Below are 235,948 nucleotides of genomic sequence, written 5' to 3'. Positions count from 1 at the left end.
CCTTCCTAAAGGGCCACCAGCTGCGTTCTTACCCACCCTCCTCCTGCCCTAGTGGAGGGACCATTAGGGAAGGACCTTCAGGGATTTTTCCCATTTCACTTTGGGATTTGCCATTACAACGATTGAATGTACTTCCCAGTGGGTGTCCCCTGCGCTAGGAAGGTTCCTCTAAATGCCCCAGGGGGGGAATTGTAGGGTCAGGCACATCACGGACTTGAGAGGAGTTGCAAATGGCTCTCCAAACACCTTGAGTAAATTCCTTCTGATTCTCCACTTCCTGGCCATCACTTGGTATCAGTTTTCCACTTACTTTACTTGCCAATCTAAATGGGTATGAAATAGTATCTCAGGGCTGTTTGGTGTCAAAAAAAATATTACCCATTGTGAATGTGTAGGCAGAGGGACTGCAGACTGTCCCCACAAGATTCGGGTTCAAATCCTGCCTCCAGAGCCTGCCAGCTGTGTGACTTTGGGCAGCCTCGTAACATCTCTGAACTCAGTTTTCTCACCTGTACAATGGGGGTAATAATAGTTGCCACAAGGGTGCCATGAGAATTTAAGAATCTGGGCGCTTACATGGTAAGCATTCAAGAAGCAGGAAGTGGCACAGTTGTCAGGAGGCCAGTTCCCCATCGAAGTCATGGATTCTGACACAGGACGCCAGCCTTCAGCCTGCTCCCCCGTGAAATGCTGCTGACATAAAATTGCCTTTTCTCTTGCAACAGCAATCTTCATTTCCAACCCATTCTTTGCTTATTCAGCAGCCCTTCCTCACACCAGCAGTGGATTGCAACTGAGATCTTGTTGGAAAGTGGTGATTGGTTCCGGTTACCGGTCAGCACCTTCTACCTCTGGCTCATGCATACCCTTCCCCCTGGCAATTCCAGTACACCCCCCACCCCACCCCGCACCTGACCCTCCCTCCTCTTCCATGCCCACTCAGATTAGCTCCAGCAGCGACACTCTATTCTCTGAAATGCAGATAATAGGGGCATGTGTTTTGTGCAATTTGGAAACCATTCTCCCATAAAGTAGGGCTGCAGTATTGATTTCATTTTGGAGAAAACTCTCCAAGGCTATGAACATAGTACCAACCCAGCAATTCCAAAACAGAAACCAGGGAGAAACAATGAAAAGCTGTCCCACATGCAGAATTTCTCGGCTCTGTGTGCCGGGCTCTGGGATGCACACCTCACATTAGCAGCCTCCTCCCATGCCTGGGCTTACAGACTCACCTTCATACAATCATACAAACGGCGGAGCCGCCTTGATGAAGTGCCTAGTGCCTGGCCAAAGAGGAAGTAATGCCTGAGCAGGAGTCTAGCCCAAGCTGTCCAGTCTCCCAGCCTGTAACCCCCCCGGTCTCCAGGCACGTACAGCCTCTCCCTTGCCCGCAACCTCTTCCCAGGACCAGGAAGTTTTCTGGTTGCAGCTCCAGGAAGGCGTCCTGGTTTCCCCCTGCGTAAAGAAGGCCCCTCTCCACGTCCCTGGGAGCCAGCCTCCTTCAGGGAGCTCAGCTGCAGTGTAGTTACCTGTCTGTTGTGTGTGCGTGTTCACCCCAACACCGTGCAATGTCCGCAATGAGATCTCCTATGTGCTCCGAGGCATGAGGCTGACGGTCCTACGGAGAGGTGGGCGGGCTGGTGAGCAGAGCAAAAGTGACACAATGTGACTTTCAAGGGTGGGGCGTACGCAGTGACGTAGCTCCTGCCTCACGCTCCCCCAGATGCTGGAGCTGGGACTGAGCCACCATGCTGTGAGGAAGCCCAAGCAGTACCTGGAGCAGCACCCAGGGAGAGACCCGGGACCTGCAGCGCACAGCCCCGCTGCACCCCGGCCAGCACCGGCACCACCGGCCAGCCTGGACTGTGCCACCTTGACAGGTGCTCCGGCCAGCTCCCCGGCCACTGCCTGGAGCAGGACCGCACCCCCGGAGCTCCCCCACCATGCGTGGCCATGATTTCAATTTCCTCTTTTTATTTTTTTATTGAGTTAATTGACAAAGAGCATCACATTAGTTTCAGGTATACAACATAATGATTGGACAGTGATGGCCACATCGCCAAATGATGGCCACAGCGAGTCTCATGAGCACCTGTCACCTTGCATAGTTATAGGATTTTTTTTCTTGTGATGAGAACTTTTGAAATTTAATCTCAACAACTTTCAAAAATGAAATACAGTACCATGACCCGTAGCCACCATGCTGTACATCAGGTACCCAGAACTCCCTTTATAGCTGGCAGTTTGTACCTCTTGATCCCTTCACCCATTCCACCCACACCGCACACCCTGCCTCTGGTGACCACCACTCTGTTCTCTGTCTGTGACTTTGGATTTTTGTTGTTGTTTGTTTGAGTCCACATATATGTGAGGTCATACAGTATTTTTCTTGCTGTGTCTGTCTCCCTCAGCAGAACGTCCTCAAGGTCCATCTTTGAGGACAGCATTCATTCTCTCTCTCTTTTTTTTTTTTTGGCTGAGTAATAGTGCGTTGTGTATATGTACCACATTTCCTTTATCCATTCATCTGTCGATGGACACTTAGGTTGTTTCCAACACATTTCAGTTTCTGAACAAAATGAATGATTGCTATGTTCGGCCAGGCAAGGGTCAGGTGTGCTGCAGCTCAGAGCCTCACTCTGGCCCACGCCTGCTGTAAGGAACAAAGTTGGGCTGGAACACAAGCCCACCCATCCCTCTACATGTGGTTATAGCTGCTGGCACACTGCATGTGTGATGGCGGAGCTGAACAAGTTTCCACAGAAACCACATGGCCCATAAAGCCCCAAGTATTTACCATCTTGTCCTTTACCAAAAAAGTTTGCCAAGCCCTGTATATTCATCTGCTCAGGCTAAGATAACCAAATACCATGGACCGAGTGGCTTAAACAATAGACATTTATTTCTCACCGTTCTGGAGGCTGGACGTCTGAGGTCAGGGAGCCAGTGTGGCCGGGTTCCGGTGAGGGCCCTCTTCCTGGCTCGCAGACGGCGCCTTCATAGCGTTGGGGCAAAGAGTCCATGACTCCACACAGGTGAGGAAGGTGTCCAGGGGCCCCTCGCTAAGGCAGAGCTGTGACTGTCTTGCCCCTCCGCGTCCAGGCGGGTGCTCCCAGGAGCGACACGATCCTTGTGACAGGAGCTGCCTCGGCTTGGGGCTGCTGGAGGAGCCCCGTGTCCTTCCTCCCTCCACACCCTCCCCTCCAAATCGGTGGGCTCGCCAGCAGTAACTCCCCAGCTGCCCATCCTCGGGCCTCAGGGAAGACACGGTTGTGCAGAGGTGCCCGTGAGGGACTAAACCTCGAGACTGTTCTGGAGCTCTTGAATCCCCCCAAACCAGAGCAGAGAAAGATGTCAGCCCTGGCGAGGGATAAGATAACAAGTCATCAGGATTATTGGCTAGTGTTGCCTGATTTCTCCATGCTGGGACCTAGAGTGCCTTATTTGAGTCTGGGCATGACCCATTGGGGTCCAGACTGTGACTGTCCCTTCTTTCTTAAAGATGGGGAAACTGAGGCATGGGCAGGCATGGCCACACACAGCTAGCAGGTGCCAGCCCCAGGACCTGACCCGGAACCATGAGGAGAGCTTTGAGGGGATCATGTCCCTGGCTGCTCCCCGAAGCCAGTGCCCATCCTCAGGGCGGCATCCCACCCCTTGGGGTTGATCCGGCGGAGATGGGAACAGAGGGCTCCTTGGTTCCTGTTTGATTGCTGGACACCCAGGGTCAAAAGTTCGCAAAGGAGAAAAGTTGAGAAACTTTCATCTGAGCTTTGAAACCCGCCTCTGTGATACCCCGCTGGTGCCTTCTCCTGTGCCCTGAGGCTGCCTAGGCCCCCACCCCAGGGCAGGAAATGCCAGTGAAGACCGTGGCCCTTGCCCAGCATTGTCCAGTGGTTACTTCACTTATTCCTCGCAACAACCCCCAACTCCAAGATGTGGGTCCTAGAGGATGTCATCCCCGTGATACAGATGAAGAAACTGAGGCAGAGGGCAGATAAATGACTTACCTAAGATTGGTAAGCAAATAGGAAGAAATGGTTCTCCAGGCTGGGCACTCCAAGTTCAAGTGTTTCCAGACTCATCCAAAACTGTCTCCCAGGAGGTTCAGGAACCTCGTCCCTGACAGCCAGTGGGTGCTTGCTGCCAGCTGGGCTACCAGCTCCCCCAAGCTACGTCAGCCCCAGGGGTGCCACTTTACAGATGAGGCTGAGGCAGTGGGGCTAACCTGCTGGGAAGTGGCACAGTTTGGATTCGGAGCAGGCAGGTGGCCTTCCCTTCCTGTCCTGCTGTCCTGCAACTTCCCTCAGTCCTGGTCCCTCAACTGGCTTCTGCCCCTCAGCCGCTGGAGCCATGACATCAGGATCTGGCAGCCGTTGCAGCAGAGAGAGGGCTGTGCTCCGTCTGTGTGCAGGTGCCCCGCAGGTGCCAATCCCTGCACCATCCTGTCAAGAGGGTTGCCCTTGCGCACCTCCCACCAAGATTCCCTTCCACCTGCCCCAGCAAACAGCCATGCTGACCTGTATCACCTGCCTTATCCTTAAGCCTCATAGAAATGGAATCATACATTTATGTCTGGCTTCTTTTGTTCAGTATTGTGTGACAGAGCCATCTGATTTGATGTGTGTACCTGCACTTTTCTTGTCTGTGCTGTATAGTATTCTATTATGTGAATATACTACAGTTCATTTTCTAGTCTCCTGTTAATAAACATGTGTGTTGTCTCCAGTTTGGGGTTATTTTGAATAAAGAAAGTATGAGCGCCCTTCTGTCTTCTGCTGGACACTCATTTCTTTTGAGTTTATGCCAAGGAGGGAACTAACCGGGGCCTGGGGCAGATGCATATTTAATTCTAGTACTTCGTTTTCCAAAGTGGTTGTCAATTTGCAATCCCCCAGCAGGGGCTGAGAGCTCCAGCTGTTCACACCCTGGCCAGCACTTGGTAATGTCAGTCTTTTTAACTGTTAGTCAATCTAGTGGCTGTATGATGGTATCTCATTGTGATTTTAATTTGCATTTCTCACATAAACACTTCGTAAATTAATTATTCTTTATTTTACTTATGTTTTCTTACTTAATTTTAATTTTTGATATTTATATATATTCTTATTTTTTATTTGTTGTATTTATTTGTATAGTTTCCTTCTAAGGATATCACATGCTACTGATTTCCTATTTAGATGACTAATGTAAACTTTTCATTGAAACTAAATCTACCAAGTTAAAAAATAAAAGGCAGGGAGAGATCCACTTAAAAATATTATGCAGTTAATGGGCCAGCAGGGATGAGAATGTGGCAGTTTACTGGAAGACAGAAGGATCTCTCTGACCTCAAGGATACAGGTAAAAGTGGGCTCTGGGTGGAAACAGAGCTGGGAAGGCACACCCCAGGCCTCCCCTTTTCCTGCCCTAAGTCTCTCTTGGCCTGTTTTACGGTTCTGTGCACCACAGACCAGCTTTCTCTGCTGCAGTCTGCTCTTTCCATTACCTCTCAGACCGAATCCCTGACACTCAATGAACCGGACTCTGTGGACCCTGATTCCTGGGAGAGAGGTTCAGCTTCGGTCAGCTTGAATCGGCTGCACATTCCCAACCCCAGCGGCTGTGGTCAGGGAGTGGGGTCCTGCCTGTGACAGAGGGAAGACATGGTTGGCATTTCCAGGGCAAGCAGAGGAAGTGCATGCTGAGCCAAACATGAGAGGTGTGTGCTCTCCACGGAACAGATGGCCTGAGGCTGAGAATGGAAGACCTTTGAAAAAGTGGTAGGCATATTTTACTTCCTTATTTACCTAGATCTAGAACTATCTCTGACTCCAGGGAGTACTACCACTGGTCATTCAATTTCTAGATGAAGATGATTATGAAGAAGAGAGAGGTGGGGGAAGGAAGGGCAAAGAGAGGACACAGCAGCAGCAATTTCAATGGATTAGCAAGAAGGAAAAAGAGAGGCTATGGTGATGATTGCGGTGATGGTGGTGGAGGTGATGGTGGTGGTGGTCATCATGGTGATGTGGTGGTGGTGACGGTGGCGGCGGCGGCGATGGTGTTGGTTGTCGTGGTGATGGTGGTAGTGGTCGTGGCAGTGTCAGAGGTGATGGTGGTAGTGGTGGTCGTCATCGTGGTGATGATGATGTGGTGGTGGTGGCGGTGGTGATTGTGGTGATTAATTATTACATTTACGTTTCTAGCTCTATACTGAGCACTTTACATTCACTATCACATTTAACACTAGAACAGCTTTATGAGGCTGGTACTATTATTATTCCCATGTTCCCTGAGACAACCTGAGGCTTGGACAGGTCACGTCACTTGCCCAGGGCGGAAGGGAAGCCAAACCGCCGACAGCAGAGCGCAGGCTCGCAGCCGCCGTGACTTCTGCCCCAGGTATGTGAGCCTCCCCCTCCCCCGGGGACGAGTTGTCATCTGTGGTCAAGGCACATATTCATCCAATTTAATGAAAGGCTATGGAGCAAATGCCTATGACAGAACAAATGAATAAACGAACGCCAGTGAGACCTCCCTCAGCTCTTGGAGCGAAGCTTGTCACGTGAGTGACCAGTGGCGCCTGCAGGTGCTGACACTCACTCGGCTGTAGCTATTTCCAATCTGCATTTTGACCCTGCTTGACATGGGCTGGTATCACCGATACGGCACCTGGGGACACAGTCTAGGGCAGAGAAGTGGGGAGGATAAGAGAGGCCTCACCCTCATTTCCTGCTCAGCAGGTGGTGTCGGACGCATAAGACATCCAGAGAAATGCTTCCTGCTGGATTGCTTTTCTCTATTGCCTCCTCCTCCTCTGCCTCCCAGGGCTAATAAGTGTGATTAGGCTTCATTAGAATGAGGCAGCTAGTGGTTTCCTCATGCCTCTTCCTTATCTGCTGTGTATCCGATTCGTCTATCCCCACGGAAGGTCAGTGAGCCAGGCGGTGCAGGAAGAGGCGCGTGGGTCTGCTGGTTCGTTGAAGAGGAAGATGAACGTCATGAGGTCTGGGCAAGGGCTGTGGGCTGTGGGCTGAGCTACCATAGGCCGGTGGGCATATCTGGGGGTCAAAGCCAGTGTGGGAAGGCTCAGAGGTGGAAGACGTGAACCCAGAGGCCACAGTGGTGGACTGGAGCTCTGGCCAGTGCAGCCCAGCTTTGTTCAGTGTGCAGCCCAGGCCAGGTGTGCTGACACACTGTCCTACCCGTGCGTTTCATCAGAGCCCACCAGCCCCAGGATCCCACCCTGCTTCCTTGACGTACTTTACAAGGCCTCCTGAGCAGCGCCTGCCTGTCCCTTCCGCATCCGCCCCCCGCTACTCCATGCCTTCTGCCCTCACATATTCTGTTCCCCTGCCTGCTGCACTCTTTCGTGTCTCAGCCAGGAAGCCTGCCTGACCTCCACGCCAGCCAAGGCCAGGATGGGTGCTGCTGCCCTGCACTCCCACGGCCCCGTGGACCTTCTGAATCACAGCACTGGACCCACCGTGTGGCCCAGGTTTGTCTTGCCACCAGCACTCTCTGCTGGACGCGTAAGGGCAGGCTCTCTGGCTTCTGTGCTCCCATTCCAGCAGGTGCCCCCAAAATACTTGGGTGACTATGCAAATAAGGTGGCCGAGTATCTGCACAGGATCATGGAGGGACTTAGCTACCTGGGACTTGGGGCGGCCTCTTACCTCACCCAGCTCCACCCCCTGGCCTCACTGTCTGTATAGACACGCCAAGAGGCCCCCCTCTCCACCGCCTGCATGGCCACCTCCTGAGCCAGCTGGGCCTGCAGCACCAGAGGGGCGGATGCTCAGCATCTGAAGGCTTTGCTGAGGTGGAAGCATTCAGGCTGCACCCCGTTCTCACGTGGTGGTAGTCGTGACCCACATGCTGATGACCCGTTTCAGCTCCTGAGCCAAGCAGTACCTGAAGCCAGATCTATGTCTGAACTTAACCACTTACTGAAGTACAGAAGCTCACAAATTCTCCTTTTGCTCACATCGCTTTGAGCTGGATTTTCTGGTATTTGCAAAAGATTGGTTTTTTTTTTAACAGCTTTATTGAGATAACATTCACATACCATATAATACACACATTTAAAGTGCATAATTCAATGCCTTTAGTATGATCATAAAGTTGTGAACTCTCATCACAACGTCATTTGACCTTTCATCACCCCAACAGGAAACCCAATAGGTATGAACGGTCACTCCCCACTTTCTCTTCTCCCCAGCCCCTGGCAGCGCCAGTCTGCTGTCTGTCTCTACGGATTTGCCAGTTCTGGGCGTTTCGTGTGAGCGGAATCTTGGAACTGGCTTCTTCTGGTCAGCATAATGTCCCCGAGGGCCATCCATGCCGTGGTGTCAGGACTTGGTTCCTTGTCATGCCTGAGCGACATTCCACTGCATGGTTAGACCCCATTTTGTTCATCCATGATGGACGTTCAGGTTGTTCCCACTTTGGGCTCCTGTGAACGATGCCACCCTGCTTCACGTGGACACATGCTTGCAGTCGTCTTGGGCATGAGCCCAGGGGTGGAGTGGCCGGGCCTCGTGCTGCCCCTGCTTCACCTTTGGAGGAGCTGCCAGGCTCTCTTCCAGACCAGCTGCTGCTCCCTAGCGATCAGGGATGCTGAGCATGCCTTCATGTGCTTTTTGGCCATTTGTATGTCTTCTTTTGGAGAAATATGTCTTCAAGTCCTTGGTCCTTTTCTAAATTTTTACTTTATTATCGAGTTGTAGGTGTTATTTATGTATTCTGGATAGAAATCCCTTGTCAGATAGATAGGTGACTTACAAATATTGTCTTCCTTTCCTTGAGTTGTCTTTTAACTTTCTTTATGGTATCGATCATCAGCAGCGTAAGGTTTGTGGTCTGGTAAAGTCCAACGTATCTATTTTTTATTTTGTCACTTGTGCTTGCAGTGGTGCTGCTCCGAGGCCGTAACTAGCACGCCCGCCTCCTTTGCGAGGATTGCTCGCCCCTCATCAGTCGGCCCCCCTCTGTGTCCTCCCAGCGTGGTGGCCTTGCCTTGCGCCCTGAAGATGTGGGGCGGGGGGTGGTGTTTCAGCCAGTGATGTCAGTGTCATCCGCCCCCTGACACTGTGCTCTTAGGGGGCATGGCAGGAGCCTGAACAGACCAGGTTCCGAGTTGCACACTCACGTCCTCACTGTGAACTGCGCTAGCTGGACACTTGAGGGCTTCCTGGAGGAAGGGCCAGTGGAAAGCAGAGGACACAGGGAAGGGGCCCATCACAGCATGAGCCGAAGTCTGACTCTTCCTCATCGGGGGTAAAGACCCCGGAGCCTGCTTGGCCCTGGCAGCTCTCCGGGCCCGTCAGAGCTCCTGGGCGCTCCACCTTCCGGAGCCTTGAGCGGGCAGGTCACGGGTACACAGCACACGTAAGCAGCTGCTGGCGCTGACCTGAAGGTGGTATCGGTCCCTCTGTTCATGAAGAGCTGTGTCCAGGACCTGGCCTGGTCGTTACCGCGGAATCTGTAAGATCACCCCATGTGGGAGGCACCCTGGAGAGGATGGGCAGAGCCACTGCCCGGAGTCTGATTTCAGGGCAGAACTGGGGAAAGGGGCCAGGGCTCCTGTGACCTCCCCACACTTTCTTCTGCAGTGGGGCCACGGCACTGGGGAGATGGAGTGCGGTACCCCTTGTGGAAAGCTCTGGCCTCAGGAACACCTTTCTTCTTTGCAGAGAGGCTTTGTGAAACGTGTGGGTTCGTGTTACAACCGTTACACTTACTATACACGTTTTGGGAAATACAGAAAAGCACACACAAGAAATGACAATCATCATCCCCGACGCCCGGCGGCCACACAGTCACCAACTGATTTCCTCCCAGTCGTTCCCTCTGTGCACACTTGACAAAGGATCAGGATCATACTGGAAAGGCCGGTTTTACTTCCTTTATTCTTCACTTAGCAATAGGTCACGAACACTTTCCCATTTCATTGCATTGTCTTGTACAGCCCGGATTGATGGTTGTCAGCGTCTGTAGCTGTTAATAATAGCAGATGGTTTACAGATGTGCACACACGTTTATGTAAGTATATATATGCTGTGTGTGCATATATTCTCAATGCTTTTCATACAGCAACTCATTTAATCCTCACAACGACCGTGTGAATGAAGGATACTATTATGACCCCATTTTACAGAGGAGGAAGCTTAGGCACAGAGAGGTGAAGCCACTTGTTGGAGGTCACACAGCTGCCCAGTGGTGGGGCTGGGACCGAACCTGGCAGACTGGCTCCAGAGTGGGCAGAAATGGGACGAGGATGGCCCTGGGGGGCGGGCAGGCTTCCTCCTCTCTGGGGCTCTGGAACACAGCCTGAGGGGGGCCAGCTCTGGGCCAGCGTGTGATTTACGCTGGGCTGTCTGGGAACCACCGCCCCTCCCCGGGTGCTTGTGGCGGGAAGGTGGCTGCACCTGTCTGTGCAGAACACTTTATTGTGGGGCCCCCATGCCTGCAGCGGCGAAGAGCATGCAGCCGTGCTGGCCCGATTCCCCAAGGCAGGGCTTCCCCGGCCAGCACAAACCAGGACATCAGCCGGAGATGTGGTGGCAGGAGCTGGGTCGCAGGCCTCAGCTGGCACAACAGGCCACCCTCCGCGGGAAGCCGGCCGGGGCTCTGGGCCTTTTCACAGGGGCAGGACGAACGGAGGAAGGTGTGGGCTTCGGGCTGGACACAGGGATGCTGTTCAAGCGTGCGAGGGTCCCGCCAGGTGCTGGTGACCCTGCCTGCGAACTAGAGAGCAGGACAGCATCACATCAGTGGACCACGTCCCACCCGCCAGCACCCAGGATGCGAGATGCAGCATTCTGCTCCCGCACCTACAAATAACACTGTGATGGGCACACTCGCTCGGGCAGGCAGCGGGACTTCTGGCGGGCACGCGGTCCACAGCCAACTGTCCCAGCGGAGCCCTAACTGCCACATCCTGCCGGGTGGCCCTCGGCTCCTTCACTCCCAGGGTGGTTGCAAGGTGAGAGTGTGTGTCTCCTTGTTGGCTGCCAGAGGCCCACGCAAGCACTGGGTGACAAGTTCTGATGGCCCGCGTGCCTCTCCGACTGCTTCCGCTGGGAAGTTCCCAAGGGCAGGAGGGCCAAGGCGTGTGAGTTTCCCTCCTTGTCAAGACACTGCTTTGCCTTCCATGACCCCCACAGTCCCCTGGGCTCATGGAAAGGCAGATACTGGGCTGCATGGCAGGGTGGGGCCTGAGGCCCTGAATTTCTGAGGCCTTGCTGATGCCGCTGGTCTAGGACACCCGTCCAAGCACGCACAGGCTCCGCCACTGCCTCTCCTGTGGGAAGTCTGGTGCCCAGGGAGGCTGGGCAGGGTGCTGACAGTCAGCCTGTGTGGCGCGGGGGCCAGAGGTCTGCTCCTGGCTGGCTGCCCGTCGCCAGCACAGCTGCTGCTCCCGCCCGGGGAGCCTGAATCTCTGCCGTCAGCCGCCAGCCCAGCCTGGCTGTGCAGCCAATTCCTGCAAATCTAATCCACCAGCCCTCTGCACCGAGGCCAGGCAGCCGGGGTCCAGCCCTGTGCACGCAGGGCCTTCCCTGCAGCCTCCCGGGCCTGCGGGCTTCTGTCCCTGCCGCACAGGAGCGGGTCCGGAGAGGACAGCAGGCCGAGGGAGACCCCCTCTGGACAGGAGCGTCCATGCAGGGCTGCTTCCTCAGGCTCCCCGCTGCAAACCCTGGGGCTGGGAAACCAGAAACACCGCGTGTACGCCGGCCTTCCCCTCCACCCAGAGGCAGCAAATGCCTGCGCATTCCTTGGGCGGGGGGCTGGTGGGGGTGACAAACAAGGAAATACTTTAATCTGGGTAGACGCTGCAGGGGAGGGCAGCAACTCCTTCGAGTGCTTGGCTTTCCAGATGAACAGAATGAAATTGCTGCGTCTGAGCCATTCTTAGCCATTCTTGCCTTCCAGAACGGCGATCTGATATGGTTTGGTGTCAATCCTCACAGCAGACCTTTGGGCTGTCTTTGTCACTACCCCCTTCTCAGTACACGCAGCGCTGGTGTGTCTGCCCACACTCACGTGGTTCACCAACATGGCCCACGTTTCATGGAGTCCAAGGTGCCTCCAAGCGTAAGGTGCTCTGGGCCCCCACCCATAGGTGGGTCCAGATGTCAAGAGTGCTGAGCCACGCATACCCTGGAGGATGGGGACAGGTTCTTACTGCCATGCGGAGGCTTTGTGGGCGGAGCAGGGCAGCTGCCCCGTGGGTCCAGGATGGCTGGGGGGTTCAGGGAAAGGAGGCTGGCCTGGGGTCCTGCTGCGGTTGGGGTGGGGCCAGGCCAGGGCGCCCACATCGGGAAAGGAGCTGCCTGGTCTGAACTGCCCACAGAACTGAAGGAAGGGCAACCTCGGCTTTTCGTCAGCGTGCCCACAGGTGGACCAGAGGGGAAGGTGGGGGTGAGGCTTACCAGCTGCCACAGTCCAGCGTCTAAGGTGCAGTCAGATGGCACTACATGCTGACATGCCTGCTTCCTGGCCCCATGACATGCAAGACATGAGTTTGTGCTCACATGAGCATGCGACACGTGGGAGCGTCATGTGCGCATCCGTGAGGGTGTGTTCAGCCCCCTCCTCCCAGTGGTTCCATTGTCAAAACACACTCAAGATTTTAAATTATGAATAGTTCACCCTGTACCAGACACCCATGTACTGCCACCCAGATTGAACACATGTTCATCTTTCTCATATTTGCTTTGGAGTGTTTTTGAGGAGATTGGAGTCAGAGAGAGTAGAAGCTCCCCTGCTCCCCTCTGGCGCTCCCCGGGGGTGGGGGACGCCCTACAAACTTCCTGTGTGTCACTCTCATGCCTGTTTCTCCTATATGCACACAACCAGAAACTCGGTCATAAATCCTGTATCAGAGGGGTCACTAAGAGATCGTCACATCCTTCAAATCTGTTAGCCACTTCTTTTCTCACTCAGTATAAGATTTTAGGTTCATCTATGTAGATCCACCTTAAATGTAGTTTAGTATGTAATTCCACTGGATATGTAACCCCTGGCCTCTTTATTCTGCATCCTGAAAAGCATATAGCCATTGTTTTCAGATGAAGAGAGCAAGACCACTCAACCAAGAAGGCCGGGACACGAGCACGGGTCTCGGGACTCCAAGCCTGCTGCTGTTCCTTCGGCTCCCCAAGCAGAACGCCACACGCGAGCTCACCAGCACTTCAGTTAAACCACACACACCCCTGGGTGAGGTCACCTGTCACAGTGGTTTTTAAAGATCTGTCCCCGAATACCTGGGTACCCCACCCCTTCAAGAGGTGGAGCTTGGCTCCGCTGCCTTTGAGTGTGGGCTGACTCAGGCACCCCCCCCCCAACAAATAGAATATGGCACGAATGGCAAAACGTCATGTCTGAGATTAGGTTATAGGAAGGCCACGGCTTTGGTCTTGGCCTCCCTCCATCTCTGGGATCACTTACTCCGTGGTTAACCCGTTGCCATGTCGGGAGCTGCCCTATGGTGAGTCATGGCGAGGGGAAGAGCCCTCCTACCAACAGCCGGAGGGGACCGGCAGCCGGCTGACACGAGGAGTTAGCTTGGAAGTGGACCCCTCGGCCCCCGGTTGAAGTGCCATGGGACAGCCTTGACTGCAACCACATGAGATACCATGAGCCCAGAACACCAGACTTCTGACCCACAAAAGCCACGAGATCGTACATGTGTGCTGTTCTAAGCCTCTGAGTTTGGAGTGTTTGTTATGCAGCAATAGATAACGGGTATACCCGCTTGGCATCGCTCTGAGGTCGGGCGGTAGCACGCAGGCGGACCTGGGCTTCCAGCTGGCCTCACCTCCGACAGCCTTGAGGCCTGCTCTTCTCACGGTGTCCGGAACTCAGGTGAGTGTGATGGCCCGCGGGCCCCCGTAATGGTGTGCTGGGCTGTGCCCCACACAGGGCTAGACCCCCCGGCAGCGTGTCTGGGTGAGCGCCGGTGATAAACGCCTCCTCCCGGCGCCCCAGCCCTTCCCATCCTACTCTGCCATCCCTTGACCAGCTGCTCCTCTAAGGACTGTAATGTGATAAACTCTGACCCAGGTCTGATCTGCAGGGAGGGGCTCCTGGCTGGGCTTTCTCCTTCAGGGCGCACTCCTGAAGTGAAGTGCTGGGGAATTTTCCACCATGTCAAAGGGTTTGGAGTCAGACAGACATGGGTGTCAGCCCCCCTCCCACCTCTGCTCCCCGAGCCTCACTCCCCTCATCTGTAAAGTGGGTAACAGTTGTACCAATCTCCAGGACGGTGGGGAGAATTCGGGCAGATGGAGAAAGCTCGTGTTCAGGGAAGCCCTCAGCTAACGGGCCTGCAGGGGTGTCGCCCACTTTCTGGACAGGGAGACAGGAGGTGCCTGGCCAATGGGAGGCCTGCAGCCTGGGGCTGAGCGTGGCTTCCGTGGGAGACCTTGGGCACCGAGTGGCAGGGGAGGTGCTCGAGAGCAGGAAAGGGTCCCTTTGTGCCCCACCCTGGCTCTGTGCTTGCCCCCTCCTGACTCCGTATTGCGGAGCCAACAATAGTCATTGAGCACGTACCGCGGTCCTAGGGGCTTTGTGTTTATTAACCCATTTAATCCTCACAACAACCCTGTGAGGCAGGTGCTCCCGTTATCCCCCTTTTGCAGATGAGGTAACTGAGGATCAGAGAAGCAGTGGTTCTCCTAAAGCCACACAGCTGGCAGATGTGGGACCAGGATGCAAAGCCAGACAGCGAGCGCAGAGCCCACACTCTTGGCCTCTAGGCATGTATTTGAAGCTGTAAACAAGCCTATTGGATGAGCCACACAGCAGAATGACAGCCTGCGCTTCCAGCCCCGCCTGGAGCCTGGGGGACCCGGCAGGGAGGCGGAGCCCTCACATCCGTGAGTCTGTGACAGCCGGTCTGCATGAGCTGTGTCCTTTCCCTGGCGGCCACCAGGAGCCCCTCCGCCTCTCCTCAGCGAGGCCTCTGCCCCACGCTGCCAGGCCACGTCCAGTCCCCGAGGCGCCTCCGCCCGACCACTCATTCCTCTGGAGAGTGGTTCTCTTTTCCTCCTTACTGCCAAGTGTTAGCGGGAAAGAGCAAGGCCGGGGGAGACCGCAAGTCTGGGAGTGGGGCCCCCGGCGGGCGCGTATATGTAGCCGGAGCAGAGGGGCGAGCCTGCCTCCCTCCTGGCCCCAGGCTCGGCGCTCCTGCCGGGGGCGGGTCATGGGACCGTGGGACCGGAGGAGGTCGTCACCTGCGGTGGCAGCTGCCCGCACTCCCTCCATTTGGCCGACAGACAGGCTGGCCGTGGCCAGAAATTATATATGTTGAAGCTGTTCCTGAACCAAAAGCCTCAAGGCAGCACCATTTTTGTTGTCTGAATTCTTGAAATCATCTTGCTTTATTCCCCCACTTTTGATTTTTTTTTAATGTGTTTCAATATGTAATATATATTCATTGTAGAAAATGAGAGAAGGTAAATAAACATAAGAAAAGTTTCAAACCTCCCAATTGCACTACACAGTGAGGGACGCGCCAGAGCCGTCTGTGCAGAGCAAGGATGCCCCACGGCCAGACGCCAGGCTCACTGGGCGCCGGGAAGCCCACCTGCGGCCTCAGTGGCCAGGATGGCGGCCGGCCAGGAGGGGCAGGGCCCAGCAGGGGCCGGCCTCCAGGGCTCAGACTTCCGTGGCTGTTTTGCTTGTGAAAATGCACAAGCTGTGCATTTACGGTTTGTGAGCTTTTCCATGTGCATTCAGTAGAATCTTTACTAAATAAAAACTTGTCCCCTTCTATACCCAAAGGATCGCTGCTATAATATCTCAGGGTGTTTCCTTACAGACATTTTTCCATGCATATATGCATATGGCTTTTTTTTCACAAAAAGATAAAATCCTACCTCCCATGTTTTTACTTCAAGGCAATAAATGCAGGAGCTAGACTATGCAGGTTGCGGGGGTGCCCACACCCTGAACCTTCCAGCCAAGTCTCCTGTCCTGGGTTATTAGGCAGAGGGCGGCGGGGAGCACCCACCACTCTGACCTCTTACTCTTCAACCTGCTCTTTCCACGTCATCTAATGCAAACAGCTTTCTCAAACAGGAAATCACACCTGTGCCTAAATGTAAGGGAGCCTCAAATACAGGGAGACACTCAATTAAATCTTCCAAGATGGTTTTGGTTCAACTTGAATATATTAACATTTTGGATGTCAATAAAATAGTTACAGGACCGCCTATAATATTTAATTCACTAATTACATTAGAAATGCATTTTTAGAATCACAACTAAGATCGAATAGACCACATGGGGAAGACTGGCCGGTTGCCCATCACACTGTTTCCCTCTCACTCCTGGGGCTACGGGCTCACCCCGGGTCCCAGCCGCCCTGGAGGTGGTCCAGCGAACCGACAAGATGTGTTGGGGGGAACGCAGGCAGTGATGCGGTGCATCGCGTCGGGGCCTGGCCTCAGAAACCCCCCATGCCCATCCAGCCTTCCCAAGACGTCAGCCCTGGATGCTGACGCCCAGGGGGTGGGGGATCCACCGCACAGAAGAGCCTGGGACCCCTGGAGACCACCCACCAAAGACTCAGTCTCTGTGAGAAGGATTCAGCTGCGTCACCCACCAGTGAAGAAAGGCCCCGTGGCCGAGAGCTGGAGCACCAGGCGCTGCCTGAGTCGGAGCCCTGCCTCGCGGTGGCACTCGGGGCACCTCCTCCGAGCCTGGCTGCTGAAGGGGACATCGTGACAGCCCCTGCCTCTAGGGGGCGTCTCAGGGACGCCCTAGCTGCGGCGAGAGGAGCTCAGCCCGGGTGCCCTGTGAGCACACAGGGCCCTCACCCCTGGAGCGGGGGCCAGGCGGCTGCGGGTCTGCAGGGCAGAGGCGAGGGCTTCCCCTGCAGGCTGGAGTCAGCAGCACCTGTCGGCGCGGGGGAGGGAGGCAGAGGTGATCACAACCCGGGCCCGCGGGCGAGGAGGGCAGAGAATTGAGAGCAGGCAGGAGGGAGACGGGAAAGGAGCGCTTCCCGGCCCTTCTCGGGGCGGGCGGCTCTTCTCCAGGGCTTGTCTCCCCCTCGTGAGCACCGGGGTGCTGACAGGGACGTGGGTGATGTTACCATAGCTGTGTCCCCGGGTGCTTAGCACAGTGCCTGGCACACAGTAGTTGCCCTGTTGGTGGACAGGTGGGAGATGCCAAGAAAAAGGATAGGCTTCCTCCCAGGGTGCAGAGAAAGGGGCCTCACCTCGCCTGCGAGTGGCGGGCCGGGAACGGGGAGGGGGCAGAACGTGACACGATGCGCTGCGCGAACCGTGTGGGGGTTAAGAAATCATGTAAAGATGTCATTGGATAATTGGAGAAATTTGGACATGACTTGGGTATTGATGATATTAAGGAAATACTGGTAATCGTATTAGGTATTATAATGGCAGGATAGGCGCTTTTTAAAAAAGTCTTTTATCAGTGAGAGAACACACTAAACTCCTTACTGTGGGATGACACAATGTCTGGGATTTGCTTCAAAAATTGTTGGCAAAAAAAGAAAAGGAGTGACAGTTAGTGGAAACAAGATTGGCAAAATGTTGGTGTTGACACAGGTTGTGGCTATGAGATTTTACTGTGCTGTTCTCTCTACTTTTGTGTATGTTTGAAATAGTCTGTCATAAAAAGTGCAACAGGGAACCCTCCTACACTGCTGGTGGGAATGTAAGTTAGTTCAACCATTGTAGAAAGCAGTATGGAGGTTCCTCAAAATGCTCAAAACAGACTTACCATTTGACCCAGGAATTGCACTCCTAGGAATTTACCCTAAGAATGCAGCAATCAAGTATGAGAAAGGTCAGTGCACCCCTATGTTTATTGCAGCTCTATTTACAATAGCCAAGAATTGGAAGCAACCTAAATGTCCATCAATAGATGAATGGATAAAGAAGATGTGGTACATATACACAATGGAATACTACTCAGCCATAAGAAAAGGGAAAATCCAACCATTTGCAGCAACATGGATGGAGCTGGAGGGTATTATGCTCAGTGAAACAAGCCAAGCGGAGAAAGAGAAATACCAAATGATCTCACTCATCTGTGGAATATAAGAACAAAGGAAAAACTGAAGGAACAAAACAGCACCAGAATCACAGAACTCAAGAATGGACTAACAGGTACCAAAGGGAAAGGGACTGGGGAGGATGGGTGGGTAGGGAGGGATAAGGGGGGGAGAAGTAGGGGGGTATTAAGATTAACATGCATGGGGGGGTAGGAGAAAAGGGAGGGCTGTACAACACAGAGAAGGCAAGTAGTGATTCTACAGCATCTTACTACGCTGATGGACAGTGACTGTAAAGGGGTTTATAGGGGGGACCTGGTATAGGGGAGAGCCTAGTAAACATAATATTTGTCATGTAAGTGTAGGTTAGTGATACCAAAAAAAAAAAAAAAAGAGCAGTTCCTGTGTGGTGACCTCCAATGAGTTCTACACAAGAGTATAAAGGGCATGTAAAAGTGTAGGCAAAGGGTCTGTTTGTGTTTATACAGAGGATCAAAGCCTAATTGGGCTACCCCGAAAATGAACTAAGATACGATATGAAAAAGAACTTCCAACATCTGCACTCTCTGGAAGACTCATGCCAGAAGATGATCATCAAAAAACCCAACAAAGATCCACACACTGCTACAGCTGTAGATGCACTCATCCCACCAGTTCCTGGACTTGCCATGGGAATGAGGAAGGAGATATCTAAGCTGGCCTGTGCATACAGTAAAACAACAAATTTGACTGGATCTATACTGTTGGAACTCAACCAAGAATTAGGAGAAGTGCAAATTGTAGCGCTCCAAAATCTTACAACTACAGACTATCTACTGTTAAAAGAACATATGAGATGTGAACAGTCCCCAGGAATGGGTTGTTCTAATTTGTCTGATTTCTCTCAGACTGTTCAAGTTCAGTTGGACAATATCCATCATATCATAGATAAGTTTTCACAAATGCTTAGGGTGCCTAACTGGTTTTCTTGGTTTCACTGGAGATGGCTGGTAATTACAGATATGCTTTGGTTATGTAACTATACTCCTATTATGTTAATGTGTGTGCGCAATTTAAGTAGTAGCTTAAAACCTATACGTGCTGAAGTTACTCTACAAGAAGATTTGTCAAAGAAATAATCAATCTTCCCATGTTTTCTTCCGCCTGCTACTTCTATAGCTTTTCTTCTTCCTTCCTAATTACAACCCTTAAATAGAATTCGTGCCTCATATCAAATTTACCGAGTATCATAACTCCTCCAAGTGGTAAAGATACCTCAAGACAAATGCTGGGCATAGAAGCCACAGGGCATAAATATGCAAAGAAGTAAAAAGCTAACCTTTTCAAACAATAAGGCTTCTCTCTCACTTACCAACTTTACATTTCCCTGTATGGCCCCGGAAGATGACTGGTTAGCCAGAGACGGGTAAGATTCCTCAAGGGAGGAACAACCTAAGACAGGCACAGTCGCAGGGGGGCCATCAGGTGAGAAATTGGGGATCAACAGAGGTGAGGCTTAGAACCTCCCCCCTCCTGTTCTGAGAGAAATCTCCTGCATCCGTGGATGTTTTATTGCCCTTGTCTAGCTTGGATTAACACATAGTCTACAGGCACACACCTGATCATCTACATGTGCTCTCTTACAACACTAAACTATGTTTTCCACCTTTATCTTGTATCTACTTACCACTTCAGCATTTTATTAAAAATAATAATAATAAAGAGAGAAATGTGGTATCCACATATAAATCAAGTATAAAAATCAAATGAGTATTCATATTTGAACTGACTGTTTATAGTTCATAATGCATGAGCAAAACCGAAGGTTTCTGTGATGACTGCCCTTGTAATGTTCACTATGTAACTTATTCACTATGTAAGAATTTGTTCTCCATGTAAGAACTTGTTTGTTATGACTCAGAAGATTGGAGACTGACGAAAATTAGGCTTGGGTGGATTAATGATTGTGCATTGAGTATTGACCCCCCTATACAGAATTTTATTGTCGTTAACAACCATTTGATCAATAAATATGAGAGATGCCCTCACAAACAACAACAACAATAAAAAGTACACACTTCCAATGGTAAAATAATAAGTAACTGGGATGTAATGAATATAGTCAAGATATTGTAACAGCTTGGTATGGTGATAGCTGGTACCTAGAATTGTCATGTATATAAATGTTGAATCACTATGTTGTACACCTGAAACTGATGTAATGTAATACTGGGTGTCAACTACCCTTCAATAAAAAAATAATTATCTATCTAAAAAAAAAAAAGGTCAACACAATTTTTCTTAGAATAGCCCTGAAAGTGAGTTTTGGAGATCTGCCACACAGCAACATGCCTATAGTTACTAGTTTTTTATTTATTTATTTATTTTTATTTTTTATTTTTTATTTTTTATTTATTTATTTATTTTTAAATAATTATTTTTTATTGAAGGGTAGTTGACGCACAGTATTACATTACATTAGTTTCAAGTGTACAACACAGTGGTAGAACATTTATATACATAATTCGAGGTTCCAGCTATCACCCTACCAGGCTGTTACAATATCTTGACTATATTCCTTATGCTATACATTACATCCCGGTTACTAATTTATTTTACCATTGGAAGTCTGTCTTTTTTTTTTTTTTTTTTTGTGAGGGCATCTCTCATATTTATTGATCAAATGGTTGTTAACGACAATAAAATTCTGTATAGGGGAGTCAATGCTCAATGCACAATCATTAATCCACCCCAAGCCTAATTTTCGTCAGTCTCCAATCTTCTGAGGCATAACAAACAAGTTCTTACATGTAGAACAAATTCTTACATAGTGAATAAGTTACATGGTGAACAGTACAAGGGCAGTCATCACAGAAACTTTCAGTTTTGCTCATGCATTATGAACTCTAAACAGTCAGTTCAAATATGAATACTCATTTGGTTTTTATACTTGATTTATATGTGGATACCACATTTCTCTCTTTATTATTATTATTTTTAATAAAATGCTGAAGTGGTAGGTAGATACAAGATAAAGGTAGAAAACATAGTTTAGTGTTGTAAGAGAGCACATGTAGATGATCAGGTGTGTGCCTGTAGACTATGTGTTAATCCAAGCTAGACAAGGGCAATAAAACATCCACGTATGCAGAAGATTTCTCTCAGAACAGGGGGGGTGAGGTTCTAAGCCTCACCTCTGTTGATCCCCAATTTCTCACCTGATGGCCCCCCTGCGACTGTGCCTGTCTTAGGTTGTTCCTCCCTTGAGGAATCTTACCCGTCTCTGGCTAACCAGTCATCTTCCGGTGCCATACAGGGAAATGTGAAGTTGGTAAGTGAGAGGAAAGCCTTATTGTTTGAAAAGGTTAGCTTTTTACTTCTTTGCATATTTATGCCCTGTGGCTTCTATGCCCAGCATTTGTCTTGAGGTATCTTTACCACTTGGAGGAGTTATGATACTCGGTAAATTTGATATGAGGCACGAATTCTATTTAAGGGTTGTAATTAGGAAGGAAGAAGAAAAGCTATAGAAGTAGCAGGCGGAAGAAAACATGGGAAGATTGATTATTTCTTTGACAAATCTTCTTGTAGAGTAACTTCAGCATGTATAGGTTTTAAGCTACTACTTAAATTGCGCACACACATTAACATAATAGGAGTATAGTTACATAACCAAAGCATATCTGTAATTACCAGCCATCTCCAGTGAAACCAAGAAAACCATTAAGGCACCTTAGGCATTTGTGAAAACTTATCTATGATATGGTGGATATTGTCCAACTGAACTTGAACAGTCTGAGAGAAATCAGACAAATTAAAATAACCCATTCCTGGGGACTGTTCACATGCCATATGTTCTTTTAACAGTAAATAGTCTGTAGGTGTAAGATTTTGGAGCGCTACAATTTGCACTTCTCCTAATTCTTGGTTGAGTTCCAACAGTATAGATCCAGTCAAATTTGTTGTTTTACTGTATGCACAGGCCAGCTTAGATATCTCCTTCCTCATTCCCATGGCAAGTCCAGGAGCTGGTGGGATGAGTGCATCTACAGCTGTAGCAGTGCGTGGATCTTTGTTGGGGTTTTTTGATGATCATCTTCTGGCATGAGTCTTCCAGAGAGTGCTGATGTTGGAAGTTCTCTTTCATATCGTATCTTAGTTCATTTTCGGGGTAGCCCAATTAGGCTTTGATCCTCTGTTAGTCCATTGTTGAGTTCTGTGATTCTGGTGCTGTTTTGTTCCTTCAGTTTTTCCTTTGTTCTTATATTCCACAGATAAGTGAAATCACTTGGTATTTCTCTTTCTCTGCTTGGCTTGTTTCACTGAGCATAATACCCTCCAGCTCCATCCATGTTGCTGCAAATGATTGGATTTGCCCTTTTCTTATGGCTGAGTAGTATTCCATTGTGTATATGTACCACATCTTCTTTATCCATTCATCTATTGATGGACATTTAGGTTGCTTCCAATTCTTGGCTATTGTAAATAGTGCTGCAATAAACATAGGTATAGTTACTAGTTTTATGCAGAGCACCTGAAAAATGTGTTAGGAGGGTAGATCCCAGGTTAAGTCCTCTCACCGCCAGAAAAACAAAAAACCATAATAAAGGGCATGAAGAAGTGTTTGGAGGTGATGAATATGTTCCTCACTTGATCTGTGGTGATGATGCCACGGGTGTACACCTATGTCCAAATTCATCAAAATGTATGCATTGAATATGTGCAGGTTTTGTATATCAATTGTACCTCCATAAAGTTGTTTCTTCTTTTTTTAAAGCAAGTGGCAAAGCTAGAAAAAAAGTATTAAAACAGCCACCAAGCTGAGCCCACCCAGCCAGGGACCCCTAATCCAACAGATCAGCGCCCTTCCTTGCATCAAATCACCTTACGTCCCCACTGCCCTCCTGCAATGAAATGCACAGACCCTATACGACTTCCTCAACTCCAATAATGTCCCGACAGTAACACACAGCAGACCTGAAAGGAATAAGCATAAGCATAAACATGTTTCTCAGTGTGCTGATGCTCAGCAGTGCCTCCCTGGAAAGAGGGCAGACCGGTAGGGGGCTGGCAGAGGCTCGGAGGCTCGTGTGAGCCTGGCAGTGACAGATGGCGCCCGACCCAGGTGTGCAGAGCTGGACCCGCTGGCCACGTGGCTTCCCAGAGTGGCGAAAACCTCTTGGCAAAGTTCTGAACACAGCACAACACAGAGTCCCCTCCATTTGCGAAGCGGTTGTCTGTCTGGCAGTGGTGCAGAACCACACTTCTGTCTGCATGTTCAGTGGAGTTTGGTCCTGGACACACACACGTACAGGCAGGTTTTCCACCTGCGTGAATGTCCCACAGGATGTGGGATGTAGGACACTGCTTCGGTGGCATATCCAGATCCCTGCCTGCCTCTGTGACAACCTCCTTCCAGAAACTTTCAACCTGGTCTCTTGGGGAGGCAGAGCTCGCTGTGCTGGGCAAGCCACCAGGGCTTAGGGGGTGTTGGGCTACATCCAACTGAATGGCCCACTTTTGTGCCTTTCCCCAGTGATGGCGGCAGCCTTGAGGCCAGAGTGGGTAGGGACCACAGCGGTGACCCAGGCAGGAGTCTTCCAGGTGGCAGGTGCTCCCAGGGGCTGCAGAGAACCGGGGGGACTTGGCTTCTCCAGGGCCTCTGCAAGGGGAGGCAGGAAAGAACCAGATGGGCCAGGCCACAGATGGGGAGGTGGGGCCATGCCCAGGGCTGACCCCGTAACCAGGAGGGAAGCAGGGCTCTGCGATCAGTCCCCAGTGGGGCCTGGGGCTCAGTGTGGCTGTGACGATTACTGACGGGAGGCAGAGGAGGTCAGAGGTCAGAGGCCACTTGTGGACCCACAGGTAACATGGGTTGGGCGGGTGAGGTTTCAGAGTGTGAATCACGTAAATCTTGAACCGAGCAGGGGATGTGGCGTTGGGAAGGCACGAGTCGTTCCTGGCTCAGCCCGCACTGGGGGTCTCCGGCCCAGGAATGACCTGGATCTGGGCTTCCCAGCCGTCCCCACCCCGCCTCACCCCTCCTGCTTCTTCGGGGGCTGCCCTGCCCACCGCCCCTGCTGCTTCTCAGTACTCCTGCCCCCAGGTTGAACAGGCCTCCCTCCCCCCGCTGGGGGCTGGCTGCCATGTAGTCCACAGAGCAGCCTGTCCTCGGGGGAATGACCCCTCCAGCAGAGGGCCTAGGGGGCCCAGCCCTGGCCGCAGGGCATGAGCAGTGTTTCCCCGGGGCCTCTGTCATCACTCGGCCTCAGTCCCACGAAGCAGGTGCTCACCGCGAACACAGATGCCCCCGCTGTGCCACCTGCTCCACGTGTGGCCGCAGTGCCACAGCTGCTGTTGCTTTCTCACGACCGCCGCGAGCACCTGGGGCCCAGCAGCACCGGTGGCGGGTTTTCTCCCGGCGTGAACTGGCCCTGATCAGGCCCAGGCTGCCGCCCAGCAGTGAACTGCTGTCCCATCGTCAGGAAAGGGGCTTCCCGGGAGGGTGGAAGGCCAGACGGGGCGGGGGGGCTGCGGGTCCTTTCAGCACACACTGTGTTCCCTGACCGCACCCTGCACCCCGCAGCGCACGGGAGGCAGATGCGGTCCAGGCCCAGGAGCATCCCTGCAGCAGCCACGGGGGTTCCCCCAGTCCAGGGGGCCCACCTGGGACAGACGAGATGGAGGGGAGCTGCATGAGCTGGGGGCTGACAGGCCCTGGCCACTGGGATCTCAGACACAGTCCCGACGTCCCGGGGCCTCCCTGGGGTTGCTGCCAGCTCCCTGAGAGCCATGGGGACAGGGCCCCTGCTGTGGAGCTCCTGCACGGCAGGAAGAGGGGCCGCGTTACAGGATCCTCTGGCCGCCAGAGTCTCTGTGAGCGGAAAGGACCAGCGGGGGTGCATTTTCCCAGGTTCATCACGTCGCTGTGGTGGGTGGGACCGTGGCCCCGCAAGTTGTCCACACTCTGAGCCCTGGACTCCATGGACAGGTGGCCTTCCGTGGCAAAGGGACTCTGCAGATGGAGTGAAGGGCGGGGAGATGATCGCGGACTGTGCAGGTGGGCCTCGCCCAAGGGAGGCAGAGGGACCCTGACTGGGAGGGGCAGCGGTGGTGCAACTCGGGAAGCGCGGAGAGAAGGCGAGTGATGGGGCCCCCGAGCCAGGGATGCGGCGCATCTAGAAGCTGGAAAAGCTCCTGCACAGCTTCCAGAGGGACCAGCCGTGCCGACCCTTGAGTTTGGCCCATGCCTGACCTCTGACCTGCAGACTGTCGGAGGGTAACTGTGGTTCTAAGCCACCCAGCTCGTGGTCACTTGCTTCTGCAGCCACAGGTCACACATGCAGCCACCGCCGCCTCCCAAGGCAGAAAGGCTGCAGTAGGGTTGGGTCTCAGGCGAAGGTTCTTCTCAAGCGCCTACCTAAGGGCTATGTGGGGAGGTGCCCTGGTGTGGGCAGGATGCCTGGGCTCCAGTGTTGGGGGGTGCCATCAGCATCTCCACCCTCAAAGTGTCACAGTGTCACCAGCACTCAAAATGGTGAGGTCGTCTCTCTGTCGTTCGCTCTGCTTTTAGCTCAGGGACCTACACTCAGTGGGTATTTATTAACATGTGTTGAATGAATAAATTCACTCATTCACTTGATGAAAATGGTGAAGTCCGATGCCCAGAAACTGTGGCTACAAAGAAGCCCGAGGCCAGCTGACGGCATGCCCACTGTGGTGGCCCAGTTCGGCCGGGCCCACGGGCTGCGTGGCGCCCTCGAGGACTGGGTGTCTCCGCCTCCCCTCAAGGAGAGGAAGTGTCAGGGGCAGGGGACTGACTGCCCCCACCTGGTGCTGTGGCACACCCGGGGACAGGTGCATTCTGCCCAAAGGAGTGTGGGAAAGCCACCACAGGCAGGCCACCTCTGGGCCAGGTTCCGCAGGAGGCCACGCGAGCCCCGAGCCGGAGAGCAAGCCGCGGTGAGCCTGTCTGCACAGTGGCCATGACAGTCCCTGCCTCCCAGCACCATGAGGGGTGCTGGCCCTGAGCAAGAGCTCAGTTGTAAAGGGCATCGCACTCTGCCCGCTGTGAGCCCTCTGACTTCGTGGGTGGAATGGGGCCGAAGTGGGTCCCTGAGCTGGTCCAAACGGAGAATCTGCAGCTTCTCAGCAGCTGTCCCTTCTCCCTCCTGCCACTGGGAGGCCCAGGGGCTCTGAGGACGCCGTGTGGGCCTGGTGGACAAACACATGGCCAGGCGGCCAGCCTCCCGGGACCAGGCACTCCTCAGCTCTGGAATATAAACACATTCCACACGCCTCAGGCAGGCCACGAGACTCCGTGAGCTGACGCAGGATTGCTGTCCAAGGACTGGTGCGGCCGGCCCGGCTCCCGGCTCCCGGAGAGCCCGGCGCCATCGGGCAGGCCCCGTGCTGCTGTGGACGGGCAAACTGAGATGGGCAGGGACTTGCCCAAGGCTGGAGAGCCGGGGGCAGAATCAAGCCCCTGACCTCAGCAGCGTGAGGTTTCTACTGAACTATGGGCCTTGTTAGAATAAGAAGCAAAGCTCGGGGCGGAGGACCTCCTTGCTGGGCGCAGGCTGGTGCCCATTGACTGCCCCCAGTGTTGCCTTCCCGCCAAAGCCAGGGTGTCCCCTCTGGCCAGAGCCTGCTTGGTCCCTTCGCACTTTCGTCAAGTGGCATCTGTCCCCCGGGGATCTCTGTTCTTTCCCATCAGGAGCCAGAGCCTGACTCTATTCTGGGGAGTTTCTCCACTTCAAAAGGAATTTTCTGGAACCTTCTGTGAGTGACCCAGAACCAAGGAGCTGATTGAGTCCAACCTTCCCCATCAGGCAGAAGCCAGGCTTTGCAAAACATGAGCAGGGAACTGCCCGTTGATGATATTTCTGGCCAGGCCTCTGTGAAATCCCCTAGCAGCGAGGGGACTTGACCAAGCCTGGCCCCGAGGTGGGGAGTTTGCAGCAACGGTCCTCCCGGGGAGCCCCTGGCCCCAGAGAAGCACCACGTGTCTGGGTGGAGAGCCGCGGCCGTGGCAGCAAAGGCCACTGATGACTCGGGGCCAGACTCCATCTTGGGACACCGTGGCCACTGCGTCCATGGCCGACCACCAAGGGCCCCTGGATACTGCGCAGACGCTGGCCTTCCCGGGGCCGGGCTTGTTGCAGCAGACACTTCCCAGCAGCGTCTGTCCCCTGTGAGAAGATGCTGGTCCCCGGAGGCCTGCCTGCGGTCGTGGAGCGCTTGATGGAGCGGCGTGTTCTCCTGGGCGCACAGACGGCCGCTGGTGGGGGTGAAAACCAGTGCAGCGGCCATGGGAAACAGGCTGGCGGTCCCCCAGTCCCCTCAGAGTCACCACGCAACCGGCAATTCCTCTCCTGGCTTATACCCAAGAGAAATGAAAACACACACCCATGTCAAAGTTGTACAACAACAAGCTTGTTGACAATGGCCAAAGGCGGAAACAACCAAATAGCCATCAGCCGACGAGTGGATGAAGCAGGTGGGGTCGGTCCACGCGACAGAGGGCTGGTCAACTGTAAACAGGAAGGAAGGCTGACACCCCAGGGAGACAGGGCAGCTGAACACACCGTGTCGAGTGGACGGGGCCAGGCACAAAGGGCCACGTGCTGTACACTTCCACTTCCATGATACGTCCAAGTCCACAGACACAGGAGGTGAATGGGGGGCTGCCTGGGACAGGACGGAGCGGGGGCTGGGGGTGACACCTAGGGGTGCAGGGGCTTTCAGAGTGATTGAGGTGTTCTAACATGGACTGGTGATGGTCCCACAGCTCTGTGAATTACTAGCCACCAGTGGTTTTATTGTATAAGTGGGTAGATGGATTGTATGATCTGTGAATTGTATGTCAATAAAGCTGTAAAAAATGAAAAAGTTAATGGAATGCAAGGATGTGGTGCACTGGGATTTCCAGGCACTTCTGGAGCCTTTAATACTAGAGCTCTGCAGACCTGGCGGCGCCCCTAAGGCTGAATGCTCACTGATGACTTCTGTCCCGCTCCTGGGCCCCCACTCGAGAGACGTGGGTGCTGCTGTCAACCAAAAGACACGTGCCAGGATGTTCAAGCAGCCCAAATCCCAGGCCTTTCTCCACGCCAGACCTACTCAGACACTTCACGCACCGTCCCGTGTGACCCTCCCAGCAACGCCAGAAGGAGGTCCTACGGTCTCTGCATTTACAGTCGAGGAAACTGAGGCTGAATTAGTCATACAGCTGCAGGTGGCAGAGCAGAGATTAGAACCCACGAAGTCAGACTCCAGAGCCCCCCTGCTCGATACCAGCCACCGACATGTAGCCTGGGCCTTGAGTTCCCCAGCACCAACAAGGGCAGAGTTGATTCGTCAGTGAACCTCTGGAATCCTAACCTGGGTGGGAGTCCTAATCCATGCAAGGAGAGGGGCGCTGGGTGGCAAGCCTCAGGGCCACCGGCCCCCGCGCAGAGCCCTTGCCCGGGTCTCCTGCCTATGCCAGCCCACCCTGTGGGCTTTGGATGCCGGCTTCCCTCACTTCACTCCATCCGTCCACCAGATAGACGGACACACACACACACACACACACACACACACACCCTATTGCTTGTCTCTCCGACAAACACAGGCGCCCCCTATCTGGTGGGGCTGGAACTCGGGGTGGGGCACGGCCCTCGGCCTCCGTGGGCCCCTCCTCTCTGAGGGGAGTGGCAGCACTAGACCTTCAAAGGCACCATGGCTGCCCAGGGCCGTGAGGCCCAGACAGCTGTGTGACTTGACCGAGGACCTCACGTCCTAGCTTCCATTCCTTGTCTGTGAAGTGGACTCATGACACTTCTACCTCATGGGTGGTGAGGCCCCGTGAGGAATAAGTGGAACCTGATTCACATAAAGGGAACCGTGCCCGGCCCTCGGTAGACGATCAACAAACCGCCTCGGAGATGGCTCTCCAGGGCCTCGACTGCACCAGCATCGCCTTGGACCCACTGGCGCGTCCTCCGGGTGAAGGGGCCCAGGACCCGCATTTGAAGCGCGTCCGAATCCAGGCAGCAGATCTGGGATCCCAGCTCGCCGCAGAGGCGTGTCAGGGCCTCCTGGGTGCAGACAGGGCTGTGCCTCTGTGCAGGTGGGAGCAGGACCAGACCTCCCCTCCCGGGAGGGGCGGGGCTAGGACTGGGCTCCCAGCCACCAACAAAAATTGCCTGATAATAAGCTCTCTCCTTCCTGCGCAGACAGCTACCCCTCAGCCCCCATCTGCCATGGCACCTGTCCCCTGGCCTGTCCGCATCCTGCCGCAGGCAGGAGGGGTGAGCGCAGGTGGCCTTGAGCCTCCTCCCTCCAGACGGTGCTGCGTCCCGCTCCCATGGGAGCTCGCAGAGGTCCAGTCTGGGCGACAGACACGAGCCAGGACCCACGGGGCAGGACAAGCCCTGGGGCCACCCCCAGCACCTCCTCCGGTCTGTTTCAGACAGGTACCACAATGCCCCACACGAAGTTTCCAGCACACAGGCCTCACACCCTGTCCCCAGACCTCCCTTCCTCTTTCCCACCAGAGCTCCAGCTTTGCCCAGGGCATCAAGGGCCCTGCTGAAAACCTCCATGTGCCAGTCTTCCCTGCAGCTGGGTGGGGGCCCAGCACCCCCAACGGCACATTCACAGCAGGGAGAGGTTCTGGAAAAGCTCTTCCTACTCAGCTGGCTCCTGGGGGTCGCACTGGCCTCCTTCCCCTGTGGAGGCCACGGACATTGGCAGGGCGGCCACTGACTTGGCAGCCACGGGACGCGAGCTGGGCGAGGTCACTGCTGCCAAAGTGGGGTTGCTGCCCAGCCGGGATGCCTACAGCAGGACGCCCCCGGGTCCCATGACAAAACACGCTCCTTATGCCACCGTGCCTGAGCCTGGTGCTGCCCCCTGTGCCACACGCTCTCGCCAGCTGGCTCAGGGGTAGGCGAGAAGCTCCTCGGCCTGTCCCAGCGCCCGCCCTCCCCGCAGCCGAGCAGCCCTGGGGGCTTTCTTGTGCGTCTATGCCGGATGCAGGTAAGCACGTCTGACTGTAGGCTGCTTTTCCACACAGAGCGCACAGTGCTGAGCGGACCCTCCTCTACCGCAGGGCTGAGACCTCCTGCCAGACGGGGGAGAGTCATCACAGGGCGGTGCCTCCTCGCTGGGTGACCTGAGGGGACACAGCCAGAACCCGCAGATGCACACGTGCTGTTTCCAGTCATCCCAGGCATGTGCTTCGGCGATGATTTCTAAAGGTACCGTTTGGCCCTACGGCAAAGACTGACCGGAAACAGACGCAGCCTTGTGAAAACCAGGCCGTGAGTCAGCCAGAAGGCCAGCAAAGAAGGTGCCTTTTCCCTTTTCCTTGTCCAACCAGTCAATGACCCGGCCCCGCCCTACTGGCTGCACCCCCAGGGGCCTGACTCCCCCGACAGGACCCCTGGCTCCGCCCCCAGGATCCCGGGCTCCGTCCCCAGGGGGGCCTGGCCTCGCCCGGTGACTCTTTCCCGCCTTGTTTGTGTTCCTCCTGCCCAGCACCGCCTCAGGCTGTCACCAGGGGCTCCAGCCCCCACCTTCTCCTTCCTGGACTGCTGCACCGCGTGCTGCTGGCCTCCCCGTCCCATCCTGCCCCATTCTCACTCCCCATATATGTCACTCACCCTGTTTGAAACCTTAAAGACAAGCACCACCCAGACTAGGTCTCTCCTGCAGCTCCCGGTGCCCTGTGTCCAGCCTGCCCGCTGTGCTCTCGCACCCCGCCTGCCCCGCCCCTGCACCTGCCCGCTGAACGCCCTCCCTTCCGCTTCAGGTCCGTGTCCGGGCGCCCAGAGCCTGCCTGGCCCACCCAGCTGGACCTGGCCCCTGCGTGATGCTGCCCCGCCTCCGCAGGTTGTCAGCCCCGTCCTGCCCGCGTGCCTGGCTCTGCCGGTGCTTCTCCTGGTGGCTCACACTTAGCCCGCAGTCTTGCGGATCAAGCTGCCACTCCCACCTGACAGAAGAGGAAACGGCTGTCTGTGGCAGCGCCCCTGGGCCTGGCACAAGGGGTTTGCTGGTTGAAAGCAGGCATAAATGAGGTGAGCAAGGAAATCCCGTTTCCATGGCAACAGGAAGGCTGCAGCTCTATGATCAGAGGGGTGTCCTGGGAGCAGGACAAATTGTGGAATTTCAAGACAGCGTCCTTCAATCTCCTCTAGCTCAGGAGTTCTCGACAGAGGGCGAGTCCCCCCCAGGGGACATGTGAGAATGACAGGAGGCCTTATTGTTGTCATTTTGGTTGGGTTGGGCGGTGCCACCAGCATCTCGTAGAGCCCAGGGATACAGCAAGAGCCCTGCAGTGCGCAGGGCAGCCTCTGCAGCAGACCGACCCCGGGCGGGCATGTCAACAGCACCAAGCCTGAGAAACCCCGCAGTACATCGTTCAGGCTCTGCTCCAGGCGCGAATCCATCCTGTGTGTGGCACTCTCCCACCCCTGCAGAGCTTGCTAGCTTCATTCTTTGCTTAAGTGCCTCCAGTGACGAGGTCTCACTGCCCCTGGGAGCAGCTGGTCCGGGGGGATGAGCTCGGTATCAGTGCCCCCTGGGGGGACATCCAGGGAGCGAAGTGGCGCGTGTGTCCGCACAGCGGGAGTGCAGCACGGCTCACACCGAAGGCTTTGAGAGAAGCCCCAGTGAGCGGAGACTCAGGCGGCTGTCCGTCCTCAGATCCTCCGGGCAGCAGGGTCCTCGAGGAAGCAGGGGCCTGCTGCTTTCGGTCTGGGATCTCAGCCCGCGGCTGCAGGATAAAAGTGAGGAGAGGCAAGATGACAGGACAACCGCAGGAGCAGAAGTACAATTAAGTTTCTGAATTGAAGTCTTGTTAATGATGTGCATGCTGAAGTTCTGAGGGAAAATGTACATGCTCTGAAATACATAGAAAAACAGGGTGGGTGGGTGGTGGGTGGACGGATGGACGGATGGGTGGTGCATAGGTGGATTGTATGGGTGGGTGGGTGGATGGATGGTTGAGTGGATGGATAGATTCAAAGATACATGATGAAGCAAGTATTGGACATTTTTGTTGAAGTTCTGTGATTGAACCCATGTTACAGAGGAGGAAGCCAATGGCTCAGACGGCCAGGGAAATTGCAAAGGCCGGTAAACCAGGGGGGCCAGGGTTTGATCCAGGTCAGTGTGACTGAGCTGCACCCCACTGTAGGACTCACCCCCTCCAGGCCACTAAGGGCTACAGCTCTCCAGATTTTCTGTAGGTGCCGGGCCACATCTCACCCCAAGGAGGGGAGCGCTCTCTCCCTCCTCCTTGTCACTGCTGCTTCCTGGAATGCTTTAAAGCAGGGCTCTCGGCCCTTTCTGTGCCATGGACCCTTTCAGCCTTCTGGTGAAGCATGTAGATCCCTTCTCAGAATAATGTTGTAAATGCACAAATAAAATGTGTAGGTCATAAACAAACCAGTTCTACAAATATAAAAACCCCATTTTAGCTGGAGACTCAGGGATGCATGTTCCTCCACCAGCACCAACAAGCTCTGGCACTGCCGCCTTGCCCCTGGGGCTGGCCTGCGGGAGGCCAGGCAGCTGTGGAACATGCACTTTGGGGCGCTGGCTCTGCCTGAGCACAGGGTCTGCCGGGGCTGGGCCCCTATCCTGACCTGTGCCTCATGAGCTGGGGGCCCCGTGGGATGATGTCACCCTGCCGACCCTTGGCTTTCTCAGCTGTAAGGGGGAGATCATCGCAGCACCAGCCCGGGAGGGTGGAGGTGAGGATGGCATTACTCTGAGATGCCTGCCCCTACGCACTGATATGACCCCATCTGAGGTCCTAATGGGCAGCAAAGTTGCCTGCCAGCTAGTCCCACAGAACTGGGGCCTGCATGCTTCACTTAAAGGATGGTAGAAAATAAGAATGTGATTTTTTCTTCCCATATAAGTTCATTGGCCCCTGACATCCCTCTGTGAGCCCCTTGGAAGTCCCTGTTCTAATGGGAATCAGACCTCGGCTGCTGGGCTGTCAGGACTCTCAGGCTCCTCATCCTCCCTGAGCAGTGGTGGCAGCAATGTCTAGGCTGCTGAAGGCAATGGCCTCCGCACCCTACCCCACCCCTGGACCCCACCTGGAAACCCTGAGCCCACAGGTTGAGGTCTTGTTTTCTGTCCTGCCTGGAAAGGAAATAGGACCAGCCCTGAGCTGGGAACAACCTGCCAGAGGTGCTCAGAACTTGAGCCAGCAGCAGGCTGCCTTCTGGCCGCTGGAGAGAAGCTAGGCCGTTCCTTTGCCTACCACGCTCCAGGGAGACTGCTGAGGGCTGGGCCTCCGGCCACCAGCCATGCTGCCCTGCAAGCCCTGGCAGGATGGGAAAGTGCTGGCAGGCTGGAGTGGAGACGCCGCCCAGCTGCAAGCGGCAGGGAAGCTGGGCTTACGCGGCAGGGCTCCACGCTGGTCGCTGGTTGGCAAGTCACTGAGGGCGGGAGGCGACGCTGCCCACCCAGCGGCCCAGCCCCTCCCTGCCCCAGGCAGAGTAGGAAAGTGAGGCTGCTTCAGGCTAGGGGAAGAGTCTGGGCCAAGGCAGGGCTGTGGTGCTCAGCAGTAAGGCCTGCACCCTGGGCCTGGGACGAGGACTGGAGGAGAAGCCCCTCTGGAAGGCAGCGGCAGAGCCAGGCATGCAGCCCCGGGAGTCGGGCTCTGGCTCAAAGCCTGCTTCTGGCTCTGAGGCCTTGGGCGAGGTGCATAACCTTGGTCTTTCTGAGAAGATGAGGTTGAAAGAGCATTTAGTCTTAAGAGCACTTGCTGAGTGTGTAGGGAGAGAGGACGGAGGGTCTGCCCCTCCGGGTCTCAGCCTCCCCAGCCAGGAACTGGGAGGCGGGCTCTGTCCCTTAAGGGGCCGTCTGGATCCAGCCTGGCGCTTTCCTCTTCCCCTTGCCTGGAAACGGAGTCCAGCTCCCTACCTTTGGGAAAGCCTGACAGGCTAACTTTCGTGCATGGATCTTGAAGGAAACCGGGCAGGAGTGGCCGCCCCCACCCAGCCCCGGCCATCAGCGGGCCTCCCGTGCCTCCCTCCCAGGCAGGGGCTCCTGTGGGCACGTGTCCTGTGCACATCGAGCCCACACGGGAGGGGCTGCACTTCTGGTCCCACTCCACATGGAGTCAGTAAGCATCCATCCACATTATTTCGTAATCCTGGTAAACACCACTGCTCCTTGCGACACTTATTTACGTATTTATTGCCAAATAGCTATTTTTCCTGTTGTAAAAGAGGGACATACTGTTGCAAAATATTCAGAAAATGAAAAATTGAATGAGGGAGACAGGAAGAAAGATCACCCTTAACCCCAATCCCCAGGGGCTGTCACTGTTAACCGCTTGGTCCTCATCTGGCCAGATTATGACTTTAAAAAAACCTCTGTGTAAATTTGCTTACTTACTTGCAAACTGAAAACCACTACTGTGTGTGTTTGCTGTTAGATATCTTTTCATATATATATATATGCATGTGTGTATTCACACACATCATCACACACATACAGACAGCCATACAAGGCTTTCACTTCATTTTAGAGTCTTGTGTCCCCACTGGGTCAGGAGAGGACACTAAGGTGCGTTGTATTTAGGACTGTCAGGTGTGCACTGCACACTTCTAAGTGCTGCGGTCCTCCTTCCCATGCGACCCGCTGCTCTGCCAGCCCTCCAGGTCATTGGTGCTCATTCTGTACCTGCCCCCTGGGGCTGGGCAGGGGCTGCGTTCCCCCCAAAGGCCCAGGGGTGCTGGTGGCTTCCCCCCATGCAGACCCCTCCCATATCCATTGTTAATGCCCTTTAGCCCTTCCCTCATGTTAGAAAGTGTCCCTCCACTGAATTCCTTGAACTTGCCCATCTGTTTCTGATGAGACTGATTTCATTCCATCCTTCAAGTTCAGCGGCTTATTCAACCACGTCTCTGCTGGGGGCAGCGAGGTGATTTCTGATTTTTCACAATGATTGTGAAACTCCAGTACACGCTCCCCTGCGGCCGTCCTGGGGATGAACGCTGGGAAGCGAAATTGCCGGGTCCCTGCACAGGCACATGTGGCCATGCAAACCGTCTCTTCTGATGATCCTGTAATGCTCCATGTGGACAAAGCAGCATCATTTATTTCGTTGCCTCCTATTCTTGGACAGCTCAGATGTTTCCAGTATTTTCTATGGTAAAGAAGAGTGGGAGAGGTGTCCCTGTGCACTAAGTCCCTTCTGTATCTGGGATCGTTTCCTGGCCCGCCCAGCTTTACTGAATCAGCTACAGAGATGCACAGGGACCTCTGGGCCCATATTCGGCACTTCGTGTTAAACCACATGTCCAGCAAAGTTCCTTCTGAGTGAGTGACCAGTCTAACAATGATTGCTTTATTTCTGGGGGTCTGGGTGCCCACTGACATCAAGACTGTAGCACCCCATGAGGAGCACCCAGCATGTGGAGTCCCACAGAAATATCTAGCTGCCCTCCTCTCGGCTGCCTATTTCTCCTATGAGAGGAAGTGCAGACTCCCAGCCACAGGGAATGGTGCAGGGGGCTGGACCCCCAGGCCCACCACTGTGGGGCAGGCCTGAGCCTGTTGGTGTCCTCCCCCGGTCCTCAGAACACCGGCCAGGGACGGAGAAAGACACGCAGGGACAAGTGTGCAAAGAAGTGTGTCCGAGAGGTCTGCACACAGCAGTTGAGCAGAGTGCTCAGCCCAGGGAGGAGCCACTTGCTCCCCCAGCTGCAGAGCGCCCACCTGGCCATGCACAGCCCCTGCCATGCCAGGTCTCAGGGACAAAGGGAGGCAGGAGCCAGCCTGCCCCGGGGGTGCTGGGCTGCCTTGGCAAAGGGCCGCGAGCCTGCCCCGGGGGCTGTGGGGGTCCCCTCCTTGCCTCTTCGGCTCCTGAGGGCTGCTGGCCATCCTTGGGGCACCCTAGCTGTACAGACACTCGGCCCCATCTCCACCGCTGCCATCCCGTGGCCGTCTCTTCTGCGTGTGTCTGTCTTTGCCTCTTATAAGGGCATTTGATGTTCGACCTGGGGCCGTCCTGCTCCAGTGTGACCTCATCTTAGCCTGATCACATCTACAAAGACCTTATTTTCCAAAAAGGCCACATCCACAGGTAACAGGAGTTACGACTTGAGCACATATTTTGGGGGAACACAATTCAACATGCTATGCCTTCTAATAAACCAGGTAAGGGCTTGCTGAGGTGCCTTCATGGAGAGGCCCCCTACTCCTTTTGCCGGACATTTCATACCCATTCATGTCCCCAAGCTTGTTTGCTAGGGTGGCCTACCTGTCCCGGAAACATCCAGGCATGGAAGAGACTGGCCCCTGATGGGATTTTTGGCCGAGGGGAGAGTCGAAGGCGGGCAGCAATAATGGTGCAAATCCCGGAGGAGGCTTGGGGTCTGCAGGCATTGGGGGTCTCTGTGCAGACTGTGCTGGTGTGAGATGAGGGCCCGTTTCAGGGACATGTGCTTGCACTGGGCAGACACCTGTCCCCTCCCAAGGACACACGTTGCAGAGGGAGCAGGACACGCTCACCATCGCTCATGCTGCACACAGAGCTGGGCCCTATGCGGCAGCCGCAGGCGCTCCCTGGGGTGGACCAAGGAACCTTGGCGGCAGGCAAAGGGAACTTGGGCCTCAGTTTCCTGCCCTGCACACAGGGGGTTCAAACCAGGACCCTTGACATCCTGCTGCAAACTGCGCGGGTGGTGCCTCCTGCTGGACAGGAGGGGTGGCACACACCTGGTGGGGCCAGTCCCCAAAAGCCACTGGGTGCAAGGTCCTCAATCCTGGGCCCCTAACACCGTGTTTTTCCCTCAAAGGCAACTCCTGAGGAGCTGCTCACACCGCAGCCATTGTTACACTGCTCACACACACCTACTGTCACATCGCCCACACATTCACGTGCATCACACCCTGCTCACACACACCTTCACCTACATGCACACAAACCCACATCGTCACACACTCACACACAACCACGTACACACATAAACACATCCCCCTCCCTCTGTAGATGCACACACTTGCACACTCACATCACCACCCCTGGCACATGCTAGGACCCACACCAGCACACACACCCACTGGGGCGCTTACTGAGGGGTGGGTGGGGAGCTGCATCCGAGGGCCACAAACACCTCCTGGGAGACCCCGAGGCCACCCGTCCTGGGCATCCTGTCCAGCGCCGTGGAAGCAGTGCTGTGCCACTCAGCTGTTTTTGACCCAATGCTATGCCTCTGAGACTTATCACCTCGAGTTCATCTATTGCAATGGCTCCAGCTCCACGGGACTGCCCTAAATCAGCCATCCTGCTGGCTGACGGACGCTTCCAGGTGGCTTATTCTAAGCACTGCTGTGAATGTTCATGGACGCGTCTTTGCACGTTTGTGAGTGTTCTTCTGTAGCCCATACTCAAAGTACCGCCGGGGCCCCGCACATGCGTGGCTTCTGCTCCCCTGCATGCTGGACACTGCGTGCAGGGCCTCTCTCTGCAGCAAACTTCCAGACACTGCTTCTCCTCTCCTGGCCTGGTGCGGCCATATGGATATGCTGGGCCTGAGAAGGTATCGTGTTGTGGTTTGGTTTGCGAATTCCTCCTGACAGCCAAGTCCCGCACGCTGCACGCATTTCTCTCCTTTGCCCTCTGCCTGTCTTCCTATCTGGTCACCTGTCTTTTACGTTCAGATTTTCAGAAGCTCTTTGGACAGTCCAGATGCTAATCCCTCATTAGTCACATACTGTAAATTACTTTTAATCTGCTCCTTGTGTTTTTGTCTTATTTACAGGAGTGTTTTCTGAGCAGAAGTTTTTACATTTTTAATACAAAGCATCAACGGTCTGTGCTTTGGGGGTCTTATTAAGGAGATCACCCCCTACCCGAGAGTGGCAAAGACATGGCTTTTCTTTATACATTTCATAGGTTTTGCTCTTTGCAGTCACACAGCTGTTTGCTGCCTCCCCTGGACTGGCCCTCACTCCCAGCCTCCTGCCTTCCACACAGGCTGCTTCCTTCGCCCTCCACCCCATCCCTCTTCATCCCTCCCTGGACCCAGTCCCCAACCCCAGAACCTCCTCCACCCTCACGCACAGCTCCGCTCTCCCCAGGCCTCCCTCCCGCACACCAGCTCCAGGCCAGGTGGGAGAGCCCTGACTCACACACCCGCTTTGTTACTTGCTCACTTTTGTGATTTTGGCCACATTTCTTAGCCTGCCAGACACGTGCCCCAAAACTTGACACAAGTGCCCACTCTAGACACCCTGCCCAAACGTCCTGCCAGCAGCCCCTGCTCAGAGGGCTGTCACCGCACAGTGCGACCACCGCGTCATGCCCCACCCTTAGCTGCCCTGCTCTCCGCCCCGGTTGCTGACCTGTACTTTCTGCAGAAATGGGCACCCCTGCTCCCAGGCTTCCAGTTGCCCACAGGGCACCCTGGTACGGAGTCAGCATGAAGGCAGAGGGAGGCTGTGTGTTCTCCTCTGGATCCTTCCCGCAGTTGCCCTGGCTGGGGTCGTGCCCTTGAACGTCGTACCCTCTCCAGGCTATGGGCTCCGCGTATTCCCCGCTCCAGGTCCCCCAGGGGCAGCACCTCTGTCTCTGTCCCCTGGGGTCACTGCATCATTCTGCTGCCCGTGCCCGCTCACACCACTGTAACTCACACCCTGTACTGCCCCCCTGCCGTCATCCTAGGTGAGTACGCCGTGCACTTCCAGGCTGGCAGGCCGAGGGCCACCCTCCCTCCTCCGGAGCCCTGAAGTCCTGCCCAGGGAGACGCAAGCCCCAGCAGAAGTCAGAAAGGCCTGGCAGGTTTCACGGGCGACCGCGCCCCGGTCGGGTCATTGCTGTCCCTGAGATGGGGTTCACAGTGACGGCCAGCACACTACACACCAGAGGGCCCGCCTTGCCACCAGGGAGTCAGACGTCCCTTCCCTTCGCTCCCTTGGCTCTGCTCCCATCTGAGCCCTGAAGGCTGCAGGGCAGAGGGACTGGACAGGCCGGTCTTCCCAGGCCCTTTAAGGAGGTGAAAGGAGGCAGCCTCCTCCCACCCCCACCCCACCTGCTGGGAAGTCAAATTCCATTAGAGAGGAGTGACAGCTGCCAACGAGAGACAGAGGGTGACATCGAAGGACGCGGGCTTTGACGTCCGGCCCGCCCAGGCCGAGGGCCCAGCCGTGCCGTGTTCTGGTCGGGCCGCTTCGGCCGGTCCCTCGGCCTCTCTGCGTCAGGTTTCCTGGCCCACAGAGCAGAGTCCCACCCTTGCCAAGTCGTTGGGAGGATCACAGACGTGCGGCGGCTGACCCACGGCACGTTCTCAGTCGTCCTTAGCTGTCACAGCGCCCTTGGGAGCACTCTTACATTCACACAGAAAGCGGAATTGCTGAACCTGCTTTTTGACCATAAGAGGAAAAGTGCCTCTGTTTGAATGCCGAAGCGCATGATCCCTGCGCTCTGCTGCCCTGCCGTGCGGACTGGGCCCTTGGGGCCCGGAGAAGGCGATGGCCTGTCCCAGGTCGGGGCAGCGACGGGGGGTGGGCGGGGAGCGGGTCTGGAACGCAGGCCTTAGATGTTGGCATCGGTTCTCCCGACTCAGGCCGCGGCCGACACCCCCACCCCAAAGAGTGGGCGGGACTTCCAGCCCACAGGATACGGTGTCCTTCCCACAATGGCACCTCCGCATGAGACGGTCTCCACGGGCGGAGTGAGAGAGGGTCTTCTGGCCTTGACGAAGTAGACGGCCGTGCCGTCCGAGGCCCACGGAGAGGGCCGCCAGGCAGGGAACTGTGGGCACCTCCACGACCCGACTGTAGCTTCCAGCTGAGACCCGGTGATAAAGGGAGGCCCTTGGTCTTCAACCACGAGGCAGTCAAGACTTCCAGCTTGGGTGGGCTTGGAAGCAGGTCCTTCCCAGTCACGCCTCGGAGGAGACACCCTGGCTACATCCTGAGCAGAGGAGGGGCTCGGCCGCACCTGAACCCTGACCCTGGGACACCGTGAGACAGTACCTCGCTGCTGTGTGAAGCGGCTAGGTTTGTGGTCATTTGTGACAGTCACAGAGACTTGGGACGCATGTAATCCTTCGGAGTCCTCCTTGAGAGGACCCCCGACCTTCCCGCCTACAGTGGACAGAGAGGCCTCACCCCGTGCTCGCCATCGATTTACACACCACCTGGGCGCTGGGCAGCCGGGCCGGGGCCCACTGTCAGGATCTCCCTGCTGCTTCTAACAGGTCACGGTGCCCACAGTAAGCACTGCCCTCCCGGCCTCCTTGCGGGAGATGTGGCCATGTGACTGAGCTCTGGCCAGGCCATGTGAGCAGACGTGATGTGCGCGACTCCTGAACGAGTCCTTAAAGGCCAGGATGTGCCCTCCCACTCCCTCCCCTTCCTGCTGGCTGGGGTGCGGCCTGCGGCAGCCTGCCCACTTAGGCCCTGTGTGAGTGGTGAGCACCGCGCTTCAGCACCCGGGCTACCCTTCAGGACCCAAGGACTCACTCCCCTGCTGCTGGGATACAGCCCTCTCGTAAATACCTGCCTTGCCCAGAGCCACCTCCCCTGGGCCACGTGGGGATACAAAGTCCAGCCCTCGCCCTTGCGTGGGACACCCAGAAGGGCCGTCCCAGCCTCGGTGCTGCCCAGGGCGCCGGCCAAGGCCTCGGAGGCAGCATTCCAGGGCAGGGTCTCCGGCTGCCCTGCCGTGCCCAGGACCGGCCTGTATGTAGAGCTCCGCTGGAGGCCCGGCCTGTAGCGTGAGAAGAAAAGCAGCAGGTAGGGACTGGACGGTGACCACCGAGGGGTGCAGGGGTTCCACCTGACCCTGATATGAGAGAGACGGAGAAGTTTCCACCTCTGCTACTTTGGTTTTCTTTGTTAGAGACCCCAAATCGGTATCCTAGTTAATACACCAGGCTGTGCGGGTGCACGGCAGCCCAGACGGATTGTGTCCCTTCACCATGGGGACTTTAGCGACCGTCCTCCCCTCCACCAAAGAGGGCTGTGCCCTTCCAGCCAGTCCAGATAAGGAGTCCCTTTTTCTAATTTGCAGAGAGAGACCCCATAGCAGGGCTCAGGCCCCACCTCCCTCATGGGCTCGAAGGCAACGCAGGAGAAGACGAGGGCCCCTTCCTGCCAAGGGCAAGATTGGTTCAGGATTGGGAATGCAGATGAGGTTGGCCATAGACAAGGAAGAGTCGGGAATCCTGACAAGGAACCTCTTACAGAAATGCATCTCTACTGGGAAACACGCAGCTCGCACAGGATCCCACAGCCCTGCCAGTGCTCAAGCCTCCACTTGCAGGATGATTTGTAGACCACACACGGCAGGCCAATGTGGTCAGCAGCAGAACGCGACGGCAGAGGCTGCGAGAGGCCTCGGGTGACGCCATCTATGCAGCACTTTCAAAGATGCTGCTTATCCCAAAGACCTTAAAGCTTCGTATCAAATGTGGGGAATCAGTTACAAAGTTAATACTGATAAACATGTTTTATGCTGAATACACAAACAGGTAAATACAACGTGCTGAAGACTAGAGGGATCTCTACAGCAGTGCTTGGCACTCACTGGGGCTTGGGGTGCAGAGGGGAGGCCTTATCTGGGGGTGCACGTAGCAGGGCAGTGAGGATGCAGGGCCAGGCGTTTGGCTGCCCCTGCTGGGCGCCTGGTCTGGAGGAAGTAAGCACTGCTTCACACCTGGGACCCTCTTACTTTTCGTGGATAGACAATGGCAGGTCCACAGGGGGCCCCTGAGCTAGAGGAGGGCCTTCGCCCCCAGCTCCCAGCTGCTGAGGAGCCACCTGTCTGCACCAGACGTAACAGAATCCGTTTCATCGGCTTAGTGGACAGAGTCCGGGCTCCTCCCAGATCTCTGGGATCCTTCTGGACCATGGTTGTGCATCTGAAGCTTTGGTGTGTTGACACCTCCCGCGGCTGGTGCCTGTAGCTCCTGCTCCGAGCACCGCCCTTGGCTCTCGCAGGCCACTGGGTCCCAAGGGGGGGATTGCCTGGAAATATGTGTCACTCCAGGGGGCCCTTCACCAAGAGAGTGGGCTTGGGTGGAGGGCAAAAACCTGCTCCCCAGGCGTCCGTGTGGCCTCCTTCCCTCTTGTCCTGCTACCCTCCCTCCCGTACCTGTTTCCTAAGGGAATGCCTCCCCGAGATTCACTTGATAACAATTCTCCACGTTAGGATCTGCTTCTGGGCAACTTGTCCTAAAAAGACCCGGGGAAGCGCACAGATTCCCTGGAACATTCGCACAAAGGAAGCAGCACGACGCAGCTACGGCAGAAAGGGAGAGAGCCACAGACGCAGCAGCGGCTGACTGGGGACACCTTTAAATACACTGTTAAGTGGGAAAAGCAAGGTGCGTCAGAGTGGAGATGGGACCCTTACTGTTTGAAAGGGGAGAGGAGATGTGTATGTGTTCACATCTCCGTGCAGAAAACTGGAAGGAAATCAAGAAGCTAATGAAAGGGGGCGAGAGTGGACATTTGCAAAATCCTTGCAGGTTTAGATCACTGAGTCCCATGAATTCCCACCCATCCTGAAAGTAAAATCCAGATTCCTGGGTCTCACCCACGAAGAGGCCCGGTGCAGCTGGTCTGCGGGGAGAAGCCGGACTCTCGAGAGGCTCCCTGGCTGGCCGGCGCTCTGCCAGGCTTGGGGACATCGTTCTGGGTGATTTCGTCAAGAGGTCTAAACAAAACCCACCAGCCAGCCAGCAGCTGCACCCCCAGGTGGTGTGCTTTCCGGGACAGGAGCCAGTCCCCCCACTGGAAGTATGGCTAAAAGCCTCCTTTCATTCGGGTGACCCTGACGGTGTGTGAGAGCCACGGACTCTGGGGTGGAAACCGACCGCCTTCGCTGGCCTCCAAGGCCCTTCAAGCCTGAGCCCGCTCCACATCCCCGTTGCCACAGCAACAGCAGACACAATGGTTTCTGTGGAGTTTGGGTCTATAAATAATTTCTAGATCAGTCCTTGCGGTGTGGATGGGGTGGGAAGGAGGTAGGCTCGGCGGGGCGGTTCAGAGTGGCCGGTGGGCAGGGCTACCACACGTGGGAGATAGACACCTGCAGGCCGAGTTTGACTCCACCCAGTGGGGCCAGGATGGCCTTGCCCCACTCAGCAGCTGTTTCTGCTTCAGAGAACGGGGCTTGTTCCATCTCATCTGCAGTAGCAGAGATGGGAAGACCCAAGCTGGCTGCACAGGGCTGGGGCAGCAGGTGGAGAGGGTCAAGTCACTTCTGGTGACCTGGGGCCTGGAAGCTCAGAGGGGCAGCCATGGAGCTCTGCTGTCCGTGCTGGCAAGCATGGTGCCCACTGACAGTCCTGGCTTTGCTGGGTGAGCACTGGCGGAATTGAGGGCCAGCATCTGGGGCTCTGGTCCCCAGCCTCCTTCCAGCAGGCAGTGGTCCTGCCCACGCTCTAAGGATGCCCTTTCTACTGGTGCTTTTTTTTTTTTTTTTTTTAATAACAGTGTTTCCAGGGAAGGGCTCACATTCCCAAACTAAGGCTGAGGTGGCGGATTTTGTGGGTAGGCCATTTGAAAAACAGCCTATTGAATGCTCTTGTTTTCTGGTGAGAGGGAGCTCCCTGGTGGGGTGCCTGGAGGGCTCCAGGCACCAGGTGCCCTGGCAGTGTCAGGAGCAGGGTACTGATCTGACACATTTTCCTGGGCAGGAGCGTGAGTGGGGCAGCCCCTTGGAAGGCAGTGACATGACCTCTCGGCGCTGACGACGGAGCTCCTCGATGCACCAGCAGGGCTGTGCGGAGGCATGTCCCATGGGTGTGCAGGAGAGGTGTTGCACGCAGCTCTGTTTACTATAGCGAGGGCTGAGATAGCCCCATGTCTGTCGGGAGGAAGGAGAGGGTAAATTCACACGAGGCCCATGTACCAACTAGCACATGGTCACACAGCATAAGGGGAGAGTCTGCCCCAGCTGGTGCAGGACAGTTGAGGCTAGATAAATTGAGGCAGAAGAACATTTCTGTAAGAAGAAACGTATAATGAATTGCAAACATATGTGTATATACGGGCACACATGTATGTGGGATATATGTGCATACTCTCCTATCCATGCATGTGCACACAAAATGTGGACAGAGACTCTGAAAATACATGCAAGAAACAATGCCTCTGCTTAGCTCTGGAAAGGTGGATCTGCACCCCGCAGATCTGGAGTGGGGGGGTCTTCCTTCTTGGCGTACCCTTCTGTGTGTTTGGGTTTTGTTGATCATTTGCATACATTGATTTTCCAGTTACAAGTAGATGAATGGAAGCATGGCAAAAGAGGAAGAAAGAGGAACGGAGGCAAGAGGGAGGGAAAGAGTTGGGAAGGGAGACAGAAATCTTCATTTCCTCCAATCCTGATGCTGCAGGAAGAGCTGGCTTTCAGGGAGTCTGGCTGGAGGGTTAGAGGTCACCAGCTCTGCACAGTTTCAACAAGGACCTAGCGAAGAAATGAAAATGGAGATCAGATCTGGGAGTGGTTTCCCCCAGCCTGTCTGGCTGCTGGGCTGCTAGGAAATGCTTCCCGGGAGGCAAAGGGCAGCTGTGAATTTGCTTTCCAGGGCTGGGCTTTCCAGTTTCCCCAAAAGCAGCTCTCAGGGGACAGCCACATTTACCCTCCGCCTGGCTGCATTCCGTCTGGCTGGCAAATTGAGAAAAGGGAGGGAAAAACGAACGGAAGGTATCAGAAAGTGTGCTGTTCACATTGCTGGGGTGAATACCCTCTCCTAGGATGGGCGTCAGCATTGCTGAGTCTGCTGGGCAGCTGTGCTGGGCGGGAGAACGGGCACCGGGGTTAAAGGGCAGGCTGGACACGGAAACACAGGCGCATCCCTCCTTAGCCGGAAGTGCTGGCCTCCGTGTGACACTGAATCTCAAAATGGTTTGTGTCTCAAGGGAAGAAGGGGCAGGGGTGCCTGGCTGGTTGAGGTATTGGCTCAGTGAACGGAAGAGCCGCAGTGTCACTCAGACGTGTGGGTATGACCGTGACTGGGGGATACGTGGGTCTCAGGTATTTAACCACCACTGACTAGAGGGCAGTGTCTCAGACACCACGGACATGTGGATACCGGCTCCACCACCAGACAGGCCGATTCAGGAACTCTGAACAGGGGCTCAGGAAGCTGGGCTGTGAGTGTGCCTGAAGCACTGAGCCCCCAGCCCAGGATAGTGGGACTTGTGCCCCCCTCCCTGCATGCAGGATGGCCCGCTGGAGGGGTGGGAAGATACATCACAGCTTCAGTTTCGATTCATCTCATTCTTTCCAAGTTTCTCCTTTACGTTTGATAATGTGCATAAAATAGCAGCAGAGTAGTTACACGCTTGGTAAATGATAATAATAACAGCTCCACACATTACATTAGCACATTTGCGTAACATTTACATAAAATTAATGCTTGCAAATTAATTACACTGCCTACGCTCCCTCCACAGCTCTGCACCAGATACTCCTTCATTTACTTCTCACAACTGTAAGAGACGTTATTACTCCTGCTCAAGGCTGAGCTGTGTTCCCCCAACCAGATTCCCGCGGTGAAGGCCTAACCCCCGTCATGGCTGAACGCATTGTAATGAAACAGTGAAGAGGAGGTGGGGTCCTGATGGATGAGTGTCCTTATAAGAGGGGGCATCAGGAGCCCACTCTGTCCACATGGGGATGCAGAGAGAGGGCATCGGTCTGCGAGCCGGGGAGTCCCCCCAGAAACCAATCCGCCCGGCCTGCGGCATTTTGCCGTGACACCTGCCACCCCGGGGGGTGAGGAAGCCGTGCAGAGAGGCCGAAGCGTCCGGCCGGGGCGGAGGAGACACGCGGTGGGGGCTCGGCTGCACTTTAATCACATATATTGGGGCATATGCTCTTTTTTTTCCCCACTCATTTTGGAATATTTTCAAAAAAGTCTAAACTACCAGATTAGGAAGGAAGTGTTTGAGAGGCTGTGAGGACAGAATGATAGCTGCACAGATGCCCACGTCCTGCGAATGACCCTGATATGGAAACTTTGCAGGAGGGCCTCGGCTACGGGGGCTGAACGAGATCACCCGGGGTCACGCACGTGGTCCCTGAGCGCGATCTCCAGGGCCCTCGAACGAGGGAAGCGGGAGGTGAGAGGGGACCAGGGGCTGCCCGCCTGCTCTGAAGGTGGAGGGGGGGCCACGAGCCGGCAGTGGGGTGCCTCTCGAAGCTGGAAGCAAGACGATTTGCTTTGTGAGCCCCCAGAAGGGTGGGCGTCCTGAGGACCCCTTGAGATCTCTCAGCCCCAGAGCGTTAAGCTAATAAATCTGTGCTGTTTTAGTCACTTAGTTGCGGTAACTTGTGAAAACAGCGGTAGGAAACCCTGCCGAGCCCCAAACCGCAGATCCGGAGGGCGCGGATTATCACAGGGACGATGCGGACCGGGGGGGAAGGGTCCTCGGCCCGGCGCTCAAGGGAGCCGCGGAGGTGCCCGCTCCCCCGGGCCGGGGCCAGGGCCGCGGGGCCGGGGCGACGGCGGCCTCCCACCTCAGCCCTTCAAGGGACCTTGCAGTTGCCGGCGTCACCCCTGGGAACCCTGCGGGGATGCCACTAGGTGCGGGGTGGTTCCTTGGGCAGTAACAGGTAACTAGGACGTGGGGGGTCGGGCACAGGTGAGGAGGGCAGGCGCCGCTCGGTCAGATCCGCTCCTCTGGGGCTCAGGTATAGAGACATGGGGTGCAGCACAGAAAGGGAAAGGGGCGGGGGCCCCCGCGGAGCCCGCGCCGCAGCGAAGTCACCTGACCTGGGTGCGTCTGTTTCTTGCAAACATGGAAGAATCCACGCAGCCATGTGGCTGCGCGCCCGCTGGGCGGGAGACGCGCGGAAGGGGGGGTGGGCGACTCCGGAGGCTGATGGCAGCGCGGCCTGGCCCCCCGCCCTCCCGCGCCTCCTCTCCGCGGGGCGGAACCGCGCCCTCCGTCCGGGCTCAGACACGCCCACGTTCTCGCCCCGGCCCGGCCTCGGGCAGAGCCTGCGGGGGCCACGCGGCTGTGACGGGCGCTGATCTCGCGGGCAGCACCCGCGTCTCGAGCCTGAGTCTGGCATTGTGCTGCTTTGATCGTTCCCTTGGCTCTTGGAGTCTTTAATTACTGGACATTACCTTGCTAAGCTCTTTTATCATTTCTAACCATTTTTTTCTGTGGACTCGAGTTTCTGATGTGATGACATTTTGTGTTCTCCTGTCCAACTGGTATCTTTCACTGCTTTCCCCATTTTCCTGTGCCAGGAGCTCCTCCAGGACAATGTTGAACAGAAGCAAAGAAAGAATCATCCTTGCCTTCTTCCTGATTTTTAAGGCTGCTGCTTTGCATGTGCACCGTTAAGGATGATTTACTGCGGCATTTTGATGGATGTGTTTTATCATATTAAGAAAGCCCAAGTTTGTTGTTGACTTGCCAAGAGTTTTTATGATAAAAGGATGTTGAGTTTTAGCCACGGCCCTTTCTGCATCTGTGTGGATGATCCCAGTTTGTCTCCTGTAATCTGCTAATGTGATGGGTGACATTCATAGATTCCCCAATGTTAAGTCACTCCTGTAGTCCTGGTATAAATTTACATTTGTCATGAAACATTACTTAATCATATATCAAAGCTTAGGTTTGCTGATGAGGGTTCTGTGTCTGTTTTCATGGGTAGTTTGGAACTATAATTTTTCCATTCTTACGCACACAATTCTTGTCAGGTTTTGCTATCAAGATCTTCCTGGCATCCTAGAATAAGTCTGGAAATATTCCTTCACTTTGTATTCCTTGTAAGACCAGAATGGCAGACTTCAACGTTCGGTGGAACTCATCTGTTAATCTCATTAGGCCTGGTGTTCTCTTTGTGGGAAGATTTTAAACTATTGTTCAATTTCATTATTGGTTACAGAACTATTTAACTATTTCTATTCCTTTTTGAGTCAGTTTTGGATGATTACACTTTTTCTAAGAATCTTTCCATTTCCCTACCACTCCCTGAACTGGAAGAATCCTTGCCTGGCCACCCCTAGGGTATATTCCTGCCCCCTAAATCTTAAACTGATCTCTTTTCCTAGGTTGACTTCTCATCTGCACAAGGATGATTTGGGCTGCAAGTAATAGGACATCTGACTAAAACGGCTTAAATAACAAAGCAGTGTCACTATTTGAAGAGGCATCCAGAGGCAGATGGCTCCAGGGCTGGCTTGGGGCCACAAACCCTTTCTCCCCGCCTCCCCATCCTCAGTTTACTGGTCTGCTCCTTTGGTCTATCTCCACATGCTCACAAGAGAGCTGTCGTTCCAGACATCACATGTGTGGACGTGAAAACACCCAATAAAAGGGGCCTCTCATGCTTTCTATCACTTTTTAAAGGGGAGGAAAAGGTTCTGCAGCAGACACCCCCCAAGGGCCTTTTGGCGGCCAGGCTCCGAGGGACTCCACGTGGGGGCAGGCCCTGCAGCCAGCAGGGAGAGGGGCCGGCAGACAGAGACCATGACCGTTCCAGCACCAGCAGCCTTAACCTTTGCATCTCCCCGTCTGACCCTCTCCTGACCTTTCTGCCTTATTGCCACCCTGCCAGAACGACAGAAAGCACTAGAACCCGTGAGTTAACAAGCAGGTTGATGCTTGACAACTGGCTGTCAGGGTGGGGAAACCATCACTGAAGGTCGGCTGATTTCCAGGGTGACCACCACTTTGGCTGATTTTGAGGTGCCACTGTGATGTGACTTGATGCAGAGTTAGAAAGAGATGCTGTAAGTCCAGGGAGAAGAAGTCCTGGGGCAAAATACCTCTAAAAACCGAAATCAGTCAAAGGGAGAAATAGTTTAAAACCCATGTATTGCTTACAAACTGCAGTCCAGCACCTTCTCTCCCCCCTGCTCCAGAAGGGAGCAAGCAAGCCAGCCCCTCCCCTAACCTCTCAGGTTCAGACACACCCTCAGTTGCCCAGGTAATTACCCATTGACATGGAGATGAAGTTCTCTCCACCCCTGAGGAGATGCAAATACAGCAAAGCCAGGCGAGATATTCTGGAAATGTTACAATTTTAGCCACAGATACCCACAACTGGCTCTCATGAGCCCTCGAAAGCCAGCTCAGAGCACCCTCACCAGAACCCAGCTAGAGTCTGTGAATTCCAGCAGGGTGGAAGGATGCATGCTCTGGCCAGGGAGTAATAATTAAAGCATCAAAGGGGTTGCCCTCTATAAATAGGAGACTGTTTGTTGAATACCCACTATGGGCTAATCATGTACAAACACTGCCTTTATTTTATGGATGCGTAACTGTCCACTTGCTCGATGAGGAAACTGAGGTTCAGAGCATTAAGGCACACAGGGACTTACATGGAGTGAGACTCAAGCCCAGGTCTGCCGCACACGTCCTTCCACCCACCCAGACAAAGGCCCAGATTCAGAGTAGGTTCAGCCAGCTCTCATTCAGCACCTATGACAGGCCAGGGGCTAGGGCCCTAAAAATGGAGCCTTGTTCATCATAACCAGAAAGTTGGGGGAATAAAACAAGTGCCCATTAACTGGTAAATAGACTGTGCTTGTGGGCTGTCCACACACAGGAATATTATTCAGCCATAAAAAGGAATGTAGCACTGACATGCTGCAATGCGGAGGAAGCTTGAAATCATGGTGCTGAGTGAAAAAAGCCGGGAATGAAGGCCAGGAGTTGTGTGATGCCGAAAGGTATCACATTTCATGGGATTTATGTGAAACGCCAGAACAGGCAAATCTAGAGAGAGAGAAAGTGGGTCAGTGGCGCCAGGGCCGAGGAGGGAGGGAACGGGAGCCTGCCAGTGGGGACAGGGCTTCTTTCTGGGATGACGGAAACATTCTGTAATTAGTGATGACAGTTGCCCAACTGTACAAATATCCTAAAAACTGATGAATCGCTAATCAAGTGAATAAAGTAGGGGCTGTGGCTGCCTATAAACATCTCGTGATCATGGAGCACAACTGCCTGCGTCATCCAGGTATTGTGCTAAGTACGCCCAACCACCCTATGCTTCAGAAATATTATTATTATTATTATTATTTTTTTTATGGTAGCAAGAAGCATATTTTATTGTTTCTCAATAAGTCAATTGGGAACACTGTTGCTCAAATGCAAATTATAATTCCAATGATACCATGAACAGTTAGGATACATATTGAGTATTTTCAGAGATCAGCTTCCACATCTTGATCACTAAATGCAAAGGTTCTTCAGAAGAACAATCCCTTACCTGGCTAAGCAAGCTCTCGCCTCCAACACCACCACCCGCCAGAAACTGTCAGCCCCCCTTAAAGCTTGGACGCCGCTTGCCACCTTGGGAAATATTATTAATCCCATTTTACAGATGAGAAACTGAGGCTTACAGAGCAAATATGCAGCTGGCCTGAGGGCACATAGCCGCTGACAGCAGAGCAGGGATGTGGAGTCAGATGCATCTGCTTCCAAAGTATGTGTTCTGAGCCCTCTGCTGTCTTAACGTGAGTCCAAGTTTCTGGAGTGTTCCTCTGTCCTCCTTCCTGGTGCTGGCTCCGTGACTCAGCGGCTTGAGAGGAGACCGCTCCTGGAAGATTGTTTTCCAACCACTGCCATCCCTCAGCAAGAAAGACCGAGTGCCAGGAGGCCCTCTGTGGCTGGAGGGAAGCCTTCTCTACACTCAGGTGGCAGGGTCCCTGGGCGCTTGCATCCCCCAGAACTGCCCCGACTCATTCCTGCTGCTACACGGCTGCATGATGTATGGTGAACCCCTTCCCACCTCCTAGCCTCATTCCACTTACCTTAAAAGCTGGGGACCCCAAGATCAGTGGTCTTCAACAGGGGCACAGCTGCCCTTAGGGGGTGTTCTAGAAATCTGCAGGGGTTCAATGAGTGGGCCAGCCACCCAAAATGAAGTATTTCCTGATCATCCTACTTTGCAGAGTCCTGCCAGACCTTCGGGTAAATGAAAAATCCTCCTGTAATGCAAGGGTCTAGAACCTGGCTCCCTTTTCTGTGGCCTGTTTTTGCAGAGCCGTAATATACACTGGACATTCCAAGACTCCCACGTGGTTAAGGGGAGAGCCTCACGTCTCCTGCTCGGAACTTTACTGAGAGAGGCTCACCATTTTGGAAGCCACATCACCAGCAGCAACGCCTCTGTGGTATTTGAGCCTCCGTATGACACACCTGTGTCACCATGACTCTCCCTCTGGGGGCAAGCATCTGACGACTTTACTGGGTCTTGTATGGCCAGACGGACATGTACCTTACGAATGCTTTGTTTTATTTGGAATGGCCTTTCTTTTATGTTATGGGCATTATATTCATTGTTCTTTGCAATTGGTGTGTTAGGTAGGTTATCTTTTCTGTAAACTTCAGAATAAAAAGAGGAGCAGCACAAAATATTCACTATTTTTAAAAAGTGTGCTAGGGCTGAGATATGATATAGGCCTGGGAATCACTGAGCTACATGATTTCTTCAGATCCCTTCCAGCTTTTAAATAATCAAACCTGACCTCAGGAAACCTGTCCCATAATTCTAATGAAACTAAGTGCATGGTGCCTTTTAAACAATCCCCAAAGCAACCTTGCAACACCAAGGCCCTCATGAATCCAGAGGCTGAGCCAAGGAACTGACCCTGTGGGCTCCTAGGAGGCTCCCTCTGTGCCCTGGTGGACCCCTGAGCAGGACCCTCACGCACAACACACCTGCCTTATTTCCTTTTCACCTCAAGAAAGCAAAGCTCAAATCCCAAACTCAAAACCTTCCTTATGCATGTCTTTGCTCTTTGACAAGTTCAGTCCTTAACTAGAATGTTCTACTGAAAGAAGAAAAGAAAAAGAATACATAGCGTTCCAAATTTTGATGTGCTTGAGTTGGTTCGCACCACTCATTGGGACATTCCTTTCTATTAATTATTTCTCCCAGGCTTATTGTCCCTCGCTTTTCTGCTAACTTACCACACTTCAATGGAGGTGAGCTGAGGGGCTTGGGCACTGCCTTCCCCCTGCGTAGAGCAGTGTATGAAATGGCTGGGGTCAGGGAAGCTGTGCAGAACTGGCAGGTGTGCCAGGGAGCGAAAAGAATAAAGCAAACTGAGGATGTGAAGAGCACAAATCAACCAAAGCCGGACAGGGAACAGACGGCAGGGAGGACAGCCTGCACTGAACAGAGCCCCCCAGACTTTCATAGCCACGCGAAACCTCAGCGCAGGTGTGTAGTCAGGCTCTGAAGTGGCCATACTGGATTAGCATGGGCCCTCTCCTTGCAAAAGGACAGACACAGAGTGACAAAGAGGGGAAGGCCAGGTGACAATGGAGGCAGAGGCTGAAGGGTGGACTGACAAGCCAGGTACTGCCAGGAGCCCCCAGGAGCTGGAAGAGGCAGGAAAGACCCTCCCCCGAGCCTGCAGAGGGAGCACGGTCCTGCTGACACCCAATTTCGGTCCGGAACTGGGAGGGAATAGATATCTCTTATTTTCAGCCCTCCAGTTGGTGGCCATTTGTTATGGCAGCCCCAAGGAACTTACCCAGGGCTCAGGATGGGAAACCTGAAACCTTGCCCCTTGTCAGTATTAGGTTTAGCAACTGGTGTTAGGAGGCAGAACCTTTGGGAAGTGATTAGGGTCAGATGAGGCCTAGGGCTGGAGCCCCCAGGAAAGGGATCAGGGCCCTTCTAAGAGTGAGAAGGGAGCCTGTTGCTCTTGCTCTGCTCTCTGCCGTGTGAGGATACAGTCAGAAATGGTCAGTCCGCAACCTGGAAGAGGGCCCTCACCAGAACCCAAATGTGCTGCACCCCAATCTACTTCCAGCCTCCAGGACTGTGAGAATGAATTCCTGCTGTTTATTAGCCCCCTGGTTATGGTGCAGCAGCCTGAGCTAAGGGAGTAAGTGAACGGGCCCCCATCCCTTCTATCCAGCCATCAACTGCAAAGTTGATTTAAAAAACCTGAGTGAGACAACAACAAATGCTGGCGAGGCTGTGGAGAAAGGGGAACCCTCCTACACTGCTGGTGGGAACGTAAACTAGTTCAACCACTGTGGAAAGCAGTATGGAGGTTCCTCAAAAAACTAAAAATAGAGAAGGGGGGAGCCTAGTAAACATAATATTCTTCATGTAATTGTAGATTAATGATAAAAAAAAACCAAAAAACTAAAAATAGAAATACCGCTTGACCCAGGATTTTCACTCCTAGGAATTTACCCTAAGAATGCAGGAGCCTAGTTTGAAAAAGACATATGCACCCCTATGTTTATCGCAGCACTATTTACAATAGCCAAGAAATGAAAGCAACCTAAGTATCCATCAGTAGATGATTGGATAAAGATGTGGTACATATACATAATGGAATATTACTCAGTCATAAGAAGAAAATAAATCCTATTGGTTGCAACAACATGGATGGAGCTAGAGGGTATTATGCTCAGTGAAATAAGCCAGGCAGAGAAGGACAAGTACCAAATGATTTCACTCATATGTGGAGTATAAGAACACAGAAAAAACTGAAGGAACAAAACAGAAGCAGACTCACAGAACCCAGTAATGGACTAACAGTTACCAAAGGGAAAGGGACTGGGCAGGAGGGGTGGGAAGGGAGGGATAAGGGGGAAAAAGGGTCAGTACAATTAGCACACATAACGTAGCAGTGGGAGACACAGGAAAGGCAGTATACACAGAGAAGACAAGTAGTGATTCTACAGCGTCTTACTACCCTGATGGACAGTGACTGTAATGGGGTATTTGGGGGGGACTTGATAATGGGGGGAGTCTAGTAACTATAATGTTGTTCAAGTAATTGTACATTAATGATATCAAATAAAAAAACCTGAGTGAGTTCTTGCTATAGTCCTGAACTACTCAAATGAAAATGTGGATATAAACATTCTATATCCTATATAGTCTATTAGTAATTCTTTTAATAGAATATGGATATTTCACATTTTATCCTCAAAACAACTGCATTTTGTTGAATATTAGACACTAGTATTTCTAAGATACACCGTTATTTTATATACTATTAAGAATGTTAAAAACGTCTATTAGATGTATCTTTACTTGTAAACACATTCCAATTTTAGGGACATTAACATGCAAATCTTAGAAGAAACAAAACATATCATCACCCCTATTTTAGAGATAAGAAAATTAGTTACACAGTTTTCAAAGAGTAGGGCCAAGATTAAGCACCTTGGAAGTTTGATTCTGGGGCTTGGGCTCTGAATCTGTGTACACACCGCCTCATTCTTTAGGGAACACTGCCAGCTCTACATCTTTGGGTGTCAGGGGAGCCTGCTGAATATCACCCCAAATCTACTCCCTTCTTCTTTCTTTAGCATTACAACCCTTGAGTTTCCATTGGCACATGGTAGCTAAAAACTACATTTCCCAGCCTCCCTTGCAGCTAGATGTAGTCATGTGACTATGTTTCATCCAGTGGGGTGTAAGCAGAAGAGACAAGTAAGACTTCTGGCCCTTGTCCTTACAGGGAAGAGGGAGAGCCCTTCATTTCCTCTTCCCTCTTTGCTGGAATGTAACGTGCAGGCAGGAGCCCGAGCGGCCGGCCAGCTTAGAATTTATGATGGAAACCACACACTGGGGTTGGAGAGCAACAAGATAAAATATGAAAGAGTACCTAGAGTTGCCATGTTGGCCTGAAATGCTTAATCTTGGGCAAGTGCGAAAGAAACTTCTATCTTGTCAAACCACTGTTATTTTGGCTTTTGTTAAAGCAGCCAAGATGTCATCCCAATTAATGCACACCATTATATACTGATACTGCCCTGGAGACTCAGTCCCTGTCCTCCGAGAGCAGGTCCACCCAGTGAGAGGGCAGCTGACACACATGAGATGACGCTAAGCAAGGAGCAGACCCTAGGTGAATGCCAGCTCCTCACACAGACTTGGGTAACTCAGGTGTTAGTTGCTTGCATATCTTGATGTTTGCTTTCTCCACATCCCACCCATGTATGGTAGGAGAATCAGCGTAACTTACTTTTCTGTGTTCCCTTACCCAACTCCTATCACCTACACCTTAACAGGTAAAAAGTTTTCTTGACAGGCAGGCATTTCAGATGGAAGCTATGGGTCTGCCTTCACGTCCTAGAATGGTTCCCCCTTCATGGTACATCCCACTTGTTCTTGCTGACTCCCCCCACCCCCCAACGGCCACTCCCTGTGGTCCTGACCAGGCTGATTTTGCACCCACTCTTTACCAGTCTAGAGCATGGCTCATGGCCCAGCCTAACCAGCCAGGGTTCTTCATCCCTGCGGCCACAGTGACTGATTTAGAGGCAAGACTCTTGCCCAAGCTGAATCAGTTAGCACTTTTACTAAGAACTGATATGTTGATGTTGGGAGAGTGAAGACCTATCTCCTCAACTCAGATTTTGCGCTGTAGGGATTACAAAATCTATTACAATGAATATGTAACAAATTTTCCCAAGCCTAGTAACAGCAATTAGCTATTTACTATACTTACAGATTCTGTGGGTTAAGACAAAGCTCAATGTGGATGACCTTTCTGCTCTATAGTGTCTGGGGCCTCAACCGACATCTCCAAAGCTAGAGACTGGAATTACCTGATAGCTCAGCCTTCCGGGTTGCTGGCTGATGTTGGCTGTCAGCTGGGGCCTGTTTCTCTCCACGTGGGCCTCTCTGTGAAGGCTAACTTGGGCTTCCTTGCACCGTGGTTGCTGGTTTCCAAGAGCTCGTGTCCTAAAAGAGGAAGTGAGGCAGAAGCTGTGTACCTTTTAAGGCCGTGGACGTTTCAGAATGTCACTCCACCATTTTCTATTGGTTGAAGTGGTTACAAAGGGCATTCAAGATCAAGAAGAGGGAACATAAACCCTACCTCTTGAAAGAAGTATGTCAACATTATGTTTTAGAAGAACATGTAGGATGGGACATATGTTGATGTGGCCAAATTTGGAATATATAACCTGCCACAAAAGTCTGGAGTCACTACCATTCTTAGTCAAATGGATGAGGATCTATTCTACACAATGAAACCAACACAGATGAAAATGGATCAAAGAGAAGGAGAGATGTCCTTTGGGCCCCTGGAACCAGCAGTACTTGAAGCTCAGCTCACCTGTGGATTTTCTTTTCCATATAGTCAGTCAATAAGTATTATTTTGGTTTAGATGTTTGGGTTCCATTTGTATAATCTGCAGCCTAGAGCAACACACAGACCACATGGTCACTAAGATGTTCAGCTAAGCCAGGACTTACAGCAGTTAGCAGCACGAAGCCCTAGCTGGTGCATCAGAATGACATGTTTTCCTCTGTTCTTGCCAACCAGAATCCCCAGGCCAGCACCCCCAGTATGAATTGCCCTCCCTTTACAGGGCAAGAATTGATGACAGATTTTTGTTTGGCTTGATTATAGGCAGCCTAAGTGTTCCCTTCTGCTATGAGTATAATACAGGGGAGCATCTGGAAAGTGCTATAAAAATGATGCAGATCAAGGTGGTAGGCAGCACAAGCGGAGCAGCCGTAGGCCTGGAACAGCCTCCAGGCTGGGCCCCGGGGGACATGCCAGACCTGGGACAGAGAGGACCAGCCGCTCTGGCATCGCACACCTCACCCCTATTTTTCACAGGAACCCTGCAAGGGAGGTCTTACCTTCATGTTACAGAGGAGAAAACTGGGGCTGAGAGAATCCATGCAACTTGCCCAAGAACCACAGCAGGAAGTTGTGAAGCCAGCCATGTGGTTTGCTGACTGCAGAGCCTGGATTCTTTCCGCGGAGCCCGTGGGGCCTGAGGAGCAGCGGCAGGCCTTTCCGGGAGGCTTGGTGAATCTGTCCCCTGGAGGAGCAGGGAGGGGAGGGACTGTCATGGGAGGTGTTGATGGTGGCCAGAGGGACAAGGCCTGGGGTCCTGCCAAGACCGTTGTTCAGTGGCCTCTCTGGAGGCAGCGGCTGGCCACCCTGAGCAGGGTTTCAGCTGCGGCTTTGTGGCTGCTGACTGGCCCCTGCTCGCCAGCCTCTTGTTTGGCACTTGGCTGGGTAGACAGAAATGAGTCACACCCCGGCCCTTCCTAAGCCCCCCTTCCTCTGCCTGGAGCACAGGCTGCCTGCCAATCCTGAGCAGAGCATGGCCTGAGGGGCCGGGTGCTGGGAGGGGAGGGAGCCCTGGGGGGGGTGGTGCTCCTGCCGTGAGGACTTCATCCCTCTGCAGGGACCATCCTGGCTGGGGACCTGGAATTTGGGGCCTGGGCTGGTCCCGTGACACCACTTCAGAAGTCTGAGTCCCAGGGTCGCTGTGATTCCCTGGGCATATCCCCTCCACTCTGCCTCCCAACTGCTTGTATATGAAAGGGAGCAAGGTGATCCCAGGAGCAGCCAGGCGGCTGGAGAAGCCCACCTCCCAGACCCCGCAAGCACTGTGCCGCCCTTGGCCCTGCTGCAGTCTGCTATCCGTCTCTCCTTTCTATTCTGTCACTGCCTCCCCAGCCCCAACATGGTTAGCAAGAGTCAGTTTCTGTTGCTTGCAACCCCAAAGCCCTAGCTGAAAGAGTGACCCAGCTGGGCACTGCGCCATGGCCATGTGGTCAGCTGCCAACATCCCAAAGCGGACTGGTGTCCTTGCCTCAAAGGGCCTGTGGTGCAGTGTTTTATCTGCTTCCGTGGTGACCCAGAGCCCCCTCGGTCCCCAGAGCCCTGCAGGAGGGATCCTGGTGAGGGGACAGAGCCGACATGGGAAGTGTAGCGGAGAAGCACCCTTAGTCTGAGCAGGGTGCCTTCCAGAACTGGGGTGTGGCCTCATGTGTCAGAGCTGCTGGGGAAGGCAAGGCAGGATGTGATTAACGCTGGCAAGGGAGTGTGAGAGCCCGCCAGGCCACGGCCTCATTGTTAGAGCTCAAATCCAGCCCCCTGGCCCCCCTCACTTGCTGCCCACCCCGCCCTGCTCCGTGTCAAGTCCCCTCTTCTCCCTTCCAATGTACAAATTCATGGTGCCAGGCACTTAAAAATAGCATCCTACCCAAAATGTAGTCATGAGACGGAACTCCAGAAAAGGAGAAAGCTTCTCCTGGCTCGCCTTGGAGCACACGGACTCTGCAGTGGCCTGTGCCTGGCGCTGACAAAGGGCTTCTCCCTGAAGCCTTCTGTTCCACATGGGGAAGGGAAAGCCGTGTGGTGAGCTCCCTACCCTAAAGCCAGCGTTGTGATTCAACAGAGCTGATTACTGGGCATCACTTGTACCATCCAGTGCCATTCTGCACCCTGGCCTGGGAGAGGGGGCTGACCTGAAAAACATATCCCCCACCTTCCTCGACACCGGGGGTCCCTGGCATGACATGGGAGGAAGGAATAAGACGCGGCCAGGGACTTATTTCCTAGCTTCCAAGCTACAAGGTCACCATGGGCTGGCTGTGACCTTGATCTCTCCACCTAGTCTCTGTGCTGTCAAGTCAGTGACCTGCCTGACTGCATTTCCTGACATGTTTTCTTTTACTGCATTGTTGATAATAGTGGAAATCCAGAAAGAGCTGAAATGTCCCAAAACAGAGTTCAGTTAGTTACGACGAAGGCACCGAAGATTCTATGTGGCCTTTTAGAAGCATCTTCTGGGCTGTCATGTCTCTCTCAGTGTGAGACATCATCATTTGTTACCTGCACCGCCCATTTCATAACCCCCTTTGGGGAAAAGGAAAGAGAAAAAAATAGTCACACGTTGCTTTTGACAATGATTCTAAAACACACCGGTTAAAGTGTGGAAAAATATGCACTGTGGCAAAATGTAGTGATTTGGCAAAAGTATTCTTAGTACATTTTTAAGTTTAAAGAAGGTAGGTTATGCAACATCATGCCTGATAATAAGAAAAACTAGCATGTGTACACTCATTTAATAGTGAACTGAGTCTATGATATATACACACTAGAAAAAAGACTGGTAGGAACCAGAACAAAGAGCTAGCAGTATGTCCCTCCAGAGCACGAGGCTATGAGTGCTTTTGGTTTTCTTCTGGAATTTCTCCGTGTTTTCTGACCAGAGGAATGAGATCTGCCCCTCATGGCCCCCTTTCCGGGCACCAGCACTTACCTGGGCTGGATGCGTTAGTGCAGTGACCCCATCTGGTCTCGGCCACCTGTAGCAGGGGGACGCTTCTAATTGCCATTTTGCAGATTAGAAGACCGCAGATTAAGCAATTTTCCCAAGGCCACACAGTTATTAAGTGGGAGAGTCAGGATTCAAACTCTGGTCCATGTGATTCCAGAATGGAGGCCCTAAACACCGTTACAGACACGGCCTCTCCACGAGCCTGCTCTTTTCGTGAGAGGGCCTCTAACGGCAGCCCCTGTCTGTCCTGGCCAGGAAGAGGAGCCCCTCGCCTTGCTACCCCGGGCTGAGGGCTGGAGTTGGGGCTCCAGAACCACCCTCGTGTTAGGTGATGTAAAAAGACCACGACTGGGTTGAGTAGCTGATCCCACCAGTGTGGCCAACCCAGACCCTCTCAGAGGTGCGGTGCGCCGAGGCCGGATGAGGGCATGGGTGGCCCCGCATGCCGTGCTGGGTCCCTGCGCCCTTTGTGGTGTCTTCCCATCCTGCTGAAAGGAGCTCTTCGGGTTCCTCAAGAGAGAAACTGTCTTAATGTCTTTTCTTCTCAACTAGGCGGCCAAAGGGGCAGCCGGGAGCCCTCCAAGCAGTGGGGCAGGGGAGTGTATCCATTTTCTGGAACTTAGCTGAGAATCTTTTCTCCACGTGGCCCTGAGAAACCGTCCCAAAGAAACAAAACAGCTGCTGGGCAACCTGGTAGCATCACGGCCAGCAGACGAACTTCTCCAGGCTCTAGACTCGGTGCAGCCATGGCAACAGTCTGAGGGGGCAGGACGGTCCCATTGCCCAGATGAGCAAGGCTGAGGATCAGCAAGGTGAAGTGAAAGTCCCAGAGCCAGAACCCAGCCTGAGCTCAGAACGATGCCTGCCGCCCCGTTTCAGCCTCCCTTGCGTGCTGGACTCCTTGAGGAAGATGGTTGAAGTTACGGACATCCACTTCAGGAAAGGGGCACAGGCGTTTGCATGCACAGCACGCAGAGGTCAGGGAGGCCCAGCTCCCCTCAGAGGCCGTCACTAATAACCCCACCAGCTTTCCATCTCCAGGGCCAGCGAGGGGAAGGGGAGGGGGAGGGGAGGGAGGGTGCTCGTCCCCCCCACCTGCCCCAGCCTTGAAGGGGAGAAGTACCGGAACTGGGGTTTCCCTGTGGATGTCCTGTGTACATAGGACCTGAATTCTATGCGTGGCTGTCCCCCAACTTTCTGGCTATTGGGAGGCTCTAGCCTCTTCTGCACCTCAATATTTAAACTTGCAGGACTCATTTCAGACTTCTGACCTCCAGAACTTGTGAGATCATAAATTCGTGTTGTCTAAGTTATGGAGTTCGTGGTAATTTGTTTCAGCAGCCACAGGAAGCTAACACGTCTGCCCAGGAGGAAACATAAAGCCATCCAATGCTTATTTCCTAGTTTCCCCAGAGAAAGAAAGGAAGCTCACAAGACTCTGAAGCCTGCCCTCCTAGGAAGATTTAAACTCCCGTCTCAGAATATGCCAAGATGTCAGGTGACTACTACGACATCAGTTCCCTTCACCGTGACCCACCTCGGCCATGCTCCAGGTACCCCAGGTAAGAAACTGGCACTGGAATATAAAAAACTGGAGAGTTTCACTGAGCAGCCTTGACTTCATTCTGGTTTTATTAGTCATTGATAAGACACTCCTGGCCACTGCTCTTGGGTGCCAGCCACATGTCTCTCTCTACATGGTACCCGGCCACATGGCAGCCCCGTAAGGTGGCACGCGTCACACAGAGAAAACCGAGGAGCAGAGAGGGCGCCGCACGCTCAGGCCCCCCAGCAGGAGACCCAGACCACAGGTCCCCAACACCCTGGCCTCTCCCAGCTCTCTCTCCTTTCCGATGCCGCTAGCGACTAACTGACCCAGCCAGGATGGAGAGGGTCCCAGCACAGTCCCTCAGGATGAGGTGCAGCACGGGCCCACAGCCGTCAGGTGATGGGCAGTGCTGTGCGGGCGTCCAGCGAAGGAGGAGGAGCTGGTGGTCGCCCAGGCACCCAATGCTCAGTTACCCATGGCAGTGGGCCCAGCGGTGGGTCAGAGGGCGAGGGGGGACGTTCCAGCCTCCTTCCAGACAGCCCCGCAAACCTCCCTCAGCAAACTCCCCAGAGAGCTAATGAGTGACTCAGGCCCAGTGACGTCCTTCCCGCATCCTAGCATGGCTGCGCACTCTCAGAGGACCAGCCAGTGGTGATGGGAAGGAAGAGAGTGGCTTGACAGGGTGCTAACCGGAGGTGATTAACCTGGTGGACTGGCCCTTAGACAATGTCGGAGTGAGCCCATGGGGGTATCAGGGGCAGTGAAATCAGTGATTATGGGGGTCCTACATGGTCAAAAGCTGGCTCTAACGGAGTATGATGGCCACCACAATGACAACACTTCACGGCAGTAACAACCCTGTAATGATATACCTTCCTTGTCCAATCTTGCCCCCTCAGAGAGGTTTGTTAGAGGCATCTGAGGGTCAGAGAGACCTGGGTCAGAGACCCGGCTACAGGGTACAGACGGGCCCTTCTGTGAGTCACATGACCCCTCTGAGCCTTGGTGTCTTCCTCAGCAGACAGAATCCTGATTTTGCTCTGGCTTCCACATTCTCTGCACATCCATGGGCTTCAGGAGAGGCTGGTTCCAGCCCCAGAAGGCATATTCTGAAAGGTCAAGGGCCATCTTGAAGACTATTCCTCTTCTCTGTGGTTTGTTTAAGCCTGGATATATGACACCACATGGCCAGCGAGCTGAGGGGCTTCAGTGAAAGATTGTTTTGTTCTTTATTTGTGCCTGTACAATTGATACACAAAGAAAAATGTTCGTTCTTCTGCTGCTGGCTACTGGACGTGATGTCAGGAACAGCTGCAGCCACTTGTGAGCATGCAGAGAGCTAGACTAAGGTCAAGGCTCACACACTGAGCAGGGCAGAATGTATAGGCAGAAAGAGCTTGGGTCCTCAAAGGTGTCCTCAAGCTGATGAATTAACCCAGTCTTTCTTACCTCATGACTTTTGGACAACTTTATGAGCTGCTAGTCAGTAGGTTACATGGATAAAATCATACCTAATGTCGGAAGTGTGGATGGATAGTGAGTAGAATGTGTTATTGCAAAATGTTATCACACATGTAACACAGAAGAATTTGGTCAAACACGGTTGATCAAAAATCTGAAGATGTATAAATTAAATCAATTATTTTCCACATTAACAATCAGTTCCCAAATGTGGGTTGATAGGTGAGTTGGCCAGGTGATCTCTGACAGCTCCTTTACCGCTTTTCTTCATCTGCTAGTTAAGAAGTTAACCCACATGACCACCAAATTCTCCTCCCGCTCAAATCTTTCCTATCCTGGAATTAATGCTCTATGTTATAAGGAAATATTAGCAATATTTTAGGGAAAAAAACCCACTTTAAAATCACTTGGGTAGAACTATAATTACACATGACAAATCATAATTGATAGAAAAGATCCCCCACTAACTGGAAAAATCAGCACAGTGGCATCTTTACAGAAGAAAATGCTTCTGTTTGAGAGAAGAATTGCAAAAGCTTATTTAGGAAACCAGAGTGACCACTGGCAAACATTTAATAAGTGCCTTTTGTGTACAAGATAGCCATCTAGAGCTGGAAGCCCAACTTGACAAAAAAGATTTCAGCTTCTGCTCTTAGGGAGCTTAGAGTTTGATTAAGCTTTCAGCGTATGTGTGTTGACAGGACTGACCTTCCACTGGGACATGTCAGCACAGCCTTACAGTACCCGACAGCCAGGGATGGCTCTGATGGGTCCGTGGATGTTCTCGTGGATTGCTATCCCTGCATAAAAGAAAACAAGTCTCAGCACCAAGAATCACGTTTGACATATGAACCAGTGGTTGAAAATACGTCAGCCACAGGAACAATTCTTTAAGCACAATCTTAAGCTCATGCCTGCTATGCATTACATACAGAAGCACACAAAGATGCATATATATTAGAGCCCTGTGGTTAAAAGGCAAAGGCCTCTACTTGGTTAGGAACCCCCAAACGTGATTAGGACCTCACAGTGGAGAGGACTCAGTGTCTGTCCTTGCTGTCTACATGAGGCAACTGGGCCTCAGTCTGTTCATCTGAGAAAGGGGCCTCCAGTCGGTCTCAATGGCCGTTGTTAGCCCCTAGACACCTGAGCCATGTTGAAGAGACTCACTGTACACTGACCCTCCTCTCCCACAAGTTGTCATCTCCACCCAGGGCAGCAGGATTTGGGATGGGGAAACCTTTGTTCTAGTCTTGCTGTCCTTCCCCAAGGCCTGATCTCCTTGGCCTGGGGAAGATTAGGATCTATTGATTTCAAAGCATGTCACAAAGGCTCAACGAGGCATGAAAGTGCTTTGTCCCCTGGCATCCCTGCCCTTCCTGCTTCTGGTGCCAAAACCCTCATCTCCACAGGGCTGGCAGGAGGCATGGTGACCTGCCAGCCTCAAGGCCTACTTCTGTCATCTGCTCTCTGTCCTTCAGCAAATGACTTACCGCTCTGTGCCCCCTGCATGGAACCCCCTGGGTAAATGGCAGTGACTGTGATGACATATTCCATTCTTGTTCTCTAACTCGGAAATGGCTTAAACCAAATTTGGGGGTGGGAGGCGTCTGATCACAGGACCTAAACACACACACACACACTAAGGTAAAGGGTACTCCTTTGGCATGGAGAGCTGCTCAAAGTCCAGGTGACATGGGGCAGGTCTTGCCTTGGCCCTGACTGGTCACATTTATAGTGCTGAGACTCTTTGGGATGCCCCCGCCCCAACCTACATCAGAACACAGGAATGAAGATCCCCTAGGAATCTTGACAGACACATTTCCTGAGCGTCTGCTAAGCACCTGCTAAGCATCTAATTCTCCAGCCATCCTTGGAAGTAGATACCTTCATCTCCATTTTGCAGAGGAAGGAGGGACACTGGGAGAGGAGGTGAACTGCAGGGGATGCTGAGAGCCGGGTTAGAATCTCACTTTGAATTCTGGAGCTCCTGCCCTTAACCTCTCTGGTCCATCAGAGAGAAGATGGGTTTGGGGAGGCTCCTGTGGGCAGACCACACTATGGGCCAGGAATGTGTTCAGCAGCAGGTAGCAGAGAGTCCAAATAACTCAGATAGTTATGGGTTTATTTTTCCCATGTGAGAAGCTTTGTTGAGCAGCTGGGTGGTGGCAGGCACAGGTTCTGGGTGAGTCTCCCTCATGCAGCCATAGACCCCCAACACGTTGGCCACACTGTGTTCAAGGAAGCTATGATGGGGAGGGCAAAGAGGTGTGCCTCCTAGCAGAGCAGCAGATTTCCAGGAACCCCTCGGCTGGTTTTTACTTGCATCTTATTGGCCAGAAGTGGATCACATGGTTGCTCTTGGATACCAGGAAGCTGAGCATGTAAAAGTTTTGTTTTACAACCATTATAGTCAGAGATGGTGAGATAACAGGTTGGGAATGGCTTTTCCGTAGTTCAATGGGAGTATTGCACATTCACTGAGTGGCTGCCCCCAGTCTTGCCTTGGAGACCAGATCAATGTCCTGGGGCTGCTGGAACACAATACCACAAATGGGCAGGTGCTTCTTTTTATTTTTTTAATTTTTTTATTTTGATATCATTAATGTACAATTACTTGAACAACAAACATTATGGTTACTAGACTCCCCCCATTAATAAGTCCCCCCCACATACCCCATTACAGTCACTGTCCATCGGCATAGTAAGATGCTATAGAGTCATTACTTGTCTTCTCTGTATATACTGCCTTTTCCATGTCCCCCACCCACATTATGTGTGCTAATTGTAATGCCCCATTTTCCCCCTTATCCTTCCCTTCCCACCCACCCTGCCCAGTCCCTTTCCCCTTGGTAACCGTTAGTCCATTCTTGGGTTCTGTGAGTCTGCTGCCATTTTGTTCCTTCAGTTTTTGCTTTGTTCTTATACTACACAGATGAGTGAAATCATTTGATACTTGTCTTTCTCCACCTGGCGTATTTCACTGAGCATAATACCCTCTAGCTCCATCCATGTTGTTGCAAATGGTAGGATTTGTTTTCTTCTTATGGCTGAATAATATTCCACTGTGTATATGTACCACATCTTCTTTATCCATTCACCTACTGATGGACACTTAGGTTGCTTCCATTTCTTGGCTATTGTGAATAGAGCTGTGATAAACATAGGGGTGCATATGTCTTTTTCAAACTAGGCTGCTGCATTCTTGGGGTAAATTCTTAGGAGTGGAATTCCTGGGTCAAATGGTATTTCTATTTTGAGCTTTTTGAGGAAACTCCATACTGCTTTCCACAATGGTTGAACTAACTTACATTCGCACCAGCAGTGTAGGAGGGTTCCCCTTTCTCCACAGCCTCGCCAACATTTGTTGTTGTTTGTCTTTTGGATGGCAGCCATCCTTACTGGTGTGAGGTGATATCTCATTGTGGTTTTAATTTGCATTTCTCTGATGATTAGCAATGTGGAGCATCTTTTCATGTGCCTGTTGGCCATCTGTATTTCTTCTTTGGAGAAGTGTCTGTTCAGCTCTCTGTCCATTTTTTAATTGGATCATTTGCTTTTTGTTTGTTGAGGTATGTGAGCTCTTTATCTAATTTGGATGTCAACCCCTTATTGGATATGTCATTTACGAATATATTCTCCCATACTGTAGGATGTCTTTTTGTTCTACTGATGGTATCCTTTGCTGTACAGAAGCTTTTTAGTTTGATATAGTCCCACTTGTTCATTTTTGCTTTTGTTTCCCTTGCCTGGGGAGATAATGTTCATGAAGAAGTTGCTCATGTTTATGTCCAAGAGATTTTTGCCTATATTTTTTTCTAAGAGTTTTATGGTTTCATGACTTACATTCAGGTATTTTATCCATTTTGAGTTTACTGTCATGTACAGGGTTAGACAATGATCCAGTTTCATTCTCTTGCATGTAGCTGTCTAGTTTTGCCAACACCACCTGTTGAAGAGGCTGTCATTTCCCCATTGTATATCCATGGCTCCTTTATCATATAATAATTGACCATATATGCTTAAGTTTATATCTGGACTCTCTATTCTGTTCCACTGGTCTATGGATCTGTTCTTGTGCCAGTACCAAGTTGTCTTGATTACTGTGGCTTTGTAGTAGAGCTTGAAATCAGGGAATCTAATTCCGCCTGCTTTATTCTTCCTTCTCAGGATTGCTTTGGCAATGGCAGGTGCTTCTTAAAACAGAAATGGGTTCCCTCACAGCTCTGGAGGCCAGAAATCCAAAATTCCAGGTGTGGGCAGGGCCATGCTCCTTCTGAAGGCTCCAGGGGAGGGTCCTGCCCGCCTGGTGGCTCCAGGCATCCTTGGCTCCTGGCTACATCCCTCCAACCTCTACCTCTGCCCTCACAGGGCCTCTTCCTGTGGGGCTCCTTATGACAAGAGCCCTGCTGGATTAGGACCCACACTAAAGAGCTCACTTCAACCTCATAATATCTGCACTAGCCCTATTTCCAAATAAGGTCATGTTCATAGGTACTGGAGGTCAGGACTACAACACATCTTTTTGGAGTCCTTTGTTTCTTCTTTTTATTGTATCTTTTAAAAAAAGTTGAGGTACATACAATAAAATGCATAAACTTTAGTGTACGTTCTTGAACACCTTTTTTGGGGACACAATTCAATCCCTAACGAGGATCATGTCAGCCTGCTGTCTTCATCGGGGGAGGAGGTGAAGGACCAGGCCTGTTCCCTTTAGAGGATGAAGACATCTTCCTCCAAGATCAGACCCCCAGCCCTCACCCCTGCCCCCAGGGCCTTGGTCAGTCTTGCCTTGGTGGGGGCTTCCCCACCCCCCTTCTCTTTCCTCATACTCCCTCCTTGGAAGCCCTCCAAAGTCCTCTGCTGCAGGGCCTGTTTGCTGCTCCTCCTATACGAGGGTTTTCTCAGACCCACGGGTCCCAGAGCCTGCCAGAGACGGAACGGCTTAAACCCCTAAACTGCCCTGCTTGGCACCAGCCTTTCCTGCCTCCTAATACCTGGTACCTGCCATCCACCTGCCTCCTCAATGTTCAGGGCTCACCTGTCCAGGGGTCAGGGGTCAACTGTTCAGGCAGGGGCTCGGCTCCCCTCCTGGCCTAGAACTGGCAGCAGTTAACTGTCCCAGGGGACACTCGGGTTTAGCCAAAGCTTCGAAAGTCACTTCTCCAGTCCTCAGCTCCGTGATGGGATGAGGAAACTGTGCTGGGGAGATCTGCCTGGGCCACGCAGCCTAACTGCAGAGATGGGTGGAGTGCATAGGTCTTATACCTGAGGGTCACAAAGCCCAACATCTATTAGCACTGCTACACACAAAGTGGTTCACACTGACCATCTCGACTCCGACGACGAGGTAGAAGGTAACACACCCAACACTAGGAGTATCTAGAGCTGTGATGTACAAGAAGCCTGCAACTCACTTCTTTTTCGGTATATGGGTTGGGGAGGCACAATTTTCTGGGATGTTACTCCAACAGGAAAATTGTGTTAAGGAACTTTACCAAGATTCCTCCTCTAGGAATGCATAAAACACCAGGAGAAAATGTGGTTGGACCCACCTGGTTCCCTGGTCTTGAGGAACTGCTCAACCCTAAGAGGGAACATGTGTCTGATTTTCATTAACCTCTGAAGCCACAGTTCATTTTGATATCTGTGTATCTTGAGCAGCACCAGAAGTTCTCAGGGATGGACCAGCTGAATACACAAAGGTTAGGTGGGAGAAAGGACAGGAACTGCCTACCCCAAAATTCACTGTTACCCTGGTGGTATTTAGTGCCCCCACTCCAAGACTGTCACTAAGAGCAGAGGTGTGTTCATTTTCGCGGCATAGCAAGTCAGCACAAACAGTGGCTTAAAACAACATCCATTTGTTATCTGACAGTTCCACAGGCCAGAAACCTGAACAGGCTTGACTGGGTTCTCCACTCAGGAACTCACAGGCAGACATTAAGGTGTTGGTGTCTGGGTTCTTATCTGCAGGAGAATCTACTTCCCAGTGCAATCAGGCTGTGGTAGAATCCACCTGCTTGAGGCTGTAGGTCCTTGCTGGCTGTACACTGCCACTTTATGCCTGGAAGCTACCCACATTCCTTCCCTCAGGGCCCTGTCTTCAAAGCAACAACATCATGAAACATCCTCTGACCCTTCTGCTATCACTGATGCTGCCTTCTGCCACCAGCCACAGGAAACTCTCTGCTTTAAAATTGTTTACCTGATTGGGTCAGATTCACCCAGGTCATCTCTGTGTCTTAAGGCCACCTGAGCTGGAACTTTACAACTGCAAACTCTCTTCACACAGCACCTAGATCAGTGGTTGGCTCACGCGGGGCTGGGGAGCCTGTGGGGCCATCCTGAGAATTCTGCTTACCCTGGAAGGTCTTACAGGTAGATTAGCTGCTAAGGCCTCTCCTCTGGCTCTCTGGGCAGGAATGACACCACAAAATGGGCCGGCCCTCTTTTGGCACAGAGGAATTTGTTGGAATTCAATGGCATCTTGTCCTCCAAGGAGACCCAGATATTCATACTGAGCAGACCTGTTTTCTGTAGGGCTGTGGGATGGGCCGTCTTTCAGCTCAGACTGAGGAGAGTTGGCTACTGGGTTTCTTCTTCCTTCTGTCAGGACATTTTGAAGTGACAAGCTGTCAATGCTTTTCAAAACCGATTCTCAGAGTCAAGTGTAATGAGTTTCCCAACACAGCAGATTCTTCATCACCAGGCAAGTGGTCCCAACCACAACATATCTTGCGGGGAGGGGTCCCTGAGCTCCCACCATGCAGACTCCAGTGCTCCAGACAAGCCTTCTGTTCCCTCACTGCATTGGGTTGAATAGGGTCCCTTCAAAATTCACATCTACCTGGAACCTATGAATGGGACCTTATTTGTAAATAGGGTCTTGGCAGATTTAATCATTTTAAATGAGGCCACACAGGATAGGGTGGGCCCTAAATCCAATGACAGGTACCTGTATGGAAGAGGGCAGTTGGCACACAGATACAGAAAGGAGCAGGCCACATGAAGATCGAGGCAGAGGTTGGAGTGATGAGGCTATGAGCCAACAGACACTGAAGCCCACCAGTAGCCTCCAGAAGCTGGGAGAGACGCACGGTACAGTCTTCACCAGACCCCTCAGAAAGAACTGACCCTGCTCACACCTTGATTTCAAACTTCTGGCTTCCAGAGCTGTGAGAGTAAACTTCTGTTTTAAGCCACCAGGTTTGTAACAATTTATGACAGCCCTAGGAAACTAATACACCCACTATGTGGATGTTTTTAAATTTAATCTCTGGTTGGCCAAAGACCTCACCACTCCCTATTTTACACCACCATGTACCATGTCTCATTTATGTTCTGTCTGGCTCTTTAAAGCATTTTAATTTGCAAACCCTAGATTAATTAATACATTTAATAAAACTGGGTTTCAAAAGCAAATACCTCATACTATACATAAGAATAAACTCCAGACAGAGCAGGAATCTAAAAAATATGAAACTATCTATGTAATAGAAGAAAACATGGGTTAATTTCTTTAAAGCCTGGGTGTAGGGGAAAGTTTTCTAACCACAACTCAAAATCCAGATGCAATCATAGACGAGATCAATAAATTTAACTACATAAAAATTAAAGAAAAAAAAAACTTTCTCAAGGCAAAAACACCATAAGTGAAGTCAAAGACAAGTGACAAACTGGGAGACATTTCTAACATAAATCGCAGACAAAGGACTACTATCTCTACTATATTAAAAATAAACTTGAAAATTGGCAGAAACAAAGACCCAAAATCTGATAGAAAAATGGGTAAAAAACATGAATAGGCAGTTCATTTTTAAACAGATACAAAAGTGGAATCCATACTGGTTCTCTGACCCTGCCAGACTCTGAGCTCCCTGTTATAATTTAATAAATCTGTTTCTGTTCAAACCAGACATTGTAGATTCTGCTGTTTGCAGTTTATTTAGTGAGCACAGGCTATTTCCAGATATCAGTCCACCTTGAGCCGTGAAGACTCTCCAACCTACAGTATATCCAAAAATTGTTTACACTGGACTCTGGAGACAGTTTTAAAAGAGTTCATGGATGTGTTTTCAAGCAGTCACTGTTTTATTGCACAGAAAGAGTATCACCTTCTAGGGTGACCACTCTCAAGAGGAAGAGATACTGGCTTGGGTGAGCTGTGGTATGTTTGTTTAGAAAGAAACCTTCCATATTTTAGAGTTATACCTTGTCACCTAAACAATATGCTATCTGCCTTTGGGATGTATTTTTCACCCACACTGAAGTCTGGGTGTGCCTTATGCTAGAGACTTCGAACCAAGCACTGAAGACTTGATTGGGACGGCACTGGGAAGCAATCCAGTTTCTCCATCTTTATCCTCGCCTGGTACTTCTTGGAAACCCTCTGGGATCTAGAGAGGCAGATCAGGTTTCAGCCTGGAGCAAAGTCCAGGGTAAGCAGAACTGCCCTTTGAAAACCAGCAGAGCATATATTCAACAATGGGGGATTAGTTGAATAGACTGTGGTACTTCCAAACAAGACTCTGGGTGCTCTTGAGAAAACCATGATTTAGAAGAGGGCTCATAATATGGATAGACACCTGGGGTATGTTAAGAGCAAAAAACAGGTCACATAATGTGGAGTACAGTGTTATTTTTGTGGGAAATAGCATTTTTGTAAAAATAGGTGTGCATAAATACATATGAATATAAAAGTGTCTAGGAGGATGCATTTTAAAATATTAATGGTTATGGTTGAAGAGTGAGAATATTTGTGAATTTTACATGATTCACATTTACATAATTTACATTTTATCAGTGAGATATAGTCTCCTTACAAGGAGCATGTACTAACTCAATAATCAAAACAATACAGTCAAGTATATATTATAAAGTTTATATATAAAATATTTTTATGTCATATATTTAAAATTTGTGGATAAATTATTATTAATAATAAAAAAATAGTATTACTATATACTCCAGAAAATGTATGTATGCCAGGGTGGAGTGGGAGAAATAGATGAAACACAGCAGAATGTCATCTCTGTTGAAGCTGGGCAACAGGGACATGGGGACTACACTATTCTCTTGACTTTTAGGTAAGTTTGAAATTTTCCATAATAAAAAGCTAAACAAAACACACAAAACTGAGAGCATTAGTGAATTAACTGTTGGCTTTCAGAGGATATCATTATTGTGATGTGAGAAATGTAGAAACGTGAAAAACAAATATACAATAGACATAAGGCTGCACAACTTGATGGGAATCCACGAGCCATTGGCTGTGTGACCTCTGAAAGCCTCAATTTCCCTGTCTGTAAAATAGGGAGGATCCTTGTCTATTGGGAGGTCTATAATATGGACTTAATTCTGATTATTTTTGTGGCAACTGCTGTTCGATCCAGGGAAGCACACTAGAAGCTGAAGCAAGACCTCTACACCCCAGAGGAGCTTTCAGACTTGGATGTGTGCCAGGGCCATTGAGATGCTAACAAAATGCAGGGTCCAAGGCCCCAAATAGAAGGAGTTTGACTTGGTAACTGGAGTCAGGTGTCGGGGTCTGCACCTTGAATCATAGCCCACTGGGAAAACGGTGCATCTAGCCCAAGGCCAAAGACACCCTGGACAGCAGGTCTGCCCTGAAGGAAAATGGGTGGCAATGCACAAACAGGGCTGGGTGTCATTCGGGACAACTTCCCATTTATGACTCTAGCTGGACTTTGTCAGCAATCATGGCTAGAAAAAACTGGCACGCTACAGACACCACTGGAGTCTATTGTTTGAAGACATAGCGAATAAACAACATGTCATCTTTGTGCTTTCCTCCCGGAGGGACAGAATCTGGGCAATTGACTTAGGTCAGATTCCAGTTCCAACACATTAGAACTGCATGGCCCTGGGACCCATGACTGACCCTTCTGCATCTGTAGAATGGGAACCATGACAGCAGTACCAGGACCAATTAACGAGGGGTTGTACTGATCCCCAGGCACTGAGAAAGGATCTCTGTAAGATCAGGGACCCACTTCTTGGCCACGGCCTGCACATTGGAGTTTGGGGTCCCTCTGCTTTCTTAGTTCACAGGAAAGCAGGGTCTAGGACAAAGGAAAAATGAAGCTCAGGATGCACATTGAGCTGGAGACTACCCACACCCCGGCCAAACAGCCCCGGGGAGAATGGCCGTGGAGCTGAGTACAGAGCCAGTGCGCCCCTCCAGCCCTGACTTCTTAAGGGGTTTTGTCTTCATGGGAGTCTCCATCCTAGTTCTCTGTTTCCATTCTCCTGACAACAGCCTGGCCTCCAGGCATCTCCTCTTGGGAAGACCCTGAATCAGAAAGGAGAAGCAAGGCGATAGGGTGGGGGCAGCGCGCTGGGCTTGGAGTCCAGGTGGCCCATCTCCCGCCTCAGCCTGGTCATGGTGCAGTGCTGTGATTTCATCAGTATCACTAAATCACACCAAAGTAATCTCAGGCACATCATATCTTCACTGCAAAATCATGTGTTTGAGGAATTTGGGGTGTACTACAAATCTCTTTCTCAAAAATAGTATTAATTTATGCTCAATTCCAGGCCTGTGGAAAATGTAGACAGACATACTGTCCCAGCCTAGACTGTGAGCTCCTCAAGGGCAGGGCCCACTGCACCGTCAGCCCCTAGCCCGGGGGTAGGCATGTGGCAGGTGCGGCCTGCAGGAGCGAGTGAACCTGCTGTCCCACTCTGTGCCTGTCTGAACACATGGCCCCACCTCCTTCTGTCTGTAGCCTCACTTCAGTCATGGGGAGGAATGCCCCCCCACGCGGCCTCACCTGTGCCCCCCACCCCAGCCTCCTCCCACGGACCCCCAGCCCTTCCCCTGTGTAGGAGACGGAGCAGCCCACGTCAAAGCAGAGGTGGAGAAATGCTCAAGTCCCGTTTGAAGCCAGGGGTCGCCTTTTGCAGAAAAAGGGAAAGTGAGAAGTTTCAAACAGCCCAAAGTCGGAGGCCGTCCAAGGGAAGCCCTCAGTGGGAGGCAGAGCAGGAACCAGCCGGCCCCAGAAAGCCACGGCCTCATGGCTGGGCGGGAGAGACAATGTCCAGGGGGACGGGCGGGTCACCGTCCACCCTCTCCCAGGGGGCTCCTGGCTGCTTCCTGGGGAACAGGGTGCAAAAGAGACTGGCTCCCATGGACAGGTGACCCACCTACTTCAGAACAGGGAGTCCAGGCCATCGGTCCTTCAAGTCGAGGGGCTGGGTCTCACTCTCCTTAGAGACCTTCAGACCCTTAGCAGGGTCTGGTCCTGCAGGGTGGGGATTTAGCATCTGTTGAGTTGAATTAAATTAAGCAAGACTGGAGTTGAGGGGGAATGACACCGCAGGAGTGCCCCGTGGTGGCCGTAACAAATGACCACAAACGGTGGGGGCTTACCAAGACAGAACTGTCTTCCCGGAGGCCAGAAGTCCAAAGTCAAGGTGCCACAGGGCCATGCTCACTCCCTCCTCCGGCTCCTGGCGGCTCTCAGGGTTCTCCGGCTCCAAATCTGTCTTCCAAGGGCCTTTTCCCCGAGTCTCCGTTCTTTTCTGTCATAAGGACACTCTCATCGAGACCCACCTTCATCCACGTTCTCATCTTGATTCTTACCTGAATTACAGCTGCAAGACCCTCTTTCCAAGTAAGGTCACATTCTGAGGTTCTGAGTGGACATGACCCGGGGTCACTATTCAGCCCAAAGCAGACATTAAATAGCAAACAGCACAGCGACAGGTGGCAAGAAGGTGGGCGGGAGCTGCGGGACCTCGATCCGGTTACCTGTCCCAGCGACTGAGGGCTCCTGTTGGCACGTCTGACCTCCACTGCCAGCTGGGAGGCGGGGATCGTGGCTCTGCCACAAATGAGGAAACTGAGGCCCAGAGGGGCTGGGTGAGCAGTCAGTCAAACGGCCGGTGCGAGCCGGGCCTGGGATCCAGGGCGCCCTGGCACGGGAGCTGGTGGGTTTCACAGCGAGGCGGGGCCGGACTCGAAGAGCCCCCAGCCAGATAAGGTCCCAAGATCTTTCCCACTGCGACGACCTTATCAGTAGAAGGCCAAGGTGTTGGGCCGTCCAGATTTTCACGTTCTTTCCCTTCCTCCTATTGCACATTTTGGAATGTGGCTGCTTCTCGGAATCATTTGAAAACGGGAGGTCCGAGAACAAGGCTTAATCCAATCACTCCCGGAAATCGGCGTGTCCCCCCTGAGCCTCCCCGCTGCGGCCCGCCGGGATCTCACGCCGCGGGGAGCTGCCCTGCCTCTGCCTGGATGCCGGCTCCCTGCTCCGCGGGCCCAGCTCGCGCAGGAGCCCAGAGGCGTCGGGGCTGGGCCGCGGCCCTCCTCTCTCCCCACCCCCGGCTCTGCGGCGTCTGCTCTGACGTCCCGGGGCGGGAGGCCGTCGTTGGGGAGCGTCTCGGCCTTCGGCCCAGGCCCCGAAGAGATCCACTCGTGTTTTCAGGGACTCTATGGTGTGCTGCTCAGGCCGGCGTGGGCTCCACTCGCCGCCCAGCGCCGGACCAGGTCCCCAGGCGGCGGAAGGGCTCCGGGCGGCGGGCTGAGCGGCCCCGGCCTCGGCGTCGCGCCTGTGCACGTGGGACTCGGCCCGCAGGCGGGGGGGTTCGGGGCGGCGGGGGCAGCTCTCCCGGCTCGGCCCGCCCGCTCCTAGCCCCGCGGGCGCGCAAGCCTTTGCTGAAGAGACGCTAGAGGCTCCTCCCGGCGCGAGGCGAGCCGGCCGCCTCAGAGACCCGGGCGCGCCCCTCTGCGCGCTCACGGCCCCCTCCCCTTCCGGGAGTGCCAGGGCCCAGAGAGGCCGAGCCACTGGGCCAAGGTCACACAGCTTGCCGAGGCCAGGCCGGGGGTCGGTTTGGGGCTCCCGAGTCCCCTCAGCAGCTTTTGGAAGACGCGTTGCCCCCTGTTCTTACGTCCAAGAATAAAACAGGAAGGCCGGACGCCCGACTGTCGCCTCAGACAATGCTCCACGCAAAGCTGTGGGAACAAAAGCAGCCAGAAATCCGCCCCGGGTTTTCCACCGCGCTGGCCTGCCAGCCGCCGTGGGGCGGGGCGGGGCGGCTCCAGCGTGATCGACAGCCTCTGGGAGGCGTGACCGAGGCGGGGGCGAATCGGATGGGGGCTCGGAACAATCACGGGCCGAGAAGGGGAAGGCCGAGCCAATCAGCGGAGGGGGCGGGCCCTGCCGGCCGGGCTGTCGCGAGAGGCAGCCACCCCGCCCACTTGCGCCTCGTCCCGGCGCCCGTCAGCAGCGAACGCAGCGCGCTCTGCCCGGATCCGTCCGCGGCACGGCGAGTGGGGAGCGCGAGGCCGCGCGAGTGCCGGCGCAGATCCCTCCGCCACAGCCGCTTCGCCGCTGTGTGTCCCTGCGCGCTCCGCCGCCCGCCAGCCCGTGCGACGCGCCTGCCCGCGGCCTCCACCCGGCAACGGCCGGCCGGCCCAGGCGCGGCTGCGGCGGCATGGCCCGGGCGGCTCCGTCGGGGGGCGGCCCGCAGTGACAGACCCTGCGGCGCGGGGGGAGATGGGGGCGGCCGCCTCCCGGGCGACGACGTCGACGACGAGGAGCGGCCGCCGCCGCCGCCGCGCACCGGCCGCCGCTGGGGACGGGCGCGGGCCAAGAGCCCGCCCGTGAGCGGGGGGCCCGAGGCCGCTCGTCGCCCCCGGCCGCCCCGGCCGCCCCGGGCCCCCCCGGCGCCCCGCGCGCGCCCGCCCTCCGGCCCCTGGCGGGGGTCCCGCCCGCGCCGCGCGCTCCCGCTTCCGGCGCGCCCCCCTCCCGCGCCCGCCCGCGCCCCCGGCCCCGGGCGGCCCCCGGCCCCGGCGCGCGGCGCGGCGCGGGCGGCAGCATGGTGGAGAAGCGCTGCCCGCTGCAGAGGGACGGTGTGTACCGCTGGTTCTCGGAGCTGCCGTCGCCGCAGCGCGTGGAGTTCCTGTGCGGCCTGCTGGACCTGTGCATCCCGCTCGAGCTGCGCTTCCTCGGCTCGTGCCTCGAGGACCTGGCGCGCAAGGACTACCACTCGCTGCGGGACTCGGAGATCAAAGCCAACAACCCGGCCGACCTGGGCAGCCTCACCAACCTGACGGACGAGGTGGTGCGCAGCAAGCTGCTCGTGTCGCTGGCGCTGCTGGGCTCGGAGCAGCGCGAGGCGGCGGGCGTGCTGTACCGCACGCTCACGCACATCGACTCCATCATCCACAACTACGGGCTGCAGCTCAACGAGGGCCGCACGGGCGATGAGTTCCTGCTGCTCTTCACCATGGCCTCCAACCACCCGGCCTTCAGCTTCCACCAGAAGCAGGTGCTGCGCCAGGAACTCACGCAGATCCAGAGCAGCCTGAACGGCGGCGGGGGCCACGGCAGCAAGGGAGCGCTGCCCACCTGCCCGGCCTGCCACAAGGTGCGTGTCGCGCCAGCCTCCAGGCCGCCACCTCAGGCCCCGCAACCGCTCCCCGGGCCGCCACCCCAAGCCCCAGATCCCCACCACCACAGCCACCCCAGACCGCCGACCGCGTCCCCAACCGCCACCCCCAGGCATTCTTTCCGGGTCTCAAACCCCTGCCCGCGCTCCCAGCTTCCACTGGCCCCCGCCCCCAGCCATCTTTTCGCAGCCCGAGTCTCCCACCCCAAGTCCCCGCCCGGCATCCCCGCCCCTGCTCGCGGAGGTCAGCGGGTCGGGGAGGAACGCGCTCGCTCGCCGGGAGCAGAGGCGCCTGGGGCCCGGGGCCCTTCGTTTGGGGAGGGGGAAGCCCGGGTCAGAGTTCGCGGCCCTTTGTGTGTGTCTTCCGCGTCGTGGTGGAATCGCGATGAGGCCTTTGTCCCCTTAATAGGGCTCTTGGGTGACAGATAACAGTTATGCATTGTGTCGCCTTGCTTTCTCCAAATCTGGCGTTTATTACCAGAAAAGGAAGCCGCTAGTGAGGTGGAGATTAGAAGGCGTTAGAATCTTAGGCGACGTCGGCGGGGTGTCCTGTGGGTCCCCCAGGGCCTGGGTGTCCATTTCCCTTGAGTGGGGCTCGTGTGCATGTCGTATGTGTAATGTGCTTGTGAGTGCGTGTGCGCGCGTGAGTAGATGTGTGTGTGTGTGTGTGTGTGTGTGCGTGCGGTGTGCGGGGGTGTAGCCGTGTCTGTGTTGTGTGTTTAGGAGTCAGGCTACTGTGACAGAAAAGCCCGTTTTTGGGGGACCACCTTCCTTTGTAGAAATAAATCCCAGGCTGACTTGGACCCCACGGGTGTTGGTTTCATAAGGAATGTTAAGCTAAGACCTTCTGTCTCCAAATTAAACAGGAAGGGCAGGGGTGGTCATCCACTTAGAAATGTGAACCTCTGTCTAAATGTTTTGAAACTATGTAAACACAAAGCGTTTGGGGCTCAAACTTATTTTTAACAGGCCCCTGGGATCCAGTGCCAAAATTGTGCTCCAAGAAAAAGGATTTCTGTCTGACCAAGTGTGGTGTGTGTACTTCGATTACAGACTGACTCCACTTAGGTTGCAGCTGGGACCAGTGGTGCTAAGTGCCTTTTGCCAGTGTCTGAGCTGTTTTAAGTTGAAATGCTGATAGTCTCTGGTTTGCTAGTGGTGGTTTTAAGCTGTCGGTCGTTCAACCCTGGATGGTGGGTTTTCTTATTTAATATCTTCCTCTAAGATGTGGTTGTGGTGTACCTACGTTGGTTTTAATCTATGTCTGATCTTTTTTGGTGACTCTGACCTCCAAGACTGTGGTTTTCTTTTTAAGTGTGTGTGCACATCCCACCTTGAACCCCATATTGTGCACTGGGCAGAGAATGTTTCAGTTCCACCAGAGGGAAAACAGGTCCCAGGACATCTGTGTGTAGGGAACTCAGTCAGCTTTGGGGTACCAGCAGAGCGTCACCTGTTTATGGGCTTTCAGCCCCGTAGGGTCAGTTTCACGGGCCGTTTGTCCAGATGCTGAGCACTAGTAACCTCCAGGCTGTTCCTCCAGTGTGCTCCCCTTTTGAAGGGGACTTGCTGTGTGTGCGGGTTCATCAGTTTATGAAAGCAGAAGATGACGATTATTATTTTGGTGGGTCAGTGAGCTAAAGCTAGACCAAAAATCTCTTTAAGAGAGCTTTTCTGTCAAGCCAAAAATCCCTTTGATGAGATGGAGGAACTAATCTCCCCCACTCCTGCCGCAAGGGAATGAATTGACCAGCTGTGTGGCCGTGGCCAGAATCCTCCCAGCTCTCCGGGTTTCCTGCTGCAGTAGAGATCAGGCTATACCTGCCTCCGGCTTGGTCTGAGCGGTGATCGTGTGAAGTGAGTCGCTCCTCAGTGGGTCCTCAGCAGCGTTTGGTGGCGGAGCACTAACTTAAGCAGGCACAGGGTTATAGAGTGAAATGTTTATGTCCTGGAATGTTATGTTTGCCTGACAGTTGTTTGCTCATCTGTGGGAAATGGGAGAATTCTGCCTAGCCCTTAGTAATGAGGTTATGATGAGCAGCCTGGGGGCCATTGCTTCCATGTTTCAGGGCCAGGGTGTCTGACTTCCCACATCCCCCATGTCGCTGCCCAACGACTTTCGATCCCATTCATTAGCTTCTGATCCTTTGCTGCCTCACAGTTAGGGCCCGACTTTGAGGAACTCTTTGCTGCTTGGAGGCAGCAGCTCTGAGGAGATCTAGCATGTAGGTGGCTGCCTGGGGGTGTTTCCGTGTCTGACATCCAGTGTCATCCTGAATAGCAGCCCTGCTTAGTGCTGTTTGTTTCTCTTTAGAAAGCTGTTGTGTTTCATTTTGAACCCTGAGCTTAAGGACTTAATTTTTTTAGAGATAAAGATGTTGCTTTTTCTTTTTGTTCTTTAAATCCTGACTAAAGTGATATTTGTTTTAACTGCCTTTTCTTATATAGTCATTGTTTGCAGTTGCTTCTCCAAACCGCACTGTGTTATTTAAAATTCTTACTGCCCAGATGTAGAAGTAGTTTAAAAAGGTGAGGACTGTGAAATAGACATTGTTGCTTTCAGCAGAGAAAGCGTTCCTGGCGGTGAAGCTGGGTGAGTCTGCTGGGTCCTGCAGCGGCATCCCTGCCCTGTGATCGTAGCCGGCAGACCCCGCAGAGGTGCTGCTCCTTAAGGCACCGTGTGAAGTGATAGCGGTCAGTTTGGATTTTGCTACCTCTGTCTTCCCATTTAAATATAAAGCCAGAGTTTTGGAAAAGTTTACATTTATCCCTTGTAATCTTTTCTCTTTCTGATGTGCTATAGTGTGTGCTTACATGTGCTTACAGCTTTACTGGAATTTAATTCACCCCGTTAAAGGGTAAAATTCAGTGGTCTGTATTCACAGAGTTGTGCAGCCGTGACCACTGTCTAATCCCAGAACATTTCCATCACCCGCAGAAGAAGCCTGTGCCTGTAAAGCAGTCACTTGCTCTGACCCCCAAGGCCCTGACAACCACTAATCTAGTTTGTGGATTTGCCTGTTCTGGGCAGTTCCTGTAATGGCATCGGCGAGTATGTGGCCTTTTGTGCTTGGTTTCTTTCGCTTTGTAGCATAACGTCCTCAGGAGTCGTTCATGTTGTGGCCCATGTCTGTGCCTCGTTCCTTTCTGGGTTATCGCAGCATGTGGATAGACCCCATTTTGTTTCTCCATTCATCTGCTGATGGACATTTGGATTGTTTCGTGTGCTTATTTGTACTTTTTTCCTTCATGGTTAATAGGCTCTTAATCTCGTCTACCTAACATGTTGCCCTTGGAGCATTGCCAACACGTGGCTGTCCTGGGGACCTCGTTCTTGTGGTCATAGTCCACCCCGCTGGTGCTGGGCGCTGCGGGCAGCGCTGGGTAGCCCTGTCTTTGGCCTTTCTCAGCAACTGCAGCCGAGGTGACAGGCGACCCTTGGTGCTCAGGGCTGTGCTGTGGGGTGGGCTCAGTGGTCGGGAGCTGGGGGGGGGAGCCTTGGCTCAAGCTGTCTTGGGCAGTGTTGCTGTGAGCACCTCCTCCCACAGTTCCAAGTCCATCTGGGAGGGACCATCACTGAACTGCTTCGGGAGGTTGTTTTTTCCAATGGGTGCCAAAATACTTTTTAAAGTGCTCCGTGCAAGAGTGTGGTGGTGGTGGTCTTTCTCTGGGGACATGTGCCGTGGCACAGCCTGCGGGCTGTGGTGGTTTCTGCCATGCGTGCTGCAGGGAAATACTGTAGGGACTCCGGGCATAGGCAGGTACTGTGCAAGCCTGCTCAGTCTCTTCTCTTGCCCGAGGCATGCAACAGCATGCTCTGTTTCATTGCTTTTCATAAGTTGTCAAAAATCATTGTAGTTCAGAGGAGCAACCTGTACTGCGGTTATCATGTGAGGCATAAACCGCTTCTTCTGGCCTCGTCTTTAACCTTAAACTCTGCCTATTGCCCCTAAAAGTAGTCAGCATTCCACAGGGAGGGACTTGGTCTGCAGCAGCTGTTAAGGCTGTGGCCTAAAGGCTCAGCTGTGGGTCCACCTTGAACACTTGTTCTCTGGGCAGCTGAGCATGGCCCAGCCTATGAACTAAGTCCATGAAGTCTCTGAGCTAGTCTAGCTGTCTTTGTTTACATTGTGCCTTTTATTACACTACAGGAGATAACATCGTAAAACATACCGGAATTGTTGTTATGGGTCAAAAGACTCATCTGCATAGTGGCATGTGTGTCGTAGGGACTGAGACATCCTGGGACGAAGCTCCCGTTGCTCTCTTGGTGTTGATGCAGTGTGTTCATTGACTGAACCTGACCACACCTTGGAGCTGTAGTAACAAAGCCACTGCAGTGCAGCCTGGTTTATGTGGCACTTCCATTACTGCCCTTTGCCCTCACATTATTTGACCTTTTTCAGCAACTGCAGCTGTGTACTTCCACATGCGCTGGTGCGTGTCTGCTTTATTGAGCTCAGGAAACACTTGGATTCCTATTGTGCACTATTCTGGAGAACAGTTGCAGTAACCGGGCCATTCATGTTATGTTGGGGTGTGAGGAATGTGGGGGTAGTACTTGGACAAGTTGGAACATAGTTACAGATGAACATCAGCATTAGCCTTGTTTCTGCAGTTTTTGAAGTTCATTATTTACCTAGGATTAATTTTACCCATTTTCTCCTTAGTCCTGTATACTTCATTTACCTTTTGGATTGAGGGCATTTTGGATTAACATGTATGTTTTTCCAACAAATTCACACGTGAGTTTTGCATCTTCAGAAGCAAGCTAGTAGAAGGCACCTTTTTGTTGTTTGTTAAATAGGTGGCTGATGACCCTCTTAGAGACTGTTAGTAAATGAAACAAAAATTTTTATTATGTCTAGAAAAAATAGTTTCTACTTGTTTTTTTTCCTGCCTTAGGTATATTAGATTTTAGAAAAAGATCCTTTGGCTGTGCCTGTTTTTGAGAAGCTCCCACTCAGGACACTAGTTATCTGTAGTTCCAGTAAGAACTGTGGCCATAGGCTCACTAGTTCACAGATTATTGAAGGGTTTCAGATTTTGGACTTAGGCTGGACATACACAGTTTAGAAACTGGTTTTAATGAGTCCCCAGTTTCTGTAGATGTTATGTATGTGTAGAAATCTACCACTTGGTAGAACATTCCCTGTCAAAAGTGAAAAGCAGTAAACAAGAACTAAGAAAACAGGTTAATTCTTAAGGAGTTTTTGTTCTGGTTTAAAAGGCCTGAAGTTACTTAGAATGAGAAACACAGGCAAGACAGTATCTTTCACATGACTGATATTCTGATAGTTGTTTCTGATACATGATGAGGGCATCCTTAGGTAGGACTGGACTTAAAGTGCAGTCCACAGAGGACTTAGCCAGCGCCATGACAGCATCACTTTAGGGAGAGGAGCCCTGCAGGCCTCAGTGCACTGGCCCATAAGGCATGAGGGGTTTTAGACAGATGTTTGCAGGTTCACAGCAGCCTTACCACCCTGGGAGCATCTGCTGGGGGTCGGAACCTGCCTGATGCCCCGTCTCCTGTTCCAGGGTCAGAGGTTTCCCGTCTGTTGCTTGCTAGTCCCTCCATCTCTGTTTTGGTCACGTCTTTCTGTTTCCTCAGAAACATTGTTGGGTCAGGTGTCTGAACTTTGCCATTTCCTGTTCCCCCCACATCCTTTACACCAATCTTTGACCTCCACTGTTTTTCCACTTGGTGCATAAATGCTTTCAGGCTTCTCTTACTTGTCTTTTAAATAATGAAATCCTTCCTTTAACGTTGCCCACCTCTGTCACTCACTCTTGTCTCTGTCTCTTTGCTTCTAGCAGGCATTTGGTGAATTGTGTATGTCATCCCCTCGCCCTCCAGTGCAGTTGGGGAGGATGCTCAGGACATTTCCAGGTGCAGGCTACACTCCATCTTTCTACCTAGGTGCTGTGCCTCTCACTTCACATTAGAAACAAGGTTTCTTACCCTTTCCCCAGCCATCCAGTTCTCTTCCTCTCTTTGTTCCTTGCAGAACCTCCAGAGATATTCTGTGTGTGTTGACAGTGGATAGCTGGTGTCTTCCCACACGGGTCTGTCCCTTGCTTTCTCCTCTGGCATCTGGTGAGTGTCTGCTGGAGGTCCAGGAAGCGTCCTCATTGTGGTTGATGGCTTCCCCGTGTGACTGTGCTGTTTAATTGTCTCTGTGGATTGTTCCTGTCTTACTGTGACAGACCTTGGATGGCTTCTGCCATGTCGGTACATCTGTCTGTAGAATGGAGAGCCGGCAGTGGGGTTGCTGGTGGGTCAGGCGGTCTGTGCTGCTGTGTGTGAGCTGTTGCTGACACCCGCCTTCTGGAATTTCCACAGCAGCGTGTGAGTACCTGTCTGTATGCTGGCCGCTGGTGGGGCATCCGTCCCATTAGGTGAGAAACACGTCTCAGTGGTTTCATTTTGCAGTCCTCTTAACCAGGTTGAGCATTTTTTCAAGTGAACCATTTTATTTATTTTTAGCAAGCTGTCCATGCCCTCTGCCTATCTCTGTTGGGTTGTTGATCCTTTCTTTATTGTTTTTAGGAGCTCTCAAGGAAATGCCTTTTTGCCTGTTAGTGGAAGTTGCAAGTATTTATTTTTGCAGGGGCGGTTCCCTTGCCTTCTGACCTTGCCATGTAGGTTTTCTTTTACTGTCGTATTTATCAGTCTTGTATGGCTTCTGGGCTTTGTGTTGTAATTAGACACACCTTGCACACTTTGCATTGTATGTGTTACTATACATAGGCTTATATTTTGCTCATGGACATATTATGCACTGTACATTATAGAAACAGTCCCTGTGATGTCTTGTTATGGAACTTGTGTGATTTTTCATTTTATATTTAACAGATCCATCTGGAAATTATTCGGCGTAAGGTACAAAGCTAGTTTTACATTTTCCAGATAACAGCCCAGTTGTCCCAATGCTGTCTTTTCCCTTTCATATTTGAGATGATATCTTCATCCTAGGCTGCGTTTCCCCTGCATGTTTGGGCTTTCTCCTAGAGTGTCCGTCCCGTTGCTTCGATGTCTCTATCTAGGGACCTCTTACTTGCCGATTCGCTGGGTCCTTTTCAGTCCTTATCTTTGTTATCTAGTTTGTTCTGTGGGTTCCCCGCATGGTGGAATTCCTAGGGGAGGGATTATTTTCTAAGTACACTGCTGAGGCACCGCGCAGATGCTGAGTGCACGAGTCTGGGTGCAGCTTGGGCAGCCCTGAGGTCTGCACACCTGTCGCTTGTCCGACACTGCCGCTTTCCTGTGTCTCAGGGCTCTCAGCGTCTCATGTACTTCCCTGTATTTTTGTTGAGGGTGTTCTCACTGATAAATCCCAAATCTGTGCCCAGCTAGACCTGAGCTCGAGCGGGAGGGTCCAGGTTGCTCATTATGTCCAAAGGCAAGTTTCTCTCTTCCCATCCTTGCCCTTCCTGCCCTTGTCAGCAGCAGCCCATGCCTATCGTACAGTCTGCCTTCTTTCTTATCCCTCCAGCCAGCTTGTTGCCAAGTACTAAAACCTATACAGGTTTGTGCTCTATCAACACTGCCACAGCCCAGGTGGTATTCTCCCTGTCTGTCTGTCTGCCACCCCTCTCTCTCCCTCAGTCCCTGACACCCCCACTTGGCATGGTAGTCCCATACACAGCACGCTTTTTTTTTTCCATTTTTTTAATTTTTAATTTTGGTATCATTAATCTACAGTTACATGAGGAACATTATGTTTACTAGACTCCCCCCATCACCAAGTTCCCCCCACATGCCCCATTACAGTCCCTGTCTATCAGCATAGAAAGATGTTGTAGAATCACTACTTGTCTTCTCTGTGTTGCACAGCCCTTCCTGTGCCTCCCCCCACATTATACATGCTAATCATAATGCCCCCTTTCTTTTTTTCCCCCCTCTAATCCCTCCCTTCCCACCCCTCCTCCCCAGTCCCTTTCCCTTTGGTAACTGTTAGTCCATTCTTGGGTTCTGTGATTCTGCTGCTGTTTTGTTCCTTCAGTTTTTCCTTTGTTCTTATAAATCATTTGGTACTTGTCTTTCTCCGCCTGGCTTATTTCACTGAGCATAATACCCTCTAAGCTCCATCCATGTTGTTGCAAATGGTAGGATTTGTTTACTTCTTATGGCTGAATAATATTCCATTGTGTATATGTACCACCTCTTCTTTATCCATTCATCTACTGATGGACACTTAGGTTGCTTCCATTTCTTGGCTATTGTGAATAGAGCTGTGATAAACATAGGGGTGCATATGTCTTTTTCAAACTGGGCTGCTGCATTCTTAGGGTAAATTCCTAGGAGTGGAATTCCTGGGTCAAATGGTATTTCTATTTTGAGTTTCTTGAGGAACCTCCATACTGCTTTCCACAGTGGTTTAACTAATTTACATTCCCACCAGCAGTGTAGGAGGGTTCCCCTTTCTCCACATCCTCGTCAACATTTGTTGTTGTTTGTCTTTTGGATGGTGGCGATCCTTACTGGTGTGAGGTGTTATCTCATTGTGTTTTTAATTTGCATTTCTCTGATGACTAGTGATGTGGAGCATCGTTTCATGTGTCTGTTGGCCATCTGAATTTCTTCTTTGGAGAAGGGTCTGTTCAGCTCCTCTGACCATTTTTTGATTGGATTATTTGCTTTTTGTTTGTTGAGGTGCGTGAGCTCTTTATGTATTTTGGATGTCAACCCTTTATTGGATCTGTCATTTATGAATATATTCTCCCATACTGTAGGATGCCTTTTTGTTCTATTGGTAGTGTCCTTTGCTGTACAGAAGCTTTTCAGTTTGATGTAGTCCCACTTGTTCATTTTTGCTTTTGTTTCCCTTTCCCGGGGAGATATGTTCATGAAGAAGTCACTCATGTTTATGTCCAAGAGATTTTTGCCTATATTTTTTTCTAAGAGTTTTATGGTTTCATGACTTACATTCAGGTCTTTGATCCATTTTGAATTTACTTTTGTGTATGGAGTTAGACAGTGATCCAGTTTCATTCTCTTACATGTAGCTGTCCAGTTTTGCCAACACCAGCTGTTGAAGAGGCTGTCATTTCCCCATTGTATGTCCATGGCTCCTTTATCATATATTAATTGACCATATATGTTTGGGTTAATATCTGGACTCTCTGTTCTGTTCCACTGGTCTGTGGCTCTGTTCTTGTGCCAGTACCAAATTGTCTTGATTACTGTGGCTTTGTAGTAGAGCTTGAAGTTGGGGAGCGAGATCCCCACTGCTTTATTCTTCCCTCTCAGGATTGCTTTGGCTACTCGAGGTCTTTTGTGGTTCCATATGAATTTTAAAACTATTTGTTCCAGTTTGTTGAAGAATCACAGCACACTTTTGTATAGGTGGGCTTCTTTTGGTTGATTTGCCAAGGAACCAGGGCACAGATCACAATAGTCTTCAAGGAACTAGTGCCGTCCAGCCTGGTAGGACCCCTCCCTTTGTGTCTGGAACACATGCTGCTGTGATCTCCTTGTGGAGTTAAGCTGATGTCATTGTTTAAAGTCTGCAAGAGATGACTTTATAGTTGCTTTGTTTTTTAATTAAATTATCCAGAACTTTGATACCTAACTCGTTTCAGAAATCACAGTGGTATGTCCAACTTCTGACCTTAACCTGGGGCTAGTCCATTACAGGCAACTCTCCCTGGCCCGAGTCTAGTCCATACGGCAGCTCGTCTGCCTGGCCCCCCTTTTAGCCTCTAACCATGGTTCCCCTGGTGTCCCTGGAACTGTCTTGGTCAGATGCCTGTGGGAGCCTCACTCTGGCATGGATTCTGAGCAGGGTACGAGCTGTCTGCTGCCTGTCTGTGCCTGCCTTTGTGTACACTTGTGGCTCCTCATGTTCATTGTTCCCCTGAGCCTTTGCTCTCCGAGATGGGACACCTGGTGCCTGGGACCCCTAAATCCCCCTCTTGGCAAGCCTTCTGTTGCCTCCTTCCATCCTAGATCTTACCATCCTGTATTATAACAGGTTTCTCTTAAGTTTCTGTCACCAGAGTTGGACTTAAGGGAAGGCAGAGTCTTTCTCTTTGAATCCCTAAGCCTAGTGGTCTCTGCTACTTGTTAGGGGTTGTGTCCTGAGCATCTGTGAGAACTTAGTGGGAGGGAGGTGGGAGGTGTTCAGAAAGACCACCCCAGCAAAAACGTTTTTTCCTTCGTGCTTTTCTTTTCTGTGGGCCTATGAGTAACGCCTGTTATCAGACTGAGTTCTGCCTCAGCCGCCCTTATCCGGTGGCTGTCTCTCAGGCACCACATAGCTGTGGAGTCTAGCGGGTTTTCATGTCTGTATTCTGACTTCTTCAAAAGCTTCCATCAGGAGCAGCTCTCTGAACATGATGGTTCGGCTTGCATTAGCCCATGACAGCGCTGAGTTTGTGGATAGGGATGTGCCCATGGGGCTCCCGCGGATGGGCTCCTGTGCTGCCATGCTTGGAGGTTAGTCCGGCTCCTTGGGTAGTGTTTGTACTTCTCAAAGTAGGGCTGTTTTGGTTATTTCCCTTTAATGTTCACAACACTGTAAATCCTTAAGCCTAGATATTTTAGTTTGAACAGACTGAGCAGCCGTCAATCATCCCAATTAAAGTTTACTTTCTATACAGTTAACATTAGTAGCAAATTAATTAGAAGGGAGCATTACAGAGTGTTGCTTGACTGTTTGGGAATTTTACAGAAAACCTTCAGTAGAATTACTAGAAAGAAATTATCCTCAGGGTTTTTTTTTTTTTATTGATTCACAGTCAGTCTAATCAAAACATGTATGTAGGAACTACATTTAGGAGTATTATAGTTTAGACTACAAAAAGTAACTTTGAAAAAGAGAATTACTTTATGGGGAAGAGACACAATGCCCTTACCTATCTCTCTTGGGCAGTTTAATAAAATTTAAAAGCTTAAGAATAATGCTAAAATCTAGCTATAATGAAGTCGATAAAATGGACAAGATACTTCGGAAGTGCCGAGCATCGACGTCATGTGGGTGGCATTGTGTGATGTGTGCTCGGCCTGGACGTGGTGGAATGTTGACACACTGTTGGGAGTGCACACCTGCGGGGGTGAGAGTCGGGGGAGTGGGCTCCTCGGACTCCAGCTTCCTGCGGGGGCTTGTTTCTTATGTAGGTACTTATGCAAGAGGTGGCGATTCTGAGAATGCTGGTTGTGTGGGGTTTCTCCCTTTATTTTAAAGACCAGTTATGAAGTAATGAACCAGTGTGCTGTTAATATTTGTTTGGGGGGCTAATTTACCAATCAAAAGGATTTTTCTTCTTTCAAAACTATTAATAAAAAGGTGAGTAGAGAACAGGTGGCCAAAGAGAGGGAGTGACAGCAGTGGTCACGTTCCAGGTGTTCACTCTGTGTGAGACTCCATTCTGAGTGCTTCTGGCAGGCTGCTAGTCTTCAGGACAGTTGGTTCAGTGGGTTAGGGCCTGTTTTTCCCCCTATTTTAGCAGTGAGAAAATAGAGATGTTAAGTGTAAGTAATTTGCCAAAGTTGATGTTAGTAAGTGCCTATTTTTATGTGAAGCCAAAATTGTGTTTAAGTTTCTTTCATCATTGAAAGTGAGAGGAAAGACCTGAAGAATATGAAATGAAGGGAGAAAGGGAGCCTCAAGTCCTTTGGCGTGGCAGGAAGTGTGGCGTGGCCCCCAGCTGTGGGAATGGGGCTGACTGGGGCCACTGCTCAGTGCACAGGCCTGCTCAGTTCCTTTAGTTGCTGATCCTCAATACATATACACATTTGAAGTTAAAGCTTACATTTACTGAAATGCACACATAGTAAGTATATCATCTGAGGGTTTTTTTTGTCATTTGAGTTTTGGTAAACACATAAACCTGTGTAATGAAAATAACAGATACAGAAAGAACCCCCACCCCAGGAAATCGCCCCCCCACCAGACCCCCCTCCCACTGCCAGCCTTTTTTATGTATCCTTAGTCTATTTCCCCATCATTGGTTAGTTCTGCCTCTTCTGCACCTTCACCGACGTGGAATCACAGGGTTTCGTGGGAGCTGTTGGCTTGCGTCGTGCAGCATTTTCGTGGTTGGCCCAGGAATCTCAGTGTGTATCCCTCACTCCTTGCCGTCCGCCTAGGAGTCCGCAGCGCCTCCCCTGCCATGGCATAAGTGGGCACCCTTCTGCCCTCTCGGTCCTTCAGGATGTTCTATCACATGTATCACTTCTACATACACTGTGAACCCCACAATATAGCAAATAGTAATCATTTTTTGCTCTAATATGAGTGTAGTTTTTAAAATTAAGAAAACAGAGTCTTCCATATTTACTCACACATTTACCATTTCTGGTGATTTTCACTATTTTCTGAAGACCCAGTTTGTTACCTTATCCCTTCAGTCTGGAAAACTCATCTTGGGCACTTTCAGAGTGTGGGTCCACTGCCAAGGAGTTCTCTTCGTTTGCTTTTACCCAGGAACGTTTTGCTTTGCCTGTGCTGGTAGAGGCCTCCCCCCGGCCGTGGGCTCGAGGCTCCTGCGGCTGCTTGTCCTGCCGTCTGGCACGCGCTTTCCCTCCTCTGCCCCCTGGTCGCCTCCATGTCTTCAGTATCACAGCACCTTGACTGTGATGTGTCCGGAAGTCACTTTCTTGAATTTGTCTTGTCTTGTGTTCTCTGAGCTTCTGGATCTATAAATTTATGTCTTTTACTAAATTTGGGGAACTGTCAGCCATGGTTTCTCCATAGTTTTCCCTGTCTCTGTATCTCTTCTCTGCCCTCTTGGAGAGTCCCAGACATCATTCCCAGTTTTGATATTATTCCACAGCTACCAGAAGCTTTGTTCATTTTTATTCCAAATCTTTTTCTTTGTTTTTCATATTGAATGCTTTGTCTGTCTTGAAATTCACTGAGTCTTCTGTTAATTCCAAACTGCTGTTACCATTCATCCAGTGGATTTTTTAGTTCAGAAATGGCATTTTTTGGTTTTAGAATTTCCTTAAAAATTTTTTTTATTACTTAAAGACTTTTTGTCAGAGCAGTTTTAGGTTCACAGAAAAATCAAACATGATAATCACCCAGCGCCCGCAGTGCATATTAGTGTTCACCCTCGGTGGTGTGCACCCGCTGCTGGGATGCCCTGTGGAGTAATTTCGCTGTCCTGAAAATCCCCTTGGCTCCGCCTGTCAGCCTCCCTCCCCGAGCCCCTGGCAACCCCTGATCTTTTTACTGTCGCTGTGGTTCTGGCTGTTCCAGGGTCACAGGTTTAGAGTCACAGTACGGAGCCTCTCCTAATGCCTTCTTTCACTTAACGATAGGCGTTTAAGGTTCTTCCAGGTCTCTTCGTGGCTTGACAGCTCATTTTCTTTTTATCGCTGAATGATATTCCAGTGTCTGGATGGACCATAGTTTATAGTCACCTACTGAAGGGCATCTTGGTTGCTTCCCGAGTTTCCATTCTTCATAGTGTTTTTTGCATCTTCCCTGAGAGAACCTCCTGGTGCATATATCACGAACATCTTTGCCTTATGTTTTTGGGCCTTGTTCTAACAGCCACTTAATACTTCTTGCCTTGGATCCCAGCATGCGACTCATCTTGTGCTTACTTGTCCTTTTTCTCTTTGTATGGGCCGTAGGCCTGGGCATGACGGATTGCTTCTTCGAGTCCGTGAACAAGACATTGGAAGCTCTGGACTTTGTTCTGTCCTCCTGAGGAGTATAGACGTTGTTCTCAGGGGCAGTAAATTTGGCTGGACTCACACCCCAGGACACTCTTCTGTCTGTCCATCAGCAGCTACGCCTCTCTATGCCTGCCCCCGAGTGCTGGTGTCAGGGCTCACGTGTGGGTGGAATTCGGCGTTCCCTCCCCAGGGCTCTCCTTTCGGGGAATCCCCCCTCACTTTTCAGCCCCTGTAGTCCTTCAGAATTCTGATGTCTGGTTTTCCAAGTCAGTCAGATTGTGGGGTCCTGTATGTGCTCTGCTGGCCACTTCTTCTGAAGAGGACAGGGTCTGGAGGACACGAAGCTCACTCAGTGCAGGTCTTTCTCCAAGCGTAGACCTCCTCCTTGTTTCTTCCTGCTTTTGGTGGGCCCGTTGGGGAGGGTAGGTGGGCTCTGTCTCCCGGTGCTCCGGGAATCCACTGGGGCCAATACCACTGACCTCTTGGGTGCAGCCTCTGATTAGATCAGCTGTAGCAGGTAACCCTTGGTGTCTTGCCCATCTTTTCCATGCCGTCCAGTGGAGCCCCTTTTGTCTTTACCTTTCAGAGATTTGGTCTCTGAGCAGCGTTGCCTTGCTCATACATAGGCGTCCAGTCAAGACTCACTGAATGGAATTTGACTTTGATAGAAAAAAAACCCCAACAGCCTATTTTAATGATACATTCTGGACATTTGACTGGCTCATTTTCATCCAGACACTCCTACGCATTTCCAACTTAACTTCTGTGTCTGTTTTCCCATCCTGGGCACCTGATTGTTCTGTGACTGAGTGTATATCGTGACTAATGTCTCAGGGGGAGTCATTGTAATGTGCCAACTGCTCTGAATAGTACCTCTCAGGCAGTTGAATATTATATTGGGAGCTCAAATGGTCATTATGGCACAGTTTGCTTACTATGATTAGACACTAAACCAGTTTCTCAGAGAAAACCCCAATATTTGAACATACTTCTGGCCAAAATATGCATGATAATAGTATTGTGTGTAGTATGCACCTTATATCACAAGTCCTGGAGGTAAAAATAACCTACAGCGAATGCCTCATCCGTTGCTGTTCTGCTGAATGACCCGGGAATGAAGTTCTGCCTAAGATGGCTGCGTGGAGGAGGGGTGGCTGCCTCCACATCTCAGCTGGTTTTCATTGTTCACTCTTTTTGATATCACATGGGGTCACATAGTGTTCGTCTTTCTTGATGAGGGGAGCTGTCTTCCTGAAGGTATTGTTGTGTATTCAAACACAGTGTTGTCTTCATGGTTAGGGATCGGGTTGTTTGTCCCCTTCTGGCTGCGCCTTTTGAACTTCTGCTTTGAAGTACTTCTGTTTGTCCTCTTGCTGGCCCTTGCTGCCTCTCACTGCTAACATTTGCCTCTCTCTAGCACCCACTGATTTCTCTATATGCCTTCTCTCCCATCTTTAACTTGCTTCCGTTACTCACTGAGTTCTAGGCGGCTACACCTAAGCCCATCGGAACTGTTTAGAGACTGTCGGTATGGCCGCTCCGACTTTGACTCCATCTCGCTCCTCAGCTGTGTCGCTGACCTGGATGACTGGCTGCTTATCAGGCACCTGCTGTGAGTCAGGCTCCATAAGGGCCACTGTCCAGGGACCAGCTGCTTCAACCCTTAACTACCCAAGGAAGTTGACCGAGGTGCCTTTTCAACCCTGTTCTGTAGGTTTGCATAGCGAGAAGTGGTGCCTCAGCCAGTCTGGGGCTCTTGACATCAAAGCACCCAGGCATTCTGGGTGCTTCCAGAGCTGATTGTTAGGACCCCCTTTCCCAGCTTCTGCTTCTTTTGGCCTGCTGTGGGGTGTCCTGAAATGTGAATTTCTACAAGCTGCTCAGGCACGTACACTTAGGGCCGGGACTCCTGCAGCCTGCACCGCCCTGAACACTGCTGGGAACTTGCTCTGTAGTCGTCTTGCTGGAGCCCATCCAGCTGGGCCCGTGGCACGTGTGGCTGAGCTCTCTTGAATGGTGACTGACTGTCTTCTTCTCTAGTGGGTAGAGGGCCGGTAAGAACTAGTAAAGGTCTTGCATGTGGCAAGTGGCTTTGCTTAGCATGAGCTTCACATGGCCCACGTCAGCAGGCAGCTCTCACTATTAAACTGTTTTCTTGTTCTGGATTTTAGAGATGCGTAGTTACTGTTTTACTAAAATGCTTACAAATCACTTTCTTTTTTATGTATTTTTTTCCATCAACTTAAAAGTATTTAACAGATGTTATTCTTTTTTGTATGGAGGTGAATTATTTGAAAAACTGTTGAAAATAAATGATGCTTGTAGGCACTTGGGAGCTCTCATTTGTACTCGGCACCACACTTTCTGTTCCCATGTCTGGAAGGCCTTTCCTGCAGGCCTGAGCTTGGCTGGCTCTTCCAGGTTGGCCTCGGCTCTGCTGTGGTTTCTTGCCTGCCAGGTCTCGTGCTGCCTGCCCAGCCCTTTGCTCTCTGAGATTGCCTTGTTTGCTTGTCCTCCTGCCTGGCCAGCATCTTGCATGTCCAATGGATGCTGCTTGGCACCTCCCACAGCCCCTCGGCAGCACCCAGCTTGGCAGGGTGACGGTGGCCAGCCATCAAAGGGATGAGCAGTCTCAGTTTTAGTAATCAATATTAGTAATATTGTGGTGCATTTTCTTTTTGAATGTCTGTTTATGCACATATACCACTGGGTGTTTAAGTCCTGTTTCACTCATCTGGGTGTGAGCACCCCCCATACCTTCTGTTTACTGAAATTATTTTTCAAAGGCTGCATAATATTTAATCATAAGGATGTAAGTTTGCATACTTAAATTTTAATCTTGATCTTTCTGTTGTTTGTATTTGGTTTTGCTCTTTTAAAGCTATGGTGAAACTCATTGTACATAAACCTTTGACTGTTTCATGATTACATTCTTATGATAGGTTCCTCTAGCAGGTTTAGTGGATGCAAATGTACATCTGATTTGCATATGCGAGTTGGGGATGAGCCTGTTCCCTTTGTAACGTGAGCTGTTAGGGGCTGGTTTTAGAATAGGTGCTCACTTGCCATGCTGGGGCCCGTTTGTAAGTGGAGTGTCTGTTTAGAGAAGGTAGCCCACCAGTGCCAGTGAAGGGGACACAGAAACCTGGTGGCTCTCTGGAGCTTGTGCTCTGCAGGACAGGGACACTTGAGCCAAGCACAGTCCTTGCCCCGTGGGGCATCAGCCTCCCAGAGGAGACTGCCAGGACCTCATGTGGGTGTGTCCCTGCTGGGTGTGGTTATAGAGCTCATCTCTGTTACACACTTGTGAGCCTGCCTGTGGATAAAGTGAAGGTTCCTGTGGCCAAGATTCTTACCTGGCCCTGGTTGGCTAGCTTACTACACACGTGTGGGCAATATGTCATTATTAACTATATAAAGAGCTCCACCCAGTGCTCTGGGCAACATGGTGGCATGGCTGCAAGGCTGCAGGAGAGCAAAGCAGAGGCTGGAGTGGGTGGCAGTGCTGAGGACAGAAGCCCAGAGGATGGCTCTGTGGGCAGAGAGGCCCAGAGGCAGAGACTGGCTTGCTGCCTGCAGACTCGCTTTGAGTGGATGAGATTTTAGTGCTTGAACTGCCACCGTGGAAGTAAAGTTGGATATAACCCTTTCACCCCAAGAATGTTCTACTGTCATTTCTTTGGTCACATTGAATCCATAGTGAACTTGCCCCGGGTCAGAAACCCATTGGCAAGACACTGCCATTCTAGCTGGATTTGGTTTCTTAAGATATTAGCCATTGCCTTACCAGGTTTGCCTTGAAACCTCCTCTGGTCACTCAGCTGCTGAACATTTGAGGGGTGCTGCATGCCTCGCCCCCTCCAGCACTGGGAGGGCACATATGGGATGCACAGGTTTGGGAGGGCCATCTTCAAGAACTCGGTGCTAAAGACAAACCCACCCCACTTGCAGTGAGCAGTGGTGCTGTGCCTGCTCTGGGAGGCGTGGGGCAGTGGGCGGGGCTGGGGAAGGCCTGGGCTTTCTCTCGTTTGGGCTGGGCCAGAGGCATTGTTAGAAAAGAGGAGGTTGCTTTTGCCTGAAAAGTCCTAGGCTTTTCCTAGGGGACAAGGCATGGAGTAGGACAGGGCTTCTCAACATCAGCACTGTGATGATGTTGGCCAGAGATGTCTTTGCTTTGGGCCTGCCCTGGGCACTGGGGGTGCTGGGCAGTATCCCTGGTCCCCACCCCCAGTGACTACGGAAGTGTTGCTGGACATGGCCCCATGGCCCCTGGGGGACAGGTGGGGAGAGCCGCTGCAAAGCCTCTGCACTGTTGACACCCCTGTGGGCCCCTACTTTTGCACGGTTTCACGCCCCACCGCAGGTTAGAGGCTTAGCAGAAGTAAAGCTGTGATCTTCCCCACAGCCTCCCGCTGTGTGGGGAACAGTGGAAAAGAAGACTTTATAAGTCAAATAAGGACAGAATCCTAAAAGTAAGGATAGTTCTAAAAATTAGGTAAAGGGGTTTGAACTGGATGTAGTGGATAGTAAGAAGCTGTTTGAAGGCGTCAAAAAGACACTTAATGAAAAACCCCTGAACTTAAAGAGCCCAGTAGGGTTTTCCTGTCAGGGCTCATTTTGTTGTTGTTTGTTTTTCATTAAGGTATTATTGATATGCACTCTTTTGAAGGTTTCACATGAAAAAACAATGTGGTTACTACATTTACCCATATTGTCAAGTCCCTACCCACACCCCAATGTAGTCACTGTCGATCAGTGCAGCAAGATGCCACAGATCCACTATTTGCCTTCTCTGTGCTACACTGTTCTCCCCATGATCCCCCCGATACCATGTGTAGTAAACATAATATCCCTCAATCCCCTTCTCCCTCCCTCCCCACCTGCCCTCCCCCACCCCTCCCCCTTGGTAATCACTAGTTCATTCTTGGAGTCTCTGAGTTTACTGCTATTTTCTTCCTTCAGTTTTGCTTCATTGTTGTACTCCACAAATGAGGGAAATGATTTGGCACTTGTCTTTCTCTGCCTGGCTTATTTCACTGAGCATAATGTCCTCCAGCTCCATCCATGTTGTTGCAAATGGTAGGATTTGTTTTCTTCTTATGGCTGAATAGTATTCCATTGTGTATATGTACCACATCCTCTTTATCCATTCATCTACTGATGGACACTTAGGTTGCTTCCATATCTTGGCTATTGTAAAAAGTGCTGTGATAAACATAGGGGTGCATATGTCTTTTTGAATCTGAGAAGTTGTATTCTTTGGATAAATTCCAAGGAGTGGGATTCCCGGGTCAGATGGTATTTCTATTTTGAGTTTTTTGAGGAACCTCCATATTGCTTTCCACAATGGTTGAACTAGCTTATACTCCCACCAGTACTGTAGGAGGGTTCCCCTTTCTCCACATCTGCACCAGCATTTGTTGTTGTTAGTCTTCTTTGATGCTGGCCATCCTTACTGGTGTGAGTTGATATCTCATCGTGGTTTTAATTTGCATTTCCCTGATGATTAGTGATGTGGAGCATCTTTTCATGTGTCTGTTGGCCATCTGAATTTCTTCTTTGGAGAACTGTCTCTTCATATCCTCTGCCCATTTGTTAATTGGGTTATTTGCTTTTTGGGTGTTGAGGTGTGTAAGTTCTTTATATATTTTGGATGTTAATCCCTTGTCAGATATGTCATTTACAAATATATTCTCCCATACTGTAGGATGACTTTTTGTTCTGTTGATGGTTTCCTTTGCCATACAGAAACTTTTTTGTTTGATGTAGTCCCATGAGTTCATTTTTGCTTTTGTTTCCCTTGCCCAAGGAGATGCATTCAGAAAGAAGTTGCTCACGTTTTATTCAGGAGATTTTGCCTATGCTGTCTTCTAAGAGTTTTATGATTTCATGACTTACATTCAAGTCTTCAATCCATTTCCAGTTTACTTTTATGTATGGGGTTAAACAATAATCCAGTTTCATTCTCTTGCATGTAGCTGTCCAGTTTTGCCAACACCAGATGTTGAAGAGGCTGTTATTTCCCCATTGTATGTCCGTGGCTCCTTTATCATATATTAATTAACCATATATGGTTGGGTTTATGTCAGGGCTCTGTAGTCTGTTCCATTGGTCTATGGATCTGTTCTTGTGCCAGTACCAAATTGTCTTGATTACTGTGGCTTTGTAGTGGAGCTTGAAGTTGGGGAGCATAATTCCCCCAAGCTTTATTCTTCCTTCTCAGGATTGCTTTGGCTATTTGAGGTCTTTTGTGGTTCCATATGAATTTTAGAACAATTTTCTCTAGTTTGTTGAAGAATGCTGTTGGTATTTTGATAGGAATTGCATTGAATCTGTAGATTGCTTTAGGCAGGATGGCCATTTTGACAGTATTAATTCTTCCTACCTAAGAGCGTGGGATGTGTTTCCATTTATTGGTATCTTCTTTAATTTCTCTCATGAGTGTCTTGTAGTTTTCAGGCTATAGGTCTTTCACTTCCTTGATTAGGTTTATTCCTGGGTATTTTATTCTTTTTGATGCAATTGTGAATGGTATTGTTTTCCTGAGTTCTCTCTCTGCTAGTTCATTGTTAGTGTATAGGAATGCCACAAATTTCTGTGTATTAATTTTGTATCCTGCAACTTTGCTGAATTCAGATATTAGATCTAGTAGTTTTAGAGTGGATTCTTTAGGTTTTTTTTTTTTTTTCTTTGTTTTGATATATATATTTTTTTAATTAATTAATTTTGTTGTCATTAATCTCCAATTACATTAAGAATATTATGTTTACTAGGGTCCCCCCTTCACCAAGTCCCCCCACAAACCCCATTACAGTACTGTCCGTCAGCGTAGTAAGATGCTGTAGAATCATTACTTGTCTTCTCTGTTGCACAGCCCTCCCTGTGCCTCCCCCCACATTATACATGCTAATCGTGATGCTCCCTTTCTTTTTCCCCACCCTTATCCCTCCCTTTCTCCTCAGTCCCTTTCCCTTTGGTAACTGTTAGTCCATTCTTGGGTTCTGTGATTCTGCTGCTGTTTTGTTCCTTCAGTCTTTCTTTGTTCCTATAGTCTTTGGGTTTGAAGTGAGTCTCTTGTAAGCAGCATAGAGATGGGTCTTGCTTTTTTATCCATTCTATTTTTCTGTGTCTTTTGATTGGTGCATTCAGTCCATTTACATATAGGGTGATTATTGAAAGATACGTACTTATTGCCATTGCAGGCTTTAGGTTCATGGTTGCCAAAGGTTCAAGGTTAGCTTCTTTAGTATCTTACTGTCTAACTTAACTTGCTTATTGAGCTATTTTAAACACTGTCTGGTCATTCTTTATTTTTCTCCCTTCTTATTCCTCCTCCTCTGTTCTTTATATGTTGGTTGTTTTATTCTGTGCTCTTTTGTGCTTCCTTTAACTGCTTTTGTGGGTAGTTGATTTTATTTTTTGCCTTTAGTTAGTATTTGGTTGGTCTGCTTTCTTTGCTGTGATTTTATTTTCTCTGGTGACATCTATTTAGTCTTAGGAGTGCTCCCATCTAGAGCAGTCCCTCTAACATACCCTGTAGAGGTGGTTTGTGGGAGGCAACTTCCCTATCTTTAGGTTTTTTTATGTACAATATCATGTCATCTGCAAATAGGGACAGTTTAACTTCTTCCTTACCAATCTGGGTGCCCTTTATTTCTTTGTGTTGTCTGATTGCCATGGCTAGGACCTCCAGTACTATGTTGAATAAAAGCAGGGAGAGTGGGCATCCCTGTCTTGTTCCCGATCTCAGAGGAAAAGCTTTCAGCTTCTCGCTGTTAAGTATGATGTTGGCTGTGGGTTTGTCATATATGGCCTTTATTATGTTGAGGTACTTGCCCTCTATACCCATTTTGTTGAGAGTTTTTATAATGAATGGATGCTGAATTTTGTCGAATGCTTTTTCAGCATCTATGGAGATGATCATGTGGTTTTTGTCCTTTTTGTTTATGTGGTGGATGATATTGATGGATTTTCGAATGTTGTACCATCCATGCATCCCTGGAATAAATCCTACTTGATCACGATGGGTGATCTTTCTGATGTATTTTTGAATTCGGTTTGCTAATATTTTGTTGAGTATTTTTGCATCTATGTTCATCAGGAATATTGGTCTATAGTTTTCTTTTTTTTGTGGTAACTTTGCCGTCAGGGCTCATTTTTAATAAGGTAGTGCATATGTTAATAGAATCCGGGTGAGAGCGAGTGGGGAGGGCATGATTGTCCTGGGCCCAGTGCCATCCTCGTGGCCTCTTAGTGCTCTGGTCCGGCAGGGAAGGCCTGCCGTGGAGCCGGGTCCCCGATCGCAGGGCTTGTCTGCCAGCCCAGTGCCCTCCCCACGCTGCTGGAGGCTGGGCCCACCACAGCTCTGCCTCTGCCGGCCTCTGACTGGGGGTACGGTGTGGGCACCGTTGTGGAAGTGCGCCCCGCGGCAGTGCTAACAACGCTGTGACTTTGTCACCAACAGAAATTAGGTTTTCCCTATCACAGTGGGTGGGGCATCTCAAAATACGCTTTGTGCCCATCACTGCTTCAGATTACCTGACACCCACTTACTAAACATGTGGAAGGAGCTCATTTGTCTTTTAAGAATCTGATAAAAGTTTTCAGCATAATTGACTTCATTTGCAATCGTGTGTATTTTATGCATTTAATACGTATTTCTGAGAAGGAGTCAGTACACTTTGTCAAACAGCTTGTTGTTGTTTTTTTTCCTTTTGGCACAAAATTAAAACTCTTGCTCTGGGTGCTCATTGCCTTTTCTGAGCTGTTTTCAAATGCCTTTTAGTGGTGTGCAGCAAGATTTCAGGAGCCCTAGGCCTCCAGTAGCTTATCTTTTGCAGCTGGTGTTCTGGGTTCTGCTTCAGTCCAGCTACATGTTACATGATCTTCAATGAAGTAGATTTTTATAAGTTAAAACTCTCTTCTAAAAGTTGTGGCTCTTGTCCATGAGCATTAAAGTGAGTTTTAAACACCAAGCCCTAAGCAGCCTGTGTAGCATCAGGCCTGTTTTGCTAGATGTCATGGCTGAGGAAGCCCTGGGCAGTGTCAGGACCGGAGGGAGAGAAACCCAGGCGTCCTGCTGCTCACCACGCATCCCTCCTCTCTGCTGACGCTCCGTGTGCTTTTGGCATCTCATACCTTAGCTGTGGAAGGGTTTGAGGCCATCCTACCTGATCTTCTGCACATTCTGAGGTTCCCCTTCACATCCCACCTGAAAGGAGGTTGTCGGCTATGAACACTGACCGCAGGAGCTCCTCTGTCTGAAATACTCTTGCATTATCAGCATCACCTGGCAGCTGGTTAGCAATGCAGACTCTTAGGCCCCACCCAGAATCATAACCTGCATTTTAACAAGATCTGGAGGCATTTTGCACATTAAAGTTTGGATGCAGAGGCCTGGTCTCTGAGCAGCTGTGACAGGTAGAGGGCTAACTCCCAGAGCCGGGTGTGAGCTGCAGTCCACGTGGCCATGGGTGCCTGGCAGGTGACAGACCAGACCACTTGTGGAGAAAGCACAGAGGGGGTGGGCCCTGAGACGAGTAGCGTGCTCAGCCCAGCCCTTGTTCAAGGCCACGGCTTTGTCATCCTTTACCAGACCTGGCGAATTACACTGAGAACTGTGTAGTGCACAGTTCAGATGGTGGACAACTAGATTTTATTTCATTTTGTTTATTTGTTTTATTTATGTCATATTTTTATTTTGAAATAGAGGTACTTTTTTTGTTATGTTCATCCTGAATTTCATTGAAGTTTGGTGATAGAGTCATATATTTTAGATACTTACTGATGGCCTGTTTTGTGCCAGCACCGTTGAAGTGCAGAGGACACAGAGAAAACAGCAAGTTCCTGCCTCGCCTAGCTGCGAGAAGGCCTCGCTCACAAGCTGATGGCCCCGGGCCGATGGCTTCAGTGAGGGGGCTGTGCCGAGGTGGGGCCCATGGGGGGTACTCGAGCAGAGGGCACAGCCAGCGCCACAACCTCCAGGCAGACCCTCTTGTGGCTGCAGGGATTGAGCAGAGGGAAAAGCAGGGTGACAGGAGTGGACCCCACGTGTGGGGGTGTGGAGATGAAAGATGGCAGAGGAAAGGCCTTGGGACTTCACGGGAAACGCTGCCGGCCTGCGTGGGCCTTGTTCCTCGGCCAAGGGCCTTTCCTCCCAGCTTCCTAGCAGTGGCGGCGGAGGGGCGGGCGGGCCGAGGGGAGCCTTCGCGTGTACATTGAGCTCATGACCGGCGCTGCTTGTGAGCATGAGTCAGAGAGCATTTGAGTTGAACTGCAGAGGTCACATGGGGCAAATTAACTTCACCAAAAATAACCCCAAAAACATCATTTCTGAGAAATGCATGTGAAGACAGTTTTCAATGTAAACAAAGGAGCAAAGTAAAGATAAAGGCTTGGTTGGGAAAGGGGAACATTTGGAAAGCTAAGAAGAAATGCTTGGGGGCAAAGTCCTGAGGAAAACAAGTGTTTCTTTTCCACTAGTCAGAGCATTAGAGGGTTTGTGCTCATGTGTCTGTGGCAGACGCTGCGCACACATTTGGACAGGGCAGCTCACAAGCTTTCCCTTCTCTCTAGCTGCGGCAGAGACCTGCATGCTGTAGCTTTGTCTGTGCTTCCTGCCCTCTGCGTGGCCTCGTGGTCTGTGCTGGGAATGGCAAATGACAAATGCAGGCAGATGCCTGGACGTGGGGCTGGCGTGGTCCGCAGCCTGGCTGCTGTTAGACTCCCCTGGGAGCTTGATGGACAAAACACTATCGGCCCCACTCCAGAAACTCTGATTTAATGGGGTGGGTGGGACTTAGTGGTGGCATGCAGGGGCTCCATTGCAGCCAGGGTGGAGAACCACTGTCTGTGCCCAGCTGTCCCCATTCACAAGCTGTGCTCCCTGGACTGGCATGAGATGCTGTTGGCTGTTGTGTGTCCTCTCCCCTCCTCCTCCACGCAGCCCCAAAGGTTTCTGTTTGGAATGTTTTGGGTGTGGGCAAGCAGAAAGTGTCTCTGCTTGGGGCAGGGGAGGTCTGTCACCCAGCAAGGTGGGACTTGTGTGTTTGCTTACCCAGACAACTCAGCCCCTCTCTTCTCAGGACCAGGACTTAGAATTACTTACCAGGATCACTAAGACAGCTGCAGGCTGACATGAGTCAGGCCAAATACGATGACCGACTGCCGTAGCTACATATACATAGTTAAAGCATTAACCGCCTAAGTTGTTTCCCAAAGTAATATTTGCTGAAACTAGTAGTATTTGTTTGGAACTAAAAATCTTGCTCTTTGAGTAATTACTTATGCCTATTAACTCTATTATCTTACTTACTAGGAAAGAAGTTCATTTCTGGAATTCTTGACCATTGGATGGGGAAAGAAATTTTGCTATATCTAAGGGAAATGATGCAATTTAGTTGAATTATAAATGTAAACACATTTGATCCTTGAACAGCAGTGGGTTTGAACCTTACAGGTCCATGATTTTTTTCAATAAATACATCAGAAAAGTTTTCAGAGATTTGTGACAATTTGAAAAACCTTGTAGTTGAACTGGTTAGCCTACTGAAAAAATTAAGACAGAGGTATGTCACAAATCCATAAAATCAACAGTAGGCTCTCAGTAAAGTTTTTGGGAGAGTAAAAAATTATATGTGGATTTTAGGGCTGTGGGGAGTTGGCACCCCTAACCCCCATGTTATTCAAGGGTCAACTGTAATTCAAAATTATATCTGCCTTGATAACATTTTGGTAATATTACTGAAAGAATTGGCTTTTTGGAGGGGTTCTGGATGGGTAAGGCTGATTTCCTTGGGTTATGTAAATTTCCCCGTTAAGTGGACTGTGGTGAGTCCCCGTCTTGCTTGGGGTCTCGTGCGTGGGTCAGGTGTGCTCTACGTGTCTGCAGTGCTTTGCTTTGTGGGAGTGGAGAGGCCGTGCAGGGCTTGTGGTCGCCTGCAGCTCTGTGGTGACAGGTTGTTGCCTTCTGGTTACCAGGGCAGGTGCTAGCTCTGTGCACCAGCAGGGGCCGCATTTGTCCCCTTCTCCCAGCTCGGGCCCTCTGCTTCGCTGTGCCCTGGGCCGGACTTGCATGTGGGAGGTAAGATCTGGGCTTGCAGTACATTACAACCTCCACCTTCCATCCGAGTGACAGAGTAAACCAAGGAATGAAGGCTGATGACGCACGTGTGTTTCTCCGTCTTTGAAAGCCCATGCCTCTTTTGATAAACTTTTAAGTCTTAACTGTCCTCTATAATCCTTTGAAACTTTGACATCTAAAATTGTGACTCTGAAGACGTTAAACCATTGTTTTTTTTATTCTTCTATATACTATAGGTAATATATTTTGGCTGTAAAATTTTCCATTGCTAATTATTATTAGGGGGAAAATGAAAGTTACTGTACCCTCCCCTGCCACCCAGGAAAGCCTCTTTCCCTCTGCCCAGGTTACTGCAGTAAAGTCATCCATGGCCTTCTGGCCTCATTCTGTGGTTTATGTGCAGCCGCGTTCACTGTAAGCCAGAGAAAGGGGCGGAGGGATGGACAGGCACTGCAGGACTTGTTTTTTAAACTCGTGCACACTGAAGAGCTTTCCTGGTCGGTGGAGACCCTGCCCCCTCTCTTAGGGCTGCAGCCTGGGCCGCCTGGGCCTCTTCCCAGAGCCTGCTCACCAGGCTCACCGCACAAACCCCCCTGTGCCGAGCGGCCGCACACCTTTCTCACGGGTAAGCATGTTGTGTGATGAGTCCCTAGAAATGACCTTGGGTGATTTTAGAATGAGCTCTTTTAAAATGTACCCTCCAAGTAGATTTGTGCTTTACTGTTGTTTTTAGAGCAGTTTATAATTGACTCAAAATTTATAGAAGGACTGTGTTGAGTCCTACTGTGTAATTAGTTTTATAGGGAAGTGTACGATCTGAAGAAATAAAAAATAAGTTTTGCCTCAGATACAGGGATATAATTCATGGTAATATGGCTGACAGTTTCTGTCCAGTCCAGTGAATCACTGGCATAAGACAAACTCCTGTGCCTGCTCAGTTGTTTGGGCTGTTTTTAAATTTCAGCAGTGAATTAAATTGGTGAAATTTTTGTCTTTCTCAGGAAGTGCTTATCATTACACTAGGAATACATGTTTTATGGGAAAATTTAAAACTGCATTCAGTATAGATGCCTCTTAAATAACAACGCAAATCATTCCATATGAAGTAAATGGAAGAAAGTAAGATGCTCATATTTTTGTCCTTTCAGGTGGCTCCAAGGCCCGAGCCCCCCACCAGCAGTGTCAGTAACAGTTTGGAGAATGCACTGCGCACATCAGCACATTCCACGGAGGAGTCGCTGCCCAAGAGACCTGTAGGAAAACACTCCAAAGGTGAGCGGGCGTGCGGAGGGCTTGCGGGGACAGAGGGGCTCCTCCGGCTGCTGGCCGCCTGCTCCCAGGGCCACCCGGCGTGAGGAGAGCTGCTCTTCTTTCTCTAAACCCTACAAGCAGTCCATGAGTATATCTCTGCTGGGTGAGCCTCAGATGCTGAGAAAGGAAAACGCGGAAGTCGTCCCCCTGCCCACCCCCTGCCGCACACCGGCCTGAGCCCTGGGTTCCAGAGCAGTGCCACCCTGCGGTGCCTCCTCGGGGCGGGGTGTTCTTCCTCTCCCCTGACTCAGCTGCCGCTGGCCACATGTGCCTTTTGAGCACTTCAGGGTGGCTCCTGCAGCTAAGGACCTGAAATTTTATTGTTACATCATTTCAGCTTGACTTGCTCATGGTGGAGGGTGGCTGTCCTGTAGGTCATGCAGCTCTGGGGACGGGGGCGGGTGCTGCAGACGAAGCTGTGGGACCCTTGTTCACGTCAGCCTGAGTTTCTGCAGCCCACAGACAGGTACAGAACCCTGTGTGGGGAGCTGTGTGATGGGTGGGACCTTTTCCAGGAGGGGAGTGAAGGCGAGCATGACTAGGTGGGTCACGGGGAACCCTAAGTCTGCAAAGTTGGGGTGGCACTGGGATGACGTCGACAGGGTTGTGAGTCTGGGGCGCTCGAGGCTGGCCACACCGCTCTGCTGGCTTGCGCCCCTCCTTGCATCTGTGTCTCTTCTAGAACTGTGCCGGCTTGGTCAGGAGCCACGCCCTACTGGTCTTGTGTGTCCCCTTCTGTGTCCCCCATGTCCCAGGTGCAGTGCTTCATACCGCACAGGTGCATAACAAACACTGTTTTTAAAATAAAGTCCCATTCTGACAAAATCATAGCGAGCTACCCATCCCTGACTGAGGTCATGTGTGGGAAATATCCATGTCCAAAAGGCTGCACCCATGTTTATGTATGTGCGCACACACCATCCTCACAGCGACCCCCAGCACACAGTCCACTCACGCTACATACACCACTGGGTGCCCAGCCCCCAGGACGGACAGTTGTCATTCAGGCAGAGGGACTTTCTCCCCCAAAGCCTGCTGTCGTCCCTCCTCCTCCTGTGTGTCATCCAGGGAGAAGTGTCCGTGGAGTGTGGCTCTCTTTGTCCCCACACGGTCCAGCGTGTCTGTGCCCTGCACCCTCCTAATGTGAGGGGCAGCCTCCTTGTACCATCCTGCTCTTTCCATCAGATGGAATTATCAAGGCCTCTCATTCCTTTTTTTCTAGCAAACTGTATGGCTGCTGCCCTCGGGTCTGCACACTCGGCACGCTGAGCCGGCAGGCGAGCCACCTTGGCGTTGGGAAGGCAGATCTGCCATAGGGCTCTGCAGTCTGTTCTCAGATGCTGGGGTACTTGAGAGTGCGGGAGGCCAGATGTTAGTCGTCTGCAGGGTTCGCCATTCAGTGACCATAGGTGATAATGGTTTCTTCTGTCCAGAAGTGGGAGAGCAGGTGAGTGTGCCTCCCTGGGCACACCTCTCGCCATGCTCTGTTGGGCTGAGGTTGCAGCCCTTCAGAGTCTGCCTGCTGTCTGAGGGGGCTGCCATAGCATTTCCTCCCTGTCTTTTTTGCATCCCACTCTCATAGTGATTTTCTGTGCTTCCTTGGTAATCTTCAGTGCTCTAAGTTACAAAGAGGTCAGACTTCTGCATTTCTTTTGTATAAAAGCTCAGGGAACAGCATAAGGGAGTCTGAAACCCTGCCTGCTCTTGTTCGCTGGTGCACCAAGCTTGACCACACCGACCCACACGGTCCTCCTGAGGGCCCTGTGGGAGCTCAGTTACAGCTGTTCAGCTCTACCAGCACTCCCTCCAAGGCCTAATGGCCCCATTTCACAGATGGGAGGAGTGCGTCACAGACAAGTACCGGCCCTGTGGGCAGCCGGTGGGCCAGCCCAGAGCTAGTGCTCCCCAGCCCGCGTGTTAGCCTGAAGGGAACAGGAGGGAAGTCAAGGTGGTGGTGCTTAAGAGCACATATTATGAAGGGCAAGCGTCACCTTTATTCTATACTATTTGTTGTAAAGATTTACAAGTAAAGGAGTAGAGAGACCAGCACAGTAGTTCCCAGCATCTGGCGATGGCCTCGTATTCCTTTGGGACCTGGGTTACTCAGGAACATGTGGGACCATGCACTCTGGGGGAGCTCAGAGGTTCCCCAAAACCCAGTCACTGGGATTTACTATTAATTACATTTCAGGAATCGGGTAAAATATACAAGGTGAGGTCGAAATTACTCCTGATAATACACTCAGTGAAAGATGTTCTGTAACTTAGTTCTCTGGGCTTTGAGTAATAATTCTTAAAAACTAACCTTTTGTGAGACAGTGAAAGAGTGTCATTAAACTTAAACAGCAGATCACTTAGCAGTTCTAAGACTTTTTAGTCTTGTGACCCTTTTGAATTCTTAAAAAATTAAGGATTCCAAAGAGCTTTTGTTATGCAGGTTATATCTATAGATATTTTCCATTTTGTAAATTATGACAGGTTCTTTTCTTACGTGAATAAATGCTTTTCATTGTGTGTCGCAGAGGGTTTTGTGCTCGTGTGGCGTCATTACAGGATCGGGCACTCAGAGTCTGAGCCCCGACAGTGTTGTGTTTCTGTGAAAACAAAACCCACCCAGAGGATTGGGACATGAATTCTAATAATCCAAGAATTGTAACGAAACCTGAATTCTAAAATACCAGTAGTACATTCCCTTTCTTGGTTTGCACTCAGTTTGGAATTGAGAAGCCTTGATAATTCTGATTTCTCTATGGGCTATTTATTTAACATTGTATTACAGAGACTTTGAAACATGTAGTAAAAAACAAAGCCTCTTGCACTGACTGTCTACTGCCCAGAGCCCGCCATCTCACTTCACTTCACTTCTTCCCTCCTCTGCCCATTCTCCACCCATCAAGACAATGTTTGTTTTTAATGCATTTCAAAGAAAGTTGTTCTTTTGGCTTTTGCTTTACTTCTGTGCTTTTTTTTTTTTTTAACTGGTTGTTTTCCGCCTTCCTTAGCCAGGGATCCTCTTTTGAGTTGCAGAACACAGAGTTACACATCTCCTAAAGAAAATGTATTTAGAGACCCAGGTGTAGAGTTGATTCATTCCGTAATGGCTTCCTGAGGGCAGGAGGGCTGAGTTGTCTTTACGGACCCCAGCTGAGAGAGGCCACGCATGACGGTGCACATCTAACCTGTCAGGCTTCACTCTGAATAGTGAGCCACTTCATATAAAATGTAAGGACCCAGCAACTGTGCCGTTCAGTGCTGTGCTAAAGCCAGATAGTGGCCATGAGATGTTTTAGCCTCTTGATGTCACACTGATAGTGTGAAATCAGCCATGTTAGAGGTATTTGCCCATTGGAACCTGGTAAATGCCGAGGATTCGGGGCTGCCCCAGCCGGCCGTGAGACAAGCCCCAGGCACCGTTGGTGTGGTTCCTTGCTGTGTAGTTAGCAGCACACTGTTAGTGACACACTGGCTTTTACTCTCTATACTCAGCTCTGTGACCCCACACTCCTCCCTGGTTTCTTTACATTTTTAAGTTGTGGAAATGGCATACATGCAATGCAGTAAGTAGTGTGGCAGGCCCTGCCCGCCCCCTGGTTTCCTCCTGCTCCCTCCGCCCTGCTGCCTCCGAAATGCCCCTCTGCCTGCCCCGGAAGCACGAGTGCTGTGGAGGGGCTTTTCCGTCCCCTGCCTGGTGACTCTGTCTGAGTGTCTTGGAGCCTGGGCTGTAGCCACCATCAATCTGACAATGACTGTGAGTCCAGCTGAGACCCTTCTTTCTCCTGGACTCAAACCCTAGGATTCCTGCCAGCCACGGACTGTCTCCCACTAGGCAGCCTGCCCGCGTCTCAGTGCTCCTGGAGTGGACCATCCTTTCATTGCTGTACCTGCAATGGGTTTCCAGCATTTGCGATCGGCACCAAGTTCCAGTACCTGGAGCAAAACCCGCAGACCAGCACAGCCCCTGTCCCGGGCGAGGGGTCTCGGCTGTCCGGCCCGGAGCACCCTCGCCTTTTCTTCTTCCCATCATTGCAGTCACCGTCTTGGGTCAGGCTTCCAGCTTCCTTGACGCCCACAGGTTCCCCTCTGCAGTCTGTCCTCCCAGCAGAGACGCCTGTCCTTTGTGTCATGGCAGCATGGACAGCAGCAGCTGATGTCATACAGCCCGACCAGCACCAGGTCCCTCCTTGGCAGCATCACATGTCCACCCAGTTGAAGCCACAAGCCCATGAAGGAGGAGCCATTCTTCCTTTGCCCAGGGGTTAAATAACTGTCCCACGTCCCTGAGCGGGAAATCGTCACATTTCCAGCTGAGCCTGGCTGTAGAGCCCATGCTTTGCCTCGGCCCTCTGGGAGCAGGCCTCTCGTGGGGTTTGTGGGTGGCCCTGGAACCTGCCACACTCGCTTCATGTCCCTGGCTCCAGCTGCAACCAGATTCCTCAAATGCCATGTGCTGTCACACCGGGCCTTGATCACCATGTCCCTGTCCCCGGGGGCCCCTTCCCTTTGAACTGGGTGATTCTCATGTTGTTGGTGGCCCATGGTGTGCCAAGGATATAGTAATGCTGAATAAAATGCTTGCCTTACTTCACAGATAAGTGAGACTCCTCAGTCCCCTGAGGTCAAGTGCCATGTCTCTAGCCATTCCAGTGAAGTACAGATGGGTTCATTTCATTTTGCTTCTTTAGAAAGAGCATTTCTCAGCTCTGTGTTTTCTGCAGCACACACTTCTTGTGTTTCTAACTCTATTTCTGGAGAACTAACAAATCAGATTAATGCAAGCTTGATGATAAAAAAAATCAAAGATAAATTATAGAATTCTTAAATATAACATGATGTGTCCTAAAAAGATGTAGGAAAGAAGGACCAGTTTAATTAGTATAGTCGTGAGTGTTCAAATTTCCACAACAACTGAAAAAAGCAGTGCTTCTAAAAATTACCCGTCAACAGACGACGGGGGGTGGGGTGGGGTGAGGGAAAGTGAGCTGACACTTGGGGAACGTATGTATTCAGCTGAGACTGTTAAGAATACAATTTCCAATTTTTAAATGAAAACTCGGTTTCAGTAATAAAAATTTAAAGCAAGAAACATCTTAAATGTTATCCTGGTTCAGCTTCTTTATTTCAATTAAGACATTGAGTTCTGTTGTATAGAATTAGGGGAAGGAGGTGTTTGTGCTGGAAAATCATTTTCCATCTTTTTCCTCAGTCATAAATTCTATCCTCTTTACCATGGATTTCTTTTATTGTAGTTTTGGTAATTTTGAAGCAGTTTCTTGTTCTTGGGTATAAAGAACTAAACTGTTCAGTGACGATACATTGAAATCAAGTAAAAGACATATCTGACATGACACTTCCAACTACCAGATTTTCCAGAAGACTTTAGGGTAGAAAGGGAAAACATTTGAGGGGAGTGCCTCCTTCTCGGGACACAGTGAAGCCATGGTTCATCCACAGGTGTCCCGCCTCACAAGAACTGGAGAGACAGTCAGCTTTGTAGCTCATCTGAAGATGCTTGGTAGCAAGGTGGCCCTTAGGCTGTGGCAGTTTAAACTGGGAGCTTCTGGCCTGAAATCAGGAGAATGTGTCCTGGGCCTGGTGTGGGCACCTGCTGGCTGTGTGGCCTCTGGGTCGGTCATGGTCCTAAGTCACTGCGACTCCTCGCCAGCTCCCCCACCTCCTCAGATTGCCAGGTCCTGCCTCAGGCCTTGCAGAATGCTCGCTCTTATACATAAATTTCCCTCCATCTTTCTTCAATTACATTAGTCTATTGGTTCTTAAAATTAGGTATTGATCCAGTAATAAAAATGGTAGTTCAATGCAATTGTACATATTATCAAGGGCTCTGTGATTGATCTAATTTGTCAGATTTGAGGAGAATGAAGAAAATGCTTGAACAAGCAAAATTTTTAAAGGAAGAAGTGCATCATCCTTTCTTTCTCATCCCAGCCCTAGAGAGCAGGCTGGCTAGCCTTGTGTGCCCTGGTGCGCCGGCGCCCGTCTGCACCCCAGCCCTGGTCCCCTTCTCCCTGGGGAGCAGCCCGGGGCACAGAGCCTGTCTGTATCGCACCCTGGGCTCTGTCTCCCCCTTCCAATGGATGGATATCACCCCAGAAATTGATATGTTTGTACACTTTTCCTCAGTAAGTGATGGGCCTTGTGGCAGTGACAGGCGGGGGCTGCCATATCTACCATGAGACTTCTAAGTGAGTCATAAATAGATGTCTGTATGCATGTATGTTTACACTTTACACTAACAAAGCCACATTGCAGAAATTTGGGGGAAAAGTACACAATTCTACCACCAAACAAAATTATCCCTATCATTTTTCATAATTCAGTTATAGTCTTTTTCTTTTACATTTTTAACAGCTGTAATTGTGCTACATGTACAATTTTTCAGGCAGTAATATAAGCATATATTCATGTTTTTGTTTTTATGATCATGGTCTTTAACAGCTCCAAAGTGGAGGGCACGCTTGCACACCTTTTAAGCCTAAGTAACACCCCAGAGCCCCGCTCTTCCCTCCGCCCATTGCCTGTCAGGACTCCCTCTCCAGAGCCCCCTCGGCCTGCCCTTGGAGACCCTTGACCACGGCCCCTGCTCTCAGGAGGGCGCCGGGAGGGACCCAGTGAGTGACTGACTGTAGGCTGGGCCTTGGCCGGCAGGCCTGGCAGGAAGAGGTGAATGGGCGGCGGCCGCAGGCTAATGGCAGGGGTGGGATGAGGCGCCACGTCGGTGGGCCCAACAGTTTTGAAGAGATCCTGCAAATATTTCACTCCTGGAGTTTAATTCAAAATGCCTCTTTTATTTGAAAACAGCTGAATAACATTCATCTGCTTTTCACATTTTCCTGTCCAGATATGAGTCACTTCCCACTCTCAGTCCAGATGGGGTTTTTTTCTTTTTACTCTTTTTCATAAATCCTCATGTTCAGTCCTAGAACATTTAGGTACATGAAAATGCTGACTCTATTTTTCTGTATTCATTGACTTTGTACATTCTGTTGTTTAAACAGGTAAAAGATCCAGATTAGAATGATGTCACTGTGGGCTAAGTCTTTTGTGAATACTTGTTGGGGAAACATAAACGCTGTGTATTTGCTCGCAGCCTGACTGAGGAGCCAGACAGGGACAGTGAGTAGTTCATGGTGCCTCTGAACGCAGAGCTTTCTTTGTTTTGCCAGAAAGGAAACAAACATTCCAATGTTTTTGGAGTAATTCCTTCCTGTAAGGTGCTATTTTAAGCATAAAATACTCTAAACCAAATGGGTTCTAGTATCTCCCAAGATGCATATAGACCCTGATGCAACTTTGCAAAATTGGGAAGCCTATAAAAGGATAATTAAGCAAGCGAAGGGTCTTCCCTAGGGGACTGTAACATCTGGGTGGGACTCTCTCTCTCGTTCACCGTTGCACCCTCAGTGTACACAGCAAGGGCTTCGTACGATGTGCTGGCAAGTGAACCAACGTTGATTTTAGAGCACGATGGACAAGGTTTTTCACAGAGGTCCAGATAGTAAATTCCTTTGGCGTGGGAGGCACATGGTGTCTAGCACAGCTACTGGGCTCTGCCATTATGGGTGGGAAGCAGCCACTGACGATACAGTGATAAGTGGCATGGCTTGCCGCGCGGTAGCGGAACCATGCCTCAAGCGGGCGGAGGGCAGCGCTGGCTGAGCGCTGCCCAGCGGGACACTCCATGAGGGCAGAGCACCCTGTGCCCCGGCTGTATGGTCATGGCCGCCACTATCCACACACGGCTGTTGAGCATTTAGAACGTGGTTACTGCAATCAAGGAATTAGATTTTTAACTTTATTCAATTGTGATTAGTACAAATTTAAATGGTCACGTGGTCAGCGGCTGTGGTATTGGGCAGCGCAGTCAGAACGTTCTCCAAAGCAAGTTACAAGGTACATGTTCTCTGGGGTGTTCACACACATCAGAGGAAGAAAGAGTTCTGTGGCCAAAAAAACTGGGCAGTGATTGCTAATAAAAATACTTAGCATTGCAGAACTTCTCAGAGCCTTTAACATACTACTGTACATAGACAGTCTACAAGAATAGTTCCTCAGGTATTTCCTCCAGAGTCTGACCATGAAGCTGTTTGAGGGTGGCTCTGAACATCTTAGAGGCCTCGTGTTCCTCGGAGAAGACTTTGGAAAACATTGATGTGGCAGATCAGGAGATAAAGCGTCTTTGGGGAGTCTAACACAGTAGTCTGTTAAGTTTCATTGAGTATTCCACAGTGGATGGTTAGGTTTAAGATCTGTAGAAATCCCCATAGTATACTGCCAAATGACTGCTCAGAAATAGTAAATGTAAGTACAGGAGGCTCACATATTAAAGCCTGCCTCATCTGCTGTGGTCTTCCTGGCTCTCCATAAAAGGTGGATTATTTGACTATTCGTCCTATAAAAAAGTACATATTAGTACTTGAGAAACACTAGTGTCTCAGTCAGGAATAGGACATACATATTGTAACATGGTCAGAGTGCCCGGAAACTATATCATTTGATAGGTGGCCATTTTACCCTCAACAAATGTTTGTGCTCAAATATTTACATCTTACAAACTTAGTTTGCATTTTAAGACTTAAGTTTGAGTGCTTAAAAACTTCATGGCAACATTTTGTTTTTGAGGAGAAAAGAAGTACACTGCACGTGGGAAGGGGGAGGCGTGGCGAGATGGGTGACTCAGAGCCCTCGCGGCAGTTTGTCTGTCCTTTTGTCTGTGCTGCTGCAGCCTCTGGCTGTCCTTGTCATATTCTGCAGAGGCAGCGTTAGGAGTCCCAGGGTCTTTTCTGTCACCGCTGCCCTGGCCACATGTAGCCTGGCCCTGTTCTAGAAGGATGGGCTGTATTCTGTTGACAAGAAGATCCAAACGAGAGACTCTGCGCAGCTGTGTCTGAAACAGTTACAGTTGAGAACGTTAAATATTCGTTTTTCAGAAATTGGAAGAGATGATGACTAACTTGCAGTTATAACTAGAGTCTCATGCATTCAGATAAACTTCTGTTCTCTTTTCAAGTGCCGTTCTCTTCTGTAATTGTTTTTACGTTTTGCCTGTTTTTTTGTTGTACTTTTAAATTCACCCTCAGCTCTTGAGTATGACAGCATTTTGCCGTCCTTGTGATTTCTTGTTCCAGGCAAGCATGCCACAAAGAGTCTGAGAGCGCTGGACATTACTTTGAAAATTGCTGAACTATCAAATGCTAAAGTCACATGTACTTAAAGGTTTTATTTCATTTTTATAATTTTGTTTGTTTGTATTTTTTTTTTTTTTACTTTTACAGTGAGTGTTGAAAAGATAGACCTGAAGGGATTATCACACACAAAAAACGAAAGAAATGTTGAATGTTCCTTTGAGGTAAGATGCTAAGTTTTTTCCCCTTTTCTCCTGGAAGGGGTAGGAAGGAAACATTACCATGAATACTTTTATTTATCTGAATAAAAGGGGCCTTTTCTCAAAGCCCTGTGCCTGTGCCGTGGGAGACAGAAAGCTGGGTTGGGCCCCGGGGGTGGGCCATCTCCGGCCTGGGGGGCAGCTCATCCCTGACCTTGGGGGTCTCTATGGTGAACGTGCCCTAGAGCGACATTCTCAGCTGCTGGTGGTTGGTCGCCTCGTTGGTTCAAGAGGAGAATTGTGAAAATTGTATTTTCACTGTGTATTAGGATCAGAGCCCCATGATAACAGTGACTGAAACACCACCAGCTACAGGAAGCTGTGCTCAGCGAGATCCTTCAGGGTCCAGGCTCCCTCCGGCTGACCCTTGGACACCCTGAGGATGCGGCCGTTGTGCCTCATGATCCGAGGCGGCAGCTAGGGCTCTAGTCCTCACACTGTCCTGCAGGGCAGCAAGATGCAGGAGGAAGAGGAGGAGAAAGGGTTTTCTTTCTCTTAAAAGCACCCACTGGACACAGCTGCATATGTTTTTTTGACCAGAACTTAGTTTCTTGTTCTTGCTTAACTGCAGAAACGTGTTCTGGCCAGTCGTGTCCCCAGCATTGTTACCTGCCCATCATGCTGTGTTAAGGTTTGCCCTTGACCCCTGAATATTGATTAATAAAGGAAATCTGCTTCCAGCATTATTGGGGAGTAGTAGGAATAAAAGTTTTCAGTTACTGTCTAGCATGTTATTTACACTATGTGTAGTTTACTAATTTTTGAAAGAGTGTAGATACATCAAAATGCTTTAAATACTTTTACCACTAAAAAGATAAAATGTTCACTTGATTTGGGAAGTGCTGCATCATGAGAATCAGCTGTTAGGCTCTGGATGTGTCTTCAGAATGTGTGGGAGAGGTGGTTTAAAGGTGGGTTCGGAAGTGGGTTTAAAGGTGGTTTAAAGCTTGCTACTGACACCCAAGTCTTGGTGAACAGAGGCCTTGGAACCCCATTGTCCTCAGGGCCTGGTAGGGATCAGGAGCCCAGTGGGCCCCTGGAGCCTTCGGTGTGTTGTCTGCTCCCCTCTGCTCCTCTGATGCCCCTGAGGGGCCGGTGGTGGTCCTTGTCTGCCTCCACGGGAGCTGCCTGTTTGGGGGCCGCTGAGCATGGAGCCCCTCAGCCTGTCTGATCACACTGGGCTTTGATTTGCCCTTCAATGCCTGGTCCCATTACTCGGGCTCCATGAGACGTGGTAACTGTGCACCATGACTGCCCGCAGCCTCTCTGTGAAGAAAGGAGCTTTGGCAAAATAGGCACTTGGCCTCTCATGGACTCTCACGGGAGAGGGAGTTGTGGTCAGGAGGGGCAGGGGCAGCAGGCCGGCAGGGACGGGGACACGGCGCCCTGAGTCCTCAGACAGCAAGCCCGACGACAGGAGGAGCCCGGAGCTGGCAGCCTGGAGGCCGGGTGCGGACCTGAGACCTCTGCCCGGGACACTGCTGGCGGGGGTTGACAGACAGCCGTCACATGGAGCTAACGTAGGGCATTTCTGCCCTAAACGTTGAAGCTCAAGAGTTTTAGTGTTTAGAAAAGGCTTCAGGTATCTAAAACAGCTTTCCTGATGAGATAACCAATGAAAGTGTTCTTGTGTTTAGGGCAGTGATGGCCCTCGCAGCGCTGGCTGTCCAGCAGTTGTGCTTGGGGGATGGGCTTGCTGTGCCTAAGGCGCTTACAGCCCAAACTGCTTCTGCTGGATGGGGACTTGAGGCCAGAGGAAAGACAGAACCAACTTTTTTAATAGTCTGCCTGTTATGTGCAAAGCACACTGTGCAGCATAAGCTGTGTGCTTGTTCGGTGCTGGCCAGCTGCGAGTGGCTGCCTGAAGGATGCCAGCGTGTTACCCGTGTGCTCGGATCCAGGACTGCTGTCACGTGAGAAAGGTGAAGCTGCATGTGGGGTGTGTCGCCTCTGGCATCTCGCCACGGCCATGCTCCTGGCTGAGCAGCCACTGCTCTACAAAGGGGGGGATCTGCAGGCAGTACCAGGAGACGATGGCTTAGCATGTCTTTAAACTTGGACTCCCCTTCAAAAATAGACCTAGGAGAAGGTGTTTGCTGTGTTGGAATCAGCTAGTTGATTCTAAAATGTGTATGGGAAGAGCAGTCAGAACCGTTTTGAAAAGCAGAGAATGGTTGGAAGACCCATACTCCCGAACCTCAAGACTTCATACTGAGCCACAGGAACCCTGAGCTGTGGCCTTGCCGAAAGGGTAGATAGAGATGCTGATCAGCAGAACAGAACAGTCTGGAATTAGTCTCACATGTAAATGGACAATTGATTTTTGACAAAGGTACAAAGACAGTTCACTGAAGATCTTTCCAACAGATGGTTCTGGAACAGACATCCCTGTCCAAAAAAACGAACCTTGACCAAAATTATTATACAGACATTAACTCAAAATTGATCATAGACCTAAATATGTATAACCTAAACCTGTAAGACTTCCAGAAGATAGCATAGGAAAACACTTGGTGACTGATACTAGGCAAAGATGTCTTAGGTAATGCCAAAAATATGATCCATAAAAGACAAAATAAATAAATTAGACTTCATCAAAATTTAAAACTTGCTCTTCAGAAGGCACTGTTAAGAAAATGAAAAGACAAGCCACAGATGAAAAAACACTTTGAAATTATACATCTGTTAAAGGATTTGTATTCAAAATGTATAAAGAACTTTCAAAACCCAGTAATAAGCAAACAACCCAATAAAAAATGAGCCACAGCTTTGAACAGACACTTCACCAAGGAAGATGTCTGGAAGGCAGAGTACCTGTGAGCAGATGCTCAGCATCACTAGTCATCAGGACACCAACTAAAACCACAGCCAGACACTACTACATGCCTCTTGGAACGGCCGGCAGGACAGAGGCCAGCTGCACCCAAGGTCGGCAGGCCCGGGGAGGTACTGGGGCTCTCCTACGCTGCTAGGGGCGTGTAAGAAGGTACAACAACTTTGGAAAACAGTTTGGCAGTGTTCTAAAAAGTTGAACATTTCCCTAATATATGACCCATCAGTTCCACTTCTAGGTATTTACCCAAAGAAGATGAGAACACGTGTTCACACAAAGGTTGGTACGTGAGCATTCCTAACAGCTCTAATCCCCAAGTATCTGTCTACACGAGATGGATAAACTGTGATGTCATATCTGATGTCACACCAGAGTTCAGAGCACAAAGGAGTGAGCTATGTTACAGTCAGCAATATGGATGGAACTCAGACGATCGTGCTGTGAGAAAATAAACCAGACGCCCACCAGAAAAGGGGTATATATCCAATGAGTCCGTTTACATACAGTTCTGGGAAATTCAGAGTGTGTGCAGGGAGAGGCTGCCGGATGGCCTTGTGGGGAGAGGCAGGAGGAAGCCCCTGGCGGGGACGGCTGGTTCCGTTACATTGGTGAGAGTGATGGTTGGTGGGGAGAGACACGCGGCGACGCGGCGAAGCTTAGCAACTTGTACCCTTTACATGCAGCTCGTCCTCAGTTATAACTCAATAGAACTTCAAGAAATTACCTGAGTGATGATTGATTAAACCTTTGTTTTTGTCCACAGAACCATAACTAATGAAGATTAAATAAACTGTCCTTTAGATAGGTTGTCTTTTGTATGTGGAAGTAAAGAGCTGTTACACTGTGACCAGAAGAACAAACTTCACCAGGAGTGTCTGCCGTACCTTGACGGGATATGACCGTCTATGGCTGACAGTGTAGAAAGACTCAAACATTTTTTCTGAAAGCCATCACTTATTCATGGAGAAATAAATGACACTCCACTTCAGCAGTTTTCTCAGCCTTATTTCTAGTTTTAGTTTTTATGTATCATTGTTTTCCAGGATACAAAGGAAAGGTTACTTACAGGAGTTGAGTTTCCTCTTCTTTTCCATGGAGTGAGTTTTGTTTTTGCTGAGGATGTTATGATTGCAAGTTACTAGTTCCTGAGGAAATCAGATCAGTATACAGGAAGCAAGGGGCAGAATCCTTTTAAATATAACATCAACATGGAACTATGTACATGTGAAGTACCCAAATTTTACCAGCTTTCGAGTTCACTGTTGAGAAACTGAGGAACTAACACTTTTATAAATAAACCTTATTCATTACACATGAAGGACAGGAAGGGGAAAAAGTCTCAAAAGACTAGGCAAACAGACCCTTGAAACACTGGTTAGATTGTAGTTTATTGCCCTAAAAGGACCAGGGGATAATGCTAGTAGAAATGACTTTTTAGTTCATCCTTACCAGACACTACATTAATTTTAGTGTTCTATCTTTTCTTTAAAGTTCATTTTTTCGTGTCAGAACAATCTTAACTATTCTGAATATTTTATTGCTATTAGCAGAGGATGGGTCTAGGCTGCTATTTTTAAATTTAGCTTGTGTTCGCGTTGGTCGCTCTTGGGCAGAGTTGAGTGTCCGGCGTTCGTGGTGCTCGCTCTCCTGATGCGCATCTTGGGGGGTGTTGCCAGGGCACCTGTGGTAACCATAGGGTGTGCGCTGGGCACTTTTCCCCTCAAGCAGTGGTTTTCCCTGGAGTTAATGGTCTCTTTGTGTTTTGCTTAGGGACAGTACTTAGAACATGGCTTTCCCCTTGAAGTTCTCACTGGTTGTCAGGAACTCCCCCAGTACATGCCGTTTGTCTTTGGAGCTGCGGCTTTGCCCCACCCTGGCTCTGGGGTCTGGAACCAGACAGTTGGCTGCCATGTGGGTCCCCTTCCATCACCGGGGGCCCTTCCTCCCTCTGGCCCCGTCCTGTTTTCAGGTCTTCTGTCATCTTCTGCCCTGGGTTGGTCCTGCTAGTTTCTCAGAAAGTGTCCTTGGGAGGCACAGTTTTTGAGAGCTTTCATTTCTGGGGATCTTTCTGTCATGTTTTGATCTTTCAACCCTGGCCTGTCACAGGTCTAGCTTGGACACCACTTTTCCTTAGGACTTTGAGAGCACTGCTCATTTACTGTCTGGCAGCATTGCTGGGGAAGAAGCATAACCTTTTGGATCCTGACTTGTCCCATGCCCTATTTTACAGTTGCTGGCAGTTTTTAGGCCTCTGGTAGTCTCAGTGTTTGCACATTTCTCAGACGTGGAGGTGTGTTTGGAGTAGTGTTGCTGTCACCAGGGTCCTGGGACTCGGGGGCCCTCAATCTCAAAACTCGTGTCCCTTTGGGGCCTGGTCTTGACCCTCCCTTTGCCTTCCTCCTCTCCGTGCTCCCTGGCATCCTTATTTTGGAACTCTGGCTTCTGCATATCAGCCCTCAAGACTGGTCCTTCGTTTGCTGTTTCTGTGTTCTCTCCCTTTGATGTTTCAGTCCACTTCGTGGAAGACTACCTCACCTTCCATCTCTTCAAGGGAGCGCCTCCCTCTGCCTTGTCTTCGGCCTCTGCGCGTGCGTCTCCTGCTGCCCTTTCTCATACAGTGGCCTGGTCCCAGCGGTGCGCTCCTCCCTTGTTCACTAAGGGCAGCAGTGATCCTCTTTAGTCCGGGCGCAGCTTGCTTCTCCTGCATGGCCTGTGCTTCCCACGGGTTGCCTCCTTCCGTGCCTGCCTTGCCTGTGTCCGTGCTGGCTCTGGCACCCCTCTGAGGCCGGGGGTCGGTCGGTGACTTTAGTGTGCGGCATAAGCAGCAGGCGGGGGCCTCCGGCTGGCCTGTTCTGTACAGAATGAAGACCACGCTGCTGCGTGAGCTGCAGAGCGCGGTCCTGTGGAGATGCGGCTGAGGAGCAAGTCAGAGGGCTGAGGCCCTGGTGTGTCATTCCCCGCAGCGTGCGTCTGCTTTGTGTAGGCTTGCTTCTTGTGTATGCTTCAGACGTGTCAGAGTCTATCTCAGCAGGGCCCGAGGACGCGCAGTAGGAAGTACTGTGCCGTCACCCAGCGGGCCGTGTCTTCTCCCGGGGCATGTGAGGCTGGGGGAGCTCACGCTCGGAGCCCTCTTGGATTTGATGGGAAGTGTCTCTCTCCAGCATGTGGCCTGATGGAGGCCGTCCCCCCACGTCTACAGCCCTCCTGGGGCCTGTCCCTTCCTCTGGTCTGAGGGAGCCATTCAGCGGGCAAATCGGAGTGGCATGAACGCAGCCTGTGGCGAGCGAGCTCTTGGTTTCCAGTCCTTGTTTTCTGTCTGCCATAGGCTGAAATAGCAACTGCTTTGCCAAAAAAAAAAAGCAGGAGCAGACAGCCTGAGATGGTCTGCACCTACTTACCGTGCATCCCGATTGGGGAAGTAGATCGTCTGTGTGCAGAATGGTCTCCACGGTGCACTGTGCAGAGGCCGGAGTCCGTGTTTAGCTGGCTCGGTGCGGCCATGGCACCTCAGGGTGGAAGGGGCGCGAGAAGAGACCCAGACCGGAAGCAGTTCTGTGTCGTGGGCAGGAAAAGCGGGGAGAGCCGCGCTCCACAGCACAGGTTCTCGGAAAGACACAAGATGCCCACAGTACTTTCGGGCACATATTTGTGACCGGGAAGTTTTTGCCTTTAATCATAGATGTTGCTGATATTCTGTGTGGTAGCACTTGCTCTTGGGAAACTTTTTAGCGTCACAGCATTTGATTAGGTTTGGACAGCAAGGAACGTCTGTTCAGAGAGTGCCATGGCCTGCCTGCTGGCGTTCCAGGAAGCCCTGGGACCTCAGGACGAGGAAGGCATCCCTTGTCTCCATGAGCTTGTATCCTGTGGGGACTTGATGAAGCAGACGCCTTAGTGGTTGTGCGGTGTGACAGCTGCTGAGCTGGAAAGGGACTGGTTTGCATCCGGCAGACGAGGGGCAGGCGGCTGACCCTCCAGGCCCAGGCGGCCATCCGCGAACACGCCGGGCTGCTTCTCAGGAGATGAGGGCGGGTGCGGGGATGGAGAGGGCTTTTGTCTCCCCAGTCTGCATTAAATTAGTATGATACTTTCTTTTTTGGTAATAAAATTCATTTGGTCATTTTATTTCCTGACTTGAAATCCTCCGGTGGCTTCTGGATTTTAGAGGAAAGTTCAGGTTCCATGGTTCAGCCCTTCTTGCTGTGGCTCCTGCCCCCTTCTCGTCTCCCACTGTCCCCCTGCGGCTCATTCTTCCAGCGGGCTTCTTATTCGCCTTTCTGAGTCCAGCTCATTCAGCTCACACTTTTCTTGGGGCAGAAGAGCCCTCTGATGTGCTATGCCCGGCTCCTCCCCCTCGCGTCAGCCCCTCGGGTGGCCAGTGTTGGGTAAGTGCAGGGGAAGGCTGCGGAAGGACACCGCCCTACCCCAGGGGCTCCCAGTCCACCTGGGGACACCGGCATTCATGACGTCACGAAATGAAACCACCCTGTCCTGTGTGCAGGTGGGGAAGACCAGGCGTGTGCCCAGGTCTGCATCACACTGTAGAACTTCTTCCAGAAAGCCCTTTCTGTGCCTTCTCGCCGAGTGCTTCCTGCTGCCCACCCCTGCTCTGATGGAAGGCCACCTCTGCTGTTCTTGGACTGGCCACTTGCCTGTTGTCCCAGATATGCCCCCTGTGCAGTCCCCAGCTGTCCTGAGGGCCAGGCCCTGTCTCAGTTTTCAGTGTGTCCATGGCACCTGACGCCTGAGCACTGGCTGCTTAGGTGAATGGGCTGGTTTCTGGTAACTTCTGAATGCCGAGTCCAGATCCTGTTGATTGACCCAAGAAGAGGGGCTCCCCTTGAAGGGTATGCAGGGGCACCTGTAAGCAATCGGCTGCTTTCTAGAACTCAGGAGCAGCCTTAGACACCATGTTCCATGTTGGAGTGGTTTGGTGATATTTGAACAATTGTGCAACGCAGGACATTAAGCTTTAATGGGCTGGAGTTATGTGATGTTTTCTGTAACGAGTCAAAGGATGTGTAAAAGCACCACTCACCAGATGTGCAGTTCTCCATAGCTCATTGTGCCCGCCACACCTGTGCCAGCCAAGGGTTCCTGGACAGGTGTGCTGTGAACTAAGTATGTGGTGTCTTGTTTTTAAGGTTTGTTTGTTTATTTGTTTTTAAGGTCTTGTGGTCTGATTCTTCAATAACATCAGTAACCAAATCTTCCTCTGAAGTGACTGAATTTATTTCAAAGGTAAGGTGGTCAGGGGCTCTTACAGAAATTAAAAGGCTGCCCTCCCCCAGTGGGTGCCTGCTTCCGTCCACCAGCCTGGCGAGCGGTGCCAGCAAACACGCCTTTGCATGGCAGTGGCAAGGCGTGCACGACAGTGAGCACGCAGCCCTCGGAGCTGTGCCCCGTGCCCCTTGTGGCTGTGAGAATGAGTGAGGCAGAGGCCGCAGCTGCACGCACAGCCGAGGGGCGGTTGGCTCTTTTCCTCTTCTGCAGAGGCTGAGGGGGAGGGGCACACACGGGGCTCAGAGGTCACCTTGGTTCACCTTTTAAACGGATTCAACAAATAATCATTTGAACAAAAGGTTCCACTAGTACAAGTTCCACTAGTAAAATGGTTCCACTTTGTTACCTGCACACACATGTACATGCACACATATGTGCATAGCTGTGTATTCAAGGCCCACTGGCCTGTGCCATGACACTGAACCTCTGTCTTAGTCAAAGGGATGCATCTCAAGTCACCTTTGTCTTATGGAATCGCATGTCTGAAGTGTCTCCAAAGTGAGTCTAACATTTCTATGACGGAATCAAGCACATAGTCCTGTAGGAGAGCGTCCAGTGGAGGGATCAGAGGCTTGGGCAGAGCTGCTTGGTCTCGCCCACCCTTCTGGCCCATTAGGCGGAAGCACATAGGTGCCATGCTGTCCAGGGTCACGGACCCTCCCCAGGGAAGGCACGCCTTCTTCTGGAACATTGAGAACACTAAGTTTCCTCTCCTTTATGTCTCTTGGTTTGTAAAAAAGCACTTTATCTGGGCTCCACTGATGCTGATGGGAACCTCGACCTTGCATTGACCTTTTGTGTAGGTGTTTATAGTGGCTAATATTCACCTGGCTTTGGGTTCTGACCTTCCTGGGTATCTGGTTTGCTGTCTTTTGTTAATTTTGGAAAATTCTTATTCATTATCTCTACAAATACTTCTTCTGCACCACATCTCATCTCTCTTGCCGAGACTTCAGTTACCTGCACTTGGACCTTTGATGGTGTCCATGGCTGTTAGGTGCCCATTCTGATTTTCTTACTCTTTTCACTCTGTGTTTCAACTTGGATAATTTCTATTTTGCTCTGTCTTCAAGTTCATTGATGATTTTCCTCAGCTCTGCTCAGCTGCTGATGAGCCTGTTGAGTTTGCTGAGTCCCTCATCTCTGGTGCCCTGGTTTTTGGATTTTCCAAGCTTTTCCATTTGGCATATCTTATTACAAAGTTTCCACCTCTCTGCTGAAATCTCCCCATTTGTTTGTTCATGTTGTCCATTTTTTTGAAACTAGATCCTTTATATGTTAGTCATAGTTTTTCTTGAAGTTGCTGTCTGATAGTTCCAACATCTGGTGATTTCTTTTTCTGATTTTGATGATTATCTTGACAATAGTTTTCTATGCCCCCTTATTTATTTATTTATTTTATTAATTAAATTTATTGGTGTCTTGCTATTTTTGATTGAATGTTACACATCATGATGAGAAACTTCAGAGACTGAGGGAAACAGTATGTGTGCCTGAAAATGGGCACGCTGCATGCTGCTGTGGGGGCCACTGGGGACCTCGAGGTGGTCCATTCTGGAGTTGGGCTGGGCTCGGGTCCTGCACCGCAGGTACTGGCAGTGTGCCTCAGGCGTCAGGTCCCTCCAGCAGAGGGCGGCTGCTGCCTGGAGCCTCGGGTGGGCTGGAGCATCGGACGTCCTCCTTGCTGGCCTTGCTCACCCTCAGCATCCTGGTGTGCATGGCATGGACACTGTGGGCCCCTCACCCTCAGGAGACTGCTGTTCCTGCTGCCTGGTGCAGGCTTGGGGGCTTATAGCCTCGGTCCCAGCACAGGGCCCTGGGGGCGCTCTCAGCACCCCGGCCCCCCTCCCCCTGCAGCGACCGGCCTCCGTCTGTACTGGTGGAGGAGCCTCAGCCCAGAAGGGCTTCTTCTAAAGGGCCAGAGGGGTTTGCTTTTCCCTTCCCCCAGAAGTAGGGCCTCCTTGCCCACAGCCTGGTGCCAAGGCCTCTTACCTTCCCCCAGAGGTAGGAAAGCATAGCTTCTGCCTCAGCCCAGGACCATAGGAACTTGGCTTGGGCCCTGGCAGCAGAAGCCATCCCGTCCCTCTCTCTGAGGCTCAGCTTTGCCTGGGATTGAGAGAAGGCTCCAGGAAAGGGCACAGGGCTCCCTGTCCAGCCCCAGGGGCAGCCAGCCCACACCTGTGCCGTCTGTTTGGGCCCTCCTACCTCCTGTCCGTGGGGGAGAGTGGGGCCGAAGCACAGCTCCATGTCTGCACTCCTGGCCCATACTCAGCCTGTGGGACTGTGTCCATCTCAGCTGAGCTCTCTCCCTACTTGTATGGCGGCCACCTCTTCCTTGTGCTCTGCCCCACTGAGACAGTCCATGTGTCCTGTCTGTCCTTAGAGGGGTAGATCCCTCTTGAGATTCAGCTCACGTGGTGGCCTCGTAGCTCAGCTCCCAGTGGACACCAGGACAGGTCCCATCGTGCAGTCGTTGGCCTTGACGTGAAGGTGGGTGTGCGATGTCCTCCCGCGGCTGTCTGCATCCTCGGGCCCGTGGGACCCAGTAGCCGGAAGGATGGTGTGTCGGGTCCGAGCAGCAGCTGTCACCGCACAGTGCCTGCCCAGGCTGTCTGGAGGCCGAGGCGCTGAGGTCACGTGATGTGCGTCAGGACACACTTGCTGGGCTTTTTCATCTCTTTCAGTTATCCCAGCTATACCCTGAAGAGAATTTGGAAAAATTCATTCCTTGCTTAGCTGGCCCAGATTCATTTTACATGGAGCGAAACCACCTGGATCTGGAAGCGGACCTGAGGTAATGCCCACCACCCCGCTAGGCCCCTGGGTGCCACTGTCAGCAATGGCGACGGCGCCAGGCGCAGGCCTGCAGGTGCAGACACTGCCTGCTCCTCCTTTGGGCTCCCATGGTGATGGTCTGGTCTCTGCTCTGCCTGCATGAGGCTTGATTCATACAGTGTGTTACAGTGTCAGTAGGGAGGGTCCAGGGGAAAGTGTGACACACAGCAAGAATCATGCCGAACCAAAGCAGGGGGTAGAGGCTTGTGCCCTTCTCTGGTACACATTTCTCCTGATGGAGGTTAAAGCCGCCCCCCCCCAGTCTTCGGCCTGCCATCTCAGTGCTGATGGAAACCCTTTGCTCAACTTTCAGGTATTTGGCTGTGCTGCCTCCCCACATACTGAGAAACGACCATGTGAAGAAGTTTTTCAGCACTTCACCTCCCACCCAACAGCTTCAAAGTCCAAGTGAGTTTGTGAGACATGATTAAATAAGAACACAACATGCTCACTGTCTGTAGTTTTTATAATACATATTTTACCTTGCAGGTCCTGGCAACCCTGCCCTTTCCAAAGTGGGCACCATGACGGGCATGTCTGGAAGGTGAGGTGCCACTGGGTAGCCAGGACGCTCGCTTTCTTCTGACTGTGAAGATAACTGTCTATAGGGTGACGTCCTTCTCCATCTTAGTCCTGAATAGTAGTGAGAGAGGAATTGCATAGAGATGATTCAGTTTACGATTTCTCAAAAAAAAAAAGCCTCCTCTGAGCCCCTGGAATTGGAATCCCCAAGGATGCTTGTTGCGAATGCCAGTTTCTGGGCCCAGCATGCTCCAGGAAAGCGGGATGCTGAATGTCTTCGTTTCCACGAGCCCCTGGGGGTGATGATGCCGCGAGGTGCCAGAGCCAGTGCGCGGGGCCTGTTGGTGGGAGGCCTGACGCTGATGCTCACAGGCGGCCGGCAGGCTGTCTGCCTGGGCAGCAGCTGGCAGGCAGGTGCGCCGGCATCGCAGACACACACGGACAATTGTGTGAAGCCCCAGTCCAGTGTGAGGTCTTGGAAAGTGCAGATTTCCTGCGCCCTTGGCCTGGTGCGTAGGGAGCCCGTGTGAATGCCTGTGGGTTGCAGTTTCTGCTGGCGGGGGCAGGGACTGGAGTGGGCAGGGACTGGAGTGGGGTGCCTTTTGCTCCTTCCAGCCTTCTAGGATTTACTTAAAAAAAAATAGAATATTAAGGATTTAGGGGTCTTTTAATTTATGATTATCAGTATCATCTTGTAATAGAAGTCACTTGGCAGCCCAGTCAGAAGTCCGATGGTGACACACACACATATACATGCACACAAGTAGACAAATGTACTCTCAAGTTCTTACACAGAAATGCATGTATACACATGCACACCCGCTCCCCACATCACGTATGTGTCCACTGCTGTAGATGTGGGCCTGAAGGGTGGGTGCGGCACGGCGGGGAGGCGCAGGAGCCGGAGCGGGCTGCGGTGGGACCACGGCCGTGAAGATGCAGCCCGGGCTTGAGAGCTGCCTCGTGCACAGAGGGGTCCTCAGTGCTGGTCGGGCTTTTGAAAACCTCTGTCTGCTGCCCTCGTAGGCCCGTGTGCGGAGTGGCTGGCATCCCGTCGTCTCAGGGCAGTGCCCAGCACCACATGCAGCACTCGGCCGGTGCAGCCGCCTTGCCCCACTGCTCCCATGCAGGAGGTGCGGGCTCAGCGCTGGCCTGCCGCGCCCAGATGGACCCCTCGCCTGCCGTCTTGATGCCCTCCGGTCTGCAGAGCCCCCCCACCCAGGAGCAGAGTGGGATCTTAGACTGGCTTCGGAAGCTGCGGCTGCACAAGTATTACCCTGTCTTCAAACAGCTCACGATGGAGAAGGTGTGTTGGGTTCCAAGCTATGTGTCACCCCTTATTTCTGTGGGTAACCTCTTTTTTCTGACCGCAGTCCTAGAAATGAGTTGGGTTTCTAAGTCATATGGATGTGGAAAGCACACAGCCCAGACTTGGGTGCCAGCTCATGTGTGCCGAGTTCCGCCTGCTCCCCGATGCGGCCATGGGCGTGGGATTCAAGACTGCCTGCAGCTGGGGCAAAGCTGAAACAGGGCTGATCGTATGAAGGAGCTTTTAGATAGCTTGGGGTCTTTACATGTTAGAGAGTCTGTGTGACATGGAGGATGCCTGTCTCCAGCAGCCCTGTGATGGGCAGAAATGGTGAATCTCGGCACCTGCGTGGCCTCCTAGATGCTGTCCTGTGCAGGCCTGTGCGGGTGCTGAAGCTCAGTGGGGAAAGAACCAGATTGGTTTGAGCCAAGCAACCAGCTCTCTGTTGATCTGGCTTGATTTAGGGTCATGTAGCTAAAGGAGTGGGTCAGTTTTATGTCTTTTGGGGAGTCCTACATACGTGTTATTCTTCACAGTAGAGTTTGGTGAGGAAAATTTTTTTCATTCTTAAGAAAATTTCTGAAATTTCATACATCTTGATATGACTGATGAAACTAAACCAGGCGTGTGCAGTGTCTGGGCTCAGAACACCCTCTGCTGGCTAAAATGACATGGTGGCTTTTATCCATGTGAAATTTCCTTTGTCAGGAAACTGCAATAGAACCTAGAAATCAAAGCTTTTACTATTGTAATAAAAAACAAATTTTAAGCATTTTGTTATATGTTTGGTTTAGTATTCATAAACCTTAAAAACAACAGATATTACTGATCATGATCAGTTTTAAAAGTTTTAATCTAATGTCTGAGTTGAAATGCCTAAAATTGCAAAGCATATTAAGGGCCGCCAGGAGAATCAGCACGTGGGCCAGACAGCTGCTCGGCTCAGGTCGCATCTCCTTTTCTTGAGTCACTTGCTACCCAAGAAAGTGACTGCTGTTCCTAAAATGATGGTGATTCTGAGAAAACAGTTGGTAAACACAGATTAACATCTTGCATTTGAGAGGGGTGCCCAGGGAAAGGGGGCGCTTGTGCAAATGGCATTTTCTTCAGGCACCAGCTGCAGAGTAGGGCCCTCCGGGTGCTCGGCCTTCCTGAGCCGTCCCTCAGGCACCTGGGCAGGAGGCACCGGGGACATGGCCTGTGACCCTTAGGTGCAAAATGAGCATCTTGTCTCATGAAGCCATTTAGTGAGTGAGTGGGCAGTGTTTCTAAGTCTTTCATTACCTGAATAAGTTTGGTCTGTTTGCATGTCCTGAAGGTAGAATAATTTACTAAATTAAAGTCCAAATTATTTGCTTTAGGATCCTAATTAATTCTCATAACTCTGTAATTTGTTTCTTCTGTGGAAGTTTCTGAGCCTTACAGAAGAAGATCTGAATAAATTTGAATCCCTCACCATGGGAGCAAAGAAAAAACTCAAGACGCAGTTGGAGCTGGAGAAGTAAGTGTGAACTGGTTTGGGAGATGTGTGCTTGTTTGAGGTTCCAACATTATGGTCAGGGGCTGGGACTGAGCTTTGTTTAAACATGAGTGAGGCATTATGTCTAGCATTGCTTATCAAACCTTAATTAATTTTAATATTCTGCAAATGTGGCTCTGGTTTGCTAGGAAAGGCCCTTTTTAGTGTCTCTGACAGAATATATTGTTTCCACCCCAGAGAGTGTTTGGATGGAGATCCCCTTTGTGTGGACATTCATACTGAGGCAAGGTTTGGGGCATTAGAAGGTCCCTCAGTGGCAGAGTGCGGCACTCCCTTGTTTACGTGTTTTCTTGCTGCGCAGGGAGAAGTCGGAGAAACGGTGCCTGAACCCCTCAGGCCCGCCCCCGGCTACCAGCAGCGGGGTGGCCCGTGTGCCCCCCACGAGCCACGTGCAGCCCGTGCGAGGCAACCACGCTGCCGGTGAGTGAGGGTCGGGCCCGTGTGGGCCTGTGCGTGGTGGCCGGCTCCTCCTGATGTCACTAGGCTGCAGAGCACACCCTTTTCCATTGACATCTTTAGTATTTACAATTACTCCTCATTATTTTAGCTTTTACGGTTTCCATGGTGAATGGAAGGGCATTTGTTAGGAGCTGGTGGCCTCTGCAGGTATTGGGGCAAAAGTGTTAGATCCAGAAACCGCCCTGGTGACAGGGACGCATAGGAAGCACACGTCGGGTGGGGGCCAGTGGCCTTGCGAGGGGCACTGCCCAGAAGCCATCTGGAAGCACCGTGTGGGCCTGAGTCCCCGCTGCCGCCCTCCCCTCCCCCCTGCCCTCTCCTGCTCCTCAGGGAAAGTCCGAGGATGCCTGTAATGGTTCTGTTGTTTTTTATACAGTAGAAATTTCAAGAGTAACAGTAAACCAGGAAGAAGAAAAAGCCAGTGTATCTTTTAAGTAGTTATTTGATTCAAAAGACTTTGTGTCCCTCAGTGTGTGTGGATGTGGCTTCCGGGAGCCCTCGCTTCCTGCCTCCAGTTCTGAATAGGGGGTGGCAAGTGGCATCTGGCCGAGGGCAGTGTGCGCGTCTGCTGCTAAACTGGCCATCTGGCTTGGGGTAGCTTGTTTTTGTGCGGGTCCCAGAGCCCTGTCTGGATTGGGGTAACAGCTCCTGCCGCCACGGGTGGGTGTAAGGGAGTCAGTGCAATAGACGTGCACGGAGGCAGGCGAGGTGGGCTCAGGTGCTGGCCAGCCCGACTCCCTGGCACGTGGACTCTGGCGCCTGTTTCGGATGGTCACCACCCCTTTTCCACAGCGCTGCGGGTGGAAGTGGAGCAGCCCCCTCACCAGACAGCTCGGGAAGGCAGCTCCTCAGAGTGCTCCAGCTCCTCGCCCAGCCCAATGGGGGTGCCGGCCCGGGAGGAGAGCTCGGACAGCGCCGAGGAGAGTGACAGACGTAAGGGCTCCCAGCGGCTCGCGCTGCCCGCCATGCCCACCTGCACCAGCCGCTGTGCTGACACGGTGTCTCCACCCCCAGGTGTGGAGGTGCACATAGAGGGCTCCGAGAAGGAGAAGCCCGTGATGCTTCTGAGTCACTTCCCCTCAAGCTCGGCCAGGCCCACGGCCCAGGTCCTCCCTGTGCAGAACGAGGCAGGCTCCAGCCCCGCGGGCCCCCGCGCCCTGCCTCCACAGCTGCTGCCCGCAGCCTCACACGTGGCGCCCATCCGGGTGCTCAGTGCCGTGCACAAGTCTGACCGGGGCGGTGCAGATGTGCCGCTCCTCCCGCCCTCTGTGCGCTCACTGCTGTCCCTGGACGACAGGGGAAAAAGCTCCGGGCCCAGGAGCAGCCTCAAGGTGGACAAGAGCTTTGGCAACGCCGTGATGGATGTGCTGCCAGTGAGCGCCCCGCACCAGCCCCTGCAGGTCCTCTCGGGGCTCGCTGAGAGCAGCCCCGTGTCGCCCGCCGTCTCCTTTGGTCCCCGGGCCAAAGTTGTTCCCGCATCCGCGCTGGACCGGGTGATGAAGCCGGCCCAGCCGCCGGCCCTGGTGGAGACCAGCAGTGCCACCTCGGGGTCCCCGAGTACGGTCTTCCACGTGGCCCGGCCACCCATCAAGCTGCTGGTGTCTTCATCTGTCCCTGTGGATTCTGCCATTTCTGGGCAAACTTCCTGTTCCAGCAGCGTGCAAATGAGCGTGGCCCCTGCCATAGTCACGCCGCGGACGGCTCTGTATGCTGCCAGCACCACAGCTGCCTTCTCTGCGATGGGCGGTGTGCCCGTGGGCCCCCTGCCGGGCAGCTTCTGTGCGAACAGCAGCACTGCCGCCTCCAGCGGCCACCCCTCCACGTCCTTCGCCAGCATGGCCCCTGTGCCCGGCTGCCCGGCCCCCAGCTCCAGCCCCGCGCTCTCCTCGGTCCCTGAAAGCAGCTTCTACAGTGGGGGTGGTGGGGGCTCCCCGGGGGCCGCCCCCGCCCCGAGCCACCACCACCACCACCACCACCCCCAGCCGCCCGCCCCGCCGCCCGCACCCCCGCCTGGCTGCGTTGTGTGCACCTCGTGTGGCTGCAGTGGGAGCTGTGGCTCAGGCGGCCTGACCGTCAGCTATGCCAACTACTTCCAGCACCCGTTCTCGGGCCCGTCCGTCTTCCCCTTTCCCTTCCTGCCCTTCAGCCCAGTGTGCGGCAGCGGCTACGTGGGCGCTCAGCAGTACGGTGGCGCCTTCCCGCTGGTGCACTCGCCCTACGGCGGCGGTGTGGGCCCCGAGCCTGTGCTGGGCGGCCAGTCAGCCTTCGCCGTGCCGCCCGTGCAGGGCTTCATGGCAGGCGCGGCTGGCGTGTACCAGGCCCAGGGGCTGGCGGGCAGCGGTTCTGGCCACAAGAAGGGTGGGAATCTCTCGTGCTACAACTGCGGGGCCACCGGCCACCGCGCTCAGGACTGCAAGCAGCCGTCCATGGACTTCAACCGGCAAGGTAACAGTGGCTCCGGGGCTCCCAGGTGGGCCGGGCTGTGCCGGCCGGCAGGGCAGCTGCCTGGAGGAGGAATAGGCATGGAGGTGTCCTTTTCATGATGATTATAGTAAATTGTCTTTTCAAAGCAAAAAGTAATTTTTTGAATGCTCTGTGAGTGCAGCCCCTGAAAGCCTGTTACTCTGGCTCTCGGGCTGCCCCCCGCTCCTCCTGGTCCAGACGGGACCGGCCAGCTGCAGGCGCTGAGGGCTGCCCGGGCCCCCCCCACCCCCTCCACCCCGGTCTGGTAGGTCTTGCCTCGTGGCCATGACCAGGGGCGCAAGTGCAGGTGGTCTGCGCCAGCCCTGGGGCTCGGCTGACAGCCTTGGGCCTGGCATTCTGCCCCTCCAGGGGCCGAGGCTGTGTGAGGCCATCGTGCACAGGGTGGCACCTCTTTGCTCCCCCATTTCCCATTCACTCGTTTTTGGTCTCCTTTCATCGAACTCGAGTGTGTGTCTGGTGTGGTCGTCACAAGGACTCGTTCTTGCTGTTTGCCTTGGTGAGAAGAGTGATCTGGGCATTGGGAACGCTGCTCGCAGCTCTGCGCTTATCCCCGGGCAGCCTTCAGAGGCCACTTGGTCGCCATAGACTTGTGAGGGTTGCTCCAGACCCACCCAAGCACCCGAGTCCCCCCAGAGCGCTTTAAAGAAAAAGCAGTTGGACTCAGTAGGTCTGGTGGCAGGTGAGGGGCCTGTGGGCTGTGGCCGCCACTGTTGATGGAGCCAGTGCTGCATCTCCTGCAGCAAGCCCAGAGCCTGTGGGGGTGGCCAGGCTCCCTGGCCCCGGTCCCCGGAAAGGTGCCCAGCTGGTGCCGTCTGACTCCTGAAGAATGAGAGGGGTGGAGGCCATTTCACCCCTCAGTCTGAGTTGATAAGCTCATAACATAGCGGTGGGTAGCTGGGAGTAGTTACAACAGGTGGTCTAGATTTCCAGCACCTGAACCCTGACCAGTGGCTCTGGAAAGAGCTTTGGACAGATGGATTGTGGTAATTCTAGTGATTCAAATCCGATTTCTTTTCTTCCCCCTCTCTCTAGGTACTTTTAGGTTGAAATATGCCCCTCCAGCAGAAAGTCTGGACCCCACAGACTGATACTTTTCACTGGCAACAGAACACTATTAAGCCATGGAGACATAAGGAAACCTAAATGCAAAACTGAGAAGTCTAGTTGCTGTTGAGCTTAATATTTTAATCCAAAGGTGCTTTACTTTACTAGACTGGATAGAACATCTAGCGTAGGAGTGCATCCAACTCAGTTTTATTGCCAAAATCCTAGATTGGAGCTTGATGTCAGGACTTGCCTAGTGGGTCCCTGCACCCGTGGCTGCCATGCGGAGACCTCCCTCCCGTCTCCTCAAGAGCATTGCGTCACCGGGCCTTCTAGGCGCACAAGTAATTCCAGGGCAGCTACATGAGCTCGGAACCGAAGACTGAAGGTTGGAGTTCTCTGAGTGGAGTTCCACCAGTCGGACTTGACATCCCTGGGTGAGGGGAGATGTCGCCTTCGTTCTGTTTGTTCTGTTTTGTTTTCTGTTCCTAATGTGGTTAGGCACTAATCTCTGGGCTTTTTAAGGATTGCACTACAGAAGAATGTAAACTGATGTCAATCTCTGCAGCTCTGGGGGCAAGCTCCCCGAGACCAGTCAGTGCAAGGCTCCCGAGCACCTGTTCTCACGGAGCCGGCACCAGCGGGCCGCGCGGCTCAGCGCACAGCGGATGTGAGCATCGCCCTCCCTCCTCCAGACACTCGTAGCCGGTTCAGGTTTTTAATTTCTTCTGCAAATAAATCTAAACTACATTATTAAATAGAGATAGTTACTCACAACAAGGGTCCAAGTCCCAGAGAATCCCTGCTTGTCCACGCGTTGAGAACGCCTTCCTTCCCAGCTCTCCAGCAGCCTGGAGGGCCGTTCTCTGCCAGACGACGGAGCTCCTGTGGGGACACCGTGACAGCGTGGCCTTTGCGAGCTGGCTCTGCCTGGATGCTCCCTGTCCTGAGCAAAAGTTGCAGTTCTTTTATCCCACACGGACTTGGCACGGGCCCCAAGGTGCACTGCTAATGATTCACACTCGAGACGGACATTCCGACAATAACACAGCCCTCAAAGTTTGCTCTAAGGAGCAAAAGATTTGAAATTTTCTCCATCAGCTTCTTTTGTATCAGGCCATGTTTTAATAGTTCTGTTGAAAATTACCTGGAAAACTACAGTAGAAAGTGGCAAGACTCGAGAGAGGCCACACGGCCAGGGCGGAGCCGTGAGGCCCACGAAACCCGCTTCTGTCATGGCGGGGGGTCGAGCCCGGCCACGCCCTCAGTTTCAGTCCCATTGCGACAGAAGCCTTTGTCTAGGCCTGAAATCTAGAGACTCAACATCTTCAAGGCCAATGGGAATTTTCTGCTCATTTTAAATGCTAAAGCCGTTAGTATTAAAATACCGATTGGTAAGTCCTTGCCCAGGGATTTTCCAGTTGAATATTTATTTAAAAAAAGGAAAATCATAATATTCAGAGCATTCTTAAAATGAGACAATCCACCTCATGCAAAGTTGGTGTAAATTAAAAGAATACCCTAGAATTTGAGGCAGTGCGATGTGAGGCTTCAAATTGTGATGGAACTACAGCAGGAAAAATGAGAGGCTTGTGGAAGAGTCTTATTTCAGTAGGGTTTTATTTCTATGCAACTCAGGATTGACAGGCCTGTGTGTTCTTGCCTGTCTTCCCGGCACGCAGTGTTCCGTATGGTTCTGAGGTAACGGTGATGCTTACAGCAGCTCTTCCGGGGGGCCCTTAATTACACCCGTCACAAATGCCACAGGAACGGGAACCAACACAGCTTCGCCTTAAAGAGCACTAGACCGGGACTTGTGTTATTTTCAAGGAAGACATAGGGTGTTCGTTGATGTTTACGATTTTACTATTTCTGAAGGCCTTTACGGTGGCCTGGATATGTGCTGAGAGCCAAACTTTTCAATTTTTTGGTTTTTTTAAACAAAGAAATATTTTAAATAAATCCTATTTCAACACAGTGAAATTGTTGGAAACTGTCTCATAACAAAAGAAAAAAATGATATTTAGGTTTTTTGTTGTAGTGGTCAATATTGGGAATGAAGGTGTCTGTTATAACTGTTTTGGTAAATACTAGAGGTTTGTGTTAAATGCAAAAATTAAACTTTGATTTGAAGTATGACATTCGAACTGAGGTAAATAAGTTTAGAAGTTGTATGGCTGTTTCAGGCATCAAAGGTCTTAGGAAAATCCCCGTGGTCTTTGAAGGTCTGTGCCACGTGACCCCTCCAGGGAGGCCGCTCCCGGCTGAGAACTGCGGGACGTAGGCAGGAGGCCCAAGCACACAGGTCGTTGAGCCGCCGGCCCGTGCGGCGAGGCCCAGTGACCCCCACGTGGATTCAGAGTTCTTGCCGGAGGTGGTGTCTGGAGCTCCCCTGCAGAGCGGCCAGGCAGGAAGCCTGAAGGGCACCTGGAGGTCCTCAGAAGACGTCCTCGTCAGGCGGGACGCCCCGGCCTGGCCTTTCCATTCAGCCGGCCACCAAACGGCCGTGAAGTCGTGGGCTCTGTTTGCAATGCTGTGGTGACCAGGTAGGTGTGGCTGCAGCCGCTCTGTGCGTCTGTCAGGAGTTTCTAACCTTGTTTATCTCCAGGAATGGGAAACATGGGGTGTACGAGTCCAAGTAGAATACAATGTTGGGAGAAAACTAGTTCATCTTCTTTGTTTTTTAAGAAAAACACTCAATTTTCTACCTTCCTGATTTTTACTTCATAGTAATATTGAAAACTAAAGTGTTTAAAAGTTAAAACTTCATTGATAAAGAGCACTGAGGAAATGGGAGCGAGCACTTAAAAGTAAGGACAGAATTATTTTCCTGAAGGCAGATATGTGAGTATTAAAGAAAAACCAGCATCTCTCATCTCCAAGACTCCGGGAGTCGGCGTGTTGGCGCGGGAGTGAGCAGGCTCCGGGTGTCACTCGCTAGAGGCCCGGGCCCCTTGCACCCCACCTGCCAGGCGCCCCCGTGGCGGGGGGCCCTGCCCACGCCCCAGTGTGTCGCTTCCCGTCCCTGTGGCGGCCCAACAGATGCCTTGCCAGCTCGATGACACACCGACGACGGGGGGCGGCCTGTGCCGAGGAGTCTCACAGGCTGTGCGGGGAGCCGCGTGCCTGCCCAGCCTGCCCACCTGTCCCAGAGGGTGAGCCTGTGGGGCCCCAGCAGCCGCCATCCTTCCTGGGGTGTGGCTGATGCCCACGGAGCTGTGACACGGGTTCCAAAGGCTCAGGCACTGACAAGTCCCAAGGTTCTGGATGAAAGCGATCTTTAATCGACACTCAACAAAACTAGTACCTTGCTGACTGGGGCCGAAGGTCACGGCTCCCGCACTGTCTGGAGGGGCCGTTGGCAGCCCAGTGCTGTGAGCAGCTGTCACGCTGACGCCCCTCTGTGCACCGTGGCCTTGGTACGGACACTGATGACCTCGTGAACTCAAGAATCTTCACAGCTTCTACTGGACATGTTTTCTTTATAGGAATGAAGGAAAATTCTCCCATTTTTGAGCCATTCTTTTATGTCAGTTCTACAGAATTGCATGTAACTTTATAAATATTTTTAAAAGATATAGTTTTGTAAATATTTAATATTCTGCTAATTTGATTTTGAATTGTAAATGTCAAGTATTCTGTTTTTGGGGTTTTTATGTTTTATTATACTTTGTTAAAAAGGAGAAATTGTACATTTTTAGAATGTTTTTATGAGTAAAATTTAATGTACTGAAAATAAAAAATTTTAAAAAAGCTGTTAAGGTCTTTTGTCTTATAGAATAGGAAGCACATGCTTTTTCAAAATAAACTGCAGTTCTTGTTGATCTCCGAGCTAGGGAGTCAGCCCCTTCTGCCTTCTTACAGCTCACAAAAGGGGCACCTGGCTCTTAAATCTATTTTCTACAAAGTTTCCCAGGTTTTTTAAAAAAAACCCACTATGAACAAATCTGGATTCTTAACTTGGTGTTTGAAGATGTTCCAGCTTTAGGTTCCATAAAAAGCCAGGATTGGCATTAACAAAACTCACGTGTCTTCCGAACACTTCCAGGTGTGTGAACACAGGCATCGGATGCCATGCCCGCACCCTGGACTGGGTACCCTGGCAGCCCAACGAGCACATGCTGGCCCAGGACTGGGGTCTCGCCGGGCCCAGCACTGGAGTTCCAGGGCCTCTGCCCCCACAGAGGGCCCGGTCTTTTGGACCTCCTGGTCTGGGCAGGCCAGTGTCCCCCGCAGAAGCCACGTGAATGCACATGCGGTTCCAAGCACGGGCAGGGCTCCCACTGGGTAAACGGAGTCGGGACAGCCGGGCCCTCCGGTCCCTGCCAGCGGCCCCCCTCTGATGGGAGAGTCTGGGCTGTCAGGGGAACCTTGCAGGTTGGGCCTCTGCAGACTGGCATGTGTGCACAGACTGAGCAGGAACTCAGGAACATGAGCCTCTCAGCTGGCTCATGTTTTTCCAGAAATGTCCAAGTGCCTACCTCCATTTGAGTTGGGTCCAGAGCTTTCCATGAGTAACTGCCCACCACTTGGCTGGTATGCGTTCAGTATCTTTACCTGATAACCCCCCACATGGTTCCCGAGCTGCGGGCCACGTGCTGCACACATCCTGCTATTCAGAGCAGTGGGGTTTCAGGTGTGTATTCCCTAAACCACTGAGATCCCACATGCACTCTCATCTGTGGCATGTAAGAGAGTTTAGTTTTGTGAAGATGAGAACAGGTGGCAGGACCTTGGCCAAGGTGAGGGTGTCCTGACCAGGCAGACCTTCAGAGGTGGGTGCCTCCCCTGACTGACTGCTCCCCTCACCTAGCAAAACCAGCCTCGCTGCTCTTAGGAAGGAAACTGCCCACTTGGCGTTGAGAGGTCAGCACACAGGATCGCTTCCAAGTCTCAAATACTGACCCATTAAATTGAGCTTTGATATCACAGCTTGTAGTTGTCTTCAGTCACCTTAGTTTGTTAAAAATGTACTTGCTTTGAAGATCCTATAGAGTGACCACCCACTAATGTGGGGTATAAGTCAATCCTCCAGACATGGTTTTTTTCTTTTTTTTAAAAGCTGAATTTCTTATAGGAGTCTTATTGATCACACAGTGGTTACAAGAATGTTAGATATAAGGATGTATACAATCTAAACAAGACAGGCTAATTAAGGATTTACATCACGTAAGAACAGTCGAAGCTAGCCATGTGGACAGATGCGTGCAGTCGGGGAAGCAGTGATGAGAGGTGGGGACTGAGGGCCGACAGGCAGTGATACTGCCTTTCCTTCCATGAAACAGGTAAAGGTGTTCCACACACGTCCAAACACACAAGGGTAAACCTGACCTGTCACGTGTACAGTCCAGTGGTCTGTGGTCTCTTCTGCAACTTGCCCATGGACACAGCATGCAGCCAACCCCATGCAGGGAGCAGGGAGCATTGTTTATTCTAGCTGACCTTGGAAAACTGCCATGGTCCTGAAGAATGGTGTGGAAAACCTGCTGGTTTCTCTACCAAAATGGGCACAAGTTTGAGCTCTTAGAACCCTAATCAGAAGAAATGCCACTCTTTTCTCTGGGCCTTTTTGAGAAACTAGACCAAAATTATAAAGAATTCAAGGTTCCTTCCAAGCAACGGTGTTTTTTGTGTTACTGTCCACAGAGCTCCCAGCCTCACCAGAGCGTTGATCTAGGGCACTACTGTGTGCACTCCCACTCAACCCTTTTTGCCAACTTTTATGGCAAATACATTTTGGTGGGGGCTACACTTGACAACTTACACATACACATACTCTTATAGAGGTTTCTCCAGATGAGTAGAAACCCTTCTATATAAAGTTGGCCAGTTCCATGAACCCAGAGAGGAGACTTGACGGCTCTCTCAATGCTCAAACCACAGGTTCCTACTGGGGAAACAGCATTAAAAGTAACTTGGTCTATTTTATTGGCAACTTAGAATGCAAAGTACTTTATTTTTAAACGAAATTTGAAAACAAAACAGCCTAGGTTAAATGATGTAGTTTTCCAAAGCTAATGTCCTCATCTGGAGCTCAGTTTTTCTGCGTGATGTACAAAAACAACTTCCTAAAACTCCTAGGCGGGTAACACTACTGTTTGGTGATCTCAGATTAGATGAACTGATCAGTCTCAGTTGGTGACATCCCTTTTCTCCCCTGGGAAGGGTTTTAAAAATTCTAGAGCAGATGCATTTTTCTAGTCTTACACGGAGCATTTCCTCCCAAATGTCTCCTGAGAGGCGTACACCATGTACAGGAATCCGTCTGCATCCTTCTCGCGCTCATACACTTCAGAAATCGGCGTGGACACACTCACCATGCTGTGTCCGTTCACTAACAGGAAGAAGGCTTGATTCGCGTTGAGCTGTAAGCGCCTTCTATTGAGAGAAAACAATGTGAAGAAATACTGATACATCAATAAATAGAAAGCTCGTGTAAAAATATCACCCACCCTTGATCAGTTAAACAGTGTAACGATTTTGCAAATGCTGCTTCTGGCAAAACAGAGTGCATTCCTTAACAGTGACAACTCAAATTTTTTATAAAAGCATAGAACATTTTTGATGATTATATCCATGATCAATGTTGGTGATAACTGGTAGATTTATTCTTCCAGAAGCCAGTTTAAACTAGTATGCTGTCTGGACAGCCATTAGTGTCGAATATGAGAAAAAGCAGCTCAAAATATAATTTACAAACAAAGGTCTAAGCTGGTGCAATTTATTACTGTTGGTTGTACCAGGTCTGCATTCTTTTGTAAATTTTACTATACAACACTTGGAGCTTTTCTGATTAAGAGACATCTGCGCTAGATGTCATGACGAATGAGTCAGAGGCACATGAAGCCCAGCAGGTGAAAAATATAAACACTCAGGAAAAAACGGCTTAATAGTTTTATTAAGCTTGCATAAATTTTAACCAGTACTAAAGATTTATCTGTAAGTCTGATAAAGACTGAGAAATTAAAAAAAAGAAATTAAATAAAAAGTGATTAAATACCTAATTATCTTGATGAGTTCACTCATGTTGACATGATCAGGTACAAGGAACTTGGTTTTATCCAGGACAGGAAGCTGCTTCTCACCCTTGTATCGTTCTATTATAACCTAGAAAAGAAGTCAGAGGAGAGGGTTGCAAACAGCCATTAACAATGAAGGCCAGAATACTTCCTGTGTCGTCACTGGCACACGACAAAACAGGTTTCAGGGCAGCACAGTTGCTCGTTTCCTCAAAGCTCTCCTGTGAAAAGTGATCACTAACTAGCTTAGACTCCGTCCTTACAAGCACAGCACTTGAGACAGGGCGGCTGCCTCCAGGGAGGTGGGCAGGCTGGTTGCAGAGTGGGGAGAAAACTGTTATTTGGAACCATGAAAGTATACAAATTACCTAGTCAGGCCCCAAGTCCTACCAGAGCAGAGGCCGGGGCCCAGCTACAGAGGTAACGGTGCTAATTTATCCAATCCCAGTGGCACCGTGGCCACACAAGGCACTCTGACGAGTGTGGGGCTGACTTACGGCAGGAGAGCATCTTACTAGACACATTTCTCCATGACGGGGGCTCTGGAGATGGACTTGGTGAAAGACTTGAAGAGCCTTTCATTTAGATATTTTCAGTATTGAATGAATTTAGAAGTCAAGAATCTGGAACTATGCAGGGAATAACTGATGCACACCCATTAGCTCCTCGCCATACTTCCTTTCCACAGAGAGAAAAAAGCCTTGTTTTTCCAGCTCTGGGCCCATCAAAGCCTGACACAGCCGGGATGGCCTCCAGGCCTCCCTTGGCCTTACCGAGTGCTGCAGACCTCTTCCGAGTATGGCAGCTCCACCCGTCACAGCGACGGACAGAGAAGTGTGACATCTCTACCTGCTCGCTGCCCCATGGCGGGGCCTGCCGAGGCCCTGGGTGAGGCTGCGTGAGGCTGCCGTCGCCTTCCCTGCAGGGCCCGCAGCCTATCTGCTGGGCGTGTTCAGAACACACAGCTGCAAGAGCGCACCGGCGGCAGTCAGAGTCAGAGGCACTCCAGACAGCGGACCTCCGGCCCCAGGGGCCGCGGCGGGAGCCCCAGCCAGAGGATGCAGGCAGGACCTGCAGGAAGAGAGCCCGGACGACCGAGCGTCCACCCTGTTCGCAGCAGCAGCTCCTGCTCACGTTCTCAGGGCCGAGAGAATGTACATGGTCGGACTTGTACTAGCAGAAGAGATGACCCGTAGGTACACGATATTCACGTGTCAGACGGAGGCTGTGGTACAAACCCTGGCAGCATGGGGGGCTGGCCTTTATCTCTGATGGCCAGCACCTGCTAGCGAAGGCTCAGCACGAACTCAACAGGTGAGGGAAACCTTAAAATTAAGGAAATTCCTCAGAAGGCTCACTCGCAGGCCATATACGGACCCCCAGTGCGAGGACAGACTGTGAGATTCCGGGCCTGTCTGGGGACAGCAGAGCACGGTCTTCACCGGAGCGACCACGGCATCCACAGCAGGTGGGGCCTGCTGAGCAGCCTGTCCCTTCCTTCTGGTGGCCTGGTAGCCCGACCCCCACATCCTCCGTCACCTTGCTGCTCGCTTTGGTGTGAGATGACCAGTCAGAGGGCCACAGATTCTGCGGCTCTCGGGACGCTGGCGGGACTGCACGTTCCAGCCTCCGCAGAACTTCCTTAGAGGTCTTTAGAATACGCTGGAACTTTCACCCACCAAACTTCCCCACCACCACAAAGCTCTTCCCAAGGCCCAGTGCTGCGTGCAACTGCGGGAGGCATCCCGAGAGCGCCTGGTACCCCGCACCTCGGGCCTGAGCTCGGCCTGCCTCTCTCCACACCCAGCGCTCCAGCAGAAAGCTCGCCAAGGCCTGCCACCCGAGGTCTGGGGCAGGGCGCGCTGCTGGCCGGGCGTGGCGGTGCCCTTCTGAGGCCCTCAGCAGGCAAGGAGGAGATGCTCTTTCCATCGCATCCCAGACAAAAGGAGGCGGCGGCGCTTCTCTGGGGCGTCAGAAGCCCGAGCCTGGCACGCGCAGTGCCGCCGGCGCCCCGAGAGCCGCCGAGTCTGTTTCCTAGAGAGGACGGGCCTTCCTCCCGCGGACAGACATGCAACGGGGAGGGGCGCGCTCAGGGCAGGCGGGGGCAGAGCGCGACCACCCGCAGCCGCCACACACGCGGAGCCCCATCGGTCAAGGGGCCGACACTCGGGGCACGTTCTCTGGAGCAGAGCGCCCCCCACGCCCGGGCCCACCTACCGGGATCTTGGTGGCGTGCTGCTCTCGGATGAGCCGGACATCTTCCACTCTCTGCTCTGCAAAGGAGGAAGACACAGCGTTGTCAGGGCCCACAGGCCGCCCCCGCCCTGCGTGCTTCCCGATCGCCCGTCCTTGGCCCGGCAGCGTGACGCAGCCCCCGCATCCTTCCAGAACCGAGAGGAGCCTGACGCCGACACCGCGTGGCTGGCAAAGGCAGTTTACATGGGAACCAGCACACACGGCCCTGCGGTTTAGGACACAAGCCCAGGAGTGCCGAATTCCTGGTTTTGGAAGTTTGGGACCCCAGGTTTGTAGTCAGATGTAATCAGATTACATGTGTGGTTTTATCAGTTCTTTAAAATTTTCCAGTTTAAGTTCGTATAGAAATCCATTAAAGCCATAGGCTCCTCAATGTACTTTTCTCTTACTGCTTCCAGCTTTCTAATGATACAAGGCTTAAAAAGGAAAGAAACTGCCCAAGAGAAAGGAATAGGGGGAAAAAAGAATGCCCTATTTGAGTTCTAAATAGCTTTGCTCCGTACCCAAAAGAAATAAAAGTTTAAAGCACAAAGTCTACTGTTGAGCATCCTTGTGATGATACCTCTGTATTCTTCCCCTTAATATAATCACATATTTCTATTCTCAACAGGTGTACTAGGCTCTCTGGGGAACACACGAAAACAGCAAACCAGTCAGTTCTCTACAAGGCAACAACTGGACCCACACATCGTCTATAGGGCGACAGGCGAGCGTGGGATCAAGATGGCATTAATTAAAGCTTTCCAACAAAACCTTTGCATCACCTTGATTTACTATGATGGGATCCATTCTCATGGTACTTGCAAATAAATTGACCAAATTGTGAATTTTCTGAGAAAGGCTTATACTGGTGGCTCCAAAAAAAGATGCTATGACCTATATAAACATGAATTCATTCTAAATCATTGCCAAATTTGGTTTTTTAAAAACATTTTAGTATCATTCTTCACAAAAGCTACTGAAATAATTCCCCTGTTCAAGTACAAACATAGATTCCATTTCCTATTCAACATTTCTCAATCAGCTTCTAAGACAAATCACTAAATAAAAAACATAACATGCTAGAGGCAACGACTACAAACTTGTGGATTCCTATCAGTGCATAATCCTAGTCCAGACACGAGGATAAAGTTTAGCTATTAATAGGAACCTTAGCCTGATACTGTGATCGACAAGAAATACATATTTGGTGCTGACGAAGAGCTCTCCGAATCCTCGGAATTTCATCCTTGACAAGAGTGGTAAAGGTATCTTGTTCGTAACAGGCCCCTTTCAACCACACGCGAGTTTGTTAATGAGGTGACTTTCAGGAGCCGTAAGGATGGGGGCTGGTTGCCAGGCAGCCGACTCCCACACCTGATGGGGCTCTGAGAGCTTCCAGGTGCTGGTGAATGGCGCCCACCAAACCCCGCCAGGACGGAAGCTCCTGGGCTCGGGGCTCTTCCAGAACCCACTCTGTATTTCTTCTCCAAGTTGTCCCTTCGTATCCTTTATTGTCCTTTGCAATAACCTAGTCAGGTCAATGGTTTGCCTGAATTCTGTGAGCCACTGAAGCAGTCAAACGTGAGGGGGTCCCAGGAACCTCCGATTCACTGGCAGCTGGTCAGAAGCACAGGTGACACCACGCACTTGCCATCAGTGTGTGATGTGGGGTGGGGGTGAGGTGGGGCCGTCTTGGGAGATGGAGCCCCTCACCGGCTGGGTCTGGAACCATCCCCACTGTCAGACTGGTGTTAAACGGCAGGACACTCGGCACCCGCAGGCCTGGTGTCAGGCGGAGCGGTCCGGCAAGGCACTGAGAGTGGGGGGGCAGGGTTCCTTGGGTGTCCTCTGAACCCCTCTCTATGTCTGAGGGGCTGCCTCTCAGCTCCAACACCTGTCCCTAAGTATGTCCCCAGGAAAGGGGCTCTGCCATCCAGCCCCGGCCACCAGCCCTCTTCACCACAGAAGACTCTATTCTGTCACGGCAGAGCATTCCAGAGGGTGGGGGAAATCACGATCGATTCAACTAGCGAGTATATGGTACCTCATACAGCCTGAGAGATGCTTAACCACTTAAAGGGAGTCCTAATAAATCTAAAAGGTAAGTGGAAACATTTAGGCAGACAGGGGAGAGATTATTTCATACAAGGAAACAGGTTTATTTTGGTCAAGTGGAGAAGGCAAAACCAGACAGGCTTTAGGTGCAAGGCTTCAAAGTAAGAAACTCTAGTGGCAAACGTTTATCCGGGCTGTCCCTTTGTATCCTTTATTGTCCTTTGCAATAACCTAGTCTGGTCAAGTATGGCCCAAAGAAAGACAAAACTGATTCTTCTTAGTAAAGGTGGGAAAATACACAGGAAGACAGAGTGGCTTCCATGAGGCGGGAAGAGCGGCCCCAAAGCCCGGATGACTGTTGGGCCTGCAGGGATGGGGTAACTGGCCGCCCAGTACCTCACTGTTTCTGAGCCGACAGCCTCTAGACAGAGGTTAACTGTCAGCTTGCTGTGTTGCCAAGTCAAAGGCACACAGGGGGAGGGGCTCTCTCAGTCGGCTCCTTAATGCCGTGATGATCTGTTTGCCTCCTGTCTTCCCCCCGGGCTCAGGTTCCTACAGAGACGGTCAAGAAACCAACTGAAGGCTATAAAATGGAAATAAATACCGCCCCAAATACCTACCAAGATAACTTTCCCAGATTCCGTGTCCTATCGCTCAGAACCTTACAAGCCTTACAGACCCATAAAAATAGAGAATAGGAGCCTCAGATGTCTTATTTTACTAACAGCATTTGCAAAATTGCTTTAAGGTTCCCTAGGACATTTAAAGTCGGATTTTGCTCTCACACACACGGTCCAAGTGAAACGGAAGCGTGATTATTTCCCCCATCTATGTAAATCATAGATGCAACGGAATGCCCAGCCCAAGGGAGGCACAGCTCCAGCTCACGCAGCGCCACCAGGCGTCGGCACAGACCTCACTCTTCAGCCCACCGATCAGAGAAGGCGAACCAACACAACGTCCCCAAGACACGCAAGCCCTTTCGTAATTAAAGGAGAAATGTAAGGCCGGTTCGCCTCGTTAAATCAACTGGGGCAGCCCCAGAAGATGGAGCAAAATCGCTACTTTGAGAAGACAGAATGCAAGATTATTTGCTCAAATACAATTCTGGAGGTTGTAAGATGTTTCAGAACATCCGCAAGGGCACACAGTGCCGCCCGACTCGGCCGGGGCCCACTCCGCGGGACGGAGCGCGCGGCTGCCCGCTGAGGGCGGGGGTGGGGGGGTCCCGCAGGCGGCACACGCGCAAGTCCAGACGCGGCCACTAGGCGGCCGGCGCTCCACCCGGGGCCCCGCCCGGCCTCCGCGGCGACAGGAGGGTTGTTTAGGGTGAGTCCCGATCTCCATCCTGTTAGAAGGTATCAGCAGAGCTTTATTCTATTTTAAATTATAAACTCACTCACTGGAAGGCGAAGCCCTGCTCAAACTACCCGGGGCTGGTCTCAGGTTCCGGAAGGGCTCTCCCGAGACCTCTCCCACCGCCTGTGCCACGTCTCTGCACCCTGTCAGGCACTAGGCACCACCACGGCCATCAGGGGCAGGAAAGGGCAGCAGCCATTAAATGACATTTGATACTTTTCTGCAAAATGACGACTGAAAAATCTTTTAAAAAGGGAAGGGGCAGGAGGAGCAACGGTGAGCTAAGAGGAAAGCCCAGAAATTCAGCATAGATAACATAAACTAATGGGTAAAAAACCGAGGCTTTCCGCTGAGTTGCCCCCAGGGCCACCAGTCACAGGAGAATTCCTTCCAATTCATTAGAACGGGCTCATCTCACTTTGCCTACTCTTAATACCTAATGTACAGAGGCTTTTCCAGAAAGACTTAAAAACACTCTTAGCTAAAGGATTAAATGCCTAGAGTTGTGGTCATGAGAAGACGGGCATCTTTCCCCACACGAATGTCCCTGGGGTAACTTTCAACTGCCAGAGTCGGTGAGGATGGAGGCCGAGCTCAGGGAGGCTGCGCTCGCCGCTGCGAGGAAAAGCTGGGCCAGGTGAAGATCACTAGGGCGGCGAGGAGAAAATTCCCAGCAACAAAGGCACGTCCAGGTCTTGCTAACCAGCAAGCTGCCTCAAGAGGCCTTTGAAAAGACTATGCCTGGCAGACCAACCAGAATTTCCTGAAGCTTCTCAGGCAGAAGAAATCAAGTAATGATCAACAATGAGGCCTGCAAACCATACATACCCAAGCTCCAGGAACGCTCGGTGCTTCCTAGATTCTAGAAAACCAGACAAAAAAGTGGACACAGTATCAGTTTAAATCCTCAAGGAGATGCCACAGGGAACGGGAACGCGCTGGCCCTGGAAGGGCCCCATGCTTCCAGAGCTGCCAGAAACGAGCCCTGCAAAGAGAGGGCCAGGGCGGTCGCGTTGTCACTGCAGTTTTCTTACGAGAACCGCTAATCACTTCCTTATCATTTTTGCGGAGTAGTAAATATTGAGATAATGTGTTTGGTTTCAGTTTCCACCAAACGCCAGTAACCCTAAGTTGGGTTTCCAGCCTGAACTGGGAGAGAACTGATTTATTTACCGCTGGTGTCAAAGTTGGAATATAATGGCCAGGAAGAAAGCCACACGCCGCAGTCCCCGCTACAAGCAGGACGGGGGAGTCCCGCCGCCACGGCGCAGCGGAGGTGCAGGGCTGGCCCGCGGCGCGGCTGGGCGTCCACTCCCCCAGCGAGGTGACCACGTGCGGCGGACACTTCCCTGAGGATGATTCACTGGCATTCTAGTGTCGCCACCTCCAAGGCCCTGTCACGGCCTGGCGTCCGAGGCCAGCCTCCCCGTCGAGCCTCTTCCCGGGGCTGCGTTCTTTGGAAGAACAGCAGCCCCCCGGGACCGGAGGCAGACGAGGCTCTCGCGCAAACAACTGGCCCATGGCCGGAGGGGCCGAAAAGTGATTCAGCACCGCCGCCAGCGCCCCGGCCCGGGACCCAAGCGCGGGCCCCCGGCCCTCCCCCGAAGCCGTGCCGGCCCAGCCCCCGCCGGCGCCCGGCCCACGGCCTCCGGCCCTCCCGAGTGCACTGCCGCCCGTCGCATCCCCGCCTTCCGCCGGCCCGCGGCCCTCGCCGCCCACGGCCTCCCGGTCCCTGCCTCGGCCCCCGGCCCCGCCGGCCCGCGACCCTCGCTGCCCACGGCCTCCCGGTCCCCGCCTCGGCCCGCGGCCCTCGTCGTCGCGACCCCCACCGAAGGTGCGGCGCTGCTTGAAGGTCTTCTCCGACGGCATGGCGCGCGGGGCTGGTCGGGGCGGCGCGGCGAAGGGTCCTGGCTGCTCCGGGCGGCGGCGGCTCCGGCTGCGGCAACAGCGACTTCCCTTGTGTCTCCTCGGTCCGCAGCCCCGTCAGGTGACCCGTACGGCGCTCGGGGGCGGGGCTGAGAGCGGCCGTCGGCGCCGCCATGGCGGGCGTGGCGGAAGCTGGCCGGGCGCGTGCGCGCATGCGTGGGGGTTCGGGCGCGCGGTGCGTGGCTGCGGGTACGTGGTGCGGGTGCTCGGGGCGACGTGCGTGCGTGTCGCTTTCTGGAAATAAAGCGGTCCCGGAACGCGGCGGCCTTGGGGCTGCAGGCTGTGTCCCGGGGACCGTGCTCTGCGCGCCGCGCGCGGGGCTCCTTCCGCTCTGGAGCCTCCCTCCTACGCGGTCCCGGCCCGCAGCTGCCCGGTAGAGGTGTGCTCCGGTCTGGCCCGGGGGACGTCCGCCTCCCTGTCGGGCCAGCGCTTGGACCCGACGCTGCAGCCGTCGGGGACCCCGTGTGGCCCTGAAGGAGCGTCCCGGCCTCCCCAGGGCCGAGCCCCAACGCTCACACTAACCGGCTGTGCGACCTTGAGTAAGGTGCCATTTCTCTGAGCCTCAGGCCCATTCCTAAAAGGGCAGTCACCCTCCTGAACTCTTTCTCATGAGCAGCAAATAGGGGCCTCAAGAGTACAGCTCACGCTGCACCGGGTCCCTACCCTGCAGTCAGGGCCCTTTGGTCTGAGGAGCGCGTATCTATAAACAAGCCCTGGAATCTTCGGCTGTTTTTGCTCTTATTAGCTAATGCTTTGACTGATTACCATACTTCCAGGCCTTCTGAGTTTGCAAGAGTCATTCTTATATGCTCGTTTGGTAAAGCACTTGGATTGCGCTAATATTACAAATATGCAAAACATACAGAAATCTATTTCTTAAAGTGGTTTTAATATAGCTGGGATTTCTTTCCCTATCGAGAAGCCAGTATTGTTGCAGATCCTTGTATAATTGTTCACCACCACCAGAACAATGTTATTAATTGTAGCTCTTTATTTTGCCACCGTTTACAAAAGAAAACACCGCATTTGTGCATGTGTCACTCTGTTCCAGTTTTTTTCCCCCTCTATCACAGTTGTGTACCTTGAAGATCTTTGATAGTTAATAGTGAATAAAGAAGGGCACTTAAACGTCCCATCTGTTTTCCAAAGTTACAGTGGAAGGTTTTAAGCTCCGAGAGTTCTATCTTGGTTGTTTTGTATTCATTCTAGGAAGACTGAGGAAAAAAATTCAGTCAGTGCTCATTATGTACCTGCTTCCTGCCAGATACAGAAATGACGGGGTTTGAGGTCTTAAAGGAGAGCATGGACTGTGTGTTGCTTTCTTCTCTGCATTTTTTTAGTGTTACGTATTGACTGGTGAGGCTTTCTGGGCTTAATTGCCACTTTGTAAGAAATGGACTTTTCCTTCTCTTGCTGGACAACTGTTCTAAATGCAAGAAAAGGGAAAAAAATCTTTATCTGGCATATGGAGATGGGAGGGAGGGGATAGAGCGTTTCATATTTTCCAGTCCCTTAGACATCCAGAGAGCTTTACCGTGTTACCCCAGGTTTTAGGTTCACCACCTTAGGGATCAGCCTCAGTGGCTATGTAACTATGGGACAGGATTGCTCTGTGATTTTCAAGTACTGAAGTCCATATTTGTAGTGGCTGTTACTGGCTGTTACAATTCTACCCCAGCCTTGAATTCCTACTTGAATCTAAAACCACACACCCATACGTTTCTCAGAAGACCGTCCAAGTGGGTTGGTGTATAAAGGTGTTTTATAAGCATAATCTCCATGGAAGCATATTCATGTAAATACTATATAAATTACATGTAAAATTTATTAATTTATATTCATATGCAAATAAAATCAATGAAGTTCATGTAACTTTTGAAAACAAGTGTGTTTCGGTGTATGAAAAATTCCGTATGCCCCCACAATATTCAGTGGTAAATCAGTATTTCAGTTATTGCATTATTTTAAGCCAGTTAATGTAAGCATAGTATGATTTATTTTTAAGTGAATAACAAATATCACTGTTCTTGAAATAGTCCATATAAAGTAGAAAAGCAAGAACACATCTTTAAATTCAGTGTTTTCCCCAGGAATCTCATGGTGCTTTTAAACTATCGAACAAGCATTCTAGAAAGCCAAGCAGTGTCAGTTAGATAACTCCCACCCTGTTCGTTTTTTCATAACATGACGTAATTGCCGGGGAAATAGTGTAACCGCTGAAAATAGAACACAGCGTCCCAGCACTATGATGTAACATGGCTGGAAATGATGCTGTCGCTCTTTCTAAGCCCCCGTCCAAGCAGGCGTGAGGCGTTAACCTGCAGTACAGAACAGGAGTGTTTTTTGCCACACTCAACATGGAAGGCAAGTCACGCGGAGAGCTTGCCCAGCCCCTGGGGCCTGCCCGGCCAGTCCCGCCTCTCCTCTTTCTGGTTGGAAGACACCGGCCACCCTCCAGGCTGTCTGGGTAGCCATTGGCTGGGAGTCCATCAGTCCCGTGTCATCGCCTTGCTCTTTAGAACAAGTAAACAAACAAGTATTGCTCAAGAGGAGCCCCGAGCTATTTTCAGAAAGGACTCGGTTGGGAGGATTTTGGAGTTGACGCTCCGTACGTAGGTCGCAGTCTTAGGAGTCTCCCTGGGTGCTCCGAGGTGTGGGAGCCGAGGCATCCTCTCCCAGGGAGGCTCTCCCGGGTGGGCAACTCAGAAATCGCAAACTCGCTCTGGCAGCAAAGCCGTCGTGAGTCACCCAGGCGCTCCCATCATTTCAGAGAATACCTGATGGACTGACTGGCTGACTTCCACTGGTTTTCTGTTTGCTTGTTTAATTCTAAACAAATTCTGAAAGATTGCTGCTCGCCCTGCCTCTGCCCTTATATGGGACCGTCTAGGGCTGCGACAGCTGAAACTCGGCTGGCCCTCTTCTTTTGAGCTGTGAGCCTCTTGTTCAGCTTTTGAGTGTCTCCCTTCCTTCCGTTCACCTTAACTGTTTCCTCTGAGCAGTGCGTAAGATGCCATTTTTGGCATCCAGATTCTGAAAACCGGTATGGGTAGTAAATACAGTTTCCTTAAGTCCAAGAAACACAGCTTCCCGTGACCTTTCAGGTGACCTACTGAAAAATGCGCCATCCTGTACTGTACTGATTTCCTTAGATGCGGTTCCTTTTCACTAACAAAGAGCTCATTACTGTGGCCTCTTCAGAATGTTAGAACAAACCATCCATTTTTCCTTCTTTTAGTATGAATGCTTCCTCCTTAGGGTTCTTTGTAAAGGAGACAGTTCTGTAGAAGGGATGATAGAGGTGTTGTTCAAGGGCGAACAAAGCTCTCAGGGTTCAGTGTATCATCGTTGCCAGCTGCACACTCTTTCCCCCTGGGTCCCCCCTCCCCTGCAGATGGGTCACTCCATAGCCATCCCTGTCTTTCTGTTCCTGTCAGCACTAATTCAGTCCCTCAACACCGTGGGGTGGGACAGTGTGCAACGTCTTCTGGTATTCCTGCTCTCGAGGACACACAGATGTGTCTTCTTAATGCACAGTTGCAAAATCCAAATTATCTAAATGTAGAGTAGTTTAACCATTCTTCTAAAGTCAGAGATTTAACCAGATTATTTTGCACCTTAAAAAAACTCTAAACTCCTGAAGGAGAGAGTTGTACCTTATTAATAGGACCTAGTAGGGGGTAGATCACGTAAAAAAAGAAAAACTGGAATAGAACAGTGGCAAGGATTATGCTTTAGAATCTCTGGATCCACGCAGAACAGCACAGACCAGTCAGGCATTATGTCAATATTCATTACATTGCTTGATCCACATGTGCCTGCTGAGGAACTTGCTTAGGTCTTGATGTGATAATCCATTGTCCTCTCTAGATCTGTTGGGTACCTGTTCTTCAATTTTTAGCCTTTTAGCCACTTTGTTTATTCTTTTTTTAGTTCAACAAACATTTATTCAGTGGACATTCATTGATAGATGATGTATGTTTGCAGATCTGTCATATGGCAGGGTAGGTATCTAGTAAGGCTTGTACAGAAGGAAGCCAGTGTTTATAACAGAACAAAATGGTGGGGCTGTAATAAGGGGTCATCCTTCCTAGAAGGGGAAGCCCTTTGAGGATGAGGAGGATGGGGATGGGGTGTTTGATGGCACAGACTGGGGAGATGGGTTTCCTGGCAGAGGAGACAGTTGAGCAAAAATGAGAGATGTGAGGCATGGGAGTTCGGAGTGTCAGGGTGTGGGAACCTGAGACTAAGCCTGGCTGGGAGGTTAGGACCAGATTGTGGGGTACATGACAGAAGAAGTCAATGGGGCCATTAAATACATTTAAATAGATGAGTGACACAATGAATCTGCTTTGTTTATGCGTTGCTATCAAAGGAAGAGAGTTTTGGGAACAGTGTGGAGGATCAGGTGGGATTGGGGAGGTCACTTGGATGTTGTTTTCCAATGGTGTGGACCCGCGATGGTCAAGATTTGAACTAAGACGTGTTGTATTGTTTTGTCAGAAGACGCACTTCCCTGTTTATTGGATTCCATATTCCAGGGTAGGCAGCCCTATTTGCTGCTTCCAGACCTCCATATGGAGGTGGTGGTGAATAGTCATGAATTTATGGAGGCTGGGTTCAGGGAACGGGCAGGTCACTCATTTTCTCTTTGATCAGTCAGACCCCCCCTAGGGTATGTGTGTGGGTTCTTAGTTTCCATTTAGGCCCGGGGCAACTCCTCCAGCACTTGAGAGTGTGAGGTGAGTGCTGACTACAGCGGAGTCGGGCAGCCTTCTAGTGAACCGTTCCTGTAGCCACCTCCCCACCCCCGGCCCTCCTTTCTGGAAACAACCCAAAGCAACAGTTTCTGGTTATCATGACCTGTTGAAGGTCAGGAGGTGGCATTACTTACTCCCGCCAGGTGTGCGAGGCCCTCTAGAGCACGTGTGCCCTGGAGCACCGCAAACGGTAGCCAGAAACACCAGCCAGATCCCCAGGGTGGCACAGGGCTGGTGGTCCGGCTCGGCAGCCAGCTGGTCTCCCTCTCCTCCTCACTGCAGGAAGGGTAGAAATGAGTGATGTGCATTCTTAGATAAAAGACGGCTGATGGGCACCATTCGGGGTTCTATACGACTTACTTCGCCCCACTGGCCACCCAATCAGCCTTCTGTGCCCAGAGGTCCTGGGGTCTATCCTGGGGGATTTTGGGGACACTAGTGAGGGTGGCGTTAAGTGGGTGAGTAGCAGAGGGGGATCCTCCGTGGCGTCCTGGGGAGTCCTCTGGGGCCTGCCGGGGGCTCCCAGGGGAGTCCTCAGGCGGCTGTCATGCCCAGAGGCGTCCCACGGGGGGCCCCTAGCGCAGTGGGGAGAGCGTCAGCCCGCGCTCTGCAGGTGGGAGGCTGGGTCCTCACGTGCACGTCCCGGGTCAGGAAGGGGCGGACTTCGCGCGTTTGTGGGTGACATTCTTTTACTGTGCTCCGTCCGGGCGCTGGACGGGTCCCTCAGGCCTCAGGTGGGCGGAGGCTGGGGGCGCGGGGGGCAGCAGGCCGGGGGGAGAGGGTCCTGCTGACCCCTCCGCGGGAAAAGGGGGCCGGGGCTCCGCAGGGAGGGAGCCTCTGCTGGTTCCTCCTGGTGGGCGGGGCCGAGCCGGGGCGGGCGGCGTGGGGGCGGGGCTGCGCGTGCGCACGGCGGCGGCGGCAGCGCGGGCCGTCACTCGGGCCGGCATGGCGGTCTGCGCTCGGCTCTGCGGGGTGGGCCCGTCGCGGGGATGCCGGCGCCGCCAGCAGCGCCAGGGCCTGGCCGAGACCGCGGCGGCCGACAGCGAGCCGGACACCGACCCCGAGGAGGAGCGCATCGAGGCGGGCGCGGCGGCGCTGTCCGGGGCTGGCGTCGGCCGGAGCGCGGGCCCCTCGCCGCCCCCGCGCTGCTCGCTGCTGGAGCTGCCGCCCGAGCTGCTTGTGGAGATCTTCGCCTCGCTGCCCGGCACCGACCTGCCCAGCCTGGCCCAGGTCTGCACCAAGTTCCGGCACATCCTGCACACCGACACCATCTGGAGACGGCGCTGCCGGGAGGGTGAGTGCGCCGCGGGGACCCGGGCGGCGCTCGCGGGCCCCGACCTGCAGCGGCTTGGGGCTGGGTTCCTGCGGGCCCCTGACGAGTCCCGCGCTGGTCAGGGGCCCGGGAGGGGGTGTCCCGGCCGTCGCGGGGGTCCCTCTTCCAAGATGGGACCTGCCGCAGGTCAGGGTCCTCAGGCGGTCCCTGCCGTCGCGGGGCAGTGACTCCGGGGGGCCCTGCTGCAGACCTGGGGCGCTGGGTCGGGCGAAGTGGAGTTGCGGGTGGGGAGCGGAGGCGGGCCCTGCCCGCACTGCGGGCTCAGGGCGGGCTGGAGGCCCCCAGCTGCGGGGACTGGCCGCCGCGGAGCCTCGGGGAGTGAGGGCGGCCGGGGCTGGGCTCGGGCCGGGGCTCGGCTGACGTCTGCCCCTTGGGGGCGGGGCTGAGCAGAGGGTTGAGGGTGAACTTGAGCCGTCAGGGGAGTGTTTGAGTGTCCCCGAGGGCGAGGACGGGGCCGTGCAGGGGCGGTGCAGCTCTCTCGGCGCGGTTTGTGGTTTGTAACAAATCCCAGGAGGAAAGGTTCATTTAATCCAGAGCTCCAGGCTCTCTGCGTTTCAACGTCGACGCATCACTTATGTTCAGTAAACTCTCAAATTTTGATTAAAAGGATAGCAGAACCCAAAAGGAAGAAGTAAAATCCATCAGAGACCATTGCAGTGAAAGACAGGCCCCTCTTTAAATTTTGGGAAACGTCTTTCTCCATGTACACTTGTAGAGTCCTGTACACATTTTTTACTTAAATAGAATCATGTCGTATTCTCTTAGAGACAGTTTAATATTAAAAAAGCTTCATAATATTGCACTGCATACATATACCATAGACCCTTGCTGATAGATATTGAAGTTTACAGTTTTTCCTTGTCATAAACAGCGCTATCAAGACTGCTTTTGTGCATTTTACAGAAATTTGTAAGACTTACATTTACCTTTTAGAACTTTTCAGATTATCTTCTTAGGGTGCACTTCCCAGAGTGGGGACATAGGTCATAGGGTGTGCACATTAATTGCACTTTTGATACCCATTGCCCAGCTGTGGGCAGTTTGCCCCCAGGAAGGCTGCAAGGGAGGGCCTCTTCTCCCAAATCCTCCCCACAGGGGGACTGGCCATTCATCTGACATCTACAGCCACGCTCCGTGGTGGAGACCTGCGGCCTGTAGTTGGCAGGCCAGGTTCCGTTGGAGACCCTGGCGGTGCTGCCTCACCTTCCCAAGTGTTAGTGGGAAGAGCTGTTGCCATAGGGCCGCCTTGAGGGTTAAGTGGCATGACGCGGGTGAAGCCCTCACCCCTTAAGTGTAGCTGATTGATTGGGATGCTTCTTGGCCATTTGTATTCACCTTTTGTGAATTCCCTATATGTGTTTTTTTGTCTCTTATGGAGTCTTTTTCTCACAAATTTGTGTGAGCTCTCTGAATACTAGCAATATTAACCTTTTGTCGTCTATGTGTCCCGTGAGTTTCTTTTGACATTTTAAGACAGAGGCACAGAAAGTTCCACTTTCTCCAGACTCTACGTCTTCATTAGCTTTGTTTTGCATTTTGTGCTCCTGAGAGACCCAGACGTTCCTCATGCTTTGAGGGGTTTCTCCATCAGCCAGCCAGACCTATGTGGTGGTCTCTGGGTGGGTGCAGGGCTGTCTCTGGGGAACCGTAGGGTACGTAGCTCACTCCAGGAACAGAGGGTAACAGACTTGTGTCATCAGGAAAACTCAGGTGTGCCACAGAGTAAAATTAACTGAAGGTGCAGCGCAGGGTAAATTCTTAGAATTGCTAAGGAAATACGAGAAGTGCTGAAGAAGCTGTAGAAAGAAGTTGGGGGACAGACATGGGGTCCTTCAGCCCTTCCCTTCCAGGCATCTTGTTCACGGAGGTGGTCCTACCTGCTAGGACAATGTTCATTTTGAGAAATTTTAAAAAATGAACCAAAAAATGATCCAACAGCCCTATTCCTCGTCACCCCCAGAATACAGCTGTTCAGGCTTTTGTCTTACTTGCTTTGATCTCTGCCTTTTCCTAAGAAAGAAGCTAATGCTCACGTCCCTTCTGATGACCGCTGTTCTAACTGCTCCAGAAAGCAGCCACTGCTGAGGATTCAGGTTACTTGTATATGCACACACCTGTGTTCCCCCCAACACCCAACATTGTTCTGTGGTGGTCTGATGTTTAGAAGCAGATCATACTGGGAGTGTTGTGCCTCTGCTTTTCCCGCCAACTTGGGTGTTTTCTGGCTCTGTCCGTGTTAAGACCTTTCAGTCTGCTGCAGTCTCTTCTTAAATGCTGTGTGGTGGTTCGTAATTTGAAGAGGCCACACTTCATGCCTTTGCTTGCTTTTACTTTTTTCATTATACACAATGTGACAGTGAAGAAAAAATCTCATATTGGTTTCCCTGGATGTAGATGAGTTTGCAAATTTCTCTAAGGAATGTACCAGAAGAGGTGTGGCTGGGGCAGTGGGCTGTGAGATTTGCAGTTTTGCTAGCTACTGCCCTGTCCTTCCCGGAGTGGTCTTACCTGTTACCACCCCGTCACTAGGGCACAGATAGGCAAGTCACGAAAGGTGGAACACAAATGCACGACACGGATCATCATGAGGGAGTTGCAGTTTGGGGTCCAGGTCCTTTATCTCATTGAGTCCTGTGTCTGCTAAGTTCCATCTTTTTAAAAATCTGGGCCAGTCTGGGTGAGCAACAGACTCTTACTTTTATTTGCATATGCCTAGTAACCAGTGAGGTTGCTTATTTGAAAAACATGGTTGTCGGCAATTTAGATTTCCCTCATTTGCTTATCCTTATCCTTTGTCCTTTTTATCCCTGTTGCTAGTTTTTCTTATTGATATGTGGGTTTTATTTATTTAATCTGTTTAATATATTGCAAAACATTTTCTCAGAGTCTGTAGTTATTTGCTTTTCCCTATAGTGACTTTTGGAAAAGTTAAAAGTTACAACATTAATCAAGGTTACAGGTTGTCAACCCCAGGTTATGGAGATGGTAGGCACCCAAGTCTTCACTTTCACTGGCTCATCCTAGTAGTTCTGATTTCCAGCTCCTCTAGGTGCAAAATTGGGTGGTCGGCAATCCCACGGGGCGTTCACGGGTGTCTCATAGCGTGAATCTAATTGTGATTGGCATCTATATATAAGAATTATCATGTATGAGACAAGTCTGATCTTATTTTTCTGACCCCCCTGACTTCATCTTTCCTGAACCAGACCTTTGGTTAGGGTGCGTGTTAATAATAAGGCCAGAGCCAAGTTCATGTAAGTTGGCACGCGGGAGGTGCGATGTCAGGCTGGTTGAGAAGGTATGTGGTCCTGACCCAGAATGAAGCTGCCAGGCGCTGCCCAGACAGCAGTGTCATGGTGGCTCCGTTCCTTAGCGTCTTGGGAGGGTGAGTGAGACTAATTGGTGACTTTTCATGTTTATTACTCAGTGTTTACATTCGCTTTCTGTATTTTGGTCATCGGGTTTCCCAGAACAGAAGACAAGCCACAAAGAGGAAGTGGGAAGGCGGGGGCTGCGCACCCCTGTTCTGTTGCTACAGAGAATGCTGGGCCATGATGGCCTTTCTGGGCGTGGACAAGGCACCCGTATTTAAGAGGACTTCCTACAGTGCTAGGCTGATCCCGTTTCCTGAGGAGCTCATGGCTTCCAGCATCCTAGCAGTAAGAAATCAGCTACTTTGATAGCACCGCGGCCTTCTGAGCCCCTGCATGTTGGAGGGCTTAGACTAAGTATTTCCTAGTGGTATTTCTTCAGGCAGGTGGAAGAAAGGTGCTTCTGAGGAGCCGAACCTGTGCTCCTGATTTGTGGGGCAAGCCTATAACAGGCGGTGGCGTTCCCCTCTTGTGGGGGAAAGCAAAGCAAACCAAGCCGGTCTGCAGGCAGTGCAGCAGGGTGGGGTGAGTGCTTTTTGATGCGTCACCCCCTGGGCTGCAGGCAGCCTCCTGCCTGGACGTGGGGCTATAAATAAGTCCTCGTTTCCCAGAGTACTCAGGGTGGCAGCCAAGTCAGTCAGCTTGCCTTTGACCCTGACAGGGCTTTTCCTCGTTAATACTCCACCATTTTGCCCATGGAGTTTGAAACGCTAGCCAAGTTTAACACTGTTCGTGTACGCAATACTTCAGGTAATGAGTTGAGCAAATTCGGATCATAGTTCTGAATGAGCATACTCACATAATGACGAAAGAGAATTGTAAAAACAAAAGAAATGCTCATATGTGTATTGTTTTCTCCCCACTGAACTTGAAATATTGAGACACAACGATTTCATGTTATTCAGCTAAGATCCTGCCAGTGTCAGGTTTTGGAGTTATAATATTTAATTTGCCCTGTTCTTCCCTTGATGGTAAGTGTTTTGACCATATGGAATGATATTTGTATAATATTTTGATCGGTTGTAAGTGTAAAATGAGTCTAAATTCCATCGTAATTTCCTTTTCTAACAATGTATATCTTGATTAAAAATGGTAAATTAAAAGCCAATATTCAGTTCTGTTTTTGCATGCAGAAGAAAATGCTGTTTCCGTTCTGTCAGATACACGGTGTGAAATATGAGAAATGTGGCTTTTGTTAAATATGGTTGAAATTGGAAGGGTCATCTTGGGAAGAGGTGAAATGGGTGAATGGTTGGTTTTAATGCCGGCTTTAGGAATATTTCATGATTCCTGTTCGTGGGTGCTTATGGAGGCCACTGGTTTTGGTGGTGAGTGGGCAGGTCAGCAGTTGTATAAATAAACTGTCCAGGTAACAGAAACACACGTTTCTCAACCATGGGAAGAAGAGGCCAGACTCCTAGACATTCAGCAGGATCTCAAAATTATAGGGAAAACCTTTATTCTTTCTTTCTGCTTTGCTCATTGGAAGGACTTATAGTTGTATTTTTGCAAATTTAATCTGCTTTATAGAGAAACCTCATACTTTCAATGAGCAAAGTAGAAAAGAAAAAAGGAGCATGGGGCCTTGTGGAGAATATTTTTAAGACTTCCTTGTTTTTTTTAACCATAAGAAAATGAGCTAGAAAGTGAATCTGGTGCCCAGAAAGCATTGGTAAAGATTTTCACCTTGGCCATATTTAAATGGACAGACATGGTGCTTGGCAGAAAGAATCGATCAGTTGTTTGAGGTCCAGACACTGCCATTTTTACTGTTTTGTTGTGTTTATGAAGTCACTCTGTAACGCACTTGAGGATCTGGGTTGGTCTTTCTGGCTGAAAGGGGGTGCCAGTGCCAGGGCGCCCTCGGAGAAGGATGTGTCCTCCCAAACCCAGTGTCCCCCAGGAGCTGGCCTGTGCTTGGAACGCATGAGTCAGCATCCTCAGCCCATGATGCCGCCACTGTCCACCTAGTGGCGATGGAGAGGCCAGTAACCCCAGAACCCAGGCCTGCCTGTTGAGTGCTGGTGAGGAGTCCGCAGTGTTAGAAAAGGTCCGGGGGGACGACTGCGGAGTCAGATGCCGGGCCTCAGCTCCTGGTCGCAAAAGGGCGCAGTGAGCCCGAGTGGGTGTGTGCACACTCGGGGATCGGGCGTCTGAGATGACGGATGGGCCTCAGTGGGAGCGGGTCTCCCTGAGCCCCCGGGTTCCTGTTGTGGGAACCGGAGTGGGTCCGAGTCTTGGGGCTGGAATTGCAGGCTTCCCAGGGTTCCTGTTGGCACTGAGGAGGCTCATCTTTGCAGGGACTTGAGTGGCTGGGAAGGTCGCGTTGATCGCGTAGGTGGTTTCAGCTGTCCCCCCAACGTGAGCGTCCAGATGTTCTGGGTGTTGGGTGGGAGGTGCCTGTGGGCTGCATCCAGGCATGAGCTTTTACCTTCTTTCCATCCGCCGATGAGCTGCCTGCAGACTGTTTCCCCAGATCTGCCACATTGTGAAAAAGTAAAAAGGCACTTCCTGCAGGTACGTAATAGCTAAGTGAAGCCGCGTGCCGGAGGACACGGGTTTGCAGGCAGGGCTCTGCCACTGGGGGGCTGTGCTTGGATATCGCTGGGGGCAGCTGTGTCAGGAGGCCTGGGGGGCTGGCTCCCTCCTGCCAGGTGCCCCGCCTGGGCGCCCCTGGTGTTGTGTGAGCCCTGCCCCGCCCCCCTGCTGGGCTGCCTGCACTTGCCCACCCCTGGCATCCAGTCCCTCCAGGACCCGGAGAGAACCTCCCTGCAGGCTTATCTTGTGTGCCCACCTGCTTGCTGCGAAAGGCAGACGGTGTCTCAGCACGGCCTTTCCAACATGGCAGGCCCCCCATATGTGGCACTGTTGGGAGAACGAGGCTCTGACTGCAGTCTCCCAGTGCTGGCTGGGTGTGCAGGATGAGGACGCTGACGTCTTTGTGATCTCTGTTCCCCAGCTAAGTGTGTGCAGACAGGTGCCAGTCACAGCTGGGCTCCGTGCACCTGCACTTCCCTTCCAGGCAGGGGCCTCGGGCAGCAGATGTGTGTTGGGTGGGTTCTCCTGAAGGGGTGGGAGAGTGGACAGGAGATAGAGACAGCACCCCTGACCCGTGCCCGCCCAGAGACGGACAGGGCGCCATGCATGTGACCTATGCCAGGGGGCTGGCAGTCCCTGGAACTGGGGTCACGTGAGGATGCAGCCTCAGGTTCACTTCACTCAGGCCAAATGACTGGGCTGTTCTTTCCCTCTTGGCAAAACATTTTAAAAATAGCTGTTTGGAAATGTTCTGATCAGAATATTTGAAGTGGCAGCTCAATTTCTTTTTATTGTGGTAACGCTGCGTAAGGTATAGTTTAATAATTTTTAGGTGTCCAGTTCAGCAGCATTAAGGACATCCACAGGGTCGTGCGGCCACCGCCGCTGTGTCTCCCCACACCGACTGTCCCCATCACATGCCAGCTCCCCACCCCCAGCCCCTGGGGACCTGGGACCACCACTCTACTTTGTCTCTATGAATCTGACTCCTTCAGGGGCCCTGGACAAGTGGAATCTACAGTGTTTGTCCCTTCAAGTCTGTCTTATTTTCACTCAGCATCGTCTCACCCGTGCTGTGGTGTGTCAGGACCGCCTTCCTGTTTAAACGATAGTTCGTTGTATGGATGGACCGGAACCTGTTGACCCATTCATCTGTTGGTGGACACTTGGGTGCCTCCACCTTTGACCCTTGTAAATAATGCTGCTGTGAACGTGGGTGTGTAAGGGTCTGTGTAGTGCCTGCTTTTGGTTCTTTCAGGTGTGTACCTGGAGGCAGGGTAGTGGCTGGGCTGGGCGGTGATGCTAATTTAATTTTTTGAGGAAACACCTTACTGTTTTTCAAAGTGTGATCATTTAATTGGATAAAGTCCCCCAAGTCCAGCGCACCCATTTTTCTCCCGCTTCCCAACTTTTTTCCACTTTGTTGCTATCTTTGGAGCAGGCAGACACCTCCGAACAGTTTCACAGACTACTGTCCATAGCAGATTGGTGGGGGACCCTGCACGGACAGCCTGGAGCCCCAGCCCCTCTCTTGTGGGGCAGCACTGTCTGGCGTGTGCCTACCCCTCGCCTCGGGTAGGATGTGTGCGGGGGGTGGAGCTGCCACTTGATGGTTTTCGTGGAAGAGGGGATGCATGGTGCCCTGGCAGGCTCTCTGGCCGTAATGCTGTGTTCTGGGGCACATTTCCTTGATGCCATGTGGGAATGTTTATATGAACGATCAGAGGATGTGGGGTTGTGCTCAACTACTATATAAAGAGAAGGTTTTCCCATCATGTGGGAAATAGGGAATGTTTCTTGCTGTAACAGTCGGTCTGAGTGCCATTATTCTACATGGGTGAATTTATTGTGACCTTTTGGGAACATTAGGAAAGTCACTAAGGATTGCTGTGTCCGCGGCACTGCGTCGTGATTCCCTTCCCTTCTGACTGTCTGTGGTGCTTCTGTGGCTGTTTAATCTGGCGGTGCGCGTCTCCTGTATGAGGTTAGCAGTGCCATTTCTTGACACAGTATATAGAGATTCTTCGTGGCATCGTCCTGGCTAAAAATAGAATCATTGAGAAGCCCAAGTGACTGCTGAGAGGCATGTGTTGTTTCTGTCAGGTTGGAGTATGCATCAGACTAAAATACAAAACTCACACAGCAGGTCAGCAGCCCTCAGCCACCTTCGCACGGGAGGTGCAGGAGAGGGTCTCGGCGCCCCACAAAGGCCGGCCTGGGCCTTGCTGACCACCGGTTCAGGCTTCAGAGCATCTCGCCTGCCACTAGCACCCACTGGGAAGTGTGCCCTTCAGAGGGGACCCCCCCGGTGGCACAGCCGCTGGGTCAGCGCGGGGCAGAGGCTTGTCTGCGCCTGTCCCGTGCGGGAGCCAAGCCAGGAGCCGGCCTCTCAGACCACTCGGAAAGCGAACTGAAGCACCAGTCTTGTTTGCGGTAACAATCTTGAAGAGCATCAACTGTTCAAGCCAGAGGACGCAGACGTGTGTTTCTGGAGAGCCAGCCAGAGTAGTGACAGCCGCCCGGTTTTTGGGAGGAGCCCCTGGCTAGCTCAGCACTGCAGAGCTGCCGTGGTGGAGTTACTTCACGGGGAGCAGGACCCTCCCCGGGAGAGCAGGGTGCAGCGGCTGTGCCAGTCTGTTCTGCAGCCAGGCTGGCTGTGGACCGTTCAGCTGGTCCGCAGGGTGGTCTGCAGGGATTCCGGCCGACTGGTCTCTGCTGGCACCTCGTTTCCCTGCTGTGTCACGTCATCCCGGCCCTGGATCCCCAGACAGCGTCGTCCAGCTCCCCAGGCTCCCCCAGCTTGCGTAGTCCTCTGGAATGGGCCCATGCGCTGTCCGGCATGAGGGCAGGACGGGTGTTTCTGCCTGACAGCGAGCAAGGCCATGGATCTCGGTCTTTGGGAGGCTTTGGCCCCACACCAGCCCTTCCCCAGTGGAGGCGGGGCAGCAGGCCCTGCAGGTCAGAGAGGGGCCTGTTCACCCTGGGTGCATCTTCAGCTTCACGTTGTCACTATTGAGATCCTACAGTCAACGCATTTTGGTTAGTTCCCTCCATTCAGCTGAAATACCAGGCCTTGGGAGGGTTCGGGCGCTGTCAGAAGTGCTGTGGTTGGGCTGCACAGTGGTTTGCAGCTGCGGCCGGGCAGCATCAGAGGAGAGACTGCCGAGCCACAGGCTGGCCTGGCCTGGCTTCCCTCCCGCGATGGGGCACAGTACAGGCCTCGGGGTGCTTGCCACCGCAGCAGAACACCGGCATCCAGTGTGAGCACAGTGGGCCCTGGTAGTGATGACCATGGGGTCCCAGGCCCCCTGCTCTGTCCCATCAGGTGCCTGCAGAGTGCACCCCGGGTCCGTGCTCACCTGCGTGTGGCGTCCCCATCAGGCTTCAGTTCTGGGTCCCTGGCACAAACTCCTGCTCTGCTGTGCAGGCTCCTTGCCTCTCTGCACCTATTTCTCACCCTTGAAGAGGAGGTGACAGTGGCATCGGCCTCGTGGGCCTGCGGTGGGAGCCCGGCCTGGGGCCTGGTGCGCAGATGGTAGCGTGAGGCGGACGCCGTCGTTGTCGGCTCTGGGCCGGCGGGCAGCTCTGTGTCGGTGCGGACGGGCACACCGCAGGCTTTCCTTTCGAAGCCTCTCTGAGGCTGGGGAAGGCCCTGAGGTTCGGTTAGGAAGTGCATGTGGGCAGGGCAGGGAGAGGGAGGGTGCTGTCAGCCAGGCAGGGGGAGGCCAGGGGGTCGCAGGTGTGGGGAACCCCTTTTGCTGGCTGTGGTCGAGGGCAGGCCGATGAGAAAGGGACAGTGCACAGGGTGTCCTCCCAGCGTTCGACCTGTGGCTTCGTGCAACAGACTCAGTGGCAGGACGAGCCCCACAGCCTCTGGGGGACCCTGGCCGGTGCGGATCTCTCGTGCGTGGGGCTGTGCATCGTTCCCAGAGCGCTGAGTCTGTGCCGCGCTGCATTCAGAAGCTGGCGGTTGTCTGATCCGGGCTCTGAGAGCTTCTCGGACAGACCGCGCAGGGTGCGCTCCCACGGAGAGGCTGGCTCAGCGGCCCCACAGGGCTTTGCTGGCGAGCGAGGGCGTTCGCTGAGTGTGCAGTTCCGTCGGGTCTCCGCGGCGAAGGACAGAGTGACTGGGAAAAGGCCTGGGCTGTGGCAGGCCTCCTCCTCCTCCCCGCCTGTGTCCGTCAGTCTGTCTCTTGCTGTTGCTTTGTGATTTCTTGACTGTGATTCCCAGCAATGTTTCTTGTTACAGAGTATGGCGTGTGTGAGAACTTGCGGAAGCTGGAGATCACGGGCGTGTCTTGTAGAGACGTCTACGCGAAGCGTAAGTCCCTGGGCTTTCATCCATCATTAACTTCGCTCCAAAGGCAGACCCCGAGCCAGCGCCGGCCGTAGGCGCTGGCGGCCACCGACCCCAGCCCACCGCTCCGTCCTGGGACGCCTTCTCGAGTCGTTTCGGCACTTTAGAGACAGCATGGCGGTGCAGACTGACGCTGGGAGGGTCTCCTCTCCCTTCCTGGGCGTCTCGCCCTTGTTTTTCGGCCCATCACAGATCAGGGCGTCTCTTAGTAGGTGTCAGGGACCCTCAGGTAAGAACGACATGGTGGCCTGGAAGCCACTCTGGCGCCTGCGTGGTTTCCTTCCTGTGGCGTCTGGGCCCATGGCTGGACGGGCAGTGCTGGGAAACGAGGCCTTGCCGCTTCCCTGGCCCCAAGGCCGCGCACGGTCGTCCTTCCTTCCTGACCCCGTGACCCCGTGCGCCCTCCCCACGCTGCTCCCCCTCCAGCTCTGGCTCAGCCCTCCCTCCGCTGGGCTTGTCTGCCCCCATCCCTTCCCTGTGCTTTCTGGCCCGGTTCTTGTTCTCCGCCCCTTTGCCTTCCAAGCCACCAGACACCCCCGTGCTCAGGGTCCCCCAGCCCTGGGTCCTCCCAGCTGGCCTCTCTGCGGTGCCTGTCTCACGAGGCAGCGAAGGCCACGTTCACAGCAGGCCGCCCTGAGCAGCGGTCCAGCACGTCCTGTCTGGGTGGGGGGTGCTAGGGCACCAGGGCTGGGGGCTGAAGGGCAGAGCAGCAAAGACGCTGGGGACCTGCTTCCTTGGCCTCAAGTTGACCCATTGACCTGTCTGAGGGACCTCAGGTGTTCATATCCAAGCCATCTTGGTCTTCACATTCTTCGAGCTTTGAACCCAGTTCTCCACTGAAAACTTGGTCCAGGGGACTCCCTCCGAAACCCCTTCCCAGGAGCTGAGGGCCGCGCTCTCCGTGGGAAGGGCTGTGGTTCAGGGCCGGGTGGTACCCCGTGGGTGTCCCCAGTCCCAGTGGGCGTGTTACTCAGAGCTCCTCCAATGTGGCCCCTCCGCATGGCCGCGCCCTCCCAGCTTGGGGGCACGTGGTGCTTCCACACGGCGGCGGCTCTGCTGGGGGCACGGTGGTGTTTCCGTTCTGTGGGTCCCTGCACAGCCCGGCCCTACCCTCCCTCGCTCCGTTGCTCACCGGCGCTCAGCGCCTTAAATCTGGCCGGAGCCTAGATCCGAGGAGCGCCGCCTGCTGTCGCTTTGGTGTCAGGCTTCACGCTCCCGCTGCAGCAGCCTGTGTGCGTCCCCTACGGAAAGGCTCCCTGACGTTTTGGGGGGGTCAGCTAATTTCTGTGAGTGTGGGACACGCCACATTCTTACCATCTAACTACTTTTTGAGTTTGTTAGGCCGTTTGATGAAATCATTTCAAAGCATCATAAAGACGGATTTCTGTTTAAAGCCACGTCCTAGAGGGAGGCAGGTGCTCGCGCCTGCCGGGCACCTGGGAAGTAGGGCACACGTGGGGAGTAGGGCCCCGGGATGCTCATCTCTGCCCAGGGCCCTTCCTGGCTGTCCCGTGGAGGGGATGTCTGGGCACCGAGGGCAGGCAGGTGGGTGTGCCTGAGCAGGAGGTGGGTGGAGTGAGGCAGGGGTGGGCAGGGAGGGGCTGTGCCCGGTGAGGTGGGCACACATGCACGTGTCCACAGTGCTGGGGGTGTTCATGGCAGACGAGGACCCCGGAGATGCCGTTGGCCTCTGATCGTTGATCCCTGGAAACCCGGAGAGTAATTCCCGTCGTCTGTCATGTAGTCTCCTCAAGTGTTTGATCTGCCCCTGCCTGAGCGGGCTCGTCTTCATTTTCTCAGCGCAGGAGCCAAGCTGTTGTGGATTTTCTCTGAGGCCCTGTCCGGAGGTGGTCACTTGGCTTCTGGAACTGGGGGGTAGAGGAAAACGACCTTACTTTCTGGCCGAGGTGGTCGTCGGCCAGCCTCGGCTTGGAAGTGAAGAGGTCTGACTGGTTAGAGGCTGGCAGACATAGTCCTTAATCAGAGACAAACCACACGGCCAGACAAAGGAAAATGCCAGGTGTGCCCTGGGCAAGGTGGAGGTGTCAGTGGGGACACAAGCGTTCTCTGCACAGTCACCCTAAATACCCACAAGCTGCACCTCTCCCATCGCGCCTCTGTGGGCTCCAGCGGTCCGTGCGGCAGAGGCAGGAGGGTGAGCACGGGGAGGCCTGAGCCCGCCTGCCATCAGGGGCTCCCGGTGTGACTTCGTTGACTAAAAGGAAGGTTCACCCTCGCAGTTTCCTTCCAGCCAGGCCTGCGTCTCTGACAAACGCTTGCCTCCCCGGGGGCTGGGTTGCATCTCTGAGGGAATGCATGGGGTCGGCTGGGTGTGGGCGCCATGTCCAGCTGTGAAAGCAGAGCCCCCTTCAGCTCTGTCCTGTGTCTGTTCAGGTATAAACCCTCGTGTGAAGTCAGGACGGTTCATGAAAATTCTTCCCGATTACGAGCACATGGAGTACAGAGATGTTTACACCTGCCGTACGTACCTCCCGCTGGCTTTGGTGTTTGCTGGCGAGCACGGCTGAGCAGCTGCATGGAGGGGCCCTAACTCGGCACGTGTGGCTTTGGTCCCCAGAGCGAGCTGACTCCCTGGCTTCCCCTCTCTGCTCACCTTGCTGCCCCTTCTCTGTGGCCCAGCCATGCCAGGATTGCGCCTGGGCGGCAGCCCGGGGCAGCTGCACACAGGGGCCGGGTTTCTGCAGCAGTTTTTGGGTCTGGGATGTTACCAGCGAGATTGCATCTTTAACGTTAGTGAGGCCGAGAGCAGAGAAAGAGTAGAGGCCTTAAAAACGTTCCTTCTGAAGTGAGATGTAAGTGGTTTACTTCTGGGCTTCCTCAGTCACATTTTAACAGCATATGTGCATTAAAAACATCACGTACACAAATAGACCCACACCAGACAAGCATATGTAGAAACGTGGTCATTTAGAACCTGATTCCCCCTTTCCCTGGCATTACCGCGCTCCAGACCTTGTCCTCAGCATGTCCCGTGGTGGCCAGCTGGCTGCTTCTATTGGGCTGAGCTGACATGGAGAGTGCATATCCATTGTCACGGGAGATATTAAAAGCGTTCTATGCTGGAAGCTGTTTCTGGGTCTCTGGAAGCACAGGGGCCCCCTTGCTGGTCCCCCGGCTGCTCTGAGTGTGCCCGCGTCAGCATCTGTGTGGAGCCCACCGCTTCTGAGCCTTATCGGTGCACACTTCCTAACAGAACTGGCCTAGAGAAGAAGGGATAGTCACTCAGAGAATGTCTCCTAACCCCGTTCAGGGTCTGGGCACGCGCTGAAGTGTGCTCGCTGTCCACTTGGGGGACCCTGCTGGAGTCAGTGCGGCGGTACCTGCGCGGGTGTCTGGGCCCCGTGCATGGCTGCGGACACCGTCGGAGTTCCTGTGTCACCCCAAGGGGACCGGGGCTTGTCAGGAGCGGGGCACCGTCACGAGAGCTGCTGAGAGGTGGGCTGGCCTGCTCTGAAGGTGTGTGTCCTCTTCCTGCCCAGAGCCCCCTGGGGAGCAGCCTCTCTAGATCAGTTCATCACGGTGCACCCTCTGCTGGGCAGCCAGTGAGCAGAGGTGGTGGGCATCCAGCCTAGTGGGAGGCGGATGGGAACCATTGGGCCACCACACGGCTGTGCCGGCAGGAGCCGCGGGCGCCGGCTCAGATAGGAAAGGATGGGCACTGCCCCGTGCTCATCACACCCATGTCTGCCATGGGGCCCTTCAGGGGCAGCCACCGGAGCTCGAGCCACTCGGCTGCAGTCTGGCTGTGAGGTCTGGCCCGCCCGGGAGGTGCCCTCCTCAGGGCCAGCAGCCCCTGTACTCGGAAGGCTGGGCCACAAGCCCAGGCTCCTCACGGGGCCTCTGGGAGATGACTTCGAGCGCCTGGACGTTCAGCCGTGCACTGTGGTGCTCCTTCCCCGGCTGCCTGGGTGGCAGCTTTGTGGCAGACCTGCTCCGTTGCAGGCTGCTGTGCCCTCTAAGGCTGGCATGTGCTTGTAAAACTACAGCTGTTACGGAAAACTTGGAAGGTCCAGAGAACTGTGAGCAGAACAGTTGTGAGCAGTGGCCGCCTTTCTCTGTGGACATAGCCCAGCCGAGCCGTCTGTTAGCTCCATGGCCGGCTGGTGCTGGGACTACTGAGGAAAAAGTCCCATGTTTGAGAAAAAAACAGTTTCAGCCCCAATTTGAAGCCTCCATATGTCCAGTGTCAGCTCAGGATTTGCTCCCTAACAACATGAGAACAGAGGTTAGTTAGCTGGGCCTTCCAGGAAAATCGGCTGTGCCGCAAGGCTGGTGAGGGACCTGGGACCTGGCATGCTCTGTGTCCCTCCCCACTTGCGCTGCTCCTGGGGCCGGGGAGACCTGGTCTCTTGGAGACCCCCGGGCCGTGTTCTGTGGGCCCGAAGAGGGTGCGGCGCCCGCCGGAGGAGTCGCCTCGGCTTTAGCTAAGGGCTCGGGTCCTGGCGTTGAGGAGCCCTGTGGCCTCAGATTAGCTGCTTCTACAATATCACTTTAGTTCATTTTTCTCAGTATCAGGTTGAATGTTTCTGCCTGACAGTCTTGCTGACTCCGTAAGGCGTTGGGAGCAGCACGGCGGGCGTGTCGTCGTCGTGATGTATCTCACGCGTGTCCCTGTGCGCAAACTGATGCGATGTCCAAGTGCACTTTGAACTTACAGATGACTCTCCGTTACCTGTAGTGCCCTGGGTTCTGAGGTTCAGACCTAGACTTCTGGCAGTGCCCCAGATTGCTCTAGCGGCGACAGGGAGTTGGGTGAAACGTGGCTCACCGCAAAGAAGGGAATCGACAGGCCGCATTTAATCCCCCAGCACTAACGACACGGGCTGTTCAGCTGCGCGGGACAGAGTCTGGTGGGAAGGGCCCCTCCGAAGTCCCGCTGGCCAAACAGAGCCAAACGCATTTGGGCGGGGGGTGCAGTTCCTGGGGAAGGAAGGAGGCCCCCTGGGGGTGTAAGGCCAGGAAGGTGCACCTGGGGAGAGGGAGCGGGCCTCCAGTGGGAAGTGCCTCTGGGAGGGGAGACCGCTGCTGGGCGCCTGGTGCAGCTGATGCGTCTGCTGTGTCTTTTCTGATCCTGCTGTGTATTGGCTTGTATCCTGCAACTTTACTGAGTTTGTTTATTCTAACAGTTTGTGTATGTGGAGTCTTCAGAGTTTCCTGTGTATAGTAGTGTCATGTCACCTGCAAATAGTGACAATTTGACTACTTCCTTACCAATTCGGATGCTTTTTTTTCCTTTTTCTTGCCTAATTGTTCTGTCTGGGACTTTCTGTTGAATATGGGTTGTGAGAGTGGGCACCCTTGCCTCATTCCTGCGCTTAGAGGAGAGACTTGTGGATTTTCACTGGTGAATGTGGTGTGAGCTGTGAGTTTGTCATTTATGGCCTTTGTTATGTGGAGTCATGTTCTTTCTGTACCCATGTTGTTGAATTTTTACCATGAGTGGAGGTTGAGTTTTGTCCAGAGCTTCTTTTTGCATCTCAATAGAGGTGATCTTACGGTTTTTAGCTTTCCTTTTGTTAATGTGGTGTGATACATTGATGGACTTTTGGACATTGAACCATCCTTGCATTTCTGGAATAAATCCTGTGGCAGGGCAGGGCGAGGGTCGAATGTGAGCGTGAGGGGAAGTGCTTGAGCATGTGCGTGGTCCTCACTTTGAAAACAGCTCCCCAGCAGGGCCCCGGGTGTTAGAAGGCGACTGTCAGCCCACCTCCATCCGACTCAACCCCCGGAGTTCCCGTGTGACTCCAGGGGGCACTTCAGTCTGGACGTAGCCTGGGCTCGTCGAGGCTCTCAGGTCACCTCTGCTGGGCTCTTCTGGATGGTTGCACTTGTTTTGAAATGTGTGTTATCAAACAGGCTTCCATTTGCGTCAGGGAATCACTGGCCCCAGGTCAGCCTGCTCGCAGCCTGGCTGGTGGCGCTGGTCTGTCTGACTGCCTCTCGGCTGATCTTGGGGGTGATCCCAGCGAGCCAGCACTGTGCGAGGAGGGTGATGAGGGGTGCGACCTGTCCCTCTAACACACACAGTTCAAAATCCGGAGAGCACCGCCGCGCAAAGACTTACGGGGGTTGTGTTTTTATTTCACAGAACTGTTGCTTTTAAAGCAAAATAGGGAACTCCCCTTTTGAAACTGTCAAGAATCTGCTGTATTCTTTCAACAATATGGGGGCTTCGAGATCAGATCGAATACTTCGGGAGGAACCAGACATCTCTAGTAGTCAAGTTGGAGAGGGGAGGGCCGGGGCGGGGAGAGGGTCATGCCACATGGGCCCATTCACTGTGTTCTCCAGTATTTTATTGTTGATCATTAAAAAACACAAAAGGTGGGAGAATCACACAGTGAGCACCATTTACCCTCGTCCGATTCTGCAGCCCTCTGCTATGCTGCATCATTGCACGTCCATCCATCTGTTCATCCCTCCAGGCCACCTTATTTTCTGATGCATTTCAAAGTAAGTGGCAGGCATCGGTTTGAACCTTTTAATGTATTATTGAATTCAATTTGCCAATATTTTGTTGAGGATTTTTGCATCTGTATTCATCAGGGATGTTGGTCTGAAATGTTCTTTTCTTGCGGGCCTCTGTGTCTTGTTTCGGCCTTGGGCTGTGGAGCCTCAGAGAACGGGCGGCTGCGCACCCTCTGATTTTGTTCTAATTATCAAAAGCAACTAGCAAGTGGCGGATGTTTATGATTTTCTTCTGGACAAATGATGTATAGCACCCACCACATCAAAACCTCTGTTCTGCCCCAGCAGATGTGATGGTCCAGGGTGAGTCGTGCTCCCCGTGTGTCAGGACAGCAGATGCGGGTGTGGTGTGTCAGGAGCCTGCTGCCTGGCTGTGAAGTGGCCCTTCCTGCTGGCAGATGAGAACAGGCTGGTGCTGACTGGGATGGAGCCTTTTCCCATGAGCTCTTGAGCTGAGAGGTTCCTTAGCATCTCAGATGGTTTCCCCCATTTCTGGGGGTGGGAGGAATGGTGGTCTGGACCTTGGGGATCTGTGGTTAGCTGCCTCGTTTGGGTCGAGTAGGGACTGCTCTGGAAGGCCTCCGTCCTACGTGGAGGGGCTGAGAAAGTGTCGTCTATTATTGGCTGATTTGCCACGTATCCTCTAGCGTTGTGGCCTTCCCTGCCCGTGAGCCGCAGTGCCTGTCTTCTGCAGGGTCCTGAGAGCTGGGCTCTGTATGTTTCACCCCTGAACGTACACCCGGAGAGTGCATTTCACTGCTTGGAGTTCCCTTTGTATGGTGGCTGACCTTGTTTACTATTGCTTATTTATAAAAACAAATCCCATCAGGGTACGACCATGAAATTACCAACTGACTTGTGGATGCGTCTTGTAAATTGACTTGAAGATTGCACGCAGGATGCACGGCAGGCATCCTGCAGACAATCAAGGCTTGTTTGGAAACGTGTCTGTAGGCTGAAGCCTCAGGTACATTGGTAGCTTCCCGGCAGCTGTCTGCATACTCCGGACGCTGGGGTGGTGCTGGCCTCCCTGCTCCCCGTACCCCGGACAACCGCCATCCCGCCTGCAGGTCCCCCTCGGCCTTCCGTCTTGGTCTTCCTTTTTGCAGAGTGGTGTGACCGTGCAGCCACAGTGCCTGGACACTGTCCCTGCCTCCCACTGCATACTACTCAGTGTTCTCCAGACAAACAACCAGTTTCTTTATGTAAATACATTCCTTATAGGGAACTGGATCCCGCAGTTCCACAGGCTGACAAGGCCTGAGCTCTGCCGTCAGCGTGGAGGCTAGGGCTGCTGGTCTAGCTGAAGCCTGAACTCGGAGGCTTGAGACCCGGCAAGAGCCCCATGTTTCGGTTGGAGTCTTAAGCTCAGAAAAGACCAACATGCCCATTCAAGGCAGGCAGGCAGGAGGAAACCCCCTTATTCACGGGGGGTCAGCCCTTTCTGTTCACGCCCCCAGCTGCCTGGCTGAGGCCCAGTGTGCCGCGGAGGGCAGCCTGCTTTACTGAGTCCACTGGCGTCAGTGTTAATCTCGGCTGGGGACACCCCCAGACACCCCCAGCGTCTTCCCCCCTGTCGGGCCCCTCCCCCTGTGGCTTCTGTCGCAGGGACACGTCTTTGGGTGTGTGCGTCCAGCACCACGTGGATTCATTCGCCGTGTGATGCTTTAGAGTCTAGTCGCTTTATGGACACACCTCACGGAAAGAGGCCAGCGTCTTGGTGTCAGAATAGTCTCACGCGCCTCTCCATGTACCGTCCCCTCGGCCTTGTCCCTAGGAGAGAGGTCTCCCGGTCCCCCTGGCTACCCCACTGGCGGGAGGCCTGGCGCTTCACAAGGGTGCTCGCTCTGTGTCTTGGGAGGCAGTGGTCATTGGAGCTGGTCACTTAGGAGCTGGGTTTCAAAACGACCCAGTTGTCTTGTCCTATTGTGCTTTTTAAAGATCTTCTCACTCTTGGAATTCTTTAGAAACTTAAGATTGCGTAAGTCCCCCTTTATTTACGAGGCTCTGCTCAGGCCTCCGGGAGTGATTTCTTCCCCGGTCCCTCCTCCTCCTCGCGCCCTTCCCACCGATGATCAGGGCCGACGCTGGCTCTGAATGACACCTGCTCTCTGTCTCCCTGCAGTGCTTCACCGGTACAGACACATTCTGGGGCTGTGGCAGCCAGACATCGGGCCGTACGGAGGGCTGCTGAATGTGGTGGTGAGTCCGAGAGCCGTGTGGGGGGCCTTGTGCGGTCGGCCTGATGCCCACGGATGGCGGCCTTCCTACCGGAAGGGCGAGCCGGCTGGTTTCTCATGGCCTTGCACTTTCTAGGCCAGGTGTTCTTTTCTAAGCAGAGATGTAAGTAGCTCTTGGCCTCTCACCGCATCCTTGGAATTTGTGATGACGCCCCCTCCCCCACCCGTCCCTGCCTTGGCCAACGGAGGGCTGCATCATTCCCGCCCTCGGACACACTAGTTTTGGGTTGTGCTCTAGTTTGCTGCCCTAAATTAGGGGCCTGTAGACTAAGCGGAAAGGAAGGATATACGTGCAGTCGGTGTGGGCCCCGAGAGCCTCCAACTCACCCCCATCGCTGGGGAGCGTGTGGCCCAGGCCTGGTGCTGGGCAGGCACCGTGTCTACGCTCTTAGGTGCACCTCAGCTGTGCCTGTGCCCCAGCTGTGCCCTGCCATGCGCGCCTTTCATTGTCCCACCGAGGCCTGCTGGGGGCTTCCTCTGTGAGTGGGACGTGTGCAGCTGTCGGGGTCGGGGTGGGGGGCAGTGCTGTAGGGGAGTAGGGCCCCCAAGCAGGCGCCGTGGCCTTGGGACCAGGCTGGGCGGGCGGTGGCCCAGGGCCTCAGAGCAGGGTCAGGAAGTGGGCCCCGAGGCCTGCCTTCCGCGCTCTCACCCCGTGGAAGAACCACGCAGGCCAGGGTCTGGGTGGGCGGCCGAGCCAGTGGTGAGGAGCCGGCATTTCCAGCCTCGAGGCGTCTCCCCCCGGGCCCCTCCCCACGGCCTCAGCCTCCACCGCTTGGGGTGGGGGCGTGACAGCAAGGCTTTGTCCTCTCGCAGCTCCGGAGGCCCGAGGCCCAGAGCAGTGCTGTCCCTGGGCCGAGGGCAGGTGCCGGCCGGCCGCACACCCCCGAGGCTCCAGGGGGGCCATTCCTGTCTCTCTCAGCTGTGGGGTCTCCGGGTCCCTCTGCTGTCACCCTCCCCGGGCCTCCCCTCTGCGTCTCGGACCCCCTCCTCGTTGGAAGGATGTGGCGATGGCCCTTGGGGCCCACGAGGGTCGTCAGAACAGCCTTATCTCGGGACCTCTGACTGTCACCACATCTGCTCAGTCCTCCTTGCAGTGCAGGGCGGTGGTGCTCACAGGCCAGGGGTCAGGATGTGGCCCTCTGGGGGCTGCGGTTCAGCTGAGCATGATTTCAAGGAGGAAAAGTCGCCTTTACAGGTGAGATCTAGCCGATAGCACCCAGCCAGGTGACAAGCGGTGGGACTCCGACCACAGACGCCGACCACAGAAGCCTCACTTCTGGGGATCTCCTGCCAGAAACGTGCTGCCCAGATCTGATCGCAGGCAGCTCTTCCCACGAGCCACGTGGGGCCGGGCCGCAGAGCACCCTCTGCTTCCACAGCGTGGAGGTCACAGGCGCGCAGGCCTGATGTCTGGTTCCCGTGGTGCCAGTGCTGAGGATGCCACTGCAGTGTCAGGAACGCGGCACCAGGGCGTCAGCTGGCTGGGCGGAAGTGGGTCTCTGGGGGAGCCCTCAGCCTCCTGCGTCCCCGCCCAGCAGCCACAGGGACCCCAGGCCTGGTTTTCCCGACTCAGCCGTGTGCCGTTTCCCGCCTCCTGCACACCTGGACTCTTCCAGGCCATGGTGGACGTTGGTACAAAGTAGCCGAGCGCTGACAGTTCCTTTCCTTGGCTGTGTGAGGTCCACGGGAAGTTAGCCGAGGGCCCGCTGATCTCCTGGAGGCGTGGCTTAGCTCCAGCTCAGAGGAGCCTCTCTCAGGCTGGCTCAGCTCTGATTCTAAGGCCCGAGTGCTCCAGGTCCCCTCTGCACGCTCATGGGGACCGCACCTCTGGCTGCTGGACCGGGATGTCTCGTGGTCCCGCCTGTGCACGTCGCTGCGGCTCTATGTCTGCCAGAGCCTGGCCCCTGGCAGGGCCTGGGGTCTCTGCGCGCAGCCCCCTCCTTTCTGGGGCTTTGTCCATGTGCCCAGCCACACTGGCTGCCTACAGGTCACATCTCCATGTCCTCAGGTCACAGCCCTGCCCAGTCCTGCCTGTTCCCTCTGGGCCCTGCGGCGTGGAAGGTGGCATCCAGCAGGAGTCCAGGGGACAGCAGGGCCACTGCGTCATCCTGTCCTCTGGGATTGCAGCCCTGTGCGCCTGCTGCCCGGGCATGCCAGCCGGGCTTCTGGCACTTGCGCACGTGTGCCCGTGGACGCGGGCCCCCAGAGGGTGTCCTGGCCACCTGGGTCAGTCAGCAAGGCGCCTTGCTCTGAGCAGGTGCTGGCACGAGGATGCCTGTCAGGCTTGTCCTCAGGGCACAGCCCAGGGCCCTGAGGTCCAGTTCCACCCACTCCCCACCCACCCAGCTCTCCATGCTGCCCACGCTTCTCCTGGCTGGCCACTTCCTGCTTGGTTCCTCCGCGTCCAGCAGTCACCGTGTAGGATTCTGCAGACGTCATGGGCAGGGCTGTGTGCACAGACCCGTTTCTCCGCTTCCCGCTTGTCACAGTCTGGGGCCTGCTGCGCGCTCTTTGTTCCGGTCTCCCTGCTGCCCAGCCACCCACTGTGGGGTGGACGGCCCTGCCCCTGGGCTCACCCCAGCCTCCCTGGCGTCATCTGGGGCTACGAGCCCCTGGCATCTTTAGGCATCATTTTCACTGTAGTTATTCAGACTTCAGCAGGTCTCGGCCACAGGGTCTGTTTGATGGAAGTGCCTCATCCATGCCAGGAGAAAAGTCTTCTTGTAGTTGTGACTTTCTGCTTCGTGGGCACCTGTCTGTCTTATTTTGAAAGGCAGTAGCTCACGGCCCATTTAAGAAACATAGTCTGACTTCCCTCAGTGGTTTACAGGCATCTGTGTCCGGCAGGACGTGCCCGTCACAGGCTCCCTGCCCAGCTGCGCCCCAGGGACAGACATGCCATGTGCTCGGTCAGCGGCAGCCTGGTCTGGGCTGCGGTTACCTCCAGGCGGGTACCGGATCGGACGCTGGCGCTGCCCTGGAACCCGAGTCAGGGCCCTCCGGGCGGCTGCCGTTCCGCTCGCGTTCCCCCACTTTGCTCACAAGGTGGCCAGGGCACTGGCCGCACACTCGCACCGTGAATTGGCTCGTGGCTCTGCCGGTGGCGGGCCTTGAGCAGCCTCACAGCCATCTCTCTGCTCTTGGGCCAGGTGGGCCGCCGGATGACTGGGTCCTCTGCCGCCCTGCGTTTGGCCCTCCAGGTGGGCTTCAGGCACATTCTTCGTGCTGGTGGAAACACCCGTGAAGAGGCGCTCTGTACCTGCCGTGCTTCCTGCCACCAGGGATGTTCCTTGCAGGCACCAGCCAGATAGCTCCCAGCTTGGGCAGATTTCTTTCCTCGCTTTTAGTTGAGAAAAGTGATAATTGTTTTTCTTGCCGGCTTTGATTAATAGAGGCAAAAAAGCAGCTTCTGAAAGCAGGGATAATTGGGGAAAACACAGCCCCTGACAGAATAAAGCCGGCCGCCCTTGCCGCAGCCCAGTCAGCCACAGGAACGAGGACGCCCCTCCTTTGTCACTGGAACAGAAGCTGCGAATCCAGGCCGTCCCGGGCAGGCGGGAGTGAGGGCTGGGTCACCCGAGTGGGGCCTCCGAGGCTGCCCCTGCCCTGCCCTCTGCTGGGAGCCTGCCAAGCGCCAGCGTCTGGGGACCGCTCCCTGCTGTGGCCTGGGCGCCGTCACTCTGTGTTGCCCACCATTTCCAGCACACATGGGACGGCGGGATGGCAGTGTGGGTGCACAGAGGCCTCCTGGGGCCGTGCTCATGTGTTGCCTCCTCTCTGCGCCTGGTGTTTTCAGGCCTTTTAGAGCCAATTCCAGGCCTGTGTCATTTCATCTGTGCTTCAGTGGGGGTCTTTTAGAACAGTGGGTGCTCTCCTGCGTGTCCGCCTGTCCTCACTGTGCCTTACGGAGGGCGCAGTGACTCCTTTTGCTGTTGCCTGAGACCTAGTCTGTGTCTGAGGTTCCCTGACACCTCGTACTGCCCTGCGAGGGCCGCTCTGTTCAGACGAGGGCCCAGGAGGCCGCATGAGTCCTTACTGCCCGAGCCCCCCACTGCTCCCTGGTCAGATTGCTTGCCCTGGTGGGCATCTCACTTTCTGGATCGTTCTGCCCACTTCTGTTCCTCACTTCACGTCTGGAGGCTCTCTCTAAAAGGTGTGCTTGGATTCAGGGCTAACAACTTTTTTCTATTTTGAAACAAGCTTTATCTGTTTATTTTCAGCGTCATTGAGGTATAGTTGGCAAATAAAGTCATAAGGTACATGAAGTGCACACCGTGATGACTGGTGTTGGTGTCTTGGTGAGAGGAGCCCCACTGTCTGGTTGTTAACACACCCATCGCCTCATGTTTTTTTCTTTCCCGTTTTGGTGAGAACACATGTCTGGGCTGCTAGCAGATTTCAGCAATCCTATGGGGTTATCGACTGTAGTCACCGTGTTTCTCATCAGATAACTTTGTAATAAGAACAGGTGTTTGGTGGCGGGTGTGCTTCTCCCCATGCATGAGATCAGGGCCACTGCACTGTCCGCTGGCCCTGAGGTTCCCTTGGGCCTGGCCTGTGGGCGAGGGCGGTCCTCGTGGACATCTGGGGTGGGACCGCGGCGAGCTGGGGAGGCTGTGCCTCGTGCTTCACCTGAGCCTCTCGCGGACTCGCGCCCTTTCTCCTGACCGCAGGTGGACGGCTTGTTCATAATTGGCTGGATGTACATGCCTCCTCACGATCCTCACGTGGATGACCCCATGCGCTTCAAACCCTTATTCAGAATCCACCTCATGGAGAGGAGATCCGCCACGGTGGAGTGCATGTACGGCCACAGAGGGCCACACAACGGCCACATCCAGGTGAGCGAGTGCACGGGCTCCCTGACACGCGGCCGTGCCCGGGTGGGGCTCCTGCATGCCTGTCCGGCCTGTGCGCCGTGCGGGCTGCAGACCTGTGTCCATGCAGAGCAGTGGATGCAGGAGGAGATGGGGCTCGCCCCCCCCGCCCCCCCGTCTGCATGCGTTGTTTACGTGTGGCCGGGATGCGCCTCCTCGGACTCACTGGGACCCCTCACCAGTGCTGGGCTCCCTAGGAACTGACTCCTTGCTGTTCCGTGGCTCCTCTTCCCACGAGTATCAGTGGAGTGGGACGCTTGTCTCTGGTGTCAGCCCGGCAGAGGGCCGCCCGATGGGGAGCGTGCTGGCTCACACGCCAGGAAAGCACCAGGTCTTTTCGCTGCTCTGGGAACCCCAGGACAACGCGAGTGCCTCTCGGGTGCACCCTCCTCTGAGAGGGAAGCACAGACCAGGGTGGGCCTGGCTCCGCCTTTGTACCGGCCACGGTTTGGTGGCATCGTGGACTCCTGTGGATGAGTAGGGTGTTGGTGGGGTGGGGCGGTGCTGGCACTGACCGTGGCCTCTCCTTCACCCCTTAATGCTCAAGATTGTGAAGATGGATGAGTTCTCCACCAAGTGCAACCAGACGGACCACCACAGGATGCCCGGCGGGAGGCAGGAGGTGAGCCCAGGCCCGTGGGCCCAGGCGCCGCAGGGCGCCGTCCGAGAAGCCCGTGTGCGTGTGTGCACATGTGTGCTCTCAGAACCCCCTGAAGGGAAATAAGGCCCCTGTTTTCCCGAATCATGCATGTGGAGATGAGGCGTAAAGGAAGTGCCTTCTTCATTTACAGCGCTGTCATTTAACATTCCCTGTTCGGGCACCCGTACAACATAGGCGACTGCTGTACTTCACGTTTAAGTGAAAACAGTGTGATTTCCAAGGACAGAAACTCCTCATCTGTTGAGCCCTTAAAAAGGCCATATAATGCATTTCTGCAAAGACATTCTCTGGGACCAGAAACAATTCCTGTAGGGCAGCTGCTCTGTGGGCTCCCTGGGTCTGAAGTGGAGGGCACTCCTCCCGATGGTGCGTCACACACGGGCCTGGGAACTAGAACAGCAAGTGACCGTGAGTCCGTGTAAAGGCTGGGCTGCAAGCTAGACTTCGGTGGTGACGTCTGTGCCGTGTGAGAGAGGCTCACACGCGTGACAGGTCGCGGGCCCCGCGGCCCCTCCTGTGACGCTCTCGCTTCCATTTGCCTTTTCCCACTCGGTGGTTGTGTGTTCCTGGTGGGTGTGCACAGCTTCTATCCTGTTAGGAGAGGAACTCAACATCGGGGTTGCAGATATATTTTCTTCATTCATTTTTTTGTCTTTTGATTTATGTTATGTTTTTATCCAGGAGTTTTTTTAGTTTTGACTTTTATGCTGCCAGAAGAATCTCTGTTGGCCTGCCGGGCCTATGGTCTGCCGGAGGCCTCTTGCCTCGTCCCGCTGTCCCCGGCGCGTCTGCCAGGGACTTGGGTCTCCTCCCGGCCAGGAGAGGCGGTGGGGTGGGAGGTGCTGACTGTAGGCGGAGCAGAGGGCAGGTGCCTGGTGCCCCACGAGCCACCCAGAGTCCGGCGGCAGGGGAGCTTGCCGTCTGGCCGTGGCTACAATGTCCATCTCCGCTACCAGGTCTCGTGGCTGCTCCCCCTGCCAATCCCCGTCACTGGGGGAGTTGGGGGACAGGACTCATGGCTCACAGTCAGAAATGTCTTCACTTCCCAGCCGGGGCTTCAGACCCGTGAGGAGCTCCGGGCTCCCGGGGAGGACAAGCCGTGAGCTGCTGGTCCTGAAGGCTGCTGTGTAGGCTGGGCCTGGATTCGGGTGCCCTGTGCCCTGATGGTTGCTGCTCACTTAAAAATCTGGGCCAGATGGAGCTTCCCGAGGGACCGGAGACCCCCAGTGGTGTGAGGGCTGGAAGGCGAGCAGGCTCTGATGAGGGGCGTCTCTGCCCCCGGCCCTCCAGTGCCCAGGGCACTCTCTTTGGCTCCACAGGGGGCTTGTGGGGATGCCCCTCCCAGCCCTGGAGGCCGTGTGCTCTGAGAAACACTGGCTCCTGGTCCCCTTGGCCCTGTGCCCCAAAGAAGCATTAAGGAGATTCCTTCAGCCCCAGAAGTTGACAAATTATAGTTTTGATTGTTTGATAAAGTGCTTTTGCCTCTGTAGAGTTAATTCTAAATAGTCATTAGAAACACTACCCTGAGTTATTAGCAAGTTAGAACTGTGTGTCATGAAGTTAAATGTATAGAATCAAGCTATTAGGCATTAAATATCCTTCATATTATTTGATTCTGTAATGAATTACTGAGTTTTGGGGATGTGGTGGTCATAAAAGCTCCCTTTTTATAAAAATAGTTACTGAACAGACAACATAACCAGGAAGGCACATTTCCAGTGGAAAATCCTGCACTCCCACGCCGGCTGTGCTGTCTGGCTCCTCGGCTTCTCCTCGGCGGCTGCAGGAAGCTGCTCTGGCAGCCTGACCGGCGAGCCCCCCTGTGCTTGTGCCCCCCCAGAAGCCTGGCGAGCAGGCCCGGCACAGGCGCCTCTGTCCTGGGGGTGCACAGCAGTGAGGCCCACACAGCCGCTGCCCAGGAGCTCTCGTGGTGGGCTGTGGCTCCAGCCCTGCCTGTGGACCCCGTGGCCCCTGTTGCTTCCTCCTGGAGTCTGGGCCCGTGCGCCCTGGAGAGTGGGAGACCGGAGCCCTCACATTCCCCTGGAGGCATGCCGCCTCCCTTCCCGTCCCGTTCTCCCAGGGGGACACCAGTGTAGGGGTGCCCAGGGTGTCACCCCAGCTCTGAAGCGCTGCTTTGTTCCCACGGCACCACCACGGGTGGCTCCCCACACCCTGTGTCGTGGCGGTTTTCACAGCTCTGTTCTCTCGGAAGGAGTTCCGGACATGGCTCAGGGAGGAGTGGGGCCGGACACTGGAGGATATTTTCCACGAGCACATGCAGGAGCTCATCCTGATGAAGTTCATCTACACCAGTCAGTACGAGTAAGTGTGGCCTCTCTGGGTGCTGGGGCGAGTCCCCCTCTGTGGGTGCTTGGGGCTCAGTCCCCCTCGCTGGGTGCTGGGGCGAGTCCCCCTCTGTTGGTGCTGGGGGCTCAGTCCCCCTCTCTGGGTGCTGGGTGCTCAGTCCCCCGTTGTGGGTACTGGGAGCATAGTTCCTGTTCCCCACCCCAGCGTGGTGTCTGTTTCCTGTCTGATTTACCGTGCTCACCCCCCAGCAGTGTGCTCTAACAGGCCCAGCCTGGGTACCCAGCCCCAGGGCTGTCTCCCCATGCCCCCTGGGAGGCCTGCTTTCTCAGGTGCATGCTCTGCTTTGGGCCCTGTTCCTGTGGCCCTTGCTCAGCCCCTTGTTCAGTAAATGTCCCAGGAAATGGGGCAGGGGCGGCATCTCCTTCCCTCTGAGAGCCCCCCACTCCATTTGCCTTGGGGTGCCTGCTGGAGCGGAGGAGCCCTGTGGAGCCCTGCTGGTTAGAGGTGTGAGGTGTGTAGTGCATGCCTGGGCTGCGAGTGTCTGTGACTCAGGAGCACAGGGTCCACCCTGCCTGCCCTCCCTCCGAAGCACGGGAGGGAGGCATGTGAACCTGACCCCCGTGCGGCTCTGCTGTGGCTTCATGCCACCCTTTCCTCTCGCAGCAACTGCCTGACCTACCGCCGCATCTACCTCCCGCCCAGCCACCCAGATGACCTCATCAGACCCGGTCTCTTCAAGGGCACCTACGGCAGCCACGGCCTGGAAATCGTCATGCTCAGCTTCCATGGGAAGCGTGCCAGGGGCACAAAGATAACGGTGCGTCCTGGGCTGCCTGGCAGGGCCTGCACTGCGTGGACCCGCTCACACCAGCATGGAGGAGCCGGGCGTGGGCTGCACCCTGGCTGTTGGGTGGGCCCTGGGCCTGTGGTGCCGCGCTGCCAGGGATCTTTTTGGTGATGCCTATTCTGAGGCCCCCTGGGCCCACTCAGCCAGGACCTGCATCTCACAACGTCTCCAGGGGGTTGCGAGCATTTCCAAGGTGGCTTTTTACCCCATGGCGCTCAGCCCCAGCCACACACTCAAATCCCTGGGCCCCAGAGATTCTGGTCTCACAGGGGCAGCAGGGAGCCACCTGTGAGGTGCCACCACATTGGAAAGTCCTCTGTTGGCCCATGGGCCCTGCTGCTGTTCTGGCCTCCTCAGCTCATGGAAGGAGCCGGAGGGTGCTGAGCTGATGGGGACCCTGAATAGGCAGGCCTTTGCTGCCCACCTGGGGTGCCATGCCCACATGTCTGCCTGTCTGCACAGCCATTGGTGTGTTTCTGACAGACACGCTCAAATCTCCTGGACAGACTGCACCTGGGCCTCGTTCTCTTAGGCCTGGATCGGCCAGGACCCCCCAGCTTTAGGGAAGGCCCCTGTAGAAGAAAGCCCAGAACGGGGCACGCCCTGGCACATGGGGCTCTGTAGGGGCTCCAGACCATGTGGGACCACAGGGCCTGGCAGACCGGCGGGTTTAGACATGGGGTGTTTGTGTCCCAGGCAGGCTGGTCTGGGCTTGTGTCAGGCCTGCCCTGCCGCCTGGGCCTGGGGGGGTCCGTGGCTTTTTGGCCCACTCTTCAGGGCAGTTCCACAGCCTGCTCCCCCGAGGGCCCGGGTGCAGGTGGGTCACCGTGCCGGGTGCCTGTGTGCCCTCATGAGGCCGTTCCTAGGCACTGCCCTGCCTGCCCTCAGTGTCCTTGCAGGTGCGGCTGCCTGCTCTAGGCACTGGATTTCTAGGGCTTCTAAAACACTCGTACGTGGCAAGGGGTTGCGGCTGAATCGGTAACACTGGGAGAGCTCGTTGGGCCAGAGGCTTGATGGAGGCGGGAAACCATGCAGGCCATGTCCCTGCCGGTCTCTGAGCCCTGCTGACCACTGGACGCTGCTCCTCAGGGTGACCCCAACATCCCCGCCGGGCAGCAGACAGTGGAGATCGACCTCATGCACCGCATCCAGCTGCCCGACGTCGAGAACCTCCGCGACTTCAACGAGCTCTCCCGTCTCGTCCTGGAGGTCCGCGAGCAGGTGCGGCAGGAGCAGGGGGAAGCCGGGCCAGACGGCGGCGAGGGCCGCGGCCATCAGAGCCCCCAAGAGCCCCGGGGCCCCGCACCTCCCAGCGCAGAGCCACCCACCGAGAAGGGCAGGGGGCCAGGGGAAGGAGCAGTGGCGGCGGCGGCTGAGCAGCCTGCCCAGTCTGGGCAGGGGCAGCAGTTTGTGCTGCCCATGGGTGTGAGCTGCAGGAACGAGGACTACCCCCGGACCTGCAGGATGTGGTAAGGACCTGGCGTTCAGGCGGGCGTGGCCACGCTGCTGGGGGGTGGGGGTGGGGTCGGAGCGGCTCCGCGATGGCTGCCCCGGGGGTCCCCGCCTGGTGTGAGTGGGTGGCACTGTCCCGTGTGCCCTGGGGCACAGGTGCCTTCACACTGTGGAGGCTCATGTCTTTCACTGTGGGGCATCTGACGGGGCTGTCGGCACTGCCAGGCCTCCTCCAGACGCCTCGTGCCACAGAGCTGATCGGGCAAAGGTGGGGGGCTGGGTGATGCAATGAGGAGGACTCTCCCTTGGACAGCCTGCGTGGGCTCAGCCTGCTGTCCTCGTAGCTGAGGCCTGTCCACAGGGAGGAAGATAGCGTGGCCAGCCCCTAACTGCTCACCGTTGGCCAGGAGTCCCACTTCCGTGCAAGGAAGACAGGGAATGAACATCAGTCTTGTACTGGTCTTGAAGCTTGGCCGTAGCGGGTATTTACACATTCTGCCCTCTGGGTTTCTGTCACTTGCGTGGCGATGAGTGTTGATGATATTTGAGTGGCTTGCGTGCTGACCTAAGGTCCTAGGGATTGAGAGTTCTGCTACCTGGGGCTGGGCTGCTCTCTGGTGGTGTGTGCTCCGGGGCAGCCAGGAGGGGTCGCTGCCAAGCCCCGCACTGCCTGCCGGTTCCTGGCCTCCTGCCTGCCGGCAAGCAGCAGGGGTAGCCATGGGCTCCTTCCAGCCCTCACCCTCCTCCCTCGGCCTTCCCCCCTTTTCAGTTTTTACGGCACTGGCCTCATCGCCGGCCACGGCTTCACCAGCCCTGAGCGCACCCCCGGGGTCTTCATCCTGTTCGACGAGGACCGCTTCGGGTTCATCTGGCTGGAGCTGAAATCCTTCAGCCTGTACAGCAGGGTCCAGGCCGCCTTCCGGAACGCGGAGGCCCCGTCCCCGCAGGCCTTCGAGGACATGCTGAAAAACATTCAGTCCCTGACCGCCTGATGGCCCACATCCTCGGCACAGGGCGGCTACCCGGGCTGTGGGCCCGGCGCCCTGGGGACGGAGCAGTATGTCCTTCAGCGATACGGCCTCTGGCCAGGACACCTGCCCTCCTGTTGGGGGCTCGGCCAGCTGCCCAGCACTTGCTGTGGAGCGTCAGTGTGTGTCTGTGTGTCTGTCAGGAGCTGACGGGAAGCAGACTGAGCAAGAGAGAGCGAGAGCCAGTCTGACCTGGTCCGGAGGCCCATCATGGGGCACGAATGACAGTCGTAGAGACTGGGTTTGTCCTTGGCCTGGTGGCAGTTTTCTGGGAAAAATAAAACCCTCCTTCAGGGAAGCTGGTGATAGAACAGTGGGTCTGTCCCTCTGGCCTGATAAGGGGTTGTGTGTGGGGTGTGCCAGCCCCACTGCCTGCTCTGTGGGGGCATCGGGGGCTGGGCGCAGGGCTGTGGGAAGCTGAGTGTCCCTGCAGCCCAGGCAGGTTGGGGGGGCAGTGTGTGTGCAGGGGGAGCTCTGGGAGGTCGGGGGTCGGCTTGGGACCCTGCATTGAGTTCCTGTTTCTCTACTGACTTGTTGGAGTTTTGACAGCATTTCATCCTGACCTCAGTTTCAGCATCAGTGAAATGGGTCAGCAATACGGGTCACCAGAGATAGCCACTGCAGGCCTTCCAGCAGCCTGGAGGCTGTGTGGACACAGCCCTCTGTGCCTGCCCTGGTCTGGCCAGCTTCGGAATCAGGACCATTGCTGCGGTCAGTTCCAGACGCGGTGTTCATCTTGCACACACCCTCCTTTGCCGTTCCTTGCACACATCTGGTGTCAAAACCCTGAGCTGTAACTACTTGTCACAGAACTTGTCCCAAAGCAGGACAGGCCACTCCAAGACGGCCCTGCGTGGGCTCCGTTCACGTAGTTTACACAGGCGCTGTTCCTGGAAGCGTGAAAACACCTGTAGTGGTTGCACGAAACGACTGTGAAGCCCCTTTGCTGAGAGAGGGCAGCTTTCTAGGAAGTTGGCCCCCACGCATGGCGTGCGCTTTGGAGGCCAGGGCCTCTCAGGGACCCTCCGGCGTGGAGACCCCCAGCGCTGACCCTTCCACTGGCGCTGTGCTGACCTTGCATTTGGGGGCCCCTATAAGCTCTCTGCTTATCTTAGTGTCTCCTGAAGAACAGAGCCCCAAATGCGTGCAGACCCCCTGAGGCAGTGATCGGCCTGCAGCCTGCAGAGACCTCCGCGCATGCACCTTCTGTGGGGCAGGGCAGACCTCATTGCCCTCTCTGCTGCTTGTCCTTGTCGGTGGGCTGTGCTGAGCCCTCATGGCAGGGGTGAGGGGCCCAGGGGAGTGGGTCGCCTGTGGTGCCTTTGTGGAGAGACTAACCTGAGATGTCCCGTGAGACATGTCCTATTTTCCTGATCAATTTCCCCGACTGGCCTTTTTGTAAAATTAAAGATTCCCATGTCCTGGCTTCGGTACATCTGGCAACTTCGAATTTCCTTTGCTTCCCACAAATCATCGAATTTGCAAGCTCTGGGGCATGGCCTGTAAGTGGCAAACCTTCCAGGAGGTTCTGTTGAGAAGCAGAAGGAGGGTAGCAGAGAAGGTGGGTCCCTGCCGGGCAGGACCTGCAGGCAGGTTGAGGCGTGATCCCAGCCCCCACACCCTTGGCGGGACAGCCTGCTGCCCCCCGCACCCGCCCGTGGTTGTGCCACTGGCCTCTTGTGCTAAGTGTGGCCGTCACTGTCCAGGGGGAGCTGTAGCCATGAATCCTCTAGGGAAGCGGAGTCAAGGGCAGCTGGGCATGTGGGCTCTGCTCTTCAGACTTCACTGCTGTTTAAGTAAAATCGAGAAAATGTGTATTCTGCCCTGGGCTGGGGCTCGCTCTGTGCACCCCCGTCTCTGGGTGAGGCCTCCCTTTAGCCCTGTAAATCACATTGGGGGTGAAGATGAGCATTTCTAATTAACAACCAATCTCTAGTTTTTGGGCCTATACACGGTTTCCATCAGTAGTGACTAAAATAACTCCAGGCTGTTGGCTGTGCTCTCGTTGGCCCTTGTCTCTGGTGTCGTGAGTGGGGGCACCCAGGGCCTGTGGGGTCCACCTAGCTGACAGCAGCCTGGGCAACACGAGCAGGGCCTGAGGAGATGAAGGGCCGGGGCCTGTTGGCAGCACAGCTGGGCGTGCAGGGCACACGTTTTCCACTCTGAGGGTGTCCTCAGCCAGCTCTTGGTTTCTGGCTCAGCACGGGCTGTACAGGGACCACAAGAGCCCAGCACCAGCAGGTGATCCTGTGCAGGGGAAGCAATGTCCAGCCGGCTAACTCGCTGCGGGTGAGGAGCCAGGAAGGCTGAAGGCATGACCTGATGCCTGTGGGCACCTAGGGTTTTGGTAGAGCAGGACCCACCAAGGAAGCCGGATGACCCAGTTCAGGGACCGGCTGTGCCACGTGGAGCGTGGTGTGGGGAAGTGACAGGTGCATCTAGAGGGGCTTTGGGCGTTTTCACGTCGTCGGCACCACCTGCCCTTGCCTCTTGGCTCCCAGCTGTTGGAGGAGTGTGTTGTGGTTTGGAGCGGAGCAGCTCAGGTGCACCTGCACACCTGGGGGTGCCCCTCCCTCCTGCACCTCTCACCCCAGCGCCCGCATCCCTGGCAAGTCCTGCCGGCCAACGCTCAGGGTGGGGCGTGCACACAGTGTAGCTAGCGATGTGCAGGCCAGGCTTCTGTCTGGGCTTCCGCAGAGCTGGCTCAGAGGTGGGGTCTGTGTGCCAGACTTCCTCTTTTTCCAACTGCTTGGAGTTCACTGCTTGGCCCAGGCAACACCCCTCCCTTGGCTAGTGGGTCCTCTGATTAACAACCAATCTCCCCCCACGTCCCGTTTACAAAAGTAGTATTTTTGTAAAAAACCAAATAACATAGAAAGTGAAATCACTTCACATTCACATCCAGCCACATGGGCAGATCCGAGGGGTCATGGCTGGGTGCCCTCCGTGGGGTGGTCTGCCAGCCCTACCGTCCCTGAGGTGTTGGGCTGAGGGACACAGACCTGAGCTTCCTTTGTGCTCATGGAGGTTGTGGGGCCTGGCCCGGCGGGAGGGGTCACTGCAGCCTGACCTCTAGTGGGGGTTTAGGGTCACTGCATGTGTGTGACCCCAGCCAGCAAGGTGCAAACAGAAATACCACTGGGTGGTTTTCAGACCTCTGCTCCCATTTTGAGTTGGAAATCTACAGGCCGCCACCTTCCTGGGATGGTTGTCAGAAACCCCCGGCCTGTGGGTGCCCGCGCTCTGCTCTGCCCGGCCCTGGGGCGAGCGGATGGGAAGGAGGCGCAGACCACACCAAATGTGTGTGCAGGGCCTAGAGGGAGGCCTGACAAGCGGATCTGACATCCAGCCCAGACAGCCTCTCTCCCCTGAGGGCACGCACGCCGGGCCAGGCCGGGCGTGGGGAGCCAGCCCAGCAGCTGCCTCCGTCTGCATGGACCGGGGGCGCCTCAGTCCCCGAGAGTCCTGGCTGCCAGCGTGGAGTGGACTTCTCCACGGGTGCCGCTCACCATCTGGGGCCAGGCGATCCCGTGCACTGTGGGGTGCTGAGCGGCATCTGGCCTTCCCCACTGTGGCAACCAAGAATGCCTCCAGACACGGCTGGCACTGGGGACACAGTAGCGGACAAGCAGCAGACAGTCTTGCAGGTCACAGCACAGAGCACCCCAAAGGGCTTGGCTGGCCTCCCCTGAGCCCTCGGGGCCCTGCGTCAGGGTGTGGGGTGTCCAGGGCCATGCTGCAAGCAGGTGCATAGGACATGTGGGTGAGTGAGGTGATGTCCTCACCTGTCTCCCTCTCTACCCGGGAGCGCCGTCACTCCCTGAACCTCTGCAGGGGCCCAGGAGCTGGGTCTCTGCCGTGCTCCAGTCGTGGCTCCTCCGTGGTACCACCACCTTCCCTGGCATGTTTCGCCTGATCCCTGTGGTCAGGGGGCAATGGCTGTTGTGTGAGCAGCAGACACGAGGGAGCGGGGTGGCTCCCCGCGGGGAGGCTGTGAGGCTGAGTGCCAGGGAGCGTAGCTGGAGGGGCTGCCCACCCAGCACTACTGAACCGTGATCTCCAGCGAGAGGAGCCCCCAGAGGATGCAGCTCTGAGCGCCTGAAGCTTCCCCCCAAGGATCCTGGTGCTGCGGCAGAGCAGCTCCCCTGTAGCTGTCGTCATTGCTGCGTAACGAATACCTCCTTTTCCAACATCTCTTGGGAAGAGGATTCCAGAGAAAACACCACAAGGAGTATGATTTTAAACAAACATGTGTCCTTTGCACTTTAATTAAAGAGGGCCGAGCTGCCCTTTGTTTTCTTGGTTAGGTTTTTGAGGTGTAATTTATCTACAGTAAATGTTTAGTGTGTGCACATTTCCTTGAGTTGATCAACACATGCAGCTGTGAAGAAGCCCTACAATCAGGATGCAGAAGGATCCATCACCTTAAAAATCCTGGGTGCTGCCCCAGCCTGTGACCGCTGTTCTCTGTCCCTATGGTTTTCGGTTCCAGGATGTCAAGTAGACAATCACACAGTATGTTAAGTATATAGCTTTTCCAGTCTTTCATTTAGCAGAGTTGCTCAGCCTTTTTCATTATTGTCTCCCTCAGACGTTTTTCTTCTACTTCCTGTGAAATTTGGCCACCACAGATGCACTGTTCCTGTATCGTATGCGTTTGTGTGGGTCTGTGTGCACACGTCTGTGCTTGTGTACACACAGCCACGGACCTGGTGCCCCCGTGTCCTGCCGGCCTGGTGAGGCTGGGGCTCATTCTGACCCCACCCCCCACCCCACTCCTGAGCCCCTGATTTCTGAGCATGCTCAGAAGGCAGAGTCGGAGCGCTTCCCTGAGGCGGCTGTGGGGACCGTTTCAGCGTCGACAGGGCCTGGGAAGTGACCAGACTGGGTGAGCAGCTGTGGGCACCTGGACCTGGGGTTGGGGAACGAGGGAGAAGGGCTGGACCTGAGATGTGATTCTGCTCTTGCCTTGTGTCTTGGGGGGCCCACCTCACGGAGCTGCTGTGGCCACTTGACACGGGCTCACGGCTGCTGCCATCGCCGGCTGGGAGCCCAGGCGGCAGGCGGGCAGTCCAGCCCTGCTGTCGTCAGAGAACTGCGGCTGAGCACTCCCGTGGGCCAGGGCTGGGGAGCCTGGGGGGACCTGGAGCAGAGCCGCCTGTGCTGCGTGGATGGCTCTCGTCACCATGGAGCTTCTCCCTTGTCGCCAAGTTCCATGGTTCTGTTGGGAGGTGGGCCCCGGGGCACCATGGGTGGGGAGGACTTGGGAGGAGTCCCCTTCTAGAGGACGCCTCAGCGATCTCGGGGAAGCCCTGGGATGCGGGTCCTCGGCGTCAAGTGACAGGCACATGGGAACGGACAGACTCCCGACAGGCTGCCGGGCTGGCGCTCTGTCCCTCACAGCGCTCTGGTGACGGCTGGATGGTGACAGCAGCACTGTGTTCCCCGCCGGCAGATTGTCAGATGCAGTAAGGCAGAAGGGGAGGCCAAGATGCTGACCTCACACAGCACGCTCGCCTCTGGAGAGAGCCAGCACATCAAGGCTGGAGAGGTGGGGAGAGCTGGGCGTCGAGGAAGCCTGAGGTCCCGCAAGGAGAGGGTAAGGGTTTAGGGCAGCCGACTTCCCCAGTGGGGACTGGTCACATATGCAGGGCCCCAGTCTGGGTGGAAAACAGTCCTGCCTCCAGGCGCCACCATGCACAACACAGGGCAGTGGGTGCGGACAGCATCTTGACCCAAACTGCTTCTTGGCCGGGGCCAGGAGGGATGCTTAACTGCCAGAGACTCCAAAGTGCCCCCAATGAGGGACTCATGAGTTTTAAAATTATAGTTCTTTAGATTTTACTTAAAAATCACATTTATACTTAATGCCTGGGACTTCGATTCGTATGACTCCTTTTCTATGCCTTCCACGGGTCCGTTGGGCGAGCTCATCTTGAGATAACAAGCCAACCTCAAAACAGAATCACAGCTTTTTAGTTTTCTGGGTTAGCAGTAACACGTGCTTTTGTAATGACATTCTCAGAGATACGGACACGGAAACGTGTGAGTGGCCCGGGCAGCACTGTGCGGTGGCTGGTCTTTGCGGGGCACTGGGTCCTTGTCTTGGTGGCCAGCTCTATCAAGTGGCACAAAGCTGTCCCCACCCTGCCCACGCCCCAGACCCCACAGAGGGTCGACCACAGCTCCTAACCTTGTTGGGAGAGGGGACAGGCCCTTTGCCTCCTCTGAGAGGTTCCAATCTCAGGGAGATCCAGAGGCAGGAATATGGGCTGAGAGCGCCCCGTGCCCCTGCTGTGGTGTTCAGACCTGACCTTCATCTCACCTGTAGTGCCTCAGTCCTGCTCACCTCCCTACACCCGCCCAGAGGTTTTAAAGCTTTCGTTAGTATTTTTGTCAGGTTGCTCAGTCTCACGCGGTTGCAGCTGGCCGCCCTCACCATGTGTAGGAGTGACTGGTGAGAGCCCACCTCTGCCGCCAGCTCTCTGAGGGCATGGCTGGCCCTGGGTTCTGTCCCAGGCACAGATGCAGGCAGCATAACACTTTGTGACAATCTGAATGAGCCCTTCCAGGCTGGAGGTGGTGGTCAGAGGGGTGGCAGGAAGGGGTTGTCTTGATTGGGTTCCCCTCAAAGGCAACCCTGAGATGGAGATCTGCAGTTTATTATGGAGAGGATCTGGGAGACAGGCTGTGGGACGTGAGATGGGGAGCCAGGAAAACAGAGCGACACGATGGACAGCTGGGGTCCAGCCCCGTGGGGATGCTGGGTGACAGCATGGAACGCGCCCCAGTTGTGCTGCCTGCAGAGCGCAGCAGCTTGGGTGCTCATCCACCTTCCCATTGCTGCTGAGGGCTGTGCCCAGGGGCATTACTCCCCGACACTCCTGGCCTGTGCCCAGACGTGGGCCAGGAGACCCTGGGGAGCAGGTGTCTTTGCTGGGCAGAACAGCAGTTGGCAGACATGTGAGTGTTGTGGGGGGATGCACAGGTGCCAGCCACGCGGGCTGCAGGGCCCGCTGCTTCTCTGTGGGCTTCTAGCCAGGTCGACAGCCCCCTCCGGTCTGCTGGCTCCTGCTGCCTGGGTGTCAGGCTTCCGCAGGGTCGCCATTAGCCCCCTGGGCAACAGCAGGGCCTGTAAGGTGCGAGTCCTATGAGGTGGCCCCTTGGAGCAGGTCCAGGGGCCCAGTCAAACGCAGGCGGAATGCCAAGCCTGACTCGTGGGCTCAGCGAGGGCCCCTGGTGGCGAACGCCCCGTCCTAACGCTCCCCTGTCGGCCCTGAGCTCCCTCTGCTGCGCCTCCAGCTGCCTGGGGGCTGCGGAAACAAAAGCCTGGCAGACAATGTTTGAAGATCACAGGCTTCTTGGTCCCCCTTCCTTCCCGAGGCTGTGGCGGTGTGCAAACCCCTGCTTAAAGTGGTAAGAAAAAGGGAAAAGAGGAAAAACGAACTGTCCTCCCACACTCACTCAAGGCAGTGAACGTGCAGACACTCCACGCCTGGCTCTCTGTTACGCACTTGCCACACTCTGGTTGTCAGTGTTTTTACAGGTGAAACTGAGCTTGGAAACGTTAGGTGGCTAGCCTGATACAGTAAGAGGGAGGCAAGGACTGGAGTCCGGCCCTTGTTACCGGGACCGCCGGGGCGGGGCGCGCGGGCTCGGGGACCTTTGGCTCCCCAGCTGGCCTGGCAATCAGTCTGCTCTCACGGCTCTGAATCTCATTCTCATGGAATCACGGGTGCTGCGGGAGGGAGCTTGCTGCTTTGTGCGTTTCGTCCACACTGTTGTGGGTCATGGTTGTGTGATTGTTCAACATTATCTAGTGTTCCTTCATGTGAAAATACCATAAATTCTTTTAAAGATCATTTCTCCTATGGATGGATATTTGGGTCATTTCCAGTTTGGAGCTGTTCAGAGAGTTGATATGGATGTTTTTGTCCATGTCTTCTCGTGGACATAAACTTTCACTTCTCTTGGGTGTATTCCCAGGCAAGGGACTGCTTGATTACAGAGTATTGATGTTTAGGTTTTGCAAATACTGCCAAACAGTAGTCCGATACAGCGGTTATCAATTTCATGAGCAATGTAGCAGGGTTCCAGCTGCCGCATCCTCAACAAACTTGGTATTAGTCTCTTTAATTTTAGCTATTCCTGTGGTGGGGTGGGGATGGTGATGAGCTATTCTTAACATGAAACAGCAAGACAGTGTCCAGTGGTAGGGGCCAGCGCTTCCAGGGGACAGGGAAGCCAAGAGTGCTCCAAGGCAGGCAGAGACAAGACAGCTGTAAGTGAAGTGCCAGGCTCACGGCGAGATTCCTGGATGATTTTGTCATTAGCTGTAAGGGACCTGTGACAAAAACTATACACACACACATTCAGAGAGAGAGATGTTTGAAACATCTGGCAGGCGATAGGGTAGCGGCTCTGCCCAGTGAGCACCGTTAGGCAAGGAAGACATGCCCGTGTGTCCTGGCTCCAAGCTCAGCCTGCGTGCTAAGGTCCTGACCTCAGGGGTTAGATATCAGAGCCAAGAAACCTGAGCAGTGCCCGGGAGCACCTTGTTTGCTACAGTTCCTTAGGATGGGCTGGGCAAATAAAGACATCGAGAGTATAAAGTCAGCATGAAAATACTGAAAAGTGGGGAGAAACTCCTTTCCAAGAAATACAAATTGGGAGTCTGTGATAAGCTAAAGCAACATAGACAGAAAGCAAAGACATACATCCTGCCTTTAGTTCAGCAACCGCCCAGAGTACTGAGCACGGGAGGAGGGCGGTGAAGGGGAGACTAAGGCTGAAAAAACAAGCAGGATGTTCCAAATTCCACCGCCTTTTAAACCCCAGCTTGCTCGAGAAATACCTATTTTTCTAAGTCACAACTTGAGCCCATAGGGCTGCCAGATTGAGCAAGGGAAGCGCGCAGTTAAACCTGCATTTCAGAAAAACGAGCTACTTTAAGTGCAAGGATGTCCCAAGTACCGCGTGGGACCTACTCGTACTGAGCTGCTTCGCGGTGCCCCGAGACCAGCCTCGGCCGGTGCCCGCGCACCCCGACCGACCGGAAGGCGGGGGCGCGGCTCGCACCTCAACTCTCCTTCCAGGGAACAGAGACCCCCGCTGGGGCGCCCCACAGGCCCCTCCAACGGAAATGGTGAGTGGGCGTTCCCGGCTCCGAGTAGGTGGGCTTCGGGAACAACCCAGGGACCGTAGGATATTCCTTGCGCGGTGCCTGACCTCCACTCCGCCAGGCCCACCGCGCTGACCCGTCAACCCGCCGACCCTGGGGCCCTACCATCGGGGACCCGTCAACTGCCAGATAAGTGCACATGCCTAGAAGGCGATTGCTTATTGGCTGTGTGCGTGCCAATCAGCGGGGCGAGGGTGTCCGCAAAGGCCGGAAGGGGCGTGTCCCGTGCGGGCGGAAGGGGTGGCCTCGGACAGCGGCCGGCTGGCGGCGAGGGTGAGGCCGCTCGCGGGAGAGGCGGCGCGCAGTGGGCAGTCCTCGCGCTCTTCATCTTCGCGATGGTCTCCGTCTCCTGCGTTTGGTCGCGGCCGGGCGGAGCTGCGGCGCCCTCTGCCGCTCGCCCTGCGGCGGCCGCTCGCCCTGTCGGCACGCACTCGCCCGGAGCGCGGCGGGACGGGCCAACGCGCGCCCGCGTGCTGCCCGTAGGGCCCGTCGCCCGGCCGTGGCGGCCGGGAGCCCGCGCCTGCACAGCCGCCAGCGCCCAGGCAGTTCCCCGTCCCACCGCGAGCCTCAGTGCTGCGTCTTCAGGCTCGGCCGCACCCACGTGCGCAAGGACCGCGGCCCGGAACCCGGCCTCTCAGCCCCGCTCTCCTGGGCGCTGGCGTCCCTCCTGTAGAGAGCATGACCGCCGAGACCGTCACCGCCACGGGAAAAGCGATTCTCTTTCCCGGAGATATTAGCACGAAGGAGTTTAACCCAGAGTGCGTTTCCCTGGGGGACCCCGGGTGACACCGTGCGGAGCCGGTCCCTGCGCCACTGGCCTCGCCTGCACGGCTGGAAGTGGGTCCGGCCCACCTGCAGTCACGACCCCAGCGGGGTGGCCCCTGGGAGGGCCGTGCTGTCCCTACCAGCTGCGCAAGGCACCAACCACCCCGCTTCTCTGTTTTCAAGTGCAGCTGGCCGAGCTGAGCTTGGTGACCTGAAGATACTGTGTAAGGAAACAGCGATGATGTTTAACGAAACACAGAAACACTGTGTCACTTGTATCACTTTGTGGTGCCCATGTTACAAAACACTGACAGGTCACTGTCCCAGACACCCGGCTTTGTTTTGTGTTGGATTTATGCGCCCTGGAGACTATATGGCCAACATCCTAGCGTTTGTTGGGAGAATGGGGAAGACTAACACAAGAGTCTGTGTAGCCCCAAATGATTCTCATCCCAGAATCAAAGTATCCACGATTTTATGCTGGAAGGAGTTTCAGTAAATGTACACTTTCGACAATGTTTCCTTCAGTTTTGTAAGTAAGCTCGGGAGTGTCTGGTAAGTCACAGGTGCGGTGGTTGGCAGCTCCATGTCTCGGAAAGTTCTTCCCCTGTTGGAAGGTTCTTGTCTCTCCTAAGGGCCTAGCATGGCTCCAGGGGAGTGTGCCTGAAGCAAGTAGATCCGAGGACACGGTTCTGCAGCAGCCCGGTACCTGGGAGCTCCCAGACATTAGCCCATGAACCTGCAGTTGTCGCCGCATACCCCCTCTTACCCCCTCTTAGGCTCAGAAAGTGACCCTGTTCACCCGAGGGTTTTAATGATAGCATTCAAGGAGTTCCCAGAAGGCTTTCCTCCCCCCACTTTACACAAAGCCTGGAGCTTCCTAAGCCTTATGTTCTTCTTTTTTAGGAAGACACATTTCAAACCTTTGGGAAAGAAGTGTGTCTCACAGATCATTTGGTAAGGAAAGCAAACTGTCAGCTACTTTGCCCTAGTCCCAAAACACCCCCGTGGGTGTGGAGAGCAGAGAAAGGGGGCCCAGAAGCAGCATATCATTAGCTGGTGTGTCAGACCTGGGAGCTGTGGTTACAGGGCCTCACTGACCCCAGGCTCTGTATAGGGCCACCCACTGCCTCTCCACAGCCCGGAACTCCTCATGACACACCGAGAGGGGTTCTGGAGGCCAGGGAGAACCACTGCTGCCCCTACTCTAACTGCTGTGGGCATCAGCTGCTGCTTCTGTCCGTGGACAGGATGACTTCCGCTCGCCTCGCCTGTGGTTTTGGCGAGGATCACATGGGAAGGATATGGAAGCCTTTGCAAACGTAAAGCCCTATATGAGGACTGACAGAGAACCCCCCACAAAGCAGTCATCTCCCACCAGAACTGTGCTTCCCAATTTTCAGAGGGGAACGGACTCACCTGCAGTAACATGGCGGTTGGGATGTGAGTCCTAGCACACTGGTCTGCAGGTGCTGATCGTCGCCCCAGAAGACTTTGAGGGGCCAGCTGAGGTAGCCTGCCACTTCTGAGCTGCCGTGGAAGCCGAGGCCCCCGTCTCTGCCCCCTGATACCTGCCTCAATGCCGGCTCCCTCTGGGCCTTGGTATAATCGTTTCAGAGAGTTCCCTGGCTCCCACTGCAGTGTACCATCATCTCCAGTTCTCTCTCTCCAGGCTCCCGCTCAGATGTGTCCTGTCCCCGGCACCGCTCATGAGGAGCCCGTCTGCTGTGCACGCCAGATCAAATTCGGGGGCTGCCTGCCAGGGCCCAGGGCTGAGGCAGTGCTGCCGTACTGGGTCCCTCTGTCCCTGAGACCCCGGAAGCAGGTAGGTGACTCGAAGCCGCGGATCTTCACCTGGGTTTAGGGTGCACTTCCAGGGATCAGTCACCCTTCAGAATCAAGTATTATATGAATGTTATTTAAACATTTCTGGGAAGCAGTTTGTGTCTTTTCTTTTTTGACTGGATTTTTTAAAAAGTAGACTTAGAGGGTTATGAGTGACACACATGTAAGTGTACAGTTTGCTGAATCTTGGCATATGTATATACCTATGAAACCATGGCTGAAATTGAGCTGCTGTACATACCACAACCCTAAAAGGCTTCCCGGTGCCCTGTGTAAACCCCCCCACCCCCAGCCCTCCCTACCCTGCTGTTCCCAGGCAGCCACTGATCTATTTCTGATGCCATAGAGGAGTTTGTGTTTCTGTCATGTTGCACAGATGGAATCGTGAGTGTGACCTGCTTGTCTGGCTCCACTCAGGGTGATTATTATTATTATTATTATTATTTTTTTTTTCAGGGTGATTATTTTTAAGATTCATCCACGTGGTCGTGTGCATCGGTCCTCTTTAGAGCCGTGTGGTGTTTCATTGTACAAATAGACCCGTTCACCCATTCATCAGTGAGGACATCTGGGTCATTTCCAAAGTTTTGTCTGTTACAAAGAAAGCTGCTGTGAGCATTTGTGTATGAGTCTTTGCGTGAGCACGTCTTCATTTTTCTTGGGCAAATACCTAGGAGTAGAATTGCTGGATCATATGAGTAGTATATGCTTAACTTTTTAAGAAACTCAGCTGTTTTCCACAGTGGCTGTATTTTTTACATTCCTTCCCGCAGTGTATAAAGTTCTAGTTCCTCTATGTCTTCATTAATGCTTGCGTTGGTCTGGCTTTTTAATTTTAGCCATTTTAATATGTGTATCTCACTGTCGTTTTAACTCGTATTTTCATAACGACTTAATGATGTTGAGCATCTCTTCATATGCTTGGGCCATCTGCATATCTTATTTGACGTGTAAGAGTCCAAATATTTTTCCCATTAGAAAAATTGTTTTTTTTTTTATTACTGAATTTTGAATTCTTTATATATTCTGGATACAAGTTCTTTATCAGATATTCAGTTTGCAGATATTTTATCCTTATCTTTGGCTTGCGCTTTTTTATTCTCTTGCCAGTGTCTTTGAAAGAGCAGAAGCTGTAAATTGTGATGAAGTCCAGTTTATCAGTCTGACCTTTCCTGCATCTCCTGGTGTGCCTGCCCCCAGTATGGCAACGGATCATGCTTTCTAAGCATTTCTGAGAAGTCTTTGCCTAAGGCAGGGTCAGAAAACTTTTAGGAGAAGACTTTCTTCTAGAAATTTTATAGTTCACAGTTTATGTTTAGGTCTGTGGCCCATTTAGGGTTAATTTTTGTGTATTGCATAAGGTATGCATTGGAATTCACTTTTTGCATATGGATGTGCAGTTATTCTAACACCAGGTGTTGTTAAGATCGTCTTTTCCACTGACTTGTTTTTGCACCTTTGTCAAAAATCGGTTGTCCACATACATGTGGGTCTGTTTCTGGACTCTGTTCTGTTCTGCTGTCTAATTATCTACCTTCATGCCAGTACCATTCTGGAAATAAGATAGTGTTGGTTCTCCAATATTGTTTTTCCTTTTCAAAGTTGGTTGTTCTAGGTTCTTTGCATTTCCACGTAAATTTTAGAATCAGTTTATCAATTTCTACAAAAATGTCCTACTGGGATTGTGATTGGTGTGCGTCTGGATCCATTTGAAGAGAATTGTCTTTTTGACAATATCGAGGCCTCTGACCCACAAACATGGTAATCTCTGTATTTGTCATATTTAATATTTCTTAGAAATATTTTGCAGTTTTTAGTGTACTAAAAGGTGTTTAGTTGAACACCTTTTGTAGGATCTATCCATAAATATTTCATAGTTTTGATGACATTGTTTTTGGAATTTATGATTGTTCATTGCTAGTATTTAGAAATGCCATTGATTTTTGTATTTTGATCTTGTATCTCACCATGTTGCTAAATTCATTCTAATGCTTTTTAAAGATTCTGTCAGATTTTGTACAGAAATGACCATGCCATCTGCAGACAGAGATAGTTTTCTTCCTTTCCGATATGGATGCTTTGTACTTATTTTTCTTGTTTGATATACTGGTTAGAACTTCCAGTGCACCGCTGAGCAGGGTGGGGAGACAAGCATCCTGGTCTTTTTCCTGATCTTAGTGGGACAGCTTTCAGGTTTGCACTGTTAAGTCTGTTGGCTGTACGTGCCCTCTGTCAGGCTGAGGAGATCCCCTTCTGTTCCTAGTTTGCTGAGAGTTTTTATTAGAAACAAATGTTGGGTTTTGCCTGTGTCTCTTCAAGTCATCCTGTGGTTTTTCTGTTTTGGTTTGTTAATATGATGACTTACAATGATTGGTTTTCAAAAGGTAAGCCAACCTTTCCTAGGATGAGCCCCATTTAATCACGATGCATTATCCTTTTGAGATATTTGACTAAAATTTTTTATGTCTGTGTTCATGAGGGATCTTGATCCACATTTTTCTTGTAATGCCTTTGTAGAAGGAGTGTGTGACATGTCCTCCCATTTTCTGAGGGTGTCATGTAGAATTGACATTGCTTCTTCCTTGAATGTGTGGTGGAGTTTACCTGTGGAGCCATGTGGGTCTGGACCCTGCTGTGTGGGAAGGTTTTCACCTACAGATTTAATTTCTTTCATTGCTACAGAGCTGTCCCAGTTATCTGTTCTTCTTCAGGGAGCTCTATTTCAAGGAATTTGTCCATTGCATCACTGTCGAATTTATTGGCCTGATGTTCTTACACCACCCTTCAATATCAGTATACTCTGTAGTGATGTCATCTCTCTCACTTCCTGTTTTTAATAAACTCTCAGAGGGGTCACTGGCTTCAAGATGACTGTCACCTTGTTCTGGGCAGTGATGACAGCCTCAACCCCTCCAGCTGCTCATGTATCATTTGAGTGGGCAGGGCAGGTGTCACTATAGCCCTTTAGCGGATGGGCACACTGAGGTCCAAAGAGGGACAGGGGCTCAGGCCACACAGCCACAGATCAGGGATTAGAATCCAGGGCTCCGGCCCTGAGTCCAGCACTCTTCCGCCTGAGTCGTGCTGCTGGGTGTCAGGGAAGAGGAAGCCCCGTGCAGGATGGAAGGCACATAGGAGTCAAGGTGCCCAGCATGCCCCACGGGGTGACTACTCGGCCTCCTAGCTGGCCTCCCTTCCTCCATCCTCTCTAGCTCTGACTGTCCATTTCTGATCTGCAGCCCTGCGAGCTTTTAAAACTGTGGGTCTGGTCCTGAGCCTCCCCATGGCCCTGCCCCCCGTTCTGTGAGTGCGGGTCAGAGGCCCGGACACCGCTCTCGGGGTTCCCCTGGCCTTGCCCTGGCCGGACCCCCAGCCTCCTTCCCACATGCCCCGGGGGCCTCTGCTCCGTCAGAGCGGAAGTGTCAGGTGCAAAGAATGGAGAACTAAGCCCAGTACGTTCAGCTGGGGTCTTCGGCAGAGAGAGGATCCTTCTAGGGTTAGTTTTATGGCTTGACAATGTCCTCAGGGACCCAGATTCTTTTCACCCTTCCGCTCAGGGGTTGGTGCCCTCTCTGGTTTTGCTGTGTGGTGGTGTGGGCCTCTCTCACACTGGGATGTTTTCCTGAGGCCCCCCGTCTTCGAGAGGGCAAGAAGACTTGCTGTCCCATCTTCTCTTCTCTTATCAGAGATAAAATATCCCCAGAAGCCCCAGTGACTTCCCCTTCAACCCATTGTCCTCACCCCCAGACCCATCCCTGCAAAACCTCGACTGGACGATGTGCTCCCTCTGGCCGGGGTGCTTCGCCTCCGAGCAAAATCGGGTCCTTTTAACAAGAGGCGGATCGCTGCCGCGTGGGCGGCCCAGAGTCAGCCCGGGAGGTCAGCTCTGCCGCCCGCATCCGTGCCGTGGCCGCCTTCCCCGCCTGTGGCCCGGCCCAGCGGCGCCTTCTTGGACAGACTTTCCTGCCTGCAGCGCTCCTAGGTCGTCCTGCTCCCCCACCGCCCGGCCCTTCTTCCTCCCCACAGACAGAGCGGGGTGTGGGGGGCTGCCGTGGGCGGGGCAGGGTCTGGCTTGCTTCCAGCGCAGTGCCCGTCGCAGAGAACGTGCTCGGCGAGTGCCCGGTGGACTGGCCAGGGTGTCCCTGTCCTGCTGGGCGAGAGGGGCTCGGACAGGGCGCGCCCTGCGCCGGGGTGGAGGGGGGGCAGAGGCGGACGGCGGTTCCTGGCTCTCGGGGCCGTGCACGCCCTCCCGTGGAGGAGCCGTCGGGGCCCTCGGCCGCCCTGTGCCTGCGTCTCGCACACCTTCCGCCCTCCTGGAGCCCAGGGGCGTCAGCAGGCTCCACTCAGCAGTCGGCGGCGGCAGTGTTTGTGTGCCCGACGTGACGCACGGCCGAGCGTCCCAGCGGCGTGCGGGGCGTCCGTTGACAGGATCTGCCCTCCGCGATGCCCCGCAGGGCTTCCCGTGTGCCCTGGGGGTTTTCTGGGTGTGTCACCGGTGGTGAACAGCAAGTCCCCTAAGTGCTCTTTGAATGACAACCACTGTTCTTGCTCACGTGTCTGAGGAGGGGGCACAGCTTGGCGCGTGGCCCTGCGGTGGGCAGGCCCCGGCGTGGTCTTCTCGTGGTGATGGCACAGATGCGCGGGCAGCAGGAGCCGGGGAGGCCCCTTGGCCCCGACCCCGACCTGGCTGCCGTCCCTCCCTCACTCTGTTGGCCAGGCGGGGTGGTGTACCTGTCCCTTTCCTGGGAGTAACAGGTTGCGAGCTCGGGAGACGAGCGGCTGGGGTGAGGGTGTGACCTCACGGTGCACACGCGGCGGTTCTGCACCTCAGGCCTGCAGATGGTAGCCCACCGTGTGCTCCGTGCCCCCTGCCTCGTGGTTGGTGCTCGTTCCGTGGCAGGACAGGCAGGTCGGCCTCGTTCCTTCCAGGGCCACCCGGTCCCCCTTGTCCCTGGGCCCCGTCCTTTGCTGCTCCTCACTGATGGGCATTCGGGCTCTGCGGCCTCTGCGGCCGGTGCCCCCGTGGGCGTTCTGTGGGCTCTGCAAGCACCGCGTGTTCCCCGGGGAACAGCCCGGCTGTGGGAGCGCGCTGTCAAAGGCTGTGCCTTTTACCCCGACAGGTGCTGTGCAGTGCTGACAGCGCCCCCTTTAGAGGAGGGCACTGACGCTCAGAGAGGCCAGATGTGCCCAGGGGCAGCTTCTGGAGGCCACCAGGCTCAGACCAGGGCCGGCCCGAGTGTCCCTCCATGGTGCCATGTGGGGTCCCACTGCAGAGGTGCAGGTGGGGTGATGAGGGCAGGCCGACCACACAAGGCCTGCTGCCCCCCTGGGCGTCATGTGGTGGACTGTGCCCCCTCAGCTAGGCGGTTGGGGTGTGTTTGTGGGAGGCACGTAGGAGAGGGGTTTGCCAGGGCGCTGTCCCTGAGGCCAAGGCTGTCCAGAGGGCGGCTTCATCGCCCGGTGGCCTTTCTCTTCCCTTCCTGTTAGATACAAAAGATGGTCTGGTCTTATACCCTCCAAAGCACTGTGGCCTGCCCCTGCCCCTGCCACCGCTTTGGGGGCCGCCTCTCGATGCCTAGGAATCAGGCTGTGATGCCGCACTGGGTGCCCCAGGTCCTGAGGTCTCACAAGAAGGTAAGAGGGAGGCTCACACAGCAGCCATGCCTGAGAGTGCAGGGCGGGCCTGCGGAGGGACCCGAGGTGGGGGGCTGAGCTCGGTTCTCTCCCACGGAGCCCCCGCTGGTATCTGAAGGGCCCCTGGAAGCCGTGGCCACGGGCAGCAGCGTGCAGGAAGCCGGCAGTGTGCGGGGGAAGGCAGCTCGGGGTCCCGGGGCTGGTGGGCAGTGGGGCGGCCCTGCTCCCCGTGTCCTTTGCTGCTGCCGCCTCCCCTGCCTCTCTTCCCTTGTCCTCCCTTACGTTGCCTCAGCCCCTGCTCCGTGTCCCTCTGTCTGTCTGAGCAGACTGGCCAGCCCCAGCGCTGGCAGGTGCGCAGGGAGGGTACCTGAGAAGGACCATTGCTGCAAACTTCCATCCATGCTCTTCGCCTCTGCCTGGTCGCCGCTGTAGCTCCTGGTTCCAGGGCGGTGACAGCAGGGGTCGGCCAGGTCCAGCCCTCCAGCCCAGGGCCCCTTCTCTCCCGTCCTTTCTGAATGCCCTGGGTCATAGAAGCTTCCTTTCTGCCCTCATCCGCTTTGTAGTTGCCGGTTTTCCATCATTGAGTAGCAGACTGTCCCTGGAAGTAAGACCCAGTGACCTTTTAAAAAGAGGCCTTTAAACATACAGTGCTGGCCACAGCCCCTTACTGGTTTCCAGGCCAGACCCCTAGGCCACCCCTCTTGTTAGGTCACTGGACAGGGGCTGATGCATTTGCCCACATTCTTTTCTTTTAGGTGAAAAGGCAGCAGAGTTTTAAAGACAGCCAGGGTGACTGAGCGCCCGTGCCTCATGCCTGCCTGTGCTCCCAGGAAGGCGGGTCTGAGACCATCATGACAGGTGGGGAGACGTCTGTCAGCCCCCAAGTCTGTAAAACAGAGACAGCCATGCACAGCGCACGCGTGCCTTCCCCCTGCCCCCCCTCCGGCCAGGGGGCACTGAGCGCGCCTCCTTTCCCTGGGGGGCTCAGAGAAGCCTTTGATTCTGCCAGTCTGCCAGTGCTTTCTTCCAAGATAAGCCAGTTTGTAGCCTGGAGTTAGATGGTATCTAAAGTATTTTTTTAAGTTCTAATCTTCTACAGTTCATGACATATATATGTGTATATGTGTGTTGTATATACATGTATATGTTTATGACATAGTATATATATTATATATGACATATACACCTACATTCATATATGTGTGACACACTATATGCTCATCACACTTTTATGCATATATGGTAGTTCCCACACAGTATATTCATACTTGCATATATTTGTGACCTAGTACATATGTTCATGGCAGACATAGTACATGTATATCGTATGTTCGTGATGCAGTATATATTCACAACAAAGCATGTTCATATATTTATACATCTGTGACCCAGTATATATGTGTGTATATATATTCTTGCACTCATTTATCAGCATACTAGGAGATGGCACCCACACACCCACTTTTACTTTGTTTCTAAAACGAGTGGGTTGGACTTGCTCTTGAAGGCGCTTTCTGGCACTGATGACCCACACGTCTGCTTTCTCGTGTTGCATGTGAACAAAGGAGTGGACACGTTCTGTAGACTTGTATCGTGTCCTCCCTGGGCATGCTGTGCCCAGACTGTAGTGACTAGCCTTGTCAGAATCTGTGCAGGAGGGAGTGGACAGGTGTTGAAACTTTGGGTGACTGAAGCTGGGGATCCCGTGATGGGCATGTGATTTGAGTAGCATCCCCAGGGTCAAGAGGTACGGAGTGGGGCAGGTGATGTCTTGGGAAATGACTGACCACCAGCTGGCGTGCACCCCTGCAAAATATGTAGTTTTCCCTGATTATGAAAGTAACACAGGAGGAACACCAGCCATCGCAGGTTTTTGGGGCAATTTGGAGGCATCCATCGAACCTCTTTTTACTGAGCTATGGTCGGTGTGCCCAACATAATGACTGGGTATTTGTGTGTAGTGAGAAAGTTCAGTTACTACCCGGCACATTTGTGGCTCTATATTGTGTTTCCTTATGATGAGCGACTCTTTTAAGATCTACTCTCTTAGCAGCTCTCATATGTGCAGTGCCCCCTGCCGTACATTACATCCGCAGGACTGACTTATTTTATAACTGGAAGCTGGATCTTTTGACCCCCTTCCTCCGTTTTGCCCATCTGTCCAGCTGTATGGTGCGCACAGTCTTGAATGCAGCGGCCATCTGGGCAGTATCGGGTAGACATTCCCGCGCGCTGTGTGCACCAGTAATGGCCTTGGCACGTACTGCAGACAACTTAAGCGCCCCTGAGTGGAGGGCGGCCGTACGTGGGAGTGTATTTGAAATGCGGTGCCTGCTGCTGAGAGCGCACAGCTGTTCAGGACGGCAAAATGGACTCCCAGACACATTGCAATGTGTAGTGCGAGCAGCAGGACCCCGCTGACATCGACCTGACAAGCCAGAGCCTTGCGTGGGTGTGGGCAAGGGTGGGTGGTGTGTGTCCGAGCTGACTGTCACAGGTAACCCATGTGGGCAGGGAAGAGGCCCGAGGCCTGGCACAAAGAGAAGGGGGTGGAGGACAGCAAATAATGAACAAAACAGAAAGCAGTCGGCAGCTCGAGTTTCAGGTAGAAGAGCCAGAAACTACTTTATTAAAAAAACTCAGCAGTAGTGGATGAGAATAGGGGAGAAATCACCTGCCTAGCAGTATAATCCCACGTTTATGGGCATCTGTTGTTTTTGGCTTTGACTACTCTGCATCTTTAAGAAAAACCAGAAGCTCACTTACCTTGTAGAATCATTTACACCAACTGATATGTTTTCAAAACCCAGTATTAATTTTTACTGCAGTCATTGTTGTATAGTTCAGGCGATTTATCTTAATAAGGTGTCCAGCCTCAGACCCATTCGAACCAGAATGTGGTCACAGGACAGCATCAAGAGCACAGCTGTCTGGTGACGGGGCAGTTAGGGCCTGTCTCTCTTCAGGCTTTGTAGGGAGTGATTAAAAAATACGAGACCTTTCCTGGGGCCTCAAAGCCAGTTGATGTCCATTTTAAAGAGAAAACCCTTATTTTTCATTTTATATTTTCCTTGTAAAGAGGGGGCTTAAATGCTTTTCTCTATGCTTTTGTGGTAGAATCTTTTATAAGGAAAATATATTTTACTCATGCATTTTTATGTTTGTATAATTCATGTACATTTTGTATTAGTAGTTGCACATTAATAGTGTAATAAAAAATGAATAAGAGATATAATGTAAGGAGGGCACATGTTGACCAGAGCAGCTCTTGAAAAAACTGGAGTGTCAAGGAAATGGAAACATTGGAATCCCACATGTCCTCGTGGTTGCTGTTAACTTTTTATTATGGGAAATTTCAAATACTCATAAACAAACCCATGTTTCCATCCGGTCATTTCAGCTCCTCCCCTGTCTAAGCTTCGCTCCCTCTGTCCCACTCCAAAAAGAGAAAGATGAATGTGAAGCAGATCCCAGCTAAGTGCCCCATCCTTCCAACCCTTTCATCCCCGACTATCTCAGTACGCAGCTCTGGCAGGCTGGGCACAGCCACCAGGCTCACCCATCGCCTGGAAGTAAGTCATCTGCCAGCTCTCTTCACCTCCACAAAGGTCGGAGGGTGAACGAGGGGCAGCATCCCCGACCCAGGCTGGGACCCGCCTCCCAGCCCCCGGTGCTGGCGGGTTCTCTCGCAGGCACCCTCCCCACAGCCCACCCCGGCCTGACACGCTCTCTCCACCTAGAAGCGGCTCTGGGTGCGCGGCCCTGGCACCGGTGCTGGCGGGTCTGCTGCAGTAGCCAGCGCCTCCTCAGGTGGCAGCGGCTCACACTCCAGGTCCTGCACCAGGGCGAGCCGCCGGGCCCGCGCCTGTCGCTCAGCCTCCGTCTGCAGACCCTCCTCCAGACAGTCCTGAGGGCCCTGGCGGCCTTCTGGTGAGCAGGTGAGGGACGGCGCAGGGCCCTCTGCCTGGGCTGCTTTGCCGTCGTTTAGCTGAGGCAAGGGATTGGAGAAATGCCATGATTTCTGTCGTGTGGTCACCGCCCAGAGTCTTTCTCACCCCACCACGCATGGATCTCCTTCCCCAGCAAACTTCACAGGCAGAGCCCGTGCCGGGAGCCGGGGGTCTTGGTCTAACCGCTTTCTTTCTTTACCGCTCCCCTCTTCCCAAAAGACTGCCAGTTCTGGTTTCTGAAAATGTCTGTCATGTCTGGCTTTAGGGGCATCCTAGGGCCAGCACACCTAGGCAGCCCCTGGGGTCCGAGTGCACCTTTGGGGGTGGGGACCTCTGCTCCCCCCCACCTTGCCATGGCCACGGAGGCTCCATGCAGGAAAGCCCTTTCCCCGCCTCAGCCAGCCCGCCTCTCCTGCTCAGTCCCTCCCTCAGGAAGCCCCCGGGCACCCCAGGATGAGGCTGGGAGGGCCACGGCAGGGCCTCACCTTACTTGGCTGCTTCCTCTAGCCTCCTCATCCTCCAAACCCACCCCACCCGGTCTGCCCACGACTCTTACCCAGCCTTTTCCTATTCGTTTCTTCATCACACTTATATGTAAATGCAGGTAAACACTTGCACAAATACATGTAAATAGAAGATGTGCAAAAACACATCAACATGTAAATGTACTTGACTTGGATTTACACATATTCATCTGCTTGCTTTTTAATTCTTTGTCTCCTCCATGTAAATGTAAGGAATATTCTAGAACATGTCCAGTATCTGAAAACAGTTGTAGGTTTCTTTTGCCCAGTTTCCTGGTTCCCTCCAGGAGGTGAGCCCCGTCTCTGTCACACTGTTGGCTGGAGGCAGAAGTCCCTGTCCCTTGGATCCTGCTTTTCCACTCTCCTCTGTCACCTCCAACTCCCTGCGATTACAAATGACACACCTGCATGATTGAGTAGACCTGGGCCACAACCTCCCTGGGCACGTGCTTCCAGGAAGGGGGCTGGGGCGGGGGTCTGTGAGCTCTTCATGATCTGGGAATAAGAGGAGGGCGGCATTGTGAGATTTTTCTTCTTTGTTTTGCAAAGATTTATTTTTTGTTTCGTGTTAGCCAGCTTGCTGTCAGATTTAGTTGGACTTCCCTGTACCTGCTCTCTGGAGAGCAGAGAAGGTCCTGACTGTAGGTGCTGCATGTGAATGGCTGGGGTGGGCCGAAAGGACAGGTGTTTGCTTCTGAGCCAGGCTCCCAGGGCAGAGGTGCAGGCACCAGCCAGCTGCTTAGGAGAAATGGCTTGTCCGGGTGGGTGTGCGTGTGGAGCTCCCAAACCACACGACCAGCTTATCTCAGGCGAAGCCGCTAGCTGCCTGTCTGCTGGTTTGGCAGAGACTGGTTAGAGCGGCAGAGGCCCGGGAGAGCGGGCGTGCCCTCAGCCTTCCCAGCAGGGAGCCCGAAGCAGGCTGAGCAGGGCCCAGCTGGTGGGGCTGCCTTCATCTCCTGCCCGTCCCTCCTGCAGTCCACTCTCTGGCACTCTCCTCCCTGTTCCATAGGGGGCTCTGAGGGTCCGAGCAGCTTGCCTCAGGTCCCGGGGCAGCAAGGGGAGCCAGCTCCGGCACACCCCGGCACTGCTCACTGCACCCCTGCCCTGCGGGGCTCCACAGGGCCCGAGTGTGGTGGGGACCCAAACGCCGTCCCCGTCCACTGTGGGGGCACCCCGGCCTCCGAGCCAGGGAGGCCCTCCAGCAGGCCCTGCACGAGAGTGGTCTCAGTGTGGGCGACCGTTCTTAGTAACTATTTTTCTCTTTACTTTCCAGCTAGTTATTTTGGGTTTAAAGTTGACATCTTCAGCTACGATCAAGAATATCAGCAAAAATGTCAGTCATAATAAACGTCTTTAATGAACATCACCAAGTCAGGAGTCTGTGACAGCCACTATTTTCTCAGATCATATGATTCACACCCAAGGTTCAAGCCAAATTATTTATCATCAGGTGATTTTAGTTGCTGTGAATGCGGGCGGTAAAAATGGGGTCAATAAATATTATTTGTGAAACTCTCCACAGCAACTTTCAAACGATAACGTCTGGTTTTCCTTTGTGAGGGAGGGCCTCTGCGTTCCTGCCTCCTGTCGCTGTGGGAGGGGTCCGTCTCCGAGTTTCTCCTCACTGCTGGGGCAGCATACCCACTGGGCAGAGGTCCCCACCCTATCTCAGCACCTGTTTCGGGTGGGTCTCACTGTAGGTGGCATAAAATTGTGTGTGAATTGAATTCTTTTAAACTGAGGTATCAATCACATACTGTAAACCTCAGCTTTTAAAAGTATATGATCCTGTGATTTTTGCAAGGTTGTGCGACTGTCACCACTGTCTAATTCTACACCTTTTCATCTCCCCGAGAGAAGCCCTGTACCTCTTGCGTCAGCCCTCCTTCCCTCGTCCTGCAGCTCCTGGAAGCCACTAGCCTACGTCCGACCTCTCCTCCTCTGGGCGTTCCATGTGGCCGGCCCTCTGCCGTGTGGTCTTCGGTTTCCGCGTTGCGTGCCGGGCCTGGTGTTTTCCAGGCTGGCCCGGGGCACGGGTTAGCGCTGCGTTCCTCCTCAGGGCCGAGCGATCCTGTGCCGGCTGGGTATGTTCACTGTTCACCGGGGGCTGGGCCTTGGGGCGGTGTCCCCGTTGGGGCTGTTGTGACTCGTGCTGCTGTGCACATGAAGGTGTCCTCAGTTCTCAGGGGTGCGCCTGGGGGTGCTGCATCATGTGGTGACTGTTCAGTGCTTCGAGGAGCTGCATCAGTTCTCTACAGTGGAAAACACCATTTTTTATTTTATGTTCCTGCTAGCATGGCATGAGGGTTTTGGTTTTCCATATCCTTGACAACACCTATTATTATCAGTCATTTTGTTTCTAGCCATCTTTGTGGGTGTGAAGTGGTATCTTGTGGTTTTGATTTGCGTCTCCCTGATGACTAATGACATTGAGCGTCTTTTCATGGGCTTATTGGCCATTGTATATCTTCTTTGTAGAAATGTCTGTTCACCAAATGCCCCTTCCAGAGAAGTCCTTTATAGCCAATCAAGAGCTGGTTCCTTTGCTGTGAGCCCGTTTCTCCTGGCTTCCAGAACAACGGTCAGCATCCTTCTGCTGGCACTGGTCCGGTGTTAGGCAGGTGTCTCTGCCCTGGATAGGGCAGACCCCACACTGTTTTGGGCGCAGGGTGACTGGCTTCCTCATCGTGTGTGTGTGGCTTGTTGTTCATGCGATGGCACCACACCTATCAGCTCACCCGCAGAGGATTGCCACCTGGAGCAGCTGCAAGCTCCACCCCCGTGCGGCAGGCCCAGAGAGCACCCAAGTGAATGGTGCTTCCCGACCTGGTGGTGCCTGAGCGCTCCCCAGCCGAGGAATGCAGCTCCCTGTGAGGAAGTCCTGCAGAATCTGCAGTCCCAGGGCCACTGCTCGACGTTAGGCCATGTGGACGGTGTCCAGGCTTTGGGAGACACTGGACAACGGCACCCACACCTGGAGGGCTGTGACCCTCGGGATCCTTTCAGTGCGAGGTGTTTCTGCTTGAAGTTTTTTCACGGAACTCAACAACGTTATCGACTTCATTATTCATGACTTGTTCAATAGCCACGTTCCCCTCAGGTGTCACAGATGAGGATGTGGGCATCTTTGGGGGCCATTATTCTGCCAGCCACGGCTCCCTTGAGGTGGCTTTGTCCAGCCTGCTCACGGACGTGAGTCTTGCGGGATGTGCTTGCCCTCCGAGTCTGGACCCGGCCCGCGGCAGCGCCTCCGCGGGGGAGGCCGGGACTGAGGCTTTTCCCTTGGGCAGCGATGCCTCCCGCTCTGGGCCGGCCTCTGTCACTCAGAGGCAGGGAGAGCAGACACTGGGCCAAGCGATTAGCCGTCTCTGCTATGTCTGATAATAGCCTTTCCATCACACCTACTCTGAAGACAGGGGAACGGAGCCTCAGGGATGCTAAGCAGCAGATTTCCCTTGTGCAGCTCAGCGGCGGAGCCAGGATTCGGTGACTGAACAGCACTGCCCGCTGTTGGCTTGACATGCGCCGGCCTGGGAGGCATTTCACACCAGAAGCCGAAAGCTCAGGGAGGCTGAGGGACATGGCTGGGTTCAGACTGCTGCCTTTGGATCCCGGCTCCCCTAACAGTGGCCATGTGGGTCACGATTCCAAGAAGCCCCTGTGAACCGACCACCAATAATAGAGCATCTCACACACACTGGACACCAGGGGCACTGTCCTGGGCTGTTGTGGGGGCAGCTGTCTGTGGTCCTCGCCTGGCGTCCAGGTGCTCTCTCGGAGCCTCCCCCGCAGACCCAGGGGTGCTGCAGCCAGTGCCCTCTCCCCGTGCGCTGGGGTCGGCCTCCCCCACCTACTAGACTTAGTCCCTGAGCCGGCATCTTGGACGCCTAGTGTGTGACACAGAGCTTGAACACAGTAGGCACTCAGGAGCTGTCATCTGAATGAAAAAGTGAGTGAATGAATGAATTCCAGAGCTCCAGCTGTGGGCCAGGAAGCTTCGGACTCTCTCTGTGGGCGTGACCTGTGGATGGGGGGCCCAGTGCCTGAGAGCTGGCTGCTTGTGTGGCCTCTGGAGGTCAGGCTGCAGTGGAAGGACTGTGGAGGGGTGTCGGGGGGCCAGACGCCCTGCATCCCCCTTAGCCCCGCCCTGTACCTGCTCCAGCCTCCCACCTGGTTTCCTGCTGGGGGCTGACCTGGGGTTGCCGTACATTTGTTTTACTGGGAACAGGGTGAGAGCCCCAGGGGTTCAGCCAGGCCACTGACTGTGGCCCAGTGAAGGCACCAGCAGCCTGCCCAGCCCTGCCCAGCCCAGCCCTGGTCCTGGGTGGGCCCCCTGCCCAGCTCCTTCTTCAAAGAGCTCTCCAGTTACCTGTGTGCCTGGACCCAGGGGTGGGGAGGGGCTGTGGGGACACCTAGTCTGACCACCTTATTCACAGTTAGGGATGCGGAGGCCCAGGCAGGGCAGTGCCGTGTCCACAGCCACACAGCAGGCTGGCGGCAGCTGCGAGGCCTGAGCCCAGCTCGCCCACGTCCCACCAGGTGACCTCTAGCGGGCAGCTCTCCACTTCTCCACATGCATGAGCTCCCCAGGCACTGTGCCCGTGGTCCTTCCAAACCTCCCCAGTGGAGGCACGGCCAGTGGGTTTGAGTTCGCATGGAGCTCCTCATGTTTCCCGGGTACTGGGGCCAAGACAAAAGCCTGCGTGGGCTGCTGAGGACGGGGCTCTGCAGCCAGTCAGGGGCGTCTGCCATAGGCCCGGGCTGGGGACTTTACGTTTCTGTGCTAGCAGCTCTCATGTACTTGGCACGCAGTAGGTGTTTCCTAAGCACCTGTTGATTTTGGGTGTCCCCTTATTGGGGGGTGACCCACTGGGGGTCTGGGAACCTGCTGGAGCAATTGAAAACTTCCTGTGTTCACACTGCCGTTTCCCAGAGGGCAGCCCCATTCACAGGCACTGTTTTTGTTAGAAATCACAAACCTCAGGGTTGACTCATGAGCAGTGGAAGGTGGTGGCATCCGGAGGAGGCCATGTGTGGCATTCCATAGCTGGAGTTCAGGGAATTTTGTTGTCTCAGCACCAGCTAAGCAAGTGTACCTTTCCAGGCATCCCACATTTGAGGGGGCAGATGTTCCAGAAACTGCAGTATGTGTGGTTCCTAGATGGGGAGCAGGGGGGTGTGCAGGGGTATGGGCTACCTTGACCGAGGTGGTCCAAGCCACCTGGATCTGCCCCTCGCATCGTCACAGCCGGGCCTCTGTGGGAGTTGGGGCTCCGGGCTGCGGGCTGCCTCGCTGGGTTGGCCGGTCATCCATAAAGTGGTGACGATCCCTGTCTCTGGCTGCACGTTTCGCTGGCGTCAGCCCTGCCCCCTCCTCGCAGGCCCAGCAGTGCTCCTCCCAGCCTCTCCCCTTCCGTCCTCCTAGAAACCATTTTACGTATTAAACAAGTCTATGAATCTGAAAATGGGTACAAGACAAGGATTTGTAAAAATGTAAACACGACTTGTCACCACTCTGTCCCACGTTTCCTGTCCATGGGCAGCCTTGACCTGGAGGCCCAACAGAGCGGGGTGTAGTGGCTCTTTGAAGATGCAGGGCCGTGTGCTCTGGTGGTGCTGGGCCAGGAGGCTCCCATCCTGCAGGCCCCACCCTGCTGATACTGTGACTGACCCGCCGGCCCCGGCGCCCAGCCGGGCCCCAGTGGGCCTTACCCAGGGGCCGGAGTGCCCCTTGACGACCAGGAGCTTGTGGTCACTGTTTCACGGAGGGGTTGTGACGTACAGATTTAAAAAGTCTTACATCATGTACTTTCATCCCTGGGACCTCATTTAACTCTTACAGTTTTCACATTTAACTATTAGAAGCTGAGATATTGTTGTCCTGTTTTTGCAGAAGGGCAGCTGATGCCCAGAGAAGTCTGTTGCTGTTTATGAGCAGGGAAAGACAGGACCGATACTGGGGAGCAAGATGTGCCATTTCATAGACATCACCTTCCTCTCCCTTGGGTCTGACTGTACAGAACATTGAAAGGCAAAAATATATAAGCAAACAAATGCTCTGTTGGGTGTGATGGGCTAGGAAGAAAGGTGAAGTGCAGTGGAGGTGCAGGTGGTGGGGGGGCAGGGTGGGCCTCTGGAGGGGGGCCTGGGGCTGGGGAGTGGGCTGGGAGAGTCGGGGGGCAGCGCGGCGGGGGCGGCGTGTGCAAGGCCTTGAGGGGCGGCCGGGGCCCGTGTGGCCGCACAGAGGCGGAAGGGGGCAGTGGGCAGGGACGGAGGCCTGGAGGCACGCTCGGGCCTGGTCGCCAGGCTCGGCATCCTGAGAAGATTCGGGTTTATTGTTCGACTTGGGAGGCCCTCGAAGCTCCTGGAAGGGGTGGCTGACCAGGCTGGACTCTGAGGCTGAGTGTTCCCTCTAGTGGCTGTGCTGAGGATGGGCCCAGGAGGGCTGCAGGGAAGGGCACTACCCTCCCTCTGAGGCTGGGACCGAGCCTGGGACTGAGCCGGGCATGAGGTTGAGATGCTGGTGTGTCCTGCGGATGAAAACCACCAGGATTTGCTGATGGACTGGCTGGGGGGAAAGCAGGAAAGGAGGCCCTGAAATCTAAGGCTGCCCCTTACTTGTGGGGTTGGGGGAGGAGCAGGTGCCGTGTGGGGCACTGCCGAGGGGCCTCGTGCAGACGCACAGTGGCTGTTAGACTGAGAGGATGGGGCAGCAGGTGTCAATCCGAGTCTCCGTGACTTGGTAACTAACGTGAAGCTTTGGTGTTCTTACATGATTGAACTTGTGCCACAGCAATAAAAATAGGTTCTGGTGTCACACGGACCTGGGCAATCTTAGCTCACGCCTGCCAGCTGTGTGTCCTTGGGTTGGCGTGTCACCTTCCTGAGCCTCGCTTTCCACACCGAGAAACGGGGTGATGATGTTGCTGTGTGTGTTGGGTTTCAGAGAGATAATCTGAATCAAGCACCTTGCAAGGGCCCTGCGGGCAGAGAGCGCTCAAAGAACTTGTGACGTGTCTGTCTGCCCCTTCCTCCTCCTCCCCGGCCCTCCCTCCCTCTCGCCCCACCTGCTCTCCCACGTCCTCCCCCCTGCCCACCTCAGCCCCTTCTCACCCTCTCCCACGCCATGTGGTGGCGCCATGGGGTGGCGGTGCCCTCCCCAGCCCAGCAGGGCCAGCTGCGGGCCCCACCACCCCAGTTCTCCCAGCACGGGCTGTGGAGGCCCCTCCCTGTGCTGGGCTTCCGGGAGCCTGTGTGCCCGCCTGGCCGAGCCTTGGTCAGCCTGCTCTGGTGCCCGGCGCTCGCGTTGCCTGTGCACCTGCTCTGAGCCCTGCTTGCTGGCGTTTGGGAAGGGCTGTTGCTGGGGTCTCGGAGCACCTCGGGGTGAGTGGAGCACGTGCTCTGCAGGAGGCCTCCCTTTGTCCCGGGCACCTTCCTGGGCACATCTGTTGGTGGGAGCTGGCAGGTCTTCTGTGGACATGGGGAACTCTAAGGAGTTCGATGCCAGCTGCCAGACCTCTGCCACGGCACCTGGAGGCAGAGAATGCTGAGCAGCGAGTGCTGGTGGAGACGCAGGGCGTGTGTCCTTGGGAGGGACCCTCTTGGGGCGTCTGCTTAGCTCTCCACACCCTTCTCTGTCCTCGGATGTTTAACAGAAATGTACTGTCAGCCGCATATGGAACTTCAAGTGTTCCAGTAGGCACTTATTTAAAAAAGTAAAAAGGAACACATGAAATTAACTGTAATGATATTTTGTATTTAACTCAATTTGTGTGAATATTATTTCAACACATGACACTGGCCATATTTTGAGAGTTCACTGGCTCCAAGTGGCCGCCCAAGTGGACACCATGGCTCTGGACTCTGCCCCTGGTCCGTGGGTTGGGGATACTCTGTGGCCCGACAGTGCAAAAGTCCTAACTTCAAATCCTGTCTTTATCTCTCACTAATAATGTGGCCCTGGACAAGTTTCCTAAGTGTCTATACCTCCATTTCCCCTGTGGTAAGATGGGTCTACAAATATCAACAGTGTGCGATTTGGGGGAGGATTAGGTGTTGTGTTGTGTATTAAGTGTCTGTGGTATGATACGTGTTCAACCTGCTGGCTTCTCTACTGCCTGGTTGTTTCTGACGTGGACTCTGAGCGAGGCTGTCTGCTTTGAGTCCTGGTTCCACAGCTTACTGCGTGTTTGATCTGTGCCTCAGTTTTCTCATCTGTGAAATGGGTAATAATAATCGCCACATCCTACGATTCCTGTGGTGATTAAATGAGTTAATAATTACGAAGCAGTTTCAGCAGTACCTGCAGGTAGTGCTAAGGAAGCACTTGTTAAATGAAAATGAGTAACTGTCATGATAAAAACACTTAATGAACCAGGAAAAGAAGGAAACTACCTCAACACAGGAAAAGCCATTTATGACAAACCCAGAGTGAACATGCCTCTCAGTGGTGAAATGTGAAAGCATTTCCTTAAGACTGGTGACAAGACAAGGTTCCTGCTTCCACCACTTCTCTTCAACATAGTGCCGGAAGTCCTACGAGAGCAATCAGGCAAGAAAGAGAAACAGGAGTCATCCAAACTGGAAAGGCAGAGATAAAGTTACTTCTGTTCACAGATGATAAGACCTTCTATGTAGAAGATCCTAAAGATTTCACAGAACTTTTGTTAGAACTAGTAAGTGAATTAAACAAAGTAACAAGATGCAAAGTCAACACACAAAAGTCGGTTGCATTTCTATATACTAACAATGAGCAATCCAAAAAAGAAATCACTAAAACGATGTCATTTACACCACCATAAAAAATACTTTGGAATAATCCTAATGAACTTGGTGAAAGACCCGTACTCTGAAAACGACAAATCATTGCTGAAAGAAATTAATGAAGACACAAGTAAATGGGAAGACATCCCATGTTCATGGACTGGAAGACTTAGCAGTCTTAAGATGTCAGATCTTCCCAAAGTGATCTACAGATTCAGCATAAGTCCTGTCAAAATCCCAATGAAGTCTTTTTTGCAGAAATGGAAAAAACCATCCTAAAATTCAAATACGATCTCCAGGGACACTGAACAGTTTCACTGGGGGCAGATGAAAGTGTTCTGGAGATGGATGGTGGTGACGGTGGTTCATTATGTGCGTATTTAATGACCATTGAACTGTACAGTTAAAAATAAGTTAAAGTGGTAATTTCTATATTTGTGTGTTTTACCACAACAAAGGAGGTAAGAAATAACTGAATTGTTGGTATTTATCATTCATGTAGACCGCGTGCTCTGTGTGCTCGGTCGGTGTCAGCTCCGAGTGTTGTGGCCTCATCTCGTTTAGCCTAGGGCACTTGGGGTGTGGGACCCAAGGCAGAGCGCTTTGGTAGAGTTGGCTGGTCTTGGGCAGGGGAATCTTGTTGACGTGTTCTCCATGTTGTATGAGGTGCCTACTGTGTGCTAGGGGATGTGCCAGCCCCTTCTGTGGTTCTGACACCCAGTGTGAGCCTTCTTAATTGGCTTCAAACACAGCTGCAGTCTTCCTGAGCTTAACAACCCTGGGTAATGAGGCGTCTCAGTCTCAATATTTGTTTAATGCTTTATTCACGGGCACAAAACAGTGTAATATTAATTTTAGGGAACTTTAATGATGTATGTGTTTGGTGAAGTCCCCAGCTCCTGACCCTTAGGTGCGAGATCCGTCTGGGGCCATGTGAAATGTTTTTGTATCATTTGCAAGAAAGAAAAAAGAGGTACTGCTTTTCCTTAGAAAAGAAGAGGTATTTCACAGCCAAACCTTGTTCTCCTGTGGAACATTTGTTAAAGACCGGAAAGCGAACATGTGGAATTTCCCATACATCTGCAAGAAGGAGTTGGCCATGTCACACGGAGGACAGTGGGCCTATTCCTGCATTTGCTGATCTGCTCATCAGTCCACCCATCCTCAATCCCTCCAGCCTTCTGCCTGGCCACCCACCCACCCACCCACCCACTTACCCGTATCCACGACCACCTGCCCTTTACCCCTCTGTTCCTCCACCCACCACTCACCCATCCGTCTGTCCGTCCATCCACCCGCCCATCACAGGCTGAGGCCTACTTTACTCTGCCAGCCCTGGGGTCAGTGTACGTGTCCAGCCAGCTGGGTGAGGCCAGTGACTTTGCCTTTCTGAGCTTCTGTTTCTTCACCTGCCAAGTGAGATGGTGTTGGTGACATGTTTAGCGCAATGCTTGGTCTAGAGTGAGCAAATACTCAATACATGTAGCCACAGCCATCATCAATAATAATAATAGTGTACTCCAGAATTGGCACTGTCACCACCCTGGAAAGTGAGGTAGGGGCTCCGGCTCTGTCGCACCTCAGAGCACAGATGTGAGGAGCCTGGCCTGGCAGGCCCTGGAACTGCCCTTTGCTACCTGTGGTTCGGCCACTTCTTCTGGATCCCGGGGGTCCCCAAGCGCCCAGGTCCCAAGGGCTCACCTAGAAGGAAGCCAGAGGCTGTGCTTTTCTATCTCTGGAAACAGTGAAAATATTAAAAACAAAAAGATACCACCTCATTATTTTCCTATTAAAGTAGCTACTTTCCTTCTCCCTCCCCTCAAGCTATTCCAAAGTTTGCTTGGAGTCTCCAAGCTTCCCCTGTTTCTCTCCTTCCAGTTGAAAGAGAAGCTGATTGCAATCTGATCAGCAGCAGGCCCAGTTTGCGCAACCCCTCATTCTCCCTCCTTTAATAAAATTTGAGACCATGTGAAACAAGCTGCAGAGCTGAGTTTCTGGCTTTGATTCTTGCTTGGATTTCTGAAGTGCACACGTGGCTTGGGCCTGCTGACATGCTGAAGTGACCGCCCTGGGCTGGAGGGACACGGCAGAGCCCAGGGATTTGCATGCCAGTTGTCTTGCAGCTCGTGAGAAACATAGTGTCGGCCTCTCCAGGTCACTGTCAAGTTGCAGCCTTCGCATCCTTCTGATCGCCAGCGCTGCTATAGGTTCTAATTAATGGCAGTCACTTGGTGCTGCACCAGGAGATGTGGGTGCCCCGGTCCGTGCTCCAGATGGTGTCCTTGGGGACAGACCTCAGACAGGTCGTAGCAGCCAACCTTTGTGATCCCCAGGGGTCCCATCTCCTGGAACCCATAGCCTTGTGTCATCCCCTCCCTCTCTGCACCAGGGTCGGGCTGTGTGGCTGTGGAATCTGCTGTGCCACTTCCACGATCAGGTCATAAAAGATGCTGCAGCCCCCATCTCGGTGGGCCTCCCTCCCGCTCTCCTTCCGCCCGCCTCTCTCGGACCCTTTGCTCTGGGGAGGCCAGCGGCCGTGTCATAAATAACCCTGCAGAAGAGTCACATGGTAAGGAACTGAAACCTCAAAAGCTGTGTGAGTGGACTTGGAAGCAGACCCTTCGGCCCCAGTTGAGCCTTCAGGTGATATAGCCCTGGCCGTCAACTTGACCTCAACCTCAGGAGAGACCCCGAGTCGTAATCAGGTGTGAGCTGTTCCCTGACTCAAAAACCGTGTGATGCAGTAGACGCCTGCTGTGTTAAACTGCTGAGTTTTGTGGGACTTGTTATGTAGCACTTGGTGACTAATATACATGTCGTGCTCCTGCAGAAAAAGATCTGGGAAATGTTTTCTCAGTGGTTGGGAGACGATCATGTACGTGCTCAGGAATGTAAGAAGCTTACAGGAAATGAGCTTGAGGGCCTCCTTGCTGCAGTCATTAATGACTCTATCACAGGGTTTTGTTTTTCTGTGATGGGAAGGGGAAGGGAGGTAGGCTGATATTTTTTGAGTGCTAATAATAATGATAGTTCTATCCACTGTTTCCTATCTCTACCCCATCTACAGACTTTAAACATGCATGATCAATTTATCCTACCTTTAACAGGTGAGAGAGAGGTGCCCTGACTTGCCCAAGGTCACACAGCAAGCAGCAAGTGAGTGTGGGCTCACCAGCGGTGAATAATAAACGGAACCAATGTGGAAGTGACAGAATCAGAGCTTGAAGGCATCGCGGTTCTGTAAACTATGACCACGTTCTCAGAAAAGTAAAGTCAAGCTATACAGACTGGCAAAACAGTTTACCCCAGATGTGTGAACTTAATAAGAAAAAATCTTAAAAGGCATTCAAGTTAAGTCATATTTAATCATGTATTTAATAGATTGCTTTGGAAAGAAGAGAGTTCCATGAAGGGAAACCAGAAATTACTCACACAGATTTACCTGTCGATGTCAGTTAATACTGGGTCTGAAAACTAGGAAGTTGGGCGTGTATGGTTGTCATGGCTACACATCCTGGGTGAACTCGGAATCAAAGCTTCAGTCACCCGTTCATTCAGATGATGCAGCCTCTGGGGTTTCGCTTCTGACTATTGCTGTGTCAATCAAACTTTTTTAAAGCTTTTATTTTGCAATAAATTTAGGTTTATTGAGAAGTCGCAGTGATGGTACAGTCCCTGCATGTCCCGCACCCATTTCCCTGAAGGTATCTTAAGTAATCATGCCGTTTGCCAGACTAAAACCCAGGGCTTTGGCTGCTGTTAACTAAACTCCAGATGGTACTTAGATTTCGGGTTTTTCTGCTAATGTCCTTTGTGCTGGGATTCAATTCTGGACACCGCAGTGCTTTTCTCACACTCTTTTTGAGTGGGGAGTTTGCTCTTCTAACCGGGGACTCTGGTGCTGCAGTCCTTGGTAATCAGGCATCTGTTCAGCACGGACCTCAACAGGTGGTAACACAGGTACGTCCTTCAGTTGAAGCCCATTTCCTCAAGTGGTGTGGGCGTCTCAGCGGGTAGATACAGGGCATCTTCTGGGCCAGCTCTGGTCTACTGTTGGGTGCCTGAGGCAGTGCACCAGGAAGGAGGATGAGACCACATCTGAGCCCTTTGTCCTGGACATGAGAGTAGAGAGGGGTGGAGGCGTGCTGAGTGTCTGCCCTGTGACACGGAATGCTTCATATTTGAGCTTTCTGTCCCCATGCCAGGAGGGGCACCCACATTTGCAAGTTGGATTATGAAATGGGTGTTTCCGTCATGCTAAACACACTTAGCCATGGGGAGGCGCTGGTGATGCTGATATAAAAATTGCTTGATACCACTTACTGCGGGCTTCTCGTGTCCCAGTGCTGCATTAACTGTGCCATAAAATGTGGCACCTACTCCTTACAGCAGCCCTGGGAGGTAGGGCACGCCTGTCCCTCCCATTTTACAGACGGCAAAGCTGAGCCCTAGATAAGTGAAGGGGCTTTTCTGGCTCCCACAGCTGGTGAGGGTCCCTGCGTAGGAGCTGCTGTCCGGGTGGGGCATGCTGGCCCAGTCCTGGCCTTTCTGGCCATTGTGTGATTAAGTGCTCCGTGCTGGGCTCTGGCACCCACAGCGTTCTGTGGGAGTTAGCGGGGTTTGGGGCAAGAGCCGGATTGAGTGCAACTCCACAGAGGCGATAGATCGGCTGGGCCCAGCATCTGCAGGCCAAAGGGGATTTCTGCTGGATTCAGGAGAAACTGTTTCCTTCAGGGTAGTGTCCGTGTATGCCAGCGATGCAGATTAAGTTTGCGTTTCAAAGGAACGATTGTCATCCCCCTAAAGGAATGCCTCCAGCAGTTGCAACATAGATTTTTCTTCTTCCGGTAGGTAAAGTTCTCGGTAATGCACGCCTTGCAGCATCCCCGCTCCCCAGTCCCCCCCGCCCCCACCCCGGGCCCTACGCCCCAGCCAGACCCTCTGCCAGCCTTTGTGTCCGGCCTCCTCTCTTCGCTGGCTGGTGCTCTCTGCCTGGAGCGCACTCCTGCCTCCGTCTCTCCTTCCCAGCGTCCCTTTTCTGATGGGTGCTGCCCCGCCTCATCCTCTCTGGCCCGGCAGCCTCTGGAAAGTGGCATTGAGTTTGCATGTTCTTGGGGCTCAGCCCAGCACTTGGGTAGAGGTGGTGCAGGAAGTTTGCACGTGAGTCAGTATCTCTTGAAAAATGAGCAAGTTTCTAGCCGAGCGGAATCTTACCTCTTCCAGACACTTTGTCAGAATTGCAGGAGCTCCTTGGGCAACACTGTGACCAGAGCAGCGATGAAAACACTCATCTGCCACACTCCTGCCTGCACACAGGCCACCTTATTTCCCTTTGCTGTGGTCCTCTGGGGTGGCTGATGTACCCCTGTTTGTGGAGGAGGTTGCAGAAACAAGTTGCTTGCCCAGGGCCCTAAGCTGTTGGGGGTTGTTGCTGACACTTGAACCCAGCAGTGCCCAGAGTGCAGGCTCCCAACCTGGAAGGATTGCTAGGGCCGAGAGGACGGCGGGACCAGCCTCTCTCCACACAGTCTCGCTGTCTCCCCGCTGTCCATCAAGGGCCAGAAGCCCCGGGTACTCCGTGCTGATCTCCTGTATACACACCTTTCCCCCTTTACTGGGGAGCTGCAGCCGCATGGAGCTAGCATACTCCTTAAAATGCTATTGTGAAGACAAAATAAAAACCAGTTACCTAAAGCTTTGCAAAGTCTTCAGAATGCATTAAAACTATCCCACCCAATATAAATTGCTCTGACCATCATAAAGAGATAAGCACATTTTTGGTAAGTTGTTAACTGGCAAATTTCACATAGTTGGTCACTGAGCAAATTAATTCTTTAGGGGAGGTGGCGTGAGGCCAGTTGGCCCCAGGCAGGGCTGCTAGGACTTGGTTCTGCGGGGGCTTCCTGAGAATGTGTGCAGAATGAACCCAGAGTTGTCCTTTAGAGGCAGAAGACATGAGGGAGTGTCCACCGGCTCTGGTCTCCTGCTGGTGAAGTGCAGTCCCACAGGGTGGCACGTCTTTGGTGCCTCCATGACGGAATGTGCTCTGGAGGCAGTGGGTGGAGAAGCTGGCAGAAAGCAAGCCATGCCCGTAAATGTATCAGATTATTTGTATTGTCCCAAGTGTACGTAGAACTCCTCACTGGCCTCGCCGGCATTCTGCCTCCCTCTTCCCTGCTCCTCACCTTCCTGCCCCTCCACCGCCTCCTTCTGCTTTGGTTTATAGTTGGGATGATTTCTGTTGGCCTATCTTCATTGGCTTTTTCCCAAAGGTGCTGAGTTCTCTGATAGTCTCATGAAGTCGGTCTGCATCCCTTACTGTGTTTTTAGTTCATGAGGCTCACCTGTTTCCACCCTCTCAGGTGTGACTCTTGTAAACTGACAATTGTTCATTTAGTTCTATTTTCAGTATCGTATAAGGTGGGAGGATAAGTCTGGTGCTTATTACTCTATCATAACCAGAGCCATTATTTTACTTGAAACATGTCTGTGTCTTTATATTTGAAGTTTATGTCTTGTTGACAGCATGTCACTAGTTTCTTACTTACTTGGATCAGAAGATTGTGATTTTTATAAATCTGGGCCAACAATGAGGACAGTAGAGGATATATTCTTTGCCATTTGGTCGTAGAGATGCGGATCGGTGTTTCTGAGATGGGAAGGGAGGTGATGTAGGTATAATGGCTCCGTCAACTTTGGGGTCATACAGACCCGGCTTCACAGTCCCACTGCAATGATTACTTAGCCTCTCTGAGCCCTGGTCTCCTCACGTGCAGAAAGGAAGAGGAGGTGATCGCTGTGAGGGCTGAATGCAGTGACTCCTTTCTCTCTCTCCTTTAACACAAGGCCTGGTATACAGTAGATGTGTATTAAATGCTTTTGAGTGAATGGGTGCTTTCTAGAGTTCTGGTTCATTAAACAAAAAGAGAGAGAAATAGTCCCAAACCATTCATTCCATTCCTTAAGATGCCATATCTGGAAAGCTGTTCTTGTCCCGACTGCCGGTCTCCCTGCCTTGCCTCATCACGGACGGCACGCTCTTCCTCCAGTGAGCTTTATCAAATTCACTGGGGTACATTGACTTAACGCAGTTGCCATCCCACAAAATGCTTTGTGTACTTTGCTTTTTCTCCTGATACAAACATTCATTCAAGAGCCTGATTAGGAGTCAGGAAAACAAACATTTCTTGCCAGTTTTGTTGCCAGGTGACTTTGGACAAACCCTTTAACGTTTTTTGAGCCTTAGTTTCTTTGTCTTTAAAAGAGGGTAAGTGTCTTACGGCAAGTATGAGAGCCGGAGACGGAGCTGACTCTCAGTATTATTTATCCCCCATTGTCTCTCATCTTTGGATGCCTTGGTCTCCCCGTTCTCCGGTGCCTCCAGTAGATGTAGACAAGGGCTCCCGCCGACTCACAGGGCTCCCGGTGGGACAGGCGGGGAGATGTGAGGAAAGGGGGAGCACGTGTTGCTTTTTCTGGTCTTCGTTTGGCACTAGCTGTTACTTTTGATCTCCTCTTTCATATACACCCAGCTAAACTTTTAAATCGCTTCTTCTGTTTGCCCTTACTCCCCTGAAGAGAGACTAGAACATCAACTTTGGAATACATAAGAGTTGCAGGATTTGCCTCTCCAGACAAAGTGGCTTCTTACCGAGCGAGCTCTGGGGTGGGGACATGGCTTTGCCAGTGGTGCCTGGGCTCTTGCGCTTCCTCCCTCCAAACTCTGAAAGACTGATTGGCATCAAGGGGACAGGTCCCATCTGCCTGGCACTGCTTGTAGAGGGAGGTGGCTCTTGCTAAGGCACTGCGCGGTGTGGGGAAAGGGGGTGGCTCGGGGAAGGAGGGCTTCTTGTTATTTGATGCAGGAAGTAGGCCTTTGTTACCTTGTGACTCGGTGTGGTCCTTGGATCAGAGCAGCAGAATCCTGGGCACTTCCAACAACACAGAAACAGAGCTTCACCCCAGACCCACCGCCTCAGAGTCTGCAACTTAACAGACCCGAGGTGATTCGTATGGACATCAGAGTCTGAGAGGCACTCTGCATGGCCAGTGAGGAAGAGCCGGGGCAGCAGAGGCGTCAGTTGTGTCCAGTTAGCAGCCCAGGGCGTATGTAGCCTGGAGTTGTCGGGTGGAAGGTACAGCAGGTGCACCAGGCTCTTGCGCTTCCTCACCTCCAAACTCTGAAAGACTGATTGGCATCAAGGGGACAGGTCCCCTCTGAGAGGCGGCCCAACAGGGTTATGACCCAGAAGACATTTGTGTGTGACAGGCTTGGATCTCCTTGTTCAAAGGATCTCTCCGATTACTGTGTGGAGCAAAGACTGGAGGGCGAGAAGGGGACAGGGGGACTGATCGCCCGCTGCCATGTGCTCTTGTGTTTCTAAGAGGAGGTGTGCTCAGATGCCAGCTGGTGAAGTCAGAGGAAATGATTCGGACGGCACCACCAGACGGACATCACAGTCACGCCTAATTTAGGTGGGAATCATTAGTGGATGCTTAAACGAGTGGGGGAAGTTTTTTGAGTAACAGAATATTTACGTGGTCTCACAGTATCTCCCCACAGAAATTATTACAAAGGGGTAAAGAATGGACTTTACAGCGAACAAACCTGCCTGGCACCACCTTAATTAATAATATCATCATTAATGGACACACAGAGTTCATGGGCCCCCTAATACAACAGCTAAGGAGGCCACAACGTCCCTTTCTGGAGTTCCTGCCTGGAATGCATACCCTGAATCTAATCCTGATGAAACTGAAGGACATTCTACAAAATAACTGGCTGCAGAAAGACCAGAAAGACTGGAATGTTCCAGATGAGAGGAGGCTGCAGAGACAGGGCGTCAGGGCACAGTGCGTGGCCGGGGAAGTTCTTTGGGGTGAAGGACATTGTCGGGATGGTCGGTGGAATCCAAGCAAGGTCCATAGATTAGATGGTGACCCATATCACAGCGACTTCCCTGGTTTTGAGGCACTGCCCTGGGTGCCGTAGGGGGGAAGAGGGCGTCGTGTTTGGAGGGCGTGCACTGGAGCCCTGAGGTGCTGAGGGCCGAGTCTGTGTGACAGCTTACTCTCAAATCACCCTGAACACATGCACAGAGAACGGGGGACACAAGCAGGGGGGCTGTTAGCATTGGGGGTGTCCAGGTTGAGGACATGTGGCCATTTTTATGCCATTATGAACTTCTCTGCACGTCTAAAATTGTGTGAAACTAAAAAGTCTGGTAAAAGGAATTTTCCCCCTCAAAAACACAACATCTGTGCACCCCTCCTCGGGGGTGGTGGACGGTGTTTGGCACACTGGTCACGCCTGCTGCTCCCCCAGCCCTCCCTCTGCGCCGTCTGGCCCGGGTCAGAGCGGTCTAATGCCCCTCACCTGCCACCCACCGGGCGCCCGCCTGCAGGCTGATGGAGCAGCCACTTGGGTGTGTGCCGGGCCCAGGTATTCCTCAATCTTTGCATTGGCCCCACTCCTATTTCTGTTTGACAGATGAGAAAACTGAGGCTCGGAGAGGTGGATAAAGAGCCAGGCTCTGAAGGTCCGTCCAGCGGCACCGCGAGCAGTCTGTGCCCGCCCCACACTCTCTGGTCCGGCGTCATCTGTCCCCCTGCGCAGCCGGCTCTGAGGGTGGGGCCCTCGTTCTGGTCACTGGAGGGCCCTGGGGACCCGGCTCCATGCCTTTCCCATGGCAGGGACTCGGCAGACATCTCCTGGCTGAGGACATTACCTGGGACTGTTATCTGTGTGTTTGTTTGTGTGTTTCTGGTGTCTCCGTACCTGCGCTGGGCAGGCCGTACCCTCAACACGCGCCCTAGCCGTGGCTCACGGCAGACGGGCCGACCTGCCGACTGACTCGTCTCGCTCACTGCATGACATGTTTACTGGGGCTCTCCCTCGGGCCAGGTCCTGGGCTGGGCACCGGGCACCTGCCTGCCCTGACTGTGCCCTGTGCCCCGGATTTCTCCCCTGGGCCCCCAACAGAAAGGCCTGGAGTGCCCAGTCCGCCCTCCCCAGGAGCCTGCCTTGGGGTGCTCTCCCAGCCCGGCAGGCTCTGCGCCCCTGGTGCCTGGGCCCGTCTGGTTCCTGGCCTTTGAAATGCGCTGTCAGGCAGCCCTGGACGCCCCAAGCCCGACGCCCGCTGTGCCATGCCTGCTGGCCACAAGGTGGCGCCGTCCCACATTTTATGGGCCAGGGCGGTGAAGGAGAGCAGAGAAATGCCTGTTTCATCCCCAAAACGCTGCTTGAAGATCAAGGGAAAGCCACGGGCGTTTGGACCAGTTATCTGGAAGAAAAAAGGACTCTGAAAATAAATCGATGAGCAAAGCTTCCCTGCGGCTTTGCATCGAGTGTTGAGTTCTGGTCACGTGAGGACTCGTCCTTCAGGTTAGAGATTTGTTTTTTCCCTGAGCTCCGCCTGGAAACCCTGTGTGCGGGAAAGGCTGGTGGGCTGAGACCCCAATTCTGGGAAGGTGGGCTCTGGCCTGTGTCCCACTCCATGTCCCTGGACCAATCACAAGAGCACTCGGCCTCGGTTTCCTCATCTGAGAAGCAGGATGAACGTCCAGAGGCCAGCGGCTGGTCGAGGGTCAGGGGCTGATGGGCGTGCAGCGCCGAGCCCAGGCCCCTGGGTGGGGAGCCTTTGCCGGGGCTGGGGGTGCTGTGCTAGAGACGGGGCACCTGGCACCCTCTGACTGACGGGCTGGCTGCAGACCACACATCCCCTCGTTACTGGGGTGCAGGGGGCCTCTGCTGGGTGCAGGGAGCCAGGTCAACAGAGGTGAGCACCGCCCCCCCCCAGCTCTCGGGCCTGAGAACAAGTGTGTGTGATCATCTTATGAGACTCTGGCCAGGGCCTTGGGGGGCACAGACATGTTCTTTCTGGGCGTCAGCATGGGCGTCATGGAGGAGGTGGCAATAGGGGGTCCTCAGGAGAGGGTGTGTGGGCAGAGGCACAGGTGTGGTGATGGAAAGCTGCAGGCATGGCAGAGGGTGGGCCAGGGGGCAGTTTGGAGGGAAGGGCAGGGTGCATGGCGGGTGCATGGGATCGTGTTCTTCACTCCAGGCCCTTGGTTCCGGGTGGGGCCTTCAGGAGGGGCATGTAAGCCAGGCAGAGGGGTCCCGTCGAGCTGGGGACAAACCCAGCTTGCTCCAGAGTGTGCTCCGGGCACCACAGTGCAAGTGCCCCAGAGGCACCCGCGGCTTCTCGGAGCCGGAGAGCTGAGCTCCGGCGGTCAGGGTAGAGGAGGGGCCCTGCTCTGCAAGCCTGCTGCCCCCTCGCCCTCACCTGGTGCCTCCTCCCGCACCCCCAAGCTTTCCAGCCCTGCACTTGGGCAGAAGCCGTCACGTGCCTGTCTTTGCATTTTGTCCCCCAGACACATGGAACCCACGGGCCATTGCAGAAGCGGGGTGCCCAGGGCCTGGCGTTCCTGCCCCCCAGCTTTCTTGCCCCTCCTCGGCCCCCACCTGATGGGGTTAAGTTGCCAAAGCCCGTTTGGAATCTGCTAGGGTTTCATCTGGAGGACCATCTACATCATTTCCTAGACTGTTGGCTGAACTTGGTGAATAGATGTGGGGACTCAGGGGTTGCTGGAACTCTGTTCTCTGTCATTTCTCCCCAGAATGTGAACCAGCCAACAGTGGTCTCTGTCCTAAGAGGCTCTTTCTCTCTCAAACACATGTGTGGCTCCTGACTTGATCCTTTGCATGCTGGCGTTCGGCTTCCTTTCGTGGGTCAGGTATGATTTTCTGTGACAGGGCCAGTGCCAGAGGCGTTTGAGCTCAAGGCAGGGATGTCGCAGCTGCCTGTCCATGTCCAGCTGGGGACAGGATCCTGCTGGTGGGAGCACCCTTGAATTTAAATGCTTCAAGGTGAAGAAAGGGACTAGGTGACTCTGTCCCCAGTCACAGAGCCATCTCACTGGAATGCTGGGGGAGGAGCAGGGCCCTGGCATCGGCCCCACAGAACAACATTTTGGTTTTTACACTCGACACTGAAAAGCCATTAAGCGGAAAGGAAACCTCTGCCCCTTCCCTCCGCAGTCCCGCCAGCCGCCGTCCCAGGCGCCTCACAGTGCAGCTTTTGTTCGGGGGGCTGGGGTGTAAAATTGGAGTGGCAGATTGTCGGTGCGCACATTTCGAATTTCCTGGCTTTCATCAGCTGTGCCACTCAAATGACAATATTTAATCCCAAATGTTTCCTTCCCTTCCCCGCCCCTCCCATTTCATAAACCAGGGGGCTTTCCCTCTTATTTGCAAAATAGACCCTGCTTCAGTTTCTTCAAGCATAATAAAAAGAGTATTTGTGATTTTTGTCTCATGTATTGGCAATTATACAAAACCCCCCTGAACATGTAAGGGGCCTTCCTTAGGAGAACCCGGCTCTCTGGGTCTCAGTTTCTGCTGATTTCTTCGTCCCACCAGCAATTTCATAAGAAACAGTCAGACATGTTTTACTTCCAGGGGTCAGATCTCATGGCCATTTTATTTTGTTTAGTGTGGCTGGGGTTACATTGCCTGTTGGTTTGGTTTGAGTCAGTCAGTCTTTCTGTTATTAGAGAAATAACTTTGTCCTTTTCATTGTCTTTTTATTAGAGGATGACTTATCCTAGATCAGAGTATTAGCCATCTAAGATTTCAAGTTGGTTTCTTCTTGTTGCCTGGTGACTTTGTAGAAGCAATTGCTTATGAGACGGGACTTGTGAGACAACAACAGAAAGGTTTTAGCGCCATCACGTCTGGATGTCTGATGGATTCTGTACGTGCACGTAGGTAAGACCATTGTTTGCAATTTGCCCAGTGTGCTGTGGAAACCTGGTAACACTTCCTGTAGAGCAGGTGGCATGCGGCCCGAGATGAGGCACTTGGGAGTGCGAAGGGGCAAGTGTGGAACCTGCCGTGTGTCAGCTTCTGGCTTCTTGCTGCGGGCAGCCCTGCGCGGGGTCTGAGGCCTGAATGAGGCCCCTGTGGGATCTGGGTGGTCTGTTTCATGTGTGGCCTTGGCCAGGCTGTAGCACCAGGTCCTTGATCAGACATGAATTGAGGCCTCTGGCAGATGCGGTGGCCTCCACAATCAATAGGCTTTGGAATGACCTGGATGCCCTGGGTGGGCCTCATCTAATCAGGCGAAAGGTTTAAGGGCAAATTTTGATGTTTCCCTGAGAAGAAGAAATTCTGCCTCAAGACTGAAGCACCAGCTGGCTGCCCACCTCACAGCTCCCAGGCTTGCCAGGCCTCACGATCAGGTGAGCTAGTCCCTTGAGATACATCTCGTGATGTGGTTATGTTTCTGGTTGGTTCTGTTTTCCTGGAGCCCTGAGTGGCACTGGCTTCGGATATCAGAGCTGAAGTGAGAAGGGGTTTCAGGCTTGAAGCACATAAGAGGACGGCAGTTCCAGGCTGCCGAGGGCCCATGAAAACCTGCAATGAGCGTTTCTGTGCTGCTCTGAGACCTTCTAGGACTCTTGAGTTGTCTCCAACGAGCGTGGTGTGTGGTGTGTGTGCAGGGAGCCAGTGACCCATGAGCATGCACGCAGGGCACGCATCACCGCGTGTGTGCCCAGACCCTGCTGTAACACCCGCACTCCTGGCCACAGGCAGGGGAGCCAGGAGAGGGTGTCAAGGGCAGGTGACCTCTGGGTGGGCCACGGACCTTCCTAGAGACAGGGCTAAATGAATATTGATGAGCCCAAACACGTATTAGAGGCGTGCGGCCTCCTGTCCTGCAGGCATGGTTCAGGCAGACTGTGCGGTCACAGCGCCCCAGACTCCTCCACAAGCCTGACGCAGAGCAAGCTGGTTGGCCTTTCTGAGCTGCAGCTGTAAAAAGGAGTCAAATTAGTACCTGCCTTTAGGGTTCTGAGGAACGGATACATCAGTGCAGGTGAGGCCCTCAGAAAAGTTCCCCCTCTTTGGGACACTGGGTGAGGACATATCATTTCATGAGTAAGATAACAAGTTTCTGCTCTGTGACCAATTGGAGTTGGGCTCCAGCCCCAGCCATGCCAAGCAGAGCTCTGTGGCCTTAGTCAGGTTTCTTTACCTTTATGGGCCTGGGGCACAGACAGGAGGTGAGCCCCGGCCATCTCATGGGCTTGTGAAAACATAAAAGACCTGTGTGCTGCCTGCCCGGTCTGTGGGAGCCCCACGCGTCAGTGCACCCACTGTGCTGGGCACTGCAGGGTCTGTGTGTTGTCAGGGCCCTGCCCCAGTGAGGAGAGGGAGGCCCAGCGTGCAGAATTCAGGTGGTGCCCTCCGGCCCTGCTCTTGACGGCCCGAGAGCTAGAGCCACCCGAGATGGCACCCTGGGGGCCTCGCTCCCCTCGCCCTCACCCTGGTCCTTGCCCTGCCTGTGAATGCTGTACTGGCTTTGCCAGGTAAGGGGTGGGCCCATCTCACAGAGCTTACGGCCTGCACTGGGCTGTGGGGGGCAGCCATTGTCCCCATTCATCTCGTGCGATCACCTGGCATGGACGCAGGAGATGCTCCATAAATGCTCACAAATGTGGAGTGAATCTGGAAGAGTCAGACTCTGACCCTGTTTCCATGGCTGCGGCTGTGCTCCAGCTGCCGTCAGCGGGGACCATGGAGAGAGGGCCGAAGAGGCCATCTCCCTGGTCTCCAGCCGAGAGCTGTGTCGGAGGCAAGGAGGGGAGCCCTCACCCCCGAGGGCGACTGTGGCTCCTGCTTGCCTGCAGCCAGATTCCCACAAGACGCCGCCCAGCGTCTGCTTGTTTGTGCGGAACGTCCAGGAGAGATTGTCTGTAGAGACGGGAGGCCAGGGGCAGCTGGGGGCTGGGAGGGAAGGGTGATGGGCAGTGACCGCGGGTTTCCTGCTGGGGGTGATGAAAGTATCTTGGAATGGGGGATGACAGTCACACAATCCTGTGAATGTGTGTAATGCCACTCAGCCGTATGCTTTAAAAGTGGCTAAGGTGGTACATGTTACGTGTATTTCACCACACATGCAACCAGGCCCGGCAGGACTCCCTGGGTGGACGAGCCAATGGTCAGTCAATTGGCTCCTGGGCTCGAGGCGGGCGGGACAGCAGCCCAGGAGTCTCTCTGGCACCCCCTGTCTGCTGTTCCTTTTTCCCTGCCCACTGTCCTTTGTTCTGCACCCCACCACCTACCAGCCGCCTCCACCTGGTGGGAAGTGTGGTCACCCGCTCCTTGGGCACCGAGGCTGGCCTGAGCCGTGAGGGCTCCTCTGAGAGTCTGGGAGATTCTAATGGGGCCAAGGGGCTGGTTCTGGGCAGCACAGCCTCCAGAAGAGAGCCGCGCACCTCACTGACTGACGGGTGGCGGGGTGCTGGGCTCCCCTGCCTGTTGGAATGTGTGTGGCTCAGCGACGTTGCGGCTTCCCGTGGGACTTCTGTCTGCGTCCCCTTCAGATGCCTTCAGAGTGATTGTCATTTTCTCCCCTCCACGGCCTCTGGATGCTTAACAAAATCCTGGGCTGGATGGCAGAATTCATTAAAGACACAAAAGCCCTGAGTGGGGTGTGTTTGGGAAGGGAGGACGTGGGTAAGGACCAGCACACCTAGGGAAGTTGTCACACAGGGCGGAGTTTGGGATGGGAGGGTGGGCAGGTGCTCCAAGGCTGGCCCAAGGGTCCGTGCCAGGGTGAGGTGCTGAGGCAGCCCCAGCCTGGGACTGTCCCTGCGGACTGGTGGCCCCCAGAGCCTTGGCCATTGGGCGACATCTTGGGGCCGCGTGGGTTTGCAGCGCTGATCACCTGAGCCGACGACGCCGTGAGTGGGGGTGTGACGCGGGGTGGGTGTCACGTGGGTCTGAAAGCCCGTGAGTGCCGGTGAGGCATGGGTCCTGGCGGTGCTTCTCCAGCTGCCGGAACGTCTGCTCAGCTTTGACTGGAGGCCGGCTGAGCACGCCACAGCGGGTGGGCAGGACACCCAACTCCACGGGAGACCGCCGTCCTGGGGGAGGTTTTTCTCCCCACCTTGATTTCGGGGTCAGTTTTGGAAGTTCCTCGGTTGCTGGTCCATGTGGGGGTGAGTGTGTGTGTGTGTGCACACGCGTGTGAGCTTATGTGTAAAAAAAGAAACGCTAAGAAGAGAATGTGTCAGGGCCTCTGGAACCTGTTGGTGGCCCGAGGCCCCTTGTACCTCGGGGGCAGCTCCAGGGTGGGCGCCTCCCCACATCTGCGGGCTTCCCTGAAGCAGGCTTTGGAAGAATGACAGGGAGCGGGCTGCCCGTGAGCCTGCCCCCGAGCCTGCCCCCGTAGTGGCTCTGTGCCAGGACTGTCCTCCCCTGCGTGCTCAGAGCAGTTCATCACTACTCCAAGGTGGCAGAAGATAATAATAAAATACCGAGGCAAGAGATGGGGGCTCTCTGCCTTCCGGCTTTGCCCCTTTATTATTATTCATTAGGACATAATAACTCGCAACTCTGACTGTCCCATCGGTTCCCCGCTCCTGGAGGTGGGGGCTCAGTGCTATACACCTTTCTCCTCCGAATTTATTAATTTTAATTTCAACTTATGAGTCACCAAAGACTCTTTTTCAATGATTCTTGAATTCTTGTGATCCAATAAGGGGTATTAGTCATACATGAATTTCTTTTTTGTCTTTTTTTTTTGAAGTGGCATCTTTATTACTTTATGGATCATATAAGCCATGTAGGAATGTATGTGCAGGGTTAAAGGGTCAAGTGATTCCAACTTTCAGAGCAAAAGGTGCTGCCCCTTCCCTGCCCAGCTGGCTGGTGTCGATGCCTCCTGCCAGGTTCCTTCCCAGGCATGTACATATGTGTGTGCATAGAAGACTTCTGTCATTCAGCACTGTGTACAATGACAATAGTCAAAATAAGAGATCCATATGGGGGGAATAAGTCAGTACACGTTCACTGGTCCAGCTGCTGACGCAGTGTGAGCACAGGTGGCCTCACCCCAACACAGGCTGCGGCCTGCCGACGTGTCATGCTGGGATTTAACCTCCCTTCTCATTTAACAAAAATACCCAGCAGTTTCCTCTGTGGCCCTCCTTGTATGTCTGCCTTGTGCTTTCTGATATCTAGAGGTCTTGAATTTTGATGGGCATCAAGTTATTTTCCAAATGATTTGCTATAATGAAAAACGAAGCAATGAAGGTCTTTTTTTACATCTCTTTGAGCACCTGGGAGTTTTACAAAATTTAAAGATTCTTTGGATGGCAACATGCAACGCACTGACCCTTGGATAGCAGAAACTCCCATCTGAATCCTAGGTTACAAAGGACTGTTCCCGAAACAGTCTTCCAGGACAAGGTCTCACTGAGTCTTCAGTACCAACCTCAGAAGCAGGTACTGATATTCCTACTATAAACACATGAGAAAATTGGGGTTCAGAGCAGTCAAGAAAGAAGCCCAGGGTCACCCAGCTTGAAGAGGCAGGGCAGAGCCTTGAATCCCAGCTCTGTGGTGCACATCCCAATGGTTCGTTTCAGTCATGTCTGGAATTCAGCTTCTCTGCTCAAGGGTTGAGCTCTGCCCCTCGCGAGTACCTCTTGGGGTCGTTGTAAATCTGAAGAGCTAGATCATACCCTTCTCCAGCCCCGACAGAAAGCTGGGCCTTTTCTCCTGGCGTCCAGTGGTTGATTTCATGCCAGAACAGGGCAGTTTCCTATTCCAGGGGTGCTAAGCTGGGACTCCCTTGAAACATGATAACCTCACAGTATGAACAGTTTCCAAACGGCCCCTGCCGCCAGCCTCTCTACAGCCCCGGCAGCTGGCGAAGGGGGGCACTGCAGGCGCCAAGGCGCCCTCTGAGTCCCTTTGTCAGGCACACACCACTCTGCTGGAACTATTTTTCTTGAAGGTGAACACTTTTCGGTAGGCCAAAGCAGGGGTCCTTCCCTGTGAGCTCTGGACATGTGCTGTTTTAAAAGTTAAACGTGGAGCTTGCAGAATGGATGTGGCCTTTCACGCCATAATTCCGAGGGGACGGGAAAGGCTGTTGGTTCTGTCCTGGGCGTCCAGAAATTCTGGCCCGGACCACCCACGGGGAATTAGCCTGAGCCCTGAGCTGAGCTGGGAGGTGACAGCAGCACCCTGCCCTGCATGGCCCGCGGTTTGCACCACATAATCTAACCTTTCAAGGGTATTCTCCTCTGGAGAAGCAGGGAGCTGAGAACAGGCACAATTCTGCTAATCCCCCTTTCCTGAGGCTGAAGGGTTTAACTCCTTGCCTTCTGTTTTAAGGCAGTGAGCTCAAAGCGGGCTGTTGGGGTCCATATCAGAATTTCCTAAAAAGCGTGTGGTTTTGTACCCTGTGCCGGTGGGAACCGTGGCTGACACTGTGCCATGCCCCGGCCCTCCTGTGTGTGCGGCTCTAAGCACTTCCAAGGCAGGGACTCGGTTGCTCCCCTGAGGAGCTGGGTGCTGTTCGTAGGCAGGAGAGGTCAGCTAGCTTGCTCTGGGTCCCAGTGAGGAGTGGGCTTGGGCTGGGAGTCAGACCCGGGCCGGCTGCTTTGGAGTCTGTGCTCTTGACCCCCATGTCCTCAGGAAGCAGGGAGGGCCCAGAACAACCGCACGTCTGCGAACCAGTTTTGGTTCATCACCCGCGCACGTGGCCCACTTGCCTTCAGCACCTGCGCGGAGCCAGTGCCAAGGATAGAGTACAGTTGGAGGCCCTCTGTGGCCTCCTGGGAGTTGGCAGCCAGACCTGGAAATGAATAAGCCTAGAAATGTCTACAGTGCAGAGAGAAGGCAACTGTTGGTGTGCAGGGGCCAGTGGAGGAGGGGAGCATGTGGCTCAGATGCGGGTGGGAGGTTGGGGAAGATGCGCAGGGGTCAGGAGGAGGAGCATGGGGCATTTGCCAGGAAGGGACAATGTGGGGTGTGCTCAGGCTGCACAGAGGGGCACGTGCAGTGCTTTCTAGGGGACTCGTGGGCTTGGTGGTCAGTGTGGAGGACCGAGTGTGAGCAGAGCAGAGGCAGAGGGGAGCCTGGACTTGGGAACGTGGCCTGGGTAGGCTCCTAGTGAGAGTCTCTTGGAAAAGCAGGCCAGGTGAATAATTCCATCAGGCCTGCTCCCTCAGCAGCTCAGGGACTAGTGTTTCCAGGTGACACATGAGGTTGGGCTCTTTGCCCAAACCGTAGGATGGAGAACTCTGTTTCTGCAGAAGTGGTGGCTCTCAGGTGGGGAGGGGGCCGCTGACGAAGCCCCTTGAATGCTCGGGAGCTCCCGTGTGGCTCATCCCCCCCCCCAAAAAGCCCAGGGGCTCTTGTGAAGCCCCGGCCCCAGGACGCAGGTCAGGGGCAGGTTCCTGACCCTCATCCATCACAGTGTGACCACCAGCTGCTGAGGGTGTGGCAGGTTCTGGCTGGTTCCATCCCAGTGGCGGCAGACAAACCATCCTTGCGTGTTTGCCCTGTGGCCCCAGCCCAGGGCAGCAGCTGGAGGGACCCCAGCAGAACATCCCTCTCCCGGAGCCCGAACTGAGGCCAACAGCCTGCAGGGCTGGCCCCGGGGGTGCTGGTCAGCCAGCTGGGATCAGAGGTGGTGCTCTGTGACGGGAAAGCGCAAAGCTGTTTGGAGCTGGAGTGGTTTCAACGATTACTTCTCCGTGTGGGGACCACCTTTCTGTCCCCACTGGACTCCTGTCGGCGCTCCCTGTCGAGCCGAGCGTGAGTCAGTGTGGGGGGTTGCTCCTCTGCCCACCTTCCTCCTCCTGCCGGGAGCTCGGGCATTGCCAGCCCCAAGGGCACCTCCTCACTGACTTAGGTTTCTCTGACTTCTTGCTTCCCTTGTTTTTTTCAGGCATGTCCCTTAAATAACCACATACAGAGGGGCCCGCTTGTTTCTCTTCCTTCATTTCTCCCCGCCAGTCTGTTTTACACCAAACAAAAGCTGTGCACCTCCCGCCGGCCCTGCCAGGACTAAGGGGGGTGGAGAGCTGTTCACGGAGGGAGAGGATTCTAGCAGACACACCTGCTCCAGGAAAAACGGCCCATTTGGAAGGGCTGCTTGCCAGGTGATGTTGCAAATAAAAATAGCTCACGTGTTTGTGCCAGAATGATCCTCGCCTCATAGGTTAGGGACCTGGGGGCAAGTGGTCACTCAAGGCCACGCAGCCCAATGTGCGCGTGCAGCCTGAACCCGTGGTCTGTCTGCACCGGCGCCGTCCCATCCAAGTATATGAGGCACATGTATAATTTTGAATTTTCTGGTAGGTGTGTAATAAAGGGTGAACATGAAATTAATTTAATAATAAACTTTAGCTTAATATATCCAAAATATTTTCCTTTCAACATATAACAACATTAAAAATATTAACGGGTGTTTCGGACTGAATGTTTAATTCCCCACACATTCCTGCGTTGAAGCCCTGCTGGCGCATGTGGTGGTACATGGGAGGTGGGGCCTCCGGGGGCCGTGGGGCCCAGGGTGCAGGGCCCCGGGGTGATGGGAGCTCCCGTAAGGAGAGGAAGACAGCTCTCTCCACACCGGGACCCGGCACGTGGCTGGCAATCTACCAACCAGGGTTCCTTGAGTTAAAAGCCAGTTGCTGGGCATTTGCCTGCACACCACTCTGTCTTTGCGGAGCAGGACGAGGCAAGAAAGCTGACGCAGCGCGACAAGGTCAGGTCAGCCTTAGACCCTGTGCGATGCTTTCGATGCGTCTTTGTGACCGAGGAGGTCGGCAAGGTCAGCTTCAGGCCCGTCCCTCCTCCAAGACAGAGGGAAAGCGGTTATGTAAGTCCTCTGTCCACCTCGTGCTTTTACTTGCCTAGAGTGAGGCTGGTTTTTTTTTCTCTCTCTGGAACTTTATTGTGTATTTTAATAGCAAAAAATTATTACATTAGAACAACAGGGACACATTGAAAGCATATCATAAAAAAACTAAATTGTCCTGAGAGGCAAATTTGCACACTTGTGGATTAGTAGTTTGTATGAAACGTATAATGTAACTATATTGTTTCCAGTGCTAATGAAATACATCAGTCACTGAAATGTTTTTTAAAAAAGGGCTTAGTCCTCTATGTGAGTTCACTTTCCCCAGTTTATGAATTTGGAAAGCAAGAAAGTGGGAAAATACAAAAACAGAAGAAAAAGTTAAAACATACTGATTCCAATGATGTAATAACACTGAGATTTTTTTTTGGAGATAATTATTTGTTATTGAAGGGTAGTTGACACACAGTATTACATTACATTAGTTTCAGGTGTACAACACAGTGATTCAACATTTATATACATGACAATTCTAGGTACCAGCTATCACCATACCAAGCTGTCACAATATCTTGACTATATTCATTACATCCCGGTTACTTATTATTTTACCATTGGAAGTGTGTACTTTTTTTTTGTTTGTTTGTGAGGGCATCTCTTATATTTATTGATCAAATGGTTGTTAACAACAATAAAGTTCTGTATAGGGGAGTCAATGCTCAATGCACAGTCATTAATCCACCCCAAGCCTAATTTTCGTCAGTCTCCAATCTTCTGAGGCATAACAAACAAGTTCTTACATGGAGAACAAATTCTTACATAGTGAATAAGTTACATGGTGAACAGTACAAGGGGAGTCATCACAGAAACTTTCGGTTTTGCTCATGCATTATGAACTATAAACAGTCAGTTCAAATATGAATACTCATTTGATTTTTATACTTGATTTATATGTGGATACCACACTTCTCTCTTTATTATTATTATTTTTAATAAAATGCTGAAGTGGTAAGTAGATACAAGATAAAGGTAGAAAACATAGTTTAGTGTTGTAAGAGAGCAAATGTAGATGATCAGGTGTGTGCCTGTAGACTATGTGTTAATCCAAGCTGGACCAGGGCAATAAAACATCCACGGATGCAGAAGATTTCTCTGAGAACAGGAGGGGGGAGGTTCTAAGCCTCACCTCTGTTGATCCCCAATTTCTCACCTGATGGCCCCCCTGCGACTGTGCCTGTCTTAGGTTGTTCCTCCCTTGAGGAGTCTTACCCGTCTCTGGCTAACCAGTCATCTTCCGGGGCCATACAGGGAAATGTAAAGTTGGTAAGTGACAGAGAAGCCTTATTGTTTGAAATGGTTAGCTTTTTACTTCTTTGCATATTTATGCCCTGTGGCTTCTATGCCCAGCATTTGTCTTGAGGTGTCTTTACCACTTGGAGGAGTTACGATACTCGGTAAATTTGATATGAGGCACGAATTCTATTTAAGGGTTGTAATTAGGAAGGAAGAAGAAAAGCTATAGAAGTAGCAGGCGGCAGAAAACATGAGAAGATTGATTATTTCTTTGACATATCTTCTTGTAGAGTACTTCAGCATGTATAGGTTTTAAGCTACTACTTAAATTGCGCACACACATTAACATAATAGGAGTATAGTTACATAACCAAAGCATATCTGTAATTACCAGCCATCTCCAGTGAAACCAAGAGAACCAGTTAGGCACCTTAGGCATTTGTGGAAACTTATCTATGATATGGTGGATATTGTCCAACTGAACTTGAACAGTCTGAGAGAAATCAGACAAATTAAAACAACCCCTTCCTGGGGACTGTTCACATCCCTTATGTTCTTTTAACAGTAAATAGTCTGTAGTTGTAAGATTTTGGAGCACTACAATTTGCACTTCTCCTAATTCTTGATTGAGTTCCAACAGTATAGATACAGTCAAATTTGTTGTTTTACTGTATGCACAGGCCAGCTTAGATATCTCCTTCATTCCCATGGCAAGTGCAGGAGCTGGTGGGATGAGTGCATCTACAGCTGTAGCAGTGCGTGGATCTTTGTTGGGGTTTTTTGATGATCATCTTCTGGCATGAGTCTTCCCGAGAGTGCTGATGTTGGAAGTTCTTTTTCATATCGTATCTTAGTTCATTTTCAGGGTAGCCCAATTAGGCTTTGATCCTCTGTATAAACGCAAACAGACCCTTTGCCTACACTTTTATATGCCCTTTATACCCTTGTGTAGAACTCATTGGAGGTCACCACACAGGAACTGCCCTATTTTTTTTTTTTTGGTATCACTAATCTACACTTACATGATGAATATTATGTATACTAGGCTCTCCCCTATACCAGGTCCCCCCTATAACCCCTTTACAGTCACTGTCCATCAGCATAGCAAAATGTTGTAGAATCCCTACTTGCCTTCTCTGTGTTGTACAGCCCTCCCTTTTCTCCTACCCCCCCATGCATGCTAATCTTAATACCCCCCTACTTCTCCCCCCCCTTATCCCTCCCTACCCACCCATCCTCCCCAGTCCCTTTCCCTTTGGTACCTGTTAGTCCATTCTTGGGTTCTGT

At 52.9% G+C, this 235,948-nt stretch overlaps 4 protein-coding genes and 1 long non-coding RNA gene across 11 annotated transcripts; 3 read left to right on the top strand and 2 right to left on the bottom strand.

The window, feature by feature from the left end:
• Positions 1-75,734: 75,734 nt before the first annotated feature.
• On the top strand, positions 75,735-137,292 carry ZCCHC14 (zinc finger CCHC-type containing 14). Of its 2 annotated transcripts, XM_036924190.2 has the most exons (13): positions 75,735-76,418; positions 103,306-103,429; positions 112,759-112,832; positions 120,871-120,942; positions 123,669-123,778; positions 124,133-124,227; positions 124,309-124,363; positions 125,368-125,647; positions 127,060-127,151; positions 127,492-127,610; positions 128,442-128,582; positions 128,664-130,094; positions 131,166-137,292. In XM_036924190.2, exons 1-13 carry the CDS (start codon positions 75,867-75,869, stop codon positions 131,219-131,221), a joined length of 3,201 nt encoding a protein of 1,066 aa, XP_036780085.2. In that variant the 5' UTR covers positions 75,735-75,866; the 3' UTR covers positions 131,222-137,292. The 2 variants fall into 2 exon arrangements, with proteins under 2 accessions (XP_036780085.2, XP_036780086.2); XM_036924191.2 differs by lacking the exon at positions 120,871-120,942.
• Positions 137,114-145,848, bottom strand: MAP1LC3B (microtubule associated protein 1 light chain 3 beta). Its single transcript, XM_036924198.2, has 4 exons — positions 145,678-145,848; positions 140,414-140,469; positions 138,178-138,284; positions 137,114-137,555 (listed from the first exon to the last, which is right to left on the bottom strand). Exons 1-4 carry the CDS (start codon positions 145,715-145,717, stop codon positions 137,381-137,383), a joined length of 378 nt encoding a protein of 125 aa, XP_036780093.1. The 5' UTR covers positions 145,718-145,848; the 3' UTR covers positions 137,114-137,380.
• Positions 145,849-145,946: 98 nt separating this feature from the next.
• On the top strand, positions 145,947-183,470 carry FBXO31 (F-box protein 31). Of its 4 annotated transcripts, XM_036924192.2 has the most exons (10): positions 151,437-151,828; positions 162,026-162,097; positions 164,528-164,614; positions 170,751-170,827; positions 175,539-175,706; positions 176,290-176,364; positions 178,616-178,725; positions 179,374-179,527; positions 180,647-181,026; positions 181,779-183,470. In XM_036924192.2, exons 1-10 carry the CDS (start codon positions 151,480-151,482, stop codon positions 181,999-182,001), a joined length of 1,695 nt encoding a protein of 564 aa, XP_036780087.2. In that variant the 5' UTR covers positions 151,437-151,479; the 3' UTR covers positions 182,002-183,470. The 4 variants fall into 4 exon arrangements, with proteins under 4 accessions (XP_036780091.2, XP_036780087.2, XP_036780088.2 ...); XM_036924196.2 differs by lacking the exons at positions 151,437-151,828; positions 164,528-164,614 and adding an exon at positions 145,947-145,963; XM_036924193.2 differs by lacking the exon at positions 164,528-164,614 and having other exon boundaries at positions 151,438-151,828.
• LOC118931597 (uncharacterized) lies at positions 147,582-151,418 on the bottom strand. The gene is made up of 3 exons (XR_005032448.2): positions 151,168-151,418; positions 150,669-150,810; positions 147,582-149,055 (listed from the first exon to the last, which is right to left on the bottom strand). It is a non-coding gene; the product is annotated as an uncharacterized LOC118931597 (long non-coding RNA).
• Positions 183,471-187,493: 4,023 nt separating the features above from the next.
• On the top strand, positions 187,494-205,751 carry C15H16orf95 (chromosome 15 C16orf95 homolog). Of its 3 annotated transcripts, none has more exons than XR_008993966.1 (8): positions 187,494-187,636; positions 192,890-192,940; positions 193,656-193,808; positions 199,316-199,462; positions 200,218-200,251; positions 203,203-203,400; positions 204,513-204,654; positions 205,210-205,479. XR_008993966.1 is itself a non-coding variant. In XM_036924189.2 (7 exons), exons 1-6 carry the CDS (start codon positions 187,529-187,531, stop codon positions 203,394-203,396), a joined length of 687 nt encoding a protein of 228 aa, XP_036780084.2. In that variant the 5' UTR covers positions 187,496-187,528; the 3' UTR covers positions 203,397-203,400; positions 205,210-205,481. The 3 variants fall into 3 exon arrangements, 1 of the variants encoding a protein (XP_036780084.2); XR_008993967.1 differs by lacking the exon at positions 187,494-187,636 and adding an exon at positions 190,191-192,515 and having other exon boundaries at positions 205,210-205,751; XM_036924189.2 differs by lacking the exon at positions 204,513-204,654 and having other exon boundaries at positions 187,496-187,636; positions 205,210-205,481.
• Positions 205,752-235,948: the final 30,197 nt, after the last annotated feature.

The sequence above is a fragment of the Manis pentadactyla genome, chromosome 15 (assembly GCF_030020395.1).
Source record: "Manis pentadactyla isolate mManPen7 chromosome 15, mManPen7.hap1, whole genome shotgun sequence".
Classification (NCBI taxonomy): domain Eukaryota; kingdom Metazoa; phylum Chordata; class Mammalia; order Pholidota; family Manidae; genus Manis; species Manis pentadactyla.
Note: the sequence above shows the minus strand (reverse complement) of the source record. Positions and strands in the feature narration are given on the sequence as shown.

What these genes read in the sequence shown, in the direction of transcription:
- ZCCHC14 (XM_036924190.2), top strand. Translation starts at nt 75,867, where the DNA reads ATGGTGGAGAAGCGCTGCCCGCTGCAGAGGGACGGTGTGTACCGCTGG. An exon ending in ATGTTGAATGTTCCTTTGAG is followed by an intron (nt 112,833 to 120,870) that starts GTAAGATGCTAA and finishes TTTGTTTTTAAG; the next exon opens with GTCTTGTGGTCTGATTCTTC. An exon ending in ACGCAGTTGGAGCTGGAGAA is followed by an intron (nt 127,152 to 127,491) that starts GTAAGTGTGAAC and finishes CTTGCTGCGCAG; the next exon opens with GGAGAAGTCGGAGAAACGGT.
- MAP1LC3B (XM_036924198.2), bottom strand. Translation starts at nt 145,717, where the DNA reads ATGCCGTCGGAGAAGACCTTCAAGCAGCGCCGCACCTTCG. An exon ending in AGCACGCCACCAAGATCCCG is followed by an intron (nt 138,285 to 140,413) that starts GTAGGTGGGCCC and finishes CTTCTTTTCTAG; the next exon opens with GTTATAATAGAACGATACAA. An exon ending in GAACTCATCAAGATAATTAG is followed by an intron (nt 137,556 to 138,177) that starts GTATTTAATCAC and finishes TTCTCTCAATAG; the next exon opens with AAGGCGCTTACAGCTCAACG.
- FBXO31 (XM_036924192.2), top strand. Translation starts at nt 151,480, where the DNA reads ATGGCGGTCTGCGCTCGGCTCTGCGGGGTGGGCCCGTCGCGGGGATGC. An exon ending in CAGAGATGTTTACACCTGCC is followed by an intron (nt 164,615 to 170,750) that starts GTACGTACCTCC and finishes GTCTCCCTGCAG; the next exon opens with TGCTTCACCGGTACAGACAC. An exon ending in GAGGGCTGCTGAATGTGGTG is followed by an intron (nt 170,828 to 175,538) that starts GTGAGTCCGAGA and finishes TCCTGACCGCAG; the next exon opens with GTGGACGGCTTGTTCATAAT.
- C15H16orf95 (XM_036924189.2), top strand. Translation starts at nt 187,529, where the DNA reads ATGCTGACCTCACACAGCACGCTCGCCTCTGGAGAGAGCCAGCACATC. An exon ending in TGAGGTCCCGCAAGGAGAGG is followed by an intron (nt 187,637 to 192,889) that starts GTAAGGGTTTAG and finishes CTTCTTTTTTAG; the next exon opens with GAAGACACATTTCAAACCTT. An exon ending in TGTGTCTCACAGATCATTTG is followed by an intron (nt 192,941 to 193,655) that starts GTAAGGAAAGCA and finishes CTCTCTCTCCAG; the next exon opens with GCTCCCGCTCAGATGTGTCC.